The sequence below is a fragment of the Acartia tonsa genome, chromosome 1 (genome assembly GCF_053477335.1).
Source record: "Acartia tonsa isolate MP-2025a chromosome 1, ASM5347733v1, whole genome shotgun sequence".
Classification (NCBI taxonomy): domain Eukaryota; kingdom Metazoa; phylum Arthropoda; class Copepoda; order Calanoida; family Acartiidae; genus Acartia; species Acartia tonsa.
In genome coordinates, this window is record NC_137260.1 from 39,333,937 (window position 1) to 39,574,115 (window position 240,179).

Below are 240,179 nucleotides of genomic sequence, written 5' to 3' on the forward strand. Positions count from 1 at the left end.
AAGTTGTGATTTCACTTTACATGACGCTATGGAAATCTATTATTCAATTAACAATCCCTTTATAATTTCCTACAAATTTATTGGATGAAACTGGATTTCATGGCCTTTCTTTGATAACTCTTATATTGAATTAATTGCCCATTGTCCTCTCCCTTACTCCCTGGCTACATACAACACACTAGAATATGGAGGGGCGATGGAGGAGCGATGTAGGGGCCATAAAGTTGCAATGTATTATAAATTTGGAGAAGGAGCGATGTATGGGCGATGAAGGGGCGATGGAGGGGCGATGGAGTAGCGATGTAGGGGCCATCAAGTTGCAATGTCATATAAATTTGAAGAAGGAGTGATGAAGGGGCGATGGAGTGGCGATGTAGGTGTCATCAAAGTGCAATGTAATATAAATTTGGAGAAGGGGCGATTTAGGGGCGATAAAGGGGCGATGGAGTGGCGATGTAGGGACCATCAATGGGCTATGTTATATAAATTAAGGTAAGGGGCTATGAAGGGGCGATGGAGAGGCTTTGAAGGGCCATCATGGGGCTATAGCATAGCCTCTTATCATAAGAGGTGATATGAACGCCCCTTTAAAGGAGCTATTAAGAGGCCATGAAGGAGCTATAGCAAAGCCTCTTATCATAAGGGGCGATATGATAAGAGGCTATGCTATAGCTCCTTGAAGGGGCTATAGAACATCATCGCCCCATATGAAGTGATGTCACGAAAGGGACTATACCCGAATATTCATATCAAATGTTTCGTGATTATTTTTATTTAGAAAATAAGAATGGAATATAATCCTGAGAAAATAGATTTTCCTTTATGGAAACTAATAGACCCAAAATATCCAAATCTAGCTGGCAAACAATGCAGGTAAGAAGATAGATAGACAGACATACAGACAGATGGGATAGATATATGAATGTGTTTTCCTTTATAGAAACTTATATTCCCAATATATCCAAATCTAGCTGGGATACAATGCAGGTCATTAGAAAGATAGATACGATAGATAGACAGATAGTTATATAAACAGATAGACATATGGATGGATATATATGTTTAGATTTTCCATTATGGAAACTTATAGATCCAAAATATCCAAATCTAGCTGGTAAGCAATGCAGGAAAGTAGATAAATGGTTAGATAGATTGATAGATATATAGTAAGAAACAAATATACAGACGGATGGATGGATATGTATAATTTCCCTTATGAAAACTTATAGATAGACAAAGACATAGATAATAGAAGGATGGATGATGGACAAATAGATTTATGAAGAACAGTTAGACTTATGGATAGATGTCAGGAGTTAGCTTGTTAGATAGATAGATTCATATATGAATAGAGAAGATATGTATTTATAGCAGGGATCGGAAGCCTCACGTAAGCCGCGCATAAGCCTCAGTTTTAAACCTGCTTGTGAGCAGAAAAAAAATTTCAGAAAGAAGGATTGTCTGCTAAAGAGCCGTTTTATACATCCAGCTGAATTTTATAGTGATAAAATCACGATTTCACTGAGGCTTACACGCGGCTTACGTGAGGCTTCCGATCCCTGATTTATAGATTACTAAAGAAGGTGTATCAACTATTTTTTTTATAGCTAGCCGGTTCTTTTAGTAAGTAGTAGATGTAAAATTTTTCATAGAATTCAGATATGCAATCGGTTTTTTTGTAGACCTCTTATTTTTTAAGTAATTTAAGTTTAAAAAAAAAAAAATTAAGTCGATTTTAAGGTACTAAAATGCAACAAAAAAAAGAAAGAAAATGGTCATTATGAACAAAAATAGTAAGATCTTTAATTTGACACCTTACTTTTTCAATTCTGTCAGGTAATTATTGAAAAAATCGATTTTTTTAAACCCACGAGAATAAAAACTTTGAACTTAATTTTAATATTTCACAAATAAAAAAATATGGGTTCATATATACCATTAGAATCAGAAAAATATTACGAATCCATTGTAAGCAAAATTGAAAAAAAAAGTTTACAATATAGTATATAAACTACAATAAAAGGAATTATATGAAAATATCATATTATGTTGTACAGGCAACGTCTTAATTCTTCAATTGAGTATAAAAATGGGAAGGGGGTAAAGAGGGGGTAAAGAGGGGGTAAAGAGGGGGTAAAAAAGGGAAGACATAGTGTTGTCTGAACAAAAAAAATAATTGGCCATTTCTGTAATTTTTTAATTTTTTAATTTTTTTCAATTTTGCTTACAATGGATTCGTAATATTTTTCTGATTCTAATGGTATATATGAACCCATGTTTTTTATGTCTGTTTGAGAAAATATTTAGGTCTAAAGTTTTTATTATACCGAGGTTAAAAAAATAGATTTTTTCAATAATTACTCAACAGAATTTTAAAAGTAAGGTGTCAAATTAAAGATCTTACTATTTTTGTTCTTACTGACCATTTTCTTCTTTTATTTTGTTGCGTTTTAGTACCTTAAAACCGACTTAATTATTTTTTTTAAAAACTTAAATTACTTAAAAAATAAGAGGTCTACAAAAAAACCGATTGCATATTTGAATTCTATGAAAAATTTTACATCTACTACTTACTAAAAGAACCGGCTAGCTATAAAAAAAAAAGTTGATACAACTTCTTTAAGATAAAAGAATTACACTATAAAAGACGGGTAGACTGACATTGTACTACTTTAAATATATTAGAAAATATTCCACAAGAAAATGAAAATTTATTTTTATATATTATGTATAAAACTTTTTCTTTGTTCCTTATTCATAAATATTGAATATATTACATTATCAATATACAAGCCAATTTAATAAAATGTATGTATGCTTGAAGCACTTTAAAAGAACAGTATATGTTGTTTATATCATAATGAGTGTCTCTGAGGTTCTAATCAAGATTGGGTACTTTTCCAGCGAGCACAAAATTAGATTTAAGTGGAAAGTATTTTTCTCTTAATCTCTAGCACCCGCAGGGTGTCCTAACACTGCAGGTTCTTAACATGCAGTGCTACCTTGTTACCAATATAGCCAAACCCTAACTTGATAATACCTTAGCTGAATACTTTTACTGACATTAAACTAGACAATATCTTGCAGGGCATATGAAATAGCCTCAATCAATAAACAATTGAGGGAGTTGACTGTAAATTATAATGGTAACTGAAGTATTACAAACACGTTCTTTTATCTATTGGGTTCCAGGACAAACGCAGGAGTCCCAAACGTCGGAGTGGACAAACGCAGAAGTGTTAAAATATCAATCTAATTAAGTATTTCTATACAGATTAGGTTAGGTTAAGATATGAATGTACAAATAAGCCCCCCGCAGCGGTTTGGCAAAACTATAAGATGGTCTAAAATAGGTTAGGTTAGGTTTAGTATTCACTCCTGCGTTTTTCCACTCCGACGTTTGGGACTCCTGTGTTTGTCACTCATAGGACCATCTATTGGTTTAAACTCTTTGTATCAAAACTTGGTTTCTGCCTCCTTCATGCCCACAAGTGTCCCTAGAGGCCTCTGGGAAGCCACTAATAAGGTCATAAAGGCATACTGGACATATCATTAAAGTCCATATTGCATGACCAACTAAAAAATGTGTAAAACAAAATATTATGAATATTTGATCACATAATAGCCTGCTCCATCATTTAATATTATGCTAATGGATATATTATACCTTGGAGCATACACCAGATTATCATGTACTCTAATAAAGTGAAACTAGTGGCAGGCTAAAATAAAGATGGACTTACCCATCCATCCCTCTCACTCCCCTCCTACCGGATGAACAAACTGACTTATTAATGATGTTCATGTTTACAACCTAAATTGATATAATATCCATGTGTATTCTATATCCATTATTATGCTTGTGTGTGCTATTATATTTTTTTGGTAGCGAAGCAACTCTTTTATCTGTCCGCTCGTCGGTCATGCAACAAAAGAAATTTACATTTTTATGGAAGGTTTTTTGATTTGTTATAATTTTTTTCTTCTATTTTTATGTCCTTAATTCTTACTTTTTTCTTTCTACTTTGTATCACTACTTAAAATTTGCTCTATAGTGTACATTGTACGTTTTTGTCCACCATCCATAATTTTATTAGCATCTAATGATCTATCAAAGCAATTTTTGAAGAAAAATATTATCGATCGTATTACTTAGATAGATAACAATAATATATCCTTAATAGAGAAGAAAAAAAATTTGGTAAAAAATCGCAACAATTATATTTTCATTAAATGATTTTTCTTCTTTTTTTGGATAAATTCTTTTCTTCAAATACTATAATAGTACAATACTATAAAACTTTCCATAAAATTATGGAATGATATGTTCATTAGTCATTTTCAAGATCTTGCTGGACATACATCATCCTGTGAATAACTGTAAGTAGGACAGTACAACAATAAGGATAACAACAATAACCATAAGTAGCTAGCACAAAAAAAATCATGTAGGTAAATACGGATTTAAGGATTTAAAGAGCAATTGTTTAGCGTTGATTAAATAAAATTCGCAAAACCTTCAATATATCTATTTAAGTTTCAATATTTTTGTAGAATGACTTATATAAATATGGACCATGTGAATTATACATTAGATGCTTATTAGTTCAGTGAATCTTTACAAACAAATTTCAGCAATCTATTTATCTTGAAGGGCGGACGAGAAAATCAAGTTTCTTCCATCCATATGGTTACGGACTGACGGACGGACAGACCCAGTGAATTATAGAGCAGCTTCGCTACTAACAAATGACTTGGATGAAAGTTTGTTGTACAAGTTTGTATTAGATTACACAGATTAAATGCTAGTACCAACCAGGGATCTAAAAGGATAAGGTAATGGCCGAAAAAATGATGTACATACCCTATGGTGTTACAGAAAATTATAACTTCCGTAAGTTGCAGTTAGTGGTTGAAACATTTGGAACTAAACTTAAAGAGCAAGACAACTCTATCAAAATCAATAAAAGTCCCCAAGCTAATAAGTAAACATTATTATAAAGCTTTGGGAACTAGTTTAATAAACAGTCCAATTTCCCCTTTCTTCCCGAGCACCACTAATAACAACACGAATGTATCCTGTATAAATTAGGGGACCACAGAAATGGTTCGATCAAAAACAGAAAACTGACCATACCATAGAACACAAAATATTACTAGGATTTAGGCCCTGATTGAAATATTATACCACCTGCAAAATCATAATTTCCAGTTTTATATCTAGTTTTTTAAAGTGTTTTATTTTGCTTGGTGCATAATACTTCGCTTATTGACTAAAAATTTGCTTATTTTAAGGTCAGGTTTCAATACTCGAACCAATAGAAACCATTAAATTTATTATTTAATAAATCTTATATACATAGAAATACATATAACCTGACAGTATCTGACTGACCTAATGATAAAGTGACATATAGATCTTAACAACAAAGAATCTTTGTTTTATAGTAATTAATATTATTGCAGGATTTCTGGATGTGATAAGACTGGTATGTTGACCTGTACTGGCTGTTATGCGGCTGCTTACTGTTCCAGGTATCATCTAATTTGTTCTTTGTCGAAATCAGGTTCTCAGCCGCCTGAAAGCTATAGGGAAATCAATTTGAAATATCAGCTGATAGTCTAAACCTGACCAAAATATGGCAATCCCAATTTTCAAAAGAAATTCAAAGGATTCCAAACTGGTTTAAATTTGAGGCTTAGTTGCGGATGACGCGCGGCTGGGCCCCTGTAAAAATAATTATGCTTGGAAGTTATTGATACTAAATTGCAGAGATCTTAAGGGATACGGTAATGGACTATGGATTGATGTTTATCCCCAATTATGATAAACAAAACTACCCCTTATTTAGATATTTAAATTATTTGTTGAAAATTTTGGACACTTTTAAGATTTTCACTACCCTATCAATGATTTTCCATAAAACTTTGGGTACCAGTGCAATTTGGAGTCCTTTGTCTCCTCTCTCCCTGAAGGATTCTGAAGTAGACTAACCAACAAAATTTTTACTTTATTATAGAGATGATACGCTTGCTTAATAAAATATTCTGAACCCTACTTACTAGAAGTCAAAATTAAAAATATTAAGACAGTAGGTCAATTATTTCATGTCAAAGATTGGTGTATTAAAGGAATAAGAAACAGAAGTAAAATAACAATTATTATAGAGTTACTATGCTTTCTGTATTACTCATAAGGGTTTAGATTATCGATCAGAGCTATCCTTTAGGAAATTGACCTTAAATAATCTATAGGAATTCTATAATCATATTGTATCTTTATAAAGGTATGACTAGTAAAATATAAAAAATTCAAACTCAACTTTATTAATTATTTTACATCAATTTAAGTTGCAATGCGATAATGAACAATTTGACCTGTGTGCCCCAAATTGACTTTTGTTTAATTACATCACTCTATCCATCAATCAAAACTTTTACATTTTCCAATAAATTGTTATCTCACTTCAATTCATTTGTCAAACTTTTCAATCTATCTATCTTCATATCTATCCATCTATCTATATATATATCTACCATCCATTTATCCATCCATCCAACCAGCCACTCAACAATCTATTATTTCATCCATCTATCCCCCAATCTTATCAACTAGTTATTGATCAATCTTTACATAAATCTATCCAACCATCTACTTAGATATCAACCTATCTTTTGAATTATCTATCTATCTATGGATTGATCCATCCATTCAACTATAGATCATTCCATTAATCTATCCTTCCATCCATCTATCTCACTATCTATCCATTCATCTTTCTATCCATCCATTTTTCTATCCATCCATCCATCTATCTAACTATCTATCCATCCATCCATTTTTCTATCCATCCATCCATCTTTCTATCCTATACCTATTTACCCATCTAACTATCCATTAAGCCATCCTTATATATATATATTCAACTATCCATCTATCCAACTATCTATCTATCTATCTATGTAAATGCCCTGTCTATAACTGTCTAAAGTTGTACTAGAATGGGCAGGTGTATTATAACTTATAAAATAATAGAATCAAAATTAGATGTTGAGATTGTTTTATTATTAATTTTATTGTCCCATAACTTTATTAGCAAATCTATCCATTTTATAAATTAAGAAATTAATCTTAATGGTTCAATTAAGTTTCTTAATAAAGAAAAAGACGAGTATACAAAATTTCCTTCTAACAACTAATGCTAGAACAATTTTCAATGTAATTTGTAGCTTAGTTAAAAAATATATTAGTGATTTACTTGGGGGCATTAGGAACATGGCATTAATGTTGCTAGGACAAGATATCTAATTTAATAATCTATTGTCGTGAGATTAAATGCAGATATCTGCAGTCCAAGACCACGTGTGGTGTACTATTTTGCTGGGTTATATATTTATATGTAGCATAGTATCTCCATAAATTGTCCAACACTATGGGTGGTGTACTATTTTACTGGGTTATATGTTTATATGTAGCATAGTATCTCTATAAATAGTCCAACACTATGTGATTGTGTGGTGTACTATTTTACTAAGTTATATGTTTATATGTAGCATAGTATCTCTATAAATAGTCCAACACTATGTGTGGTGTACTATTTTACTGGGTTATAAATATGTTTATATGTAGCATAGTATCTCTATAAATAGTCCAACACTATGTGTGGTGTACTATTTTGCTAAGTTATATGTTTATATGTAGCATAGTATTTCTATAAATAGTCCAACACTATGTGTGGTGTACTATTTTGCTGGGTTATATGTTTATATGTAGCATAGTATCTCTATAAATAGTCCAACACTATGGGTGGTGCACTGTTTTGCTGGGATATATGTTTATATGCAGCATAGCATCTCTATAAATAGTCCAACACTATGTGTGGTGTACTATTTTGCTTGGTTATATGTTTATATGTAGCATAGTATCTCTATAAATAGTCCAACACTTTGTGTGGTGTACTATTTTGCTTGGTTATATGTTTATATGTAGCATAGTATCTCTATAAATAGTCCAACACTATGTGTGGTGTACTATTTTGCTAAGTTATATGTTTATATGTAGCACAGTATCTCTATAAATAGTCCAACACTTTGTGTGGTGTACTATTTTGCTTGGTTATATGTTTATATGTAGCATAGTATCTCTATAAATAGTCCAACACTTTGTGTGGTGTACTATTTTGCTAAGTTATATGTTTATATGTAGCATAGTATCTCTATAAATAGTCCAACACTATGTGTGGTGTACTATTTTGCTTGGTTATATGTTTATATGTAGCATAGTATCTCTATAAATAGTCTAACAATTTGTGTGGTGTACTATTTTGCTTGGTTATATGTTTATATGTAGCATAGTATCTCTATAAATAGTCCAACACTATGTGTGGTGTACTATTTTGCTTGGTTATATGTTTATATGTAGCATAGTATCTCTATAAATAGTCTAACAATTTGTGTGGTGTACTATTTTGCTTGGTTATATGTTTATATGTAGCATAGTATCTCTATAAATAGTCCAACACTATGTGTGGTGTACTATTTTGCTTGGTTATATGTTTATATGTAGCATAGTATCTTTATAAATAGTCCAACACTATTTGTGGTGTACTATTTTGCTTGGTTATATGTTTATATGTAGCATAGTATCTCTATAAATAGTCTAACAATTTGTGTGGTGTACTATTTTGCTTGGTTATATGTTTATATGTAGCATAGTATCTCTATAAATAGTCCAACACTATGTGTGGTGTACTATTTTGCTTGGTTATATGTTTATATGTAGCATAGTATCTCTATAAATAGTCCAACACTTTGTGTGGTGTACTATTTTGCTTGGTTATATGTTTATATGTAGCATAGTATCTCTATAAATAGTCCAACACTATTTGTGGTGTACTATTTTGCTTGGTTATATGTTTATATGTAGCATAGTATCTCTATAAATAGTCTAACAATTTGTGTGGTGTACTATTTTGCTTGGTTATATGTTTATATGTAGCATAGTATCTCTATAAATAGTCCAACACTTTGTGTGGTGTACTATTTTGCTTGGTTATATGTTTATATGTAGCATAGTATCTCTATAAATAGTCCAACACTTTGTGTGGTGTACTATTTTGCTTGGTTATATGTTTATATGTAGCATAGTATCTCTATAAATACTCCAACACTATGTGTGGTGTACTATTTTGCTAAGTTATATGTTTATATGTAGCATAGTATCTTTATAAATAGTCCAACACTATTTGTGGTGTACTATTTTTGCTGGGTAATATGTTTATATGTAGCATAGTATCTCTATTAATAGTACAACACTATGTGTGGTGTACTATTTTGCTAAGTTATATGTTTATATGTAGCATAGTATCTCTATAAATAGTCCAACACTATGTCTGGTGTACTATTTTGCTGGGTTATATGTTTATATGTAGCATAGTATCTCTATAAGTTTTGCTTTAGGCTGACAGACAGACAACTTTACATTTTTTTTATTTTTACTTTACATATACTAAAGTATGATAAAACATTAAATAAGCAATTATACAAATTTAAAATTCATACAGTTATTCTCTCATACTCATAATCTAAATATAAGACTTTTACATTTGCCTTTACTCCGCTACTTATTGATAATAAATCCTTGTATAATGTTTTGTTACAATATTGTTCACCTTTTTGTTAATATGGCAAATCTAAGCAAAAAATACACCGCATAGCCCCAAAGTTCAACAAAACACAGAAAAATGGATATAAGATATACGTGGATATGGTAAAGGAGGTAGATGGTGGGTTTCATTATTTAGCTAGATACGAGTATCACTTATCAGAGTGTATGAAAATCTGGTGCAACATCCAAGTATTAATATATCGATAACCCATGCAGATGATTTATTGTACAAATCTGCTTTGTTTTAAGAATTATTGATAACAAGGACAAGTATGTTTATAAGTAGTGTTATAATTTCCAGGGATCTAAAGGGATAATATAATGGAAAATTATTGATGTAATCTACAAAATACGAAAAACATAATTACCATTTCTGTAAATTGAAATTATTTTTGGAATATTTTAAACAAATAAGATTTATTTAGTGCCCCAAAGTGTTTAAGAAATCATATTTGGGTACCAATGACCTGTGTAATTTTAAATCACTTGGCTTACTGGTGCATTGAATTTCCTTTATGTCAAAATTTGACAATTTCCCGCCAAAATTTGAAATTTTCCCGCCAAAACTTCATTACCTCTGGGAACTCCAGCTTAAGAGCTTTGAATGGTTCGGATGGGTACTGCGTGTTTACTGTGGCAATTTCACCCTGGAATTTGTCTCTAAGTCCTAAATAGTAAAATGTGTGTTGTTATAAGAGCGTGGGAAAAATTGTAGAGGCGTGAGAAATTTCATGGAATTGTGAGGGGAATTTCATAAATGCATAAAATAAGTCATATGTAGGAACGTCCATAAGTTTGGTGGAACATCCGGAACAAAAACGAAAAGAGTCAAAATTACTTTTAGGGACCTTTCATTTAGAGGTCTCTAAAGACTGTCAGGTAAAGTTATTGGGACTGAAAGAAAAAGAATATAATAAGATTATGGTTCCTAATATAAAACCCTTTTACACCATTTTACAGGCCAAGGCATTCCTAATACTCCTTTTATTATTTTTTCTATAATTTTAGAGAGCATCAAAAAGACAACTGGAAAGAGCACAAGAACCTTTGTTCACCTTTTAAAATTATTTCAAAACCAGGTAAAGATTTTATTAGAAAATGCAACTGATAGATGTCTGAAATTTAAGAGAAGATTCACGTGATCTATAAACATTGCATCTGTTACTCTTGTCGTCAACGCAGTTTGAGAGAGGGAATTTTGTTTTAAAAGTGTTATTTTCTCACCTGATACTAAGGATAAATGTCTAAAAATTATTTAATAAACATCTACCCATATTATTCATATTTATGAGTTCCTCTACTTAAGGATGTTGTCATCCTTGTAAATATTTTAGGTTATGGAAGACATTTGGTGGCTACAAGAAATCTAAACCCTGGTGATATTATCTTTCATGGTAAATAATTAAAATACATTTTACAAACTGCCCAACTGGTTAGAATAGGAAAAAAAGTTGAGAACTACAGATTGGAAAGCTTTGTAATTCTAGTTTTTAAGTATAAATAAACTTCCTGTACTATTTATAATTAGAGATACACTTTACAAACATTAAGAAAAGAGGAAAAATTTAACTTTCAATAGTTTGCATTTTTAAAAGAAAGTCAATCTCATAAATTTTTTAAAGATAATGTTTATTTTAAGTTTCACTATCATTTTATTAAAATTTGCATATCAATTTCCTGTTTAATTGTAGAATATCCAATTGCAGTTGGTCCTTTGCAGTACACTAAACCAGGTAAACTAACTTGAACAAAGATATTTTTTAAAAAAATTTATTTTTATTTACCTTTTATTTGACACAACCCAATCTTTCTAGATTTTGTATAATTTTTTGAGGAACACGACTCCAGTGACGTCATATTTTTCTTTCCCGAAAAAGGGAAGGGGGGAAGAAAATCATTTCAAAAGAGATGGGGAAAATCCCCCTTTTCTCCCATCTCTTTTTTTCTTCCCCCCTTCCCTTTTTCGGGAAAGAAAATATGACGTCACTGGAGTCGCGTTCCTCAAAAAATTATACAAAATCTGGAAAGATTGGGTTGTGTCTTTTATTTTATCTTTATATTAAGTGCAGGGGACAATTGACTTTAATTCATAATGCATTTTAATGAACATTAATATTCGTTGGCTTACAAACTTTGGTTACATTAAATTTGATCGGTTGGTCAAAACTTTGAACCAATAAATATAATTTTTTAAAGAGATTCCTGTTTATAAATTGGGGAATTACATTATCGTTCATTGGCCTATCACTTATGAACCATTGAAATTTCTAATAACAAGTTTTTTTTTATTTCAGTTTGTTTGGGATGCCATGATGAAGTTTCTCTTTCTGGTTACAGGTGATTTTAGTATTTAAGATATAAAACTTATTCTGAAAGTAAAGAGTTTATAATGATTTACATTTTTTTAAAAATCCACTAAAATGTTTGATTGATACCTATAACTACGTAGACAAAACTATCCATAATAAAATTTGTATGTTACAGGACTGATATAACAAAAGTACTGTTTTTATTTATTTCTGCTTCCCTAGAACGCTTAAGAGCTTATAAATGTAAAGAGGGGAGGTGGGAGGTGTCAGACTGTTGACTCTAAATTTTGTGTTAGAAATAGTTTTATTTGTTTGTTTTGTGACATTTTGCCAATGTCCAATATTCTTGCGATGGTATCCTCCCAAAGACCTACGAGTCGACAATCACACTTCATAATTCTCTTAATTTAAAATATTTTTTTCTTCAGATGTAGTAATTGTGATTGGCCAATGTGCAAGGAAGATTGTGAGAAGTCATCATTACACAAGTAACATATATTTTTTATGGATTTATTATTACTTGGATCTTTAGATGTCCTCTAATAAAGTGAATGTCGTAGCTGGTTTAAATATTGATACCCTCCATTCACCCCCTTTACCCCATCCCTTTCCCTCCTACTGTATGAACAAACTGACCAATTGATGATCTCCATGTTAGCAACATAATTTTTCCCCTGTTTAAAAAGAATTTTTTGGGGTTTTTTAAAAAATATTTTAGGGGGTTAGGGGTGTCCCACCCCCCAAGAAAATTACTTAAAACTATCACAGGACCAGTAGGTATATTCCCTGAAGAGTAGAGCCCAATCAGATTTGTGGTTACTGAAATCTTAAGCTTCAGACAGACAGACGGACAGACAGATATCGTTCTACTTTGTATTAAAAGGTAATTAACTAAAACTAGGTGGCTCTGTTTTAAACATAATGAATGAAAATATTTTATGTGTGACCATTAATAAATACTTAAATTTATATAATATGTAGTCTTAAATGTTCCCGCCAGAGTATGCAAATCTACAAGAAAAATTGTTTTAAAAAGAAATTCTAATGGTTTTAGGCCATTGTACATTTAATTAAATTTAATTTTAATATATTTTATATTCTAGAAAATAGATAAGTAAAAATGTAATCTAAATTACGGGTAAAATCAGAATGATAATATTTTTTGTTAAAATATATTATTATTAAAATTAATATTAGTTAGCACAATCCATAGCCAGGTATATACTGGACAGTAATATTTATGGGGGGAATTTCTTTCCCGGTAAGTAAATCAATGATTTTATCTTACATACTGTGATATCATCTACACTAAAACTGTGATTTTAAAATTTACAAGACTTAAACTATCTCTTAATTAAATTACTAAAGATATAGTTGGTTTTAGGCTATTTTCCAGCCTTCCCAATTAAATAACATACTTCATTGACAGTAAATAAGAATGAATAGTTATTAATAAAAACATAAAATGTACAATTATGAAATTAAAAACAGTTATTTTAGCCCCGAGATGCGGAAGGCACGGGCTAAAAAACTGGTTTTAATCTAATGATTTTAAATTTTTATATTCGTAGAAAACTGGATATATTATGATGCTAGACATAGCTTTTCGTATGGAATAGAACTGGTTCTTATTCACCTGATATTATTTAGTTTCGAATGAATATCAATTATAATTACTTAATAAATTATGAAAGTTTCTCTTCAAATATTTCTTGTTTAAATAAAATATATTTTGTGAAATTTATTAAACATTTTAACATCAAAGAAATAATATTATACTATTTTACACAACAAAAATTTCTGAAATGTTAAACTTCTAACAATCTAAGTTATTTTTTTTCAGGGGGGAATGTGAAGTTTTCGCTGGAGCTAGTGTTAAACCGACTTCTTTACGGTGAGTCATCTTAATTATAAAATACTAGGATGTGAATCCTTTGTCAAAAAAAATCTAAGGAAATATTTTTGAATTAAAATACCTCAATAATGTATGTTCTTTCGAGGTTAAGTTTTTTTTTAAAAGATTTGCATTAGTTTTTGGTGGTTTTAGCATTAAAAACACGAAATAAAAACAACACAGGTTTATAAACAAATATTTCTAATAAAAAAACTTGCATGGATCAAAGATTATAACTTATAAATCAATGGAAGAGTTGGATGTTCTTAAACTATTAATTTTATAATTCATTTCTATATTTATTATTTTTATTATAAATTTTTTCTGCATAAAAAAAACTAATAATAATATCTGTTTTCCAATAATGAAACAAGAACAATCTTGTTCATAAGTAGCGCAGCAATGAAATAATTTTAAAACTCTAAAAAAAAGAAAATTGAAAAGATTCGTGTAACTATAAGGTATTCAGATTTTAAAGATTATACTACATGGTTTGTCTGACTTTAGGAAAATCTTATTTTATTTTTTTACAACCTTAAGGAAAGTCATTTGTTTTTGGTTCACAAGTAGACTTTACGACGTACGGACAGACAAATGGCATAATCATATAGCAGCTTCGCTACTAAAAATTAGATATTCTATTCTACTTATGCAAATTGATCTCCAATATATTGGCCACAAATATTGAATCCATTTTACCCCTGGAAGTTTCATCTAATTTAATAAATCTGTGTATTGTGCTCAGGGGCGTGTGTATGGGTGGTGAGAGGGGGTAGTGGGGGGGTGTCACCTCCTAAATTAGAAAGGATTAACACATTTTTCAGATCTTTTTTGTAATTCCAACCCAAAGAAGGTGTATCAACTTTTTTTTTTATAGCTAGCCAGTTCTTTTAGTAAGTAGTAGATGTAAAATTTTTCATAGAATTCAGATATGCAATCGTTTTTTTTTTGTAGACCTCTTATTTTTAAAGTAATTTAAGTTTAAAAAAAAAAAATTAAGTCGATTTTAAGGTACTAAAATGCAACAAAATAAAGAAAGAAAATGGCCATTATGAACAAAAATAGTAAGATCTTTAATTTGACACCTTACTTTTTCAATTCTGTCAGGTAATTATTGAAAAAATCGATTTTTTTAAAACCACGAGAATAAAAACTTTGAACTTAATTTTATCATTTCACAGGTAAAAAAATATGGGTTCATATATACCTTTAGAATTAGAAAAATATTACGAATCCATTGTAAGCAAAATTGAAAAAAAAAGTTTACAATATAGTATATAAACTACAATAAAAGGAATTATATGAAAATATCATATTATATTATACAGGCAACGTCTTAATTCTTGAATTGAGTATAAAAATGGGAAGGGGGTAAAGAGGGGGTAAAAAAGGGAAGACGAAAGTGTTGCCTGAACAAAAAATATAATTGGCCATTTGTTTATTTTTTTATTTTTTTACTTTTTTTCAATTTTGCTTACAATGGATTCGTAATATTTTTCTAATTCTAAAGGTATATATGAACCCATATTTTTTTTACCTGTGAAATGATAAAATTAGATAAATTCTCGTGGGTTTTAAAAAATCAATTTTTTCAATAATTACCTGACAAAATTCAAAAAGTAAGGTGTCAAATTAAAGATCTTACTATTTTTGTACATAATGGACATTTTCTTCCTTTTTTTTGTTGCGTTTTAGTACCTTAAAATCGACTTAATCTTTTTTTAAAAAACTTAAATTACTTAAAAAATAAGAGGTCTACAAAAAAACCGATTACATATCTGAATTCTATGAAAAATTTTACATCTACTACTTACTAAAAGAACCGGCTAGCTATAAAAAAAAGTTGATACACCTTCTTTAAAAATTAAACGTTTTTCAAACAATTCACGATTGTCAAATGCTATACTTAAGTCTAACAGACATTAATTAAAGTTTCAATTATTTGTATTTCTTAAAAACTTTTGAAAATCAACTATTTGTGATAGAATTTAAATTTTTTTACCTTAGAAAAGGATGGTACAGATCCTATTTAGACCTTTAAAAATGCACTTAATTGATTTTAAACCTTGCTTCCTGTGACTATGTGGTACAATCATGAAAGTTTAATGGAGTAAACATTATATAAACATAATAAAACAATAGCATTAATATGATTATTATATTAAGGTACGGAAATATATTCTTGTTGTAATAGAGAAAAAACAATAAATTCAAAGGAAATATTGTTTTTAAAGAATTTATTATATTATTAATTATAGGAGAAGAACTAAAGGAGATTCCCAGGAAAACGGAGATGGACAATCAAATGCAGAAGATATTGTTGAACATCCTATGTATGAATGTATTACACCTCTTAGGTAATGGATTTATTATTAGTTGGACCTTACACCAGATTATCATGTACTCTAATAAAGAGAAACTTGTAGCTGGCTAAAATAACGACCCCCCACCCATCCACCTCCTTTACCCCATCCCTTCATCTCCTATTGTATGAACAAATTGACCAATAAGGGATGACCATAATAGCAACCTAAAGTGGCGACTATTTTCCCCAGTCATAATATACACGTATTTTCTTAAAACGTTCCTTTTTTTAAACAAGAAAATTTCGTCCATTAGAAGCGAAGCAACAAAAAGGTCTCATAATCCCTGCTAAAAATAAGTAATTTATATTAAAGCAATAATAAATTGTCAAAATCTTTAAAATGATTAATAAATGTACCTTTTAAATGACTTTTAGTAAAAATATATGTAATTTAAAAATGTATTTTTAAAAAATCTTTATCACCCTAAATATACAAACATGCTTAAAGTAGTTGAAAAGTTTAATCTGTACAGCGATCAGTGAGATATTTAGAGACAGACAAACAAGCGGTGATACCTCACTTTCATGTTTATTTTTTTCAGGGTTTGTCTGAGTGCAAAACATAAACCAGCTAATTGGAGAGTTGTAACCAATATGCTAACACACAGGCATTTTAATCATAATTAGCGGTGTAGCCCCTAAGCCCTTTAATGAATCTTGAAGAAAGGGGGTGGGGGGTTAGGTCGACCTTCCACATGCAATTTCAATTTTAAAAAGAAAAAGTATACAAAATTTTTTAAAAGATTTTTTTTGTCGAGAGCCAATTTCTTGTGGGTTTAATAACCTTCAGTTCTAAATCTTCCCTAGACCAGGACCTATTAAAAGTTTTATTGCAAAGGAGAACCCTATCAGTACAGAGGGTAGTAAGATACTAAGCAACATCTAGATATACATTAAGATTAGATATAATTACAATTATATCCACAAGTAGCGCAGCAATAAAAATTAAATAATAATTTGGAAATTTGTCACCAATATGCTATCACATGGCATTTTAATCAGAAATAGTTACAAGGACAGTTATGTTCACAAGATGATAACTAACACAATGTTTTAGATAAATCTAGCTTAGCTAACTACAACCATTGTTCCTCTGTTTTCAATATGATTAAAATCTTCAAAGAGATGCTCGACAAATGGATGAGAATAATATCCATAACCAGCATAATATTGTAGCCTTTCTTATCAAATATGCCAAACTTAATAATCACATTCCAAATGTCAGGTAACTAGACTTTTACAAATAAACAATAAACATCTATTATCTAAGGGAGGGAAGGAAATTAAAATAGTCTAAAAATATGCCGGGACCTCTAAAATACAGAACTCAATCGGTTAAGGGGTTAGCAAAATCCTAACTAACAAACGGAAACAAACCTTACTACTTTGAATAATAGGATTATACGGCTGCTTAACCATACTTTTTAAACGTCGACGGCTGAAAATTAATTGCAGCTCTAAATTAAATCAAAAAGAAAATTTTTATTAATAATATTTTTATTCAGACGATACTATGGCCATTTGATATTAAAAGATATTCAGTCATCAGTAAATCATAAAAAAACCGCCCACATTTTTCCAATAATATTTTTACTGTAAATAAATGTATATAGTAACTAATTATTGATGCATTCATCTTTTTTTTAGTGAAGCTGATATAACGTTAGCCAATGATGTGCTTGACGTTAATGCATTTGAAATTAGAGGTAAGAATCAAAGTATTGCTTAAATTTTAGGAAAATTTGTATGTGACCCCCCCCCCCCCCCCCAACCAATTTGTAATAGGATGACTGTATAACAAAATATGACAAAACTGCGCTTTGATGCAATTATTCCTTTCACTATGATTATTTTATCATAAATCACTGTTAACTTGTTATTGTTGCGCTAAATATTATTTAAATTGTCCTAGCTCTTATTCCGTTTTAAACTGTCCATTTTTGTATTTAGAGATTAAGGTTGGGAGGGGATAAGGTTGGTTATGACGTGTGTACAATTCCGCTATTTATCATAACACTGAATCATCATAACAAGACCCAATATTTATATGGGATAAGACAATTAATAATAAAATTAGTTTTATCCCCAATACTAAAAAACAACATTACCCCTATTGTAAATTAATTTTTAAACCAAAGTACCCAAAGTTTTAAAAACCAAGACTAAGAAAATATGTTTACAACTTAAGGTACATTTCTAACTTGCAGTTCAATATATTAACCCTCTCCAAGTACAGCATTTTTAATTAAAACAGCACCAACCCCCCTTCCCCTTTGATCCATACTTAATGTAAACATTATTGCTGTTTTGCTAAAGTAAAAGAATAGAGGGGGCATTAGATGTATGTAACTCTGTCCTCAGAGCGGGGACCCTGTCCGATTTTTATTATGTCTTTGAAATCAGCTTAAAGCGTTCGAAATAAAAACACAGCCGAGTCTCCACCCTTTAGGCCAGGTAGTTATCTGGATTATACATCTGTGCTTATACATTTATTGCTATTTTTACTTTTTTCCAATATATTTGTGATAATATGCGGAATTGAATGCACACCCTTGGTAATATTCAGAGAAAATTTTAAATCTTTTAGCAAGGGATACAGATAAAAAATATATAGATGAGAGAGGGGGGAAGCATTGGACTCCAAGCTATTCTGGTACCCAAAGTTTTATATAAACTCTTTATCTTATTTGTTGGCTTAAATACTTTGGGTACTTTGAAAAATCTTGATTGGTTGGTTCAAGATTAAATTCAAATGAAATTAGATTTCGTTGGATGAATCTTATCCCTTATAAACATTTCATGTTATTAAACTATCGGTGAGGAAGTGGAAGAAAAATTGGGGAGACAACCCACCCCGCCCCCCCCCCCTCCAAAAAAAAAACTTTTAAGGTCCTAAAATAAAAACAGTTTTGGGATATATATATCGGTTCAGCAGTTAGTGAGATCCTTCGGTACAAACATACAGATAGAAAGACATCCTTTTACTTTTATATAAGGAAGGATAATATCCTAAATGTATTTTCCTGTTTGATTTTTAGAATTTTAATCTATGTTCCTGATAATATTCGCGGAAAATGTAAAATCTTTTTAGGGAATTGAAAAGAACCTTTTTTTGTTTATCCCCTCGTTTTCAAAAGAAATTTAGAAGAAACTTAAGTTATTATAATTTTACACAGAAATAAGGGAGACACTATTATAGAGAAAAAAAGTTGATATGATTGAAATGTATGGATAGATAATTTTATTTAACTGTGGAGAAAAGTCTATTAGGGACCCACTGATATAGCTATGCTGGATTGTAGAAAACTTACCAAAAATGCACCCCCCTCAAAACTAATCATAACTAGGAGATATTAAAATGTTGGATAAGAGAAACGGTTTGAGTACATGAACCTTACTGAAAATGTATTCTTAACACTTATAAAAATCAGGAAGGATGTTGTCCGAGTAATAATACTTAAAGTAAATTATAATATTTTATTTTGTGAGGTATGGTTTTGAACTATAACCTCTAAAAATCTTGGGTAATTAAGGGTATCAAGAAAAGATGACCTATTGGATTGAGTTTTTTATGGAAGGTTTTATTTTCTTATAAAGATGTTCTATACTTTATTTACATGACACATTTTAATTTGAAAAGAAAAATACGTTTATTAAAATAGAAAAATTCAATTTAAATTTTCTCTAAAATAATATTTTAGATTTAAGAGAATGATATTATGTTGATATGATATCTACACTAAAATTAAAAATAAAATAGAGTAGATGTATAGAATTAGCTTTTAAATTCAAATTAACTATGAATAATTAATAACTCCTTTTAGTAAATTTACTTTTTGTTTGTTTAAAAGTATTGAATATGTTGAATTTAACAAAATTCAAAGAAAATAATTGACTTTAAATGTAAAATGATTTTAATCACGGCTTAAAATTTTAGCAGAATAAAGCTAAAAACCTATTTATAATCGATGCGGTATACTCGTTAGTGAGATTTAAAAGGCTAGACTATAATAATCCTTTAAATTGCGTAAAAAATGGAAAGGTGCTTTCTCTCAAAGTGCCTGTAGGGCACTAGAGCCCTAACCTTCTTTTTAAACATAAATGGAAATAATGAGAGAGGCGGTTTCCTGGGTGAACCACTACGGGGGTCATAACCCTGGGGGGCTACCTACAGTACAAAATTTTACCTAACCTTACCTAAATTGAACAAATACCAAACGAGAAACTATCAACAGGGTGCTGACACTTTTACCACTAGCAAAAATACAGCCAATGTGTTTTTGACAAAAAGTGGGTGTGTTTTTGTCAATTTAGTCTTTTTGCTGTATTTTTGGCAATATTTTTTTATTCAATGTCAAAATTACACCTTTACTGCTGTCATAAACACTATCAACCATTATTTTCAATTATTTTCTAAGATATTGTTACATTGTTATTGCTATTTAAGGACTTACTTTACCTTGTTTATAAGCATCTATATTCAGGTAAAGCAGGATCTTTGAGAGGCCTGTACCCTCTGACAGCCATGATGAATTCTACCTGCTCCCCAAATACTCAAAACTCCATTGATCTGGACTTCTGTTGTACTGTTAGGAATTCAAAGAAAAACAAGAACAAAATCAGTGCGTTCCTCAAATTTCCTAGCGAGCCACCCTGCTCCTTATTTTTTTTAAATAATAAAAAAAAGGTTAGGCTTACCCTAGCTGCGGTTTTCTAAATTAAAATACAAATACATTAAATCTAACCCCTCTAATTTTTAATTTATTTTAGAATAAGGGGGTTGGAAAGGAGTTCAGTTTTCCTGAAAGTTTAGAAATCTAAACATTTTCAAGAAGATTATCCTTAAAATATTTATATTATAATATCATTTGAAAAAAACGTAATAAAAGTTGACCTGCATTCCCCCTTTTTAAAAAAAATTCTTAAGTTTTTCCTGTGCACGTATCACTGCACTGATTGTAATTTTTGTTTCATTTCTTTAAATACTATCCACATTCAGAGCTGTTGTCCCAATCAAGGTAAGATATTTCATTTCAACAAGAATGTTCACAAAAGCGATAATAAATAACACAGTTTTTAACTTCTGTGGCATTTTCATCATGATATATAATAGAATTTATAGGCAGAATATACAGGGAGGGAGGGGACATTTGGATGTTGATTACACTAGTCTTACAAGTTTTATAATTTTTGACTTAAAAACTTGGAAGACTTTTATAAAATATTGATTGGTTGGTTCATTTAATAGAGCGTTCAAACGCTTCAACATCTAATTGTTATATTCAGGATGGGTAATTTTGTGTATCATCATTGCGGATGTACTTCAATGTAGAGGTCATTGTCCTATCCCTTTACATCCCTGCAAAATAAATCTAGACTTTGCACTAAAATTTCTTAATGGATTTTCTTGCGATTATATGAATAATCGAAATTCAATATTAGTGTGGCTACAAGCAAGATAAAGTACTTACATTTCTAAAGTATAAAATAAGTTATGACTTAGTTTTCAGTCATTGATTGATATTGAATATGTAACTGAATTATCTATTATATAAATGTTTACTTTTCTTTTACACATTTGTTTTATAATCTGTTAATGCACCAAAATGTTTAATTCCTTCAATACAGAATTTGAATAAAGAATCTACAAAGAAATTTCCAATATTATAATTTTGCTTGATTATCCAATACACTACTTTCAAATAATAAAGGTACTAAGAAAGAGAGGGAATGTCTGATTGAGCCAATAGGAGAATCGCATCGGTACATACATTTAATTTCATTGGTTGAAATTTTGTGCACATCTTGTTACGAATGCATGTTTTTTTTTCATTTCATACATAGATAAAAGTCAGCTGTAAACAGTATATTTTCCTAGTAAAAAGCTTTGCGGAATCAGAATTAATTGCCCAAAAATTTCGTTTAAATTTGAAAGCTTCGGAACGAGGTGGATTCTTTAAAAAAAAGTTAGGCTGGCTACTCACTGGTGAGGCAAAATTATTTTTGTGAAAAATCCTCCAAAATTAAATAAAAAAATTTACAAAAATTAAATAAAATCTTAAAAGGGTTATTGACATATGATTTTGTTTAATTTTTGTAGATTTTTATTGTTCTTTTGGATGATTTTTCACAAAAATAATTTTGCCTCACTATCGAGTAGCGAGTCTATCATTTTTTAAGAATCCACATCAGCTAGAGTCGAAAGTAAACAATACTTTTGTCTGCTAGAAATGTTCCTTCTTAGATTTGACGAAAAAAGGGTTCAGAATATGCTTCTATTCTTATATTTCTATTTTTCAAATCAAGTCTACTCGATCTACTCCATCTAATGATAGAGTACTTTAGAATAGATAACTATTTATTTTAAAATGCCAAGCCATCTTTTTGTCCCGCAACTTATATAAGACTTTTATAATAAAATATAATACTTACGGTTACGCCTCTAGAGGCCACAATAAGCACTTATGGGAGGGGGGATTTTAGTTTTAAAAAGAAAAAGGGAAACAAAACGTGGTACCTTCCCTCAGAAAAGATATTAACTTTCTCAGAAACTGTGAGAAGCTATAATGTAAAAGAGAACCATATCGGTTCAACGGTTAGATAGTTCCTACTGTATACACATTCAATTACACAACCTTGTTATTGAAGGATATATCACATTTTTTTTAACTGAATCTATTATTTATGTCTATTAGTTTAACCCATATTCAATTTTGATTTAATTTCTTAGATATTCATGCCAAAATCTTTTCAATATTGTTGGATAAATTAGACAAGAATATTTCATTTTATTTAATACTTATATTTGCGGGAACTTTTATTTAATGAAATCTTCCAATTTTTAACATGTACAAAACAGCCTGCTGTATTGCATCAAGATCCATGACAGATCTATATAGGAAATAAATGTCTATATATGAGCTCAAGTTTTCCAAATATTAACCCTTTACAGTCGGGCCCCTAGCCGCACCTTAATCGGTCGGGGGGGGGGGGGGCGTTCAACGCCCCCCCTTATTATCTCAGTTCCTATTAGAGCTTGAGGGCTAAATTTTTTTGTGCAAGTCCCCTGTTTGATAATGAATTTCTGACCTTTTATAGGTCTAAGTCAATTTTCGCTTCCTTCACCCTTTTATTTAACAACCTTTGTTTTTAGGTCTTTTTTTACTTAAAAATTTCAAACGGCTGTATTTTTCTTATTTTTGAAGCTAGAAGAAAATTTGTTTTCCAAAAAATGTTTATCTTTATGTAAATTTTACATTAGAAATATCAAAATATAAATTTCAGCGGCCGCAGCTGTACTTGGCAGCTGCCAGCCGCCGCAGTCGGCGGTCGGCGGGAAAACGGCGGCGAATCTTCATGAAATTTTAATACTTTATGTAGACATGTCAGAAAAGCTTAAGTTTAAAATTTGAAGTCTCTAGATCAAAAATTGCGGCCACAGGAGCCTTTTAAAGATTTCTGGAGACTTGGAGGATCAGGACCTGCAGGATCATACCTGGAACCTGAAAGTGACTTGAACACCTGTATTTCATATAAGGATGTACTACTAGAGGATTTCTTAGTAATTTGGTATGATAAAATGCTTTGTTTTAGTCAAAAAAATATTTTTGCTCTTTACCTGGATGACCCTGCCAGGTTTGCTGGCATCCTGTGCCCGCCAGGATGGAGATATTCAAAAAATTCCAACTCTCAGTTATGTGTCATACCCATACTTAAAAAGTCAAGCAGTTTGGGCTCTTTATCTTTCACACACAGAAAATGAGATAGAAAAAACCGTATGGGGGGGCGTTCAACGCCCCCCCCCCCGACCGTTAAGGGTTAAGTGTTCAAAGCCATAGTGCTCCAATAATCCATAATAAACTCTCATTGACCAGAACGATATGACCCATTATTTTACTGCATGAAGAATAAATTCCTTTTTTTTTTATTTCATGTTGCTATTTGAATTATATTGAAGTATTGATTTTTTATTCATAAAACAGAAAATTCAAATTTATAATATAGTAAATAAAAGAAAACTTAGTTTTAAAATAATTTGATACTAGCGATACATGCGTAATGTGGTCAGATATTGAAATAGAATTTAACAGTTAACTAAACATTTTAACCCTTTCAGGGCGATAATTTGAAATTAAAAAAATATTAGGATCCTAAAATATTTTAAAGAAAGAGAGGCAAAATTATAAATACTTTAATACTTTAAACAGGGATAGGACAATGGAAGAAAAAGATTAATATTCAATCTAGCTAATACCGGGATAATTTTAGAACGCCACCTCTAGTATTTCATATTAGCGGCTACGCCCTTAAAGATATATAGGGACACTAGAAATTTGAAGGGAAGGGGGGGGGGGGAGTTGACCTCCCTTCCATTTAAATATTATTTTCAAAGCTAAAGTGTGTTACTTTTTTATATGTTTTGTCAATATTTGGCCACAACTCAGTCAAAAATGCTTACAAAATAGACCTTTTTCGACCTAAGATGATCAAATACTTCCTTTACAAGCCCCATCAATCAGTTTTGAGATATCTCCATATTTCAAGGAAAATTTACAAAAAAGGCAAATTTGGGTGTTACCTTTTTATATGATCAGATACCATAAAATCAATAAAAAAAATACTTATATTTACTTTTCTCTCATTTTTAAAGTTTGATTCTGTTAAAGTAAATATTCTTGAAGGGATTTATGCATTGATTTTACAGAAACATAATATTCGGTGGAAATAAATGATCTTCAAAAGAATTTTTTTAAGGAAAATAAGAAATTCAACCCCCATTGCCCTAGAGGACAGCTGTTGACCTCTAGTGTTCATGGTTTTGTCAAGTACATGTTAAAGAAAAAAATAGCCAAAAAAGTACATAAAAAAAGTATCTTAATGTGTTAGAAAATTAAATTGTTTAACTTCAAATTTGGGGATGCTGACCTTAAAGATGCTCTTACTGGTGGTGATGGTGACCCAGAAGGCATTGAAGTACATGAGCATTATGGCAACACAACTATTGATCTATGTTCTGATTTTTAAATTCCTAGCAGCCTCCAATGAAAAAATATAACAAGAACTTTTCAAAATCACAGTATTTACCTTATGAATTTGAGAATAAAAAAATCATTTTGGGATTTCTCTTGATTGGAGGCTGCTAGGAATATAAAAATCAAAACATAGATCAATATTTGTGTTGCCACAATGCTCATGTACTTCAATGCCTTCCGGGTCACCATCACCACCAGTAAGAGCATCTTTAAGGTCAGCATCCCCAAATTTGAAGTTAAACAATTAAATTTTCTAACACATTAAAATACTTTTTTATGTACTTTTTTGGCTAAATTTTTTCTTTAACATGTATTTGACAAAACCATGAACACTAGAGGTCAGCAGCTGTCCTCTAGGGCGATGGAGCATGTATGTTTTGTAAGCATTTTTGACTGAGTTGTGGCAAAATAATGATGAAACATATAAAAAAGTAACACACTTTACATTCAAAAGGAAAACCATATCGGTTTAGATGGTAACGAAATCCTTCGGTGCAGATAGACACAAAGACATCCTGTTACTTTTATTATGTACTAGCGGCTTCGCCCCTAGCCTCCAGGGGCTTTGCCCCAAGAGGTTTAAACAGACCAAATTTTCGTATTTTAGATTTAAAAGAAAATTTTGTTTAAAATTTTTTTTTTTGGGGGGGGGGAATTTTTAAAAAAAAAATTTCATTTTTTTGGAAGGTTGAGGTGGGGGTATCCCACCCCCCCACCCCCCCCCAAAAAATAGTTATAAACCTTCCTGGGACCTATGAGAAGCTACCCTGTAAAGGAGAACCCGATCGGTTCAGCGGTTAGCGAGATCCATCGCTACAAACAAACAGACAGACAAACAGAAAGTCAGACATCGTTCTAATTTAAAATATCTAGATAGGATTGTGTAATTTTTATTATTTTTAGAAAGGAGAAGAAATTTGTGATACTTATACTGCAACTTTGTGTAACACACAATATAGGAATCATTAGAATAGCGTTAATTAGTTCAAATTGACTTAAGAGTAGCTTACAATTAAATTTTAAGTACTTATTGGCCATTTTTCCTAGGACAACAAGGTAAAATATTTTAAGCGTATCATCTCTGTAATAAGTATGTCCTAAAACAGTATCATGTATTTACTCCATTTTACAACAAATTTTTATACAATTTTGAGTATACTCTCTAAGTTATGATTTAAACGAGTTGATTAAGCAATTATTTTGATTGTAATTATATGTCAGAACTTTAAGAACAAAACTAATATTGTCATATTCATCGGTTTAATGAAAAACAACTTTTAAAAACTATTTCTAATGATTTAAAATATAGACAGAAGAGTTTACTTCGTAGCAAATATTTTGTTTGTCAGTGCCAGAGATGTAAAGACCCAACTGAACTAGGAATTTATATCTTTTGACAAAAAAATAGGCAAGATAATGGACGTTAAAATTATTTGCAACTCCTAATATAATAAACAAGATTTTTCCATACTTTAAAGTTTTAATAAAAGTCCTTAAAGCTTTTAACTCAGCGAATGAAACAACGTGTCTATGAAACTTACGCTTTTTATGCTTACATTTTTTCATCTCATAATATTAAGTTTTTCAATCGAAAAAAGATATTTAAAAAATGTTAGAAGGAAAAGCTTTTCACTTTTCCACTTTGTATTTTGTATATAATTTAAGCTAAATAGAAAATAACTGCAATTTTATCTTTTTCCCTTAAATAAAATTGGTTCCTAGTCCATTTTGTAACATTTGGTCAGAAATTAGGAAAAATCTTTGGAAAAAAAGTTTGGTCCGTCTGTCCAACCGCCCGTAAGCCCTTCCGAATAAATCGGATACATTTCATCGTAGCATTAGATATATCACAGAGTTGGTCAATCAATTTTGAAAGTTAGTATAAAGATTCCTATAAATGTTGATTTTTTATGGTTTGATTTTTTGAACCACAATTTGGGAATAGTCCCTTTCGTAACATCGCCCAATCGCGATTCATCGTATTTTTAAAAAGGCTTTTTATAAGTTACTTTAGGTTAGGTTAGGTTATATTTAGTTAGGTGATTGCCCCACAGGGTTAGGTAATTGGCCCCGCACGGTTAGAGACCCCGCAGGGGCTAGAAATAGGAGAAAAGCTACTGTGAAATACGGAGAATCGCCCCATAAGGTGCGATGTTACGAAAGGGACTATACCCCACAATTTTTATAAGATATAATACATAATTTTATTCACAGAGCATCAAAATGATTTATAGTTTTAAGATTGAATAGAAAAATGACTTTTATTCATAAATTGATAATAAAAAAACTGATCTGTTACTTATATAATTTTTCCATATTAGTCTCATTTGAGGTTTGGATACTATCACTATGAAACAACTAATAACAATTCAATAAACATACCCAAAGTTTTAACTAACGAAAAAGATAAAATGGCTAAAAAACAGTCTGAAGTATCCCCCCCCCCCCCCCTGTTCTTGTTTATTTTAATTATTTTTTTAAAGAACCATTGTCATGTAATGGACAGTATCCAAACAATTTTCAGCAACGAGAAAAATTGGCCAAACAAATTTAGATTGCAAGAGAAAAATTGCTTCCCAACATTTTCTGAATTAAGTTTTTTTTCTGGGAGAAATATACAACATCTATTGTGCTTTTCCACCTTTTGCCTATCGAGCAATGACTCCCCCCCTCCTCCATTCATTACATTCAAAATAAAAATTAGGGATGGATGGTTAATTTTTCCCCAATGCTGAGGGCCTTAACACCTAACTGCGGGCAATACAGTATCCTAGTAACCAATCTTAACCAGTCATAGAGAAATGGATAGGTTGCTAATAAAGTCCTCAGATAATGGTCAATACGCATTTCAACAGCTTGGAGTGGGGTGGGGTGAAGTCATAAAATTGGGTATGGGGTGTATCTTTATATTAGCCAGCTGGGAGAAAAATTTTATTTTGGTATGCGAGAATTTCTTACAATAATAACGTATTCTATATCCATGTTTAGAGGGGAGAAGAGTTCTGTGCTAGATTAGTCACTTTGAGAGAAACTGCCAAATGTATTCTGTATTTCCTGATCAAATGCAAAATAAATATTAAACAAAAGGAAAAGTGTACTCTATTTCATTATATTTTATTGTACTTTAAAGAAATACTGTGAAATCTACTAATAATAACAGAATAAAAAACAGGGGAAAAGTTAATGAAAATATTCGTCTGCTTAAAATCTTCAAATTTTTCAACATAAGTAGCAGTTTTGTTTATCATATTTGGGTGTGTACATATTTTAGGGCCCACTAAGTTATACCTTTAGATCCCTGCTTAAAGTTAAAGAGTTTTTCGTTTTAAGGTTCATGAATCATTAAGCCCGGCATGGTTAGAGCTATAAAAAAAAGATATCAAATTTGGTAGGCAGTCATTTCAGCACTTTGAGATGTAGATCTGATGGTTGTTCAGGCCTCATGATGTCAACAGATCCTATACAAAAAGATGCTGAATATAGGTGAGATATTTAGCACAACTACTATATAAACATATGGTAGGTTTATATGTCCGTCTGTCTGTAAGTCACAAATAACAATGGTGTTTAATATTTATAATGTCAACGGATCTTAATGCAGTGAAATATGAATCCTTTGTAAACATGAACATACAAATTAGGGGAAGGTGTGGATGTTAATCAATTATTTCCCCCTTCTTAATGCTTAAATAAGATACATTACTACGGTCCACGGTGCGTTGTCCGTTGTATCTACCAAGACTTTTATTAATCTTATTAAGTCGCCAAACTAACATTTTCAAAATAACAACCCAACCTTTGATTTTATGATATAAGTCTGGATGTCATAGTACAGTAGATAATATTTAAATGTCGCTTGTATAATTACGTACTATTATAATTTCTTTTCTTATGTAATAGCTGTTCGCCCCTAGCTTCTAGGGGAGGACTGGGAAAGTAAAAAAATGGCCTAAAACTATCACAGGACATTTCTAAAGTTTACTTTAACAGTTTAGCCTATTTGAACGAGTAATTTTCGAGATCTTTAGCTTTAGATATAAAAATAAAACTGCTTTCTATTACAGAGGATGACAATTTTATTTAGTTGCGATACATGTTCCTACACTATGGAAAAGAACAAAGTGGAATCAGAACAAGAAATGTGGGAAGAAAGAATAGAATCCTGTGCACGCACTGTGATAGCTCAGGTATTTATAATTATAACAAGGATGATAATATAAATAACAAGGATGAATCAGAACTAGAAATGTGGGAAGAAATAATAAAATCCTGTGCACGCACAGTGTTAGCTCAGATATTTATAATTATAACAAGGATGATAACATAAATAAAAAGAAGGAATCAGAACAAGAAATGTTTCAAAAAAGGATTAAAATTAACAACAAAAGCGAAGCTCAACAAATTAGATGTTAAGTCAAACGAAAACTAGCACATATAGAGTAACAATGCATTTAATATTCAACTTTATTTAGTAATCTGAACGTTAATTCTATATAAATCCATACCAAAATATATAGTATAGGATGCTTAAAAAGTACATACTAACATTTTAAGACTAAATTCTAGGATTCTTTGCAAATAACACATTGTCTAATCTTCCTAGTTATCATCATTCCAAAAAAGGTGAATACGATAATCATATCCCATAATGAAATGTCATTTGAAGAAGCATAAAACTTACAATGTTTTAAATGGACATACTGACTTTATAGTAATAATTATCTAATTGCTAGGCTTAGATTTTTTCTTACGCTTTCTAAATTGTTACAGGAATCATTATGCCAGTATTCACTTTTATTTTCAATTTCTCTTTGGGAATACTTATTTGATCAATCTAATGATTCAAACCTTAAACTTAGGGATCTAAAGGTTGATCAATGGCCAATAAATTTATGTACATCCTCAATGATGATTTACAAAATTATTCCTTCTCGTCCACGTTTAAGAAATCTTTATTATAAAACTTTGGGGACTATTGTAATAAACAGTCCCCTCCCTGCCTGCCAGAATCTACTTACATAAAAATGTTAAAATTCCATGTATTACCAGACCTTGGTTCAAGGGAGCATAATTATTTTGCACAAATAAAATCTATAAAATCCAGGGATCCTAAGGGATTAAACAACACAGGATAAATTGATGTAATTCATTAATTTTCCCTTTCTGCAGATTAAATTTATTGGTTGAGAAGTTTGAAACCCATTCAGTACTTCAAAGTCAAACGAGCGTCTTTATAAAACTTTGGGTATTTTTTTATTGAACGTATATTATTATACTCCCTCCTAAATTCAATTTTTCAGTTTAATTGCGGGAATTTCTTACTCTACGAAAGAATTAGAATTTTATATCCTGATTGGTTCTCCTAAACCCAAATATTTAGGGCACTTTGGACTGTAAAGGATTTATAAAAAACTTTTCTCGTATTCATTCGAATCCGGTGGATAGGAACCGGTTCTCATCCATACGAAAAAACTATGTCTAGCATCGTATTATATCCAGTTTTCTACGAATATAGAAATGTACAATCATAAGATTAAAACTAGTTTTTTTAGCCGGTGCCTTCGGCACCATGGGGCTAAATAAACTAGTTTCAATCTTATAATTGTACATTCTATATCCGCGGAAAGCCGTTTATAATACGATACGAGAAATAACTATTCTCGTATTCATTCGAATCCGGTGGATAGGAACCGGTTCTCATCCATACGAAAAAAACTATGTCTAGCATCGTATTATATCCAGCTTTCTACGAATATAAAAATGTACAATCATAAGATTAAAACTGGTTTTAATCTTATAATTGTACATTATATATCCGCGGAAAGCCGTTTATGATACGATGAAAGAAATAACTATTCTCGTTTGTTTAAATCTAGATTGTATTGTAGACACTATCAGAGTCCAACCAATAATATGAATGGTAAACCTTACCTTTCCTAATTTAAACCTAATAATGGTATAACGATTATGAGGTGGGGGGGTATTACTGCTCCAATAACGACTAGATGGATATTGGTATAAATTCTGTATGAGTTGGAATAGTTAAGGGAGCCCATAAATTTTAGAAGGATATTGCATTTACAGTCTGATCTACTATTCACAGAGATAGAGGGATAGTTAGTAGAACTATAAATTATGGAAGGATATTGTATTTATACTCTGATCTACTATTCACAGAGATAGAGGGATAGTTAGTAGAACTATAAATTATGGAAGGATATTGTATTTATACTCTGATCTACTATTCACAGAGACAGGGGGATAGTTAGTAGAACTATAATTTATGGAAGGATATTGTATTTATACTCTGATCTACTATTCACAGAGATAGAGGGATAGTTAGTAGAACTATAATTTATGGAAGGATATTGTATTTATACTCTGATCTAATATTCACAGAGATAGAGGGATAGTTAGTAGAACTATAATTTATGGAAGGATATTGTATTTATACTCTGATCTAATATTCACAGAGATAGAGGGATAGTTAGTAGAACTATAATTTATGGAAGGATATTGTATTTATACTCTGATCTAATATTCACAGAGATAGAGGGATAGTTAGTAGAACTATAATTTATAGAAGGATATTGTATTTATACTCTGATCTAATATTCACAGAGATAGAGGGATAGTTAGTAGAACTATAAATTATGGAAGGATATTGTATTTATACTCTGATCTAATATTCACAGAGACAGGGGGATAGTTAGTAGAACTATAAATTATGGAAGGATATTGTATTTATACTCTGATCTAATATTCACAGAGACAGGGGGATAGTTAGTAGAACTATAAATTATGGAAGGATATTGTATTTATACTCTGATCTAATATTCACAGAGACAGGGGGATAGTTAGTAGAACTATAAATTATGGAAGGATATTGTATTTATACTCTGATGTAATAAATTCAGGAATAAAGAATAATATTTTTTTCGTGTCTAACATCTGCAAGAGTCCCTAACTCTGCGGGGCGTAAACCTGACCCTTCAGGGCTACCCTTTACCCAATACAACCTAACCTAACCTAGAATAAGGTAACTCATAAACACAAGAAAAAAAAATTGGGTGGAGGGTTTCTGTTCTCGACTAAACAATTTGCAGGAAACCTCAAGAAAAAAAAATATTTAAAGAGTTCTTTATTAACTTAAGGTTTTCTATTGTTCTGAGTTAGAATGTAGGTCGCTGGCTGGAATGGAAAGGAGGAAAGTTTTTTTTCTGTCAAATTGACAGCAAAACTTTTCCTACACTATTATATTGATTTCAGATTTTTAAACTATTTATATATAGGCAAAGCTGCTCTATAATTAGATAATCTGTAAAGTATTTCAACACTAGGGGCGTGCCAAAAGGTGTTGTAGGGGGTTACAACACCCCCTATTTAGTGAATTTGTTAAGCCTCATAATCATGATACTAATAGGTATCAGGGAGGGAGGGAACATTGGGATGTTTATTAAACTAGTCCCCAAAGTCTTATAATAACGTTTTCTTATTCTATTACTAAACAACTTTGGGGACTTTGATTGAATTTTGATTGTTTGGTTCATTTTGTTGAGTTTCCAAACGTTTCAACCACTAACTTGATTCTAGAGAAGAAGTAATTTAGTGTATCGCCATTGGGGAAGTACATCAATTTATCCCTACATAGCTTTTCTAGTTATGAACTTAATCGGTCTTGTTCCATTTAGTCCGTAAAACTTAAAAAAATAAAAAGTATCTAATCAAACTAACAATGTAACAATGCATTTCACGACTTTCAACATGTTTCTAAAAGTTAGGCTTTTTGTTTAGAAACAAATTCACTTTTTTTAATGAAAATTAGATAAGAACAATTTGAATTCTTCTAAAACGACATTCTAAACAAAAACATACATTAAAACAAATTATAGAGCAGCTTGAAAAAAAACTCCTCCAACTTTATAACTAATGTCTTCCTTAAGTAACTTAATTCAAGTGTCCTTATATAGAACTAGGTTATATTTATTAGATTGAGTAAAAGTAAAAAGTAGATGAAATATAACCTAAAGTATAAAATTGGTATGCAGAAATAAAAACCAAAGACATTTTAAATATCTAGTAATTAAACAGCTGACAATAAAATTATTTTTTTTACTGAAAACTAAACTAGAAATTGCTTATCATGAAAACAAAACTATAATAGTTATTTCTCGCATCGTATTATAAACAGCTCTCCGCGGATATGTAATGTACAATTATAAGATTAAAACCAGTTTTTTAGCCCCGAGGTGCCGGATGGCTTTAGACTATTTTCCTGCCACCTAATTACCTATTAGACCGAGTCCCTAGATGCCAGGGGCACAGCCGCTAGATTGTTTATAAGATTAGTTCATAATCTAGAAAATCGTCAACAGAAAAAATATGTTATTTCTAGAAAAATAAACAAATATGTAAACTTGTGAAGCCTGAAATGCTTATCGTATTTTCTTATTTAAAGGAAATGTAATTTATTCAAATCCAAACTCCAAAGTGTAAGGCGTAGAAAGTTTTTAGATTTGAGGTTTTCTTTTTTATATCAAGTGGCTTTTCCTCAATCCTAAAGGATAAGACAATGGACAGCAGTTGATATACATCCCTAATAATAATAAACCCTTTGTGTATTAAGGTTACTGATAGAAAAGTTAGTACATAAGTAGTAAATAAAGGTGAGCAAATTGTTTAAGCCAGCAAATAAGGAAAATGTGGCAATAAAACGATGGATATCTGCGTAATTTATAGTCCATTGTTCTCCAAATCTTCAATTAATTCTTGAAGTGTGTAATAATTAGTTAGTTTTTTTTATGCATAAACAAAATATGTATGATATATTAGCGAGGTTTTATATTCAAGGTCTTCTTAATATATTCCAGAATTTATACTTTTTATTAGATTTCAATTTCTTAGCCACTCTGTAAATGACTTGGTATACAGGAATCTTAAGGGATAAGACAATGGACGATAAATTCAGGTATTTCCCCAATTATGATAAACAAAGGGCTCAAGGTTGAAATATTTGATGAAAAAGTTAAGACACTGAAGGTCTGTATCAATCAATCAAGATTTGATAAAAGTATCCAATTTTTTTTCAGTAAATAATACTTTTGGTGACAGTATTATTTACTACACTCTAATGTCCCCTCCCTCCCTTGCTTTGTCTGACAGCAAGTTAATTCTTATGAGACCAACATTAGAATATTTTGTTAACATTTGATTCGTTCTTGTTTTGTTTTCAATTTTTAATCTGAAAAAAACGAAAGTTTGAAAATTGCATTTTAGAGAATTTTATTTTATATAAAAAACCTTGAAGAAAATATAAAAAGTAAAAAAATTTCCTTTATACTTATCTATATATAGGTCAATTTCTACAAGTATTTTTAAAAAATGTATATTGGTATAGCACCCTCTTTAGTCTAATGCAGATTAAATATAAAATTAAAATTATTTGAGGAAAGTTTACTAAAATAAATTACAATTATTTTAGGAGAGTTTACTAGAAGAGTTACTAAAAGTGTACCACACCAATCATAATATGTGTATGGATGTAAAATTCAACCTCATTCCATTGTATGGTTCTGTCAAAAGGTAAATGTGTTATAAATTAACTAGTGGAATAGCCCCAAGCATATAAAGGCTCTTTAGTTGGAAGAAAAATAGCCCAAAACCATCCAAGAGCCTTAGTGAAGTTTTCTTAAAATGAAGAACTTAATCAGTTCAAATGGCACTCTACTGCTATGAAAGTAAAATGAAGGCCTTAAGCACACTTTGCCTGGTCATCCCAAAATGGTTATAAACCTTCGCTGGACTTTCGCTCTAAAGCAGAACCATATTAGCTCAACTAAGTGATTCACATGGATGACACATGAACACACGGATATCCTGTTACTTTTATTTATCCTATATTATTTAGTGAAGCCATGGATATGGAAGCAGCAAAGAAGGAGAAGATGTGTGAAAATATTCTGGAGGTTCTGGACAAAGTTCTACCTGGAACTATCAGGTTAGAAAAGACTTCCAGACAAAAGTCATGTCATCATAGGGTAAACTAAATGATATTTGGCTATGTACTTTGTTTCTTAATTGTGGATATTTGACTTTTGTTTTCAATATGGTAGTTATTGTGCCTTAGGTATATTCCAATAGATTTATTACTCTAGATGAACACAGACAAAGGAAGTATACTGTTGCTGGATTTATGGGTGAAAGAAAAAACTTTCCTTTCGTTCCAAAACATATACATTACCCCGTCCCGTTTTAGAAAAAATTTATGCAAAAAAAAATGACCCATGAAAAATATTTCTTCTGTAATGCAAAAATTGCGATGGTACAAGCACTGCAAAGTTTTTCAAATTTGCAAAAAAATACCTGATTTTAAAGCTCTTGTACCAACTCAATTTTTAAAATTTTTATAAAATTTCAACTCTTGTGTGTCGATATAAACCTGAAATTTACCAAAAAAAAATGGGGGCCATCTCAATTATAACATATAAAGGACGAAGGTGTAGCAAGTAATTTTCCAAAGTAAAAATTGCCAAATTTCATACATAAATAATAGGGTTGGGCCAGATTTGACGGTTACGGATATCCGGCTGATTTATAATGCTGGATATCCGGTATTCAGGTTTATATTGACACACTAGAATTGAAATTTTGTGAAAATCTTTAAAATTGAGATGGTACAAACGTTTTAAAATCTGCAAAAAGACTGTTTTAAAAGCTTTTGTTCCATCTCAATTTTAACGATTTTTACAAAAGTTTAATTCTAGTGTGTCAATATAAACCTGAATACTTGATATCCAGCATTATAAATCAGCCGGATATCCGTATCTGTACAATCCGGCCCAACCCTATTATTTATGTATGAAATTTGTCAATTTTTACTTTGGAAAATTAATTGCTACACCTTTGTCCTTCATATGTTATAATTGAGATGGCCCCCATTTTTTTTGTTGAATTTCAGGTTTATATCGACACACTAGAATTGAAATTTTGTAAAAATCTTCAAAATTGAGATGGTACAAGAGCTTTAAAAACAGGTCTTTTTGCAAATTTGAAAAACTTTGCAGTGCTTGTACCATCGCAATTTTTGCATTACAGAAAAAAATATTTTGAATGGGTCATTATTTTGCATAAATCAACCATATTATGGTTGGGGGCAAAAATTTTAACAAAATATTTCTAAAACGGGACGGGGTAATATACATGTTCGTCTTTATATTGTGGACGGTTTGCTTCAGACTATGTTACTTTTGGTACAAAATGGAAGGATTTTTATCTAGACTTTAACAATAATTTATAATTCATAAGCTTAAAAGTAGATATGAAATTTAAATAAATTTATTTTAGCTTTATAAGATATAAAGATACATATTACATATATATTATGTATATGATCTTTTTGTCATATTTTTCCAAGAAGAGATTAATTAATGAGATTCTTTCTTTGTGTCTGATTATATATCTATATTTCTATCTGTAGTTATGAAACTAATAATAATAGAATTAGGAGAGAAGAATTATATTGTGAACCCCTTTTTCGTAAATCTGACAAAGGAACTCCTCCAGCTGACAAAAAAACTTAAAAATTTTTCGAGTATATAATTTCCAGAAAGCTAACTTTATATTAAGGAATTTAACAATTCATAGCTAACTTCTTAAAGGATTTGTAATATGCTTTACACTATACTAGAAAATAAATTTTAACACAATATAATTTACGTGAGAAAAGCTTTATCTTAAGAAATGCGACTATTTACAGCTGACTCTTTATATGAACAAAATGGAAAAAATATGCCCTTTCCTACAACGCTAGGTCCTGTTGAAAACGTAACGAACGTACTGTTGTATTGCTATTTGTTGTTATTTTATTTTTATATAATTTATTTCGAGGTAAACATGAAACAAACTATGAATTTATGTATTTTAAATGTTTATAATAGATACGAATTACGAATTAAAGATTATAAATCATGTACATTTGAAGTCCGGGATATTATTTTTTTGTTTTAATAGAAACTCAAGAAAAAATATGATTTTATTAACTTAAATTCATAAAGGGATTTTTATTATTTTACAACGATTGCAATAGATGAAGCATATTTATTATTAATGCACAGATAAAACATAGATTTGAAACAACAATATGAAGGCAGTACTTCATGTGATGGACTTGATTCGAGTAAAAGTTGAAAGAACAGCTCTAATTACATCTAATGAAAAAACTAGAAAACTTCAGTTTAATTCAACCAATGATATTTCATGTATGCTCCGATGCGATTCATTTATTGGCTCAATCAGACATTCCCTCTCTTTCTTAGTACCTTTATTCTAATAATCTCTTGTGTTTATGACACGCAATTTGTATTCTGTAATTCCCTACTTCCCTCATTCTTTAAACTTTAATGATATCGGTATCTAATCAATAAATTAATATATAGAACAATATTTGTATTTATGTAACTACAATTCTTTTTGAAATATATCACGCGAGATATCCTATTATATAAAGTAGTAAGCGTTGTTTGTCTGTCCAGAAGGATCTCGCTAACCGCTGAACCGATATTGTTCTATTTTACAGTGAAGCTTCTCATATGTCATGGGAAGGTTTTAACTATTTTTAGGGAGGGTGTCTTCAGCCCCCCCCCAAAATTTTTTTTTTTTTTTACCCTTTTGAAACTCAAATTTAAAATGGGATGAGGTCGACTTTTCCCACTCCTACCTTAATTGCCCCTAGAGGCTTCTAGGGGGCGTAGCCGCTAGTCTATAATACAAAGTAGAACGATGTCTGTCTGTCCGTCCGTCTGTCCCTTAAGATCTCGGTAACCACTGAACCGATCGGATTCTACTCTTCAGGGAATATACCTACTGATCCTGTGGTGGTTTTAGGCTATTTTCTTGGGGGGTGGGACACCCCCAACCCCCCAAAAAATGAAAAATCCCCCCCAATTATTTTTTTCTTTTCTTGCGTAGGTACCTATTTTTGTATTTTTGCCCAATTTTTTTTCTTATGGGGCAGCACCAGTAGTACTAAATTTTTTTAATTACCTCTTGGGGCAAAGCCCCTAGAGGCTAGGGGCGAAACCGCTAGTGTTCTATAATTCATTATCTTCTACTGCCAATAACATTATTACAAAATAAATATTTTTTAGGATGAGAGGAATGATCATGGTAGAATTATATTCCACAAGGTAAAAACAAGAAATATTAAAGACAATAGTAGAAATAAATGTGTTTTTCTCAGATGACATAAGGACATACAGAAATGGAAATTGAATATTCGTGTATATTATGGCAAACTTTTACTTTATTACAATACATGATAATCTGGTGTAAGATCCAAGTAATAATAAATCAATTCATACAGAAAAGACTGATTTTAGATTTAATTACAGAAAGATAAAGGACTTAAATACAATAATTGTATGCACAGTAAGGCAAACAGTTTGTTGACTGACTTTGGAGGACAACTTATAGACCGCATAAAGACATCCGAAGCAGCTTAGAGTGTCTCTCAAAAATCGGACAAATATTACAACACTTGGCTGAACTACCCCGATTGACGTTATATTAGAAGGGGATATGGCGTCAATCGGAACATCTTGGCCAAACATTGAGAGAAATAGTCATGTACCAATAAAAAAAGGAAGACACACGACCTTTCAATCAACTTTTGATTTGAAATATATTTTTAGATTATATCTGCTAAGAAAATCCTTGGAATCTGAAGCAATAACAAAGCCAGAATTTGTTAGCAAACTAAAGAAGCAGAGACACCTGTTGGAAAAAAGTAAAACTATATTGTCCTGGGAACCTCTGGGCTCCATTGAAAATGCAAGGTTAGCGACATCAAGCAAAAAAACAAGGATGAGAATATCAATAGGTAGCAAAGCACAATCATAATAAAAGATTTCTGCAAAATAACTTAAAGCGCAGATTTAAAAATATAATGCTTAAAGGCACTTTGACTGTCATTTTTGTTTTATTCTTAATTATGCTCTATTACGATGGTAATATAAACAAGGAATTTCAGCAGTCTATATATTACAAGAGCTGAGAAATTCAGATAGGCTTACAGTCTAGCAGACGGACATTTCGAATTGTAGAGTAGCTTCACTACTAATTACAAGAATGACAAAATCCCCAACTAATCTAAATAAAAAAGTAAAAAGTTTCAGAAAGGCTACAACATCTTTATTGTACCTAAATGTTACGGGAATTAGCATGCCAAGTTTGAAATCGATAGGGCAACTCTAACATGCCTAAATAAATGGTCAGTTTGTTGAATGCATATTTTTTTTTAACCATTCAAGGCCTTGAATTAAATAATGATATTTAATTGTTTTCATTATTACAATTACATATTACAAGGTTTTTGAAATAGGTTGGTGTATAAAGAACAACTAGTGTTTATAAGCATAGTTCATATCTTTATTCTGAGATTGAATTAATGTTGTTTTAATATTTGGTTTCAAAAATTACTTTGAATTTTATATTTTAGTAAATAACTCTTATAAAATATCTTCCTTAATATATAATCTTGATAGATAAATTGCTTATTCAGAATTGTATTTGAGTTTAAATGTTCTCATTTATTCTTCTCTTTCTATTTCTCACTCTCATTTATACAGGCAGAGATTTAGGGGACATTGGACTGAAATATACTTGTCTCCAAAGTTTTGAATGTTTGTTTTTTTGGATACTTTATTTGTTCTTTGTTGGGTTGTACTTGCTAACAGTGTGAAAACTTTTTTTCACAATTAATCTTAAATTACTTAATTCACCAATAACCTTGTTTGCCATAGGGGGGGGGGGGTAAATCAATATATATTTTTCAATTTTAAAGAATATAAGTGCTTAGCAATAATTTGTTATTGTCTTTACACGTATATCCACGTCTGTCTGTCTGTTAAACACCCTTAATTTATCTCATTGTACTGTTTGTATGTTCTATTTTAAATATTGTATGTTTTAGATTGAAATCTGTCATCAATTTCTTGGAACAATTGGAACAAATTAGTAATCAGGCCGGAACTATTATAGCAAATCAATAGATAGATAGACAGATGTATCTTTCTATCTATCCATATCTAGATAGATAGATCAATTTCTTGGAACAATTGGAACAAATTAGTAGTCAGGCCAGAACTATTAAAGAAAGATAGATTGTTAAAGAAATTTATAATTGTAAATTTTGTAACTTTTATTATAGTAAATATATGATATAATTTGTTATTGCTATATTATGTTTTTTGTTACATCAAATAAATTTTTTACGATATGTCTTTTTATTTTACTGTCCAATTATCAAAAATACCTCAAATATGAATCTGTTCAAAGAATATGTTTTTAGTAGCGAAGGTACTCTATAATTCGAAATGTCCATCCGTCTGTCCGTCAGTCACGAAGTGGGGGAAGCGTGATTTTCTCGGCTCCTATAAATGATAGACAGCTGAAATTTACAGGGATTAAATACCTTAATATTCTGCATACTTTTATTAAGTTTAATTGAGATTTGCCTATTGGTTGGGTTTCGAGTTCGATTCCTAGATTTTAAAAGTTTTCATGATTTTCTTTACTCCTATTCGAGATAGACGGCTGATATTTTTGGGGATTAAATATGTTAACAATTTACATATCCCCACAAAGTTTTATTAATATTTGCTTATTGGTTGAAGTTAGATCGATTCCTAGATTTTCACGTTTTAAATCTTACAAGGCTTCGTGATTTTTGTAGTTTAATGTTTTATGAAAGTTCATTTTTTTCCGGATTTTTATCCCCAATTTTTTAGCTTCCCTACCTAATTATGAATATTGTCATCCTTGTTAGAATATGTTATGAAGTCTCTTTCAGTGGCGTGCACTGCACACGGTATTTTCAGGGTGGTTTATTTCTTGTAGAGGTGAAAAGGGGGGAAGGCAAACCTTTTAATCTAATCTTAAGGTGGACTATTGACATCTCCTACATTCTAATTTTCTCCTTAATTAAAAAGAGTTAATATAAATACCAAAAAATGTATATTTAGTAACCTTTCACTTTAGAGATTGTATTTTAGAAGGCTTAATGTGTGATACAAGCTAACATTAAACTTTTTAAGCAAAGGTCTTGTATATGATATATATCAATATTGCTTTTGACCCATAAACTTTGTCATATATTGACAGGGGGGAGGATACATTAGACTGTAAATTACACTGGTACTCAAATTTTTATAACCACATTATCTTCACATTCGCTCAAAAATTTTGGGTACTGTAATCGAATTTTGATTGATTGGTTCCGAACTATTATTGGCTAAACTTTTCAACCAATATTTCTATTTACTAAAGAGAATAATTTTGTTTATCGTCATTGGGTATAAAAATAAATTTATCGTCCATGTTCCTTTATCTCAAGCTTCTTGTATTTTGTTAAACCTGAGGGAAATTGAGGACTGTAAATTAGACTTCTTCGCAAATTTGTATAAACAGGTTATATCATTCGTTGGCTAAAATTTCAGCATAAAGCAGATGTAAATGAATTTTTCGTTCATGATCATCTTATCCATTAAGATCCCTGGTTTTTACCCATGAACTTTGTCATATATTGATAAACCTAGTGACCGTGACGCGACTTGTATCTTCTAGATTTCAAGTCAGGGACCTTAAGGGATAAAGGAATTGACAATAATTTGTTGTAAATCTCTAATTATGATAAACAAAAATAACTCTTCTGTACATTGAAATTACTATAAGAAAAACAAGTTTGGACACTATAGGTCTGTAACAACATATCACTGTTTAAATAAAAGTACCCAATGTTTTAAACTATTTAAAAATTTGAGTACCAGCATAATTTAAACCTGATTACATGTCCAATAATACTTAATATGGAAGAACCAATACAAGTTGACTTTGCTTTTAAATACAGTGTGTTTTTTTAATAAGTTAAAAGTATTGCTTAATTTAACCCACTTGCCATTGACAGAAATTAATAATCTATATCTTAATTTCTTCATTGATGTGGGACATTTTGTATGAGAAAAAAATATTTGGCGATTTTCAACAAATTCTGCCTTTTTTTCCAAAGTACCTATTTTGGAAGATTTTTGGATCATGACTAATTTAAAGAGTGTGCAAAAATGCGTACATTTTTAAAAATCAAATTGCGCGGCTTGTGTTAATAGTAGAAAAATGTTACGCATACCGTTTGAATTGTCATAAACTCTAGTTTTTGGAATTATAACACATACAGGCTATTTGTAGTATAGAAGCTACATTGGAAAATGTGAGAAATGTTGAAAGTTTTAAGTAAGTTGGAACATTTTACCACGTAGCTCCTAAACTATACGTAGCACAGGAATAGTTCTTAAACACCTAAAAACTAGAGTTTATGACGATTCTAACGATATGCATAACATTTTTCTACTATTAACAAAAGCCGCGCAATTTGATTTTTAAAAATGTACGCATTTTTGCACATCCTTTAAATTAGTCATGATCCAAAAATCTTCCAAAATAGGTACTTTGGAAAAACCAGTTTTTAAGGCAGAATTTGTTGAAAATCGACAAATATTTTTTTCTCATACAAAATGTCCCACATCAATGAAAAAATTAAGATATAGATTATTAATTTCTGTCAATGGCAAGTGGGTTAAATTAAGCAATACTTTTAACTTATTAAAAAAAACACACTGTATATATCAATAATGGTATAGACCAAGTATTGAAAAACTTATAACTGACCGTGACGCGACTTGTATCTTCTGTATTACCTAAAACTTATCTTGTACGTTGAAAATCATAATATATGTAAAGTTTGTTTTCTAAGCCACGTTGCTACTTTCAAAACTTATTTGTCGATATTACTGGAGAAAAAGATTACAAACACAATAAAACTGATTTGATTGAATGAAATTATAACAAATCTTATACTGCGGTATTAAATGATGAGCTATCGCTCGATCATTTAATACCTTAGGATTTAAATATCCATTTATGCTAAATTTTGTTTGCTTAAATAACTCATTTACATTTGTACATCTTAAAAGGTGTACAGCGCAATAAATAAGGTAAAATAATTTTTTTTTAAACTTAATATGTTGACTGTTTTCTTTGCAATAAAAAATACATTTTACAAATATTTTGTAAAGTGTTTGGCCAAAATAGCTGTTACCGGCGGCTGAACACTAAAAGTTTTCCCGCTGCTTAGCCACAACTTAGCAGTTCAAATTAAATAATCGTCAGCATAATACTTCTAATATGTTATTTATCATTAGCTACACTTAAAAGTACAGTATACAAACAGTAAAAGCATTAATATGAAAATTGTTTAACCATATAAGTATATAGTAGGGTATACAACAAACATATTTTGGAGTGCCGTAGCTTCCCCCAAAGAATTTAAAACTGCAATGAGTTTTATTATAGTTTCATCCATCCGTAACGGATAAATTATCTTGGCTTTTTAGAAATATTGTATAATTCTATTCCTATTTACTTGATTTTGCAACATGGATTCCTAGGGCCATTGTGGTACAGACCAAGCATATCTATAACAAGTCTTGCATGTGTATGTCAATATAAATCGTCCTGTTTTTTTTTGTTGATAGAATTTGTCGAATTTATGTTCAAACTTAAAAACCATGTTGATTATCAATTTCTCTTATTAGTTAATGCTCATTTGTCTGTTATTCTGATTAGTTAAGCTTTGCTTTTATGAATGTTGTCATACTTGTTTTAGTTTTCTTTGGAGAAATGATTTTAGCAAGTCTTCTATAAAGAAACAAAATTCTGTCTGTACCGTAGGATCTCGCTAACCGCCGAACCACCTCAAGTGCCTCTAGATGCCTATGATTCAAAGGAGTTTATACGAAATTGATTTTTCACCACTTATTGGAAAACAATATCCACTTTGTTCATTTCAAACTTAACAAAACATAAATTAAAAACATTGAGGTAATAACATTTTATTATCAGTCGCAGCAACTTTTTTTCTACTAAAAAAATTAATCTTATTAGAAAAGTTATTTATCGCTATAAATGATTTTTCATTATGGCTGAGAATAGGTTCTAATTTAGCGGATATTGATCGGTTTCTAAGCCATACTGGAAAAAGAATTCCAAAGATGAACTGAAATCATAATGATTTTATTTAAAATTATAAGTTTGGGCAACATTCAAAATTTAATGAAGTACCCAAAGTTTTAAATCGAACGAATAAGAAATTTTGGTTACTAATGTAATTTATAATCCAATGTCTCCTTCCTCCTTGGAATTACATGGTAGAAAAATATTGCATAGAAATAAAAATTTTAAAAACACGATTTCTTATACTTGGAGACCTTTATAAAAAATTTATGGATTGTCCATTATAGTGGTCATAATGTTGCTGTGAATATATGAGGAATTATAATTAATAGCCATAACCTATTTTAATAAATAAAACAAATATTGGCACACGAGTAAATATCTTTCGTGTTCTTTACCTTTAAAGCAATTGACCTCTGTAAAATTAATTTAGTAATTGCTTTAAAAATTTGATAATTTTCTATTTCATATAACCTTGGTTAGATAATGAAAACAAGTACAGCATAGTCCAACAATAACAAATGTATGTAAATGAAAGCATCAATTAAAGGGCGAGTTGACAATAACTTTTGAGAGATAAAGAATCAATATTAAAATAAATGACATTAATAGGAATCGAATGAACAAACTGACCAATGAATGAGGTCCATATGAGCGCGCTAAATATCCCAAATATTTTCTCCTGTCGATATTCATTAATACCCTATATCCATTTTAATAGGGTAAGTAATAATAGTTATTTCTCGTATCGTATTATAAACGGCTTTCCGCGGATATAGAATGTACACCTATGGCACCACGGGGCTAAAAAAAACTAGTTTTAATCTTATGATTGTACATTTCTATATTCGTAGAAAACTGGATATAATACGATGCTAGACATAGTTTTTTCGTATTCATGAGAACCGGTTCCTATCCACCGGATTCAAATGAATACGAGAAAAATGGTATCAACTGCTACTATGACAAGCAGAGTGCTATAAACAATAAGATCAGGGGGAATGCCAAGGCCACTATACAGACACAACTATGACAGTTAGGACTTCCAGACAAAGGTCGTAAAAACAAAGGGTAGGTTTTCTGTTGAGTTTAGTTATGTTCTTGCTAAACTTCAAGGGAAGCTATTTTTGTATATATGTATGTCTTTAAATGGTTTTAGGCTATTTTTCTACACCATCTCCCCTAGATGCTAGAAGCGCTGCCGCTAATATTAGATATGTGACAAAACTGATAGACAAGAATTAACCTTTGCAGTATACATCCAATATATGAATGCAATGTAATATAATCTCCAATTTCAATCTTATGATATTAATTTAATACAGGGTGTTATTATCACTTTAAATGTATAATGTATATTCAAATAATGACTTAATTATATTTTATCAATTCAATACAGTGTGATTATATAATTCTAATTGTTTATTTTATTAATAATTTATTAACTAATTAGAAAAACAATAAATTATTTTATTATGTAATTTTATATGTTTGATGTTTTTTACAACTGAACAGAAGAAGGGTCACAAATAGCTTAAAACCATTTACATATAAAATAGCTTAGAACTATCTAAGAAACAATGTTTTCTTAAGTACTTAATCAGTTGATTAGTGGTTGCGAGATCTTAAAAGAAAAGAAAAACCTTACAACTTTATGTAGTATGGTATTTTATCTAGTTTTAATAATATTACAAAAATTTTACATAAAATAACAAAAAAAAGGAAAAAGACGAATAATATGATTTTCTTGTGTAAACAACCTGTTTCAAATCTTAGTGTTCTCTTGGAATTGAGATTACTATATCCTGTGTTCAATTTATAGAATTAAAGGAATATTATGACTTTTCCATGAATTAATGTCAAGTTAATCACTTATTAAAAGTTCCTATTAAAGCTTAATGTAAATTTAATAATTAAATTTTTTTTAAAGTTTTGGACTAAAACCGCTACAGATTAAATAGGTATATTCCCCGAGAAGCACAACCTTGTGAGTCAGTGAATTACGTAATAGTTTGGATACTTAAAGAAATTAAAATATAATATATATTTCCAGCTACCATCTCTCACATTCTTGGCTGATCCTGCTCTATTTTAATTTGAAATGTGACATAGGATAATTAGATTTTCATTTTCTTGGCTTTTAAACTCAACTAATCATTTCCATGATATCAATTATCTTAAATTCAATCATAAATTTTTCCTAATAAATGATTTTTTCCCTGGTTTTCCAGTTTTTACCTATGTGATTATAGAATTTACAAAATTGTCCTATTGTTATAAGACTTATTATTAAAACCAAAATAATTGAATTAAAATTTGCCAACAATAGTAGTTCTTAAAGATAGATCTCTGATTGATTAATTTGAAAAGTATACTGATTTAACGTCCATTGTCTATTTCTTTGGATGAATACACTGAATATTTGTAAGATAAAGCCTCGCCGTGATATAAATTCTGTCATCCTTGTTTTTAATTTGCAGGGTAAATTTGAAATTTAAATATGTATATTTTTAGTAATGTCATGTCTTTGTGTAAATCCCTTGTTAATGGGCTGTATGGCCAGCCACAAGCCAGTGTTTAGAATAGAGAAAGAGGAGTTTCAAAAGTTTGGGGGTGGTAATATCCTTTCCCACTCCCCCATAAAAAAGAACTTTTCGGTGTGAATTATATTATGTTTCAAAATACAGTGTGTTTTTTTTATGAGAACTTTTTTGAAGGCAATTTTACCCCACTTATAGTTATCAGAATTTAATGATTAATGGCTTATTTTCTTCGTTTTATATAACCATTTATAGAACATCAAAAAAATATTTCAGTTTTTATAAAAAAAAGTACAGTAAAATCAAAAATTCAAAACCTAGGTGTCAACATCTAAAAATGGTTTTAGCGCATTTTTCTCATGCTCAAATCTTCTACCCTTTGCAAGAATGGCTGCAAAACGCTTTAAAGTTGAGATACATACTAAATTGATACAATTACTTTTGGGGACATGAACTAGAACATATCAAAGATTGAAGGTCATATCTCAACCAGGGAGGGAGTCCTGGCCCCCCAAAGTGGACTGCTGAAAATCAAATTTTTTTCTTGCAAAGGATAGAAAATTTGAGCTTAAGAAAAATGCACTAAAACCTTTTTTAGATGTTGACACCTAAGTTTTGAATTTTTGATTTTACTGTACTTTTTAAATGAAAATTGAAATATTTTTTTGATGTTCTATAAATGGTTATAAAAAACGAAGAAAATAAGCCATTAATCATTAAATTCTGATAACTATAAGTGGGGTAAAATTGCTTTCAAAAAAGTTCTCATAAAAAAAACACACTGTATTTTGTTTTCCTGGTTTAAGACTCAAGTTTGTTACAACAGCTTCTACTCATAAACATTAGTTTTATCATAAGTTTTTGACTGTAAAACAAACTGGTTCTCGTATTTTTGAATTAAAAACGTTGAGTATTTTCAATTAATCTTGATTGGTTTGTAATAATGTACAAACTAGCACAGTCCGCACTTTCCTACAAATAATTTCAATATGTAGACTGGGAATTGGGAATGAATATCAATTTATTGTTTATATGACCCCCCGCTATTTTGGAAACCAAAGAAAAAATCAATACAAACTAAAAGCAAAATTGTTCAGTTGCTCTTTTCTTTAATGCTCTATACTCTCTGCGTCTATTGTTTAAAAAGTTAATGTTGGCGGTTAAAAGCCCCACGGCTCTTTGGGTAATCCCAAAATTACCATAATAGGTGTTCTTACATTGTGTCTTATATATCTAATAAAATATGTGTGGGGGGGGGGGGGTATTTCCCTCCTATGACTAAACCTTGCGGGGAATCTTCCAACTAAGTGGACTATACACTACTCCTTAGGGGAATCCCAGTACCCATATGAATAACCCAACCTAAACTGACCAAAAGTAATAAAAAAAAACCTACCAACACTAACCCTTATTTTCAATTTATTGAATAAACAATGAGGGGATGAGGTTATGTGGTCAACAAGGCACTGTATGGAAAAATAGTCACCATAAACTATCAAAATTGGTTTATATTATTTGGCAAGATGAAACTATATAATCATTGTTATCTAATTTTACATTTTGTACAAACACCTAATACTCCTCCTTCCTCTACCTTGATCTCCTTAATCCAAATCTTTACACTAATGATCGGAGAAGTGCAAAAACACACATATCTTAGAAAAACAACTAACAAATATTGAAAGGGTTGTATATTGATTTAGCCGTCATTGTATTCAGCTTTAACTTTGGTAAGCTAAAGATTTAAAATTTAAGGATTAATGTAATACACAGGCCTAAAACTCAATTGATATACATGATTATAGTGTTCTTATTGACAGGCGGTGTCGTGTTTGAGTCTAAGGCACACAGTTTCATGTTAGAGACGTTAACACAGACACTTATCTAAAACCAAGTCCAGTTCAGGATGACAATAGTAAAAGTATGAGGGAGTCTCTTAGCCCTCAAATGTACGAAACCCATAACTATATACGCTCTGGCTACATTGGTTCTGACATTTTCTTTGCCTCTCACTATCTAAAAACTCACGAAGGAAAGGAGATATGACTGTAAATTACCATGTTAAATTATCATTCTGCTGGATATAAACTTTAAGTAATACTAATTATATGGAAGCCTTGATAGTGTCCAAACTTATCAACCAATTATCATAATCTAAAGAAAGGGTAATCTTGTTTATCATTATAAGGATTTAAATTGTCCTATCCCTGCAGATCCCTGCCTTAAACAGATATTATTTCCAATTATGGTCTACTGTATATGTTATAACATAAAAAATGGCCAGACAGCAACCACCATTATGCTAAAATTTGCTGCAATTTTTAAATTTACATTTTAGACTAAACAAATTACAAGATAAATTGCTTTTATTCAGGAAATTTGAATTTTCAGGTTACATTAAATACTTATTTTTGACAATTAAAATTAAAAAAAAAATTGAAAAATCGTTACTTTTATTTATTTTACCTGTCATTTACATATGCCGAGTAATTTCAAAACTTGAATATATATCTGATAACTTATAACTCTTATGTAGTAAAATTACATTCACATAAAGAAAAAAAATAAGAAGGGTCGTCAATATATACAGATTTGCTCAGTTTGACCTAGAAAAAAGATCATGTTACAAAAATGTATGCATAAAAATTTTAAATAATTATTTTTCTTGAATTTATATATATAAATATATGTTAATTAAAAACCATGATAACAAACATATATAAATGAGTAACATTCTTAAATATTTAATGCTTTCTTTACCAATTTACCACCGTGTCATAACCATAGACGTTAAAAGTGGTTCATACTGCAGCTATGTCAGGGGTGAGACATAAATAGTTAGGGGGAGTGCAACTCGTGACCATGTACAAATAGGACTTCCTGAAAAGGTCGTGTAATTATAGGGTTGGTTGTCTAAAGGGCGTGTGACCATATAAACATGAACAGGAATTAAGCAGATTTGTTTCAGAGATGCACCAAAATAAAATATTGTGGTGTAACCCGTCCTCATAGGGTATCTTCAGGCCAAGATGATAAGTTTTTAGTTTTCAGCAGAAGAGCTGGACTTCATACCAGGCTTATCATGTTGAATAGCCTATAGCTTGCTCCTGTATCATATTAATCAGTTTTTTAAAACTGATAATTTGCTGCTTCAAAAATGACTGCTTATGTCAGCTGTCTGAGAAAAAAAATTATACCCATTTTTATTACTTTCTTTTTAATAATACTTGGACCATCCTGCAGGCACTTATGTGTAACTGTGTACTATTTCTCATATCAACAATATTTAGTTTCAATATTGGTACAGAGTTCTATAATAGTTGTACCTGTACCTTGGACAATCCTGCAGGCACTTATGTGTAACTGTGTACTATTTTTCAAATCAACAATATTTAGTTTTAATATTTGTACAGAATTTTATAATAGATGTACTTGTACCTAGGACTATCCTGCAGGCACTTATGTGTAACTGTGTACTATTTTTCAAATCAACAATATTTAGTTTAATATTTGTACAGAATTTTATAATAGCTGTACCTGTACCTAGGACTATCCTGCAGGCACTTATGTGTAACTGTGTACTATTTTTCAAATCAACAATATTTAGTTTTAATATTTGTACAGAATTCTATAATAGATGTAACTGTACCTAGGACTATCCTGCAGGCACTTGTGTGTAACTATGTACTATTTGTTAAATCAACAATATTAGTTTCAATATTTGTATATAGTTCTATAATAGTTGTACCTGTACCTAGACTATCCTGCAGGCACTTATGTGTAACTGTGTACTATTTCTCAAATCAACAATATTAGTTTCAATATTTGTATATAGTTCTATAATAGTTGTACCTGTACCTAGACTATCCTGCAGGCACTTATGTGTAACTATGTACTATTTATCTTATCAACAATATTTAGTTTCAATATTTGTACGGAATTGGACTAACCTGCAATAGATATAAGTATCTTGTGGTAAATTTTGTGATGTAATCTAACATGTCGGTAATGTAAATTTTTATAAAATACCATTTAATAATAAAAACCATGAGATTTATTTTTTGATACAAGCTATATTAAACATAATTTGCTCTGTTGTACTACAAAAAAATATTGTGAAAGTACAAACTGTACACATATGAAAACAAAGTTTGTGTGACCGTGTACATTATATTAGGTTCAACTTTTCAGACAACTCTTTTTTCAACTTGAGAAGTTTGCTTTTTGTTGTTTTTTGATGGCACACATAAGTTTGAATTACTTAAGAGGTTTGTTAAAACGTGTTTTTTGACAGTTATTTAAGATCTTTAAAGTTGTCTTATGAACAACTCTAATTGTAGTATAAACTCAAATATAACTTATATGCCTAAAATATTTACAATAAAAAAGTTTGATTTGATTTGTTTAGGTTTGAAAATGGACTATGTATTAGTCAAGCAATTAGTTAAGCTCAAAAGTCAGTTTTATATTTGATTAGGGGAACCTTTAAAGAAAAATAAGCCATGTTTCTTCAATTGAATCCAAATAATTTGACAGCCGTGTAGCTGAGTCTTGATATTAAATACAGGTAGCTTTATGAAGCTAAACAATATTTATTAACACTAAGCTAAAATATATTTTTATATCTTATTACGGAGTAATTTTTCTTATTTTTATGTATTCTGCTATTGATATTCAATAGTTGTACTCACATATTATTGAGCGCTGTGGATAGGGGGAAGGAAGGATATATTAATTTTTATCTAAAGCAAGTTAAATGACGACCATATGCAGCAAACGAAGTAATAACAAAGAAAACAATTGTGTGTTCATCAGAAATCTTAAGAGATAAGACAATAGAAGATAAATTACTTTACATACCCAATCATGTTAATCAAAATTACACCCTTTGTAGATTATATTTATTGGTTGAAAATTTTGAACACTACTAATTCTAAATTAACTAATAAAGATTCAACAAGTGTACCCAATGTTTTTGAGCCAACAAATGTAATATTATTATCCCTTTTTCTCTGATTACAAAAAGAAATAAATAAAAATAATAACAAAAAAGAAAACATAAGTAAAAAAACTTGTTCTTTTTTATTGATTAATTTATGTTATAAATGTACCTTCATACCTTAATTGATTAATAAATAAAGAAATGTTCTATTAGGATTGTATATATAAAAGTTTCAGGATGTTTATGATTATGTCAACCTGTGTTTACCGAAGAATTAAGTTAACCACCGGGCCATTATGGTTCTCCTTTTCAGTAAAGCTTTTTATAGTTCCTGGGTTTATAACTATTTTGGGGGAGGAAAACGCCTCAGAAAAAAAATATTGAATAAAAATGTAAATTAACTCCCCCCCCCCCCCTTGAAACATGAAAAGAAATTGTCAAAAGAAAAGTCACGTCCATTTTAATGTGTTTCAATAAAAATTATTGGCCGAAAAGTTTTGACACTGTTAGTTTGTACCATAAAAGTTCCCAAAGTTAGTAAGCCAACGAAATTTTTTATAGATGTAATTCACAGTTCAATGATCACTGATCTTTATAATACCTGTTTATATCTCTACATTAATCCTGACTCCCTTTGTGTAAAATATAAGTAAGATAGAACAGCAACCAGGAAATACAATTTTGTACGGAATTTTAAAATGAACGTGGATAGAGATACCAACCATAAAAATTACAGGAATAACAGAAATTGGGTATCAAGCTATATAAAAAACATGAAAATGTGGTGTGAGAATTCATTATCTTGTTCCCTTTTTTTACTATCCACTGATTGCCTCCCCGATTTTTAATTTTGAAAAAAGAAGGGGGTCTGAGTGTTAAAAAATTATGTTAAGGACAAAGGCCGTTGATCTTTTTTTGTTGTTTAGACAACTATCCCTTTAATCTTTTAGATTTAAAGTTTGATGACTTTGACAAAGTTCCTAGATGTACAAAGTATAAAAGAGAATTATGCAGGGTGTTTAGAAAAAAATCTGTATGTACAAAGTGTGAATAAAAACTATACAGGGTGTTTAGAAAAATCTGTATGTACAATGTATGAATAAAAACTATACAGGGTGTTTAAGATATTTTGACAAAATTTCTAGACTTTTAATTTAGATTAATATAATTAAATTGTTTTATATACTTTGATATTTTTTTTTTTAAATTTAGAACAACCCTTAATTAAATAGGATACACCTTAAGAAATATTCAGCTTCTTAGCTTCTTTCTAATAAAAGTTATAAGCTAAACATTCCGTTTGGTTTTGTCCTTTCTAGAGTCTTACTACTAATCTTAATTACTAGCAGTTTGACTTTAAAATCACATTTAACAAAAACCCTTCTTACCATGCAAATACAGTGGATTAGGTATTTATTGCATCGTGTTATGGACAGCTTTGCACTAATAATAAAGTGAAAAAATTCTAATCCAGTAGCTATTAAACGGTATCGAAGAAAAGTTAGTAATGAAGCAAAAAAACAAAAATAAGAATTATATTGCGTTTTATGATATAATATAAACATTTTTATTTCAAACTCTATAAAAATTTATTTTAATTCAGGTCCTTTTAATAAAAAATCTAAGTAATCCTTTTCATTAAAGACAGACACAAACAAAATTAGGGTAGCTTCGTTGCTTATCTGCTAAAAATCTGAAAAGTAAAATAATAAAAAGTTTGAGTACTCTGGCAACCCGCATTCTTTTCTTTCTCTTGTGTAAATAATTACATTCCAACAATTACAAAACAATTTGATAACAAGGATTGTTTTGTCCATACGTAGCGCTGTATACCAAGCTAGTATATGGTCTTAATAATATACATATGTTGCCAAATTGCTTAAATATAGGATACAGTAAAACCACATTCATTTTTAATTAAACAGGCCAAATAAGGACAGTTATAAAAAGTTTACAATAGTTCTAATGAAAATAAGATATATGAAAGTTTTTTTCTAAATTATGGAAGATACAACAAAAAATACGTATTGTAGAGAACAAAGTTTCTTTCTATAAGAATTATTCTATACCTATATGAGCGATTACTTTTTCTGTTTTTTACCTTATGAATTATTTTCGACAGATTTTTTATAAAACAGCTTGCTTTATTGCATCAAGATCCATGACAGATCTATATAGGAAATAAACGTCTATATATGAGCTCGAGTCTTCCAATAGTAGAGTGTTTAATACTCATAGTGCTCCAAAAATCCATATTAAACTCTCATTGACCAGAACTATAAGACCCATTATTTAACTCTATATAGAATAAATTCTTTTTTTAAATTTCATGTTGCTATTTGAATTATACTAAAGTATTAAATTTCTATTCATAAAATAGAAAATTTAAATTTATAAAATAGTAAATCAAAGAAAACTTAGTTTTAAAATAATTTGATACTAGTGCTGCGTCTGTAATGTGTTCCGATATTAAACTAAAATTTAACATTTAACTAAATATTTTAACCCTTTCAGGACGATAATTTGAAAGAAGAAAGACAAAATTATAAATACGGTTTTAAATAAAAATAATGAAATTTAAAAAAGATGGAAGGAATGGGAAGTGAGAGAGAGGGACATATAATCTCTAAAAAATGATGAAAAAACGAAACTAAAGTCGTAGTATCTTTTTTGTAGTTGGGTTGATATTCAGTGATTGGACAATGGAAGAAAAAGATTAATGTTCAGAGATAGGCCAATGGAAGAAAAAGATTAAGATTCAATCTAGCCAATAGCGAGATAATTTTAGAACGCCGCCTCTAGTATATGTATAAGATACGCTGTCATAACCCTATAAAAAAGATATTTAAGGTTTTCGTTTTGTCTTAAAAATCTTTTCAATTAATTAATTGAGTTCTTTATGTTGTGTAAGTTCGTTTTTTCACTCCTCCCACCATTCAAATACAGAGTCGCTGAATGATATGGGCGCAACTGCTAATATTCCTTAAATAAACATATGAATCATTGAATAACAAGTTTTGCAAAAAAAAATCGTCAAGAGTGAGAGGAAGAGAAATATAAAGAGAAAGCCAGACAAATGGATATGGAATATACGTGGATATTATGACAGTGAATATATGGAACTCATTTATTTGTCTCTTTCTGTATCCAGTAGGAGGGGAGGGGATGGAAGGCTAATTTCGCTTTTTTAGTGTAACATCCAAGTAATAATAAATCCATTGCTAGACAAAGATGATAGATTAGTATTCAGTAACAAGGATAACAACATCCATAAAAACCAAAGCTCAGCAAATAAACAGACAAACGAACATTGGCATAAATAAAGTAATGGCACTTTTCATATGATAATTGAATATTATTTCAAAATCCTATTTACGAGATGCTTTCCTGATTGCAGGGTGCCTTTTTGAGTTGTAGATTTTTCTAAGTTGTACCTAACTGGTAAAGGCATCATCATGTAAAGTTGGAAACCGGTTGTACGTTTTTTACGCCATGGACGGACCGATCCTAAATACCAATAAACCATTGTCGTCCATTGTCTTATCCCCTGAGATCCCTGGCAAGAGGCAACTATTAATGAATCATAACCATTTCTGCAACTTTTTTCTAGGGGGACATCTTAACAATCGTATATACATACATAGATTCAAATATACCGGGGTATGGGGGGGGGGGAGGAAAGATGTACCAAAGGAAGGTTTTTAGTTTACAATATGTTGAATGCCCCCCCCCCCACTCCATATTTTAATTTTCTCCATACCCGTTGCTACTGCTTACGATAGTGTAAAAAGGGATAAACCATTTTTAGGATCAGGTATGAAATACGAAAGAAGATTTTTAGTTCTTGTTTCTAGAATCTGTCATGGAGGTTTAACCCTAAGGGGATCTATTCATGTAGAAATATTCTTATGGGACTCTCTTAAATCCTTGCTTAGCCAATAATATAAAAAAATAAGAAACTGCTGGGAACTTAAAATCTTTAAGTTCAGAAATTATCTGAAATATAGAAGACTAAATATTTTAATATCATAAAGTAATCAATTATCAAAAATTGGATTATTTATTGACCTGTTTGTTCTTATTGTGTGATTACTGTTTGCTCGTATTTTGGACATGATCCCTATTTTGTACCGACTTTTTAAAGAGAGAGAGAGAGACAGAGGGAGCATTAGAGAAATAATATTAATGTAAAGAGAAAGAATAAGAGAGTTATAGAGGTGTAAAAGGGTAAGCTTAAAAGGCCTCCGAGGCCACTCAAACTGCGGGTCCTAAAACAATCCTAAATATGAATCACTGTAGGTTTACTGCTTATTGAAGCCTGATAACATACTGTTATTTTCTTAGAATATAGGACTTTAGGAGGATTAAATTGTACCAGAAATATTGGAAGGAACGGTTTCGTGTTTTAAGAATATTACTGTAGATATATATATAATATATATACATATACACACTATTCTTCAGTTGTGGTAGAGACACGAGAGTAAAAGAACATATATCCTACATATCCTAGAAAACCGACCAATCGTATTAATTATTAATCATATCATTTATTAAACAATAAGAAATATTAATTCATATCAAGAATGAAAGAAAATAATGTTTTTACAGTGAACATATCATAGTTAAATAAAAAAATGTGATTTTTAAAATATTGAATTGAAAATATAATAAAACTTGTTTTTAGTGAATGTGTTACAATATTTTGTGAAATAATGTTTTCATGGGACTATAGCTCTGAAACCATGTTCAGACATGCTATTTTGTTAGGCATATTTTTTGGTTGCCTACCCTCCACTTCGCTGCCACTTCCACTGGAAGCGGCTTTTCAAGGTATCCTTATTATAGTCACTTTTGATGTTCATATTGGTTAAGAGAACTCTAAATGTCAATAGTAAAGAATTGAACATAAAAAAACTGTTTTTGGTTCATTTGGTAAAAACAAAATTTAAAATAAAACCAAATTGCAATACAGAGTCATTTTAATATTCGTTTACAGTTAAATTTGTATGCATCAGCGATCTTCAGGGATAATACAATGGATGATAAAAAGATGTACATCCTAAAAGAGGAGAAACAAAATTAGTTGAAAGTTTGGATACCACTAGTTTGAACAAAACAATCAGTTTTTAATTACCAGCGAAAGAGATATGCTTGATTATAAAACTTTGGATACAATAATTATTTTTCAGTGCAAAGTCCCATCCCTCACTGTTAATCAGAGTTTAAATAGTTTAATTGACAATAGGATAATTCAATATGATGGTCAGGGCTGACATGATGTCGATATTCTGCTATTTATATATACATTAGTTCATAATATAGCATTATTCATTTCATATTCATTCCAATAAAAAGAGTGGTTAAATGTTTTAATGTTATAATTTTCCAAATAAGACTTATGTAATGTGTATATGGGCATTAAGAAACATACAATAAGTATTTTTTCGAGACACTAAAAATAATTTGATTATCTTCATCCATACTTCTGAATTGAGAAGAATACATTAATTATTTCCTATATATTTTTACTAGAGTTGGCTCGATATAATTATCTCCCTATTGGCTAGTTTTCTATATGCATATCTATTTCTCAATAAATCTATTTTCCTCACCCGGCATTACTATCTAAAAGAAAGTAAATATTTAATAATTTAAATGATTTTTAAAAGATTTTTTAAAATTATATTTTTTTCTTTACATTACCATCACCAAAGGGTTAATGATGATGATTACAATTTTAGTTTAATATTTGAACACACAAAGTGTCGCCACAATCGAATTCTTTTAAAACAAAGTTTTCTTAAATTTATTATATTATAAATTTAAATTTTCTTTTTTATGATTAGAAATTAAATACATTGATATAAGGTAAATAGCAACATGAAATTAAAAAAAGGAATTTATTTTTAATAAAGTAAAATAATGGGTCTTATCGTTCTGGGCAGTGAGAGTTTATTATGGATTATTGGAGCACTATGAGTTTTAAAGAAATATTCTTTGGAAAACTTGAGCTCGTTTATAGACATTTATTTCCTATATAGATCTGACATGGATCTTGAAGCAATTAAGCAGGCCGTTTTGTACATGTTAAAAATTGGAAGATTTCATTAAATAAAAGTTATCGCAAATATACTTAGTAAATAAGCTGTCTGTTATTTCATACTAGAAACCAGAAGTTTTTCATTTGTAAAAATTTAATAAAAAAAATGTGTAATATTCCAATTGTTACAGGAATTACCAAGTTTTAAATCGAACTAACAATTCTAACATGACTAAATGAACGTTAAGAGCTATAAGGTACATACGACCGTACAGATCCTAATTTAAAAAAAGCTTCGCTTTTATTAATTACATAAAAGCTTCGCATTAGCAAAAAAAATCAAATGGAAAATAGTAATGCATATAGAGTCTTCCTAAATTGTATCTAATTGTTACAGTAGTCATCATACAAGGTCTTAACTCGATAGAACAATTCTAACATGATTAGATTAACGATAAGACAGAACGTGGAAAAGCTTCGCCTTTAAAAGTTTATTATATTATTAATGGATTTATTATTACTTGGATCTTACACCAGACTATCATGTACTAATAAAAAGAAACTTGTAGTTAGCAAAAGTAATGATCCCCCCATGACCAATAAATGAAATCTTTGTTAGCAACCCAAAATTGAAGACAAATTTTCGACTGTCATAATATCCACGTAAATCATATATCCATTATTCTCTTGTTGGTAGGTAATGAATGGAAAGTTCCATGAAAATACATTTAGAATTCTGTGAATTTCTTATTAGTTTTTGCGGTTATGGTTACAAAGCAATTTAGTTCTTTTTAACCAGAATCAAGGAGAAATATAATGGAATAAGGATGACAACATACATAAAAGCGAAGCTCAAAAAATAAGACGGACATATGAATATTGACCACTATACTACAACTGTTTTTCAAATAGATTTTTTGGATCATGGAAAGAAAACGAAGTTGCCGGTTTCATCGTATTTTTACAGTAGCTTTTGAAGGGTTATTTTAGGTTACGTAAATGTTAATGATTGCCCCGCAGGGTTAGAAAATATACCCCGCAGGGGCTAGAAATAGGAGAAAGGCTACTGTGAAAAAACGACGAAACCGGAAACTTCGTTTTCTTTCCATGATCCGATTTTTTTAATCCAAGCAAAAAATCGATATAAAAAAACATTGGATAGTAGACAAGATTTTTAATTCTTTTCCTAGAAGTAATACAACTAAATAAATTATTATTATATCCATTGGTGTAACAACAAAAAATGACTAAATTTTTTATAATCAACTAAATTTAGCATAATCCTTATACTAAAGTAACAGGATGTTTGTTTGTCTGTGTGTCTGTGTATCTGTGTATATGTGTGTCTGTACCGAAGGATCTCGCTAACCGCTGAACCGAACAGGTTCTCCCTAACAGGGTAGCTTCTCGTAGGTCCCGGGAAGGTTTATAACTATTTTCTTGGGGGGTGTGACACCCCCAACCCCTCCGAAAAATGAAAAATCCCCCTCCCCCGAAAAAAAGAAATTTAAATTTTTTTTAACTAAAATTAAAAATGAGTGGGAAAAAAAGAAATTGGGTTATTAAATTCAAGTGCCCCTAGAGGCCTCTAGGGGCGTATCCGCTAGTATATAATAAGATAGTTATCTATAAAACAAAGTAGAACGATGTCTGTCTGTTTGTTTGTTTGTTTGTACAGAAGAATCTCCTTAACAGGGTATCTTATCATAGGTCATGGTATATAACTATTTAGGGGGAGGGTACCACCACCCCCCCCCAATTTTGAATTTTAAAAAATGTAAATTAAAAAATGCGTTTTGGGATTCAACTCCCCCTTCCTCAAGTGCCCTTAGAGGCCTCTATGGGCGAAACCGCTAGTATTTATATAACTATAAGCTTTTGGTTATCTTAATGATACTGCGCTACACAATTGTTCTTGTTAAGTCTTGGATTTAACTATCTTTGTCTGACTTTAAGTACTTTGTAATGGACTTATTATTACTTGGATCTTACACCAGATTGAAATGTACTACAACAAAGTGAAATTTGTAGCTAACGAAAATTTCAATCACTCCCCTCACCCACCCCATTACCCCATCCCCTTCCCTACTACTGGATGTACGAACTAACCCTTAAATGGGATACATGTGAGCAATGTCAATTGACGACAATTTTTCCCTGTTAAAATATCCAGGTATGCTATATCCAGTCTTTAAGAACTATATTTCAGGGATCTAAAGGGATAAGACACTAGTCGTTAAGTTAATAAATATCCCTAATTGAGGATTACAATTTATTTTTGTCTATATTTCTAATATGAAATATTTTGTAATGTGACAATAAATGCTATCGATAGCACATCATCTATTTGAGTGAAGAAATATTTGCAGAGGTGCAAATAAAAAAAGGAATTTTAAAAGCACACTCCATGTTTTTTTTTTATTTGAACAATAGAGTTAAAGAGATGTATAACATATTATATTATTGTCCTAAGAACTCTCTTGTTCTGTATTATATCAAAAAAATTATTGTATCATTTCAAAAAATCTGGAAAATTTAGCAGAAAAAAATAAGACCTTCTATTGATGAAAAAATAGATGTTCATATTACTGTATATTTTACCTTATTTTTAAAAGTGAAATGGATGTGGCAATATCCATAATTAATCCTTCTTCGGATTGGAATTGTCGGTCGAAAAGTTTAGACACTGTTAAGTTAACTATGAAAGTTAGTAAGTGTATCTTTATTTGAATTTGCCTAAAGGGATAGGTCATGAAATTGCATAGGTCTAGTTTTATTTTTGCAATATTTGGGGTAGTTCTACTTTTATTTAATACGAAAAGTATTGAATAAAATGTTTTTTTACCGACTTTTCAGATTCAAAATATCATTATTAAAATTACTAGGTGAGTAGGGTAGCCCCACAAGAATAGCCCCCCCCCCCCCCTGCAGGAGTTAGTAATAGGAATAACAACTACCCCTCTATATTTTCTAATGAATTTAAAGATAAGGGATTCGGTGCTGAATCTACACGTTATGGGAAAGTACCGGAATATGTCCCTTTTTTCAAGAGCCATGATATAGGTTAGCTATATATAAACATTTAAGTCAAATCCATATTATGTATATCTATTTTCCTTCATTTTTTATTCAATCTTTCTTTTCTTCTGTATTTATAGCAATTTAAAGTAATTTTGTTGAGACTGTTAGTAATAATAGATTTAATATGCTCCAGAGAAACCGTCGGCTAAAAAAACTGTTTTTTACAATTTTTATAATAATATTCATGGAAATCGATAAATGCGTAGTTAAATTTATATAAAAATCTTTAATTTAATGATTAAGCATTCATATAATACTTTTAAGAATGCTTCGAAGACATTCCAAATTCAACTGATTTTAAAGAGGTTGCTTCAGACAGACCAGCAGACATCATGATCATCCTTGAATAATGATAATTATAATATTCTTTTCTCGTATTCATTCGAATCCGGTGGATAGGAACCGGTTCTCATCCATACGAAAAAACTATGTCTAGCATCGTATTATATCCAGCTTTCTACGAATATAAAAATGTACAATCATAAGATTAAAACCAGTTTTTTTAGCCCGCGCCTTCGGCACCTCGGGGCTCAAAAAAACTGGTTTTAATCTTATAATTGTACATTCTATATCCGCGGAAAGCAGTTTATAATACGATGAAAGAAATAACTTTTATGATAATATATATCTCTATCTACCACCCCAAAATTGGTGCAGTGTGCTAGCCTAGCCATATGTGAGTAAAATGTCAGGGTTATTAAGGGATAAGACAATCAACTAGAAATTTATGTAATTCCCAATTTTTGATAGATAATCTTACTTACTTTGTTGGTTAAAGTTATTGGTTGAAAATTTTTAGAAAACACTAGTTTGAACCATTCAATAAATATTTGATAAAGGAATTTCTTGGGTACTAGTAAAATTTACAGATCCATGTCCCCTCCCCCCCCTGATATAATAGTAGACTATGAGAAAAACGGTGTTCGATCACATCTGCATATGTATCACATTATTAAATAATCAGAACTGCGACATAACAAACTGCCTCTCACCGCCTATACCTGATTAATACATATGGGCCAGACCATTAAAATTGTCCCAAGGCATTAAAATCCCAGATATTGATGACAAACAGCCGTTAGATTGTACGACCCTTGTCGTGAAGTCCCAACTTATCATGGTTATGAGTTGCTCCTGTTTTGGGCCAAGATTTTTCCCCTTATCTTACTATTGATGTCACGCATCTGAAATAGCAGCAGGTACAACGTTTAACGTCTATAGTTAAGACTCGGTTTGGGCCAAAACTGGAACCATTCCCTCATCAACGTCTAGCAGATCAGCTTTCCACCTAACTCACATCTTAAACAATACAAGCCTTTTGATATCGTATCTTTTTGCTAATATAAACCTAGAATTAATAAGTGGAAGTGAATGTTTACTAAACGAAGGTAACAAGACTGCTAACACATTATCTAACAATTTGAGGTCATTGTGTTAACCATTCACTTTAAAAAAAAAGAATAATATCTCCTTAGGTAGCGCAGCTAACACATCGTATATAGAAATGAGGTAAAAAAAACTTACATCAAAAAAACCAAAGAAAAAAAATATTTGAAAATCAGTTCATATCTAGTAAAATGTACATTTAATTTCAGTCTTTTAACATTTATTGCTTTTATAAAGAAAGAAAAACTCATTTATAAAAAAAAAAAAAAAAAGTAATTGAGGATACATTGCTGTAGCTTGCCTAGTAGATTATTAATACACAAAGCCGCACCGCACAGTTATTTCATCGTCGCCTGTAAGTTGTTTAAACTGCTACCACGCAGCTATTATCAATCAAGGCCCAGTTTCCTAGGAAAAGAGGCAGTGAGCCAAATTAAACACATTTTTTAAAACCTGAAGTCACAGCTGAGCCGTACTATAAAATAACTGCTGCCAAGATCTGGTTATAATCAAATGCCCGAATGCATTTGATTATGAATACATATAGAATATTTATGAACTTAGATGGATCTATTTGTATATTTTGTACTTAATGCGGATAAATTCACTAATATTTCGAATACACAGATACTTTTTGATGGATATTTACAAATAATCAAACAAGGATGGCAACATCCATAAGTAGCAAGGCAAATAAATGTGGATTGAAGTTGTATAGCAGATGTTCAGTTATCAAAAAAACTAAGAGAGATAAAAAGAAATATCAAGTAGAAAATAACGAAGCCTTAGTGAAAACTATGATATATCTTTTGTATCATGGCAAAAAATGTAAATAAAACATTATTGTATAAGCTTGGCATTTTAGTTTTCTTGTGGACTTAATTGTACTTGTCTTAGCTTTAAGAAATTGTGTGTTATGGAACGTAATGTAGACCGTTTATTGTAATAACTAAACTAATATTTCACCGGGTAATGCAATATATGTTCTATTTTCTTATAGAAATAAATGTAAAGTTAAATAGGCTTCCAAAACGTGAGTTAATCTATAGGTATATCTACTTTCCATTTACAAAGGCATGCGTAAGAATATCCTTTTAAATGGGTATGCCTATATTTTGTGTGATTTCTATTACTAGGTTGAAAAACATATTAACTTTAAAATAAAAAAAATATCATTTTGTTCATATTATCATGGAGAAATCGGACATAAATTATAGTGGTGTTGTTACCACGTTCCCTTTTCGTTGGCACTAAAACATTGAGGACTTATTCATTGAGTTGGACAAACTTGCAATATCAAAACTATTCCACCTTTTTTATTAATCTTCACAAGGGGTATTTTGTTCATTGTAATCTTTAATAACTTTCCCTAAATCTTACTTGACGCTGTGATATTAAAAATATCATAAACACTTGCTTTTCTTTATATTAGAAATACTTAATCTTTACTTTATTACTCAGGAAGGGAGGGGATATTGAACTGTATATTACAAAGTTTAATCACCATTTTATCTTATTCGCTGGCTGAAAATACTTGCGTTCTTTTGTTGATTTATAAGTAGTTGGTTCCAAAACTAGTATGCAGTGTCTAAACTTTTCTACCAATGATAATATTTTACAGATGAGGTTACTTTGTTTCTCATCATTGAGAATACATGCACAGGTTTTTGCCAAAGGAATTGTGCGAAGCTACTTATTTGACATGATTATTATTAGTTTAACATTACAGATGTACAGACAAAAATGATTCTATTGTTTAATAATTATTGTGGTTCTTCAAAGTCTAGACTATAAACAAGAATTCAAATGTCCAATTAAGCGTAGCATAAAAAGTAAATATTTTTTTTCATTGGAATTTTGAAATATCTGCAGGTCCTGTGTGATACTAAAAAATCATGTATAGTATCATATCATAATGAAATTTCAATGAAAAATAGAATAGAAGAATTAGAATATTTTCAATACTTTTTTATTATCCCTTAACTTAGGCGCGCCTAGTTGCCATTATCAAATCTGGAATTAATCCAATAATATTTCATTGGCTGTCCGCAGAAAAACTGCGCTTGATTCCTATCCTAAGTTAACGGAGTTATTTGTATAGATGCTACGAATCTATAAACAATAAGGAAAAAAAGTCAATATATTTTTAATTATATTGCTTAATATAATAATAGTTATTTCTCGTATCGTATTATAAACGGTTTTCCGCGGATATAGAATGTACAATTATAAGATTAAAACTAGTTTTTCAGCCCCGTGGTGCCGAAGGCACCGGCTAAAAAAACTAGTTTTAATCTTATGATTGTACATTTCTATATTCGTAGAAAACTGGATATAATACGATGCTAGACATAGTTTTTTCGTATGGATGAGAACCGGTTCCTATCCACCGGATTCGAATGAATACGAGAAAAGATATTAAGTTCCTTTGATCTCAAATATATATTCCATAGAATTTCATTATATATGGTTTATTCATTTTTTAAGAAAATATTTCTAATTAATCCATGTTTATTTTTGTACATGATTTTCCTTGTTTTAAGATACAATGTAATCAAATAATCTACTGATGTACAGATTGATATGTATGTAGTTCATAGTCCATAATAATATATTATTCAATTCTAACCTCACAAACATTAATATTTAATAAGCCACTCTCTAAGTAGTAGAATAATATATACATATACAACTATGTAGAGTAACAGAAAATTGGGTTGTCAAATATCCACTTTCAGTATTAATTTTGTTGACACTGAAACAAAAAAGTTTTTTAACCAAGTTACTTTATTCGTTGGCTAATTAACTTTGGGTATAGTTATTGGTTTCAAACTAGTAGTGTCCAAACATTTTAACCAATTAGTTTTTTTTATTAAAGTCAGTCTATCTATGGATGTTATAAACTTTGTTATGGTTCTATGAATAAATGTATAACAAAGCCGGCTACCTTGCCCAAGTGGTAAGGATCTTTTTCGTCAGCTAGTAAATTGCTTTCTGTTCTTTTGTAGCGACTTAGCTTTCACTTTAAATTCACCCCGTGGATAGAGTTACATATAGCCCTTGCCCTCTCTATTATTTTACTTAAATGTTCTATGTAGTTTTCTGCGAATTTATACTTGTATTGATTTAGTTTAGACACACACCCACACCCACCCACCCCCCCCCCACCCCCCCCCCCCCACACACACACACACATACACAAACGCTCAATAGTCTTTTCATTAAAAATATAAAGCTGATAAATTATTAATTTTCTTTATTGTAATTGCACTTAATACTTATATTATTGCTGCTTTAAAAAATATACTGTCGGTTTGTATAAATAGATATGATTTATTTTTTAGGTATGTTAGAATTGTCAAATTGATTTGAAATTTCTTCTTTAAAATACAAACTTACAGATTGACTACTAACAACACATATAAATGTATTAAGCATTTTTGTCTGTAGCGAGAGATTTCGCTAACAGCTAAACCGATACGGTTCTCCTTTGCAGTGAAGCTTCTTATGGAACCTGGTATGGTTTAAGGCTATCTTTCTGCCCTTCTAAATCGCTTTGAATGCTGAGCCTCTAGAAACTAGGGGCGCTAAGCAAGCAGCTGTTAATTGAGAACAGTATAGAACGCGAATTTCTGATTTCTGAATTTGGAGCGAGCTCCTCATAAAATAGGCTTTACCATCATCATGTCAAAAAATTGTGCCATTCATGCGCACATAGCATCCTAAGGTTCTGTATTCAAAAAGGCTTGATAAAGGGGTAAAAAAATAGCTTAAAACCATCCCTGACTTAAATGTGAAAACGAACTAGCCTAAAACCACCAAGAACTTATGTAAAGCTTACCTAAAATAGAGAACCCAATCAGTTCAGTAGTTATTGAGATCCTAAGATAAAAATAGCCGTTCAATAGGATTATTCTTTTTGAAGAATCATTAAAGAAGATACAACTATCTATCTGAAAGAATGTAAAGAGATAAAGAAAATCTTTATTTTATTTGTTCTTATCAGAGATAGAGGAATATGCCTATTTTAAAGAAAATAATAAATAATATTGTTTAATGTTACAGTTTGGCTACAGTCCAAAATCTACTGATTAATTATAAGTAACGCAACTACTCTATAATTAGGAATTGTTCTTCTGTTTGTCTATTCCTTACTTCCCTGGGCTTGTATGTTAAGGTAGACAGAGTGTAAACACTTGAAAACCTTTATTTGTGGTCGCCAAGAGATATTTACACATTTCTATTGCCATAAAGTATACTTTAAATATGCGTTTTTACGGTTAAAATATATTAGGGGATATTGGGCTATTTATTACACAAGTCCCAAAAGTTTTATAACATTTTCTTATTCGTTGGCTTAACAACTTTAATTGGCTGCTTCATTAACGTTCAAACCACTAATCGTAATCTATAGAAGTGGTAATTTTGTGTATCACCATTTGGGATATATATATATTATTATTTGGGCCATTATCTTTTCCCTTTAAGATCGCTGTTATATTTATTTTTGAATTCATATTGTATAATCGGAACAAATCTTTAAAATTTTGGTCGTCCGTTGTTTTATTTGCCATACTATGGGTCATTTAGGGTTATTGATGGATATTTTATGGCTAGAACATTGGATTTATGTTAGAATTGGCGATAAAAATAATCTTTACAATTGTCTTAAAACATATAGCTTTGACTTTATTTGAGCAAAAAAACCACAATACTTGAATATTTCAAAACGTACATAAAATGCGTAGCGTATAAACTACCTATAATAAAAATGGATTTTTACCCTACATTTTAGATTGATTTAGATTTAGATTCATTTTTAACAATATGCTATTAACTAAAGAGGCAAAATGGTATTACTTATGTTTGGATTCTGTATTGGTGAATCAATGTAATATGTAGAGAGAAACATGAAACATTTAAAATCCTTATATAAAAGTAACATGATGTCTGTCTGTCTGTCTTTAATGAAGGATCTCGCTAACCGCTGAACCGATATGGTTCTTCTTAACAATGTAACCACTTATAGGTCATGGGAAGGTTTATAACTATTTTACTCCCAAAAGAAATAGCCCCTTGAAAAAAAAACTCTCTCAAAAAATTGAAATCGATAAGACAAATCTAACATGTCTGAATATAGGGGGTAAAATCTAACATACGGACAGAGGAACGTACGTACCGGCCTTAATTATAGAAAAGATTCACTTAATATTAAACATACATACACTTTACAAAAGTATAAATGCCAAGAATTTATGGAGTTGAAGCAAAGAGGGAAAATGTAAAATCTGTTTCTGCTATTTCTAGTTCAATGGTTCAGATAAAAGGGGTGGAAATGGTGTTAAACTTTATAACAAGCTAACGATTGAGTATAGATTAATTCTATATTGTGTTGAATATGTTGAAACCGGTTTGTGGCCATTTCCCTCTCCCCCTTTATGGCCTGAAAATGGGGAACACTTTCGCTTTCATGAAAAATCTTAAAAATGGTTTCAATAAGTGGGCTCGTATTAACCCCTTAGCTGACGATAACGTGAACAGTCTTAAATAATTTATTTTAAAAATGTTTTTTTTATTTTCATTTGGGGTTTATGGTTTTTAGTGTCGTTTTTTACGATTGTAATAAGTTTTTTGTATTCATGTGATATTAATGAAATTTCATACAGAGACTACCAACTACCTTAACTAGCTATGTTTAAAATTTCATCGATCTACATTGAAAGGCCAACGAGTTAACGACACTCAAAGACAATCAACATTTTTTATTTAATAGTATAAAAAAAGACTTTTTTAAATGTAGTACCTACGGACAAAGATTGCAAAATTAAAGGGATTTAAACGTAAAAATCGATCATGAAGCATGAAAAAACTGCGATTGTCATTTGTCTAAAGAATCTACACAAAAAATTTCAGACTCCTATCTTTATTTTAAGTGTTTTTTTTTGCACGAAAAGTTAACGTTAATTTTGTGAAAGGAAAAAAATAATTGATCCGAAATTTAAACGAAAAACCTACGGACAAAGATTACATAACTATAGGGGTTTAAACGTAAAAATCGGGCACAAAGCACAATAGAACTGCGATTCTTATTTGCCTAAGGAATCTACACAAAAAAATTCAGACTCCTTTCTTTAATTTTAGTGGGTTTTTTTTGCACGAAAAGTTAATGTAAATTTTGTTACAGGAAAAAGTAATTGATCCGAAATTTAAACCTAGTAAATGAAAACTAGCATAAATCCTGCCATGTGGGTCTGCCCCCAACCCCTTACCCCTTACCAATAAATGAGGTCCATATTAGCAACCTAACTATATAACATGTTCTACCTTGTAAATATTTCCATGAATGAGGGATCTTTTATTTTTTCAGTACAGCTTTGCAACGGATAAATATCCGCTAGATTAAAATCAGTTCTCAGTCATACTGAAAAGCATCATATTACAGGCAATTTTCTCTCTATTAATAAACCTATAATAAATAAGGCAAACAATATTAAATCAGGACTAATTGGTACCCAAACTTTTATAACCATTAGTAAAAATTGGTTTGTAAATTACATTTGGTACCCAAAGTTTTATAACCATTTGTAAACATTGGACTGTAAATTACACTCAGTACCCAAAGTTTCATAACCTTTAGTAAACATTGGACTGTAAATTACATTTGGTACCCAAAGTTTTATAAACCTATATGGCTATATCCGCTAGATTATAATTGGTTCTCTGCCATACTGAAATGCATCATATTACAGACAATTTGGCACAAATATTGTAAGTAATTTAATGGCTTTACAATCGTTTTACACGTTGTTTTTATGTTAAAAATCGTCCAATTTAACAATACTTTTCAACAAATATTATTAGTAATTTAATGGCTATAGAATAACGTCTTTTTAATCCTTTTTTACATTGTCTTTACGTTAAAACCGTCCAATTTAACGATACTTTTTATAAAAATATTTTTAGTAATTTAATAACTATAGTATAACGGTTTTTTTAAATAGTTTTTTATATCATGTTTACGTTAAAACCGTCCAATTTAACAATACTTTTTAACAAATATTGTTAGCAATATAATGGCTATAGAATAACCATTATTTTAATGAATTTTTTACGTTGTTTTTACGTTACAAACCATCCAATTTAACGATACTTTTTAACAAATATTGTTAGTAATTTAATGGCTATAGAATAACGTTTTTCACTTCGTTTTTAAGTTTTTAACTCTTGTATTTCTATTTTAATATCTGCGGACAGCTGTCTATAATACGATGTGATAAATAACTATTCCAGTAAGGCTTCCAAACCGATTTATATCCGCTGGATAAGAACCTGTTCTAAGCCATATTGAAAAAGTCATGTATAGAATTGTATTACAGACATTTTCCCACAATTACTAAAATAAAAATCCTAAAGAATAATGTCAGTTTTTTTAGCACAGGCCTTCGGCCATTTGGAGCCCACAAAACTGGTTTTAATTGTATAATTTTCCATTTTAATATCCGTGGACAGCTGTCTATAATACAATGCAATAAATAACTATTCCAGTATGACTTCCAAACCAATTTATTTCCGCTGGATAAGAACCGGTTCTAAGCCATACTGAAAAATCATGTTTAGCTTCGTATTACAGTCAAATTTCCACATTTTCCCATGATTACTAAAATAAAAATCATAAATAATAATGTCAGTTTTTTTTATCACAGGCCTTTATTACAAAACTGGTTTTAATCTTATAATTTTCCATTTTAATATCCGCAGACAGCTGTCTATAATACAATGCAATAAATAACTATTCCAGTATGGCTTCAAACTGATTTATATCCAATGGATTAGAACTGGCCTTAAGCAATACTGAAAAATCATGTTTAGCTTGATATTACAGTCAAATTTCCACGATTATTAAAATAAAAATCATAAATTAATGTTAATTTTTTTACCACGGGCCTTAGGCACATCAGGGCCCACAAAACTGGTTTTATTTGTATATTTTTTCATTATAAATAACTGTGGAAAGCTGTCTATAATACAATGCGATAAATATATATTCCAGTATAGCTTCAAACCGATTTATATCAGATGGATTAGAACTGGCTCTAAGCAATACTGAAAAATCATGTTTAGCTTCGTTTTACAGTCAAATTTCCAATTATTAAAATAGAAATCATAAAATAATGTTTAATTTTTTAGCATGGGTCTTAGGCACCTCAGGGCAAACAAAACTGGTTTTATTTGTATTTTTTTTTATTCTAAATAACTGCGGAAAGCTGTCTATAATACCTATAAATACCTATTCCAGTATGGCTTCCAAATCGATTTATATCCGCTGGATTAGAACCAGCTCTATGCAATACTGAAAAATAATGTTTAGCTTGGTATAACAATCAAATTTCCACAATTATTAAAATAAAAATAATAAAATTAATGCTAATTTTTTTACCATGGGCCTTAGGCACCTCAGGGCCCACAAAACTGGTTTTATTTGTATATGTTTTCATTCTAAATAACCGTGGAAAGCTGTCTATAATATGATGCGATAAATTGATTAATTTAAGCATGTTAGAATTGTCCTATAATTTTCAAACTATGGATTTCCAGCCAAAAAATTGTTGATCAACAGTGCAGTTACTCTTTAATTTATTTGCCTTGTGGCTTTTCTTGGATGTAATTAAATATATTCGTTTACAATTCAAATATTATGCTTATTTTAATCTAAAATCTTTTTATCATTTTTAGTCTTTTAAAATCGCTAGGATTTGTAGTTGCACTTAAAAAAAGAGCGAATAATGAGATTTTCCTTTTATTATTGTTATTATCATAAACCGGTTAGAAGATATATTTTTCATGTCAGATATACTTTATCTACAACCCAAGCTAACATACTCCCAGGGATTTTCAGGGATAATACAATAGACAGGAATTTGATGTATAACTCTAGTTATGATAAACAAAATTACCCTTTGTAAAGAATAATATTATTGGTGGAAGCTACAAGTTTACACTAACTATTCGATATTAAATAGAAGTACCGAAAGTTTTAAGCCAACGAATGAGAGACTGTTATTATAAAACTTTGGGTACTAGTAAAATTTACAATGTAATTTCCCCCATTCCCTACAGAGACCTTACATTTTAAACCTGTTTAATGCACAATTTTGTAAAGAAAAGCATTTATATGATGAGAAAATCCGTTTGTCCTCCCGTAAATCGTAACGATTAGCTAAAGGACTTTTCTATTGACTAAATGGCCATAATTATAACGATAGCTATAATAACTATAAGATATGATACTTTTTTTACTTTACATTAAAAGATTGTTCGGTTCCATCGCTAATCTTAAAAACCTTACTATGCAAAATAAAAATACACAAAACTAACTTATTTATATTTACCAAAATAAATTATCTGTATAACAAAATATAAATAACATTAAAATTGTATTTTAAAGCCCTGCATAACCTTTTCTATCAAATTTTTAATTCAATAGAGAAAAAAAGCTTTTTATATGCACTTTGAATGTATAACTATATTCACTGAGTTGGGAAGGTTAATCTCATAAAATCATTACTGTATAAATATACAAAAAATCTATAGATCTTCACGGCCATTTAGTAAATCTTTGATGAAAAAAGAAGAATAGATTGTCATACAAGAAAAAAATGTCGATGATAGTGTCTACTTAGCGTTGAAAGTTGAATAGATTTAGTAAATCAAAACAGACAACCAAACCTTTGTTTACATGACCTTTGTCTTTAAGCCCTAAATATAGTTAGTTATGAAAAGTTTTTCAATTACATGGAAGTATAGATAGACTGACAATTAATGTAATGTATAGATGTATAACCCAGACAACTACATAGCCCCGGTCTTGTGGACCTTTTCCTTTTGCTAGCAAAATGATTTTTGCTCTTTTGTAGCGCCTTGGCTGTGTTGATATTTTCGACGCTATTGGCTAGTATTCAAAGACCCAATTGAAAGTCGGTACAGGGTCCCCACCCCGTGAACATACAGTTATTCGTTTACTTTAATACTTTTATAAAGAAATCTCTTTCTCTGCATATGGCAAAAAAGGTTGCAAGACATTTTATGTGTCAAGGCTGCAAAACCACATTTTTATATTTGCAACAATTTGAGGCAAAAGTAAACACTTTTCCTCACTTTTATTATTTAGTGTTAGGTAACATTAGATGCTTGTAGCCAGGGATTTTAAGTGATTATACGATGGACGATATTTTGATGTTAATTAAAATGCAAAACTCAATCAACCTAAAAAAAAAGTTCCCAAAAATTTAAATTTTACATACAAATATTTTGCTTTAGATAAAGGAAAATATTAAATATTGTTATTTAATCACATAAGGTAAAATCATCTTTATTTACCTAATAAAACGTAAGAACTCTATTTTTTACTGTATTACAGCTAATTGTTTGTTTGTTTTATTGCTGTATGTTAAGGATATAATTTGCCGAAATTGATTATAAAAATGGTATACCATGCAAAGTCAATCTGACATAAATTACTTATATTAATTGATTAATTAATTTAAAACATCCTCATTTTTTAATAGAAATATCTGTATTATTCGTCTTTCTGCATTCCGTATTTTCTTCCGTCTCTCCGAAAAGTGGAACGCGAATCAGCTGCTAAATTTAGACAGTTGATATTTTGTTTTGAGATTTCATAATAAACATCTAGTATATATTTTCTTAATCCGTGTCTCTCGGTTATGCTACAAAAAAAAAAAAAAAAAGGTTCCGCGATTTTCTATATATTTAAAATCTTCTATATTTCTTTTTATATTTTTAAAACTTTTTCTATAACTCTCTTAGTCCGTTTGTTAATCTATAATGTTTATTTGTGCTTTGCTACTTATGGATGTTAACATTCTAAATGTATCTTTTCTTTACTTGCTGTTATGCAACCTCTCATAATAAATTACTCTTTAATTGCACTCTTTTTTTCCTCACACTTTTTCCTACATTTATCTACTTAGCCATATGCCTTTTTATATCTTTTCCTTACCTTTTCAATGATGGGGGGGGGGGGGGAATCTAAAACTAAACCCCCTTATCTGTGATTGATAAAATTATAGAACTGACGAACTTTTCACTTACAAAAACTTCACCGTTTTTATTTAAGACTGAAGTTTTAAATCTCATTTAAAACATTAATAAAGGAGGAGTTAAAATTTACACCTGAAACCTTTTGAATGAAAGCCTAAATTATAAAGCTTATAATTTTAGAAATATTATTTTGTTAAAACCCAGTAATTTGTAGTAAGGAAGAATTTGTTGTTGAAATGTTTATCACATAAGGGACTCTTGAATGTGTGAAAAAGAAAAGGCTAAAATTTACGACAGCAAGCAAAAAATGCATACTCTAGCAGTGGTTTTTATAGTCCATTGGTGTAGCTACAGTCACAACATGAATAAGATTTATAGAAGTTGAACAAACATAAATTTATAAGTATAAATGTACAACACATAATTGCTTTCTGCTCTTTTGTAGCGACTTGGCTGTGTTTATATTTCCGACGTTATTGGCTGATATTCAAAGACTCAAGTAAAATTCAGCACAGGGTCCCACCCCATGGGTAGAGTTACACATAGTGTCCCCTCTTTTTCTTAAATATGCTAAATCTACATTAAATAAGAAAAAGTATAAGAGTATCACTTATCTAAAACGTGGAGAAAAAACCTTAGTCTTCAAATATGTGGAGTCCAACTATCGTATCTAAATCTAAATTCAGGATGTAAAATAATGAAATCTTGGAGATAGAACTCATAATGTATAGGGTTTATTCAATAGACACTTTATCCAGGTTTCTAACCCATCTAACTCTGTCTATTTTTATATTTCAATGTTTGACAGGTACATAAAAAGTCTGTAACTGTTATTTTGAGTGTCAGATAATGTGAGGAACCGTCCTATACTTGATACTTCTATCACATAAACAGAAAAAAATGTGTTTTCTTTGCATTTTTATACATTAGTATAACAACAAGCATTTTTAGTATAGAAAATATGGTTGAAACAAAATAATTAGAAAATAATTTTAAACAGCTTATTTGAGTTGCATAGCATTTATATAAGTCATAATCCTTCATTCTCAAGAATAGATTCCATCAGTTTCCCGTTAGATAATCTCTGTCCCTAGCATCCAAGGAAGTGAAATAGCCTAAAACTATCCCATGACATATGAAAGTTTATATCAAGATCTTAACTGAATGTAACAAATTTAATTAAATTAGCAAAAATAATTTTTTTTATTATATTAAACATGCCTTAAATAATTTTTTTTGTTTAATATATTTATTTAATTTGAAGTATGTGTCTTCTTAGAACCTACTATGGTTATATGTAACCTCAGTATTTACATACAGTATATCTCATAACATAATTATTACATAACCTCTAAACTACCCAGGGATCTCAAGTGATAAGCAAATGGCAGGTAAATTTAAGAACATCCCCAATGTTGATACACAAAATTCCCTCTTATGTAGATTACAATTAGCGGTTAAAACTTTGGAAACTCAACTTAATGAACTAAGCAATTAAAAATCAATAAAAGTCCCCAAACTTGTTAAGCTAACGAATAAAAAAAGTTATTATAAACCTTTGGGGACTAGTGTAATGAAAAGACCATTGTTCTCTTCCTTCCTGAACCTACCTCCTACAGTATATCTCATAATTATTAGTTAACCTTAAGTTTAACTTACCCCCTTGATCTTTATTTGATTTCAATATTATGTATACTAATACTAACCACAAGAGAAAATTTATAGAGTGGTAACATTATATGTAAAAACAAGAGGCAGGGATCAAAGGGATAAGACAATGGACGATAAAGTAATGTACATCCCTAATGATGATACACAAAATTACACCTTAAGTATATTTCAATAAGTGGTTATTTTTTAATGTCCTCTCTATCCCTGCATCTAGCGGCTCTCAGGGGGTTGGAAGTTCTCTTCCCTAAAATACTGATAAACCTTCTCTGGAAATATAAGAAGCTTTACAGTAAAGGAGAACCACAACGGTTCAGTGGTTAGCGAGATTAGGCTACAGACAGACAAACAAGTATTATTATCTTAGCTTTTAAAAATCATTGGTTAATAATAATTTTACTTTTTTAGGTAAGCTGGTGATGTGTATCATTGAATGTTTATTAAAATGGTAATGCCTATCATGTATCATGCTTAGGGGATGGTTAGATGAATCTATATTAACAACGCCCTGAAAATTAACCTCAGCCCCCCCGAAATTTGTAGTTATCACTCTTGGAGCGAGGCCCTTAAAGGCTGTGGGCGAAGCCACTGATTGTAAACATAGTAATAAATAAAAGTTGTTTGTGTGAATATCTCCTTGATTTTGTATGAAGTATATTATCTCAAAATAACTATTTAATACTATAAATCTGTCAATCTATATATCTATTTATCAGTTGTTTCTGCTAATATCTTCTTGAGTGTGTATGAAGTGTATTATCTCAAAATATATATCTATCTATATATCTATCTATCCACCTATCTATCTATGAGTTGTTTATGTGAATATCTCCTTGAGTGTGTATGAAGTTTATTATCTCAAAATATATTTCTATCTATATATCTTTCTATCAGTTGTTTATGTGAATATCTCCTTGATTTTGTATAAAGTATATTATCTCAAAATAACTATTTAATACTATAAATCTGTCAATCTATATATCTATTTATCAGTTGTTTATGTGAATATCTTCTTGAGTGTGTATGTAGTGTATTATCTCAAAATATCTTTCTATCTATATATCTATCTATCAGTTGTTTATGTGAATATCTTCTTGAGTGTGTATGAAGTGTATTATCTCAAAATAAACATCAAAGGTTGCCCCTTAAATCAATTGAGGAAAGATAGAGATAGATATAATGATAAGATAGATAGATAGAAATATATATATATATAGAGAGAGAGTAATAAATATACATAGATAGATAGAAAGACAGAAAGAGAGAGAGAGAGTCTGTTACAGAAATAATAAGAAAACTTATGAAAGTCTAACTAACATAATTGATAGAAGCCTGATAAAAATAATATGCAATTTGTCTGTTAAAAAATTGCTAGTTTTTTTAGAGAACATAGGACTACGCTCCTAGGGGTCTCTCGGGGCACTTGAGAGAAGGGGTAAGTCAACCCTTCAATTTCCAGTTTATTTTTAAACAGAAACAGTAGTTTTTAAAGGGTTATTTTTTAGTGGCGATTTCTCTTGGACCTATGTTTTTATAATGTTTTTCTTGTTAAAATCATGCTATCAAGAATTATGTTGATATAAATTCTTTACTGTTCCTTGACAATGTGTAAAAAGGAAAAGAAAAAGTGTATAAGATATTATATGAACAAGTATGATAATATTCATCATTAGCGAATATAATAAAATAATTTCATTAACATGAGTATACTTAGATTCTATCATAGCAGCTCTGGTAATTCTATTTTTTCACTGAAAAATATTTTCATCTATGCATATAAAAATAAGCCATTATTTTATTAACTACCAAGAGCAAAAAAATTATAATCTAATCCCAACCATAATGGTTTTTACAATACCTTTTAACATGACATACTGACGGACATCTTATATTATAGTGAAACATTCCTACTAGAACGGAAAAAGAGTATGAGATATTATAAATGCAATAAGATTTTATGCCTACTTTATTATTCATATTGTGCCTCAGAGGTGTTCATTTGTTTCCGCATAAAGATTATATTCGCATAGTGTTTCATAATACCAAAAAAGCAGGGATCTAAAGGGATAAGACAATGGCCGATAAATTAATGAACATTCCAATGATGATGCCCAAAATTACCCCTTCTATAGATTACAATTAGTAATTGAAACGTTTGTACACTCAACTTAATGAACCAACCATCAACATTCCCCAGGTTGTGAAGCGAATAAGAAAACGTTATTATAAGACTTGAGGACTAGTGTAATAAACAATGTTCCCTTTCTCCCTGAAAAAAAAGAAAAACAATAGCAAATTAATTACTGAGGTATTTTATGTTGAGAGTGAAGCAAAGGGAAATAGAACAGTTTGTGTTGTTGCAATATAATCTGATGATTTGATATAAATATGCGGAAAGGAATGCACACCTGATATTACACACTTGCAGGGTTTCTCCAGGGATACAGGGATATGTCTGTGGATGATAAATAAATGTTCCTATCCAAATCGTAAGTACAAAATACTGCCTTCGTTAATTTTACAATTCCCAAAAGGAAGAAATGGTTGAATAACAATTTAACCGCCATTGTTCCTCAATTCTTGGAGGATGTTTGTCTGTCTTTCTGTGTGTAGCGTAGAATCTCGCTAACCGCTTTTCCGATAGCGGTCACCTTTACAGTGAAGCTTCTCATAGGTACATGAAAAGTTTATATTTAATTTGGGGTAGGATACCTCGACTATTGAAATAATTATCGTTCCTAGAAAAATACAATCCCACTGCCACCTTTTTTCCCTTTTCTAATTTAAAAACTAAATTGAAAGTTGAGAGTCGATTTCCCTCCCTAAAGTCCTCCTTTAGGGGCGTAGCAGCTTATAACATTCATGTAAATAATACAAAGTAGAACGATGTCTGTATGTCTGTTTGTCTGTCTGTTTATTTGTAGCGAAGGATCTCGCTAACCGCTGAACCGATCGGGTTCTCCTTAACTATTACCCCCCAAAAAAATAAAAAATACCCCCCCCTCAAAAAAATTAATTTTTCTTTTCAATCTAAAATACGAAAAATTGGTTTGATTAAACCTCTTGGGGCAAAGCCTCTAGAGGCTAGGGGCGAAGCCGCTAGTAAATAAAATAATGATAAAATATGTTAAGAATAAGCCAAACTATATTTATTGATGTTTTATTCACTTTTCCGTTGATATTGTTAATCTTTCATGATAGAAATGGCGGGATTATTGCATCTTTTATATCATTTCCATTACTTATTGCTGGTATTGTCAATAAATCGTTATTTTTTCATACAATACAAACTATTTGTATCTTATTATAAAATTGTAAGATATTAATATTTATTTAAACAAATATTTTTAAACCTTAAGAAGATTTGATAAGAAAAAGCTTAAATAAATCCTTTCTGATTGCTTAAAATACTGAACAGTATGGCTTCTTATGAAGATAATATGTGGTATTCATAATTCAAATTAATCTTAGCAAAAATTAAGAATAAGAAATTACAATATGGAATTTTTATTTGATTGAAATATCATATTTTAATAAACTAAAATAGAAATTAATAAAAATATGATCTCATTTTTGTATTAATTAAACTATAGTTTTTTTTTATTTCGTAGGTTTATACGTGTGTTCATAACGAATATCTCGTTATTTTAAGCTATTAGTTTTCAACCGTTGCATGGCGATTTCTGTAACAAAAAGGAATAATTTTGAATGCATAGCTCTTTTATATTACCAAAAAGTAAGTAAGTCGATTTAAACGTGTAGGTTTATGATACCAAAATTTAAGTATTGAAATTTTCCTCATACTTAGTGTTCTGAAATGGTGATTTTTTTTACCCAATTAGACTCAATTAGTCAATAGTCATAGCTTCTCTTTAATAACGTCTTGTAATGTAAGTTTGTCCATCCAAAACAGTTTTATGCATTCCTAATATTTCTCTGTACATTTCCCAAAAAATAAAAAGATTTTTTTTTCAATTTTGTGAAGCTATGTGGTTTTATGTGTCTGTGTAGACGAATAGACAATATTTTGTGTGTATTTTGTAAGCAGCATAAACGTGTGTGTGTGTGGCTATGGGTGGGCGGGTGGTAAACTGTGTTATAATAGTTCATGGTTAAAGATGTCTAAGACAATTAGACACAATTAGTGAAAGCTTCTCCTTAATAACATCTTATAATGTAAGTAGGTTCATCCACATTAGTTTTATATATTCATATAAATTTCTGTACATTTGTAATAAATTTGAAAGATTTATCAAAACAAGGATGACAACATCCATAAGTAGCGAAGCTCAAAAATATTAATGGATATCGGGGGAAAAAATTTCTATAGAGCAGTGTCATACACGTTTTCTCCAATGTGTCTCTTACGGACAGACGGACATTTCAAATTATAGAGTAACTTCGCTACTAAAAAAAACTTTTGTAAATATGTGGTTTTGTGTGTCTGTGTAGGCGAATAGACAATATTTTATGTGTATTTTGTAAGCATAAACGTGTTTGTGGCTATGGGTGGGCGGGTGGTAAACTGTGTTATAATAGTTCATGGTTAAAGATGTCTAAGACAATTAGGCACAATTAGTGGAAGCTTCTCCTTAATAACTTCTTATAATGTAAGTAAGTGCATCTACATTAGTTTCATATATTTCTGTACATTTCTAAAAAAATATGAATAATTTATATATTTTTTTTTTGTAATTATGTGTTTTTGTGTGTCAATGTAGGCGAATAGACAATATTTTATGTGTATTTTGTAAGCATAAACGTGTTTGTGTGTGTGTGTGTGGGTCATATTTTAGTGTAAACGTAATGTTGTGTGTGTCAGTATATTTGGTAAGCGTGTGTGTTTGTGGGTGGGTGGAAAAATGTGTCATATTTCAGTGTAAACATGATAGTCTTTGTGTGTGTATAATGTATATATATGTGTGTGTGTGTTAGTGTGAATTCAAAACTGCTCCTCAATTATTATTTATTGGTTTGTATGCTTAATAGTAATAGAAATCTACACAAAAAATACTCACAATGTGTCATACATTGGAAAAAGTTAATATATAACATTCTTAAATGTAATATCTATTTCCCTTAAGATTTCATAGACAATTTTGTGATGATTTTTTGCTTGTGTGTGTGTGTGTGTTTCAGTGTATGTGAAAATATGTGATATTTTTGCGTTGAAGAATTGTACAAATTGTTGTGTAAAAATGCAACAGAATCATAGAACATTGAAAAAAGATCAATATTATGGTAAAGAAAAAAGTGTAAAACACCTAGTGAGACAATTTCTAAGGCTATATTTCAGGAAGGAAATAACTTCTCAATTTTTATGCTATAGTTTAATAACCTTCCTAAACGCCTAGCGGTGCCTAAACCTAAGCTGACCTTTCTTTGCTCCACTGGGCACTTAAAGGGAAAACACTGATAAAGCTACCTAAAAATTTAAAATCAATTAACTATGAAAACTTGTATAGTAAGTTAGAATGAACTACCTTCGCTAAAATAGATTTTTGTAAAAAGACACAACTACTTTGGCAACCTACAAGAGCTGAAACATCCTTGCTTACATTCTATATCAATATTTTCTCAGGTTGCAAAGCAAAAACCATTTTCCATCAAAATTATTTTCTCAACAAGTAGACAGACAAACTTACAGAGTACAGACAGCAGGGGCGTCCAAGCATTTTTTTTGGGGGGGGTAAAAAATTTTAGGGGGGGGGGGGGGTAATTCGTGTTTGGGGGGGGTAAAATGGCGCGCGAAGCGCGCCGAAATTTTTTTTTACCCCCCCAAAATTTTTTCTCCGGGGGTAAAATTTGATTGGGGGGGGTAATTACCCCCCCTAAAGTCTGTTGGGGGGGGGTAAATACTCCCCCCAAATCTGTTGTGGGGGGTAATTACCCCCCCCCAAACTAATTTACCCCGGGGGTAAAATTTTTGGGGGGGGTAATTTAATTATGTAAAAAAAGCACCTACCTAATCTATTAAGTTAATAAGTACTATCCTATAACATAAAGTAGTAAGTAAGGTTTATTTGACTATAGCTTCAGATTTCATTACTTTTAATACTGAGTTCTCCTTTTTAGGAAAGCTTCACATAGATCCCATGATGGTTCCACACTATTATAGGTCAATCCTTTGAGTGGTTTTAGGCTATTTTTCTCCTCCCTTTTTACCCTTTAGAAAACACGAGTTCTTAGATGCTAAGGGCGCCACTACTATTCAAATATATTGTAGTATCTCATTCTTTAGAACATAAAAATACAATAATTAACTCACTAACCAATGAACCAATATGATTATACTTTAAAGTGAAGCGTCTTATAGGTCCTGGTAAGTTTTATAACTAGTTTTTAGACACCCTGACATCCTCCCAAAAGAAATCGCCTATAGAAATTCTTTTTCATTATTTAATGAAATATTTAATTTAGTTAGGTATCTATTTTATGGAATCTTCAGTGCTTTACAATTACATCATAGATCCCCGGGATGGTTTTAGCCCTTATAAAGGCCCAAGCAAATAAAACATGATCAAACTATTAAATTTTTTGTTATCATGGTTAAGAACTGTTTTAACTGGTTGGACTATATTGGGGTATAGTCCCTTTTGAGGCAACGCTCTTTAAGGGGCGTTTCTTCGTTTTTTTCACACAAGCTTCTCTCCTATTTCTAGCCCCTGCGGGGGGCCAATTGCTTAACCATGTGGGGCAATCACCTAAACCAATATAACCTATCCTAAAATAAACTATCAAAAGCCATTTTAAAAATATGACGAATTGCCCCTTAAGGGGCGTTGCCACGATGCAAATTATGTAAAAGACAATAAAAAGAGAGAGAAACTAAAGAAAATTGGGATTTTAACAACAATTAACCAAAACAAAAATATATTCCAATAGAAATTGAAACATTAGGATATACTTTTCATTAACTATTAGGAGACCAAACGAGGAACATAAAATATATTACACCTCAAGGCTCGAGTCACACTATGACTTTTTTTAGGGGGGGGGGGCGGGGATTACTCCCTCCCCCCCCCCCAAAAAAAAAAATTTTCAGTAAAATTTTTTTTTAAGAACATTCAATTTGGGGGGGGTAAATACCCCCCCCAAAATTTTTTTTTTAAAGAACATTTATTTTGGGGGGGGTAAATACCCCCCCCAAAATCGTTGCCTACGGCACCCCCAAAATCGTTTGGGGGTGCCAAATGGCCCATTACCCCCCCCCCTTGGACGCCTATGACAGACAGACAGACAAACTTACAGAGTACAGACAGACAGACAAACTTACAGACAGACGAAATAGAGGACATACTGAATGGAAGATGATAAACTTTTGCAGAGACAAATAAATAAAGAAAATATGTAAGTGCAATCTTTATATATGTATTAATCTAAGCTAATCTTAGATTCATACAATTTATATCAGAGCAACAACTAAATTAAACTGGATCCACATTATATAAACATGTTATTGCAATTGTTGGCTATAAACTATGGGTATTTTGACTGAGTTTCGAATGTTTTGACAAATAGTTTTGATCTATATACTGAATGACTAATTTTGTTCTTAATCATTGGAAATTTATATTAATTCACCGGCCATTGTCTTTTCCCTTAAGATACCCGCTTTCCTCTTTCTATCTCTCTCTCTCTCTCTCTCTCTCTCTCTCTCTCTCTCTCTCTCTCTCTCTCTCTTTCTCTTTCCCTCTCTCTTTTTCTCTCTCTATCTTTCTCTTTTCTCTCTCTCTCTCTCGCTCTCTATCTATCTATCTCTTACCCACCAACACACCCAAACAAACACCTAGAAGCTGCAAAACTTTTATTATAACTCAAAGGAAAAAATAAGGCCAATTGGAAATAAGCAAAAAATATAGGACACTATATTTTTAACACTCTGCTATTTTTTTTCTATTATTAAAGTATGAAAATACATAGAAATGAAATGCTAATAAACAAGAAAGAAAATATTATGTTAGAAAAGGACATACGGACTTTCTGGTAATAATGTTCTTTAGAAGCTAAAAACAGAAAAGTCAATTTGGAAGGTATAATAAATAAAATAACAAAAAATGGGAGGGAACATTGATTCATCATTCATTATCCTATCCCTGATTATATTTGGCATCCCTCTACTACAAACAATTACAGAGAGAAAATTGGACAAAAGTTTATTCTTTAAATTCGCAAAACAATTTTCCTTAAGTAAACTCTTTGCTCTTCCTTAGCAAATACTGATCATTCACAAGTTCTAATTCCACATTTGTACAGTTTTATATGTGTACTTTTAAAAAGATTAATTATGTCAATAAGCAAAAAAAATAAGCATTAAAAAACAAAGAAATAAGCTATTAATTATTAAATTCTGATATCTATAAGTTGGGTAAAATTGCTTACAAAAAAGTACTCATAAAAAAACACACTGTAGTTGGTTGCTAATATTATTTTTTAAAAAGGATTTGTTTACTTGCTGTATTATTTTAAAACTTGTATAAACTGTACATGTTGTACAGATTTAGAGCAAGATAATTGACAATCAAAGATATAGAACTTGGTATTGCAACTATTAAGTAAATGTACATTCTACATTAGTATTGGTTATAGATAGATAGATATTCTTTATATTGGATATATACATTTACAAATGTACTGGTAGCTACGCCCTTATAGGTCTCTAGAGGCAGTTGAGGTAGGGAGGGGAATGCATTTTTTCCTACGGGTGATTTATCTCGGTAGGGTGGTGCTACCTCCCCCAATTATAAACCTTCCCTGGGTGGGCCTTTGAGAATTTACATCGCAAAGGAGAACCATAGCGTTAGCCACAATCCTCAGTACAAGCAGATCTGTTTTTTTTTTTATAAGGCTTATATCATTGTATTGTAAGCTATCTTTGCGTATTATGCCTGATTTCACTCTTGTTTAAAACTTGTATAACTTATCAAAAACTGTGACTGACATTTGTAAATATTAAATTGTTGTAAAGTAATGGATGTAGAATATAGGTGGATATTATGACAGCGGAAAAATTGTCGTCAATTTAGCATGCTAACATGGACTCATTTGTTGGTCAGCTCGTTCATTCAGTAGAAGGGGAGGGGATGAGGTTATCGTTATTTACGCCAGCTGCGAGTTTTACTTTATTAGAGAACATAAAAATGTGGTGTCAGACCAAGTAATAATATATCCAATTGTAAAGTACGGAGAAACTTTCAATTTAACTTTAGCTCACAAGCTTATTAATATTTAATCTAGGCTATGTGACTAGGGAGAGAGTGAGAGGACAATTATAAATAAATGAATCTTCCCCTCAAAATAGGTGCTTTCCCTTAAAAGATCTATCAGGCAGTATAATACCGTCCATATTTAAAAATTAAGTTAAAAATATTTCCTGTACTTAACACCTGCAGAGGGCCATAACAATACAAGGCCTATGCCTGTGATGTCTTAACCCTGCGGGGTTTCCTAGTACCTAATTTAACCTAACTTAACATGATATAAGGTAAAAACTACTCCCATCCCATTATTTCAATTTATCTCAGAGTAATGGGGGAGGGGAGGGTTTCTGTGCTCGACTAGGCACTTTGAGAAAAACTACCTCCAACTACTATGTTTTAATTTCTGCGTTTATAGCTTTTGGGGGGAAGATTGGATCGTAGATCAATTGTCCTTTCCATATCAGGTAGCTAACATACGAATAAACTTTAAATGTTTGATTGTCAGGGATCTTGAGGTATAAGACAATGGACGATAAATAGATAGCTATACCTAATGATGAATATGACAAACAAAATCTTGAACACTACTTGTTTTCAAGCGCTTATAAAAAGTCAATAAATGTACCCAAAGTTGAGATAATATGGTTATAAAACTTTGGGTACCAGTCTTACAAACTAATGTTCACTTCCTGGTGATTGTTCAGTAATTCAAACTAATAGTAGGACAGCTTCTTTCAAAATGTCTGTTCATTCTTATTAAATGTTATTCCCAAAGATACCATAACTTTATATAGATATTGTTAGAGTTTTAGAATAAAGTATTGTGAAAAGTTTTAGGCTAATTTTCTAGCCACTAGTCCTTTGAATGTCCCTTGCAAAGGCCCTTTATGCAAGGGGCGAAGCTATTTGTAAAACGAAAGAAACAATTTTGTGGACAATCAAAGCATTTATGAAGTAATTATTTCCTTTGTGATTACAATGACAAAAGCAAATTTGTCGGGAATATTCATATCATAATGGATTTATTATTACGTGGATCTTACACCAGATTATCATGATCACACTAAGGAAGCAAAACTCATAGCTTAAAATAACGATACTCTAGGCGATTGAGCGTTACATTGCAATATAAAATGCAGAGTATGTTCAAAGTTGACGTGGAGAGAACTTGTATCCTAAGCGTCACCACGCCTCTAGAGTCAATAGTCAATCCACACCTTTTGGCCAATACTCTCCCCTCCTACTAGTTGAGCGAACTTATCAATACATGAGGTCTATATTAACAAGCTAAATTGACTACAAATTTTCCCCTGTCAATATATCCACGTATATCATATATCCATTTATGTGATGATGTCAACATTTTCTTTACACGCTGAGGGATTTTTTTACCGGAATAAACAGAAAAAGTTCTTTTGTGTTTAAAACTGTAAAATAACATTGTTTATTTCAAGGTATTGTACAAGATAACAAAACTGGTATTAATTTTAAGATTTTTACTTTAATATTCGTGAAATATTGTCCCGCGGATATTAATCAGTTCCGAGTCATACAGTACTAATCTATCCCATTTACTCGAATATAGAATGCTTAATGTGGACATATTTACATTATAGATTAGCTTATTACACCATTCTACGTTATACAAACTTTCTGGTAATGACTATAGAGTTGCTGTGCTTTCTAAAGTTTATACTAAACAGCATGCCGAGTTTAAAATCAATAGGATAACTCTAATATGGGTTCATTAACGACGTTGCTAACATAAGGACGAACGGACTTTCGGATCGATACAAGTTACAAAAAAGCTTTGATTTTAAAAATATATTTTATAACTTTTAACTTCTATAACTTTTGTTAACTGCTAATTGAAAGACTTTACAAAAGAAGTAAATTTGAATATTTACTTAATTATTTTTTTTTTTAAACAGACATATTTTCAGAACATTTTATATATTTCTATCATTAACATCAAGAGCATGCACAGGGTTTTACCAGGGAAGCGTTAAAACTTTTGGGATGAAAAAAGGGGATAGCAGGTTTTTTCTACTATTTTGTATGAGAAGGGTGAAGACACCCTCTTTATGCTTAAGTGTGTCTTATTATATTTATTGATTTTTTAAAAGAAAAAAAAAGTTATTAACGTAAAATTGTTTACATTGTTTTTTTTTGTATAAATTATATTTTTAATGAATTCAAATCAAACAATATCAACATTAAATTATTTTTGAAGAATAATCCTCCTTACTTGTGTGAAAGTTTAAGTTGAATCCTCATTTTGGCTCCATGAATTATAAATGATCCTCTTTTTTCTTTTGCTTAAGTTTTAAATTGAATACAGGGACACAGGAAATATTCAGCAAGTTATTTATGTTTGTGCAATCAAAGGGTTGGTTGTTTGACTAGCATTTGATCATATCATGACATTGGGGCAAGATTTATTTTAGAGCATCTCTAGGTGTTTCCCGTTCTTTATAAGTGATCCGAGGCTATGCTTGTATTAATCAGAATGTGTTAATTTAATGTTTTGTGTTAAATATAGGATTCAAATCTTTCAGTAAATAACAAGCAAACTAAACTCATAAGCTAAATTCTCTTAAATAACTAATCACGGCTGGTTTTTTATTAAATGAATAAGTTAGGGTACAATGTTTGGCACTTTCGATATAAGTAAATGATAATGAAAAACCCATAGAATACGATAATACCTTCAGAAAAATCGATAAAAATAGTTTTCATACTAAATTTTGATTTTTAAATTTTTTTTCTTAAATGTCATAGCAGAAGATGCAAAATGTCGTCTTAGTTTTTGAGGGTTTTCATATTCTCTGAAATCTAAATTATCAAAATATTTTTTTTGGTAAATGATTATATGATATATGTCAAACATTTTATCAGAAAAAAAATATTTAAAATTATAAAGTAGAAACCTGAATAATTTTTCTTGTGGAAATACTTTTCTTTAATTTTGATAAACATATGTCTGCTAGCATGAAGATGTTTGTACTGCCAATACACGTTGGGTTTTATTTAAAGAATTTCTTTAAAATGTTGTTTTTTTACCTTGTATACCAATAACGCAAATTGCTATCAGAAAACCCCCGTACCCCCCAATCGACCAAGACTTGCCTACGGCCCGATCTTTTAGGATTGCTTTGTAATTCACATTTTTGAAAGTCTTTCAACAGTATACACAGCAAATGCTCTCTTTTTTAACTAACTTTCCGAATAATATACCTAAAGCATTTGAATTAACAAAGGATATGCTAATATTTTTACCATTCAAGTTTATTTAATATTCTAACAAATAGTGCAACCCTCCAAGTTATGGCTACTTTTCATGAACATATGATCTAAAGAATAAGCTCTGACGCAATGTCATATAAGGATATTATAATATTCATTAAAAAAATTGTTATTTTTGCATATATGTTACATTTTACAGTATTTTGTGGCTCAAAAGAAAGACAATTAAAATTTATTTCATATTATATAGTTTAAATTGCATAAGATAACCTAGAAATAGTAAAAAAGTCCCTTTCTTTTTTTGTCGTAAAACAGAAATTAACAAAGATTTTTATTAAAAAACACCTTAGTGTAAAAATTAAAAATTTTAAATATGGTCACAAAAAGATTCAATTAGTTTATTAAATGTTTCATTTTCAGCAAATTACGATTAATCTCTATTACAAAGAATAAAGTGTAAAAAGATATTCTCGTTATAATTTTAAGCAACTTAAAATGCATTTTAATACCTTTTAATGATTTATTTTTTAAAACATCATTTTATAAAATGTTATTGATTTTTAAAGTTATATATTAGAATGATTTTAAATTTTGTTAACAGTTTGTTTTAAATGTAGAAAATTGGTAATTCTAAACATTCAAAAAATGATTTTATTAAATTTTCATCACTTAAATTGCATGTTTGATGAAATTTTCAACTGATAATTCAAGAAAAATCGTTTAAGTTTTATTATATTTTACTTTGAAATGTTAAAAAATATAATTATTGTCAAAAATGTGGAAGTTATACTTTCCTCAAAAAAAGACCTAAAACATGCAAATTAACACGTGTAATGAGATTTCTTTTCTTTCAGGTTTAATTTTAAGTAATTATTGATATTTTTTGTAAAAAGGATTTTATATAAAAAGTTTTAAAACTCGAGTTATGTAGTGGTTCTAAAAAAGGTTGCAAATTTATGCAATTTTCTTGCAAAAAAAATTTTCTAGGATTTTAAAAATAGCATAGGGTGTTATTAGACGTACTTACAGATACAATTGCTAAGTCATTTTGGCCAAACACTAAAATAAAGTTTTGACATCTGAGGGACCATACGTGTAATATTTATTTTCAAAAATGTATATATAATATATGTGAAAATCTCCCAAATAAATTCCTAAAAAAAACCGTTGATTTTATTTTCGTATTGGTATCAAAGAATTATATTGTAAAAGAAAAGTAATTTTTCTCCTAACTTTTAAGAAAACTGGTATTACAATTGTAAAATTTTCATGTTAATATTCGTGGAAAATTGTTTGTAATACGATACTATATGTACGTGATTTTTCAGTTGACTGAGAACCTGTTCTAATCCAGCGGATACTAATCGGGTTTCGAAGCCATATTGAAAAAATATTTTTACTGTTATTATTATTAGTTACATACTTTATTAGTAAACTAGCGGCTTCGCTCCTAGCCTCTAGGGGCTTTGCCCCAAGAGGTTTGATCAACCTAATTTTTGGTATTTTAGATTTAAAAAGAAAAAGTTAAAAAAAAAAAATTTTTGGGGGGGGGTTCATTTTTTGGGGGGGTTGGGGGTGTCCAACCCCCCAAGAAAATAGCTTAAAACCATCACAGGACCAGTAGGTATATTCCCTAAAGAGTAGAGCCCAATCGGTTCAGTGGTTACTGAGATCTTAAGCTTCAGACGGACAGACAGACGGACAGACAGACACCGTTCTACTTTGTATTATAGATATTCCCTTGTGTAATAAAAACAAGGATGACAACATCCATAAGTAGCGAAGCACAAAAATTTTGGATGGGAATACGTAGAAGTAGATTTAAAGTGTATTTATTAAAATCAATAATAGATTTATTAGAGAAAATAAACATGAAACTTTGTTTTATTTTGTATGATGAAGATGGTTAAAGTAAATTACATACTAGATGCACATAACAATGGGAAAAAATATTTTGAAACTGTTAATGCAAAAAAGTTTTAAAATTGGACCAAAACTGCCAAAGATATGGGGAAATAATATCAAAATATAAAAATAGCTAAAAACCTGCTAAAAGGCAGTTTGGCCACCATTGTTTCTTTTCTTAAAACGCCAGAAATTTAATTTTAATATCTTTAACTGAAAAATTTATGAAAATTGGACCATAAACACCAAAGGTATGGTTAAAAATGTGAATATATAAAAATAGCCAAAAACCTGCAAAAAGGCAGTCTGACTGTCATTGTTGTTTTCTTCAAACGACAGGAAATTTAATTTTGATATCTTTAACTGAAAAAATTTCCAAAATCGGACCATAAACACCAAAGATATGGGGGAAAATGGGAAAAATATAAAAATAGCCAAAAACCTGCAAAAAGGCAGTCTGACCGTCATTGTTGTTTTCTTCAAATGACGGGAAATTTAATTTTGATATCTTTAACTGAAAAAATTTCGAAAATCGGACCATAAACACCAAAGATATGGGGAAAATTTGGAAAATATAAAAAATAGCCTAAAACCTGCTAAAAAGCAGTCCGACCGCCATTGATGATTTAAAGTTAATTGTGCTCCTTAATGATGGGAATGTTGTCAAAAAATCTTTTATAGGAGCCGATTCCCCCAATTTATTAATTACGGACGGACGGACAGACGAACAGACGGACGGACAGACGGACAGACGGACGGACATTGTGAATTATAGAGTAGCTTCGCTACTAACAACAGTCCCTACTCATAAAAAAGGATATAGATATGTATTGCAGCAAACCATCATCTTGTAAATACAGCAATTATTATACGTTGTGCAATCCTACAATACAAATGAGGAAATAGGTTATTGTTAACTTACTGTATAGTTATACCATTAAATAGCTAAATTGTCTGGTATTTACATCGACATATACCAGTTAGGGAGTTGAATCCATTTTTATAGAAGCAGAAATATAATCTATGATTATGGTTTGGACCCTCTAAAACTGTAATCTACCTTTCCACTTTCCCCTCTCTTGTTGAAGATATCTTCAACGCCGATACGATTTTTGAAATGTAAGATTCTACTTTCCCTTCTCTTGGTGAAGATATCTTCAACGCCGATACGATTTTTGAAATGTAAGATTCCACTTTCCCCTCTCTTGGTGAAGATATCTTCAACGCCAATACGATTTTTGAAATTTAAGATTCCACTTTTGCCTCTCTTGGTGAAGATATCTTCAACAAGAGAGACAAAAGTGGAATCTTATATTTCAAAAATCGTATCGGCGTTGAAGATATCTTCACCAAGAGAGGGGAAAGTGGAAGGATAGATTACAGTTTTAGAGGGTCCAAACCATAATCATAGATTATATTTCTGCTTCTATAAAAATGGATTCAACTCCCTAACTGTATACACTTAGAATTTAAGCCATATTGATTTATTTCTTACTAGCGGCTACGCCCCTAGAGGCCTCTAGTGGCATTTAAATGTTTTTTTTTATTTTAAATATCTAATTTGAGAAATAACTTGTCTACTGTTAAATTCATGCGTCTACGCAGCGCTACTACGCCTGCGAGACTACGCTAGCGACATTATGCGGCGGAAATATTTAAATTTTTTTCGATTTTATTGTGATTTCTCTTGGGAGGGTGGTGGTACCCTCCCCCAAAATAGTTAAAAACCTTCCTGGGACATATGAGAATCTACCCTGTTAAGGAGAACCCAATCGGTTCAGCGGTTAGCGAGATCCTTTGGTACAGACACACAGATACACAGACACACAGAAAAACATCCTGTTACTTTAGTATAAGGATTGAAATATACGCTTTGTGACTATAAGTAGTAATTGCTGGCATAATAATATTAACATCACTTCATTTTATTATCTATGTCGACTATTTGGCTTTATAAAAAGTGTTCATGGCTGACACATTATTGACATAGTGATACTTTAATGGCATAATTCAACTAATTATGATGAAATTATAAGAAATACTATAACTGACATAGGAAACACTTATAGACACAACAAAATATGTATTTCCAATAACAATTTTGATCTTTATATTACTTTTAGAATATATGTCTTGGTTCTTCTGTAATAAAAACAACTGTTACCTAATACTCATTCATACTTTTTATAATTAATTTCTTCGTAGGCTGGCTGTTAATTTATTTATTTGGCTAATTGATTCATTTCTTACTTGGAAAAATGGATAGATGACATATTGACAGGGATAAAATTAGTCTTAAATTTAGCTTGCTAATATGTACCTCATTTATTGGTCAGTTCATTCATTCATTAGGAGGGGAGGGTAAGGAATAAAATGGGTGGGTGTGGGCGTATCGTTTTTTAGTCAGCTTTGAGCAACACTTTATAACTAGGTAATAGACATCCGCCCGAGCGATCAATTTTAATTTCTATGACAATTGTTAGATTTTAAGAAGAGTAAACTAAAAAGTTATAATACAAAAATATCATATTTAGTGATTTATTGATTATATCTGATATAATTTACCCTTTCAGTATCTAAGATTATCTTAAATTAACCGAACCCCGCATCTAATGTTGTGTACATACTACTATAATATAAAATGTGTGTTTATTCTTGAAATTGGTATTCTGTAGATTTACATAATTTTCATAAGATATTCCCGCCGACATGGGACTATTATTCTACAGAAAAACAAGGATGACAACACTCATAAAGGCGAAGCTTATCAAATCAGAAAATAAAATTTAACCAATTATAAAAAGAAGCAGTTTGAAAATTAATAAAACCAGTTTTATCTTAATATACATGGAAAATTGTCTATAATACGATGCAATACATGATTTTTCAGAATGGCTGAGAACTTGTTCTAATCCAGCGGATAGTAATCGGTTTCAAAGCCATACTAGACTTTATTTGTTTATTGAGATGGTCGCCTGTGTCTAATTGTCTATTGAATCACCAGAGTTGCTGCCTTTCAAAGAGTATACCAAGATGTTAAATGAATCTTCATAAGTAGTAGGTTAGTATAAGGCGTTACAGAGTTTATTAACAGGGACTGGCACACCTTATGTTAAAAAAAAACTTAATTTGATAAATAAAATTTCAAAAATAGGAAAAAAAGGTTTGGGGTATGGGGTTAAAGAAGGTTTATTTTTCTTTTCAAATTTTAAGTTGTTTATAGGAAAAACATGAATATGTAAGATACATTTACATAAATTAGGGTTTAGCTCAGTAGTATAGGGATAGAGCAATGAAATATAAATTAATCACCACCTTTACTTATTACTAGCAGCCACACGCCCTAAGCATACAGTTGCATTATATTTGAAGAGGCAGACAGTGGATAGAAAAATAGTTTAAAACCATCTCAAGATCTAAATCTGAAATTTGAATACCCTAAAACCATCACAGGACTTATGTGAAGCTTACAGTCGGATTATAAGTTATTGAGATCTTTAGCTTCAGACAAAAAAAACTTACACTTTGTAAAATAGGATTTAAAATTTCACCTTTAATTATCGATACTGTAGTAAAAAGAGTTATCCTATCGCTCCTTGGTTTTAGCTATAAAGATGGTAAAGAATGGGTCTGAAATTCGAAAACAAATTTAGAATTTTGCAAGCTGTATAGCGCGATACTATCCTGAAATGAAAGTAACAGGTTCTACATTTGTCTCGATCTGTGAGTCTGACTGTCTGTGTGTAACAATTGACCTTGCTAACCGCTGAACCGATATGGTTCTAACTTACAGTGTAACTTCTCTTAGGTCCTGGGAATGTTTATGACTATATTAGTAAAGTTTTAGATTTTTGCTGCTGCGTTCCTTATAATTATGATTGTCCTTGTTTTATTTCATAAATAGCAGCTGCACCTCTTGTATCTAGGGTCTCAGTATTCAAAAGAATCAAAGAGCAGAAAAACAGCCTCAAGCCAGCCCAAGACTCTATATATTGAACTCTGTGAAGAATTCCTGAAATCGATAGTAGTTATATAAATCTTAAGCTACAGGAAAAAAACATACTACTTTATATAACCGGATTAAAGTGTTTTATAACAAGGAATCTGTTCTCATATGTTTATTATTATCATGCATGATTTCATTTGATTAGGGTCTATTATGAATATTTATTTGGTGTGAATTCATTTCCGCTTCAAAATTTCATTTTTACAACACTATTACGATAGCATCCATGTAAGCGAAGCTCAACAAATCAAATGGCCAGACAAACGAACATTAATAAATATAGAGTAACAGAGCATTTAATATTTATTGACATAATATAGGAGCATGAACGAAATTACTGTTTAAAAAATATAATAAAGCGGATAACTTTCTGATAATGTGTATAAATTTTCTGCGTACCTAATTGTTACAGGAATTTTTTGCCAATTTTGAAATGAATAGATTATGTCTAACATGCCTGAACTGTAGAAAAGCTTCGTGCTTTAAAAAAAGATACAATAGAAATGATGAACTAGAAGAGACTAACGGGAAAGGGTAGTTTAAGCTATTGTAATAATTGACAGAATTATGAGATATAATGTGATACATACGCGGAAGTGAATTCACATCTATTTATTTATGTGTCTGGCTGGAGATTTATATATTCATAATAATGATATGGGCAGGTATGCTCAATAAGAAATACAAATAGGATGTATGTCTGACTGGAGATTTGTATATTCATAATAATGATATGGGCAGGTATGCTCAATAAGAAATACAAATAGGATGTATGTCTAGCTGGAGATTTATATATTAATAATAATGATATGGGCAGGTATGCTCAATAAGAAATACAAATAGGATGTATGTCTAGCTGGAGATTTATATATTCATAATAATGATATGGGCAGGTATGCTCAATAAGAAATACAAATAGGATGTATGTCTAGCTGGAGATTTATATATTCATACTAATGATATGGGCAGGTATGCTCAATAAGAAATACAAATAGGATGTATGTCTAGCTGGAGATTTATATATTCATACTAATGATATGGGCAGGTATGCTCAATAAGAAATACAAATAGGATGTATGTCTAGCTGGAGATTTATATATTCATAATAATGATATGGGCAGGTATGCTCAATAAGCTAGAAATATAAATAGGATGTATGTGTGCCTGGAGTGTCAGAAATGAATAAGCAAAATATTTAACTGCTCAGATACATGATATTATTTAATGACATATTTACAATTTTAGAAATGCTTCGCTTGTAACATTTTGCTTTATTGTTTTATGAATCAGTATTCCAAAAAATCAAATAAATAAGATAATTATATCTCATAAAATTTTTTTTTTGTTAAAAAAAAGATAAAACTCAAATGAACGTACAAAAATTCTGCTTTCTAAATAGTACCTTACTACTTTATACCACGTCTGAAATCGAGAGGACAATTCTAGCATGCCTTAAATAACAATTTGAGCATTATATTTAAATAGACGGTGGGAACGACCCTGATTTTAGGAAACTTAACTATTAATGATTATAGAAAAGCTTGGCTATCAAAAAAACATTAAAATAATTATTATTTTGAATTTCAGGTCGGTGTGAGGAGGGTAACCCCTGTGATCAGATCTGTTTCAACCTCCATGATAACATGTATGAATGTGATTGTAGGCCAGCATACACACTCCATACCAATGGATACAACTGCATGCGTAAGTATTTACATTTATCTTTGTTATTCGTGCATTTGCACGTGTAATAATAGTTTGTCCTTGTTATAATAGTGCTGCTAATCGAACCATTCTATATCCGTCAGTCTATCTTACTCAGTTACTGCATAAATTGACTTTGTTTCTTAACTGATTTTATAATTTTAGGCCATACATATCATTGCTTTTACATTAAAGCTATTTTAAAGTTATTTTTAATCTACTTTTGATAAAGACTTGAAAATATATTTCGATTTTAGCAAGCATTTTTAATTTATTTTGTCTCTTGTATTAGCTTGGGCTTTTTAGAATATATGATATGTCATGTATTTTTATGAATGTACCTTTTAAATAATTGAACAATAGGTCTAACTTTAGTATAAATAAAAGTTACTTTTATAAATTACCACTGTTCATAAACATTGTTATTTCTGCGTTACTTATCTTCAAAAGTTTTGAATAATTTTCTTATCTTGAATAACTTTTGTTATGTAAGGTGTACTGTACTAAATCTTATTCTGCCTAATATGATATTTTTATTAATGTACATTGTACATACAGAGAGAGTTTTCATACAAAGTTAAAGAGCAACTTTAAACATGTTGCAAAATTAATTTCATAACAGTGCGTTTATTCATTAAGACAAAAGAAAATTGGGTATGTGTGTCTTTCTGTATCGAAGGATCTTGCTAACCGATATAATTTTCTTTTACAATGTAGCTTTTCATAGGTCTTGGGATGGTTTTTATCTATTTAGGGTGAGGCTACATCCACCTTCCCAAGAGAAATTCCACAAGACTGATAAAAGAAATTCTTTTTAAAATTACAAAATCAATGGCGATTTTTCGTTTAGTGGTAAAGTGGTTAGCGTTGTCCTTCGCTACTAACAGACAGACAGACGTGGTAACGTTGAATTCAACAAACGACCAATCAACACTTTAACTCCAAAAGTAACTTTGGTATAAAAATCTTTTATATTTTGGTGGGATTGAGTGTACCTTATTAAACTTTTTAAGAAACACGTGCAAATAAATGTTTACAAAGTTGCTTTGCTCTTAAAATAAAGATATAAGATTATAGAAGTGTTTGTCTTTTCCCACTAAATATTTTTTTGCGTAAAAATAATAGTATAAATAATTGGCCTGTATAAAAAATTTAGCATATTATTTTTAGATGGATTCATTTAAAATAACCAAAAATCTGTAAAAAAAAAAGGTCGGCAGTAAAAATGTTTTTTTTTTAAATAAGCAATAAAGGATCATTTGTGAATACATTTGCTATTAATATATTTTACATAAGATTAATCGAATGTTTTACTAAAGTCAAACTGTTCTAAATTAAGATATATTTTACTTAAAGTACAGCTGCCCTAAATTTAATTTACTGTCCGTCCATACTGTTAACACATAAAAATTTTATATTTTCTCAGGTGCTATTGGAGATATTTTATGTCGATTCGCCTAGCTGTCCTTTATTCTTGTATCTGTATTACTTTCTTAGATAGTTTGGCTGGGCTTATCTCATAACTTTAATCAAACACAATTAGATAAAAATATATCTCTCTCTCTCTCTCTCGCTCTATCTCTCTCTCTCTCTCTCTCTCTCTCTCTCTCTCTCTCTCTCTCTCTCTTTCTCTCTTTCTCTCTCACTTACAGTCTCAAAAAAGCTGTCACTCAATATTATTGTTCGTTTGTCCCACACTGTTTAGTTTCATGGTTGTTATCATCCGTTTTCATCCATACTCTACCTCTTTCTCTTTCGTATGCCTTTTCATTCAAAAGTTTTGACACTTTTGCGAGGGATTGCGAGGGATTGCGAATATCGACCCTCCACTTAAAATTTTAGTTTATAAAGGAAAAAAAATTGTGGGGTCACACTTTAAAGGGTCAATTTATCTTGGAAGATTAAAATACATTTATATACAGTTATTATTTTCACATGGTTGGTAGCAAATGATAATTATATTCAAACAGTAAAATATTACCCTAATCACCAAAAACAAAGTATAGAGAGATCCATTTTACCAGGCAAGATTTTCTTAAAAGCTGAAAAATTATGTAGAAGATACAACAGACATACATCCAGACATTGAACTATTTTGTAAAATGCTTATGTTAAGTACATAAAAGTTATCTTGGTTAATGTAAAAGTTATTCAACTGTATCTAACCTTCAAATAGTGTGTTTTAAGCAGATGATGATTGTTACATTATAAAGATTTATGGTTACGCTGACTATCAAAGTTATAGTGAAACCAATTGTAACAACTGTACCTACCCTAGTTATAGAGTAGCTACGCTCATATGATCATATGAGAATAAAAGAGTTGGGACAAAGTGATGTATATACCCTAGTTATAGGGAAGCTTCGCTTCTATTGGTTTTATAACATAATCATATTATAGAAAATAAAACACAAAGTAACGTATAGACCCTAGTTATTGAGTAGCTGTGGTGTAATTAGTTTTCTAAGATGATCATATAATAAAGAATAAAAGGGAAACAGACAGAGTGACGTATAGACCATAGTTATAGTGTAGCTGCGCTGATATTGGTTATCTAAGATGGTCATGTGATAAAGAATAAAAGGGAAACAGACAGAGTGACGTATATACCCTAGTTATAGTGTAGCTGCGCTGATATTGGTTATCTAAGATGATCATATGATAAAGAATAAAAGGGAAACAGACAGAGTGACGTATAGACCCTAGTTATAGAGTAGGTACGCTGATATTGGTTTTCCAAGATGATCATATGAGAATAAAAGGAAAGCGATGTTCAAATTAGTAACTTGATCTATAATACACTTTACACAGACAGACATGGATTGGACATAGAAAATAAATATATCTGCATGTAATTTTTGAAGCTGTTAAATATTGAAAGGAAGAAGGAGTTGTAGATTAATTTAATCATTAGGCTCTTCTTGAGAGGGATTCGGAATCGACAATAGACTGTAAATTATACTAGTACCCAAAGTTGCTTAAAAACTTTTCTCTCATACATTGGCATAAGAATATTGGGTACTCATGTTAAATGTTGATTTGTACAATCATTAAGTGTCCAATTACTTTTTCATCAAAATCTTTATCTATAGAAAAGTTAAATTTAGTTCTTACAATGTGTTTTGTTAATTTATTTATCGTTCATTATCTTACACCTTAAGATTCCTGTTGAAAATACACTGTAAGTAAAGTTTCTTCATTTAAGCAATATTTAGTGGAGGCTAAAAGTCAACATTTATTTAAAATCTAAATAAGATATAAACACTATCAGTATCTGCCAGTAAGTAGGAAGAACTTATTAACATTCTTAAATTATAGAGTATTTGTAGAATTACAAAAGAAACAGGATGTCTGTCTATGTATTTGTTTGTGCCTATCCTTTGCAGTTAATCTATTCATTGGTCCTGGGAAGGTTTTTAACTATTTGAGAAGGATTCCCCTCCACCTCCCTAAAAGTAAATGCTTCTAGAAAATATATACAGTGCCCCCCCCCCTTAAATATTGAAGACTTTTTCTTTTTAAGATTTAAAGTGGAGGTTTGACTTCCAACCCCCCCCCCCCCCCCGTTCAATTTTCCTTCAATTGTCACTAGAGGTCTCCAGGGGCATAATCGCTAGTGTTGGTATATATTCAAGGATATTATAATAATACAAAACCATTTTATGTTGATATAATTAAAGCAAAAACAAAATTTTGCAATGTTTGTATGAACAGAGTACCAACACTTCTTAACTCCTCCTACTACTCTTGTTAACCCTCTTACAACTAACTCACACACACACACATACACAAACACACATACATACACACAACACAAATACACAATTGCTCATATCAAAGATTATAGAGAAAAGGAAAAATCTATTTTTAACTATTGATATTATTTTCTATTTTTGTAAGAAACTGAGTTTTTTTACATATAAACTGGAGATAAGAGATGGGAAGAATGTTTTCCTCTTCCGCAAGTTCATAATTATTATTAGTATTTTTCTCTTCAAACCACTTGACCTAACGGCGTTTTCCCTCAAAGAGCTTTATTGAACACAGGCCCATCCCCCACATTTTAACCAACAATTAATGTCATTATTTGACTAGCGTTACGCCTACATCACGCCCACATACTTAGGGTATGTCTACCGTAGGGGTTAGGCATATAAAGGAAAAAAACAACCCCACTTATTGATGGAAAAGACCATTGGAAAAATTATGTTATTTGTTTATTTACTGATTAATTAATTGAAATATCTCATGTTTAGTTATGATCCCCCTAAAAAATTATTTTTGTGTTAATCTGCTGTTTTTTATTAAAAGTTTTGATAATTTTGCATTGTATAGCTAACATCCGTCCTTGTTTTTAAGCAAAATCCTTTTTTGATATATTTTTATATAACAAATATCCTATTTAAAATCAATTAATCCATGCGGCAAGAAATTTAAAATTGTTGATTGAGTTTGACTTTGCGTGCCTTGCAAAAAAACTGTAGAGTGCAATTTCACCACAACATTGAAATGTTGTACATTCAGGTTGTTATAATAGCCCTCGCTTGATGTTGACTTTAAAATGTTATTTTTTATCATACTTTAGTATTCTTTAAAAATTTATCTAGAACTTTAAATCAATAAACTAGTTCTCACGCCCCTAGAGACCTCTAGGGGCACTTGCGGGAAAAGGGAAATTTTAATATTTTTTTTAGGGCGTTGGGGGTAGTATTTTAATTAGACTACAATGCCAATTCTTATAATGTCTGGAGTAAGTCTTTGTGATCCACCGTTTGACCACCAGCTGCTTTAAAAGTCAACTAAGGCATATTTTTCTTGTGGATTAGTCTTATAATCACTAAAATCAGCATGTTATGTATTACCTTGTAGATTTTTTTCTGTTAACTTTGCGGATTTTTCATCACTATATCATTAAATGGTCAGTAGTAGGCTGCCAAATACTTTTTATTTTACTAAGATAGTTGAAATATTAAGGGAGTAATAAGCGTTTCAAAAAAACAGTTTACGAGGGACACCCTGTATAAACATGTGGGTCAAGCGATGTCTTTAAAAACAGACACGGACGGCAGACATCATGTTACAATTTCATAAGGTTTAATTTGGTTTTACATCTATAATAAAATCAACATTTTTTCATGCAAACATTTAGCTCTTAGATATAAAGATTTCAGGGTAATGATTGGAGATAGGGAACAAAAAAAAGTGTTAAAACAAAGCTACATTCTGCAATACTTTTCTATAAAAAAATCCCTCCATATGTAAAAGTTTCTACCTATCTATACAGCCTAGAGCTTTTTTCTTTTAATCTTGGATTTTTCCAACTTTAAATTGGATTTTCAAGAATGACTTTGCTAGTGCAGCAGTAACGGAGCAGGGATTTATATACTGAAGATAAAATAAATTTGCTTAACATGTAACATTCTCCGTGAGGAAAGGGACATAAGAATGTCATCCAAAGGTTTATAACCGCGAAATCTTATTTGTTAATTAAAAAATTTTGGATACTTTTATTGAATTTTGATTTGCTAGTTTTAAAATAATAGTGTCAAAACTTTGCATCCGATTAAATTAATACACAGAAGGGTCAATTTGTTTGGGATGTTTAGTTTAATATTTTTAGAATTAGTATTGTATACCTAATGTTAGCTAAAGAACGTGTCCTAACTTTTGTGATTTTTAAAAACCCATTCGTGACGAGCTTCCAATGTTCAAAGTTTTGATTCGCCGGGGTCAACAAAATAGATTTTTTTCAATAATTACTCAATATGTTTAAAAAAGTAAGGTGTCCAATTAAAGATCTTACTATTTTTGTTCATAATGGCAATTTTTTTGGTTTTTTTTTGTTGCGTTATTATATCTTAAAGCTAACTTCATTTTTAAAAAACTTAAATTACTTCAAAAATAAGAGGTCTACAAAAAAACGATCGCAAATCTAAATTCTATGGATCATTTTACATCTACTACTTACTAAAAACACCAAGCTATTTTTTTAAAAATCACAAAAGCTAAGACACCTTTTTTAGTAAATATAATATCTACATTTAATGGGTTCCCTACAGTCTACTTAGATTCCTAAAATAAATATTAAAACTGTATTTTATTAATGAAACTTTTATATCCTTATTATGAATTGTATTTCAAAGTAATTGTCACACACCGTGCTTAGTAGCAGCAAGCCAATTCTTTAAAATTGAGTTTAGAATACATAGTATATACTCATTGATTAAGGGATAAGAGTCAACAGTAATAGTTAGCCTTTGAATGAAAAATTGTTTTGGTAGTTTTTTAATTGAATTGAAAAGAAGAGGGTAGTTTTTCGTCATTTTTCTTTTTGTTGCTTTTGGTTATTTTATGGTTTTATTGGGTAAAACGAAGCCCCACAGGGTTAGGGCATTGCAGGTATAAGCCTAGCAAGTTTAAGTCTTTTTTAGTAAACTACAATAAATAAGCAAAAAGCTAACCTCCTATAAACACAGTATTTAAGTAGCAAAAAAACGAGATTGAGGGTCTAAACACCAACCCTCAAAAATACTGAGTAGGCATCTAGGAGCACAGCTGATGATATCCTATTATATAAAGTAAGGTTTTTTGTCTTTGCGAAGGATCTCGCTAACTGTTGAATCGATATGGCAGGGATAAGGGATGGGAAACCTGGCCGAAAATTAGGTCTCAGCCTCCTTTTAAAAGTGATGGGGCAACTTTTCTTTTTTGCCTATAAAATCAACTCATTTTCGCCAGTTCCTCATTGGCTGTAGGCCAATATCCAATAACCTGAAACTTGCTTTTAGCATTAACCAATTATTAATAACAAACGCGTCCCCCAGTTCATTATTGGCTAAATTAATTCAAGCAAACATAAATTTCTGCTATTAGAAAGACAACAATGGAAAGTTTCTGCTATCAGAAGGACAACAATATATATGACGTTCAATCACATCAACTTTTTATTAAACCTACACATTAATAAATGTCCATATAGCAAAACATAAATTGAGAGATCGTTTTTTGAAGACTGAGTAGGATTCAACATTTTATACTTTAGAACAATGTGAAAAACTCATTGTCTTTAGACAATTTAAAAGTTACATTTCATGTGGAATTGATAACCCACCTAAATGATTACAAATACAAAACTAGTTCAATATGTAAATAAAAGTGTACTGTGTTTTGTTAAAAAAAATTTTTCATTAATTTTGGTAAAAATTAATGCACACTTAATTGAACTTTTCTGTTAATATTTAACGTAAAATTAATTTTTTTTAAAAATTCTTAATTTATATGTATGCTATGGAACAATTTGTTGATAGAATGTTACCCATGTACTTATTCAAATCTACTTAATTTATTTATTAAAGCTGGGGGGCTAAAGCGGTGTTCATTTCTAAATACAAATTTTGGGGTGAAGTAGATCCCTCCTTAAAATGTTTGAAAATAAATCAGATTTAACCATCTCAAAAAAAAACTTTTTTTTAAATGGGGGGGGGGGGTGGCGAAATAATGACCATCTTAACGGGATTCTACTTAAAGCCACTAACAAATTGGTTCTTTGAAAAGTTTTTATTACATTTTGTGGAATCAACTACCTGAATTCTATTCTATACTTTTTTTCTTTGCATTCATATAATAGCTATTTCATCATTGTTCATAGTTTTCAAATCTAACTACTGCGTCATCCCGAAACTAGTTTTTTAGGCCTAGTTGGAAAATAGGCCTGGAATAATATTTTCTTACGTTTCCCATCCCTTATCCCTGCGATATGGTTTTCCTGAAATTAACAGAAAAGCTTCAAGTCTTTAGGTCGTTTTAGGCTGTTTTTCGGCTCTTCCATACCCCTTTGAATAAGGAGCCCCTAGTTGCTAGGTGTGCAGCCGCTTGAGTTTACTAAAATGCTAATTACTTATAACTTTCATCCCTGAGTAAGGACAGTACATTTTACACAGTGTGTATTTATACGAACACTAAGTTTCACGGATATTATGGGATCTTATGATTTAATGTACTAATTCTTCTAAAGTTCAAAATTATTAGTTGGAAATTGTTGACACTGCTGGCTTGAACCAACCAACCAGGATTGAATAAAAGTCCTCAAAGTATTTATGCCAATTAATGAGATAACATGTTTATTAAATATTGGGTACCAGTATAATTTATATTCCAATGTCTCCTCCCTTCCTCCATGCTAATTCCTGTTTGCATCAAGAGTTTTAGTTTCCATTTATATCCGCAATACTTCCACATATTCTTGGTAGCGCAGCATCTCTAGAAATGTATGGGAATAGGGTAAAGCCTTGAGGGGGAATGGGGAGTTTTCATATATAAGCCAGCTGGGAGAAAAACATTTTATCTGGGTATGCGAGAATAAAAAATGTTAAAAATTAAGTATATACAGTCATACTTTAGATAGAAAGACAATTTATATTTTCTAATTTTATTTATGGAATAAAATTGTTTCACTAATTTAATAAATCAACAGTTCTGATTAAGATGTTAAAAACAAAGAATAAAAAAATATGTCTTTGTATTTGCTGGAAGGTAGGGGATATTTGGATTTATTATACCTGGTACAAACATATTGGTATTTTTATTGGCTGGCTCAATATAGAAGTGTAATTCTGTTTATCATCATTGGACATCAATTTATCTCTTATTGTCTTATCTTTTAAGATCCCAGATACTTTGCTTTCAGACTATAAATGCATCTTCCTGTAATAAAACTATGTGAAGAATTTTAGCAGTAGTTGACCTATTAATAAACTATTTATATTATACAAACTATAACATTATCAACATATTTTCTAATAAGATATAGGAATAATTATGTTCAATTTTATAATATTTAGACAATAAAGATATCTTTCTGTTAAAAAAAAACTATTTAAAGAATGCTTGCTCTTGTTGACCTATTAATAAACTATTTATTTTATACAAACTATCGTAATATTATCAACATATTTTCTAACGGAATATAGGAATAAGTATGTCCAATTTTATAATATTTAGACAATAAAGATATCTTCAGAATTCTAACTCTTGTTGACCTATTAATAAACTATTTATTTTATACAAACCATCGTAATATTAACATATTTTTTAATGGGATATAAGAATAAATATGTTTCCAGCTCAACCATCTTCAGAACAGTTTAATCAAAGGCCCCAACATGAGAGCCGTAGCCGTAGGTCAACAGAGTCTGGAGATAGTCACAGATCCTATACAGAGTACAAGACTACCTCTAGCGGTCATGGTGGACCCAAAGCTCATGGTCATAGTGGGCATAATTATACTGGTGGTCACAAGGGTCATGACCATGCTTGGACTAATGCACATCAACATAAACCAAGAGCTGAGCACCAGAATTCCAGGTACAGCCAGCAATTCCATGGATCTGAACAGGTGTACTGCAGATCCACAACCAGATGGGAGGGAAATGTAAAGATAACCAGCAAAACTTGCTATTAAAATGTATATACATGTTATTTAAACTATCTTGTTATGCAATTATTATAAAAATTTACATATTGACTAAAAGAAACTTTTTTTATGACTTGTCCTATATTGGATTTTATGTATAATAAATCTATTAATAAATAAAAAAAAAAAAATATGTTTAGTAACATACTTATTTTGTAATATTAGACAAGAAAAATGTTTTCCTGTTATAAAACTATGTACAGAATTTTTGCTCTAGTTGACCTATTAAATAAAACTATTTATAATATACAAACTATCGTAAAATTAACATATTTTTTAATGGGATATAAGAATAAATATGTTTAGTAATATAATTATTTATAATATTAGACAAGAAAAATGTTTTCCTGTTATAAAACTATGTAAAGAATTTTTGCTCTTGTTGACCTATTAATAAACTATTTATTTAATACAAACTATCGTAATATTAACATATGGTATATAGGAATAAATATGTTCAGTAACATACTTATTTTATAATATTAGACAAGAAAAATTTTTCCTGTTATAAAACTATGTAAAGAATTTTTGCTCTAGTTGACCTATTAATTAAATAAAACTATTTATAATATACAAACTATCATATAGCATATTTTCTAATGGGATATAGGAATAAATATGTTCAATAACATACTAATTTTTAGTAGCGAAGCTACTCTATAATTTGAAATGTCCGTCTATCCGTCTGTCCGTCTGTCTTAGTTTGGGGGAAACGCGATTTTCTCGGCTCCTATAAAAGATAGAAGGCTGAAATTTTGTGACAACATTCCCATTGTTAAGGAGCCCAATTAACTATAATTCGTCATTGGCGGTCGGACAGCTTTTTAGCAGGTTTTAGGCTATTTTTCACATTTTTCTCCATATCTTTGGTGTTTATGGTCCAATTTCCAAAAATTTTTCAGTTTTAGATATCAAAATAAAATTCCTGTCATTTCAAGAAAACAACTATGACGGTCAGACTGCCTTTAAGCAGGTTTTAGGCTATTTTTGTATTTTTCACATTTTTATCCTTACCTTTGGTGTTTATGGTCCGTTTTCCAAAATTTTTTCAGTTATAGATATCAAAATTAAATTTCCTGTCTTTTCAAGAAAACATCAATGGGGTCAGACTGCCTTTCTGCAGGTTTTTGGCTATTTTTTATATTATTTACATTTTTCCTCATATCTTTGGTGTTTATGGTCCAAGTTCAAAATTTTTTAGTTAAAAATATAAAAATAAAAATTTCACGTTGTTTTGAGCATCCAGTATGTAATTTACTTTGACCGGCAGTCTGTTAGTCATCATACTGATATATAAGTATTAAATAATTAGAAACAAATGTTGAAAAGGTTTCGTAATTTTTCCCCAATATACATGTTTTTGACAACTAATCTTTAAATTCTTATACATAATTTTTGTGCTTCGCTACTTATGGATGTTGTCATCCTTGTTTAACCCTTAACAGTCGGCCCCTTGCCGCAGTTTTATCGGTGGGTGGGGGTGGGGGCGTTCAACGCCCCTCCCCCCCCCCCTCCCCTCCCTATTATTATATAAGCTCCTATAAGAGATAGAGGGCTGTGCATGTCCCTTGATAGATAATGAATTTCCGTTTATAAGTGAGTCAAAGTAAATTTTCGCTTCCTTCTCCCTTTTATTTAACAACCTTTATTGAAAACAGTAAAAGTGTCTAACTATGACGTCAGAAAAAATTAACAATTAACCAATGAGAGGCCGCTATATATTTTACCATTGTGAATACTGGCTTCTCATTGGTTAATTGTTAATTTTTTCTGACGTCATAGTTAGACACTTTTACTGTTTTCCTTTTATTTTAAGGTCCTTTTTTACTTAAAAATTTCAAAAGAAGGCTCAGGCTGTCATTTTCTTATTTTTGAAGCTAGAAAAAAAGTGTCTAAAAAATGGTGGACCCAATTGATACAGTAGTTTGCGAGATTTTAATGGACAAATATTATTATGAAATAGGTCCACTAGCTGTGTAAGTTATTTAGCCCTTCTTCACTTTGTCTGTCTGTCTGTCCATCAGTAACGCTGTTTGAGAAATATGATTTCCTCTACCAAAGAGCACCCAGTAAATAATTTACTTGGTCCGTCGATCTGTCAGTTATGATGCTTCAAAAGATATTGTAGGTCAAGTATTGCAATATTTTTCTCTACGATTTGTTGCATATTATCTCTCTTTTATTTCTATAACTCACTTTGTCTGCTTGTCCATCCAAGATTTTGTACTTTGTCACTTATAGATGTTGTCATCCTTGCCTCAATATTTGTCTCTTTTAAACTCTCATGAGAAAATGAGTGAGAAATGCAAATGTTAGGAAAATTTAGAGAAAGTGGCAATTGGTGTTCTTGTATTACAGCATCTAATTATTAAGTCGATAGATTTGTAACCTCAAATGTTTCCGATTCAGTAGAAGTGCGGCACATACATTGATTGTTAATTAGATCATTCGATAGCTAAAAGTTATGTTTATCAATTGAAATACAAATATTATAAATATTTATATCAAATATTTACTTAAAAGCTAAGACTTTAAAGAATTATTCATCTAATACAATTTTTTTTAAAAACATTCAAAAATGTTAATGTAAAAGTTAATAAAATTATATATGTATAATTACAATAAACTAACAATTTAGTTTGAAAATAATAAATTTTAACTAATAAAGAGACTCGTTGCGGTCAGGGATAAGGGATGGGAAACCTGGCCGAAAATTAGGTCTCAGCCTCCTTTTAAAAGTGATGGGGCAACTTTTCTTTTTTGCCTATAAAATCAACTCATTTTCGCCAGTTCCTCATTGGCTGTAGGCCAATATCCAATAACCTGAAACTTGCTTTTAGCATTAACCAATTATTAATAACAAACGCGTCCCCCAGTTCATTATTGGCTAAATTAATTCAAGCAAACATAAATTTCTGCTATTAGAAAGACAACAATGGAAAGTTTCTGCTATCAGAAGGACAACAATATATATGACGTTCAATCACATCAACTTTTTATTAAACCTACACATTAATAAATGTCCATATAGCAAAACATAAATTGAGAGATCGTTTTTTGAAGACTGAGTAGGATTCAACATTTTATACTTTAGAACAATGTGAAAAACTCATTGTCTTTAGACAATTTAAAAGTTACATTTCATGTGGAATTGATAACCCACCTAAATGATTACAAATACAAAACTAGTTCAATATGTAAATAAAAGTGTACTGTGTTTTGTTAAAAAAAATTTTTCATTAATTTTGGTAAAAATTAATGCACACTTAATTGAACTTTTCTGTTAATATTTAACGTAAAATTAATTTTTTTTAAAAATTCTTAATTTATATGTATGCTATGGAACAATTTGTTGATAGAATGTTACCCATGTACTTATTCAAATCTACTTAATTTATTTATTAAAGCTGGGGGGCTAAAGCGGTGTTCATTTCTAAATACAAATTTTGGGGTGAAGTAGATCCCTCCTTAAAATGTTTGAAAATAAATCAGATTTAACCATCTCAAAAAAAAACTTTTTTTTAAATGGGGGGGGGGGGGGGGTGGCGAAATAATGACCATCTTAACGGGATTCTACTTAAAGCCACTAACAAATTGGTTCTTTGAAAAGTTTTTATTACATTTTGTGGAATCAACTACCTGAATTCTATTCTATACTTTTTTTCTTTGCATTCATATAATAGCTATTTCATCATTGTTCATAGTTTTCAAATCTAACTACTGCGTCATCCCGAAACTAGTTTTTTAGGCCTAGTTGGAAAATAGGCCTGGAATAATATTTTCTTACGTTTCCCATCCCTTATCCCTGGTTGCGGTTATTTTTAAAATATTTATAAACGTGTTTTATCAACAAGGATATGTAAAGGTCTGTTTCTTCGTTGTTTGTTAATGGATCTGATAAATTGCATTTTATAAGACTAGTTGTTTCACCCTTAGCCTCTAGGGAAGAAAAATAGCCTAAAACATTTTCTAAGCTTCCGTGATAAAAACATCCCATTGGGATAAGTATTTTGCGATTTTGTACTTAAAGCATATAGAGATTCTTCAGCTACTAACATACATCCTATTTCTATTATAATTACATATTTAATGTGTTCTTTTTCTTTGTTTGACTATATAAATTTCACGCAAACCGTTATTTGTGATCTAGTGATCTTCAAATAATAATCCAGAAGGAATTTATACTAGCTATATTACATAGTCAAATTTGAAATTCTTTTGTATTTATTTATAAAATATTATTTATATGTTTGACTCATCTAAAAATATTATTGGTTATCAAAATTAAACAAAAAAATCTTAATAATTAATTGCAAAAATATATATTAACATATAGTAATACCTAATATAACAATTTGTATCGTAGAAAGTTGTTCTAAACAAAAATAGATACACCTCGCGGTTATTTTTTAAACTAAAATTTTAATTTGCGTTTATTGGTAGAAATACTAATTTAAAGCTTCCTTATAACTTAAGTTACTTTTACTTACTTGTTTTAGGGCATTTTTGAAAATGTATAACAAAAATACTATGAATTTAATGTCATTTTAATTGATTTACTGACCATATCTGTGAAAATTGTTCTTTTATTGCAATATAGTAAACTTTGGTTGGAAAATGGTAACATTTATATTTTAGGGGCTTAAACTCTGAAACTATCAACTTTTCTAGGAAAAATGAACGATAGCTTGGATAGTGAAACGGTTACTAAAAAAAATAAAGTATAGTTATTATTCGAATCTTATTAAACACATGATTTTTTCAGTATGGCTGAAAACTGGTTCTAATCAAATACGAAGTCATTTCTGGAAAATACATTACGGTCTTAGATTTAAGACTATAGATAGATAGTAAAAGTGTTGTTTTAAACGTTTTGTTTTGTTAGATGGTGTCATCCTTGTTGTTTTTTTTTGTTGATTACAAATACATCATCGACTTTCAATTTCACTTGTTTTATCCCGACAACATGAATTTAGATAGAAGTGGTTGTGGCTATGATATTTTTCTAGCGCCATACCTAATTACTTCATACTTATGTTGATATCTTATTACCTCATTCTTTTAATACACCCTAGAAAAACATTACACATCGTCTCAATGAGGATTATTTTTAACTAGCCGAAAAAATTTGGACAAAATTGTTTTTGACAATAAATATCCCCTCTCAGTGTTTGTGAGGAAAAAGTGGCACTGCTCGGATTAGCACTTAATGACTTTGGAAGCTGCACATTCAAGTTTAGATCATCTGAGATTACTTTACTGTTTTGTACATTGTGTACATGATTTGATACACTTTATTTCCACATTAATGTTTGAGTAGACTGTGATTACTTTACTGTTTAGTACATTATGTACACAATTTTATATACATTAAAATCTATACATTTATAAGCTTGAAAAGACTGTTATTACTTTACTGTTTTGTACATTGTGTTCTGCACATTAAAATTTATAATTAGATAAACTATATATTGATTTCTTCCATTTTTATATATTGAAATGAATACTTTTCTCCTTTGAAGCTGCACATTTTGGTGTAGGCCAACCAAATTGTTTCATACCTTTTGTACTGTGTCGTGTACAAATTGTATTGAATGCTTATTTCCTTTGAAATCTGCATATTTATTTATAGATCAACTGAATTGTTTCTATTGTTTTGTAAATTTTGTTTTGTGCTCTTCTTTGTGGGTATTTAAGGAATTGGTAAGCCTCTAATTTAGATTTAAATCAGTTGCTTGTAGTAATATAAATTTAAAATTAAAATTTGAGAATTTCTGCCCTTCCTTCTCTTTTTTCACCCCTAATTGTTTGTTACCCCCTGGTGAATTACTGTGCATGCCACTGGTTTAAACCACTATATTTGATATAATTTCCTGTAATTTTTGTAGTCTAGATACAATAGGCTAAGAGTGGACCCTTTATATCCATTTTAAAGAGTACAGATCTAAGAAATCAGCCTGGGAGATCTAATTTAAGAACAACTTAAAAGAGTACAAATCTAGGAAATTAATATTGGTGAGCCAAGTTAAAAACAACTTTAAAGCTTCTCTCACTAACTCATCATTTTTGTTTTTCCCTAACAATCTGACAATTTAAATGCAAGCTTGCATACCAACCCAGGGATCTTCGGGGATAAGACAATGAATGATAAATTGATCCCCAATAATGATGAACAAATTATCCCATATGTATACTAAAGTTTTGGTTAAAAAGTTTGAACACGGCTAGTTTAAACTAACCAATCAAAGTTTAACTAAAGTTTTCAAGCAAAGTACATACTCAATTTCATAAACGGATGTTTGGATATTCTCTCGTTATAGAACAGTTGCGCTTCTTACGGTCATTTATCAAGGGATTATTATTAGTTGACCTTCCACTTGATAAATTAACTTTCATGCAATTGGTTTTAAAATTTTAGGGAATTTTAGTTCGATTAAGTTGATTGCAAATATTTGTAAAAACAAAATCAAGGGCTGGATCTTTAAATCATTTTAGTGGTGAGCCAGTTTGGGGTGAGCCAACTTTCCACCAATGAGAGCACAGCATTTTATGAAATGCCGCGCTGTGATCTGGCTCACCACTAAAATGTTTTAAAGATCCAGCTAAGCATTGAGTTTCTTTGCACTGTAGGGTGGGGGAGGAGGAAGATTGACCCAACGCTATAAATTTATTTTGTGGGTTGAGGAAGGATTTTTTTAATGGTATAGTTTTTCTTTAGAAGGTGGAGGTACCCTCCCCACCCAAAATAGACAACAAAAAAACATTACCAGGACATAAAAAAATTACCGTAAGAAAAGCCATATAACTTTAGACAAACATCCTGTTACTTTTAAAAAACGAGTATGTGAAAAAAGGTTAAATGCTTGTTGAGCTGCTTGGCTAAAAATATAATGTAAAATTATTCCCTTTTTATTTCCAATTAGGTTAATGTAAAACCACCATTTCATGATAAAAACATATTTCACAAAAAAATACAATGTTTAAATTAAATTAAATATGAAGAAACTCAAATCAAAGTACATGGTATCCTGCAAAAAATAATGTGGTAAATGTTATTTTTGAACAAAAATAATCAGTTTTTACTTACAATTTAATATGGCTAAGGGTAAAAGGGTGGAGGTAAAAGTGTGAATACCCCCCTAAACCTATGAAACTCCTTATTTTACTCCCCTCAAAATAAAAAGTTTGAACTTACCTGATTTTTACTTCGAATTTTCGCTGGATTACAACCAGTTCTGAGCTTAAAAATCATGTATCTTATCAAATATTAAGAATATAAAGAATTTTAAGAATTAATGCCTGTTTTGTTGTGCGGGCCTTTCGCCTCTCGGGGCCAATAAAAGTGGTATTTACTTTTTTTAAAACAATGAAACAATTTGTCATCCTGTAAAATGTAATTTTCAGGGCTCAGCAGACGCGAGTCAATCGCCATGTAGGACTTAGTGAAATCAACCTTTTACAATTTAAAAAATCAGCAGAAGGTCTAAATCTGTCCCAAATATAGCAATCCCTGTTTTCAAAGCATCCAAACGGGTTTAAAATATTATTGCAGCTTTCGAGCCGTGGTAAATTTATCTATTTACTACCTATTCTTACTATTTGCACTTGAAACATTTCTATTTACAAATATTTATATATTTATACATCCCTTCCTTCTTTAATAGTTGGGGAGCTGAAAGAAAAAAAATAAGATTTAAGAAAATACGCGTGTCCACAAGTAGCGCTGCAATTACAATTTTATATATTTTGGACAAGGTTTTACCTGGGGGGATATTCTTTAGATGGGGTGGAAAAATTGAACGGCACCGCTCCCTACTTGCTATTTCAAAGGGGATGTCTGTAGAGTCCAGTTGATTGTTCAAAAATTATTATTATATCTGTGAATCTTGCATCTAGGGCCAGGCTTTGTATTAGAAAGGTTTAATGGGGCAAAAAATAGCTTAAACCATTCATAGAATTATGTGAAGCTTTCCTAAATTGGAGATCTCAATCGTTTTAGTGGTTAATGAGATCTTAACAGGCAGACATAAAAAACTTCTCTTTTTTATAAAGTAGCATCATTTTCTTTAAATATTTAATAATTAAGTACAAAATTGTTCAAGGAAATTAAACATATTGAGATTTTTATAAACCATAATATAGGGTTGGGCCGGATACCCGGCTCATTTTTAATACCGGATATCCGGCTATCCGGCAATTTGCCGGATATCAGGCCATTTTCAATATCCGGCCGGATATCGGATATCCAGCATTTGAAGTCGGCCGGGTATCCGGTATCCGGCCAAAAAAGTATCCGGCCCAACCCTACCATAGTATACTATTTTTGTTCAAGTCCCCAAGCTCAACTATACATGAAAATCTTTGATCAAATTTTGATATTCGATAAATAAATACAACAAACTGAAAATACACACATATAGATAAACACTAGGGTTGGGCCGGATATCCGGCCGGATATCCGGCCATTTTCAATATCCGGCCGGATATCCGGCTCTATAATTTTTTATACTTTACACCAAAAATCTCTGCTTTTTAAAATCTTAAATGGCTATAATTTTCTTATTATTGAAGCTAGAAGAACATTTTTTCTGAATAAGTTTAACTTTATGTAAATTTATATAAGATTTCTGAAGAAATTTTTTTTTACTACTTTAATATTTGGTAATTTGGCCGGATAACCGGATATTTGCCGGATATCCGGCGTTGGCCGGATATCCGGCCGGTTACCGGATATCCGGCATTTGAAATCAGCCGGATATCCGGTATCCGGTATCCGGCCAAAAAAGTATCCGGCCCAACCCTAATAAACACACACAAATACACTAAAATACACATAGATAAATATACAAATAGATATAATCTAGATGCATACTCTCTACACCAGCCAATAGGAGAACAGTGGAGGAACAATCAGGCCATATTATTGGTTAGATAATGTACACATTTTGGTATTGATCTGCAGATGTTTTTTAATTTTATTCGAATGATGAGCTACAAATAGTCACATTTCTGAGGATAAAGCTTTGCTTTGGTAAACTATACCGTGTAAGAATTTCTTCACTTATGTAATGTGAAGCATAAGACAAAATATATATTGTAAATCAGCTATGAATATGTATTTCTTAGGATAAAGTTAGCTAACTTGAAATTAGAACATCATAACATTTCGTTATTATCAAAATGAATAGTTGAAATATATATAAAGTTTTGGTCTATTTGGAATACCTTTTTAAAATTGACAGATTATAGGACCAGATTGACCATGTAGTTCTACTTATTGATCTATTGTGTGATTGATTTGATATTGTGTTTGTTTGAATTTGTTATACATGTTGGAAACATTTGTAAAGGTTATGCTGAAGTTTACAAAAAGAATAAATGGATTTATTACTCTTATCAGAGCAGGGAACTGAAGGGATAAGACAATGGCCAATAAATTGATGTACATTCCCGATGATTATACACAAATTCCCTTTGTTTAGATTACAATTAGTAGTTGTAAAATTGACACTCAACTTAATGGACCAACAAATCGAAATTCATTAGAGTCTCCAAAGTTATTAAGCCATAGAAGAAGAAAACGTTAAATAACTTTGGAGACTAGTCCTTCCCTGCCTGTCAAGCAAAAATATAACTTTAAAAACTTTCAATTCTTGTTCCAGATGTTCAGACAGAAAATCTACTGACGGCCATTTGGTAGCTATCTGCATTCAAAGTCACTTTGTCAAAACAATCATTCCAAATTAGGCCTTGATCCATTCATATTTCAAAGATCACTTTGGCAGAATAAGCTTATCTATAAATCACTTTATCCATGTGTAATAAAGCAGAGAAATGCAAACAAAGACTGTCAAACATCTAAAGCTGGGTAAAAAACAAACTCATTATTACTTTAACAGTTACTTTATTGTCCTAGATGAGATTTACTTTTATTGTAAAATCCCAAGTTTAGTTATTCAAGGAACCAGCTCTAATTTATGATTTCTGATTGATGCAAAATTTTCTAACATTTCTAAATACTGATCTCAAATCAAGGGAATCTCTCTAAATTCGTGTGTTATAAGTCATTATTTAAAAGAAAAAGTATAATGGGGTCTCTCAGTCTGTATGTACCGAAAGATCTCGTTAACTTTTAGACAAATTTATAGTGAAGCTTATTAGTCAGCCGTTTATCCTTTTATAAAAGTAAAAGAATGTATATATGTTACTACCCGCTAGACCGATATGGTTCTCCTTCACAGTGTAGCTTCCTAAAGGCCCAGAGTAAGGTCCTATACACTCCCTTTGCAAATCCCCCTATATATATGGACTATTCATCGAAAAAAATTAAATGAAAGTGGAGGGTTAACATACCCTAATCCCTCTTTCCTCAAGTGCCCCTAGAGGCCTCCAGGTGCGTAGCCGTTAGAAAGTAGTCATTCATGAGGACAGGCTTACATCAAACAAGATAAATAATTATTTTTTTCCATTTCAGCCTCAAGAAATATCTCTAGCCACAGCCACAAGAGCAGCGGCATTAGCAGTATCGGCAGCGGCAGCAGTAGTAATAGTGGCAGCGCCTTATCTTTACAACAACAACCAGCAGACAACAACCCTGCGGGAATCAACATTCAAATAGAGGTAAAATATATTGGTTCTTAACACACAGAAAGACAAGTACTCGCCTCGCCTCCCCGCCCCCCCTTATTTAAGAAATAAGAAGGTGGGGTTTCATTGCTCTACAATCACTTTGTGGGAAAGCACCGGCTTAAGGATCTTTTAAAAGTCCCATAGATTTTTAAATTTAGAAAAACACCGAAGTATCCTAAAAGTAGCATAAAAGATTTCTGTCTGTGTGTAAGTCTGTCTGTAGTTAAAGATCTCGCCAAATGAGATAGTTCTCCATCACAATGTATCCTCTTGAAGGCCCAAGAAAGATTCTAACTATATATTTTTTTAAGTAAAAGTTTCCATTGAGGCTTTTAGTTACTAGTATAGTATATTTTAACTTGTTGCATAACATTATTTTCTATTGTAGGTTGATATAGAGCCACCAGTGGACGAAGCAGATAACTTAAGTTCTGCTGAGCTAGAAAGGCTGGGTCTACCCTCCCATCATATACACTACAGAGCAGGTAATTATATTACTATAACCCAGCTCAGCAGATAACCTTAGTTCTGCTGAGCTAGAAAGGCTGGGTCTACCCTCCCATCATATACACTACAGAGCAGGTAATTATATTACTATAACCCAGCTCAGCAGATAACCTTAGTTCTGCTGAGCTAGAAAGGCTGGGTCTACCCTCCCATCATATACACTACAGAGCAGGTTATTATATTATAACCCAGCTCAGCAGATAACCTTAATAGCATTGAAAAATATTGAAGTATAATGTATTTCAAGCATAATTTAATTTTAATATCAGAAAATCTAAATTTATGAACTAGCATTTAATTATTTTTTTGTCTAGGAGGAGGAAGTTCTGGGTTATCAGCTCAGCCAGAAGTCCTAGCTCCAGAAGATATAAAGGTCAATTTTAATCTTTTAATTTTTAATTTTAATATATCCCACTGATGTAGAGTTTTCAAGAACAATACTACTAATTACAAGAAAAAAAGATATAAGCCATTAATAATATTGTTTTACAGGGTTTAAAAATGTAGTAGGATCTATGTTTTATCTTTTTTGTTGATAATTGAAATTTCTTAGCAAAGCCCCACTAAAATCAAAAAGACGATTTTCAAGTCTTGATATTTTAAAAACTACGTGGTAGAAAATTGAAATTCTTTCAAATATATGCCATATACATGTAGTTTAACCATTTAACCAGGAAAAAATATGCGGTTCACTAAATTAAGTTTAAATGCCTTTCGTGAAACTATCTAACAAGACTTATTTCAATTTTTAAAAGGCAATCTTCAGTTTTGTAACATTTCTGTACAAAATTTAAATTGTATTATAGTGACAAGATGAAATAATATAAAACTATATAAAGGCACACATGTACAGAAATATGTATTTCATCATGTTAGAATTCAAGGTTGAAAATATCATAACAAACAGAGGGATATCAGAGATAAAAGTAAAGGCAAATGGCTTAATTAGTTGGTTTTTTAAAAAAAATTCTAAAAAAATATCCTATTTGTTTTGTCTAAATGTCAAAATGTAACAATTGATATTATTACTACTTAGTACAATTACATACTCATTTATAACACTTGATTGTTTGGCCTTTGATATCTACACATTTGAGTGGGCTGTGCTTGTTCCCTAAAACCATATCCTGTTGTACAAAAGCACTATGTTATCAATCGTTTCGGAGTCTTATAGTAGCAGTTTATAGTGACTAATAAAATAACGTCATGCAATACAAATAACCTTAAGCTTAACCTTAGCTTAATTCCTTTATATTAAAACATTATCTATAATTTGACAACGGTTGCTTACTCCTTGTTGTCAATGTAACAAAAGATGAATAACTTATTCCTTAATTCTCAGCTTTACGCAAGCAAGACAAAGAATTTTGCTGCACTCATTTTCATTTCTACATCTCATAACAATATCAAAATAATAATTTAGGTTTTAGTATTAGATTTATTATTACTTTGATCTTACACCAGATTATCATGTTCTCTTATAAAGTTTAACTGGTAGCTGACTAAAATACCTATATCCCACATCCACCCTCACCCCCTTCCCTCTTACTGGATGAACGAACTGACCAATAAATTATATCCATGTTAGAATCTAAATTGACGACAATTTTTCACCTGTCATATTATCCACGTTTATTGTTCAAAACTGATTAATTCAGATTTAAGATTATTAAGTAATCTAATTTCTTTGATCATGCAAATTTAAATTTAATCAGACAACTCTTTTATATAAATGAATTAATTTACAAAGTCATCCTAATACATAAAGTGGTATGTTTATATGTTTTTCCATTACGATCTTGCAGACCTTTGATCCTATTGAGATTTCCTAAAATGTTAAGGATTTAGGCTGTATGTGATCCCCTCCTTCTCCCTCCGATTATAGAGCCCTAAATGCAAGAGGCTCACCAACTAGTAATTATAATTCACAAATGCCAATGAATTGAAAATAGCACATTTTCAATAGAATAAAGAATAAATTGGAAATTCTTCACTTCCAAAAATGGAAGAGGGCTATAAAACACAAACTATTCCAACCTATATAATTTTAATTCATGCATTGTTCTATCCCTGCATTATGGTAAATCTAAATGCAGGTATGTTTAGAACAATGCAAAATATAAATAGTCAGCAGAGGTTTCTACCAGAGGTATAGGGATAACTAATCAATCAAAATATAAATAGTCAGCAGAGGTTTCTACCAGAGGTATAGGAATAGTTAATCAATCAAAATATAAATAGTCAGCAGAGGTTTCTACCAGGGGTAAAGGAATAGTTAATCAATCAAAATATAAATAGTCAGCAGAGGTTTCTACCAGAGGTAAAGGGATAGTTAATCAATCAAAATATAAATAGTCAGCAGAGGTTTCTAACAGGGGTATGGGGATGATGAATTAATCCTACTCAAATTGTTTCGTTTAAAATACGGTTGGGCTGTTTATACTAATGTTTTCTTATTCGTTGGCTTAACGAATTTTAGAACCTTCATTAGATTTTGATTGGTTGGTTCATTACGGTGTGGTTTCAAACGTACAAACCACTAATTGTAATATGCAGAAGGGGTAATTTTTTTATCATCTTTTGGGAGGTACATCAATTTACTGGCCATTATTTTATCCCTTTAGGTCTCTTGTGTTTAATAGCTAGTAAACTTTATAGAAAGAAAGGGTTGTAAATCAATTTTAGAACCATAGACCTAATTGAAATTCTCCCCCAATTATTTTGTGTCAAATTTGGGATTTTCTTATTGCTACAAATATTAAAGCAATTGATGGTTGTGGATTAATTTAAAGGTCCAATTTGTCCTATTTAAGACGTCCAAGGGTGGGAGTAAAGGGATATTTACATTGAAACCCCTCATTTTACCCTCCTCAATATTTTTAAAAATTATATTAGATTACCCCGTTCAAACCCTTGAAACCCCTCATTTTACTTCCCCAAAATAAAAGCTTGGTCCTATCCCCTGCTATATTTAAATGAATCTTTCTTGAGAGTGAGATGCAATACACAATACATATGTAAAATAACTTATATGTACTTAGCACTCTAAAAAACAAAGTAGATTACTAATCTTTTTTGTTACAGAAAAAATACATTTATTTTTGCAAGTGCAGGTACTCTTTCCATCTATTGGTCTATTAGTGTGTATTAATGAGATGTGTAAGGTATGCATCTAAAATAATTAGAAGATTCCTAAGACTCTATAAAAGAGGCCATGATTGTCCTTGCGTATTATTCAAGGAGTGAGTGGACTTACAATTACAAGGGTACCCAAATGTTTTCTTTTTCGTCGGCTCAAAAACTTTGGGTTTCCATTTTTGAATTGTGATTGGTGTCCAAATATTTTAACCAATAATTTCAATCTACAAAAAGGACAGTTTTTATCATCATGATGAATGTACATCAATTTATTGTTTATTATTTTATCCCTTATCTTATTTTTTAGAGTAACCCCTTTACATTGAATATTGTACATATATTGAATATACATATAAATCTATACAACATGTATTGTATTTATGCATGTAAGTAGTTACACAGAAATAGGTATCAGGGATTGAGGGTTAGGTCAATGAACGATAAATTTATCTAAATTAAAAGTTTGGTGTTTTTAGCTGGTAAAAATTGGAAAGAACAAAGAATCTATTCATCTTAGATATCCAAAGGGTTAAGAAATGGCCTATTAATTGATTTACATACGCAATTATGATACACAAAATCACCCCCTTCTGTAGATCACAATTAGTGGTTAAAACGTTCGGACAGTCAACTTAATGAAGCAACAAATCAAGATTCAATAAAAGTCCCCATAGTTGTTCAGCTAACGAATAAGAATAGGGTATTATAAAACTTTGGGGACAAAAGAAAGATTAACACCTATTTGTCAATATGATATCCCTTTTCCTTGGGATGTAATTAGGTATGCATTTAATTGAATAAGAAATGTTGTTATTTTCTTACTCTTGTAATTATGTGTACAGTACTTTTTGTAGTTCTGAGTGCAAATTAATAATTTAGAAAATAATTACATGTCACACTGCAAATCAGGGAGGGAGGTGACATTGGACTTTTCATAACTCTAGTCCCCAAAGTTTTATATTAAGCTTTTCTTATTCTTTGGGGACTTTTATGGAGTTTCAATTAGTTGGTTTATTAAGTTAAGTAATAAAACGTTTCAACTACTAATCATAATCTACAGAAGGGGTAGTGTTGTGTAAAATCATTAGGGTTTGGACAAAGAAGCAAAGGACCATATTTATAAACTACATTTTAAAATTTGCTTGGTTTGGAACCTAAAACAACCATGTACTAAATTTTACTAATGATAAATCTTGTTCCTTCTAGTAGACTTGAATTAATATTTTAAAAATATTTTAACTTCGACAAAAAAACACTAGACTAGAGATATTCGAATATTCCGATATACACTCATAAAAAAGGGAAGCTAAGCTTTATACACCATGCTTTGAGTTTATGTAAAAAAAACTGCGGCGCCAGGTGGCTTCTGGTTGCTAGATGAGAGTTTATTCTAAAGTTTAAAATATGCATAATATTGGAGGAAATTAAAAACTTTTCAAGATCTAAGGATAATTAGATTAGGGTTGTGTCAGAGGCAGGAAGTAGAAAGACATTGTTTATTAAATTTATCTTTTTTTCGCGAGTCAGCCATCTGAAAGTCTTAGAAAATCAAACTTTATTTTTTTAATTTAAGTCAAAACCTGACTGAAATTTTGCAATGCCCCCTTTCAAAAAAAATTCAGAGCAGCCAAACAGGTTTAAATTTGCGTTTTATTCTCGGCTGACACGCAGCTGACAATTCCTGAATCCTGAATTGTTATAAGTTCCAAGTTTGTCACATATGAGGATAAGATTTATTTATTGTCAATTGTCTTATCCCTGGCAAGAACAGACCTTGGTCATGGTTACATATTAACCTTATTTAGTGAAAAATAAAACTTTTGCAATTTTAAATGCAAAAAAATGATTATTCAAAATATTATAAAACCATAACTTTTAAAAAATCTAACATCATCCCAGTATTTAATTTATCCATAAATCTAAGAACAAGTCGGTTCAGTGGGTAGATAGGTCTTAACGGACATACAAAAAACTTGGTATTTTATGCACCAAAAGACAAGATACTTAAAAAGCTTTCCTAAAAAGTATAACTCATTCTCACTAGCAATTTACGAGATCCTAAGCTTCAGATAAAAAGAAACCTTCTTATCTATACTGTAGATTAACATTAATAAGTTTAGGTACTACCAGCATAAGTGAATTTAGTTCTTGCTAATAACAAAGTTTATAAACAATCAATATATTATTACTTGGATGTTGTACCAGATTTTCATGTGCTCTGATAAACTGATGCTCGCACATGGCTAAAATAATGATACCCCTATATGAACCAAAACATTTGGATGAACAAAGTGATCATATTAACAAGCTAAATTGACAAAATATTCACCTGTCATTATATCCACGTATATCCTATATCCATTTTATAAACTAACTGAATGATTTAATTAACATTAAATTTAAAGGATTTTCTGAAAGAAAAAAACTTGTTAAGGGACTGTTTTTTTGCCACTGAAGGCTAAAAGTTTGCAGTTTAATGAATCTTAAGGTCAAAGCAAATGCAATCAAGCTCTGCTAATTTTAAGCACTGTGCAAAAAAATCATGAAAAGGTATCATTTTCTGAAAACAATCACTTTTCAATTGCAATCATTCAGTTAAGTGCTCTCATTCAGAAAAAAACTAATAAATATTCTAATTTTAAGATAATTTTTTTATATGTATAATAAATATAGCCAAAACATGTAGAATCATGTAAAATCATTTCCAAGAATTTAAATCACTAAAACGTAGAACTTTTACATATACTCCAAAGGCATTCAGTAAAGCATAGTTTAGGCTGGGTTTTTTGTGTGTTGTTGTTTTGTTTTGACATTTGTATATGTCACAAGAGAAACTAACTTCTAATTCAGAATATTCAAGAAGCTTATTAAATATAATAGTTTAGTAAATAAGATATAAATTCCTTTACAAAGTCACATTTTTCTTTTATATTAAAAGTGTTTCCTTATTATTTTTCATTTTTAATTTTAGTAATTGGTATGCTAAAAAAATGCTTTAATCTATTAAAGTGAAACAACATTTTCTAAAACTTCCATCCAAAAAAAAGATGTATGTGAGTGATTATGTGTCTACAAACTATCAACAACAAGGATGACAACATTCTTAAAAGTGTTGCTTTTAGATAAAAGCAAAAGTAATTGAAAAAATGGATCATTTGCAGGAATTTTAAGGGATAAGACAATGGATGATAAATTGATATACATCCCCAGCGATTATAAACAAAATTATCCATTTTGTATATTTAAATTGTTAGTTGAAAAGTTTGGACACTATTATTTTAAACCAATCAATTAAACTTTAATAATAGTAAGTTGGTTCCAGTGTAATTTACAGTCCAATAACCCCTCCCTTCCTAGTCATATAGTAATCTTGATTTGAAGTTTCACAAGTCTCTCTGACATGAAAGAATACATTACAATTTTGGACGTGTTGACATCACTGGTCAAGAGAATCTGCACAAGAAATTTTAAGTCTGTCTAGAAACTGAATAAGTCCCATGTAAGAAGATGTACAGACAGAAGGGTGGATTTTGTGGGTAATAGAATAGCTTTGTTTCTAAAAACTCTTGGGTGAGTGAAAGTTAAAAGAAGTTTGTTAACTTGTACATATTATATAAAACATCTCCTTCCCCCCCCCCTCTCTCTCTCTCTCTCCCTCTCTAGCAAAAACTTTACTAATGTTTCAGGAAGAGTTACGGGAAAGGAATAAAAAATGAAACAAAAAAAATGACTGTTTCGCTTAAACTGCCTAGCCCAGCACAGAAAACTCTCCCAAGCCAGAGGCCATGATTGTATGAAAAAAAAATAATTATAGTGGGAGTTTTTGTCTGTTTTTGTTTGTCAGGTTAGGTTAGGTTATATTAGTTACAGGGTAGCCCCTTAGGGTTAGAATAAATATTAAAGGCAATTTAAGGGAGAGCACCAAATAATGGTTACATTGTCTACAAACTTTTTTACCCTAGGTAAGTCTGGTTTGTAAAACTTTGTCAATGTAGCCACATAATACCAGCTATCCTAATTTCTAATTAAAACTGCTGACGAACCTTAAACTGTCCCACTTTGAGAAAAATGATTCCAGTGACGTCATATACGTTTATTGAAGGGGGGAAGAAAATCTCTTTCCTTTTCTCACATCTCTTTTGAAGAGATTTTCTTCCTCCCTTCCCTTTTTCTTTCCCGAAACGCATATGACGTCACTGGAATCGTCTTTCTCAAAGTGGGACAGTTTGGGGTCCGTCAAACTGCTTTAAAATTAGATGACCAAGGTTCGAGTGGGGGGGGGGAAGAAAATACTGAAAAATTATGTATAAGATCGTATCATAGACAATTTTCTACGAATAATGAAAAAATATTGATACCAGTTTTGTTAGACCTGTGGGGCCGAAAAGGTTTGAATCTTATAACTTTTCATTTCAATATCCACGGAAAACTGTCTATAGTACGATGCTATAAATTACTACTAAAATTATATACTTATCCTTTTATGGCTGGCCACAGCCTGCGCAATATCACATACCTCTTTAAGAATGAAACGGGGTTAAGTGGCTGAGGTAAAAACTAGACACTGTTTTTTGGACAATTTACAATAACTTTGTTGATTGGATATATTAGTAAAACATAAATATAAAAAAAAATATTTTACACAATCTAAAGTTTTTTCAGTTTGCTTCTAACTTGTACTTAGCCACTAGAGACTACACTGAAAAACAGCTACAATTTTGCTTAAAAATATTAAGTCTTTGAATCAATTTCAGAAATAGAAATATACCAATTTGAATCAGAAAATAAATCTATACCTTTAAAAAAAAGAACCTATACCTTCTTATCTTGTTAAAAAGCAACCATATATAAAGAATATATTTTTTAAAAGTATAAATTTTCAATGAACAGGATTGCAAATATTTTCATTTCATTGATAAAAGAAAGAAAAAAACAAGGAGAGAGATAAAGTTCTGAAAACAAAATTAATTATGTCTTTAAGTCCGTCTATGCGTTGGATTTTTGAGATATATAAAAATGTATTCTATCCGCTGACCAGTAAGTCCGTCCGTCCGTAATGTGATTTCTTATGCTGTTGTATAACATGAAATTCTATCAAAATTCAAGATTTCCTCTTCTAAATTAGGGATCTTATCCACAATGATTTCGAAGGTGCTTTGACTTTTGTGTCGGAACCTAAATTGGGACATAGTGCATTTCATTACCCTAGGTTTGGTAACTTTATTTCACTTTTCAATAAAATCTAAAATGCGGATTTTGAGAAAATTAGATTTGAAAATTTCAAGTTCAATTTTCATCCCCTAGGAGTTATCGCATAATCATGACAAGTAAAGCAAAGATTATTTATTTAAAATTTTGAACAATTTTGCTTTTTAAAAGTTTTTATTAAATCATTCCTGAAGGGAGTTAATTAATGGCCATTTTTATCAGTTGCTTTGCTAAGGTCACGGAAATTCAGCCTTAAATAAATCATGTATAGAGAGGTTTTATGAAAGACTTTATAAAAGCAAAGTTGTTCAAAATTTTAAATAAAAAATCTTTGCTTTTCTTGTCATGATTATGCGATAACTCCTAGGGGATGAAAATTTAACTTGAAATTTTCAAATCTAATTTTCTCAAAATCCGCTGCATTTTAGATTTTATTGAAAAGTGAAATAAAGTTACCAAACCTAGTCTTTCATAAAACCTCTCTATACATGATTTATTTAAGGCTGAATTTCCGTGACCTTAGCAAAGCAACTGATAAAAATGGCCATTAATTAACTCCCTTCAGGAATGATTTAATAAAAACTTTTAAAAAGCAAAATTGTTCAAAATTTTAAATAAATAATCTTTGCTTTACTTGTCATGATTATGCGATAACTCCTAGGGGATAAAAATTAAACTTAAAATTTTCAAATCTAATTTTCTCAAAAACCGCTGCATTTTAGATTTTAATGAAAAGTGAAATGAAGTTACCTAACCTAGGGTAATGAAATGCACTATGTCCCAATTTAGGTTCTGACACAAAAGTCAAAGCACCTTCGAAATCATTGTGTATCATGGTGATTCAAATTATATTATTGGTTGCGCCTATAGCATATAGGGTATCTGTGTTCGAGGGATGGTTCAAAAAGTCTTAAAAAATCTCAAGACTTTCATTTAAAGATAAAATGGCCTAAAATGATACTGAGACCTTTGTCAAGCTTCCCTAATATTCAGTGATTTGCGAGATATTGATGGACTAAACAACAAATGGACATTACTACCTTATAAAATAGGACTCTGTTTTATAGTTTATTCTTTTGTATTTAATTATTTGTCCTTGAGAATTTAGCCTTGACAATAACTCTTTGATTTCAGGTTCTATGATAAAATAATATTTTTAATCTATTGATAGTTTTACAATAGAATCATTTGTGCATCGAAAAAAAAGAATTTTAAGACAAGGATGAAAAATTCCATTTGGGTCATAGTAAAACTGGTTTTGAAACCTCATGTATTATATATATGCCGTGAAGGAAAGGGACATTTTTTTTAGTTCTCTATTAAACATTTTCTCATTAGTTAGCCTTAAAAACCATTGTGTTAGAACTATAAGTCAAAACTTTTCCAAAAATAATCTTAATCTACAGAAGGGTTAATTTTGTTTTTCATGATTCAACCTTTGAAATTGAGTTAGAAATGAGAGTAATCTTTTGTATTTTTTATTTTCATTTTCACTGACATTGACTGACAGACAGACAGGCAGGCAAAATTAGATAGGAAAAAGAAGGGGAACACATAATACAGGATTTTTTTTCTCACTTGAATTTAAAAGATTTTTTGTAATTTATAGAATTTTTTGTTTCATGTCTCCATTTTGGGTAGGATATTTGTCTTATTTGTCCACTTATATCCCGCTTACAGCAAGAACACTTAAACTCAGTATAGATACCGATTTAGGGGGGAGAAAAAGAGATTCCACATAAAAATAACAAAGAGGAAAAAACGTACTTTACTCAACAAAAAAAAATTTTGTTTCAGATATTTTAAAGTTGCTTAAATAGGAAGAATCCATTGCTACTTCTACACCTAATATACAGAAGTAGAAATGTAATGACGTACAGACAGGGACAGAAATAATAGAATAGCTGCGCTGCTAAAAGCTGCAATATCTGTGATCTGTCATCATTGAAGTCATCCAGCTATTCTCATTTCAACGTTTATCTCTTTTTTTCTTATATTTTTATGCATAGCTTAAAAGACTGTGAAACAGGGTAGACAAGATAGATTCTTAATATTAGATATGTTAAAACACTAAACAAAGTTTATTTTGACGGTAAAATTAATTTGCAGTCCTTTTTTCTATCGAATTTTTTAAGCTCATTAAATACATAAATATTAAGCTAAAAAGCTTAATAAGCTAGAGATTAATAAACAAATTTTTAGCCCCAAACTTAAATTACAGTGGTAAAAATGGTTAGTCACTGAAAAATCTGAAACTAATTGTAGGATGTTCCTTCCTGAACAAATACTTTATAGTTCCACCAGATAAAATCAGTTCTGAACTTCAACCATGATAAAAATATATTTTATCCATTTTTTTGGTGGGGTGGGGTGGGGGGTAATTACACCCCCGACCAACAGATTTCAGAGGGTAATCCCCCCCCCCAAGCCAATTTACCCCAGGAGTAAAAACTTTGGGGGGGGGGATAAAAAAAATTTCGTCTCATTTCGTGCATTATTCTACCCTCCATAAAAATACAAATACTCCCCCTTAAAAAAATTTTACCACCCTCAAATTAAAAGGCTTGGACGTCTTTGAATTTATGAATATATACAATAATCTATATCTACTATAATTGGTTGAGCCACACTACCTAGACATACCTACTATGTAGATGTAGATTTGTAAAAGGAGATAGGTATAACTACATCTATAATTAGTCTACCTTGTATAGATAACCCTGGTACCTACTGCTGCTGGTGATATTTAAAATATGGAATTAAATGGAAACCTTTTGTGAGAATATTGGATGTAAATGCATTCTGTTTTTCAAAGCTGAACAAATTTGGATGTTTTGTATTTATGAAGAAATAAACTAATATTGATAAATTATTATCACGATGTGTTTTAAAGCTTTTCGTGGATATTAAAATTAAAAATTATAAGATCAAAACCAGTTTTTCTTATGATGTGGCTGAGAACCGGTTCTAATCTAGCGAATATTATTTTAGAAGCCACACTGGAAATTAATTTCTTTTACTTTCCCCTCTTCTTTTCAACTTATAAAATATTGTAGACCCTTAGAGTTGACTTAGCCTATTACCTTTAAATAAATTAAGTAACTTTTTTAAATGTTTGTTTTAGACAACTCATTAAAATTTTGAAAGTAAATAAATTTACATCTGTTACATACTTTTACTTGAAATTGTCAAGACAATTTTATAATAGTAGCCTTATTTTTTTTTTAGTTGTAAAGCATTTATATAAAACTTTAAATAACTCTAACTTTATATGTTCATTTTAATCTATAGTCTTTATCACCTGGAAGCTTTGTTTTTATTATATTGATTTTATATCATTAACTAGCTTGATGTAAAAGATATTTATTTCGTTATTTACAACAAGATTCAACTTACTTGATCCGGAGTTTTGTCAGTCATGATGTTCGTTATGTTCCAATATTTATCTCATGCATTTCTCTTTAGTTCTATTCATATCCCTCTTTTTATGACCACTTAACATCTGATCAGTTTGTCCATCCATGATATTTTGTGCTTAGTTGCTTATGGATATTGGCATCTTTGTTTTTTATCATTTACATCTAAAGTATAAATACTGTGCTTTCCATGCACTGGTTCCCTTTGTTTTTTTACCTTCATGAATATTTGTATCCTTATATTATGAAATAGTTGGTATATATAGTGCCTGTAATTATATTAAAAAGAAAAAAGAAGAAAGTTAATCCTTAAACATTTCCTATACATACAATATATGTACTGTGAACTTTCCCTTGTCATAATTAAAAACTATGAAAAAACGCCTTAACATATAATTAGAAAAATTTAAATTTTTTTGATTGAATAAAAGGATTATGCGTAGAACAAGTTCAGAAATAACGCCCAACAGACAATAAACGCTTTGATTACATAACCTTTGCATGAAAGTTTCGACTTTTCCTACAGGACTAGTCATTCTACTTGGTGGTGGTCTCCCTCAAATTGCATATGGACCACCAACAAACTTGGAGAGAAAGGAATTTATTTTTGACGTTTTTTTAGGTTCATTGAAGATAAGAATAGCCCGTAAGGGTTAGAGCCTCCGCAGGGGCTAGAAGAATACTTTCTATAAACTTAATATTAAGGGAGGAAAGTTTCGTTGGTCCAAAATTAGATTAGAGTAAAAGCAACCTCTTATTATCAATATCATTGCATTTTAAAAATCATTACCTCTCCAAAAATTAAAAACAAATTAATCTACATCCCCAATGATGATAAACAGAATTGTCTTTCTTTACATTAAAATAAAATGTATTAGTTGATATCTTTGAAGACAACAAGATTGGAACCAACCAATCAAAATTTAATAAACCTACCCAAGATAGTGTGTTTATAAAACTTTGGTGACCAGTGTAACTTACAATTTAAGCTTCCATAAATATTCCACTGTCTTCCTTTACCTGATCTTTATCCTAAAAAGAATGAATTCTTTAGGGAAGCAAACTGTCGGAATTTTACATAGAATAGTTCTATAGAATATTACGCAGGTTGTACAATCTTCTATAATATCCTTTGGCTCTAACAATAAATATCGTGATATCTTATAGTCCCATATCTTTATTTCAGCTTAAAATATTCCCAATGACAATCCTAATATTGAAACACATCCCCTTTTTGTCAAAAAAAAAATATTCTTGTTAGTTGCAGAAATGGCAGCACCTCTAGAAAATATAATAATTCATTTGTTTTTTGAAGTCTTCAAATAAGCTAATAGTTTGATGGGTCAAGACATTCCTTCTTTTCTTAGAACACTAGTTAAGCATAGCAGCCGCATAGAAAAACAGCTTGGGAAATGACTTGAACCTATTCCCTTTCAGACAACTAGCAGATGCATCTGATGTTAAAGTACGGTCGCAGGTTTATTGCCTCATTATGATTCTATAAATTCTCCTTTTCTATGTAGTTTTCACCTCATAAGAAAAGCTGTCTGAAATTTCACTTTCCCCCTTTGAGCTTCATCCAACCATCAACTTTTACATTTATAACCATGGTAGTAGTAGTAGGGTTGGGTACCTCATCATCATATATATTTAGAATACGATTGTCCGTTCAAACATGTTAGGCACGTCCCTATTAATTGTCAAGGCATTGTACTAGTCCCCAAACTTTTATAAACTCTTTCTCTCATTTGTTAGCCAAAAAACAGTCAATAATTTTATTGATTCTTAAATCAGGATGTTAGTGTACAAACTATCAGTGTCCACTATTTTACATTAATAATTTTAATGTACAGGAGGGTAATTTTGTTTATTATAATCATTTGTTTACATAAATTTATTTAAGTTGCTTTCATCAAAACTTTCCTGTTATTGAAGTGCTTCTTTTTAAAATCAATGGCTTTGCTAACACTTAAAATAAAACTTGAATTAATTATAAATGTTTAAAGATCTTGTATATGTTCTACTTTTATACCCAACCAAATAGGTAAACAATAGAATTAGCTCTTTTATCATGGATCTAAAGGGAAAAGACTATGGACGATAAATTGTTGTTCTTCCCCTACGATGATAAGCTAAATTTTCATTTCTATTGTTTTTAAAAGTTTTAATATAAAAATGTATTTCCCTCAAAAAAAATCTTTTATATAATTTTTTTTCAAGCTAAATCCCCAATTCACATCAAAATGCCCCTGGAGGCCCTAGGGGGCGTAGCCACTTTTACAAAACTAAAATATTGTATTATATTTGTAAAATATTAAAGTTATTTGTAAAATATTAATGTTATTTGTAAAATATTAATGTTATTTTTCCCAAGAATGTTTGTTTAAAATTAAGATTTAAGAATAATAATATTGTTTGTTGCTAAAATATGTAAAATAGCTATTATTTGAAATTTTAATATGATTCTTCTTAAAATAACCTAAATATTTCTTATTACAAAAAAATCTAAAAGAAACTACTATATGCATTAACAACAAAACTGGCTTAGCCTTGTTTAGCAACTAACCCCCTTGATTTTGAATGCACGTCCTTTATCTGGAAGTCTTAACTGTAAATGGTGACACACACCTCTTTAGTATCTTACGACAAACTCAAGTAGTTGCACTTTTACAAGCGAACCATTTCTATGATTATAATTTTAATTTAGGTATCCTACACAGTGAAAGACGAATTGGAAGAAGAAACGGAGGAATGGGATGGACGAGGGAAGCGGCTGCCGTCAGTGGCCGGTCATATGGACGGACGGACAGGACAACTGGAGCATAATCACCAGGAAAGTGTCATTTTTAGATATTTTATGTACTGAATAAGTGTTTTTTATTTGTATTTTTTTAGTTTTTGGTATTTAGTAAATTGCAAAATCTTTAGTGCTAAGATAATGGATAGTAAATTGATGTACATACCCCAATGATGATAAACAAAATACTGCTTCTGTAGATAAATTTTTGATTAAAAATATTGGATAATTCTAATTTGGAACTTTCCAAGTACCCAAAATTTATAGGCTAAAATAGGAATAAAATAATTTGGTTATACAACTTTGGGCACCTGTTTTAATTTATATTAAAATGTCCCCACCTTACATGGTAAATGCGAAAAAAATGTGGTTGGTGAATCAATTTACCCTCTATCTCATTAGTTGAAATACTTTTATGAAATATTTTGAACCTAAAAATGACAATTACCCTAAACAGGACGACAGCAACCCCACCGTACACATGGACGAGATCAACCAATATGAGCTAGACCCGCCTCGAGCCCTGCCGGACACTGAGCCCCTGCCACAACCTATGCCATACCAGCGTACACAGGCCACCCAATCACAGGAGGTTAGAACAGGAGAGACATATGTGGGAGAGGAGGAGGGTTTGGATGAGGAATATGATTTGGATTTTCAGGTATGAGTTAATGATTTTACCTGCGAATATTAGAAATTAAATCAAAATAATATCTTTAAAGTGAAGCAACACTATAATAATAAATGTTTTAATACTAACATAAAAACTAGTAGCCATTCATAACGTCAATGTTTCCTCAATGACCATTTTTATCAAAGCAAGTAGTTGACATAAAAGACAATATAAACTATTTAAACTTTGTTAAGAGTACCTGGTGGCGATGGGGCCTGAGACTGTAATTTATACTGTTACCTTATTAAGTTTTAGAAACACGTTCTCTTATTGGTTACCTTAAAACATTGATTGACTTCATTAAATCTGTTGGGTTGTACAAAAAAGCAGTTTAAAAATTTTGATGTACAAAGGGGGTAAATTTGTTTACCATAATTGGGGGTTTACATAATTTTTGCGTCCATTGTCTTATCCCTTCAGATCCGTATTTTTGAATCAAGAAGGTTTACTTTAAATACTTATATATTTTTCTGACATGTCCGTCTATTTGTTTTAAGGAATGATTAACTATGTCTATAATTGTTATATAATATCCTATAATGTAAAATGGATAAAGAGACTAATAGCTTTCCATTATACCAATAATATAACTTTTACTAGAATGTAAATGATACTATATACGTCTTTTCTTATCGGATTTAAGACAGTCTAACCAATAAAACCAAACAAATTAAGAGATAAGACAATTGATGATAAATTGATTTAAATCCCCAATTATGCTGAACAAAATTACCTCTTCTTTAGATTAAAATTATTGGTTAAAAAGTTAGACACTACTAATTTGGAATTGATCAAATTCAATGAAAGTGCCCAAAGTTTTTGAGTCAATGTATAAGATATAGAGATACAAAACTTTGGGTACCATTTTAATTTATAATCCAATGTCCACTCCCTCCCTGCTTGTTTGTGTAATTTGATTGGGTTTTCCTTTCCATAGAAGCTTGACATAGATCCCGGGTAAGTTTCAGGCTGTTTTTTGTTGTAAAAAAAAGTCTAGAAATAGTTTTAAGCATATAGTTATGTTGTCTTAGTACCTAGACTAACAAAAAAAATTACATTCTTATGTTATTTTACGTTACCGGTGTTATTATTGCTACTTGATTATAGATGAATGACCATGATGAGTTGGAAACTGGACTCAACAATTATCCTCTTGATGATAAAGCTGACTCTTCTGATAGTTTGGTAAATTCTGTTGACATAGCAGCTGCCAGTCAAGATTCATTAAAGGTAGGAAATACGTTTTATAGACAGATTTATAAATCATAGTTTAGTATCCCTTATTATGAGAAAATTCTATTATAACGTTTCTTTAAGCTATCCCATTTTTAGTTTATCAGTTTCTACATTAACTGATATCTAATTTTCATTTAAGCTTTAAGAGAAATACAATATTTTAAATGTAATAAACCTCCATTTAATATATGTTTACTTTGTCAAGCTAAAAAAAGGACTATTAATTTGTTTCAAAAGCTACTCTGTAAGTCCGTCTGGTTGTACTTAACTTTCCTGTTTTATAGAAAATTTTGACAAAAAAAACTTACTTAAAAATAAATAAGCATTTTAACAATAAATCATATACACTGAACAGTCCTAATTAGAATAATGAAATTAATAATTATTGTATGTTAGGATTGGATCTATGATGTACCTGCCTTCTGTGGGCTGGACTGTGGTAGGGGGAAATGTCACAGCGAACGCGAGGGGTCAGCATGGCTTTCTAGGTATGAAACTTTTCATTTCAGCATTGGACGGAATGCACCAAATCTCTGAACCAAAGATTTATAATAAAGTGATGGAATTATTATTGCTCGGATCTTACACAAGATTATCATGTACTCTGAGAAACTTGAAATTGGTTAAAATAAGGACCCTTTATCCTTCCCCTCCCCTCCTACTGAATGAACGAACTGACCAATAAGTGATGTCTATGTTAGCAACACCTAAATTGACGACTATTTGATTTGGTGGTATTTATTGTGTATTTACTTATCCCTTAAAATCCCTGTCATGAAAGACAATGAAAGCTGCTAATGGTATGTCCAATAAAACCATTATGATAATATTTGAGTTACTGTATAACAACATAGAAAATTGGTTTACCAATAATGACAACAGGGCGGGAAAAGCTTCGATATTTGAAACTTTAAAAAGAAAAAACAATTATGACCTTAAAGCGTTGTAATAAAAAAAATGTTGGACTCAAAATGTTTTACTGTAAAAGAAAAATACAATAAAGTGTTATACATTCAGGAAAGAGAATCTTGAATTTGAATTGGTATTTGTAATAAATCTTTTTATGTAGCTAATTTAATTTTGAGTAGTTATTCAATTTAATTTTTAAATTCGCCAATGAAAAGGAAAAAAATCCTTTAGAAAGTCCTTTCAATGATTTATTTAAAGACATTCCTTTTATTTCTTTTGAAATATTAACATCATTAATATTGTTAATAGTTCATAAAACGTATGCACTTATATTTTTTGCAGGGAAGTTACTCTATAATACGAAATGTTTGTTCGTCCGTCTGTAATAAAAGTTATTTTCTTGGCTGCTATTCAAGACTTAATCTGTCAATAGATATTATGTTAAAAGGGATTTGTGAATTTAAAGATTTTTTTTGAATATTTGCTCTATAACTTCATTTTAAAGCCAGTAAAAGGTAATACGATTTATTTTATGTCAATATTTAAGGTTTTATAGTTTAAATTATCTGTTGTCACCCGCACCTTTAGCCTAACTTAGACGGCTAATGGAGATGGATGTATAATTATACATTATACAAACTACTATTTGTTATTTTTAAAAATTTCCAGTATGGCTTCCAAACCGATTTATATCCGCTAGACTAGACCGGTTTTTTCAGCCATGCTCTAAAATCATGTTTAGTATTAAAGACAATTTTCCACGAATATTTTACAGTCATAAAATTAAAACCTAATGGCCATAAAAACTGGTTTGAATCTTCTAATTTTTCATTTCGATTTCCGCGGAAAGCTGTTTATAATACGATGCATAAATAACTGTTGCACAACCAAATGCAGCAAACTTTTGAGCATTTTTTATAATCTCAGATGCCTGTGCCCAGCAGGATTCCACGGGAAGCAGTGTTCGCTGTTGCTGGCCAACCTGGCGGTGCCGCAGTTCTCTGGACTGAGCCATCTGGCACTACCCATCCTGCAGAATGCCTACAGTGACCTACACCTGTCCCTACAGTTTAAACCAACATCAGACACAGGTATTGGTCACCGATGGAGGGAATATCATATTGGTACCCAAAATTTTACTCACATTAGTCGTTTTAAAAGATGTGCTGAAAATGGATTGACTATTTCTTCCCTAATATCCAAAGTTGTACAGCAGATAACCCAATCATTGCAAACGCTATTTTCTGCTACTCCAAGGGAAAAGCGATATAATGTATAAACGATTTAAACATCATATAATATACATTCAAAATTTAAATTTTTCAAATTTTGAATTTTTTTTGAAGTTTGAAGCTTTTTTAACTAGTAGTAAATATTAAGCGGAAGCTAGGTAAACTTTCGGAAACTAAAAGTCAGTTCATCTTTTTAAACGTGAGTACCTTTATCAAATCTTTCAATTCTTTGGTTAAAACTAGCAGTGTCAAAACTTCTTAGATATTTCTAACTGGGTTACTTGAACCATAGACGTCCAGGGGGGGGGGGTAATGGGGCGATTACCCCCCCCCCATTTAAAATTTACCCCCCCCCCCTAAAATAAAAAATCTCTAATAAAAAAAATTTAAAATTTAAATTACCCCCCCCAAAAATATTACCCCGGGGGTAAATTTTGGGGTGGGGTTAAACTAAATTTACCCCTGCCAACAGATTTCAGGGGGGGTAATTACCCCCACAAGCAAATTTTACCCCCGGGGTAAAAAATTTTGGGGGGGTAAAAAAAATTTGCATCTTTTGTCCTTCCCCCAACCAACAAGGTTTGGAATGTAGGTTTGTTAGTTTGTGTATGATTTGCATAATTTTCTTAATGTAATCACCAAGGATTAACTTTGTGGGGACAAGGGATGCAATTAGGATGGTTCATTGTTATATTTAATGCTAGATTTATTTTGAACGGTCCTAGGGACTTATAAAACAGTGTTCTTTAAAGTTTAATGTTAAATATTTGACCGTTGTTGTTCTAGTTTTAAATTCTTTTACTTAAAAATAATTTACAGATGCATTATTAAGTAGTAGGATGTCTAAGTGATCAAGTTTGATCAAAATACTTGTTTTTCCTAAGAAATCTGCATATTTTTAAAAAAGGTTTTCTAGTGATTTAAGTTTTATTTTACTAGTTTATTTTTACTTCTTGTGATAAAGAAACAGCTTTTTATTCTGAAAGTAAGCTTTGATGAAAACTTATCTTTTTATTAATATTGAGCCAGTCTAATGCACATTTAGTTAAGTCATTATGTTAATTGTTATTATGTCTGCTTCTGCTGGGGATCAGGGATCTAAAGGGATAAGGCAATGGCCAATAAATTGATGTAAATCCCCAATGATTACAATTACATCTTCTGTAGATTACAATTGGTGGTTGAAACGTTTGAACACTCAAAATTCAATAAAAGTTCCCAAAAATTGTCCAGCTAATATATTAGAAATTTTTATTATAAAACTTTGGGGGCTAGTGTAATAAACAGCCCAATGTCCCTCCCTCCCTGCATTTTGATGCTGCATATAATAAATATAGAAAGTTTAGATCCTCAATACCTTTATTGGGCCAATAGAAACACATAGAAGGAACAATCCGACATCATTAATGGTTAGAAAGTGTACGATATGAAACTTTTAAAATTATATTCATATAACTATCCACCTTTAAAGACAAACCCCAAAATGACCAAAAAAATCAGCCATATGACGTCATAAAAATGAGGGATTATTCATCTCTTTTTTAGGGGTTTTCTTTCCGCCTTCTCCTCTCATCTCCCTAATTATTGTGACGTCATATGGATGATTTATGAGTCAATTTGGGCTTTGTCAGCTTTAAACATTATTTTTATTTGGATTAACTATCTAGGGGAATAAATGTATTGTGCATATATTAGAAACTAGAAATGCCATTTGCTGAATTTATTATGCTTTCTTGTTGATATTATATATTATTCAGAAACCAATGGCTGCGCCTTAAAAAAACATCTTCGCTCTAGAGTGGAGGTTGATTTGATGTTCAAGCTGTTTTAATGCTGTTCAAAATAAAATTCATTATACTTGGAAGATGCACCAAATTTTCATTTACCCTGATTAAGTGATGATTGCAGCTGTCTAAAATAAATATACCCCCAATCTACCCTCTTTACCCCTTCCCCTCCCCCTTTAAAGAATGAACGAACTGAAAAATAAATGAGGTTTTTATAAGCAAGCTAAATTTACGACAAATTTTCCCATGTCAATATATCCACGTAAAATGTATATTTTACATCCATTTTTCCTATTGTAAAAAACAATATTAAACGCTGTGCTTATGTCAAACTGCTCTAAATTGTTTTTTTAATCAAATTTTAAAAAACAAATTATTGATTTAGAAAAATTACGATTGATGAAATTAATGAAATATCTTGTGTCATAATGCTTTTTTGTAGCATAATTAGGAGGTAAGAAAGATTTTAGATTATTTTTATTTTTAAAAATATCTTTAACAATATTCTTTTTTTAGGTTTGCTACTGTTAACTGGTGAAACAGACGATATGACAGGAGATTATTTGGCCCTGGTCCTTATAAATGGATACATTGAATTGAGGTATTAATCAGTCTACTATTTGTCTATGACACGCAACTATTTAGCCTTGGTACTTAAAGATGGATATCCTTATACTAAAGTAACAGGATGTTTGTGTATCTGTGTGTCTGTCTGTGTTTCTGTACCGACGGATCTCGCTAACCGCTGAACCGATCGGGTTCTCCTTAACAGGGTAGCTTCTCATAGGTCACGGGAAGGTTTATAACTATTTTCTTGGGGGGGTGGGACACCCCCAACCTCCCCATAAATGAAAAATACCCCCCCCCCTCCCAAATACCCCGCTAGTATTGAATTAAAGTGATTACCTACTATTATATCTGTATTGTATTCTAACTATCTTGCCATCTATCTATCTTTTGTGGTGTTTATCGCACTATCTATCTATGACTGCCGATTATTATTGAATTAAAGGTAAAAATTCTAATTTATAACTGTGTTTCTCATTCTAGTTAGTTTTTCTATTGTTCTATATATGTTATCTATCTTTTTATAAATCTTTTTTTTCCATACATCCAAGTGATATCAGTACGTGAAGCGTACCACTCAGCCATTACATTGCCCAAAGGTTGTATCTTTATCTATGTATTAGCACAATATACTGAACATATTTACATCTAAGTATCTTTCTTTATAGTTAGGTTTGGACCAACTTTATCTATGATATTAAATCTATTAAGTTTTTAAGGTTGGACTGTGGAACCGGGCCAGGCGTGGTGCGCAGCAACTCGAGTGTTATTAAGTTTATTCATTTATTGGAGGTTAGACTGTGTTACCGGGCCATGCGTAGTGCGCAGCAACTCTAAAGTTATTAAAATTATTCATTTATTTCAGGTTGGACTGTGGTAAGGGCCAGTCATGATGCTTAGCAACTCTAAAGTTTTCATATTTTGCAGGTTGGACTGTGGTACCGGGCCAGGCGTGGTGCGTAGCAACTCAAAAGTTGTGCTGAATCAATGGAACCAGCTAGCAGTCAACAGGCATGACTGGGGGGTGTGGATACAGCTGAACCAGGGACACAGGGAGGAGGGGAGGTCACAGGTAATTGTAATTTTTGGTGAAGATTCCTTGTAGCTATAAGCATCAGTAAAGAATTTACTCTGTACGTCAGTAATACTTCAAAAGACATCAATAGCTATTGTATACAGAATTTCGTGATTGTTTATTATTTGCCGTATTTTCACTTATTTTTTTTTAATGGCAAATGAACATTTGTTCTATAACTCACTTTGTTTGTTAGTTATCCATGTTGTAACATTTTGAGACAGTAGGTTGAATTTATCTGCACTAGTTATGGGGTTACTGCACATCAATAAAAAAAAGTTGATGAATGATAAATAACAGAACATTATCTTTCTGTACTTTGTAAAGTCTTGTTTCAGTAACTTTAGGATATCTAACCTTTGTACATATCATACTTTTTAACAATTTTATAGAGAACGAAAAAAATCTTTAAACCGTGAACTATATGTTTTGATTAATATTTGTTAGGTTTTGTTTTTAGAAATATATAAGTTTATACTCTTTGTACCTAAACATTAAGCTATAAAAATTGGAAAGAATTTTAATGAATATAATAGATTTGAAATCTGCATAAAATTTTAAGGAATTTTTTATAAAATTCGTTTTTTTGTATAATTCATTATCTATAAGCGCAAATACAAATTAAGTTAAATAATTTTGACATCTGTGATTGGTGGATTGAAAACTATCTGCGCTCTGATTGGAGAAGCTTAAGTGACGTACATCATTCAACCAATTAGAGCGCAGGTAGTTTCCAATCCATCTATCCTATTGGTCAAAATTTGTTAACTTAAATTGGATTTGCGCTTTTAAATAATGAATTATATAAAAAACGAATTTTATAAAAAAAAATCCTTAAAATTTTATGCAGATTTCAAATCTATTATATTCATTAAAATTCTTTCCAATTTTTATAGCTTACTAAACATTCAAAGTTGTACGAAAATAAATAAATAAGTAGACTAAAAAGTTTCTCTAATAATCAAATAAAAAAAATACCATTTGAACAAGAAAACTTGAAGGCTGGTCTATTTGGGTTCTTTATGACATTCATTTTTATTGGCGCACCTATTATATATTTAGGTCATAACAGACTGTCTGACGTGTAACTAAAAGAAGTATTCTTTATTGTGTTTCCTAAATTTAAGAATACCCAAATTGATTAGCTTCCGAAAGTTTGCTTCTTTTATTTGATTTTAAGTTACTGCAGCCATTTTTTTTCATACAAATTGTTGAGATCAATTGTTGGCCCTAAATGTACGGACTTTTATCTAAGTTAAGGATCATTTAATTTTATAGATTGTTAGAAAGGGAATAGAATATATTTAAAATATAAACTGTATACCTAAAACATTAGAACTTTACACAGCTCACCAACCAAACTTACTTACTTTTTTACAAACTAGTGGTTTCGCCCCTAGCCTCTAGGGGCTTTGCCCCAAGAGGTATAATTACATCTTCTATTACTTACCCAGCAGAACGGATCACAAATTTTCGCACCTACCCAGCAGGAAAACATTTTGCGATTAAATTCGCAAAATTCGTAAATTTCGTAAAATTCGTAAATTTCGTAAAATTCGTAAATTTCGTAAATTTCGTAAAATTCATAAAATTCGTAAAATTCGTAAAATTCATAAAATTCGTAAAATTTGTAAAAAAAAAAAAAAAATGGGGGGGGGGGATTTTTTGTTTTTGGGAGGTTGGGGGTGTCCCACCCCCCAAGAAAATAGCTTAAAACCACCGCAGGACCAATAGGTATATACCCTGAAGAGTAGAATCTGATCGGTTCAGTGGTTACTGAGATCTTAAGCTTCAGACGGACGGACAGACGGACAGACAGACAGACATCGTTCTACTTTGTATTATAGATAGAAACTTGAATATGTCTTTTCTTACATCGTAAAGGTTAAAGTGTATTAAACGAGAATGGTAAAATTTAAAGGAACGATGTAAATTTTATAAATTCTGATAGGCATAACATGCTGGGTTGCTTTTTTACATTTTTTAAATCATTTTTTTATTTAGCTACTCTATAATTATGGTATTTATAGTGTGATTACATGTTGTTTATCATATTTGTGAAGCATTTAACAAATTAGATAAAAGACTTTGAATTCACAGGAATCTTAAAAAATAAGACGATATCCAATTCATTGAAATACATCCCTATTAAGAAATTAAACAATCAAAATTCGATATAAGTTTTCAAATTTGTTGAGCTAATGAATAAGATAACGTAGTTGTAAAACTTTGGTTACCAGTGTAATTTACAATCCTTTCTTATGCCAAGAAAAAATATTCTGCTTTATTGCAAACAAGGAATTTTACGAGGAAGAACCTACACACACAAAAAATTGGAATAAAGCTTTGCAGCATAGATAGTACATACATACAACCTTCGAACCCTTCAAACAAAAAGTAAAATCCTGTTCAAACAAAACATTTTCAAAGAAGGTGTATCAACTTTTTTTTTATGGCTAGCCGGTTCTTTTAGTAAGTAGTAGATGTAAAATTTTTCATAGAATTCAGATATGCAATCGGTTTTTTTGTAGACCTCTTATTTTTTAAGTAATTTAGTAATTAAGTCGGTTTTAAGGTACTAAAACGCAACAAAATAAAAGAAGAAAATGGCCAGTAAGAACAAAAATAGTAAGATCTTTAATTTGACACCTTACTTTTAAAATTCTGTTGAGTAATTATTGAAAAAATCTATTTTTTTAACCTCGGTTTAATAAAAACTTTAGACCTAAATATTTTCTCAAACAGACATAAAAAACATGGGTTCATATATACCTTTAGAATCAGAAAAATATTACGAATCCATTGTAAGCAAAATTGAAAAAAAGTAAAAAAATAAAAAAATATAAAAATGGCCAATTGTATTTTTTGTTCTGGCAACACTACGTCTTCCCTTTTTTACCCCCTTTTTACCCCCTCTTTACCCCCTCTATACCCCCTTCCCATTTTTATACCCAATTCAAAAGTTAAGACGTTGCCTGTACAATATAATATGATATTTTTATATAATTCCTTTTATTGTAGGTTATATACTATATTGTAAACTTTTTTTTTCAATTTTGCTTACAATGGATTCGTAATATTTTTCTGATTCTAAAGGTATATATGAACCCATATTTTTTTACTTGTGAAATGATAAAATTGAGTTCAAAGTTTTTATTCTCGTGGGTTTAAAAAAATCGATTTTTTCAATAATTACCTGACAGAATTGAAAAAGTAAGGTGTCAAATTAAAGATCTTACTATTTTTGTTCATAATGGCCATTTTCTTTCTTTTTTTTGTTGCATTTTAGTACCTTAAAATCGACTTAATTTTTTTTTTTAACTTAAATTAAATAAAAAATAAGAGGTCTACAAAAAAACCGATTGCATATCTGAATTCTATGAAAAATTTTACATCTACTACTTACTAAAAGGACCGGCTAGCTATAAAAAAAAAGTTGATACAACTTCTTTGAAAAAGTTCTCTTTTTTTCTGTTTACACAATGAAAAAAAAAGACAGTTATGTAAGTGCTAAAGAAAATATTTTAGAATTTTTCGATGGATAATTGTATAAAAATATGAGCTCTAAAATATCATAAATCTATAATACAAAGTAGAACGATGTCTGTCCGTCTGTCTGTCCGTCTGAAGCTTAAGATCTCAGTTACCGCTGAACCGATTGGGCTCTACTCTTCAGGGAATATACCTACTGGTCGTGTGGTGGTTTTAAGATATTTTCTTGGGGGGTGGGACACCCCCAACCCCCCAAAAACAAAAAAATCCCCCACCACTTTTTTTTATATTGCAGAAGATTTTCTTGGTCCTTTTTTATTTTTTTTTGCAGGAGATTTCCTTGGTCCTTTTACGAATTTCACCTTAATTTTTTTGTTGATCACCTCTTGGGGCACAGCCCCTAGAGGCTAGGGGCGAAGCCGCTAGTATATATATATATAGGGATTCTAAGGGATAAGATAATGCACGATAAATTGATGTACATTCCCAAAAAATATCCCTTCAATAAACAAAACTATTCCTTCTGTAAACAAATTATTGGTTAAAAATTAAATCATAATAGTCATTTCTCGCATCGTATTATAAACAGCTTTCAACGGATATAAATATAAGATTAAAACCATTTTTTAGCCCGTGCCTGCGGCATCTCGGGTTTTAATCCAGCTCTAATCGACCGGATATTAATCGGTTTCTAAGCGATACGGCCGGGGAAAAATTACCATATGTTTTGAGGCAACAAATTAAATAACGTGTTATTAAACTTTGGGTACTAGTGAATTTTAAAGTTAATATCCCCTTCCTCCATGAATATATTCAAATTTATTAAATAGTCTGTTTGTGTCTCCCTCTGTCTTCTTTACCAAATCATGTCGCTAAAATAGAGCTTCTTATTAGTCCCAAGAACCTTTAAATTAACCCAAGGAATAAAAATACGCCCTTCAAACAACAAATTATTACCAATTTAACTATCCTTTTGTATGGAAAATTCTCAGTTTGATCTAAAATTTCAATAAAAGAATGTTTGATTTTTTTCTACAGACACCTTGGAGAAAAAAAAGTAAAATTTTCTTTATTGTTCTTTTTAAAATAACTTTACTTATTAGAAGTACAACCAAGGTAAATAAATGAAACAGTAATATCAATCTAATAATTTGTTTTAAAAAAAGTAGGTTTATAGATCATTAGCTATCACATTCTAATAGAACACTTTTAAGTAAGCAAATTACTTATACTTAAAGCATATTTTTGTGTTTTTAAATAAGAATATATTCTTAGAATCTTATTCGATGGAGCTTCGCTTGTATGAACGTTGTCATCCTTGTATTTAACGAGACAGACAATGTTTGCTGAGATCAAATATCAATTATGGAGATTATTCTCGATATATAACAGATTTTTAGTATTAGAATGAGGGAATATGAAATTATAAACTTTATAACAGTTTAAACAGGACAAAGCTTGATAGTTGCCCCAAACTAACATAACTTTCGGTTAATGATTTTAAATTGCTAAATGGGCAGTATTGTTTATCATAATTGGGGGTGTACATCAATTAATTAAAATTAGTATCTTATAAATATTTGTTTGTGGGTACATCAATTCTAAAACCTATTTCCCATATTTGACCATTTTAAGTAACATATATTTTTCCGATACTGAGATTTGGTAAAGGATTTTATAATATGGCAAATAAGAATTGTTTATCAAACTAGTGGCTTCGCCATTGCCCTCGAGAGTCTTTCCTTTGTATATACTTTTGATCTTTATCTTCAAAAAGATAAGAGTTTGTTTTTTTGGTAATGTTTGATTTAGGTAATAATATACCCTTCAGTAAAATAGCATAAAACCATAGGACCATTACAAGTATTTTACAGAATTAGACTTAATATCAACATATGTTGAATACCTACCAGGAAAAATAAAATAGTGTAAAATATTTTAGGACAAGGAAAATATAAATCTGCCAAAAATTTTATTATTTAAAATATGATATATAAATCGTAATGATCAAGAACAAAAATAAATAAGCGGTTATCTAGACCTCTGTCTTTCATAACAAAGAGAAAATTTTCTTAAATTTCCTTATTAGTAAGTTTCTTTTTTGCAGATAGATTAGTTAAATGGCAGCTTACTTATTTCAATCATTTATATACTAAATTATTTTGTATGTTTTTATTCTGTTTTAATTAATTCCTTTATCTCCGAATATGACCTATAAAATAATATGAAATATGTAGACACCAAGAATATGGATAAGTATTATATAAACACGGAAAATTATAGCCTATTAGAGCGTAAAGCATTTTTTTAATATATTCCTCTGTCTTGAATACTAGTGGCTGCGTCCAGGATCTCAAAATAGCCTAAACCCATCCCGGGACAAACATACGTAACCTTACTACTTTATATAATATCCATAGACACAGTGTTTCGCCCTTTTAGGGCTCATCAGTATGGCTCAATTCATCAGAGTTAATTTTGCACGTGGCGGGGCTTGAACCGGGAATAGGATAATATATGAAATATGTAAAATATATTGTCAGAATAAAGTTAGATATTAACAAAGCTGTAAGTAGTTAAGATAACATAATATTAATAACATCATAGACGTCCAAGGGGGGAGGGGGTAAAGGGGTGATTACCCCCCCCCCCAAATAAAAAAAATGCCTCTATAAAATAAAAATTACCCCCCCCCCCAAATTTTTTATTTTCAAAATGTTATCCCCCCCCCCCTTCCAAATAAAAAAGCTTGGACGCCCCTGAATAACATATTTTATTAGACTCAGGCAGACTGAAAAAATAAGGCAAAATAGTCTTTTTAAGTAATAAACTATCCTCACCAATGTTTTATCTTTCATTAATTTGATTATCTAACAGTTACTTTTTCTTAAGCTTTTTTGATAATAATTTTATTGAATATGTATCTTTGACCATAGAAAAAAGCAGACAGGCCGTAAAAATTCATATATTTTCATATTTTCATAATATGTAAAAAAAGAAAAAAGTAATCCTCTATCCATAATTTCCATAATTGGGATAGCTTTAAAAATTTGGCAAGATTTGGAAAAAAAATTAATTCGCACCTGCCTGTTTTGTTTACAATTATTCATAAAATAATCAGAATCTAACATGAAAATCTTAAATTTGTTATCACAGCTAACCGTTTATATTATACTGCCTTATGAAATCGTATCAATTGTGTTTCTAAGGTCAAGCTGACTTTTATTATGTGAAGATATTCCGACTGAACAAATGAGCCATCTATCTGACTATAATAACCAGAGATAAAAACGGATAAGACAATGGCCGATAAATTGATGTACATACCTAAACTTGCCAATTAAGATTACAATTAGTTTTTGAAATGTTCGGTTACTCAACTTAATCAAATTATCAATTAAAATTCAATAAAAGTCCCCTTTTAGGACAAGTTTCCTGGTAATATCTAACTAATTAGTGACAACATAGACCAACAATTGCCTTTTTCTAGTTTTTTTGCTGCACAACCTTTAACCTTATTGGTCTATCTATGATACAAAGTAGAACGATGTCTGTCTGTCCGTTTGAAACCTAAGATCTCGGTAACCACTGAACCGATTGGATTCTTCTCTTCAGGGTATATACCTATTGGTCCTGTGGTGGTTTCAAGCTATTTTCTTGGGGGGGGGGGGGGGCACCCCCAACCCCCAAAAACAAAAAATTCTCCAGTCCCTTTTTTAGGTAGGCTGTAGGACTAGGCATCAGCCTGTAGCAGTGCCTGTTTTTTTATTTAACAAATCTGCACCAGGCATCAGCTTGTAGCAAAGCCTATCTTTTAAAAACAAATTCTATATAGGAGGTTGACCTCCCCTTACCTCATAGGGTGAAGCCCCTAAAGGTAATAAAGGGCTATGACTGTATTATTTTAGACGTTCATTCTTGACCTGTTTCACAAAAAAAAATCAAGGAAATTAAAAGTAAAATACAGAAAGCATTAAAGTTTGTGGTATCAATAAAGTTTTCACCACCAACAAGCATTATTGATAATCAGCTTTTTTTTCAGGGCCTGTTTTCCCGGATAACATTCAACCAGCCTGTCTATATTGGTGGACAAGGACAGATCAAGAATACTAAAAGTTTCCTCGGCGTTGAAACTGGTTTTCAGGTAACATATTTTAGCAAGAAGATTCTCTATCCTATTATATAAAGTAGTAAGCGTTTTTTGTCTGTCCCGAAGGATCTTGCTAACCGCTGAATCGATATTGTTCTCCTTTACAGTGAAGCTTCTTATAGGTCCTGGGAAGGTTTTAAACTATTTTTTGGGGAGGATGTCTTCACCTCCCTCCCCCTGAAAAAAATTTTTTTTTGACTCTTTTGAAACTTAAATTTAAAATAGGATGGAGTCGACTTTTCCCCCTCCTAACCTAAATGCCCCTAGAGGTAACAATGAAAATAAGACATATCTTATAAGTAAGTTTCAAAAACAATCCAACAGCTTCAGCTATGTCGATTCAAAAATAACGACAGTAAATTTTAATACAGTAAGTAAATGGGTATTAGTTAATTTTTTAAGTACATATTTAAAAATTTGTTTTCAATATTTTATTTTAAAAATTAAACAGAAATAAAAAAGATTAGGTTATTTTTACTCGAATGGACGGAAAACGGACATACTGCAATTTTAGAAAAGCTGTTATGCTACAATTAATTTTAAAGTACCTAGCCTTAACAGTAAATAACAATAAACAGAAATAATACCCCTCCTCCCCTTACTTATTAGGATTTTGTGTTCGACTAGGTACTTTGAGGGTTACCATTTTAAATTGGTTCTAGATGTGTGTTTGTTTATAAAATAAATCCCCCAAGAAAGTCTCCATACAGAAATCATTAAAGATGCATAGATACTGAAAACAGTGGCATAGACATGTTTTCCATTAATAAATACAGACAACCTGCAAACTATTTATTTCAAGGTTTTTTTTATTATTTTATTTTAACCTTGTTATTTAATCATCATATTAATTTCAATATCATTATATCGATAATATTTCATTCAAAAAGTCTACTTGATTAATGTTATACAATATTGGGATTTTATAATTATATCAGCTACTGTCATATAGTTATATTTATAGTATAAACAATTCAAAATGTATATTAATATAATGCCATTAGTCGATTTTACAGTTTTTGTACATTTCGTTCATTTTTCAAGAAACATATCACTGCCCCATGGGGTGAAAGATAAAAGGAAAGAGGGAAAGTGGTTTTAATGTCATAGCTTTTAACTTAATGCACTTAGAATACAAATTCAAATAAAACATTTCAGTCTAAAAATCCACTAACCCAATTTTCTTTAGCTTTAAAGAGGACTGAATTATTCATATTTAATTGTGTTTTCCTAAAAGCAAGGATGACCACATCCATGAAAGAGAAGATCCAATAAATTAGATAATTATAAAATTAACAGTTATAAAGCGAACGCAATTTTAATCTAAAAGAATTATTTTCCTTAATCAAAGTGCCTAGTTTTGCATAGGCAATGTTAGGTTATATTTGGTACTGGGTAGCACCGCAGGGTTAGGGCACCACAGGTTCTCAATAAGTCCGAACACGGATTCTATGTTTATCTGTCATATAATTGCTTGAAATGCATGATGACATAAATTAAATTCAAAGCTTTAAATCGATAAGATAATTTTTTCATATAAAATCTAAATCTTACAAGCATTAACTTGTGTTAAGTGGAAATTTCATACCTTCAAACAATGATAAAAGATCTACTAAGCCTTATGTTACAAAAAATTTCATAAAAATGTTGAACTACTGATCATGGATATCCATTCTTCTTTAGGACGTACAGACAGACGCATCCTAATTGTACATGTAAAAGCTACGCCTTTTAAAAAGTTTATTATTTTTCGCCAACTAATGTTGAATTTGGATGATTTTCAACACATTAATATGCATCTCTCTATGCAAAACTATTTAGAAAAGTTTGACTCAAATTTTTTATAGACTTTTTTCGGCTCTCAAAATGACGCCTTAAATTATAATTTTGATTAAATTTTTAATTAGGTTTGGATTTGTTTTAGTTTCATTAGAATAGCTTAATTTTTATAAATGTTTCTAGAATTAATGTTTAATGATGACCATACTATTGTTAAAATATCTGTCTTGTTAACACTATTTACACTCTAACAAGGATGAAGGATGAAGCTCTGAAACGGTATGATAGACGAACATTAACTCTTATAGAGTATCAGAACTGAATTTACAAAATATAAATATAAAACTTTTGACAAAATTATATGTATAATTGTTGCAAAACTTCTTAAATACAGAATTCTGATTAGGGACATACTGACATTTTTAGGACTTGATTATAGAGAAAAAATCAACATGTTTAAAATGGACGTACGGACATTCTGGCAACGATAATAAAGTTGCTACGCTTTCTAAATCGTACTTAACTACTATAGGCATCATCATGCAAAGTTTGAAATCGATAGGACAATTCTAACATACCTAACGAAAAAAGCTATCTGTTACGTACGGATGGACGAGCGGACGGACGGGCGGACCGACCCTAATTGTAGAAAAGCTTCGCTTTTAATAATGACCACTTATGATTAATGCTATGTAGATAACTATTGAAATAGTATTTTAGAATAAATCTTTCATTTTTCCATGGGGACAATGAATAGTAAACTATATTGGTCCCCAAAGTTTCAAAAACTTTCATTTTTTTTTCAAAAATTGCTTCATCGGGTTATACAAATTTTCAATTTCCAAACTTTTCTACTAAATTTATCTTCCATTGTCTTATCCATTATTTGATATACTAGCGGCTACGCCCCTAGAGGCCTCCAGTGGCACTTTAAATGTTTGCTTTTTAGTTCAGGTCTCTACGATACCTATCTATGTTGCGTTGAAGTCTCTGTGCGTACACTCCCCCAAAAATAGTTATAAACCTTCCCGGGACCTATGAGAAGCTATTCTGTAAAGGAGAACCCGATCGGTTCAGCGGTTAGTGAGATCCTTCGGTACAAACAGAAAGACAGACAGACATAGTTCTACTTTGTATTATAGATAACTAACCATGAAAATTTAATAAATTTGTTTAGAAAAGTAATTAATGTACAAAATCTAAGATATACCACTAGAAATGTTTTGCTTATTTTGACTGCATATTTTTTTATTAATCAAACAGATAATATAATAGTTCATTAACTTCTTTTTCATTTTTGATGATTTTTAATATTTTTCCTCTTTTAGCAATTTTGATTGTTTTGTTCTAATGCTACTCTAAGGTTTATTTAAGGGTTTTATACGATCTACACTTTTTAAGGAATGGACAGTTGTCAGGGAAGAAGGAGTTAATGAACCGTAAATTATGAACCACGTTATCATATTCGTTGGCTTATAAACTTCTATCATTATTAAACCAATAATTTTTATCTATAGAAGGGAAAATTTTGTTTGTCGTTATTGAGGATATAAACTAATTGTAGCTCAGTGTCTTATCCATTTAGATCCATGACATTTCAGGGCATAATATTTAATAAAAACCAATCTTCTTTTATTTCATCTAGGGATGTGTCAAGAATTTGGAAATCAATAAGAAGAAATATAATCTGAATCCAAGTATTATGGGTGGTGATGTCGTTGCTGGACTTGATCTAGGTGAGAATTATTTATATCAAGTATAGTATAGTGTAGAATAAGATCCACTAATGGTAACCAAGTGTAGAATAGCATCTACTATAGATAACCAAGTGTAGAATAGTATCTACTATAGATAACCAAGTCTAGAATAGTAGCTACTATATATAACCAAGTCTAGAATAGTATCTACTATAGATAACCAAGTCTAGAATAGTATCTACTTAAGGTGACCAAGTGTAGCATAGTATCTACTATAGATAATCAAGTCTAGAAAAGTATCTACTGAAGTTAATCAATTACTGTAAAACTTAAAAAATAAATGTTGGTTTTAATTTCTTAAGAAAATAAGTTAAATTTACGCAGTTATGTTTTCTCAGAAAAACCACTGTACTCAAAATTATAAAGAAACAACATTTGTTATATAGTGAAGCTACTCTACGGTGCGAAATGTCCGTCAGTCCGTTTGTAAGAAACGGAAAAGGCTAAGCGTATATTTTGAATTTGCTATTCAAGATAAACGGATGAAAGTTTTCGTGAATATTCCCTATACCTGTATGTTTATCCCTTTTTTTGTGCTGTCCCTCTTATGGATGTTGTCATCCTTGTTCAAAATTTGATTTAGAGAAACCAAATGTGAAATTGAAAAACAAGAATGATTCTCTCCATAAGTAGTGCAACAAGAACAGCACACAAATATAAAGAAAACACTTTTTAAAGCTTAAATTTGCCTCAAAGTCATAGACATCTACACTAAAATTATATAGCAAAGAAAATATCACTGAACCTATATATGTGAAACTTTTCTAAAAAATCAGTTAAGTAGTTATTGAAAAAGTAAACCTTACTACTTTATTTAACTGTCAAAACATTCACTTTTAAGCCTACTTTTTTGTCTTCATTTATCAAATGTCTTTTTTTTGTCGCGCTACTTATGGCCACTATTGTCCATGTGTTATGCTCCTAATATTTATTTTAATAGCCCCAATCCACCCACTTTACCCCCATTGCATCCCATCCTACTGGATGAACGAACTGAGCAATATATGAGGTTTATATTAGCAACCTAAATTGACAAATTTTCTCCTGCCAATATATCAACGTATTCTATATCCATTTTTATATTCTACTTCTATGTTTTCTCTTCTGAAAATAATATGATTTATAAATGATATTATGCTTTATTTCTTACACTATCTCTGATTCTGTTCACATACACCACGTAGACCAAGAATGTACACAAGTTAAAAAGTACATGGGCTTATAACCAATAAAGTATACTGCTTTCAAATATATGGATTCATAAATCTCTATTATTTTGTACAATATGGTCTAAAGAAACTTTTTTAATTTCGAGAAAAACCAAGAATATCTATAGAGGGATAATACAATGGACAATAAATTTATGATGATAAATAAAATTATACATAATGATTATTGGTTGAAAAAATTGGACGCTATTCGTTTGGAAACAACCAATCCTAATTCAATAAAAAAAAAAATACCTACAGGTTTAGAGCCAACTATGGGACAACGTTGTTTTAAAACTTTGGGTGCCATTTTAATATCTCCCTTGAGAAAACCCAATCTGTACAAAAATGGACCCTGAATTATCCCCCCATTCCAAATATATCTATCTTATGTTATGTCGATAAGAAAAACCTGCAATATTTATATCTATGATAAATACATAAATATTAAATTATTCTTTGTAGCGCAGCTAGTATATAACTTGGGAATATTCTGATGTTCGTTCGTCTTTCATCAATTACCTTAAGCACAAAACACAGAGAGGGAAGGAACATAGGGCTGTATGTTTAAAAGTTACCAAGATGTTTTAATACACATGCTCTCATTCGTTGGCTAAATAACTTAGGGTAACTATCTATAATACAAAGTAGAATGATGTCTGTCCGTCCGTCTGTCTGTCTGTCCGTCCCTTAAGATCTCGGTAACCACTGAACCGATCGGATTCTACTCTTCAGGATATATACCTACTGGTCCTGTGGTGGTTTTAGGCTATTTTCTTGGGGGGTGGGACACCCCCAACCCCCCCAAAAACAAAAAAATCCCCCCCATTTTTTTTTCTGAATATTTCCTTGGTCCTTTTTTGATCACCTCTTGGGGCAAAGATCCTAGAGGCTAGGGGCGAAGCCGCTAGTATGGATATAATTCTATGTAGAATGATAATATATTAATTTACCTTAAGATCTCCTAACCACTGGACCGACATGGTTCTCCTTTACAGTAAGGCTTTAAATAGGTCATATGAAGGTTTTTAATTAATATAGAGAAATTTTGCTCATTCCTTTTTATTACTGCGCTACTTATGGCTAATATTATCCTTGTATAACGATAATATATTATTGAATAATATATGGAACAGATTTTGTAGCACAATTGCAATATTTATTTCTAGGGATATAGGATTGAGTAAATAAGAAAATTAAGTTTTTGAATATATATATTGCACTGAAAGATTTTTTTGTTGACATGGTTAAAATTTGACAGCATAAGACATCAAGCCATAAGGTCATGACTCATGGCTGATAAATTTTCGACATATTTTAAGAAATAACTTCCTAATGTTTCAATATACATTATAACTATATTCTCCTGACTAATATCAATATAATAAAAACACAATTTTTGACAGGGATATTGCAAATAAAACAAATAAATATAACTCATTTTCGACATAATAATGTTAATTTTGTCAATATACTGCACCATTAATCCATGAAAATTTCCCCCTCTATGCTTCTTGACAATCTATAATAAGAGCAAGAAAATCTCTTACTCGTATGAAATAGAGGTAGAGAAAAGAGAATTCATCACTAGTTCTATAAAAGAAATGTATTTAGTGTCCCTTTTTTGTTCGTTGTCGTTCCAATCAAAGTAGAAAACAGTAAAAGTGTCTGACTATGACGTCAGAAAAAATTAACAATTAACCAATGAGAGGCCGCTATATATTTTACCATTGTGAATACTGGCTTCTCATTGGTTAATTGTTAATTTTTTCTGACGTCATAGTCACACTTTTACTGTTTTCATCAAAGTACCTTCACGGAATGAATGATAAAACAACATAAGAACCCCTTGAATAGGTTAAAGTAATTGGAGAAAAAAATGATAAAATACTGTTTTGTACGATCCAATGAATGTTTGTTCAAAGGCCAACGAAGAAAGCTATCTATTATAAATAATCTTTTTCTATAAACCCTCTTACTACTTCTTATTTTGTCACCTTCTATGTTATACCATCTTTGCAGTTTTGTGTCCTTATAGACAGCGAAACTACTTTATAATTATTACTTTTATAAATGCTATTATTAAATTTGCATGAAATGTGTTCATGAATACAATATATTTAGGATGACTATGTCTGACATTAATGTCAAGAATATGACTGACAAGATCCTAAAACACCATGTTCACATATATTCCTTATAGAAAAGTAACAGGATATCTATGTGTGTCTATATATCTGTCTGCCTTTACCGAAGGATCATACTAACCGCTGAGCCGATATGGTTATACTTTACAACGTAGCTTCTCATAGACGATTTATAATTATTTTGTGAAAGGGTACCACAACTATCCCAAGATAATTCGCCCCAAGAAAAAATATCCGCTCAAAAAAAATCTTTACTATTTCTTTTCATAACTAAGATTTATAATGGGCAAAAGCCAACTCCCCCCCCCCCTTTCCCTCCTAACCTAAGTGCTCACTACGACCTGTAAGGTTGTATCCGTTAGTTCCTAATAAGGTAAAAGAAAAAAAAATTTAAAAAGTTTGATATACATACATACATACAATTTCTCGGATGGCGAGTTCATTATTTATTGACTTTTTATTTATCGATTTAAAAAAATATTATCTTCTTGTAATAAACCTAAACCTCCTTGTTTACCCTCTTTACAAACACTTCAACTTACCTTTTTATCGTCATCTCTACCTTTTATCTCCCTCCCGGCCAGGGACTAGGAGGGAGGGAACATTCGAATGTAGATTATATTTGTATCCAAAGTTATATAAACAAGTCTGTTTAAATATTTGGATTTTTTTAAAATCTTGATTGGTTGGTACAAATTATCTCTGTCCTTTTACCCATAATTTAGTCTATAGAAGGGATAGTTTAAAATTAACATAATACAGGGGGTTTAACAAATAATTGTTCACTGGCTTATCCCTAAAAATCCATGATCTTCCCCCAAAATATTTTTTTTGCAGAAATAAAGGAATAGAAAATTGACTTTAGAAGTTGACCCCCCCCCCCCCTCCCTACAACTTTCAATTTAAAAATTGGTGAGGGGGTATTCATTTCTAGGTTAGATTTCTCTTAAATAGTTATAAACCTTCCCAGGAGAAGCTGTTACTGAAAAATCAAAACTCAAAGTCACCGTCACTTTAATTTGAGAAAAAATTATGTTTTTTAATTCTTTATATTAGGTTCGGTTAGGTAAGAGCATTTTTAGAGTTAAAACAGTTTTCATGCAATTTTAAACTATTATGAAAGGAAGATTTTTTTAACTATGCTATAAGAGGAATCAATTTTTCTTCTTTTAATGCCTTAATGTTAAACAAATCAAGTATCATGGTTTAAAGGAAGATATTAAAAACAAAAATTAATATTTTTCAAATATGTGTCAACTTACTTTTTCCTTTCTTTTAATTCTTCCCCTAACCTATCGATAAAGATGGGTTAATCCTAAGGATGTTACTTATTTGAGAATAACATAAGAGTTTCAACTTGAAGTAAATACAATTACATTGTGGTACTAAAGAAAATAAGGTCCATGGGCCCCATCAGGGGAGTGATTCTGTGTCGCATCCATAATAATATTTGATAAATCATTTTCTACTACTCCAGAAGTGACAAACTTTTCATGGAGGGAGGGGACATTGCATTGTAAATTACTCTGGCAACCAAAGTTTTTAACCACTCTATCTTATTTTTTGGTACAGAAACTTTAGGTAACTTTATAAAATTTTGATTGGTTGGTTTGAAACTAGTAGTGACCAATCTTTTTATTTATCGTCCATTGTCTTATCCCTTAAGATCCCTGAAAACTTTTACTATAGACCAAAAAATGCCGGTTGATTTAACTCAATATTTGAAACAAGAATTAGGGGAGGATTAATTTAACATACTTTGTCCCTTTTCTGTTTCTGTAGTTATCTTTTTATCACTTTAGAAGTGTCAAACTTTTACCATAGACCGAGGTAGGAAGTAGGCAATGAGAGTTAAATAATTTTTTTAATGACTTGAAAAACCTAAAAAAAAAGAATATTAAAGGGGAATGCGGTAAATTTTTTTACTTTAGGTCAGGTTATGTTATGTAGCCCCCAAAGGCACTCCGCAGGGGTAAAGTATGTGGATAAAACTACCCCATCTCCCCCAACCTTATCCTATATTTTTTCACGATGTTCAGTGCTTTATTTGAACTTCTGGGTAAAGTTCCCAATATCAAAATTGCTTGGACTGTAACCAAAAGTTTTATAACCAGGTTAACTTATTCGCTGGTTTAAACACTTTAGAAGCTTGTATTGAATTTCGTCTAGTTAGTAACAAACAAGTAGTGTTCAAATATTTCCACCAATGATTTTAATTTTATCATCCATTATCTTATCCCTTATGAACCATGTGTGTCACCCTCCACGCTGGTTGATCATTTATGTCACCTTTAGACAATTTTAAAGTGATTCCTAACAACAAAATGTCCTGAGTTATCACAGTAGAGGAACATTCACAATCATACTAAAATTTTAGTGTTATATCATGAGATTATTCAACTGTAGAGCCAATTCTAGCTCAACATGCATTCAAATATGCTTACAATCTAGCACATGGTGTCCCCCAAAAAAAGCTGTTTCAAAAATAGGGATCTTTAATGATAAGATATTGGAGATATTATAATGTACATCCCCATTATTATCCCAAAATTACCCCTTCCAGAGATTGAAATATTTGATTCAAAAGTTTGGGTACTGCTAGTTTGAGCTATTTAATAAAGATTTAATAATTTACCAAAAGTTTTTCGACTAACCTTTGAGAGAGCGTAGTTATAAAACTTTGGGTACCAGTATGATCTATATTACTGTGTGAAAAATTTAGAAATACATTTTTTCTTGGTCACCCTTTACATTTTTTTTATTTGCCTGTAGGAAAATTTTATATCGAGCATTGAACTTCTCTTTAAATCATATTTCTGTCTTCCCTTATGTAACTATTTACTTTTCCTAGTGCAAAGATACTCTATAATTCATGTCTATCTGTTTGCCTGTAATATTTTGTTGGAAAAGTGATTTTCTCACCTCTTGTTTGTTATAGATGGTTGAAGTTTTTTGTAAAGATATTATGTACCAATTAACATCAAGTATAAAATTTACATGGTTTATTGGTCTGTTGACATTAATTGCTTTGCTACTTATAGATGTTGTCATCCTTGTTTTTCTTTATTCTTATTTCTTTCTCAAATTTTGCATAATATTAAAAATTGATACTTGAATATTTGCAAAGATCCTTTTTGCATTTGTCTGTAAGTTTAATTTAATTATTTTACACTTAAAGATTTTTAATGTTTCTGGTTATAAGATGGATTTATTCATATTTGGTGGCCTTCCTCCAAGCCTCTAGAGACTTAGGTGTTTCTTAGCTGGAGGTTTTAACACAAAACTAGAAAAACTAAATGTATATTCAAGACAAATACAAGCCCAGTATCCTCTGGCATAGCAGAACAATGATTTCTTGAAATTTTTTTCCTTTCACAATAATTGAACCAATTCTTAATAATAACAGTGTATAACTTCCGGGGACGGTTGATAAAAACAAATTAAACATGACCTGTATAGTACTTCCGAAGGCACAAACATCCACACTATGACAGAAAACTCTCTGATTACTTTTGTCTGAAAGTCCTAGCTGTGCATAGTTGTGAGTTGCGCCGGATTTATACCCTAAAAAATGTATATTATATAGATTACTTAATTAATTAAGTGTGTATATACAATGTTTAACAAACTTTAGTTTTGTCGGAAGAGTTAATAAAGAAGGTAAACTACAGTATAAATAAATCTTTATATAATTTTAGGTGCCTGCAGTTCCTCCGGATGCTGGGATTCTGAGTGTGGCAATGGAACATGTCGGTCCACAGGAGATGGTGTGTCCTGTGACTGCCCACTAGGATTTGGCGGGGATAGGTGCCAAGACTTGCAACATGTTCAGGTGGGTTTAGGGATTTTAATGGAGAAGACAATGAAAGATAAATTAATGAATACACTAAAGCCAGCAACCTACCACCTTTCTAGGGAATTAAATAAATTTATGGAAAGGTATTGACGTCGCTGAAAATTTAAACTAATCAAGACTGAACTAAAATACTCCTAGTTTTAAGCCAACAAATAAGAGGTCGTGTTCCATATTGTGACTTTAGAAAACTTTTATAATCTATCTTATGATATTAAAAAACCATTAACAGTTTTTAATCTATTTAATGCAGTTTATGGTGTACAGTACACTAGATCATTTTTTGTACACAAATTATTAAACAATCATGTTCATAACACCCATATTTTAAAAACTCTAAAAATTCTTTTAATAATAAGCGAACTGTTAAGGAGTGTAGGAGGGTGGTGTCAATAACTTAAAATTGCCTTTTTTCATCCCCTGTACACGCCACTTCTTGAAATATTTATTTTTTATTTATTTAATGCTTTTAATTTAAACAGCATCTATCTAGGCCGGGACAGAAAAATAGTCTAAAACCATCTCAAGACTTAAATTTTAAAATAGCTGAAATATATCCTAGGTCCAATGTAAAGCTTTCCTAAAATGGAGAAGTTTTGTTTTAATTCCAGACTTAATTTAAGACTTGTAGAGCTCCTAGTTGCATGATTACATGCAGTTTTATGTATGATGACAATAAAAAGTATAGTTAGTGATGGAACCAAGGACTTTTAGAGCTCCTAGTTGCATGATTGCATGCAGTTTTATGCATGATGACAAAAAAGTGCACAGCGAAGTACACTACACAAACTACAAAACAGGCGGGTTATTAGAAATTTTATAGGGGGTGGGGGTGCTTGAAGTCACCCAAAAAACACCCTTGATGGACAATGATGAAACACTTAACATCAAAATTATAAAACTGAAGAGTGGGGGGTGTAATTAAAAACATTATGGGGCTTGTAAATACAAACATTTAGGCACTTTTACTTAAACCTAATTTTTTAACACTTAATCCCCACCTGAAATGTTTTATAATAGTGAGAGGAGGGAAAAAAATCTAACCCCTGCAAGCTCTAATCCTACTTGCTGACCTAACCTAAAATAAATATCAAAAAACATTTTCTTTAAAGATTGCTTTTTGTCCTTATTTTTTTTTGAAAAGGTGTAAACACTTCAACTCTGCACGCCCTTGCTACAAACCTATACAAAAATGCTATTGAGATCACTAACAGTAGAGTGGTCGTAAATTTTACACCAAGTAAAATATATTTTTACATGCAATTTTCTTTAGTAGTGCACAGCTACAGTACAACTATGGTAGGTTTGTACGTTCGTTTATCCGTTAAAAGAAATGATTAAATAAATTGGCTGTAGCAATTTTGTTTATTTGTCGGTTTTCAAAATTTTAGAAAACTAACAATATTCTAAATAAGGAAATATTGGGATAGATTTATACGAAATTTTCAGAAAGACGTATAAAGTTTTGTAAATTTTTGTATGTATGATTGTCTTATTTTTTTAAGCTTACATATAAAAAATTAAAAGAAACTTTGGGTATGTTCCCTTTCGTGGCAACGCACCTTAAGGGGCGATTCTTCGTATTTTTCACAGTAGCCTTTCTCCTATTTCTAGCCCCTGCGGGGGGCTCTAACCCTGCGCGGCCAATTGCCAACTCTGTGGGGCAATCACCTAACCCAATATACCCTAACCTAACCTAAAATAACTTATAAAAGGCCATTTTAAAAATACGACGAATCGCCCCTTAAGGGGCGTTGCCACGAAAGGGACTATTCCCGAAACTTTTTATTTAATTACTTTTATTAAACAAATAATAAAAATCTAAACATCGTAAAATACTAATAAATGTGCATAAAATATGTATTACTGCATTGTTAAGGCTTCATATGGAATCTGCATATTATTAAATAACATATTCCAAAATAGAATTCGTAGATTCCACTAATTTACTGTGGATTACATTTCTCCTTATTTTACGTCGTTTTTATTAGCAAAGCTAATCCATAACTCAAAAAGTCCGAAAATAATGCTAAAAGACTTTATTGTATTTGCTTTTTCTTCTCTTTATTCTTTTCCCGGCTCACGATTCGCTATTCTTATTTTTATCATTGTTTAAGAGAATATGTCCTTTCATCTGTATAATCTTTCAGACCTTCACAGTGATTTTCAAAAAGGACAATTAGCTTTTTTATTTTAAAAGGGATAAGATTTCATGAAAACCATTTTCAAAATAAAACATCCAAAATCCTAGGTGGGGATAAAGGTGTGTTTATTCCCCTTAAACTTTCAAACCCTTTATTTTACTCCCCTCCAAATTTTAAAAATATATGAAAGATTACCCTCAATCATACATTTCAGTTCACTCATTTTACCACCCTTAAAATAAAAGGCTTAAACGTCCATGCCCTTATAATATGTACAATCATAGACCTTAAGTGATCCAAACAATCATAAAAAAAATATTTCTTTTATATCAAAATATTGAGGAACAAATGTGTTTTCACTGGTAAATAAAAGAATTTTGCTATTATAACATTTGCATATAAATGATATATATTTTAAGCATTTAAATCATAGCAATCTTATAACTGTAATTTTACGTATTTTAAAGCCCTACAAATTCATCATATATTTTTTAATCATTTGAAAATCTGAAAGAAAAGTTGTAAGGTTTTTGATTATAGAGAAAAAGTAAATGATTTGATAAAGCCTCGAGGATTTTCAGAACAGCATCTAATATGTTTTTTGCTCTGTTTTGTTCTATTTCGATGCAAAGTCTTATCATCAAAACTAAAGTAAAGTTCTTTAAGATCTCCTGACTGCTAGACTGATATATTATTACCAAACGTGAAAGTGTAGATATAATTTGATTTAATCTATGTGTTGAAATTGAAGCTTATAAAGCTTCCCTCTATCTCTCTATTCTTTGTCTCTAGTGATCTTTTAAAATCCATCATTTTCCATTAAACTAAACATGGTCCTCTTTTCCGTATTCATTGCAAAACACGTTAGAAATCCGCCCGTCGTTGGGGAGGTTATAGGTTCGAATTTCGGATCAAACTGTGCCATAACTAAGGCTGTTAATTATGTACTTACTTCTGCTCTATCATAGGTGCGACATTAACAGTATGTGATAGTATGTGTAGAGGGAATTCCTTGGTCTAAAATAGGTGCAACTCATTACAATGCACAGTTAAGACTTCCAGACAAAAGTCATTGCAATCAAAGATTTCGTTGTCAGCAATCCCTCCCCCCCCCCCCCCATTGGACGTCCTTGATAAGGACCTGGTCCGTTCTTAATGATATTAATCAGGTATAAGTTAAGTTAGGGTAAAGAGAGAGTCCACATGGATACTGGACAGGGCCCAACAAGTTATTAAAGGAAGTAAAATAAGAAGAGGGTTGGTAAAGGTCCACTCTTTTATTCAAGGGATTGTACCTATTTTCCTGAGCTTTGCTCTCTCGCCAGAAATTTAAATTTGTAAAGATTTTGGATTTGGATTTAAATTCGTGTACATCTTGTTTCATTTCTGTTACACTTCAGGTTCAGGGTGACCATTAATTAAGGTAGCCTTTGTTTTTAATAGATAAAAAAAGGTTTGGGGCTAAATTTTTTCTATGCATGACCACTGCGGGGCTCAGTACTCAATATTAATTAAACAAACCCGACCTAATATAATAAACAAACAAATGAAAAACTACCCCCCACCCCTCCATTTTTTTGCAGTAATTGTATATCTGTCTGCTAAAGTAGAAGTGTGTATCCTCTTTTAAATTCTTTTGCTGTAAGTATCAAAATTTCCGACGTTTGTCTAAAAGAACAGTGATCTTTTATATTTGAAAAAGGCATAAGTTTTCATGCAAACCCATCTTGTTTTATGCAATCTAAAATATTTTATGGTTTGGTATCTATTAAAAAACTTTACATTTAAGGTTGTAATCCCCAAAATAATTTTGTATAGCTTTAAACTACTAGAAAAACACCTGAACATCACCCTGTAAATCTAAACATAAGAGTTCATGTCTTTTACAATTTGCTTTATTCATTCAATATTCAAATTTGCATTTGTTGGCAGGAGGAGGAGGTTACATTTTTATTTCAAATTTTATTGAACAAATTTTTGCATTTCTTCTACCTTATGCAAAATTTATACAGGTTATATAACGTTAAATCAAGACCGCTTACGGTAGTAACACGCAAAGACAAGTATTATTATAGAGACTAAATTAAAATACTGCATTATGAAACTGAAAAATATGATTAAAGGAAAACTACATAAACCTTTTCAAATATGAATAACATTAAAACAAACAAAGGAAAAGCATTACATTTTCACAAAGATTTTATTTTCAGATTAGCAAACAATATAATAAATCCTTATGCAAGATGTCAGTCTGTCTTTACCAAAGGAATATGGACCTCCTTAGCTTTTCATAGGTCCTAGGAGGGTCTGCAACTAGTTTTGGGTAGGGTATCACAACCCTTCCAAGATGAATTGCCCATTAATAAAAAAATTCCCAACCCCACAAAAAAAAGAATATTTTTCTTTTCTAAACTAAAGTTTAAAACAGAGGGTGGTTGAAATCAACAACAGCCCCCCCCCCCCCACACACCTCAAGTGCTCAAGGAGGCCTGGATTAAATAGTTAAATAATAAATATCCTTCCTTGTTTCTACCTTTAGTGCAAATTACTTGAGCAAATAATTGTGTAAATGCAGGAAAACATTCACAATATTTTCACATCTTATAAGAGCATATTGGGATATTTGGATAAGGAAATCCTGATCTTTTTTTAAATTTTCATATTTTTTAATCTAACACTAAAATAAACCAATATTCTGTCGCTTTTTTAAAAAATACTAGCTGCTACATACCTGAAGGCCTCTCGGGGAGATTTTTATTGGAAGGATGGTGTTACTACTCTCAAAAAAGATATAAACCTTTTCAGGAGCTATGAGAAGCTACATTGTAAAGGAGAACAATATCGGTTTAGTGGTTAGCCAGATCCTTTGATTGAGATAGATACTGTCCATGTGTGTATCATGTTACTTTTATACACTTTTTTATTTAAATAATTAAGACAAATAAAGAATCAAATAATGATAATACCAATCAGTTGGAAGACCACTGCTGGAAAATCACATGTTTTTTTTTAGGTTTTGTAAAATAAAAATGCTATAAAAAAAGATTTATGTTTATCTACAATTTTTTTAGTACAAATACACTAACGGCTGCGCCAAAGCATTGCCTGGGCCTAAGAGAAGCTTTACTGCAAAGAAGAAGACAGACAAACATCCTGTTACTTTCATCAAAAAATAATTTTATTATATATTTAGATTCCCAAATTTACTGGAGGCTCCCATCTGCGCCATCATGGACTAGGGGATGCCGCGTTACTATTTTTGGAACTGGAGGTCGTCTTCAAACCAGAACTGGACCATGGCCTTATCTTGTTCAATGGTGACTCCAATACAGCAGGTTAATATTCTCAAAGATCTTTTAAAATAATAATTTTGCGCGTCAGATTGGTTGATTGATAGATGTATATTTTTTAAAAGCATAAATCGTTGAATAATCATAATGTAATCGCATTTTGTAACTTATTTGTTGTATTAAGTTTTTATTTTAATTTTTTATATTTCAGAGCCATTTTCTGTTGGTGATTTTATTGCGCTGTACCTTGTGGATGGCTATGTTGAGTTTGCTATCAATCTTGGTGATGGAGTTACTATTGCAAGGTAACAAGTATAGTAGCAATGCTTTTAATATTGATGCCTTATATTGGAACTTGTCTTTAATGATAAAGTGATTTTTTTAAATGTTGCAATAGGCCAAATCCTACAAAATATCCGAGACTAGCCTAAGAGTTAGATTTTCCTTAACCTCACATAGAAATATTTACTGAAATATGTAAGAATTAGGAAACACAAAACTCTATCCCAAGACTATTGTTTACAAGAATATTATTTAAATAATGTTATGCCTAATCGTTATCAGAATCAGCATTTTAAATATCAAAACATTAGAATGATCTTGGTAAGTTAAAATTTGGTTTGTCTATTAGTATTGACATCCTAAATTTACGATCAAAGAAAGGCCCATCTTTAGTTATGTTATACTTTTTAGGAAATTCACCTAAAAATTTATGAAATGAGTGTAAGAATTAAAACAAAAGTGGAGAGAGCTGACTTTTATATTTTGATATAATTATGAAAGCTAATCTAATTTTTCTCTTCTCCTGTTTATTTTGTATTTTTTGATGATAGAACAACAACAAAAATACCTTACTTTTCTATTCACCCAATATTTTTTTTATATAAGAATGACATAATATTCATAAAAGCAAAGCTTAAAACATAATAAATGCATAACTGTTGGGCTTATTTTTTGAATGCAAGATTTATTAGAGATGTATTAAATTTTAAGTTATAGAGTAGTTCGCTCCACAGAAATCCCCCCTACCTTATTTTTTTGTTTTATTGAAATTAGAGGGCTTTGGTGTTTTATTTTCTTTTTGACTAAACCCTGTGAGGGGCCTTAAACCATTACTGAAGTAATAAACAAGCAAATGAAAACGTACCCTCCTCTTTCCAATTAATTTCAAAGATAGGGAGGGGGGGGGGGGGATTCAGTGCTCAACAGGTACTTAGATGGATTACGCTATTATCATTTTATCAGGAATGCATATAGAATTTACGTGGATATGATAACAATTTATGTTGCTAACATGAACATCAATTATTGGTCCGTTCGTTCATGCAGTAAGAGAGGAGCTTAAGAGGTAACTGGGGTAGATGGAATTAATCGTTATTTAGCCAGCTACAAGTTTAACTTTATTTATTAGAGTACACGATCTGGTGTAAGGTCCAAGTAATAATAAATCCATTTCCTCAGGAGTGGTGGTAAAGTGGAGCTGGACAAATGGCAACGTGTCTCCATCTCGAGGATGGAGCGTTCTGTCTACCTGTACCTGGAGGGCCAGGAGGGCAGCACAACTGTGGATCCCGGGGACCAGGGCGTGGCCACTCAGCTGTCCCTGTCTCACTGGCTGTGGCTGGGTGGTCTTGAGGATATGATGGGCATGCTGCCGGCCAGCCTAGCTGTCAGCAGCCAGTTTCATGGATGCATTCAAAAGGTAATTTTTTACTTAAGTAGTGTTCTTTTATCCCCAGCATCTCTATATGAATAGGAGAGAAATGGTAAAAAAAGCCTAAAAGCTATCTCAATCCTATTATATGTAAAGCGTTACCCTAAATTCTAAATTAAACGCTGTATTACAAAAAAAATGTTAATCATATGAATATTGTGTAAAAATAGTTATTAAAGCATCGAAAAAACTATAAAATGTATACAAACAGTGAGTTTCTGAAAAAATGTAGGTGAAGGAAGATCATAAAAGTACAAAATGCAAACAATTACATGTCTAAAACAGATATTTATATTTCTGATTTGGATAATCAATATACATATAGAAGATTAATTTCTTTATGTGTATCCAGAAACAGATTAGAGAAACATAAATATCAATATGGAGACGCATTGAAGGAAAAGTAATTACAAGCATAACAATTCTGTATAGGGATCTTAAGTAGGAAAAATCGACATGTCTACGTTTCATGGTATATTAGACTTTTTACTTAAAAAATCTGTTTAAATTACTTATGCTACTTGTGTATTAACAAATATTTCATTTTGATCAATTTTTGATCCAAAACACTTTATTTTTAACAAAGAAATTAGTGTCAAATACAAAAACGTATTTGTCAACATACTTTAAACTTTAACAGTTTAATTGTTAGTTTCTTTCGGCTTTAGATATTTATTTATTCTTAGAAAGTTGATCATTAATTACTTTTGACTTTATCCCTGATAATTAATTGTTCAGATTGTTGTGAATGGATTATCCCTGGATTTGGTTGAGTCTGCTGTTTCTGGTCTCAACATAGACCAATGCCAACACCCCTGCAATCAGGTAAACTTTATTTCCAGTATGGCTTTGAAACCGACTAATGTCCGTTGGATTAGAACCGGTTACTGAAAAAATCATGTATAGCAATGTAGTACAGACAATTTTTCATTAATAATAAAATGAAAATCATAAAATCAATACCAGTTTCATTTTAATATCCACGAAAAACTGTCTATAATACAATGCGATAAATCATTAATCTTTAATTCTAGGCGCCCTGCAGTCAGACGTGTATACCTGTCCTGGATTCTTACTCCTGTGCGTGTCCCCACCACCAAGGAGGCAGCCACGCCCCTTGTGAAAATCAAGCTGAAATAGAGGAGGCTAATCCAATCCCAGGTAAAAAAATGCGCCAAAGGTTTAAATTTTGGGGATTTTTTTATAAAAGTTTGAAAACCAGTATAATTTAAAGTCCAATTTCCACTCCCTTTCGCCTACATAAGCTACTCTTTAAATACTTATTTACAGATATAAAACGACAGGCAGACATACAAACAGACATTATAGTAAATAAAGTTTTTCCACTGTGCTGGAAATAAAAGTCACAAATACGATAACTACATATTTTTGCAAAGATAAAATAACATTGCAAAATTTTACTTGTTAATCTTATTTTTCTCTCTTATTGTTATTTTCAAAATTTAGATCAATTTTGTTATATGGTTTTTTTTCTTCGTGTTTTTATTGATAAGAGAGATAAAAAACGTCTCATTCTCTTTACTAATGGGCTTTTAGACTTGTAGTTTCTACAGAACACTCAAAAAAAAAATTTAATTTAGGGTTTACTGGAAGCAGTTACTTGTTCTTTAACAACGCAGATTTATATCAGAAGTAAGTTTTTTTTCTCTCAACCAATATAATCGATTAATTTATTTTATGTATATTAATAACTGAAACAAAATATCAACAATTGAAAACCTTAATATTCATATATTTGCAACCTTTATTTGTGTTCTATCTTTTTAAAGCATTTTAGTGTTATAATTCATTATTACACTTTTTATTAAAGCAGTAGCGTTAGTGGAGTGTAAGCAATAATTTTCAAGTTGGGGGTTAAGAGTTGTTAACGACCCTATTAAAATTTTGTAACTCTCCACCCCACAAAATAACAAATCGGACGTCTTTTGGTGTAAGTCCCTAGAGAGAACAGAGTGTGAAAGACATTTTTTTCAATTTCTTTATTAAGGGGGGTTGGCGTTCCTTTCATCCTCATGATTTAAGTAACGATACTTGTAAAAATCCTTCATAAAACTACCCTTTTGCAAAACCAAATTACCAATAATATGATTGTATTGACCTGAAAGCATAAAATTGCAATAAAAATAGGTTAAGAAATATAAATATTTAAATATTATTTTGACCCATATTCAACAGGCTAGAAACTTATGCAGTGAACCGTGAAAAAAATTCAGGGGTTTTGTCATACAAAAGACGTTGAAATATTTTTTTGCTGTAACAGGACACATAAAACTTGGCCTATATAATGGTTCAAATGATTGAGTTCGGGTTGGTTGTCTGATTAATGTTTTAAATTGGTATCCTTCTGTGGACGTTATAATTTTTTTAATTTTTTTTGGAATTGTCTTATCCCTGCTATCCTTGGCAGAAAGCTATTGTTGTTATCGAGAAAGAAAAACATTATGGAAAATGCATTTAGTTCCAAAGAAAAACCTGGACTTTTCTAATAGCGAAGCTGCTCTATCAGTTTTATATTCCACGTACAAATATGTTTCGTGGGTCTCATATTGTATGTATGTTAAAAGAGACTAAGTTATTGCTGTCATTATATCAACAAACATAATAATGACTTTCTACGATAGTTAGTTGATTCTTGCAGAAATGTATGTATATACTATAAACACTTATTTGACGTAAGCTATTAATTTATGCCTACACAATATGCTTCCTGTATTTTAATGGTAAATTTTTATTTGTAATTCTTTTAATTATTTCTGTTATTTATTTAGCTTAAATATATATCATTGTTTACATCCTTGTTTTTATAAAGTTAGAAAAGAAAATAGAAGACAATTTCTTTTTTTTCCCTCTGTAAGATAATTTGGTTTTAGATTATTTCTCTACCAGTTGCTACTTTGGGATGGGCATACATTTCCGCATAATATTCAGGGATCTAAAGGGATAAGACAGACAATAGCCGATTAATTGATGTAAATCCCCAATACTATTACATCTTATGAAGATTACAATTAGTGGTTAAAAAAGTTTGGACACACAACAAAATGAACCAACCAATCAAAGTTTAATAAAACTTCCCAAGTTTGCTAAGCCAACGAATGAGAAAACGTTATCAAGAAACATTTGGGACTATTGTAATAAACCGCCTAATGTCCCTTTTCCTCCCTGTATATTATCACAATAGGATCACATCTATAAGTAGCTAAGCACAAAAAAAATCAAGGGTGTTCAAACTACCATAGTTATTTATGGAGCTGCTATTAAGTGGTAACAAAAAGAAAGGGGAAAAAGATAGAGAAGGAATGATAAATAATAGAAAATCATCAAAACTTTAATGAAACTAATATATCAGAAGACAGACGGACCAAGTAAGTTGTATACTAGATGTTTCACAGTATGAGCTTTTTCTTTTTAAAAAATATGCCTCTTTTCAATAGGAGCCGAGAAAATCAATAGCGTTACAGACTAACAGATAAAAGGACGGGCCGACTTAGTTAATTATAAAGTAGCCTTTCTACTACAACGATGCAATAACATATTTACAATGATTTGAGTAAAACGAAGGGGAACAGGCAGTTTGTGCTGTTTTAATAATGTGCTGTTCTGATACATGTGCGGCAGTGAATTCATACCATTGCTACTATATTGCTAGCTCCAGGTTTATTCAACCTAAAAATAATTTATGTAATTTATTTGTCTTTTAGGATAAAGACATGGACCCATAAGTTAAAAAGAAATAATATACAATTATACCAACATTTTAAATTTAAAATAACAGTAGGGTAAAAACATTTTCGAATACTGTTATTAAATGGTTAGGTTTGGTAATTATGATAAAAGGGCGCTACTTTAAAATTATTTCTAATGATCTTGGGAGTATAGTCCCTTTCATGACAACGCCTCTTTAAAATAGCAAAAGAAACAATTAATTCACATTAAAAGGGATACCATAAAGCTTAAATAATCAACATGTTTAAAATGAACATAATGGATTTTTCATTGTGATACTGAATTTTGCAGAATATACAAGTTATTATCAATAAAAACAACATAATGTACAATTTGTTCATAATAAATTTGTGAATGAAGAACTGAATATCACTTTGTACAGCTAAATAATATCTTGCCATTGTTTTCTAAATTTCAATGTGCACAAACCAGGGATCTCAGGGGATAAGACAATTGACATTAAATAATTGTTTGACAGCCACAATCATGATATTAAAATTACCGTTTTGTAGATTAAAGTTATTGCTTTGAAGGTTTGGACACTGCTAGTAAATAAACTATGGAATACAAGTTGTAATAAAAGTTTGAAATGTTTTAACCCAACGAATGAGATAGGGGTTTATAAAACTTTGGGTACCAATTAAATTCACAATCCAATGAGCCCACCCAGTCCTCCCTGGCATAAAACAGAATGCAAATTTTGAAAGCCAAGGATTGATATATGTATAGAGTTGTTTTGCATTTTGGCAAATCTAAAATTTCTTAAAGCAAATTATTCTAAACAAGTGTAGAAAGTCTAGATCCCTAATCTTATAATTGGACCAAAAGAAGCACAGTTAGAAACAGCGTACAGTGTCCAATAAAAAACAATAATTGACGGCATACAATACAAATGACCAATGATAGGCCAGTAAACATTGTAATTGACCAATGTGACGAATAAAGAAATAAATCGTCTGAAAAAATTGTAATTTCAATGTTATGAAATAAAAGTGGTCATAGCCGGAAAGTTATGCTATTGACTATATTACATTACATCTACATACTTATGTTGATATCATTGCAACATGAACAATTTAAATAATACATTTTTTTTAAAATTAATCCATTAACAATTTTGTAAGAACACTATAGAGATAGATTCAGAGAGAAGGATGAACAAAACAAACTTTTTAAAGTTCATTTCTCTTTAAAAGGGAAACTCCACAACATTGAGAAGTTTTAAATTATTGTTAGTTTTACTAATTTCACTTCTAATGCAAGCCAAAAAAAAGTTAGTTTTTACAAGGCATGTTTTAAAAGTATATCTATCTTTAAATGGTTTTTAATACGTTATACATTTAGAAGTTAGGTTGAGCCAATTTTATAGTAATAGAAATATAATTTTTCAATTACCATATTGTCCCTTTAAAAGGTTATGTATATTAACATTTTCTCGTATTCATTCGAATCCGGTGGATAGGAACCAGTTCTCATCCATACGAAAAAATTATGTCTAGCATCGTATTATATCCAGCTTTCTACGATTAAAAAAATGTACAATCATAGGTGCCGGCACCTAGGGGCTAAAAAACTGGTTTTAATCTTATAATTGTACATTCTATATCCGCGGAAAACCGTTTATAATACGATGCGAGAAATTACTATTACCCACTCTTCATAAAATATTGTCTTTGTCAATATGATTTAATTGTAATACCCCTATTACACTTTCAAAACTAAACTAGGTACTTTCTTATAATACATGCTCATGTTTATCTGATTAATCTATTGTTGCTCTAATTTGGACGTAATTATTCTTGTTATAATAATAGAATTGCGTGATTATAAAGACTAGTAATTACAGAAATGACGTGGTCTCTACCAGGGAGTTAGGAGACATTGGGCTGTTTATTACACTTGTCCCCAAAGTCTTATAGTAACAGTTTCTTATTCGTTTAATTAACAACGTTGGTGACTTTTGTAGAATTTTGATTGATTTGCTCATTAAGCTGAGTGTTCAAACATCTGAGCCACTCATTGTACTCTATAAAAGGAATCATTTTGTATATCATCATTGGGGATGTACATAAATTTATCGGCCAATGCCTTATCCCTTTAGATCTATGCTTGGTCTATACCTACTCTTACATTAAAATAATAATTAAAAACTTTTACAGTTGTAACACAAAGTTTTTGGGGTTACAAAGTTTTTTTATGTTTTACATTAATCATTCTACTTTTATCTAGCACTGTTTTTACTCGATACTAATTTTGACTTATAATAAAGCATATAGGATAATATCTATGGCTTTAAATGCTTAAATTGAAAATATTGTTGTAAATTCAAGAGCCTTGATTATCTTTAATATTAGATCGTGAAATAAAAATTATTTGAATTTTAATAAAGAAAATTAATAACTTAACAATACAGCGAATACAACAACGTGGCTAAGTTTGGATGTCAATGTAGTTTAGAGTCCAATATCCCTTCCCATCCTGTTGAAATGGGACAGAAAAAGTGTAAACTAATTACAGTAATTTATCCTCATATGTTTGACAAAACATAATTAAACAAGTTTAAATTATTCATTTTAATTTTTGCAGCTATAGCAATGAATAGTGTAAATTCTTACTTTTTTCTTGTTTAAAATATTTTAAATTTTTTTCTTGTTTGAAAGACGACTAAAATAAATTTTCAATTTTTAGAGAAGCTTTTTATCATTGAAAATGGATAACTCATTTTGTTCAATGGTTAGCAGAGAAACAAAAAAAAACCTTACTAATTTGTGAAACAGGATATTGGCTAGGAGTTATTAATAAATATATATAGCTATATATATCTTTTTCCAGTATGGCTTCGAAACCAATAAATATCCGCTGGATTAGAACTGGTTCTCAGTCATACTGAAAAACCATTTATAGCATCGTATTTCAGACAATTTTCCACGATTATTAGACTAAAAATCATGAAATTGATAACAGTTTGGTTAGCCCGGGCCTTCGGTTTTAATTTCATAATCATTTTATTTTGATATTCGCGAAAAGATGTCTAGAAGATGATAAATAACTATCATATAACTAATATGGTTTAATTCTTTAGTCTGATTGGTCGTACAAACTCCATGAACCTGCGGCTACGCCTGCGCTCTGGCCATGGCATCATCCTGTGGATTGGAGAGGAGCATGGGGTTCCCCCACAACATTTTCTCCTACTTGGTGTGGATCAAGGATATTTACAGGTGAGAAAAGTGGCAGTTTCCCTTAAAGTGACTAGTCAAGCACAGAAACCCCTCGTTATTTTGAAATAAATCAACAAGGGGAGGGGCTATTCTTTCGTCTGTTTCTTGGAAAAATGCAAGTAAGAGCACTGAAAGTAGAGGTCCCGCATGGTTTAGCCACTGGGAAAAAATTTCCTCATTTCCCCTCCCTCATTTTTCAAAAAAAAAGTAAGGGGATTCAGTGCTTTAAAGGCACTTTGAGTGAAGCACCAGAAAAGGACAATAATGTACATTTATAAGTATAAGTATGAGCATTTAAAATCCTTGTATGAAAGTAACAGGATAATATGTATCTGTCTATTTGTAGCTTAAGATCTCGTAAACCGATGAAACGATATGATTCCTATGTACACTAACTTTATATCTTTTAAAAGTTATACATTATTAAGCACTACATTAAGGTAGATAAATAATCCTTTTTAGAATAAGATATAAGTTTAAAATTAAATGTGAAATAGCTTGATTAAATTGTAAAAAGTAGAGTGTAAAAACAAAAAGAAAATTACATTTTCTTGTGGTGAAGAGAATAGAAAACAAGGATGATAAAATTCATGTCGAGACAGATAAACAGACAGACAGACAGACAAGTAGATAGGTAGACAGAAGGACAAATGGGTAGGTAGACAGATATAAAAGAGAGAGTTATAAAATATTCAGTTAAACAGATAGACAGATATACAGAAAGACAGATAGACATATAGAGACAGATATAAACTTATGATCAAATAGACAGGTAGACGAATAGACAGATAGATACATAGACATGTAGACAAATAAACTTATTGGCAGAAAGAAACGTAGATAGATAGACAGGTAGACAAATAGACAGATTGACATATAGACATTTAGATCGATATATAGATAAATAGAAGATAAGTATATATGTATAGATAGTTAGATAAGTATATATAGATAGATAGATAAAAAGATTGATAGACAGATAGACATATAGACATATGATCAAATAGACAGGTAGACGAATAGACAAAAAGACAGGTAGAGATAAAAACAAAAAGGATGATAACAATCTTGTCTAGACATTTAGACATATACATAGATAGACATATAGACATATAGATAGATAGACATATAGACAAATAGACAGGTAGACAGAAAAACAAATAGAAAGCTAGACAAATAGACAGATAGACAAGTAGACCGATAGACTGATAGACAGAATGTCAAATAGACTGTAGAAGGATAGACAAATATACAGATAGACAAATTTAAGGATGACAGATGAAAAACAGACAAAAAATGTATAAGTAGCTTTGTTACTAAAAAAAACAACAAACCATCTGAATTCAATTTGAGCCCTGGCCTCGGTTCAATTCCAATCCAATGTTTTTATTTGGTCTACCATAGTTAGTTGTAGGTTTCGTCCAGTATGTTCAATAATTTGACTTCAATTATTGAGTTTTTATATAAAATATTAATGCTTTATGAAAAAGTGATAGGTCCTGTGTGTGTGCGTCTAACCATTGCACTGTACCAATATGGTTATCAATGTAGCTTCTCAATGGCCCCTAGAGTGCTAGTAAATAATAATGTATTATTAAAATAATCTATTTTGGCTTAATAATTAATAAATCTAATGTAATTAAAGACTCTTATTTTTATATAAATCCTAGGCATTTTACTGTACAAACCATAGAGATTAAATTTGTCGATTTTAATCCAAAGTTCCCATTTATTTTCTTTTTAAAAAAATATCTCCCTTCAATATGTCTAGTGGTGAGAATACATCTTACCATACACAGTTACACATTGCTCCAGGGCATTAAGGCAGTGTTGCGGAGCCGGAGCCGGGAGCCGCAATATTTTCCTGGGGCCGGAGCCGTTATTTTCGTTAAAAAACGGCTCCGGCTCCGGACTAAATAAATAAAGAGATTTTTATAAATTATAATTTGGTAACTCTGTTTTGTCATGTGCAAATGCCCCTATTAAGTATTTCAAGTCCATTTTTATTAAAAATTGATCTTTTAAAACCTTCAAAAGTCAAAAATAGACGTGGGAAAAAAATATGTCGAGTTTTTTCTTGATTTTAGGTCGGAGCCGGAGCCGCACCAAAATCAAACGGCTCCGCAACGCTGGATTAAGGGATAAGACAATGGATCATAAATTGTTATACAACTCCTATGATAATAAACAAAATTATCCCATTCTTTATATTAACATGGTTAGACAATTTGGAACCAACCGATTAAAAATCAATATGAGTACCCTAAATTTTTATATTAAGAAAAGGTAATAAACTTTGGGTTTCAATGTAATTTACAGCCCAATGTACCCCTCCCTGGGTTGCTGTCTAGAATTAAATTTCAGAGAGATACCAGAAAAATAATCTACACTCCTTTCTTTTCACAATACTTTAAAAAACCTCGATTTATTTATTTTTCTTCGCAATATTTTTTTTCTTGGGTCGAATCTACGCTGTAAAGGAGATTCATATCGGTTTTTAGCGTAGCAAGTTCTTTTGTTACAAACGGACAGACAGACACATATTCTGTTTTTATGTAAGGATTGTATAATATATATACTATTCTGAGAATAATACCCTACTGCTGATAGACCAGAGTTGGATTCTTAAAAAACTTTTTGGCTTACTGCCTCACTTAAATTAGTGAGGCTCGCTACAAATTCTGGTGAAAAATCCTCCAAAATTGCATTAAAAATCTACAAAAATTAAACAAAATCTTATGTTAATAACCCTTTTATGATTTTATTTAATTTTTGTAGTTTTTTATGCGGTTTTGGAGAATTTTTCACCAAAATTTGTAGCGAGCCTCACTAATTTAAGTGAGGCAGTAAGCCAAAAAGTTTTTTTAAGAACCCACCTCAGGTTCGTGACATTTATATTTCAATTTTGGCTTACAAAAACTTGAAGACAAAGGTCAGGCAAATATATGCAGCAATTTAAACAGAAATCGTGAGATATTTGTAAAGAACTAATAATAAATCAGATGAAAAATCTCTCATTGAGAATTATAATATTTTTTTATAAAAATTTGATAAATTGAAAATATAAAATTCAAATTCATGTAATTCATAAATTCATAGCTTAAGTAACTATGTATTTTCACAAAATTGTCATAATGTTTTTACTTTACATAACTTACATAAAAATTTGTCTAATACTTTACACAGACAGACTTTGTTTATCGTTTTAGCATAACATTTTAAACCAATAAACTAGGGTTGGTAAAAAATAAGCAGTGAAATTTTGTACACTACTAATAACTACAGTTTTTTTTTAATTTACCCACGTAGTTAGATATAATTTAGCAATAACTAAACATTTTTCAGTTTAAAGTTATGATCACTTTTTTAACGATTCAAATTATTCATTAAATACCCCGATTTGAATTCATACAAAAATATTTGAAATTCATGTATTATGCAAATTTTGCTTTTGAAATTAGCAAGGAAGATTGAAGGTGTAGATTATTTTATCTGCCATTATCATCTCCCCCAAATATTCGTCCTATCCCTAGTTAATATTACTTTTGTGGTTCAATCCCCCCCCCCCCCCTCACCCTCCCCAGCTAAAAACTCCCCTCTTTCTTTAAATCCGATTTTCCAATATTCCTAAAATGTCTTGTTTTATCATGGTTAAACTTTATACCAAAAGTCGATCATCCAGACTTTGTTTTAAGATTTGTACAGCATTTTAAATATCACAGCTACTCTACAACTAGAACGATATGTCTCACCAATAATAGGCTACAGTATAAGCGTTATATTTAGGATATTTTGTACGTAGTTTAGTAGTATAGAATAAGTGTTCATAATAAAGTTTAAATAAAGTCTGTTAATATTTTGTTACAAAATGATTTACAAATTCTAAGCAATTAAATACTAGTAGGGAAAGATTGGACATTATACACTGGTATCCAAAGTTCTCTTTTTGATTAGATTAAAAACTTTGGGTACATTTTGATTAGTTGTTAGACTTTTGAATACTACACATAATAGGTTTAAAATGTTGGTATACCAAACTGTACAAGTTTATAAAATGAAATTGGAAGATTTAAAATTCAGACCATTCTCCCTTTGCTGACTTTAGTTCCTTAATTGTTTAATACTGAAGAATTACAGTACATTATAGCCTCATACTGAAGAGTGATTACAAAGTTACAATGTGTCAAAGAAACCTGCCTTAATCTTTTACATTGCATTACCTAAATACCTAAAACCTCTGTCAGTTTGTCTTAACTTCTATTTTTGTAGTCTCGCTACTCTGTAATTAACTTTAAGAGTAAGAATTAACTGGTATTTTTGGCAAATTATCTATAATACTATATAATCGGACTGGCGGACAATTATAGAGCTTTCTCGCTAAATAAAATGTTTAAATATGATTTTATCCACTCTGTTCTATAATTCATGGAGTGGGGGGACATTGGAACGAAAATTACACTGTTACCTAGTTTTATAAGTACTATCTCTCATTCGATGGTTAGGTGAAATTCGAAGTGTCAAATCTTTTCAATAAATACTATACAGATGGAGAAAATTGTGATCATCATCGTTGGGGATGTACAACAATCTGTCGCCCATTGTCTTATCCCTGGAGATCCCTGACTATAATTCCCTGTAAATCCCATGTTGATGGATGAACTAGATTTTAGTATTTACTATTTTCAATAAAAATATTGTCACAACATTTAAATGTCTGAACATTTTATATTATTTGAGGTTATTTTTTTAATGGGGTGAAATATGTTTATAGCTAGAACAATTACGCCCATAAGAAGCAGCGCAACATTTTTTTAACTCTGCCCTATGATTCACATCAATTCAAATGTTTGTGAATAAACTAGATTTTATTTATTACTATTTTCAATAAAATATTGCCACAACATTTTAATGTCTGAACAGTATATAATATTCGAGCTTTATCAGTTATAAGTAGCGAAGCTTCTATATAATTCGCTTTTTCTGAGGGAAAATGGATTTTTTCAGCTGCTATTAAAGCTAGACCTATGATATTTCTCAATTAGAGAGCATATCTAAGTATATAAAATTAGTGGCATATTTGTAAGTACGAAGCTCACTCTATTCAAAGATGTTGCTACCCAAGACCCTTTGATGTGAAATTTAGCTTTCTTGATTGACTATTTTTAACTTTTTGTTTCAGTTATGGTTTGATGTTGGTGGAGGTGAGACAATGTTACAATACAATCATACCAAGGTGGATGATGGAAAATGGCATAGAATCAGAGCTACGAGGTAACATTTTTTTCTGGTGATTCTCGAACTTCATTGTTTTATAATGTAGAATTAGTAAGGTTTTTTTTCTGAAACTAATAAATAATGGGAGGGGACATTATTACACTGGTAAATTACACTGGTACACATAGTTTTGTAACATTGTTATCTTTTTTATTGGCTCAAAAACGTTGGATACTTTTTTTTAATTTCGTTTGGTTGGTTCTAAACTAGTAGTGTCTACAAAAGGGGTAGTGTTTTTTTTATCATTGGGGATGTATATTATTGTTTCGACCATTGTCTCATCTTTTAAGATTCCAGAATAAAAAATGTTTAGGCGCGAAAATGTTTTAAAATATACTTTCTTAAAAATTTATTGTTTACAATTGTATCAAAATATCTACGTATTTAAGTACTTTTATATTGAATTTAGTTACATAATACCTATACCTACATGAAATATGATATTTTTGGTACAAGTTGAATGATTATGGAACATTCACCGATAAGAACAATCTTGTTCGAAAGTGACGCAGCTTACAAAAAAATAGTGCTTTCACTCAAAGTAAATGTTGAGCATTGATGAAATAAATGGTGGTTAGTAGTTTCCCTATACCTAACCCCTGTAGAAGACTCTGTACTTAAAGTGCCCTAATCCCTGCGGGGCCACTAAGTACCCAATATTATCTACCTCAACCTGACCTAAACTAAAAAACAAGCAAATCTCTGCTTACAAGGCACTTTTAGGGAAAACGCCCAGAATTTGATTGAGTATAATACTATAATCTTTATTTCATTCAAAGTGTGTGTGTTTACCGGTCTCTACGGTTGTGTGTGCGTGTATGACAGTATGGGAATATGTTCTCAAAGCCACAAGCAAGCTAAGTTATCTCCCTCGGACGGACGGACATATAATAGAAATTGATTAGCTGCGCTACCTAAAACTTTCCGTTTTAATTTCCGTTTTATTTTATGCCAAGGGAAATTGCAAAATGATTATCTACCTCCTAGCAAATGTCTCTCTACGTGTATGTGGTCAACTCACTTCTAATTTTGTATTCTAAGGTTATTGACCAATTTTTATTGGTCAAAAAGCAGTTCAATATGATTTATTATTTCGTTAGATTCTTAAATAAATACATTTCCTGTGACAGTAAAGGATGTCTGACTGTCTGTGTATCTGTAGCTTTACAGTCAACCTTTTTTTAGCCAGATCCAGTGAAGGTTCTGGGATGGGTCCTCAAATCTCTCAAGGAAATCTATCTTCTGCTTTATAACTTTAAAAGTGATTACATAATATCTCATTTTTATAGTGGATAGAATACTTTGAAAAAAAGATTAGATATTGGTCTAGAGAATAATTTGGCTGGTTTAACTTGGATTTATCAATTTTGTCGCCAAATTTTGTTCACTCAATTTGTACAGAGATTAATTTTTCCAGTATGGCTTAGAAACCGATTGATATATGCTGAATTAGAACCAGTTCTCAGCTATACTAATAATAAAATCTATAACTATAAAATCTGGTTTTAATCCAATAAGTTTCATTTTAATATCATTCTTTAATAGCAGTCTATAATACGAGGAGATAAATAACTATTTTTATATTTAGATTAAACGTTTTAATTTATGTAGTTTAGACTTTCCCAAAGCGTTTGATGCAACCATATACATTTAATTAATTCAGTATATTTATAAAAGGATAAAAAGTTTTACAAGCATGTTCTTTTATTCATTTTCTTAAAATATTTGAGGACTGTAATAAATACTGTCTTAAATCAAATATCATGCTTGAAGATTTATTGACAATTATTTAATCCTGTTATTTCAATATGTTGCACTTAATTCATTTTTAATTACAATTAATATTTTAATAAACATGCTGTATAAAAATCTAAATTAAATGTTGACGACCGACAATTTTTGGCAGAGTTCTTGAATTTGGCGTCGGATTGAAGTTTCTAGTTTAATTTAAGAGATACTGTCACACACAATTACACTTCAATAGGAGCCGAGGCATTTCATTATTTACAGAATTGAGATTAAATTTTAATACTTTGGTAAAGAATGAAATACTACTGGGTCTAACAAAACTGGTATTAATCTTTTATTTTACAAATTGATATCTGCAGAAAGCTGTCTGTAATACAATGCTATACATGATTTTTCATTTTATGGCTGAGAATCAGTTCTAATCCAGCTGATATTTATCAGTTTCAAAGCCATACTGGAAATTATTTTCTGGGCCAAATATTAAACTTTTTTCAAGACCAATTTTTCAATAGAATTTATATATTGAGTTATCCATTTTCTTTACAGCTTTTTTAAGGTTAGCTTTTTTTCTGAAATTTAGGATGCTGGGAGCGCAACCAATAGTCTTTTATATAGTTATTCATTAAAGTCTTATTGTTTTATTAATTTAGAATGGACCAGTATGCCTCTCTGATGGTGGACAATGGACCTGTCCAAACTACCAGTGCTCCTGGTAACCTGGTACAACTCATCAACGCTAAACCTGGATTGTTCTTGGGAGGAGTTTCAGATGAAAATACTTGGGCCAGAGCAAGGTATAATCCTATATTACAAGTAACAGGATCTCTGTTTGTCTCTTTTACAATTTAGCTTCTTATAGGTACTGCGGAGGTTTATAACTATTTTGAAAAATAAGTAAGGGTTATTTCCTTTTTAAAATAACCACCACCTCAAGTTTTTTTCTGTCACTATTACTAATATGCAGGGAGGGAGAGGACATTGAGCTATAATTTGTTCTGCTACCTATAAAGTTTTATTTATAACCAAGTTATCTGATTGGTTAGCTCAATATCTTTGAGTACTTTAATTGACTTTTGATTGGTTGCCTTTAAACTAGTATCTAAACTTTCAAGCCAAACGATTTAATTTACAGAAGGAAGCATTTTCTTTATTGTCATTGGGGATGTTTACAAATTTGTCATCCATTGTTTTATCCAATAAGATCCCTGCTTTGTAATTGCGTGTATTTCATCTTTTTAATTATTCTCTAGGTACAACGCTGGAATGACTGGCTGTGTGGCAGAGTTGAGTGTTGGTAACCTCGTCGATATTGACCTACTCAGCACAGCAGAGAGAGGAAATAATATTGACACGTGCTACAGACCTTAATTCAACGACGACATTTGTAAATTCGAAGACGATATTTATTAAATAAACCAAAAGGACTAATAAAGAGGAAAATACTCAATTTTGGAAAAAATATGCGGCAAAAAAAATTGACACCATGTCAAAAGTAGACTAATATACAAGGAAGGAAAGTGAATCACTCATTTTTTAGAAGTATACGTATAATTTATGTTAAGTTTATTTTGTTTTTTAAGCCATTTAGAAAATTATTTTAAAAACAGAAGCTTTTTAAACAATAATTAGCATACTTAATGGCAAATATTTTGCCTTTATCACAATTTTATTTCTATTTGCTTAAGGACAAAAACTACACCAAAGTTATTGTAAATTATTTATAGACACTGATATAAAAAAAAACTTATAAATGATTGTGAAGTAACGAATGTTGTAATATTTCATATCACTTTTACTTTTAAAACTGATTTAGACAATTAATATATTTCAAAATTAATAAAACTACTTTAAGGTATTTTTTTGGACTTTTTGCTTTTATCTAAATCAGATTTGAAGGTAAAATAATTAGAGTATATATCATATTATTTAGAGATATAAGCAATTATACATTAAAATCTTTTGGATCTTTAGAATTTAAAAAAATTAAATAAAACATTTTACTGTTTTTATATATTAAGTAACAGATTTGGTAAATATACTTTTAATTTAGATGTCTAATGTCTTATATCCCTAATCATACAACATAAGCAAATAGGTAAACCAATCTTAATAGATAAGTGTACCTATATTTTTATGTTGTGTATGTTACTGTAGACCACCATATCACACTAAATACTAACCGTGCCTGTATTGTAAATATATAATCACTACAATTAATATTATCATTCTTGTTTTTTTGTTTGTTTTTTAAATGCAGGAATAAAAATAAAACTTAAAATCAAATAACATGCAAACAAGGTATTTCAGGATGTGTTTTACACCCCTTGAAAGAAAATGCTAAACACACCATTGTCCAAATTCTAAGGGGTCATATATTCCATCCCTATAACCATGGCATCTAAAATCTTTTAAAATCAACAATGTTTTTGTTTTGATCTTTATTTCTAAGCCTGGATAATTATAGTAAAAGAAAAATTACATTCTACGTATTATTTAGAAGAATGTATAATTTTAGCAAAAAACGCATAGAAAAATGACCAATTTGCATTTAATTAGACTTTCTTAAATTTAGATTTTGGCTATGCAAGTAAATTATTAATTAAATTATGCAATAAAACTTTATAACAACCTTAATTGAACTTATAATTATTTTTTAGATTTTTTTATTTTAAAACTTTTTTTGTAAATTTTCTATATAAAAAATCCAAAAATGATTATTTCGTAAAAACATATCACAAATGAGTTGCTTAACACATTCACAAGCACACAAAGTCACACACACATCAAACAATTCAAAAAGATTAAAATCTCATTATATTAATTTTAAAAACCCTATTATATTATTTTTTGATCAATAGGCTATTTGAAGCAAAATTATTGTATATATCCTTAAATCCTATGGCGGAATATTATTTAGATTCCTTTCTTAAACATTCAAAGATTTTTTAAAAGTATTTTAAAATAAAGTACTGGAATAAATGTTCGAAAAAATAATAGAATAGAGCTGTCAAAGATTTAAATAAACAATAAAAAGATTGAAATCTCCTTTTGGTTAAAAATCTTTCTTCGGCTCTATTCTTCAAATTTTGAAGAATTTTTATTTCTAACTTGTGATTGGAGAATGATTTTGTAAATATAAATAAATGGTATAAAAAGTAAGAACTTGATGTGGATTATTTTTCTTGCAACAAATCAATAAATGCTGAATGCACTAATCATTTTGTTTTGTTTTTTTTAGTAGCGAATATACTCTACAAGTAACCTCTGTCAGCCTTTCTGTAATTGGTCATACTTTAGAGCAAACAAATTGTGTTTTGAATTTAACAAAGCATTTGACGTTTTCTACCCTCATATAAAAGTAACAGGATCCCTGTGTGTGTGTACCGAAGGATCTCGCTAACTGCGGAATCGATACGGTTCTCCTTTGCAGTGTTGTCCTAGAAGGTTAACAACTGTTTTGGGTGATGACCCCCAAAAAATTTCCCCGCATAAAAAGAATCTTTTTTTACTTTTATTTTTTGGAACTAAAATAAAGAATGGAAGGTCGAATTCAACACCTCATAACATTAAAGCCTCTGGGAATGAAGTTGCTAGCATAAAAAAAAGCAATGGTTAAATCCTGAACTGGATCTTTAAATCATTTCAATGGTGTGCCAAATCGGGGTGCGCCGAATTTCAGCCAAACACAGCGCGGCATTTCGTAAAATGCTGTGCTCTCATTGGCGAAAAGTTGGCTCACCCCGATTTGGCGCACCAATGAAATGATTTAAAGATCCAGCTCTGTAAATTTTAAACCTAGCTTCATTTGTGTAAAACTTTTCCTAGTATTTTATACCATAAAATGGTTATCATCAATTCCGCATATTTCGATTGAAAAGTTTGCATAATCCAATCAAGAAAAAATAGTAAAAAACGGACGAAAGAGCTAACTTTAAAGTCCAGTTTAATTTACAGTATAGTGCCCTTTCACTCCCTGTAAATTAATACATTTTGTACGTAATTGATGAAACAGCTGCCATAAAATACATGAATATTAATCTACCTAGTATAAAATTACATGAAAGAGTTTGTTAACAAGGATGATACACATAAAGGTATGCGAATAAAGTAGATTACATAAAAACGAAACTAATTTTTTTTATTCAAATAAAACAGTGTAATTTTCAAAGAAATATAAATAGTTTTTTTAATATACCTAACCCAAAAGGGGGTCTTAACCTGCGGGGCTACCGAGTACACAATATAACTTTGACTAAAGGTATAAAAAAAATACTTTAAAAAAATACACCCCCCCCCCTTATTTTCAATTAATTGTAAAATAAGGGGGGTTAAGTTTCTCTTCTCGACTAAGTAATGGAAACCACCAGAAAAGGATATTTTACCAACCTTCTACAACATATCCCTTGCTTGTTTGTTGTTAATAAATTTGAATAAAATTTGTGTTTAGCCCGCTTCAACAATAAAGAACAATTTATTCATAATTTTGCTTCCTAATATATCATGCTTATGCATATTTAAGCAGAATATATGTTGTTTCCCCTTTTTTTCAGGGAGTGACTGAAATTATCATGCCAAGTTTAAAAACAATAGGACAAGGCTAAATTGATTATATTTTAGGACATTAGGGAAGGATGATCGGACTTTTCAATGATATAATGATAGTTCGCGTACCTATTGAATTGGTGTATTTTTGGCCATGTACCTTAAACTTGATATACTTTGTATGAATAACATAAGAAATAGGATATATAAGTTGGAAGGAATTTTAATGTTAGAGGGAGATTTGAAGTCTGCATCAAATTTCAAAGATTTTTTATAAGATTCGTTTTTTGTATAATTATTTATCTAAAAGCGGAAATACAATTTAAGTTCATAAATTTTGACCAATAGGATAGGTGGATTGGAAACTACCTGCGCTTTAATTGGTTGAATGATGTGCGACACTTAAGCTTCTCCTATCAGAGCGAAGATAATTTTCAATCCACCAATCACAGATGTCAAAATTAATTAACTTAAATTGTATTTCCGCTTTTAGATAAAGAATTATACAAAAAACGAATTTTATAAAAAAATCCTTAAATTTTGATGCAGATTTCAAATCTCCCTCTCTTTCCCACTTATATATCTTAATAAGCAATAATATACATTAAGTTCAAAATGGAAATAATCCTTTTATAAAAGTAACATTATGTCTGTGCATCTGTATGTGTTTAGCTTTAGGTCTTGCTGACCTCTTCTGGACCTATGGTGTTCTTCTTTATAGTGAGTCATCTTACAGGTCTCGAAAACTTATTTTAGGAGGGTTCCTCTACCCCCCTAAAAGAAATCGCCCCGGGCTTACCCCAACTCCCTTAACACCCATTTCCTTAAGTGTCCCTACAAACAAAATTATCAAAATGCATTTAAATTGATTTTTAGCTGAACGTATTTTTATAGTTAATAAATACCTATCAATTAAATTATTTTTAGGAAAATGAATCCCAATTGTTAAAGAATATACAAGGAAAGGAAGGCTTTATATTTGTATCTCAGATTCAAAGCCATGGATATTTAGAATGTTAGGATATATAAATTACAACAAAAATATATCCTAAATAGTTATATTTGGTACTTAGAATTTAAAAGAGGTTGTACGCCTATTTATATGTACCATAAGATCTTGCTAACTTCTCTATGAGTAGTAGGAAGGGAACATTGGGCTATTTATTACACTAGTTCCTAATTTTAAAATTACTTTTTTATTCATTGGTTCAATAACTTTTTTATTGAGTTTTGTTTGACTGGTTCATTTAGTTTTACTGTCCATTCGTTTGAACCACTAAGTGTAAGAAGGGGTAATTATGTGTATCATCATTGGGGATGTACATCAATTTATCGCCCATTGTCTTATCCATTTAAAACCCATTACCCCATGATTTAAAATATGCTCAAGTCGTGGGAAGCCACTCCCTTCTCCATAAAATTCGTTTAAGGGGGGGAAGGGGGGAGAAATTCATTTTTTAAAGACTTTATACTTAGTTTTTACCTCTGATAGTACATAAATATATTCCTTAAATCCTTTGGATACATTTTAATATTGCAACTGCATACATACATTTACAATTTTATATTATAGTTTCATGCTATTTTTTTCTAAAATCTAAGTTTTGGGTTGGTTTTAGGCAACTTTTTCTCTCCGCTACCTCTCCTTCTGAATGCAAAAAATATTTGTTTGAAGGAAAGGATTTGAAATTAAGTTGTTTTAGGGAAGTTAGTTTAGGCCTTATGACCATGCTCCTAATAGTTAGGCATCAGAGGCTAGAGGGCAGCCATTATATAATTATCATACAAATTTGAATTTAGCTTGATTAGGACTCCTTTATGATAGTTAAAGATATATTATGTTGTTTTTTCATAATTGAAAGCGATGTGATTCTCTAATTGTTAAAGGCTTTGCTTTTATACATATTTTCATCCTTGTTTCTTATTATTATAAAAATCGATATATTATTACTTGGATGTTGCACCAGTTTTTCATGTACCCTGACAAATTCATACTCCCAGCTGGCTAAATAACGATACATACCACCCATCCACCTCTTTACCCAATCGTCTTCCCTCCTACTTGTTGAACGACATGACCAATAAATGAGGTCCATGTTAGCAAACTAAATTGACGACAATTTTTACCCTGGTAATATATCCACGTATATTTTGTATCCATTATTACAAAGCATATTTACCATTCTTTTAACTACTCCTGGGAGAATTAGGTAATGATACTTACATTATGAAAACAAATTACACATCCCATTTACAAGAATAATGGAACAATGGTTCAAGTTTTTAAGGCGGTTTCCATCAATATGCCAAGTCGAGCACAGAAACCACTCCCTCCTAAATAAGGCAAAGGAGGGGGGGGGGGGGGGTTATGAGATAGTTTATTGTTTGTTTGATTTTAGTTTATGTCAGGTTAGGAAGTTATATTGGGTAATAGGTAACTCTTTAAGGTAAGGGCGCCATATGTATAGGTAGAGGCCCCGAATACTTTTGAAATAATCAAATCCGCAATGACATTATTGTTCTTTTTTGTACTTAATTTAATTTTAATGCAAATACAATATCCCTATATTTGAAGGAAGAAAAATAATGTAAGTCAGGAAAGAAGGGAGAATTGAACTAAAAATTACACCGGTACCCAAAGTTTCTTAAATACGATCTCTTAATGATTTTTGGGTACCTATATTACAACTTGATTGGGAAAACTAGTAGTGTTCAAATTTTTCTACAGCAGGGGTAATAATGTTTTTTATAACTGGTGGTGTACAATGTACATTTATAGTTGATTGTCTTATCCCTTAAGCTTCCTGATGTAAGTACAATATACAATACATAAATGTTGATTATCTTCTTGATTATGTTTTAGACAAGTCTATTACTTGAACACTTATAAGGTTTTTAGCCAGAGGGTCTAAAGGGATAAGACAATGGACGATAAAATTACATCCCAAGATGAGAAACAAAATTACCTCTTCTGCGGATTGAAATTATTGGTTTAAAAGTTTAGACAATCCTAGTTTGGAACAAACCAATCAAAATTCAATAAAAGTTCCCGAAGTTTTTGAATCAAACAATAAGATGACACAGTCATTACCAATATGTTTAGTAGTACAGTTACTATGTAATATGAATAAAGAATAAAGATTGCCAAAGATTGTTCTTTAGCTAATGATTAGTGAGTTTCAACGAAGCTTTTCTATAATCAGGGTGAATCTATCCGTCTGCACTTAAGATATTATTGTCAATTTGGGCGAGTTAGAATTGTCCTACTGCTTTCAGACTTTGCATTATGATTCCCGTGACAATTAGCTTCCCTTTAAGGAAGTTGTCATCCTTGTTTCTATTACAGTCCATTTTATTATGAGTCAAAATTTTGCATTAAAACCATATAACTTGAATTTTGATTAAATCTAAGAGATTTTCCTAATTCTAATTGAAACTAGATGAATATGAGTTTTATATTTGAGAACAAAGATTGTTTTCATGTGAGATCTAAAATGAAATATATGAAATGAAATTAACACACTCTAATTCAAGTTCTACCCTTGATTTCAATTCATTTCAAACAGATAAAGAGAGTTCAGGGGTGGGGGCAGGGAGAGAAAGATGGAGAGAAGGGGAGAGATGTAATTTAACCAAAAGAGATATACAAAAAGAGAAATACTTATGAAAACATTAACAGTAACACATTTGTATGAACATAAGTAGCAAAGCACAAAATAATTATAGATAATCAAACAGACAAAGTGTTATTAAGAGTCAAGACTCTAAGAAGCTTGGTGTCTAGACCTCTCCACGCAAACATACTCCGCTTATGATTGCAGTGTAAAGCGTCCATTCGCCCATCAGACAACCAACCCTTTGATTGCAAGACCTTTGTCTGAGAAGTCCTAACTGTGCATAGTAATGACTTGTGCATGTTTTGGGCCAAGGCATTCCCCCTACTCTAACTACTAATGTCACGCACCTGACATAGTAGCAGTAGGAACCATTTTTAACTTCTTTAGTTATGACGCAGTGTTAAGCCGAGATTTAAACCTATCACCTTCCTGACAATGAGAGAATGCGCTACATGTTGAGTTACTGTCGTGGGTAATTAAAAAAATATAGATTTATGTCGTTTGTAGCCTGTTTGACTTACTGACAAAACAAGTTATTTGCTAAAAAAAATTTAAATAGCATACTGAATGACAGATGGATGGACAGACAAACTGAATCAATTCTTTGTTAATAAATAAAATGTATTGAGCTTGTGCGGAATATTTTAAAAACTAGCACGCCTCAACTACAATTACTTGTCAATTGTTTGGGGGATACTTTTCAATAAAAACCTACAGTGGGTCAATAATTGCACATAAAGCAGCTTACTTGTAGGCTACGGGCAACAATAGCTCTACATGAATAGACTATAATAGACCAAGGCTGGGTTTTTTAAAAGTCATGTGCATATGCATGCATACCTTACTTTTCAATGTGTTTACATAAGTTAAAAATATTTTAACATGATCTATTTAAGGTGAAAGTTGTAGTTTAAATTGTCCTGTCCCTTCTCTCTCTAGCTAAAAGAATATTTATCTAAAATCTCTCACAGTTTAACATAATAAGTAAGAGTTATCTTATTCTTCTTTTTAGAAAATACATAAAGGAAAAATAAATTTACAATTTTAGGTCAACGTAATAAAACTAGATTTAACTTTTGTTATGAATAAGGACAAAATTATTGGCTATCAATGGTTTGCACTCTAATACAAGTGCAATTAATGCATGCACTAAATGTAGTTTGGATTTTCAAGTTTGTTTACTTTCTCTTTACTTACACCTGTCATTAACATCTCTGTTTATTATTAAGTGCACTGCTTGTTCAGGTCAGGTTCCTGAGTACTTATAAGATAAGGACAATTCAATCAATGATCTATGATGTACTGGAAATTTTGCTTTTAGAGACCTTTTGTAAATTATTCTTAGTTAAAGATTTTTGCATAAGCATATGTCTGTATGTATGTTTTTACCAATTTGACTCTTCAATGGACTTTTGGGGTAATAGAAAAGTTATCAAAATTTGAGATATATTGTAAAATTAAGGGAGAAAATAAATATTTACATTATAAAAAAAAGTTATTAAATTTCTAAATTAAAACCAGGATCTTGTATCAGTTTCAATCCAAGTCCAAACATTTTAAACATTTTAAAACCTCATTTAAATACCTTTCCACAAACCTTTCTCCCCCTTGCCAACAATTGTCCCAGTTTTCTTCACTTAAAAAGTAATTGCACTTCATTTTCTTTCTTTCAATGTTTGCAATTTTAATCCTACTTTACTTTACTTCAACAGGGATAAGTTTATTTGCAGAAAATAATATATTTTCAATGAATACAACATTTACTCAAAATTCAAACTGGACCGAAATGATACATGTTTATTTGATAATATTTTGTTTGTAAAATGATTATAATTACCTACTTAGCAACTAATCACCCTTATCTACAGAAAATGTTATCAGTGCAGTTTTGAGTTTTTATTCTTCAAACTTTCATTCTTCATTACTCAAGTTTATAAGGTTTTACTTGATAAGGGAAATATTCTGGATTAATGATGAAATTTAAATCAAAATTTAGAAAATAGAATCACATAATCAATATTCAATATTGAATAATAAGTTTAATTACAGTTGCCAGTACTCAGAGAACTGAATTAGAATTGAAGAAATTAAAATTGCAATGCAAAGTTAAAGTAATTTAAAGTTGTACATAATTACCATAGCCTTGGGGAGTTGATGAGGTTTATTATGATTCACTGGTGTTTAAAATAATTGGAAATTCTGTTGTATGACTAAATAACTTATTTGATTATCTTTTTTTAATATACAACATACAATGTCACTTTAACTCACAATAAATGTTAATTTAATTTATAATGTTTGATGTTTTCAAATTATTTGCGCTCTTCTTTCTTCCGATCTTTTTTTATAATTGATCATATATAGTTTAGTATATTTTTTGTATTCATTCAAAACCTTTTAACAGTTAGGGAGTTGAATCCATTTTTATAGAAGCAGAAATATAATCTATGATTATGGTTTGGACCCTCTAAAACTGTAATCTACCCTTCCACTTTCCCCTCTCTTGGTGAAGATATCTTCAACGCTGATACGATTTTTGAAATATAAGATTCCACTTTTATCTCTCTAGTTGAAGATATCTTTACCAAGAGAGGCAAAAGTGGAATCTTAAATTTCAAAAATTGTATCAGCATTGAAGATATCTTCACCAAGAGAGGGGAAAGTGGAATCTTACATTTCAAAAATCGTATTGGCGTTGAAGATATCTTCACCAAGAGAGGGGAAAGTGGAATCTTACATTTCAAAAATCGTATCGGCGTTGAAGATATCTTCACCAAGAGAGGGGAAAGTGGAAAGGTAGATTACAGTTTTAGAGGGTCCAAACCATAATCATAGATTATATTTCTGCTTCTATAAAAATGGATTCAACTCCCTAACTGTTTAATATCCGGTGGATTAAAACAGGTTCTCGTCCATACAAAAAAAAAACTATGTCTATCATCGAATTATAGCCAGTTTTCTACAAATATAAACATGTACAATCATAAGATTAAAACCAGTTTTTTTTAGCCCTTGCCTTCAGCATCTCAGATCCAAAACAACTGGTTTTAATCTAATAATTGTACATTTTATATCCGTGGAATACGATGCGAGGAATTCCTTTACACTTTTAAAAAAGAATAATAAAAATAAAGTTTTATTTTTTTCTACATTAATAAATTATTTGCACTGCTTCTCTGTATTTGATATCTCAATTGGCATATCTCATCACTGATTCAATATCAAGAGGTCAAATTAGAATAATACTATTGAATTGATACAAAATTGCAAACAAATTCAAATAGAATTATTCCTAAAGTTGAAATCAATGAGTGGTTTGGTCACTAACCATAAGCCATTAGTACAGATACAACTTTCAAATGCAGATTTTCAGAGACAAAAGGATAATCTAATTATTTCAAAATATTCTTCTAGTTACAGTGTTTTTAAACTTTGAGACTATTTAGGGTAAGTATCATTGAATTATTATATAGAATTGTTCATGAAAAGCACAAAAATTACCAGGCATGAAGACTTTTTTCCGTTAAATCAGTTACTCAACAAAATCATCAATTACTTTTTAATTCGTTTTTTAAATTTTTCTTTTACATTCAAAATTTTCAAATTTTTTTCTTTATATATCATAAAATCTAAAATTATATTTTCTTTGGTAATCAGCTAAACCTCTATCCCTGATAATCGTATAAAATCCTAATTTGAAGAGGTTTTAACTGGGTCAAACTCTGCCTAATTTTAAACTTATTGGTTAAAGGTACAATTAATTCAAATTTGCATCAAAAGGAATTGTCTTTTTAAACATTTATTGTATTTAAAGCAATAGGAAATGATATTTGCATCTTCTACATAAAGTAATAAGTCAATCCATAGTTACTAGAAGATCAATAAAATTAAATGAAACTAGTACTTTAATGTTATTTAAAATCAGTGATATGATTAACTTTAGGGAGGTAAGTATTTCCATTATGAGCTCATTTCATACTTTTTACAACAGATAATCAGTAGGGAGGGGACATTGAACTCTAAACACTATTGGTATCCAAAGTTTTATAATCTTGTTTTCCTATTCGTTGGATCATACACTTTGGGTACTTTTTGAATTTTGTTTTTGTTGGTTCCAGAATAATAGAGTCTAAACTTTTTAAACAATAATTTTAATCTACAAAACTAGTGATTTTGTGTACATAATTATATTTCATTTTTATCCTTGGATTCCTGCATTTTAAGAGTACTATATATTTCTACTTTAGGCTGATTTGTTTAGCTTTGTATTTATGGATGTTGTCATCCTTGTAAAATTGTATATCGAGGGGAGGGAGTATTTCATTAGTAGTTTGTTTGCTGTGTATTGTTTTCTTTAGTTTATACTTCAAAAATTAAGTTTACAAAACAAAATTTAGTTTTACTCAAAAACAAAATAAACATTTAAAATTACAAAATATTCTTACTTTAGTATTGTAATTTTGTAAATGTTTCGTGATTTTTAAAAAGGATTAATCGTAAATTATCTGTCTTTTTCTGCTACATAATTACTTTGTCGTTTGTCCATCTTCTGTACTTCGCTACTTGCAAAATTATGCTTCCCCCTTTTCTGTAATTTGAACAAGAAAATTTTATTTTTAGATGAAACAAAATTATTGTTTGGTTTGTAAAAATATTTGCTTTGTTTCTATTACATATTACACAAACATTTCCAATTTAAAGGGGAGGTAATGTAGAACAAGGATGACAACATCATTATCAAACGAAGATTAACAAATCAAAGAGTAATAACAGTAAGAAATATATAATAACAACGCATGTAATATTCAATATTTTCAGAAAGAAGGTGTATCAACTTTTTTTTTATAGCTAGCCGGTTCTTTTAGTAAGTAGTAGATGTAAAATTTTTCATAGAATTCAGATATGCAATCAGTTTTTTTTGTAGACCTCTTATTTTTTAAGTAATTTAAGTTTTTTAAAAAAATAATTAAGTCAGTTTTAAGGTACTAAAACGCAACAAAATAAAAGAAGAAAATGGCCAGTAAGAACAAAAATAGTAAGATCTTTAATTTGACACCTTACTTTTAAAATTCTGTTGAGTAATTATTGAAAAAATCTATTTTTTAACCTCGGTTTAATAAAAACTTTAGACCTAAATATTTTCTCAAACAGACATAAAAAACATGGGTTCATATATACCTTTAGAATCAGAAAAATATTACGAATCCATTGTAAGCAAAATTGAAAAAAAGTAAAAAAATAAAAAATTAAACAAATGGCCAATTGTATTTTTTGTTCAGGCAACACTATCGTCTTCCCTTTTTTACCCCCTCTTTACCCCCTTCCCATTTTTATACTAAATTCAAGAATTAAGAAGTTGCCTGTACAATATAATATGATATTTTCATATAATTCCTTTTATTGTAGTTTATATACTATATTGTAAACTTTTTTTTTCAATTTTGCTTACAATGAATTCGTAATATTTTTCTGATTCTAAAGGTATATATGAACCCATATTTTTTTATCTGTGAAATAATAAAATTAAGTTCAAAGTTTTTATTCTCGTGGGTTTAAAAAAATCGATTTTTTCAATAATTACCTGACAGAATTGAAAAAGTAAGGTGTCAAATTAAAGATCTTACTATTTTTGTTCTTACTGGCCATTTTCTTTCTTTTTTTTGTTTCATTTTAGTACCTTAAAAAAGACTTAATTTTTTTTTTAAAAACTTAAATTACTTAAAAAATAAGAGGTCTACAAAAAAAACCGATTGCATATCTGAATTCTATGAAAAATTTTACATCTACTACTTACTAAAAGAACCGGCTAGCTATAAAAAAAAAGTTGATACACCTTCTTTGAACAAAAAATCTGGTGTATAAATATATCTCACATTTACAAAATACGGAAAGCTCAAGGTGTACGTATACTTTCATTCAAAGACTTCATCTTTACAATAAAGTAACAGGATGTGTGTTTGTCTCTCTGTCTGTAACAAAGGATCTCGCTAACCGCTGAACTGATCGGGTTCTCATTAACAGGGTAGCTTCTCATAGGTCCCGGGAAGGTTTATAAATATTTTGGGGGAGGGTACAACAACCCTCCCAAGAGAAATAAAAAAAAATATTTGTTTACTATTCTTGATTTTATGTAGAGAGTTAAACGAAACATATACATCAACGCAACATAGACATATTTGAAATATAAAAAAAAACATTTAAAGTGCCACTTGAGGCCTCTAGAGGCGTAACCGCTAGTTATAGATATGTTACTAAATTGTAGGAAAGCCATCAATAAGTAGATTCAATAAAAATGATCAATGGATCATGTCTGTTTAAATATATGTTGTGAGACTTTGCGAAAAATTTCACAAGCATATTTTATATTCCAGATATTTTTCAGAAATTTTTTTTAGAAATTGGTCTAATAGCCGCTACTTTTCTTAACATCTACAGCTGTTGCAAGCGGCTGACAAATCATTAAAACTAACATCGAAGGTCAGAAAGAAAAAGAAAAAACTAAAGTTGAAGATAAAAAATCAGAAAATCAGGAATAAAAGGTCAATTAGTCCTTTAATAAAATAATATATTTTAAATATTTTTTATTTTCTTTTGTCACCATAACAAAATTTTGTCTGTATGCAATTTCGATGGTTAACGTCGACTATATAACTTCAATAAAAAGATTGCCATTGCTGACATAATATCAACATTGTGATTTAAATCCATTATTTAACATCAACGTCCAGATTTTCTATTTACTTATCCCCTAAACCCCTGAGAATCGGGCTGAGAGGAAGTTTTTTGGAAAACTTTTATCAATTATCATTTTAATCTGGCCTCAGATTTCTTACACACTGAGTCAACTCTGGTCATAAAATATTAATATTGATCTCCATAGGTTTCGAGTTAGGGTAGAAGTTATTTTTGGTTTACGGGAGGAAAGAGGTATTACTTCTATCAGTAAAGTAAAAGAATAGAGGGGATAACTTTGCCCAGGGGGTTTGATCTTTAAAATCAGCTAAAGGCATCGAAAATAAAAACACAGCCGAGTCCCTATAAAAGAACAGAAACCAATTTCCTAGTAGACGAAAAGGTTCTCCAGCACTTGGACCAGGTAGTTGTCTGGATTATACAATTATACGTCTATCAACCTCCCCACCCCCCAGTTGGTTATTCAATACACCTAAAATCAAAAAGTTAAAGCCCTTAAAGTTATTTAACTATGCTTATTCTGAAGTAGGCATGCTGTTCGAAAATAAAAATAGAGCGCTAAAATCAATCTTCTTCAATTCTTCCCCCCTAATTAGGATATTTAAAAGTTAGAATATCATTCAGATGATGTGTGTTGTGTCATACAAAGAATTATCATAAAAATAAATCATGCTGTTTTTGATACATATCTATAAAACTATGGAATCAGCACATATATAAGAAAATATCCACGAAAATGTTTTATTTGACAAGTTTGATATCAGCTTGTAATCTTAATCTTATCTTCTCTGTGCACACCGTGATCTTAGACAACTAAAGTTGATTGTTGCTATCAAAATCACATGTTATTATAATTACAGCAAAATTATAGTGTGTGCTCAATGCTTTCTATTAGATAGGCATGTCATGTGCTATTAATATAAATATTACCAAATTATAATTATACAAATATAAAAATTACAGGATGATTTCCGTATCTGTGTAGCAGTATCGATATGGTTCTCCTTTGCATTGTAACTTCTTATGGGTCCAGGTAAGGTTCATAACTATTTTGACACAAAGAGGGAAGATGTTAAGGTTAAAACCACCTCCCCCTAACACTATAAACACACCCCTTTGTTGACTTTAATATTTTGGTTTCAGGGGGTGGCAAAATCCTCTGCACATCAACAAAAAACTTTTTCATAAAAAAATGAACAAAATATAGTTTTTTGTCAAGGAGCCACATCGTGTATGTCAAACTTTTTACAGAAACTTTGCACTTTAATTAAAGGAAGGAAAACAAGAAAAATAGAAAGAAAAATATTTGACAAAATTCTAGAAAGAAATTGGTCATGTGCGTACAATTCAACCAATAAATCTTATTTTTAGTAGCGCAACTACTCTACAAATAGAATATGCCTGCACGTGTATTTGTCTGTACGTACACTTGAATTCTCCCAATCCAAAATAATATTAACAACAATAAACATACTAAACAATATCTTTTTTAAAAACTTCATAGTCGTTTTAAGTAAAAAGGACCTAAAAACAATACAAATAGTTGCTAATTAAAGGGGTCAGCAAAGCAAAAAAAAGTCGAGATAATAATGGGCGGGGGTAGGGGGATTTTTTGCAGAGGGCCAGTTCTGTAAGGTCTAACACTAATTTGATTAATCAATGTTTACAATCTGATACTAATTAAGATCAGTTATACCTATAGGAGAATTAAATTAGTAAACAAACATTTTTATTTTATTTTTAGTCACTGAGAAAACACCAAAATTGGTTAAGAGAAAGAAGAATGGATGGAAAGAATTATTTTACTATGGAATTATAGAGAAGAAACAGATACTTTATATTATTATATTTGTTTATTTTATATTTTATTATAATCATATATAATTTGATATTAATATTGTTAGATAATAATTGGGTAAAAAAAATGATACATGTCCATGAGAAACAAAAATATATTAAACTTTGTTTTTCAAACAATAAAAAGGAATTAACAATCGACCTAATATAAGTGTTTTAAAAATAAAATAAGGATGACAACATCCATGAGTAGTGAAGCTCTTAGTTGTAAACTTAAAGAAACACAGCAAAGCATTAAATAAAGTTATGTTTTAAATCTTTGAGTACTTTCGCTACTAGCTACTAAAAAATGCAAGGGATTTGAAACACGTATTATAAAATCTAGATGAAAAGTAGACTATTAGGTTAGGTTAGATATGCTCAAGCCCCTAGTGTATCAAGTAACTGCAGGGAATTAAATTAAAATAAGAGTTGATAAATGTAAAAAGGGCTTAAAGGGAAGGAAGGGGGAACTCTGTGAGGACCTCCTATCATGAATTCTCCAAATTAAAGTTTGGATCTATATTTCTCTGTGAACAATGGAGCACACTCATGCTTCTTAAAAGCTCCGGGCCAGCTCAAAAAGGATTCCTCCAATAGCTCATACACTTTCCCACTGAAAAAAAATATTTATTCTTGATTGGGTGGTACAAATTAGCTATGTTGCATTAATACAACAATTGTGGTAATTTTTAATCATAATTGAAGTGCGTATCAATTTATCGTCCATTGTAGTATCATGGATTAATATTCCTGGAAATTTATGTTCAATTATTGGTAAGTTTGTTTATCCGGTAGGAGGGGAAGGGATAAGGCTAAGAAGGAGTATCGTTATATTAGCCAGAAGAGAGTAATACTTCATCAGAGTACATGAAAATCTGGTGTAAGATCCAATTAATATGATATCCATTGCCAAACCCTGGTTACTGCAACTATAACAAACAATGGTATATAGCCACTCAATTTTCAATTTTAACTGCTTTATTGTATTTGTTTTATATCAAACTTTATCTACACAACAATCTTGTTAACAAATAAAATGAAGTATTTTCAATTTAAAGTTTTCATCAAAGTTGCAGTTAAAGATTGTAGTAAAAATATATAAGATTGTTTTAGGCCTTTGCAATAGCAATTGTAATTTAGTCTGTAAACAATCAAATCAATATAGATTTGATAAGCGCAGCTACTCTATAACTGTGGTAAGCCCAAAAATACAACCAACCATAAACTACAAATAATCTGTAACTTGGCAGATTCCATAATGTAAGTACAAAAATAACTATAAATTACAAGAGCTAAAGTACAAATTTTATGTTCACAACTTTGTAGACTTCATTTGTATCAAAGTCATGTTTGGTATAGAATCTATGTATACCTTTACATCAATGTTCAAGCCTGGTTAAAGCACATAATCGCATTTAACAGTGCTATTACACAGTGCGAAAACCTAATTTTAATCCAATTCTTACCTGGAATGTCCAAGAGTCTAGAATAAAATCTAAATGTGCTAAGACATCAGTCAGTAAACAGCATAGTCTAGAATATTAATCTAACCTTGAATGTCAAATAGCAGAGTCTAAAACAAAATCTGGATATGCTGGGTCATCAGTCATTGTACAGCAAATATTATAGTCTAGAAAAAAAACTAACCTTGAATGACCAAGAGCAGAGTCTAGAATAAAATCTGGAGGTGCCAGAACATCAGTCAGTGTACAGCAAACAAGCATAGTCCAGAATATTAATCTAACCTTGAATTTTACTTCAATTCTTACCTGGAATGTCCATGAGCAGAGTCTAGAATAAAATCTGGAGGTACCAAGACATCAGTCAGTGTACAGCATACAAGCATAGTCCAGAATAAAAATCTAACCTGGAATGTCCAAGAGCAGAGTCTAGAATAAAATATGGAGGTGCTAAGACATCAGTCAGTGTACAGCATACAAGCATAGTCCAGAATAAAAATTTAACCTGGAATGTCCAAGAGCAGAGTCCAGAATAAAATCTGGAGGTGCCAAAACATCAGTCAGTGCAATGCATTCAGGAACCAAATTTCTAAATAAAACGAGTTTGATCAACGTTGACAACATCTAATAAAGTGAAGATTAACAAACAAGACATAAAATAGAATATTGACATTTATTTAAGTAACAATGCAATCAAAGCAATAATATCTAGAAGTCTAAACAAAATTTCCGTGAGAATCTTACATTTTATTATAGGGAGGATTCCCTCAAAACATAGTGCCTAATAATTTTAGTAATCATAGGATAAATATATCATTAGAACCTTGTTGTCAAAACTAATCTTGCAAATTATCATTGAGGGTGTATATCAATGTATCGTCCTTTTTCTTATGGATATCCCTGTCACCCCCACTCCAAGAGAAAACAAAACATTACCTGGATAGTTGAATGACTTGTCCACGGACATTATTGACGACAGCAGGGGACAGGACTCCGTGGATCATCAAATCAGACTCAAATTTCTTAATAAATCAAGAGTATTTTTTTTTATAAAATCCTAAGATTAATTTTAAGATAAAGATTTATGTTCGTTATAGATAGCTCTTATCTTTAATGTTAAAATTGTCCTATCGATTTCAAACTTTGAATGATAGCTAATAAAGTTCAGATAAATTGTGTTTTTTTTTGTTCCATCTGATTTAAACGCTTTTCTTTTTTTGGATGTTTAATTAATTATTGTTCAGAAAGCATTACTGTTGCACTGTGTTCCAAAAATCCCGAAAAATGACAAAAAATCATAGAGAGTGTATATTTGAAAATTTTGATGAAATTTTATTTAAATAACAATAAGTATACATATATCTTTTAAAATAATGGTGAAAAATACTTATAATAGGGGTTTTACACAAGGGGCGTCAAGGGGGCGTGTAAATAAAGTCTAATAAGCACATTTAAGAAGCTGTAAATTCCATTGTTTTTGAGCTACATTGGCGGGAATCATATCAAAAGATATTGCACAACCCAATTAACAATGTTTGTTAACCCTTAACAGTCTGGGGGGAGGGCACCCCCCCCCCCCTTCTGTTATTTTCAATCTCATTTTTTGTGTGTGAAAGATAAAGAGCTATAACTGAGTGACTTGTTTCAAATGAGTACGACACATAACTGAGAGTTGAATATCTCCATCCTGACGGGCACAGGATGCCAGGATATCTGGCAGGATCATACAGGTAAAGAGCAAAAATATTTTTTATGGCTTAAAATTAGCATTGAACACAGTAATAGTGTATGACTGATTATGACGTAACAAAAACAATTAGCCAATGAGAGGCCACTATAAATTTTACCATTGGTCAATAACGGCCTCTCATTGGCTATTTTTTTTGTTACGTCATAATCAGTCAGACACTATTACTGTGTTCATTAGCATTTCATCTTACCAAAATAATAAAATATCCTATATTACTACAATCCAATATGAAGTACAGGTGTTCAAGTCAATTTTCGGTTCCAGGTATGATCCTGGAGGTCCTGATCCTGCAGGTCTCCAGAAATCTTTAATCAGCTCAATTTTTGACCTAGAGACTTCAAATTTTAAACTTAAGCTATTCTAACAATAATACAGGACCAACTAAAATTTCATGAAAATCTGCCGCCGTTTTCCCGCCAACCGCCGCCGCTGAAATTTATATTTTGAGATTTCTAATACAAAGTTTACATACAGATGAACAATTTCTTACTCATTTTCTGTGTGTACATATATTTAAGCAGGAAAGAAGGGAACAATGGGCTGATTATTATGCTAGTCCACAAAGTTTTATAATAGTGTTTTCTTAATCAACTTTTGGGACTTTTATTGAATTTGATTGGTTGAATTATTAGTTGAGTGTCCAAACAACTAATTGTAATCTATAGAAGGGGCAATTTTGTGTATTATCATTGGGGATGTACATTAATTTATCAGCCATTGTATTATCCCTTTAGATCATAGATATGTAAGACTTTAATTTTTATTTTCATTTTACTTTAAATGGAAACAGATTCTATCTTAATCGACATATATTCTACTCTTCTTTATTAATAAGTATGAAAGAACCTTTTGTGAAAGGTTACTCAATAAAAGGGTAAAGAGAGCAGATAATGTTAAACATATAAAATCAGAATATTTTTTGTTGATCAAGGAAGACACATACTAATTTTTAGACTTCTAGCTTTAATTGGATCCAAGATTGATATAAATCGAGTAACCCCCCCCCCCCCCCGCCCCCCCCACCAATTAAAAAGTTATGATAGTTCAAATAAGAGCTAAGATATTAATGGATAATCTTTTATTCGATTTTAAACCTTTTCTTTACTTTAAGTTTAATTGAATAGGGGTTTTAAATAATAAGAAATATAAATAACTTTTATGTCTTAAAAAATTGTTATTTTTTTGGTAGACCCTAGTTACTTAAGAGCTTAAAAGGCAAACTTCGCGAGATTTCGGGAGATTAGGCTAAGGTTCTATGATATTATACATAGTTCTAATTTACTCATACGAGAGGATTTTATTGCCATCCTTTGCCATTTTTAGTTCTGGACCCAAACGTAAAATTTTCATTTCAAGAAAATTGTTTATCTTACAAGTATTGGGTATGTCTAGAAAAGTACCTACAATTACAACCAAAAATGGAGATTTGACTTCTTTTAAAGGCTAAACGTATAAATTATTATATACTGATTCCAAAAATATATAATACTCAAAAATAGCTTTAAAAATAAAGGGTCCACACTGATTTGAAATGTAGTTTAGTTGACCGAAAAAATAGTTGTTTACTATGATGAAAATGAACTTAATTCCAAACCTCTGGTGTAATTACACATAAAATTCTTATTTTTCATAGTAAAGAGCTAATTCTTTCGGCTTTATTTCCAAAAACTTGTGTATATTACTAAACAATTGTTTAAAAGTGTATTTTCCAAAATGTAAAAATCGATTTTTTGTCACTGTCAGGAACATAGTGTGTTGAACAAAACCATCCTTGTTCCATTTGTAAAGTTCCACCTATTTGCTCTCAATTACTTCCATTATATTTTATAAATATTGTGGATATATAATATTTCTTATTGTAATGGAAATATAATTACTTGGATGTTGCATTAGATTCTCATTTACTCTAATAAAGTGATACTCCCATCTTGCTGTTTTAGCAATACCACCCATCTATCTAACCCCTCTACCCCATCCTCCCCCCTGGATGAACGAACTAGCCAATAAGTGATGTACACATGAGCAGCACAATTTGACGAAAAATTTTCCCCTGTCAATATATCCACGTATTCTATATCCATTTTTATTATTGACAAAATGTAAAATATTAGTCTCAAGTCATGCCAAGAATAATAATATAATGAAAAATATTTGATGTATTGGGTAATTCCATTCTTTCATAATGAAAATATTTTTTTAAAACCCCTTTAAGGGATTAGATTTATGAATCAAATTCAAAGGAAAAAGTAGTCGCTTAAACAAAATTTTCTTTTAAATTGTAAATAGAAATAGAAGAATAGAATTATATTCTGAACCCTTTTTTCGTCAAATCTAAGAAGGAACATTTCTAGCAGACAAAAGTATTGTTTACTTTCGACTCAAGCTGATGTGGATTCTTAAGAAATTATAGACTCGCTACTCGATAATGAGGCAAAATTATTTTTGTGAAAAATCATCCAATAGCACATTAATAATCTACAAAAATTAAACAAAATCATATGTTAATAACCCTTTTAAGATTTTCTTTAATTTTTGTAATTTTTTTATTCGATTTTGGAGGATTTTTCACAAAAATAATTTTGCCTCACCAGCGAGTAGCCAGCTTAACTTTTTTTTTAAGAATCCACCTCGTTATTAAGCTTTCAAATTGAAACGAAATTTTTGGGCAATTAATTCTGATTCCGCAAAGCTTTTACTAAGAAAATATACTGTTTACAGCTGACTTTTATCTAAGTGTGAAATGAAAAAAAACATGCATTCTTAACAAGATGTGTACAAAATTTCAACCAATGAAATTAAATGTATGTACCGATGCGATTCTCCTATTGGCTCAATCAGACATTCCCTCTCTTTCTTAGTACCTTTATTAAATTGTACCTACCTAAATTAAAGAATTATAGAGAAAATGTTTTATGTAGATATCAAACACGAGATTTAAGTCAAACTGCTTAATATTCATATGTTATTTAATTTTATCTAAATGCTCTAAATTCGAAAGGAAAGAGGAGCTTTATAAAATAAGTCTTTAGCCATCCAAAGACTTGATTCCAGAAATAGAAGAGCCTAAAACCATCCTGAAATTGAAAATAAAACTAATTTAGTATTATTATTTGTATTTGTTAACGAAGCTACTCTATAGTTAGAATATAACAATACGTACTTTAGATTGTTACGATTAATCTAAAAAACCATCGTCTCAAAACTCTTTTTCTTGAAGATAATTTATAGAGGTGCAGTTTTTAAATAGGAGTGGGGACATAAAGTGTTACTACGGTAATCATTTAGAAATGACCGCACTTTTTTTATTACTTACAGGGATACAGGGATATGACATTGCCAGGGAAATTAATTAAAGTATTACCAGAAGATAGTTTAACAATAATTTATTATTTCTCCCAATTCTGGTTAAAAAGTGATAAATTTAGGTAAAAGAAGAGGTTCAAGTAATATATTCTTCATCCCTTTCCTTTAAAATATAAAAGTTAGGTTTCCTAAGGAGTATAGCTATTTATTGCATTGTATTATAGGCAGCTTTCTGTGGATATTAAAATAAGAAATTACAAGATTAAAACCAGTTTTGTTAGACCCGAGATGTCGAAGGACCAGGGTAATAAAACTATTATTAATATTAGGATTTTAATTCAATATTCGTAGAATGTTGTCTGAAATACGATGATATGCAAGATTTCTCAGTATGGCTGAGAACCGGTTCTGATCCACTAATGTAATAAAACGTTTTGAAGATATACTAGAGATGTTCATTTATATTCCTGAAATAAAAATTATTATAAGAGAGGAATATCAAGAGGGTAAAATGTATTTTTAGCAGGGAAAGAAAGGGGGGGGGGTAATGGTTACCATTAAATGTAGGTAATAATCAGTAAGGAAGGAGAAATTGGAATAAAAATCATATTGGTACCCAAAGTTTTAAACCTTGTTGTTTATTTCTTGGCTCAAAAACCTTGGGTACTTCTATTGAATTGTGATTGGTAGGATCCAACCTAGTAATGTTCAAACTTTTCAACCAATAACATTAACTTACAGAAGGGGTAATCTTATTTATCGTCTATTGTCTTGTCCCTGATGATAATGGGGAAGTAGTGTGGTAAGTGGTAAGCTAAAATAAATGATGGTAATGTTCCTACGAAAATGTTAAATATTTTAAGAAGTGCTGCTAGTCTACTTTATATCTAGTGTATGGCATTGTCCAATTATTGCTGCGCTTCTAATCGGAATAAGGGTCCTATCTTTTAAGAAATTATATACAATAAAACACTACTTTTAGGTCTATTTTCTGGTCTATTTTAATAATAGATTTATTATTACTTGGATCTTACACCAGAATTTCAAGTTTTCTAATAAAGAGGAACTTGTAGCGGGCTCAAATAACAAAGTAACTTATCATTCCCTATTTCACCATCCCCTCCTATTAGCTGAACGAATTGACCAATAAACTACAGAAGAAACAGCGACCTAAAATGACGCCTTTTTTCCCCTGTCATAATATCCAAGTATATTCTAAATCTATTGTTTTAATTAATTGATTGGTTATTGACAAATTCTTAATGCTGTTTTGTACTAGAACTTACTTTTATAGAAAGAGGGTTAAATGAGTTTGGGGGAGAGGGGAGGAGGAGGCGATGCATGGATAGAGAAAAAGATTACAAAATTGAAAGAAAAAACTAGGCTAAGTTTCATGGCATGAGTAAAACCGCTTTTACCGCATGATCATAATGTTATTGTTTAATTATCCACTTTTTACTAAAAAATTTCCACATTGTGTTTTGCGTTAGGTCCTGCCACTAGGCAACATATTTCATATTTGATATTTTTTGTGTATTAAAATAAAATTCATATAATTGTGTTTTAATATGTTGACTGATATAAATATTTTGTTTAAAAAAAAAGTGAAATAAAGCAACAATGCAAAATGTTAGATAAAAATTATATTTTTGAATTTTTTTGGGAAATTATTGGTCATCAGTATATACTTTTCTTAAAATTGCATAAATAATGCTGTTTTGATCTTCTACTAATTTATAAGAATACTTGTCCCCAAGTCTGACCCTCATTACTAGCAAAGCTACTCTATATAACTATGGTATATTCAAACCTCACAATTTTACCTTGTGCAAATAAATCTTTCAATCTAAAATTACAGATTGAATATTTTTTTATCTATTATTTTTTTTAAAATTGACAACTTAACATATTTTTTATATTTTCAATTTGTACCGGACATAACATTACTTTTTTATCCTACATGTTGCTATCAAGCATGTTATTGCTGCGCTGATTATGTACATGCTTGTCCTAGTGTATAAGGATGATTACCTCTAGAGTCCACAGTGCATACAAATCCGATATCAGACCAAAAATTGGAAATTCTCCCTGCATACTCACAAATTCTATATACCTGCACATATTGATAGATAGATAGATGGATGGATGGATAGATGGATAAATAGATAGAACCTCAATAAAATATATAGATACATAAATCAAGAAAAAAAAAGAAAATTATGCAAGTAAAACATATTATACAGAGGTAAAAACGAAAATTCATGTAAATTAGTGCAATGGAGGTTAGGTAATAGCTAAGAATAAGATGATAGATTTTTATCAGTCTTTCAATATCAGAATAACTCTTATGTACGTTAAATGCATTAGTTTTTTGTAAAAAATAGGGTACCAGTAAAATGAGATTTCATTCTAATCATATTGATAATATAAATAGCTAAAACTTAAAAAGTCAGGGGAAAGATGCTTGAACCAGAAATATTATAAAAACTTTCCATTCTATACTTTGCTTTGCTTTTATCCATAAGGTTCTAGGATTATTGATCTTCAAAATTATAGTCCGTAATAATTGATAATTTGATTAAATATTTTATAGAGTGCCTAAATAATTAAATATAATACTAAGAAAAATAATGATTTAAACCAATAGGACTATTCTATATGCCCAAATTCTACAACCATTCTACATTTATCCATTATGGTTAGATGACCATAAAAAAACTTGAAAAGAATAGCTAAATTTTTCAAAATTGTAGAATTTTCATTTTAGGAAAGAAAGAAAGTAGATACCTTTGTATAACCAGACTGTGAATGAAAACCAGAGAAAGAGTTCTGGCTAAATGAAACTGAATATTTCCTCTTCCAATAAACTTGTCTATGTCTAAATATATTTTCAATTCAAAATTTAGATTTTTGCAATTTGAAATTTTAAATTAACAAATATTTTATAAAAAATTTAATAAGATATTCATTACTAGAAGCTATGTCCTCAGAGGCCTCTAGTGGCACTTTAAATATTTTTTTTTACATTTAAATATGTATATGTTGCGTTTGACATTTATAATTCGTTGAACTCTCTTTTTTAAATCAAGAAATGTAATTTTTTTTTGATTTTTTCTGATTTCTCTTGGGAGGGTGGTGGTACCCTCCCCCAAAATAGTTATAAACCTTCCCGGGACCTATGAATCTGCCCTGTTAAGGAGAACCCAATCGTCTCAGCGGTACAAACACACAGACGTCCTCTTACTTTAGTTTAAGGATAATATGTCTGATCCACCAAAAATATAATTCCTAAATTAAAATTTCTTATTTGTGTGATGTATAGTCCCTTTCTTCCTGATTTAAGAGCAATGCATGTATTATATAGTTTAGCTTTTAGTTCTTGTGTCAACGGTTTCGGAGCAAGACATTGCTCTGCAACACGACACGAACATAAAAGTGAACAGTTGTCTTAATATTAATGTTATTATTGTATGTTAACCTTGTATTGAATTAATACACTTTATAAGAATATTTAGCTGTTTGTTCTTGCTATTACTATACGTCATTTTGGCGCAGTAGTGTAGTACGAATCTACGGCTCAGATTTTCTTTTAATTGTATTATTTCTTTGCTTTAGTTTTGTTCAGGAATTTTTGGACGCCATGAAGGTGGACATTGATTATTACAAGAAGTTGTCCCCGGCGGAGAAGGAGGAGTATATGCTCCAATTGTTGGCCTCGCTGCAGGGTGATATTCATTCCAATGGGGATAAGCTGGATAATCTTACTGGAAGAATGGCGCCGCTGGAGGTGAAAGTTCAGGAATTGACAGATAATGTTGATACTAATGTTGCTGCGGTTACTGGACTGGCTACTCGGATGGACGATTTGGAAGATCGTCTTAATAAGGTGGTGGAGCCTAGTGTTGATAATGATATCAAGACTGAAAATGTGACTGTTGTGAATGAGTTTATGACTGGCCAGCAGCGAATTCTTGAAAAGATTGCCCAGCAGAATAGTTTGAATGACCAGCAGAATGGTTCGAATACCCAGCAGAATGGGTCGAATAACCAGCAGAATGGTTTAAATAACTCTATGCCGTGGCAGAGGACGGCTGGTGGATCTGGAGGATTTGGGAGATCAGAAGAGAAGCCTAAGTTGTTTGCTGGTGGTTCTCGGCCTATTTTTGGTGGTATGCAGGGAAATGAAGATAAGATCATAAAACTTTGGGAATTGTCTAGAGTGGATGCTGTGGATAATATCTATAATGGAGTTCTCATGTGGTGGCCAGCCCTTTCTGAGGTTGATGCGGAGGATTTTAATACGCTCAATTTTTTTGAAGCTGGACTGAGTGATTCGCAGGTTAGTTGGTGTAAATCTCTTGTTTATGTACCAGATAGATCTTTGTATGTTTCGCAGGGGGAGGAGAATGTGCATAGGTACAATGAAACGTGTGCTAAACTTGATGATCAGTTCAGAAAAAATGCGCCTGAATTTGCAGTTGACGATGATGTGATTTTCTTTGATGATTATTTGGAGAGATTTTGGATGACTACTAGACGTTATCATATGACTAATCATCAAGTGTGTAAGGAAATTTTGTTTGATAAATGTGTGGGTGTAAGAACCGCTTGTGGTTATACACTAAAACCTGCTGATATGGAGAATAGACAATTAACATTAAAGGGGTACTTGTGTAAGATGCGGGAGACATTTTTACCACCCGACATGAAAAATGTGTGTAAAGATGCGTATTTGAGTGTTAAGCAACATGAGAATGATAAGATTGATGCATTTTTTGATAAGATACTATCTTTCTGGAAACGTGCGTATCCGAAACCAACTGATGATATGTTTATGGATTTCTATTCTCAAGTGTGTAATGTGGTTTTATCTCCACTTTTGGCTAATCAGATGCGTCAATTTGCATTGGATTTGGAGCGTGACGGACAAGTGCGAATGATAACGAAGTTTCGGACAGAGTTAATAGTTAAAGCACAATTGATTGTTAAAGGGCTACAATTTAATCAAATTTCAGGGTCAATGGCTAGAGGATGTACAACAAACCAGATGGCTTTGGCTAAGACGATGGTTGGTGGCGTTGGTTCCAAGTCAAATCCTGTAACTATTGATCAGGTTAGTGATGAAGATAATTTGTCATATGAAATAAATCAATGTGAAATTGATTTAGCTGATGAATTTGGTGGACCAGCTGAACTTATTCCTTTAATTGGCGCAATTCAAGGTGGTTTTATTTGTTATTATTGCAACAGAAAGGGTCACATGATGAGGGATTGTTTTGATATTAGAGATAAAAAGTTGCCTAATCCTAAAGGAAAATACTTTTTGCGGTGGGGAAACAAGCCTTTTGTTCCTTATAAGACGGGGCAAAAGAGTTTTAAAAAGAATGAAAATAGTTTGGATAAAAAGAAATTGGTTGGTGAAATTGAAGGAGAGGTGAAAGAAGGGGAGGATACGAAGGAAGTGGCGCATGTCGATGGTTTAGGGGCTAGCGATTATGAAGATGACCTTGTAGCGGAAGTCGAGGCATGGAATAATGCTATTATAGATGACATTTTATGGTTTTAATGTTTTGAATGTATTATAATCATAAAACCTTATTCCATTTTCTACTTGTTACGCGGCATTGTTTTGATTTATGCGCATTGTAAATAAACAACAACAAAACAAAATTAATGATAAAGAGTGAACGAAGCAACTCTAATTTTGTGATAATTTATTTTGATGGTTTATTTTGAATTATGAAAAGATAACATATTGTTTATAAGCCTATATGAAATTACGAGATTATGTTATAATGGAAATCAAAATAATTAATTTAGTTTTTGATTATGTTTTGTTGAAATTATGAAAATTCATTTTTGTTTCAGACTGTTGTGGAGTCTAACAGAGATAAGAATAATAAAAAGTGAAAATGAAAAATGAATTAGGAATACAATTTTGTAAAATTAATATTGAAAAATATTAAATTGAATTTTAAATTGAATTAAATTTGATAAAAATGTGAAATTAGATATTTGAAAAGTATTAAATTTTGATGAAATGTGGAAAATTGTTTTAAAAGATGAGTCAGTTATTGTGATTTAAAGTATTCGATTTTAAAACAATTATATTGCGATTTAGTGATGTTGATTCAGCAAAATTTTTAATGAAGTTTAGAATTTCATGAAGCAAAATTGTTATAATGCAGTAGATATAATCGTGGAGAAGTCTCTTTCTATGAAGGAAGGGAGGGGCTGTCTCTCGGAGCTGGTATGCACAAATATGGGGGAGCTGTCTCTTTTGTTTGAGAGAAAGGGGGAGTGACCATATTTGCAAAGAAATTTGCACTATCTCTCAGAGCTGGTATGCGCAACATGGGGCGGTGTATAGAGGTAGCTGCAATGATTATCGGGCGTGGAGCGCGCCATGCGCAGAAAGTTGAGCTGCGCAGAGAAGCAAAGCTGCGCAAGAAAGTGCTCTCAGGTATTGAGATATATAGTTAGTTGAATTTCGACTTTTAAACCTTTTATACATCTCAGTTTAATCTGACAATAATAGTTTTGTTAGGTAATATTTTATTGAATTTCAAAGAATTGAACTTATGGTATTTGGAAAGATTAATTTGCTTGGTGATTGATAATGTTTGATCATGTCATATTTCTTAATACAACTTCTTTTATTGTGTTACAAGTTATTGGTTCAGTGAAACATTTATTTATGGCATCTAAAATCATTGTATTTATTTTAGATTGGCTGAGAAAAGTGTTTGTGGTGATTGGGAGATACTGTCATCATTATTTATTTGATGGTGAGTTGTTATGGTTTCATGTTGTTACCATTTGATTACCATTATATATATATATTGCTGTTCGAAAAATAGTCTTGTAAATTTGTTATATATATATTAATATCGATATTAATTCTTATGTACAGTGATTTTCCATCAATTGGCATCTAAAAGTTTGTAATATTTTAGATTGGTCGGAGAGAAGTTTACTGATTGTGGATTAACAAATAGTTTGGGGAGTTTCTGTTGGCCGGAGAATTTCTGTTGTTGATTGTGGATTAAGAGATATTTTTGGACGTTTCTGTTGGTGGATGAAATATTGTCGGTGAGTAAATTGTTTTATTCAGTTCTTTGTTATTTGTTGTAGTCAGATAGATAGTTATTTGATAGACAATTGGATAGTTACAACCTCATAACTGTTGGTGTGAGTTAGATAGCTGTTTTATAAGTTTCATGAAGATTCTGAGATGGCGGCTGGAGCGGCTGAAGTCTATGTTCCAACAAAGATTGGTGGCATGGAAATCCTGACCTTAATTGATAGCGGCAATGCAAGAGGCTGCCTGATATCTCAAGTGTTGGCTAGAAAGCTTGATTGTGTGATTGAAGAAACGGATTCGAAAGCAACAGGCGTGCAGGGTTCCAGCATCAAGATTGATGGTGTTGTTCGGAATGTTGAATTTCAGATTGGAGGTCACAGTTTTCAAGAAGATTGCTTTGTTATTTCCGGCATGACTGTACCTATGAACCTAGGCAGTTATTGGCTGAACAAAAATAACGTGAAGACGATATTTGCCAAAGACGGCAACAGGATTGAGATGCATGGAATCAGTGTGAATTTAGTAGCTAAACGGAAAATTGTAGTGAAGAATTTGGTTCATACAGTTTTGGAGAAAATGGAGAAAGCAAGAACTAAGAAACCTGAGATTAATGTAGCTGAGTTACAAGACCAAAAATGGATTTGTTCATTGAAAAATCGAATAGAAATTCCTGCATTGAGTACAGTGGTGGTAGAAGTTTCAACTAAGGGAAATATGCCTGAAGGACAGTTGTGTTATATAGCTCCTAGACAAGGTTACTGTAGCCGAAACAACTTGTTGATAAACGAAGGAATTACTGAGGTGGGAAAGAACGGTAAAATTATGACTAAAATCACGAATTTTGAAACTGTTACGAAATCTGTTCCTGCTGGTACTTTGGTTGGAAATTTGTTTGTGGCGGAGAAGATAGCAATGCTGCAAGAGAACAGGGTTAAAGAAGATGTGTCAACAACATTAAAGAAGATTCGTTTTATTAAAGATAAATTGAAGTTGGATAAAGTTCCGTTTTTAAAGGATAATGTTTCTTTGAAAGGAAGGATAGTTGGTTTGTTTTTAAAGAATTTCAAGGCGTTATCGATTGATCCTACGGATATTGGATCTTGTACTTTGGAGGAGTATGATATTCAGTTGGTTCCTGGAGCTCAACCTTTCAAGAATAGGATGATTAGACTCAATCCTCATCATGCAGAGAAACTAAAAGAACAGATTGATTTATGGTTGGAAACAGATGTGATAGAAGAATGTAATTCACCGTTTAATTCTGGAATTTTTGCTGTTAAGAAGAAGGTTGGAAATACTAACGAGGTGAAAGTCCGTTTTGTCCTGGACTACCGCTCATTAAATGAGATAACTGAGAAGATCTGTTACCCTTTGCCTAACATTGGTGAGCTATTTGACAAACTTGGAGGAAAGAAGATTTTTACGTCTATTGACCTAACTTCAGCGTATAATTCAATGCATTTGAAGGAATCTGTCAGGAAATATACAGCATTTTGCTCTAATGGACGGCAATATTGCTTCAAGAGGCTTCCGTTTGGATTGACCAATGCTCCAAGTGCATTTGTAAAGTTGATGGATAGAGTAATGGATTTGAGTCCTGAATTAAGGGCATTTTGCCTAGTTTATTTGGACGATGTTCTTGTATATAGTATGAATGTGGAGGAACATCTGGAACATTTGAATATTCTACTACGAACATTCTGTGAAGCAGGCCTCAAGATTAATCTTGGAAAATGTACATTGTTTGCAGAGGAAGTGAAATTTCTGGGCCATATTATAAATGCAGAAGGCATATTTATGGACCAAGCATATATTGAAAAGATTAAGAATTGGCCAGTACCTGAAACAGGTAAAGATATTCAAAGATTTACTGGTTTCATAAATTATTATGGTTCATATTTCAAGAATTTTTCTGATATTACAGCACCATTGAACAAATTCAGAAACAGTAGTAAAATAGAATGGGATGAAAAAAGTATGGAAGCTTTTACAAAGACTAGAGAATTGTTCTGTGAAGAAATAAGTAAATCGTTCCCGGATTGGAGAATGGAGGCTGAACCATTTGTGTTGGATACAGATTGGTCATCTACAGCTATGTCTGCGGTGTTAAGTCAAAAACAAAATGGACAAGAGAAGATGATATCGTGTTGGTCACGTGTTTGTTCAACTCATGAAGCCAATTATGCAGCACATAAAGGAGAATTATGTGCATTAGTAAATGCTGTTGAAAGATTTGAATGTTATTTGAGACACAAGAAGTTTATCGTGAGAACTGATTCAGCTGCACTGAAACATCTATCTACTTGGAGGCAGAACGGATATTTTGTTGGTCTCACCATAAGGTGGATAAATTTTTTATCCACCTTCAGTTATGAGGTTGTACATAGGCAGGGCAAGATGCATACTAATGTTGATATATTGTCACGTACTGCATTAAAGGATAGTAAAGATAGGATATCTAAATTATCGACTGACGAACAAGGAGAGTTAATATTGGATACTGTATATCAATTGGAAGATCCTAAATTATGTCTTATTGCAGGAATTGGAGCAGAGACGGCCAGTCAAATATCATCCAGATTGAAGGCGAGAGAATTTAGTCGTAGCCTGGAGAAGGATCCTGTTTTAGTTGAGGTGAGGAAATTTATTGTAAATAATGTCAAACCTACGTCCAGAGAATTGTCTCAAATGCCTTATCGTGGTAAACAAATATTAAGATTTTTTGAACATCTGAGTTATAAGGATGGTTTAATTATCCTGACTTCACCTATGCGGCTCCAGAAAGAATTTCAATTTATTGAGCGGGTAGTGGTACCTATTGGAATGTACAATAAAGTTTTCTTGTTAGCTCATGCAGATGTTACAGCGGGGCATAGGGGTTATTTGGAAACTTTGAGCAGGATTAATCGTCACTTCATTTTTCCCTATGTGTCTAAATATGTAGCGGCGGCAGTTGCAAATTGTGTCATTTGTTTGAATAGACGTAAAAAACCTAAACATAATCATAATATAGAATTTTCTCCTTTGGCTGGGGAAGCTATGGCAGAGTTGGCCATAGATGCTTTAGGTCCTTTGAATGAGTGTGAATATAATGGAGTCATTTGTAAGCACATTTTAATAGTAGTTGACAGTTGTACTAGATATGTGTGGTTGTTTGCTATTGAGGATGTTAAAGCTGAAACAATTATTGAATGTTTGAAGTTTAATTTATTTTCTGTTTGGGGACTATGTGAGCGAATTAGGACTGACAATGCACAAAGCTTCAAATCAAAAGTTTTTAGGGAAGTTTGTTTAAGGTTGGGAATTGAACAAATTTTTATCCCTCCAAGATCAGCAAATTCGAATTACAGTGAAAGATACAACCAATCGGTGTATTCGTTTCTTAAGACTGATTTACGTTTTCAAGATGGAGATTGGGCTTATAAACTTAAAGCTACACAATTTTGTATGAACACTTCTTTCAATCGGAGGTTAGGATGTTCCCCGTATTTTAAGATGTTCCTAAGAAACCCTAAGCTTCCACTTGACTCATTTGATCCGTTAACACGCTCGAAAATTAAACATATGAATTTTTCAGAGTTATTGGAGTGCCTTGACAAGAATTGGAGGACTGGACAAGAAAGAACTGAGAAGTATTTACGGGTAGAAAATACAGAAAGGATAGGTCGGCCGATAGCTATAAATTCCTATTGTTATATTTTTTATGACGTCACAACGATTGGTGTAGCTCGTAAACTCTGCTCGTTATGGGTGGGTCCGTGTTTAGTGACAAAAGCAATTTCTGATAGTTTATTCGAGGTTCAACCCCTAGAAAAGTGTAGATTGAAAGATAAAGGGGTGAGAATTGTACCAAGAGATAAAATATATGTTATTGAGAGTACTTTAGACTTGACTCCGGATGAAAAGATTGACTTAGTGATTACAGATGAATGTTTCTCTGTGGATAATACCTTGAAAGTAAACTATGACTTTCCCAATACTTTGAGAAATTTAACTTGTTCAGGCGTTTCTGTAGAGGAGAATAGTTGTGGCGCTAGTCCAGAGGTGGTTGGAAGGCGGAAGGATGGACAGGTAACACCAGATTTTTTGGAGAAATCTTTTTTGGGTGTTGGGTTGTCACAGCAAAGGTCAAATGTATCTCAGGATAATGAAAATTTAGATGATTTAGTTGAGGATCTTAGTGATACTTTGGAAAGTACTCATATTTCTGATAGTGTAGATTCAAATGATATGACTGACAAAACTAAGTTAGACTCTACATATTCTACTATTAGTAAGGATAGTGTTTTTCATGGAGATTATGCCTCTGATAATAGTTTAGTAGACAACAGTTTGGGTGTAGAGGATGTTAACATGGAATCTGCTAGAGAGTTAGAGTCTCGGATGAGTATTTTAGAGGACACTTTTCCAAAACTGCAAAGTAAAATTGTAAACTTGGAACAACGAAGGGGAAGTGTTAAACGAGGTAGAGATGTTGAGGAGGATGAATTAGATAGATCGTTAGATAATGCAAAATTGCAAAAAATGTCTGAGACTATTCCTGTTAAGGGTCGTCCTAAAGGTTCTACAAATGAAGTGCAATTACAAAAATTAGAAGAGGATAGACAAAACAGAGAAAAAGACAGATTAGAACGTTATTCAGTAGCAGATGTAGTAACTAGGAACCTCGCAAAATTGATTAAAAAATAATATTTGTAATAATTTGTATAATATTTGCAGGAGAAGAGATTACCACGAAAACCGTAGGGAGCGTGATGACAAGAGAGGAAGCGGCGGTGGTGATAGACATGACCGGAATAGACGAGATGGAGATCGTGGTATGCGCAAGAGGTCACCGGACGCTTGTAGTTCAAAGAGTGGACGTGCTGGACCAGTACCTGTGAAGAAATCCAAGGATGATAGAGGAGTCAGGTACTTGGATATTTTGTTATTTGTTGTTGTGATGCAGGTTTATTGTTTGATTGTTGTTGGTGGTATGTATACGTCACAGGATCCACGGCTAGCAGCTTATGATTGTTCTCAAATAAGTAATGTTGAACTTAGATCAGCTGCCTGTTTGCATGATAGGATGGAACCGGTTAGATCTGTGGAATTATTGGGGTTAGCAGAAACCGATTTTATATTGTCAGAAGCCATTAGTTGTGAGGTTAGACTAAAATTGGAGCGCTGGTTTTGCGGTACCGCGAGTCATGTGCACGTACTAGACGTGCCACATGAAAAACAGGTAGAGTTGAGTATGGACGAATGTAGAAGGGTTTTTCATTCTGGCAAGTATCAGCATGATGGTGTTAGTTTTAAAGTAAATATAGACTTGCCAACTGTTCACAGTTTCACAGTTAATGGAACATTGTCACCTTTCTGGGATGTTGGTGGCGAAAATATTCAATGCAAGACACTGGGAATATACGCGCACAATATGTGGTTCAATTTAGGTTTTGCTGTTGGGACTTTGCATATTTTAGTGAAAAATACACCCGTTTTGATCAAGGGAAATGTTGTTATGGATTATGATAAAAAGACGATTGTGGCGAATTTTGAAGGTAATCATTTGTGGGCAACATCAACTTCTCCATATTTTCCGTATGTAGTACGAAAACCGGCCAGTAATTTTAAGGTAGTTTTTCAAGATACATTCAATTTAACTACTTGGAATGAACAACTTTTTGTTTCTAACTTGGAAAGGAATATTTTAGTTAAAATTATGGGAACAGAGAAACTTACTTTGCAGCATCTGGATTTCAACATTTTTGTAACAGAATTGGAGGGTATCAAGTTTTTAGAGGAACCGAAGGCGGCTGTTAGAAGTTATTTTGGGGATTTGTTAAAACAGGAAGCTAGATTTGATTTGAATGCTATGTTTTTGGCTAGTAGAGAAAGGAATGAGAGGATGATGGAACTTTTTAGCATTTCTAGATGTGCTCAAACAGAAGTTAGGTCAAATGTACAGATGCATCATGGGTTCAGAATTATATACCTGGGAGAAATTGCTAAATATGAAAAGTGTACAGCGGTTGAAATTCCAGTAAAGTTAGGTGTGGATTATGGATGTGCAGTAGGACACTTGATGGTGGATTATAAAGGTGAAACAGTTGGAATACAAGAATATAGTAGAATGATTGTAGCAGTAGAGGATATAAAATTGTTAAATTGTTCGCAAAGTCCGGTATTTTTGAAGTTGACAGCTAATTTGTTCCTTGGGAATCAGGGGCAGGGACTCGAACTTCTGCATATTGCCAATGAAAAATCAGAACACGTGGGACAAAAGATTTTTCTGAACGACGAAAAGGTGTTTATTGCTGACTTTAATAAGACTATTAAATATCAGGGATTAGAGGATTTTGAGGATTTTAATGGACAAGCTTCTAAATTGGATTTTGTTGATCATAAGTTGTCATTTTTCGAACAGGTTACAGGTCCTTGGTTTGGTTTAGAACATTTGTTCAAAGATATATTACCGTTGTTTGCCAAGTTTGTTTTGATTGTGTTAATGTTGTTGTTAGGTATAATTCCTATGTTGGCATTGTTGTATTGTTGTTGCTCATGGTGTCATAAAAAAAGATTTACTGAGGAAGAATTTAATGCTAGATCTTAAATTTCTTATGCTGAAATTTAATTATATTGTATTTTTGCATGTTGGTTACGGCGGCAACAATGAATCAAAAGTTATTGAGCAATGAAGAAGATGGCCGCCACAAACAATCTGTCAATGAAGGAAATCAAGTCAAACCTGGTCTACCAGTATCTGCATTGGTCAGTAACTCTGCATCCCGGCTGGTGTTGGTAATGTCGCGCGTTGAGCTGCCCACGTTGAGTGTGGGCAGGGCGACAAGGAACATATTTTTGAGCAGTGAGGACATGCCACTGGCAGATTTAGCTCGTCTTATTGATAATGAACCAAGGTTTAAGTTGAATTTGATAAACATGTTATCGGTGCAGTTGGAGATGGGGAGATGCATCCACTCCATAGACTGGCCTGTGGACAGGATCCCTATCTTCACCAGCCAGAATTCAAGACACCTCAACCTGATGGCGGCTGGTGAGCATTCTAAAGCTATAAATAGAAAGTTGTCATGGAACGAGACAACTAGTTTGAATAAGTTGAGTGCGACCATATTTCTCTCTAAGCTTGTTTGCGAAAACTTACCAAGTTTGGTGTTGCTTGCTAAGATTGAATACCTGGATGGAGATGAGAGAAAAAGCTGTCAAACGTTGGGCGAATTGTTACCCATAATCAAACATATGGGGGAACTTGAGGATTGGCATCAACTTTCAAAAATTGACGTCATACCTGCAGATGGTAAAATGAGCCTTCAGACGGTGTTGAGAACGGTGGGTAATAGTGTTGATCCGAGGTTGAAGACGCAGGTTGTGTCAGCTATCCGGCTCCTAGCACATTGGAAAGATGTCGTGAATAAAGTAAGCTTTATTCTGAAGCAAATGCCATCCACAACTTTGTTAGAGTTACAGAAAGATTGGCTTGATGGAAAGTCTGATCAGGATTTGAGTGCTAAAGTGTTTATTGACTCCATTCAGGTGAATGAATACATGAACTTAACAGTCTACATTCCACGCATTGTAAACATGAATTCGGTGAGTTTAATCACCAGTGGAGAGATGCCTGCTGAGATACGTTATGTTAGATTGGATGGTCAAAGAGAAATAATTGATAACCTGGTGAGTGCCACATATGCAGGTAGTCTGTTGAATGATAAAGTAGACGCAAGAGTTCTGACCTGGGAAATGCAGATGCGCTGCAAGCGTCTCCGTCCCACTCTAGCCAAGCAGATATTGTTATGTGATCCAAGTACCACTTTAGAGAATGTAGTGAAGGAAATCAGATTGGAGTTGGATGGAAACGTTTATACAAATTTGTTGACAACCAATATTGAGTGGAAGTTTAATCCTGAACACAAAGTAAATGAGTGGTTCGAAGGTGATTTCAAATTGGTTACTCGGTTTGGGGATCCTGTTTGTGTTCAGATGGATCAGCCCTTAAATCCGAACATTCCTGTTTGTCTGGACCTTGAATTGTCAAATCAGCAATGGCGTGTTGATGAACAAGTGAGGGAGGAAATGAGGATGGAACACACGCCTGGAATATTGATGATGCTTGATAAATTTGGAGAGGAGGTTAATCGTAAGCATCAAAAGATTTTGGATAATCAGGAGGAGGTTGATAACGTTGCAACCTCGATTTCGGTTGCGGTTACTAGTGGATTTGAAAGATGTCTTCATATGCTTGGTGATACTGAGACAAGGATGTCTCAAGACGGCTTGTGTGATGAGACCGCAAAACTTGGAGTGAATGATGATGAAGCTATCATGCCCATGGATATTGAAGAATCTGGCAAGAAGAGCAGAACATCTGGAAAAAGAAAGTAATAATTATAGTTATGTGTATTAATTCATATTTTATTTTATTTTATGTATTTAATATTTGTTGAGGCAGTAGTAGTCTCAAAAAAAGTTTAGAATTCATGTTTCATATTAATGCTCTATAATACCATGCTTAAATCTGATGGTTATATGTTAACCAATGTTATTTTTATATCATGCATTTATGATAACTATGTAATTAATGCATTAGGTGTTAATCAATGCATTTTTCAATGATTATATGTTAATCAATGTTTTTTTCTTAAAAAAATATTAAAAAGGAAAAAAAAACACATAAAGAAAAAAGGAAAATAAAAAAAAAACACAAAAAGAGTTCTAAGGAACCAAAATAAATAAAAAAAAAATGTGTATATGAAGTGTTTAAAGATCTGGAATAAAAATATATAAAAAACAAAAAAAATATATGGCAGGTGTCATACCAGATCAACTATTATCTATTTAATAAGCGTTCAACGCTACTTATAATATCTATGATAATTAACATGTAAAACCTATTGTATATTTAATCTGAAATATTACAGTTTGAAATCCAGGTTCATGTTAAAGCCAGGGAGAAATGTGATGTATAGTCCCTTTCTTCCTGATTTAAGAGCAATGCATGTATTATATAGTTTAGCTTTTAGTTCTTGTGTCAACGGTTTCGGAGCAAGACATTGCTCTGCAACACGACACGAACATAAAAGTGAACAGTTGTCTTAATATTAATGTTATTATTGTATGTTAACCTTGTATTGAATTAATACACTTTATAAGAATATTTAGCTGTTTGTTCTTGCTATTACTATACGTCATTTGAATGGTATATTTTTTATCAAAGAGACTAATTGACCCACCATGAAAACAAAATGGTTTAATTTACACTAAAAAATACCTTTCTCTTTAAGAGCTTTAGCCTCAGTTTGGGTAGATCTGTACAGTCTTAGAACTAAGGTCCTACAATTATTTAGATTAGAATTAGATTTCATAAACAGAATAAGATTTTAAATTTATATCTAGCAATTTTGTAAATATAGCTGTAGACTTTAAAAGCCAGATAATATTTCTATTTTACAATGGTATGATAATATATCATAGGTTTTGTTAGTTGCCTTAGGAATAAATAATGAAATAAAGGGTTTGCATGTAAGTTGTCATCAATCATCCTAAAAATAAATCCTTATATAAAATTAAAAGGATCTCTTCTGTATGTTTGTACCGAAGGATCTTGCAATTTGCTGAACTGATACTGAACTAAACTGGTTTCATTTTACAGTGTAGCTTCTCATAGGTCCTGGACAGGTGAAAAACTTTTTGGGGGGAGGGTACCACCACCCTCACAAGAGAAATCATCAAAAATATAATTTATTGGTAAACAGCTGATCTTTAACATAGTTTTAAAAAAATAAATTTTATGAGCTGCCAGATGCCTCTAGGGGCTTAGCCGTTAGTTATATTGATTCTAGTTTGTATCACCTCAAAGCATGCAGAGCAAACTTGGATGACAAGTTGATTTCTGGACAATTTTCATCAAAGTCCTAAGATTAGAAGGAGCATGGTTAGCCATGTGGTTTAGAATTAAACAAAAAGTTTAAAACTTTGCAAATTCTTTTAATTTTTCCTTGCAAATTAAGTTTTCTATAATTATTTATTTTTGAAACTTTCACCAAAAGCTGATGGAAATATAAATTCAGTTTCAATCATTTGTTCTAAAGTAAAAGTTGTAATTTTTTTCATGTTTTGCTAAGGATCAAGTGCTAATGATCTAATGTCCTTTAATGAATATCTACCAAACTCAAAATCAGTTGACCAATTAGGTATGCACTAATCCAAAGGTTATCATTAAAATATTTAAACAATGTTTACCTTAGCCCAGTCCATGGTATTAGCAGGAGTACCTCTCTCTCCCCTTAGGACACTTTGTATCCAATTGAATGTTTGTTGAAGAAGTACATTGTTGTCCCCTTCATATGTACAGTTTGCATCATTGTCGGCCCTATATTATAATTATTTTAGTCGACTGTTAAAAAATCTTGACTCTTAAAATCATTTTGTTGCATGACCAATGGACCAACAGACAGGACAATTTTACACTGGGGCCTGTTGGAAAGGTGTATGTTAAACAAAAATAGTAATCTGTCTTAAATAGCAGCATTATTGACTGACAGACGGACAAACAAAGTAAATTATGGAATATCTTTGCTTCCAAAAAAAAGTTTGTAATGGTTAAAAAATATAAATTTTTGGACATACAAATGATGAAATTTAATAGAATATAAAATTATGCAGCCCACTATAAAAAATTGTATTTTGACCTGATTCTGCCAAGACCAGCAGCCGCCAGATAACCATGTCCCCCACAGGCTTCCCTGCACTCCTGGACTGCCAGCTGGGCTGTCCAGCTGCCCAGAGGTTTTGCAGCACTGCTGACACCATGAATTTCCATGCCGAGGTCAGCAATTGTATCCGGATCTTCGTCACTGTATCTTCCTGTCACAGTAGGCTGTCATTCTCATTATGAAAAGAACGTGTCCTAACTTTTATGATTTTTTAAAGATACCTAGTTGGTGTTTTTATTCAGTAGTAGATGTTCAATGATCCATAGAATTTAGATATGTTTTTTGTAGACCTCTTTTTTTGAAGTAAAGTTTTTTTTAAATTAAGTTGGTTTTAAGGTACTAAAACTAAAAAGCTATCCGTTCCGGACGGACGAACCGACCCTAATTATAGAAAAGCTTCGCTTTTAAAAATAATTTATATTAAGTAAGAATGATTCCTAGCAGAAGTCGAACAAAATCTTCATACAGGGTCAAACTAAAGTGTAACAGAAAAAATTAATAATCACAGCCACATTCCATAGGTGTAAGCATATTAACTTCCTACGGCTCTAGGCCTCTAGGCACACTTTTGGAAAAGAAAAGGGGAAGGGGGGGGTGATGAGATGTCTCTCCACTTTCGATTTTAATTTTTAAAATTAAAGTAAAAGAAATATTTAGGGGTTTTTTCCGGGGGCGATCTATCTTGGGATGATGGCGGTATCCTGCTAAAAATAGTAATTCCTGTGTTCTGTAAGAAGGTTCAATGTAAAAGTGCACTAAATCAGTTAAGATCCTTTTTTACACACTGACAGACATCCTAATACTTTTATATTAACTAATAGAGATCATTAAGCTATTTATTTCGAAAAGCAACGGCAGCTTGATAATAAAATAAATAACAGCTGCGGTTAATTTTTAAAATTTTAGCCGCCATCAGCGAATGCAGCTGTCTATCTCTGAATTTTATAATTTTACCTGAAATGGTGATGAGTAAAACAGGCTGCAAGGTAGGGCATCAAACGTCTGAAATGTTAATTGCAAATAAGAGAAGGTAGTTTATCTTGTTTTTGAGTATTGGATTTGGTAAATGACAGACCCGTATGGTTAGGATCAGAGCAGTCGAAGTTATGATGTTTTTAGCTACAAATGGTTCAATTAAGACTATCAAAATAAAGTTTATTCACGGGTTTAGTTAAAAATATTACTAAAAATTTAAATAGTTTATTTATAAACATGGATCTAAAGGGAAAAGACAATGGCCGATAAATTGATGTACAGCCTTAATGATAATGCATAAAATTGGTAGTTGAAACGGTTTTACTGTCAACTTAATCAACCAATCAAAATTTCATAAAGTTGCAAAGCCAACAAATAAGAAATTTTTTTTGTAAAACTTTGGGCACTAGTATTAACTGCCCAATGACCCCGCCCTCAGCTTCCTGATATATAAATGAAACATTCTGGTAAAAGAGCAACGACCCTTTTCATCACATGTGTGAGAAACTCAAATTCTTTTTCGTGTTTTGCGTTGAACTTCGCAAAGCTAAAATTCTAGAGAAATTAGAATAGAGTAATACAACGTGTTTCAAGATAAACGTGTTTTTTTTTAACTTAATTATATATAGAAAAAATTTTATCAAATGCTTTATATATTTAGAAAATCTGTTCTGGTACAATTATGTTTCAAATATTTAAAAATGATTATTTCAGCAACTTAAGCCTTAAAAACCGGTTTTTCAAAAGGCCTTATTTTCAAAGATTTATGGATTAAAAGGTTGTGCAAGAAATGCGCACATTTTTAAAATTCAAATTTGCTCGGCTTGTGTTAATAGTAGAAAAAATGTTATGTATACCGTTAGAATTGTTATAAAATCTAGTTTTTGGAAATATAAGTACCATTTTTGTGCTATTTGTTTGTAGTTTAGGAGCTATATTGGAAAATGTGACAAAAAGGTTGAAGAGCTTTAAGTAAGTTTGAACATATTACCACGTAGCTCCTTACGTAGCACAGGAATTTTAGATCTTAATTTAGAAAATATTAAATCTACAAAGGTTGACGATTTTATTAGCTATTATTTAATTTTTAACTTTAATTATTTCTCAGAATGTCTGACTTTGTTCGTGTGGCTGGTTTAAAAGTTCTGTAAGAATTTGACCAAAACTAAGTTTAGAATTTTGCATGTTTCAGTGGGATGAAGGTACAGATAACAGGGGTTGTTCGATAGGCAAATGAATCACTAAGTTATAAGTATAACAACATAAAAAAGTAGCGAAGCCAAAGTTCGGTTGTCATAAAAATTCTTAGTAAGAGAATGTGTAATTATTATATTCATTGAAAATAAAGAAAGCTTTCTAAAAAATCACATATGTCCCATAACTTTAAGGACTGTCGCGGCTAAACAGAAATTTAATTCACCTATTTCGGAAAAGGATATAAAATTGCTGTGCGTCAATTGTTTGAAGTAGAACGATGTTATTCTGACTGCTTTTCGGGGAATCTTCTTACTGCTCCCCTCAATTTTCATAGAAACATTGACCACCCCTGAGGTAAGAAGTTCTTCTAAGAACTAAATGGCCTTCTTGACATTACCTTTATTCCAATATAAATATAGAGATTTTAGAATATGCATGGTCATCAAAAATTTCATAAACTTTAATGTACATATAAAATATGTATCTATAATATATTCTACACATATCTATGGGAGTACCTATAATTTTGGTTCAGTTTGATAGCAGAAACCAGACCAATGAATATAAAAGCTTAATTTTGTTTGTAATCTAAAGGAGGACCTGAGGGTGTATTAATGCAGAACCTTCTTTTAGACTTTATACAAATGTCGGATCATAGAAAAAAACGATGACAAAAAGTGAGGCCATCATTAATATTCACCTAACCTAAAATAACCTAAAAAGCTACTGTAAAATCCGACGAAACGCGCTACTTCGTTTTCTTTTCATGATCCCTAATTTCTTATAATAGTTTTTATATTTTGGACCGTTTTCTGAAGTTGAGCGTGGCTCAACTGAGAGGTACTCTACATATTATATCTATGCATTCTTTATTTTATCAGCTATATTCTATTCATTTTAATCTATTTATTTTAAACATAATATACAGTCTGTTATAAAATGATGGGAGGGGGTCACAGAAAGTCAAATACCACCAACCTTACTTCACCTGTTGGTTTTAGTCCTCAAAGTTTTATAATAACGTTTACTTATTCGTTGCCTTAACAACTTTGGGGATTTAAATTGAGTTTTGATTGTTGGTCTTATTAAATTGAGTGTCCTAACGTTTCAGCCACTTATTGTAATCTAATGAGGGAGTAATTTTGTGTTTCATATTTGGAGATGTGCATCAATTTATCGGTCAATGTCTTATCCCTTTAGATCCCTGCCTTATAATGACGCTGTTCCAACTCAGATTAGAACTTTTCATCTGTCAGGCGCGTTACACTTCACACATAAATCTAAATGCAAAGAAAGTAAAAATAATAAGAAATAAGTGTACCTGTATTGAGTTTGATAGTAAAGAACCGGCCATTCTGGTTCGCCTTCTGGTCCAAATTGCTTCCTTTAAAAAAATAACTTTAAGTCTTATACCTTACTAAATTAAATTTTTCAACCAATTATATAGACTTAAACGAATATAGTTTAGATGTGCTATCAAAGTAATGCATTATATAGCCGCACATCTACAAAAATGACGTCATACAATACAAATGACCTATGATAGGCCAGCATATATTTTACCATTGGTCAATATAAATGTATACTGGCCTATCATTGGTCATTTGTATTCTATAACGTCATTTTTATGAGGCACTAATTGCAGCTTCCTTGCTAAAAAGAATGCGTTGGTTTAAATATCTGCTACTGACCAGTTCTTGTAATATATTTACCTGACGGCTGAATATCTGATAGCTATGATAACAGCCATATGAAGATTAGCAGTTGCTTATAACATAATTACCTGACGGCTGAATATCTGACAGCTATGATAAAAGCCATATAAAGGTTAGCAGCTGCTTATAACATAATTACCTGACGGCCGAATATCTGATAGCTATGATAACAGCCATATGAAGATTAGCAGTTGTTTATAACATAATTACCTGACAGCTGAATATCTGACAGTTATAATAATAGCCATATGAAGATTAAAAGTTGCTTATTACATATTTACCTGACGGCTGAATATCTGATAGCTATGATAACAGCCATATGAAGATTAGCAGTTGTTTATAACATAATTACCTGACAGCTGAATATCTGACAGTTATAATAATAGCCATATGAAGATTAGCAGTTGCTTATAACATAATTACCTGACGGCCGAATATCTGATAGCTATGATAACAGCCATATGAAGATTAGCAGTTGTTTATAACATAATTACCTGACAGCTGAATATCTGACAGTTATAATAATAGCCATATGAAGATTAAAAGTTGCTTATTACATATTTACCTGACGGCCGAATATCTGACAGCTATGATGACAGCCATATGAAGATTAGCAGTTGCTTATAACATAATTACCTGACGGCCGAATATCTGACAGCTATGATGACAGCCATATGAAGATTAGCAGTTGCTAATAACATAATTACCTGACGGCTGAATATCTGACAGCTATGATGTCAGCCATATGAAGATTAGCAGTTGCTTATTACATATGATATTTACCTGACGGCTGAATATCTGACAGCTATGATGACAGCCATATGAAGGTTGGCTGTAGCCATATTCACTATTCCAACTCTTCCACTTGAAAGGTTTCCTAAAATAAATTAGCTTAAAGCCACCGCAGGACCAGTATTTACCCTAAAGAGTAGAGCCCAATCGGTTAACCGGTTACATTCAGTCGGGCAGACAGCCATTACTCTATACTCTACTTTGTATTTCAGATAAAATTTACATTCAGTAAGTTTTATTTAAAACGGTTATAACGTAGATATACATTTTTTTAGGGAATCTTTACAAATGGCCAGTAAAGGTTTGGAGCAAAAAATAGATATTTCGAAAAAACTAAAATCATTGTTATTGCAGCACTATTTATGGACATGATATTATACAATTTTAACTAGTTTCTTCGCACTTGGCCTCAAGACAATTTTAAAGCTTCCCTGAAAATTACAGTCAGTTCGTACAAGCAGTTTCCGAGATCTTTAGCTTCAGACAACAAAAATTGCTACTGTATATTATAGGATAGGTGTTAACTTGTTTATTCAGCAATACATATTATTTTTGTGAATTCTAACATATAATGTTAAACAATAGCAAAAAAACTATTTAATGCGCCGATCTGGACCACCTCTGGCGCACCACTAAATGATTTAAAGATCCAGCTCTGTAATTTATCAATCCTTTAATTAATCCTTGTCTGTCTGTCCGTCAGTAATGACATAATAGAAATTGATGTTTTATAGGATGTTTAATGTCATCTAAAGGCTCAAGAGAAAATTCATCTGACCAAAAAGTATCTACCTTACAATTAATTTCAAAATAACCCATATTTATATTATACGTCCATATGTTCAGCTTTTTAAACTTGTTTTTATTTGTGTGCTTTACTACTCATGAATGTTGTAATCCTTGTTATAAAGTTTATGAGAATTACATGAAGGCCAAAGTTTGAATAAAATTAGATGTTTTCCTTTAAAGAGCTAGTCGAGCACTGAAACCCTCCTCCATTTAAAAAAAAATTTAAAACAAAAGGGGGTAGTTTATTTCCTCACCCCTGCGGGAGCTCTAAACCTATGGTACACTGACCCTACGGGGCTACCCAGTACCCAATATAACCTAACCTAAAGTAATAAACAAAGAAAAGAAAAACTACCCCCACTTTATTTAAATTTTATAAAAAAAATAAGGGGGGGGGGACTTTCTGTGCTCAACATGGCACTTTGAGAAAAACGCCTAAATTAAACTTATGAAAGTACAGCAAATAAATTTTACAACACTTACATAAAAAAAAATTAAGTGCAAACTTTCTTAACAACATGGAGGAGGGAGGGTATATTAGACGGTAAATTATACTGATTCCCTAAGTTTTGTAACACGTTTCTCATCAGTTGGCGGCGGTTTCAAAAACCATGGGTAGATTATTCTTAATTTTCTTCTTCGAACTAGCGGTGTTCAAATATTTCAACCAATAATTTTGACCTATCGAAGTGGTAAATTTGTTTGTCATCATTGTAGATCTAAAAATGGTCGTCCATGGTCTTATCCCTATAATATCCCTGCCAAACGACAATTATGTTCAAAAATGAAGTGAAGCTTTAATTTCATAAAATCAAATATATACAATTATTTGTAGCATTGCCTAATGCTTCATATTAAGAATACAAAAATATTAGGAACACAAAAACATGGAAGAAGAAAGTGCTAAAGGTAAAATTGAAAATTAAGAAAAGATTATTAAATTTTTGAAACTAAAAAAGACTTATGTTTAAAAAGTTTTTCAAATAAAAGTTATTGCATTATTCAAAACTTGAAAAAAAGTTAACATGTTTCATAATCGGAATTATAAAATTTATAAAGGTAAGAAAAAAATTACCCAAAGAGGCCCCAAATCTTTTATTAGGATCCTTAAAAGGGGTGGTGTACTCTCCCTCCTGAGTAACATCTCCTGTTTTGTTCAATAGCATGCTCCTAAACAAATTTAAACATGTTAAAATCATTTTATCTATTTAAAACTTTGTAGACTCCTTTAATGATCCTTTAATAGCAACTCCATATCTATAATCATCGGTCATTATGTACATTTTAAACAATTCTATTATTTTTTAGCTATTTTTAAATTGGAACTTAATAAATTACTAGGGCTTCTGACATCTAGGTGGGGGCTTTGAAATAGCAAATAACAATCCCAAGTCTAAAAGAGCGTCGTTTTTTCCGCATAATTCCGTAAAGTTGGGTGCAAGCTTCCAGTCAAATGCGCTTAATCTTAATTATAACCAAAACAACACTATTCGTTTAGTTAAGATCTGTTTGACCTAATAAGTGCATTTGACTTGAAGCTTGCACCCAACTTTACGGAATTATGCCAAAAAATTACCCTCTTAAAAAATAAAATAGATTCTAACAAAGTAGTAATTGATTACCTTGGAATTCTATAATTCGTAAAGTTTATCCTTCCATTATCAAGCAAATACAAACCAATCTTTTAAACTTAATGCTCCTGACATAGCAGCAGGTGGTATTTTTTATTCCTATAAAATTGAAACATCATCAAATCTTACCGAGTTCCTTTAATCCAAGTTTTTCTAACTAATACTAACAAAGAAATACTCCTGACAAAGCAGCAGTAGTTACCTTGGAATCCTGTAGTTAGTAAACATCATCCAACCATTGTCAAGTCCATTCAAACCAAGTTTTTCTCCCATATCTCCTATCTTCAGGCCTAAAATGTACTAATACATCAAATCCGAATACATTATTATAATGTAAAGAAAATTAGTTAAATAATACATTAAGTAAAAAACTACAATAATTATAAAGATAAATCATAGAAATTATAAATGTAAAGTTAATCCATATTATACAGTTATCTACTTGTTATATGTAAGATGTTTTACTTAGTGTACTTTTGACTTAATTAATACACACATTGGACATAAATTAAAATTAATTTCTATATACTTGGATTTCGAAGAATCAAAACTAATAGGTATGGTTTAATTTCTTTGAAACCACAGTTTCCACTTTATACAATCCTCTGAAGTAAAATTGTCTTGGACTATGATAATTGTTTTCTTTAGGACTTAATATTTTCATTGACAATAGCTGTCAGTATAAAGAAACAATTATACCTGGATAAATCTGATGGCTGGCAGGATCTCTGACAGGCACAATAAAATTATGAAGTCCGTGGTTCGTTCCGTCCGGAGTTATCAAATTGGCAAACACACTGAAATAGAATTTTGTAGAGGGGTGCTGCCATTTCTATAACTGGCAAAAGAGTATTGTATTTTTGAGTGGTTGTATTTTGTCAGTTTCAAAATTAGGTGTACTTTATAATTGGCACTATTTTTTTTTATTTTTTAATTGGAACAATTACATCTTTCTTTTATAACTGGCATAGTCACAGTTTTGATGACTTTTATATACCCAGGAAATTCAATGAAAAGTTGACTTTAATTTTGTATCATATTTTTCTCATTTTTCTCCATGTGTATAAAAATAAAATAAAATTTATTTCATTATTTCCTAATGAAAATGAAAGTCATTGCAAATATTGGAGGCTTGGAAAAGAATGAATTCTAACGTTTCATAAAAGAGAAGTATCTCAATTAGAAACTAGAGACCATCTTATTATGAAAGATGGTTTTAGTTTTAACCCTAACATTTTTAACCACAAAACAAGCTAAAGTTAGCTAAAAGTCAAGCATTTAAAAAAAGAAAATTAAAAACAAATTCAACTTCTTTTTTATTCATTATCAGTACCATAACCACCAATATTAAAAACAGAGCTCGGCAGCCGAGCCTCAGCCGCGAATATGCCTCAAATTTCAACCTGCTTGTGAGCAAAAAAAAACTGTAAGAGATTAATTGTCTGTTCAGGAAAAGGTTTAAAAGCTATGATATCACGATTTCACTTAGACATACACGCGGCAGACGCGCGGCTGCCAAACTCTGATTAAAACTATTGGTTCTTGAAAGGTCGTTAATATAAAATCAATGTACCTGGCATGAGTAGCTGTTTTACCGAGGTTTCCAGACCAGCATTTGGCACTCTCAAAATCTAAAAAATGTTAAATCTACATTTAAAAAATAATCCAATAACATCCAAGCTTTTATCAGCTATTATTTGAAAGAGAGGAGGTTATTTCTGTCCTTGCCCCTACCTACCCTTCGAATAAAACTGTAAACCAGGGTTATTTTTTAACAATTTCAGTTTAATGTAAAATGTTTACAAAAACACCCATAATGTTTGAATTTTTAATAACTGATCAAATACAATAATCAACTGACTTGGAGTATTCAAAATGAATTCTTCAGTTGTAGGATCATATCTTGCTTCAGTCCCAAGTCCCTTAAAACAAGAATGACAATATTCATAAAAGCAAAGCATAGTTAGAAGGTCAGACACCGATTATAAACAAAGAGTAACAACCTATTTAGTATTCAACATTAGTTAGGAATTTGAAGAAAAAAATCCGTTTTGATATATTTTAAACTACTAAAATAATACAGGATTCAATTTAAAGACTTAGTTACAGAGATGCTATACATATGACATTATTCCAAATGGTCTGACGAATCAATATTCCAAAAATCAAATAAATATGTTGATTATATATATATGGTGCATTATTTGCCAAATGTACCACTTTTCTGCACTACCTCTCCGATTTTGTTAATACTCTATATTTTGGTCCGTTGGGTCATTCAAGGATGCTGGATGGCCAAAAAAAAGTTTCAGAGTCCCTGGATGTCTAGATATCTAGCTATCTATGAAGGTAGGTAACAAAAATGTAAAAAACACCCATTTTTTCACAATTTTAAAAATTAATTTTTTCATCAATCTTACATCCAATCTATACATTTTATACACCAAAATGATCGTTTATTCCTGTAAAAAGCGCACATAATGCTATTTTGGCCAAAACTCTAATTTTACAGGGTGTCCAACAAAAAGTGTATTTTGGATATCTAGCGTAATACCCAAAATACCTGTCCGAAAAAAATCATTTTTTTTGGCTTAAATCCTGTGTTTCATCTGTGTGCATATGTGGTATATAACGGTTCGGACCACCCGAGACTATAAGGTTGTCAAATTTCACTTTGGGACACCCTGTAAATGTGACTTTTGCGTCTGTAGAGCTAAAACTTGGTCCAAATTGGCTATTTTTTTCAAATTACTCTAATATGTGTCTTAGTATGTTTGGCCATAGTGTTTTCTGACCAGATCAATATTTTCATATTTTTTGGACACCCTGTATTTTCAAAAAAAGAGAAAAAAAATTTTAGTTTTTTTTTAAATTTTTTTTCTATTTTTAAGTTACTTAAAACTGTCATATAGATACAGATTTTGACTAATAACAATAATATTTGCCTATTTTACAATGTTTTACACTTTTGGGACACCCTGTGCATGTTTTTGAAAAATGATGGTTTTTGCCCATTTTTTGGGGGAAGGAGTCGTTTTAGGGCCATAGACTTTTTCTTCATTTTTGTAGAACTTTTCAAGACACATCATTTGTTATTTATGCAAAAACCGCAAAAATCGAACCGTTTTGCCGCTATTCACCGCCAAAGGCAGAATTTTTTACGTTTTTTGCCATTCCCGAGGTTCTAATGGGCATTTGTGGTAAGAAGACGTTGATTTATCAAGATAACTGTGAAATACTTTTATATAGGCATTTTAATTTACTAAATTTCATGTGAAGTAAATTTTTTTGTATATCCAACCGATTTTTGTCAAAAGGAATTTCAAATGCACGTGATTTATGTTTCTTTTATCACTTATGTTATAGCAATTATTTATGTTATATTCACTTAATTTTCTTGTTTTAACAATTGAAATCCATCTCGACGAAAAACGGTTAGCTGCACAAAAAATTTTACTTAATATAAAATTTAGTAAATTAAATTACCTAAATAAAAGTATTTAAGAGGAATCTTGACAAATCAACGTCTTCTTACCACAAATGCCCATTACAATCTCCGGAACGGCAAAAACGTAAAAAATTCTGCCTTTGGCGGTGAATAGCGGCAAAACGGTTCGATTTTTGCGGTTTTTGCATAAATAACAAATGATGTGTCTTGAAAAGTTCTACAAAAATGAAGAAATAGTCTATGGCCCTAAAACGACTCCTTCCCCCAAAAAATGGGCAAAAACCATCATTTTTCAAAAACATGCACAGGGTGTCCCAAAAGTGTAAAAAATTGTAAAATAGGCAAATATTATTGTTATTAGTCAAAATCTGTATCTATATGACAGTTTTAAGTAACTTAAAAATAGAAAAAAAATTTTAAAAAAAACTTAAATTTTTTTTCTCTTTTTTTGAAAATACAGGGTGTCCAAAAAATATGAAAATATTGATCTGGTCAGAAAACACTATGGCCAAACATACTAAGACACATATTAGAGTAATTTGAAAAAAAATAGCCAATTTGGACCAAGTTTTAGCTCTACAGACGCAAAAGTCACATTTACAGGGTGTCCCAAAGTGAAATTTGACAACCTTATAGTCTCGGGTGGTCCGAACCGTTATATACCACATATGCACACAGATGAAACACAGGATTCAAGCCAAAAAAAATGATTTTTTTCGGACAGGTATTTTGGGTATTACGCTAGATATCCAAAATACACTTTTTGTTGGACACCCTGTAAAATTAGAGTTTTGGCCAAAATAGCATTATGTGCGCTTTTTACATGAATAAACGATCATTTTGGTGTATAAAATGTATAGTTTGGATGTAAGATTGATGAAAAAATTAATTTTTAAAATTGTGAAAAAATGGGTGTTTTTTACATTTTTGTTACCTACCTTCATAGATAGCTAGATATCTAGACATCCAGGGACTCTGAAACTTTTTTTTGGCCATCCAGCATCCTTGAATGACCCAACGGACCAAAATATAGAGTATTAACAAAATCGGAGAGGTAGTGCAGAAAAGTGGTACATTTGGCAAATAATGCACCATTATATATATTAACAGACAGACACGTAATATAGAATAGCTTCGCTACTAAGAAACAAAATCTTTTCTAAAAGATGGATCCTACCTTAGTGTTAGTTCCATGGCTAATTTCAGTAAGACAGAAGCATCCACCAATCAAATCTTTCCTGGACATCTTCAACAAATCAAAATGTCTTTCTGTTCCTCCACCTAAAGTAAGAAATAGGTTAGGTTGGAATATTCAGGGCCCTTAGGAATCTATAGGGTGAGAAAATGATTGATAGATTGATGTACAGCCAACGAATAAAAAAATATTATAATAATTACTTTGGAAATATTTAAATAAACAGCCCATTGTCCCCTCCCTTCTTGGTTAACACTGTTGTAAGTAGCGATGCTGCACTAAGGCTTCATTCTCCTCATGTTTGCATTCCGTTATGAAATAGAACTTCTCGACTGTAAGAGATAGACTCTCAAATTTTTGAATAATTATATCTATCCCATCCATTCATTGTATTTCCGTACAAAATTAAATTCAAATTATTCACCCATGCTCAAATCCCTTGTATATAAATTACATGATGTCTACCTGTCTGTACCTTAACTTCTCGCTAACCACCCGTCCAACATAGTTCTTCTTCACAGTCAAGCTTCTTATATTCATAGAGAAGATTTATAACTATTTTGGGCGCGGATACCTAGATGCCTCTAGGGGCGTAGCCACTCATAGAAACAAATATATGTTTAAAACAAAGAATATTCATACTACTACTCATAATGATAACAAATGTAGTTTATGTTAGTGTGACGTTTAATTATGAAGAAGCAAAATTAATTATATGATGTGATATGAGATTTACCTTTTTATGTAATAAACCTTAATATGGTGCTTTCCCACAAAGTAGCTGTTGAGCATTGATAAGTTCCCCCCCCCCCACCTTATTTAAGAAATAAATTGAAAATAAGGCGGGGATCCCTAATCCTAAAGGATAGCTATACCAACGGTGCCCAGTTCCAAGTATCTAACCTAACCTTGTACAGAAAAAAATCTAGCTAACCGTTGAACCGATTTGGTTCTACATTACCTGCCCCAATTGCCTGTGGAAAAAGTCCAGGTAAAACATTTTTAAACCTTAAAAAACTAAAATTGAAAGTGCCTCTAGAGCCTTTTTTGTAAAAGTGAAGCTAGTTTTTATTTTATTAGTTATGTTCGAGCACAACATAAAAAAAAGAAAATCTTCTTTTTCAAACCATTGAGGAAAAACTCAAATTGCCCCCTCAAGTAACACCAAATATACCCTTTACCCTCCCCTTTCAAGATATTTGCAGAAAATAAAATAAGAAAAAAAATTTTTTCATGAAATTTTAATTTTAGCAAATATATAAATATTTTCCTTATTCTACTATTAGAATTTATTATTTCTCAAGAAAAATGTTTTACGCATGTAGGAAAAGGGTTTAAAATACAGAGAAAATGTAAATTTTTTTAACAAGGATAACAACATAGAGAGAAGCTCTGAAACGGTAGGAAAACGCATATTAACACTTGTAGAGTGTCAGATCTAAATAAGCAAAATAGAAATGCATGAGTCTAAACAAAATTGTAAGTAACTTTGTTGCAAAACTGACTAAATACAGGATACTGTTTTAGGACATTCTTACATTTCTAGGACATGATTCGCTTATATCATTGTACCTTGTTGTAATAGGAATCGGTATTCCAAAAATCAGGTGAACAGGATTTTTATCATACAAAAGTTGTTGTAAAAAGTAAAAAAATAGCAGGTTTTAAGGATTATAGAGTTGATACGCTTCCTAAATCGTACCTTAGTGTTATAGGAATAATCAAGTTTAAAATCGACAGGACAATTTTAACATTTCTAAATAAACGAAAAGAGATAAACGTTTCGCACGTAGGGACTTGCACCGATAATTATTTCAGAAAAGCTTCGCTTTTAAAAATTGAAATTGTTTTTATAAATATGATAACTGTTTCATTAATCTTACTTAGGTTAATACGTTGTATACTTTACTTGGCTTCGCCCCTAGAGGCCTCTAGAATCCTAAAACTCATTTTTTTAATTTAATATTTTTTTTAAATCGGGGGGGGGGGGGGGCAGGGAGGTTGTCGCCACTCCTGAGTCCTCATCCCGTTTTTTACTTTAGTTTTTAATTATTTTGGGGGGGGGGAGGGGAGAATTTTTTTCTAGGGGACAAAATAGTTATAAACCTTCCCAAGACCTATGCGAAGCTACCCTGTTAGAGAGAGCCCGATCGGTTCAGCGGTTAGCGAGATCCTTTGGTACAAACAAACAAACAGACAGACAGACAGATATCGTTTTTGCATTTATATGAGGTTAAAAAAATTTTATATTTTGAAAAAAAATTATGTTATTAAGAAGTTCAAATAAGCCAAAAATTCTTAGAATGGTAAATTGAAAATAATCAAATTTAATTTAAATAATTACAAAAAATCTTTAAAACACATTTCAACATATATTAGATATAAATTTTATTATTTGCTTATTTATCTTACTGTGGCATGTATTTTGGTACACCAACAAACGTCCTACCGCGACAAACATCCTAATGCGACAAACGTCCTAAACGACAAACCTCCTAAACGACAAACGTCCTAATGCGACATCTCTTAAGTAAAACGTCCTAATTAAAAAAAAATTAAATCTTCCAAATTTGTTTTTAAAATGTTCTAAGATAAGAGGCAATATATATTATTTTAAAAATTAAAGGTCTATTTTTGTATTGCACGGTTGTATCGGGTTCGAAACCATTTCGTTTGATAGCCAACACAGACTTTGGGAAAACTGTCGGACAGATTTTTAAAATTTAACCTATGGTTAAAGTTATTCAAAAAATAAATTTCAGTTAAAGATTATTGTCCTGTGTTCTATCGCCATTTTGAATTTTATATTGATAAGTATTCTTACAATTAGAGGATTTTGTCCTTAAATTTGGAAGATTTTTTGGTACACCGACAAACGTCCTACCGCGACAAACGTCCTACTACGACAAACGTCCTACGCGACAAACGTCCTAAGCGACAAACGTCCTACTGCGACATCTCTTAAGTAAAACGTCCTAAAAATTTAAAGGTCGAATTTTGTAATGCAAGGATGTATCGGGTTCGAAACCATACCATTTGATAGCCAACACAGACTTTGGGAAAACTGTCGGACAGATTTTTAAAATTTAGCCTATGGTTAAAGTTATTCAAAAAATAAATTTCAGTTAAAGATTATTTTCCTGTGTTAATTATCGCCATTTTGAATTTTATATTGATAAGTATTCTTACAATTAGAGGATTTTGTCCTTAAATTTGGAAGATTTTTTTTATTTCATAATTTTTGAAAATTTTTAGGACGTTTTACTTAAGAGATGTCGCAGTAGGACGTTTGTCGCGGTAGGACGTTTGTCGCTTAGGACGTTTGTCGCGTAGGACGTTTGTCGCATTAGGACGTTTGTCGTATTAGGACGTTTGTCGGTGTACCGATTTTTTTTATTCCATAATTTTTGAAAATTTTTAGGACGTTTTACTAAAGAGATGTCGCATTAGGACGTTTGTCGCAGTAGGACGTTTGTCGTTTAGGAGGTTTGTCATTTAGGAGGTTTGTCGTTTAGGAGGTTTGTCGCATTAGGACGTTTGTCGTATTAGGACGTTTGTCGGTGTACCTGTATTTTCCTTAAACCTGTCTATTTTGAGTTGAGTACCCTTTGGGAAAAATTTCTGTGTCTACTCACACATGCAATCTTGCAGTTTACCCAGTTTTACACAAAATAAACTAAAGAGTGTGCAAAAATGCGGAACTTTTTAAAAATTAAAAATGCGTGGCTTGTGTTAAAACTAGAAATATGTTATTCATACCGTTAGAACTATTAACTCTAGTTATTGGAAATATAAAAACGATTCCTGTGAAGGTACATGGTAAAATGTCTCAACTGACTTTAAACATTTTAAAACTTTCTTACATTTTTCAATAAAGTTTCTAAATTACAAATAGCACAAAAATATCACGTATATTTCCAAAAACAAGAATTAATGAAGGTTCTCACAATATGCATAGAATTTTTCGACCATTACCAACGAGCCACACAGATTAAATTTTTAAAATGTAAGCATTTCTTTTTGCACATTCTACTCGCAAGTCAAGTTTGAAGTCAGTTGGGACATTTTACCACGCCGCTCCTAAACTATAATTAGCACAGGAATCGTTTTTATATTTCTAAAAACTAGAGTTAATAGTGGTTCTAACGATATGTATAATATTTTTCTACTATGAACTTAAGCCGCGCAATTTTAATTATAAAAAGGTTCCCATTTTTTTGCACACCCTTTATCTACACAAATGTTTCTAGAATTAAAACATATACAGGGTGACTAAGAAAACTTTTTTAATTAGCTTGCTATAGGAAATGAATAAAAAGAGGACCAATTTAAATTGATTTAAGTTTATTTAAAAAAACTAACACATTTGCAGGCTGTTCTTTTAAATGGGCAAAATCTTCTAAAATGCTTTATGATAGACTTTAAACTAGGGTTTCTAGTTTCTATATTCCCTTATATCTATGCAGGGCTAAGCAAACCTAAATAAAATTAGCCCAGATAATCTTATAGGATTTGGCCCACTAAAAGTGACCAAAAGATTAAACAAAACAATAAAATCAATTTACTTTACTTTTTACTTTTTCTTGCAAACAATTATGAAAAATATTTTTTTTTTCTTTTTTGGAAACCCTGTGGTAAATAAACTAGATATATCTGAATAGATTAGATATATGGGTTTTCCATTTATATTGATTACATCTTACACAGATATATTTCAACTCTTTCTAAAATACAATTTTAAAGACGAAGCTTTTCTATAATGAGGGTCCGTCTGTATACAGTTAACCCTTTTTATTACTTTAGACAAGAATGAATTGTCCTATCGATTTCAAAATTGGATGATGATTCCTAGAAAGTGTAAGAAAAATCTTTAGTTGTAGATCAGAGTGACCAACAATAAATTCAAAAGAATGAACAACATGCTTTATAGTAATATTTATAAAACCAATTAATCACTCACCAACAAAACTGCCTAGGAAGAACTCTTTATAAAGCAATCTCTTAGCACAAAGTTATTAATCATACATTCTCAAGATTAGTAACAAAGTGCAACGTGTATCATAATGCCCTGCCTTTTTTAAACTAATCAATCAATCACCTGAAACACTGCCAAGAAAGAACTCCTTCTACACATCTATTTTGCACAGATTGACCAATCATACATTTCCCAGATTAACAAAGCGCAATGTGCATTATAATGCCGCGTAATGTTTTTTTCAATCAATCAATCACCTGAAACACTGCCTAGGAAGAACTCCTTGTAGAGCATCTTTTTAGCACAGAGTGACCAATCATACATTCCCAGTGATGACACCAAGGCACTTGATTTCAATGGTGACTCTAGCATCTAATATGAGAAAAAAGATAAAATGTTAAACAAGGATGTTATCATCCACAAGTAGCAAAGAGCAGGAATAGAAAATAATATTATAAAAGTAATATAGAGAACAACAAAAGAGACATAATGGTTCAGCGGAATTTTAAGCAAATATTTTGCTGTCTATCTCTTATAACAGCCTAGTAAATAATATTTTTTTTATAGTTAATAGATAATGTTAGTTAAGGAATATATTTATAACCTACCAATACTTATAACAAGCCTTTGAGCTAAATCAAAAGGAGAAGTTTTCATAGTAGATGTTAAAGTAAATAGATTTTGATCATAACTCTGACTTTTATTTTAGAACATCTATTGATTTGATTAAGTCCAAAGTACAAAAATTTAAAAATTATGAATAATTCTTATTTAGAAAAAAAAACTTTAATGATGTAAAAGATAAATTTAAAGTTTGTATGCCTGTACAAAATGATCTGTGAAACTTACCTCTATATCTGTAACAGGCTGAATTTGCTGGAACCTGTATAGTCTTTGTCCAGTTAGGTTTTTGAATTCCTCCACCGTTAAATCCCGCTGCCTTTGCAAGCATTTTTTCTCACATTTTTTTTCAACTTTCGGTAGGATAAATAATTTAATTGCAACATTTTGCATTGAAAAATAAGGATTACAAAATCCACAAGTAGCGAAGCTCAGCAAAACAGTTAGAAGAACAGCCAAACTTATGGAAAAAAAAGTAGGTTAAAATACAGACAGGCGTGAAAAGAAATGTTCAGAAGTCATATTAGAAAGACCCAGGAACCAACTGAGTTTAAATGTTCACCAAAATATGTTTCTAAATAAATCTTTGAAGAAAAGACATTTGTTTTACTACAGTGAATTTATCCAACTATTATTTAACTCCATTAAATGGGAAATAGAAAAACCTTTGAAATATTGGCTCCTAAAGGATGAACAATGTGAATTGAATTATTTTACATAAATCTATATAATAGATTCAATGCCGGAAAAAATATTTTCTACTTATCTATTTTATAACAGTCAAATTGTAAAAGTATTGTACTATAAACAAAAATATAATTCCTAACCTAAAACAAAAACTTTTATATTATAGGTACAGGAGTATTTTGTATATGAGTAAAGTGTTCTGTTTGTGTATTTTATATGTAACATAATATACCCTATATTCAGTAGTAGTGCAGCTACTATTTAATAAGTGTTTGTTTGATCAACCCCTTCTGTAGATTAAAATTATTGTTAACAAGTATGGAAACTACTAGTTTGGAAAATTAAATAAAAGTACCCAAAGAATAAGATAATGTGGTTATAAAAATTTGAGTACCAGTGTAATTTACAGTCCAATGTCCCCAACCTCCTAGAAATTTTACAGACGACATTACGCATATGTAATATAGCCTACCAATAACTAAATCAATCCTCATGTTTTGATTGATTGATTAGTTTCTTAGTGCTTGAATTAAGTATAATTATTCCCGTATAACCCTTTGCTGTTATTTGAAGGTTTTATTTTTGAACATAATTGATCTTGATTTAATCAGAATTAGTAAATTTTATATTTTATATTAACAGATAGACAAACTGAAACCTTATTACTTTATTATTGAGAAAATTTAATGAAATACAATAAACAGGGGGGCAGGAAACAAAAATAGGTTTTACATCATTTTTTATTCGATCTTTTTTTAGGAGGGGGGGGAGGAGAGAGACTTTTATCTAACGTTTTATTTCTCATATAAATAAACTTTAGGTGGGGTCTTTTTTTAAATAGAAAGGCAAAATTTATTAGTTACTGGGAGTAACAGACAAACAGAATTACTATTTCTTATTAATAGAATATTAAATTCAATTCAATCCTTTTCTATTGCCCGCCAAACTTTCATTTTTGTTTCCAATAACTCATTTCTGCAAGTTCAAACCATATTATGCCAGTTATTTTGATTAACAAAAGAAGAGGTTTCCCCCAAAGAGCCTAGTCGAGCACAGAAATCTCTCTTCCAACCCCCCTTCCTTATATCTATTATGATGGTTAACAAAGTTTTTATCCAACAAATGAGAGAATGCTTAACGGTACTAAGTCCCTTTCCTCCCTGTAAAATAGAAAATAATTGGTTTCAACTTTCCTGTGGACGCACACCCTGACTAGCCTCCAGTCAAATGTTGGCTTCAGCTGATTTCCAGGTTTTAGGTCCTGGATGGACAGATTGCGTGGAAGGTGTACACCTGCAAAAAGATTCAAAAAATGATTATGTTCATTAAGACTTTGTATGGTTTATGCCTTATCGTACAAATACAAAGTTACATAAGTCATTTATTTCTATAAATCACGTTTTAAATAGAAATTGTTGACCTTCAAAAATTACTTTTATGTCAAAGAAGATAAAGTAGATTTTAATTCAGGCTAGCCAGGCAGAATCTTCTACCTGGATTCTATTCTATACTTTATCTTCTTTGTTTTATGTTGATATGATTGTTCTTATTCAGATCCTACCTGTATCCTGTGGACACCCTCTGTACACATCCAGAGGTCCATGTGCTAGCTCTTTACACAGCCTGTATACCAGCTCCTGATTCTTATTCAGATCTTACCTGTATCCTGTGGACACCCTCTGTACACATCCAGAGGTCCATGTTCTGGCTCTGGACACAGGTATGCTAGCTCCTGAGGTATACAATATTGTTAATTCATTTTGTTCAGTCAATATAGTTTACTTTCTTTTCAACTCTTTGATTAGTTCATCCTCTCGTTGTCGGGTAGATGCTAGGTTCGAATCCTGCCCCAACATCGAGATTCTACTTTAAGGTCAAAGATCGTGTAATCAAAGGTTTAGTTCTCGGTCTACTAGGTGTTCTTTATCGGTGGACTAAGGGGCGAACCATTGTCCAAAAGGTTTTTAAGTCTCAAAATCTTTTTAAGGTGTCTCTAGAACCGTAGGAGTGGGTGAATTTAATAAGAGTGGTGATGGGCAGGTGTATGTCACTCCTCCAAAATTTTTAGCTAATATTTTAAATAACCCCACAGTCCCCCTATTTTACTCTAAAAATAAGCTTAAAAACTGTAAGTGTTCAACACTCAATAATGGTTTAAATAAAGGCGGAATTAAACTGCCCGGTAAAAACCCGGTATCGGGCCGAGCTAACCCTATTCATTGCCATATAAATAACTTCTCTAAATAGCATAAATTAAGATAAGCACTCACTTGTTGGTCACACATATTATCTTGTTCTTAGTTAACCAACCTAAGTCAAATAAACAACTGATGCATCTATCTTTCAAAATATGAGTGCTATAGTTCCTGTAAATAAACTATAACAGCAGTAAAACAGCTTAAGGTGACTTAATTTCTACTGTACCCGAAATTCATATTATAGCACTAGAAATAATAACAAATATTATCTTTAACTGAATTTTTTTTCTTCATAAGTAAATAATTCTTATCTTAAAACTTTGAACTGGACGAAAACTGAAATTTTTGTGAGATTTACAAGATTCAATATACATACAATATTCTTAAGAAATATAATCCTTTATGATGTCGGTTAGGGCTTATTATTATCATTATGTTCCTTAATTTAAGAAAATCCTTTTCCAGACCTGGATCTTTAAATCATTTCAATGGTGCGCCAAATCGGGGTGAGCCAACTTCCCACCAATGAGAGCACAACATTTTACGAAATGCCGCGCTGTGATTAACTGAAATTCGGCGCGCCCTGATTTGGCGCACCATTGAAATGATTTAAAGATCCAGCTCAGTACGGCTTTGAAAATCCCTGGATTTGAACCAGTTCCCAGCTTAAAAATCCACGGAAAGCTGTCCATGATACGAGGCGATAAATCCAACTTATACCAATAAAGAAATTAATCCAAAAAAATTACGAAACCCATACCGTACGTGGTTTTTAGCTGTCGTTGGGGGGAACAAATCGTAAAATTGACGACCACTCTATTTGCCCCCAAAATATTATTTTAGATTTATTTTACTTGTTGGTTATACAAAATACCTGCGATAAATAATAATTGAATTCCAAATCCTAAACCAACAAGCTACAGGTATATCGTTTTGGGTAAGCTAACCCTCGAAAAAAAACCTGTCAAAACGTTTCTCTCAAATTATGTCCCTCTCAGTGCGAGGATAAATAAATTAACAAGAATATGTTTTTTGGACACCTGTCATACTTGAAATTAAAGCAAAAGCTAAAAGTTTCTGCTAAAAAATCTATCAATGAAATAAAATTTTTTTTTATACAACAGTTTATTACAACAAGAAAAAAATAATCTAAAAATTGTTGACATGACATAATATGACATGAAATGTCAAGACATAATGACATAACATAATATGACATGTCAAGACATAATGACATAACATGTCATGTCAAGACATAATGACATAACATAATACGACATGTCAAGACATAATGACATAACATGTCATGTCAAGACATAATGACATAACATGACATGTCAAGACATAATGACATAACATGACATGTCAAGACATAATGACATAACATGACAATACATAATGACATGAAATAACATGTCAAGACATAATGACATAACATGATATGTCAAGACATAATGACATAACATAATATGACATGTCAATACATGAGTATCTCTTATCATTCCGTTCTGTAGAACTGAAATACTGAATTATCTATCAGGTCTCGGCAGCTGCCAGTCAGCAGTAGATAAACCCTAGTCACAGCCGTTTTGCGGCTATGATTTAATTTATGATGTCGATGTTATGAAGGCTTGTCAGCAGTTGTTTGGCAGCTGTCTAGACCTGTAATTTATC

General features: G+C 31.0%; 5 protein-coding genes and 1 long non-coding RNA gene across 8 annotated transcripts; 4 read left to right on the forward strand and 2 right to left on the reverse strand.

The window, feature by feature from the left end:
- Nucleotides 1-771: 771 nt before the first annotated feature.
- On the forward strand, nucleotides 772-21,010 carry LOC145327455 (SET domain-containing protein SmydA-8-like). Its single transcript, XM_080171006.1, has 14 exons — nucleotides 772-873; nucleotides 5,467-5,535; nucleotides 10,676-10,746; nucleotides 11,002-11,061; nucleotides 11,359-11,400; nucleotides 11,962-12,004; nucleotides 12,405-12,464; nucleotides 13,820-13,870; nucleotides 16,129-16,227; nucleotides 16,778-16,843; nucleotides 17,359-17,460; nucleotides 17,883-17,941; nucleotides 20,720-20,857; nucleotides 21,006-21,010. Exons 1-14 carry the CDS (start codon nucleotides 788-790, stop codon nucleotides 21,008-21,010), a joined length of 951 nt encoding a protein of 316 aa, XP_080027132.1. The 5' UTR covers nucleotides 772-787.
- A 5,565-nt stretch (nucleotides 21,011-26,575) lies between these two features.
- Nucleotides 26,576-40,541, forward strand: LOC145312347 (uncharacterized). Its single transcript, XM_080151918.1, has 8 exons — nucleotides 26,576-26,644; nucleotides 28,657-28,750; nucleotides 29,352-29,454; nucleotides 34,749-34,849; nucleotides 35,175-35,264; nucleotides 38,413-38,451; nucleotides 38,956-39,099; nucleotides 40,236-40,541. Exons 2-8 carry the CDS (start codon nucleotides 28,710-28,712, stop codon nucleotides 40,312-40,314), a joined length of 597 nt encoding a protein of 198 aa, XP_080008044.1. The 5' UTR covers nucleotides 26,576-26,644; nucleotides 28,657-28,709; the 3' UTR covers nucleotides 40,315-40,541.
- A 15,731-nt stretch (nucleotides 40,542-56,272) lies between these two features.
- LOC145319207 (pikachurin-like) lies at nucleotides 56,273-180,497 on the forward strand. Its single transcript, XM_080161178.1, has 25 exons — nucleotides 56,273-56,644; nucleotides 94,995-95,111; nucleotides 115,058-115,203; nucleotides 115,601-115,697; nucleotides 116,034-116,092; nucleotides 130,189-130,311; nucleotides 130,733-130,939; nucleotides 132,059-132,181; nucleotides 132,584-132,675; nucleotides 134,024-134,187; nucleotides 136,632-136,716; nucleotides 137,610-137,754; nucleotides 145,292-145,393; nucleotides 148,824-148,914; nucleotides 155,989-156,122; nucleotides 161,481-161,622; nucleotides 161,789-161,882; nucleotides 163,039-163,279; nucleotides 164,030-164,116; nucleotides 164,326-164,452; nucleotides 164,893-164,944; nucleotides 170,121-170,259; nucleotides 175,439-175,530; nucleotides 177,933-178,076; nucleotides 178,533-180,497. The coding sequence occupies exons 1-25, from the start codon at nucleotides 56,527-56,529 to the stop codon at nucleotides 178,648-178,650; spliced, it is 3,039 nt and encodes a 1,012-aa protein (XP_080017304.1). The 5' UTR covers nucleotides 56,273-56,526; the 3' UTR covers nucleotides 178,651-180,497.
- A 13,468-nt stretch (nucleotides 180,498-193,965) lies between these two features.
- Nucleotides 193,966-237,279, reverse strand: LOC145319220 (peroxisomal acyl-coenzyme A oxidase 3-like). Of its 3 annotated transcripts, XM_080161201.1 has the most exons (23): nucleotides 237,232-237,279; nucleotides 236,286-236,300; nucleotides 235,849-235,939; nucleotides 235,257-235,371; nucleotides 230,007-230,110; nucleotides 227,243-227,303; nucleotides 226,955-227,012; nucleotides 226,081-226,178; nucleotides 225,584-225,671; nucleotides 224,826-224,920; nucleotides 222,953-223,046; nucleotides 221,776-221,838; nucleotides 219,237-219,284; nucleotides 218,717-218,757; nucleotides 218,259-218,430; nucleotides 217,810-217,939; nucleotides 217,420-217,481; nucleotides 216,839-216,900; nucleotides 203,274-203,364; nucleotides 202,518-202,599; nucleotides 196,370-196,455; nucleotides 195,939-196,022; nucleotides 193,966-194,586 (listed from the first exon to the last, which is right to left on the reverse strand). In XM_080161201.1, the coding sequence occupies exons 1-23, from the start codon at nucleotides 237,258-237,260 to the stop codon at nucleotides 194,478-194,480; spliced, it is 1,878 nt and encodes a 625-aa protein (XP_080017327.1). In that variant the 5' UTR covers nucleotides 237,261-237,279; the 3' UTR covers nucleotides 193,966-194,477. The 3 variants fall into 3 exon arrangements, with proteins under 3 accessions (XP_080017327.1, XP_080017326.1, XP_080017332.1); XM_080161200.1 differs by lacking the exons at nucleotides 236,286-236,300; nucleotides 237,232-237,279 and having other exon boundaries at nucleotides 235,849-236,028; XM_080161206.1 differs by lacking the exons at nucleotides 235,257-235,371; nucleotides 235,849-235,939; nucleotides 236,286-236,300; nucleotides 237,232-237,279 and adding an exon at nucleotides 235,123-235,166.
- On the forward strand, nucleotides 204,039-205,599 carry LOC145319214 (uncharacterized). The gene is made up of 2 exons (XM_080161189.1): nucleotides 204,039-204,825; nucleotides 205,502-205,599. Exons 1-2 carry the CDS (start codon nucleotides 204,127-204,129, stop codon nucleotides 205,586-205,588), a joined length of 786 nt encoding a protein of 261 aa, XP_080017315.1. The 5' UTR covers nucleotides 204,039-204,126; the 3' UTR covers nucleotides 205,589-205,599.
- Nucleotides 237,280-237,418: 139 nt separating the features above from the next.
- On the reverse strand, nucleotides 237,419-238,695 carry LOC145327464 (uncharacterized). The gene is made up of 3 exons (XR_013882178.1): nucleotides 238,578-238,695; nucleotides 237,967-238,039; nucleotides 237,419-237,600 (listed from the first exon to the last, which is right to left on the reverse strand). It is a non-coding gene; the product is annotated as an uncharacterized LOC145327464 (long non-coding RNA).
- Nucleotides 238,696-240,179: the final 1,484 nt, after the last annotated feature.

Bases quoted from the DNA above. Each gene is read 5' to 3' on its own strand.
- LOC145327455 (XM_080171006.1), top strand. From the start codon at position 788: ATGGAATATAATCCTGAGAAAATAGATTTTCCTTTATGGAAACTAATA. The intron at 10,747-11,001 runs GTAAAGATTTTA...TAAATATTTTAG, and splicing joins TAAAATTATTTCAAAACCAG to GTTATGGAAGACATTTGGTG. The intron at 17,942-20,719 runs GTAAGAATCAAA...ATCTATATTCAG, and splicing joins TAATGCATTTGAAATTAGAG to GTAAAGCAGGATCTTTGAGA.
- LOC145312347 (XM_080151918.1), top strand. From the start codon at position 28,710: ATGATGTCAACAGATCCTATACAAAAAGATGCTGAATATAG. The intron at 29,455-34,748 runs GTATTTATAATT...CAATTATTTTAG, and splicing joins CACGCACTGTGATAGCTCAG to GAGAGTTTACTAGAAGAGTT. The intron at 34,850-35,174 runs GTAAATGTGTTA...TATATTATTTAG, and splicing joins TTGTATGGTTCTGTCAAAAG to TGAAGCCATGGATATGGAAG.
- LOC145319207 (XM_080161178.1), top strand. From the start codon at position 56,527: ATGTTTTCATGGGACTATAGCTCTGAAACCATGTTCAGACATGCTATT. The intron at 115,204-115,600 runs GTAAAATATATT...TTTCTATTGTAG, and splicing joins GAATCAACATTCAAATAGAG to GTTGATATAGAGCCACCAGT. The intron at 137,755-145,291 runs GTAATTGTAATT...CTTTTTTTTCAG, and splicing joins GGGAGGAGGGGAGGTCACAG to GGCCTGTTTTCCCGGATAAC.
- LOC145319214 (XM_080161189.1), top strand. From the start codon at position 204,127: ATGAAGGTGGACATTGATTATTACAAGAAGTTGTCCCCGGCGGAGAAG. The intron at 204,826-205,501 runs GTTAGTTGGTGT...ATCAAATTTCAG, and splicing joins CTGGACTGAGTGATTCGCAG to GGTCAATGGCTAGAGGATGT.
- LOC145319220 (XM_080161200.1), bottom strand. From the start codon at position 236,013: ATGCAAAATGTTGCAATTAAATTATTTATCCTACCGAAAGTTGAAAAA. The intron at 217,482-217,809 runs GTAAACATTGTT...TTCTAATCTTAG, and splicing joins ATACCATGGACTGGGCTAAG to GACTTTGATGAAAATTGTCC. The intron at 196,456-202,517 runs GTAATCATCCTT...TGATTTATTAAG, and splicing joins ATGCACTGTGGACTCTAGAG to AAATTTGAGTCTGATTTGAT.